The sequence below is a fragment of the Rhinolophus ferrumequinum genome, chromosome 16 (assembly GCF_004115265.2).
Source record: "Rhinolophus ferrumequinum isolate MPI-CBG mRhiFer1 chromosome 16, mRhiFer1_v1.p, whole genome shotgun sequence".
Taxonomy (NCBI): Eukaryota; Metazoa; Chordata; class Mammalia; order Chiroptera; family Rhinolophidae; genus Rhinolophus; species Rhinolophus ferrumequinum.
Window position 1 is genome coordinate 59,897,379 of NC_046299.1, and position 288,358 is coordinate 60,185,736.

The window sequence follows — 288,358 nt, forward strand, 5'->3', positions numbered from 1 at the left end:
GTCAGAAGTAGTTCTAGGTTAATAAGATTTGACTTGGGACTTTATCCTTTAAGCAAATTATAGTGAAAACATTAACTATATACCAGGTGTGACTGAAAAATACAGTGAATGTTTAAATAAAAAAAATTATTACAGTAAAAGACACATTGCCCTTAATCCCCCCCGTAAAACTCCCCCTCACTTCAGACACACTTATCCCATCATTCTTGCCATTTTCTGAAGCAGTGCTGGAAGTCGTCTTTCATGAGTGTCTTTACTTCATCCTTCATCATGACAATGCTCCATGCCACACATTGCTTCTGGTACGGCAATTTCTGTTAAATAAAAACATTCCAGGAGTTCTCATCCACTTTATCCACCGGAACTGGCACTGTGCAGTTTCTGGCTCTTCCCTAAAGTCAAAATGACCATGAAAGGAAAATGTTTTGAATTGAGTCAGGACGTTGAGGCAGCCACGAAAGCACAACTAAAGACGCTCATGAAAGAGGATTTCCAGAACTGCTTCAGAAAGTCACAAGAATGATGGGATAAGTGGGTTTGAAACAAATGGGAGTATTTTGACGGGGGTTAATGGCAATGTGCCTTTTACTGTAATTTTTTTAATTCAATCATTCACCATATTGTTTGATCACACCTCGTATGTACTCAGAGGTACAAATTTGGTGACAGAAGAGACTTAAGGACATGCTGGAATCTCAGAAGCAGTCCTAAAAGAGCTTGGTTTTATTTACTTTGATTTTAAGAACACTTAGGATCCTTCTTCATCCTAGATCTTGGGAGACAGAAATGTCCCATTTCAGCAATTTTATACTCTATAACAGGAGTGTCAAAATTGCAGCCCGCGGGCCAACTGCGGTCTGCAATCCATTGTTAATTGACCCGCAGCAAATTCCAAAAATATATTTCGTTTCCTTAAATAACCCAGGTGAGGCAATACGTACTTCACCTCGAGTGAGTGGCCCGGCTGTTTGTGTATTTTACCGCATATGGCCCTTGGTGAAAACCATTGAAAGAAGTTTGGACACGCCTGCTCTATAACAAGGGGTACATCTGCAGACATACTGAGTGTTACTGTAGGAGAGAGTGGAGTCGCTTTTGTAAAGAAGTTCAGGTATCTCAGGGCGGAAGTTAGCTGAAGTGGCTCATTCATCTCTATGGTAACAGCTTCCTCTTCTTTATCAACATTACTTGTTTGTGACAACTTGATATTTCCAAGTTCCCCATTTGCAGAGATTTTCCCTCCATCTTTTGCACAGGAAATTACAACAACATCTCCAATATAACTGAGATGTCTGCATATACGTGCAAATTCACCAGAGGGCATCTTTACTACCCAGCTATACTTTTATTCTGGAATCCCAGGTTGTTCAACAACTAAATCCATTAACTTAATTTCATCATCTGAAACCTTTTCTTGATTGGGAGCTTCAAGTACTAATGCCAAGGTGTGTGCCCTTAGTATAATGAAATCTTGTTTGCCTGCACATTTTAGTATTTCGACATGCTGGTGAGGTTCACACCCATGGCCAGGTTGTGGTGGCGGCAGTATGTGTGGAACCCCTCGGAAAGCAGAGTGAGCTGCAGTAAGGAGATGAGGGACGAGTCCATGCCCTGCAGGTTACCCCGCTGGAGCTGATGTCCCAGCAGGCCTTGCTGATGAGGTCCTGAAGCGCATTCATCACCTTCTTCAGGATGGAGCCCTGGACCAGGTGTGCTTCAAACGTGGTAGTGGTGGTGTCACAATGATGCAGTTACAGGCCAAAGGGAGAGGAAGGTGTAGCCGGCTGAGGCTTCACAGGATGAGAGCACACGGGCAAACCGCAGTCAGAGCCTGAGACCAAGGAAGATCACCTCAATGTATTCGTGTATATTTTTAAATCTTAATAATAAAGACTAGAACTACGAGAAGGATCCAGCAAATGAGACTGAAAAGGAGTGCTTGGAGAGACATGAATCAGATGCCCTGGGAATCAAGGAAAGAAGCATTTCCACAAGGAGTTGGTGGCCAACTTTGCCTGATGCCGATGGGAGGCCCATTAGATGAAAGCTGTGAAGAAAATGTCCAAAGCCCTTGTTTGTCTGATTTACTTTATAGGTTGTGTTATATATTTTGTTCCAAGAATAGTGTTTGGCATTGATATTGGGCCCTCAATAATTACATGTTGAAAGAATGAAATGAAAACATCAGGGTCATTTTGGCTGCCTAGTGGACATAGAACTCAGTAAAATGGGTTAAGTGCTAAGTAGAAAGTTAAAAAATGGTTGGTTTGGAAAGAGAGAAATGAGGTGTTAGCTGGAAGGGGGCTATAAGGTCCAAGCTGTGTTTACTGAAGAAAGTTAGGGACAAAACATGTCTTAATGCAGTTCAAACAGTTCAACAGAACCGAAACAGGTGAAGACGCAGGTGAGAAGAGAGAGAATAATTGGGGTGGGGTTCTTGAGGGAGCAGGAAGGGTTGCATATTTTGCCCACAGGGGGATTAATGTTTGCCAGGCAGAAGGACTGTCTTTCCAGTGTAACAGGAGGAAAGAAGGAGGATTTGGAAACCAATGTAGGTATAGGTAGATTTTGGAGGTAGAAAGTGAGGGGAGTTTTGATCTGATCTTTTCTATGAAGATTAAGCCCAGATCATAAGCAGAAAAGATGAGGGAGAGAGGAGGTTAGAGTTTTTAGGACAGTGTGAATGTGCCTTCCCTGAGACATGTAAAAGGCCCAGCTCAGCAGAATTGAGGGCTCCTCTGAGGTTAGTGCACAATTATTTATCCTACCATTCTGTGGAAATTGTGTCTATTCACTAGGCTGCACTAAAGATCTTTTACTGATTTAACAAATATTTACTGAATGCCTACTATGTGTCACTGTGATAGAATCTGGGAAGGATAAAATGTAACCAAAATGTAGATATTATCTTCATGAAACTTAATGATCAGTGGTGGAGACACACATTCATAAAGCAGCCACATAGACAGATGTAAAATTCAACTGTGATAAGAGCCTGAAAGAAGAGGAGCCAGAACTTCTAAAATGGTGGACTAAAGACCTTGATAAGTTCCCTCCTCTGTAAAAGCAGCAAAAACACTGGCAAAAAAATGTGGAAATCAACTTTGGCAGAACTCTGGAAATTAACCAAAGGCTAGAAAGATTTAAGGAATGTTTATTCAAGAAAAATGACTGACTCTTAGTAAGAGCGGTTAACTCTGTGACATTTTACCTTGTCCTATTTCCAACTCCTTTCCCCCAGATCCACAGTAGCCTTGAAAACCAGAGGCTTTATAACCATTCTAGCTGTGAAACCCAGCAATGTTAATAGCCACTGGAAGGGGTAGACTGAGTTGGAGCTTCTCAAAAAGCCAGATCCCCAGAGAACTGTCACTATTTGACTTGTTTGCTAATTCCCTGTGAAAGATTCATTTACAGGGTTGTTATCATTTGACTCAATTTAGAGCTCACTCAGTGGGGGGGAAAATGTATCTCCAGGGCATTTGTCACAAACAATCAGCACTAATATTTTAATATTGCAGCAGCCTGAGGTAGAGATACCATTTGGGGCAAACAAGGAGCTAGTCAAAAAACCTAAAAGGAAAGTTTGCAAAATGAGATGGCCCTAGAGGATTTTAAAAAGCTCTGACACATTTCTGGGGATCTAGAAAGTCACAATCATGGGTAGGGTATGCACATGACTGAAAAAATACCTGAAGTGGATCTAATACCTCAACTGTGGCTGGCCTGAGGCTTTGCATAAGTACAAAAGGCAGGCTCAGTCAGGCCTGTAATTGCCATAGTGCTGAAGGCATGCCCCAACACGCAACAGAGCTCCTTGGCAAAGGCTGAAGAATTATTGTCTTGAGGCATTTAAGAAAGTATCTGTCAATCATTAGCTGACCACCAAGATAACCAAGCAGAGATGTTAGTGATTTTACACCACAGAAAATGTCCTGGAAATTCACTAAACAAAGAAACAGCAACAACAAATACAGCAAAAAGAGCAAAGCTTGAGAGAGTGGGTTGGATCAGAATCCCAGAGTTGCCACATTACTTTATCTGAAATGCCTAGATTTCAACAAAATATTATGAGACATGTAAAACAAACAAACAAACAAACAAACAAAAACCCCCACAAAAATATGGTCCACACATAGGTAAAAAGCAAGCAATATAAACAATCCCTGAGGGGACCCAGATGCTGAACTTACTAAGCAAACACTTTACATAAACTATTATAAGTATGTTCAAAGAATGAAAGGAAACCATGTCTAAAGAATTAAAGGGAATTATGAACGTTGTGTCTCACTAAACAGAGAGTATCAATAAAGGGATAGAAATTATGAAAAAGAACTAAATTGAAATTCTGGAGTTGGAAGGTACAATAACTGAAATTAAAAATCACTAGAGAGGCTCAACTGCAGATTTGAGCAGGCAGAAGAAAATATCAGCAAATATGAATATAGGTCAATTAAGTCTGCAGAACAGAAAGAAAGAAGAATGAAGATAAATGAACAGATCTTCAGAGACTCATGAGTCACCATAAATCACACCAACATATACATAATGGGAGAGCCAGAAGGAGAGGGGAGAGAGAAAGAGACAAAAAGAATATTTGGATAATGCCCAAAAGCTCTCCATATTTGATGAAAAACATTAGTCTACACATTCAAGCAGTTCAACTTACTCTAAGTTAAACACAAGGAGATCCAAACCTAGGCATATGACAATCAAATTGTTAAAGCCAAAGACAAATCAGCAAGGTTGCAGGATCAAGCTCAAAATACAAAACCTCAGTAGTATTTCTATACAATAGCTACAAACAATCTAAAAATAAAATTAAGAAAACAATTTTATTTACAATAACAGGAAAAAAGAATAACATTACTTTGTACATACTATATGCTAAGAATACTCAGGGATACATTTAACAAAATAAGCGCAACACTTGCACACTGGAAATTTCAAAATGTTGTTGAAGGAAATTAAAGAAGGCCAAAATGAAAAGAAAGACATTTCACTTTCATGAATCAGAGGTTTGATAATGTTAAAATAGCAACACTCTCAAATTAAACTATAGATTTGATATGATGCCTATTGAAATTCTAGCTGCCTTTTTTGGTTACAGAAATTGACAAGCTGATCCTAAAATTCACTTGGAAACACAAGGAAGTCAGAATAGCCAAAACAATCTTGAAAAAAAGAACATGGAGTACTCAAATTTTATGACTTTACCACTCGCTAAAAAGCTACAGTAAACAAACAACGTGGTACTGACGTAAAGACAGGTATGTAGATCAATGGAATAGAATTAAGAGCCCAGATATATATATATATATATATATATATATATATATATATATATCTTTACATTTATGGTCAATTGATGTTTGTCAAAAGTGCCAAGACCATTTAACAGGAGTATAATAGTCTTTTCAATAACTTGATATCCACATTAAAAAGAATGAAGTTGAACCCTAAATCATGACCATGTACAAAACAACTCAAAATGGATCATAGACCTAAATGTGAGAGCTAAAACTACAAAACTTTTAGTTGAAAACATAGGATCATTGTGATCTAGAGTTAGGCAATGGATTGACCTTGATTGTTTCAAGTGAAAGATGCCTGTCACAAATGACCACATCACATCTTGTATGATTCCATTTATACAAAATGCCCAGAGGAGACAAATCCATAAAAATAAAAAGAGATTATTGTTTGCTTGGGCTTGGAGTGGAGGATCAGGAATAGGGTATGCCTGCTAATGGGTATGGGGTTTTTTTGGGGCGGTTCTTTGGCTTTTGTGTTCTAAAATTAGATTGTGGTGATGGTCACTCAACTCTGTGAAAATACTAAAATCTATTGAACTCTACACGTTAAAATAGGTGAATTTTATGATAGGTGAATTAGGTTTCAATTAAAAAAACACAAGAAAGTATTCATGATACAAGCGCAGATTTGGGAAATTTTAGTCAAGATGGTGCAGTAGGTAAACACTGTGCTCACCTTCTCTCCTGACCACATCAAAATTACAACTAAACAACAAAAAAACCATCATTGAGAATCACCTAAAATCTTGCTGAACAGAAGTCTTACAACTAAGGACATGCAGAAGAAACCACCTTGAGACTGTTAGAAGGGGCAGAGGTGCAGAGCAGGGTAGTCCCACACCTGCATGTGACCATTAAAAATTGGGAGGGATATCTTGGCTGTGGAGGTGTCCCCCAGAGGAGTGAGATATCTCAGCCCCCCGCCCCCAGCCCAGTGTTCTAGTGCTGAGGAGAGAAATCCCCATAATTTTTGGTTGTGAAAATCAGCAGAGATTGTAACTGAGTGAGACAGAGGGCAGCTGGAGTCCCAGCCAGCCGCTCCTCTTAAAGGGACCACTCAAGGACTTACTCAGTGATGAAATCATTGGCTCTGATCACCAGCACTAGGGCAGCAGCTGGAGAGGCAGCAGGGACATATGATGGGGAACTGAGTTGTCTGGAAGAGAACAGGGGCTAGAGGGGGAGCTCTCTCCTGGATCGAGGAGCTGGCAGAGGCCATTGTTTCTTTTTTGAGCTCTCCCACTTCCTGGCATGCAGACACAGGTAGTCGTCATATGTGAGTCTCCAACTACGTGGCTAACACAGTTCATTTGAGATCCCACCCGCCTAACTTTCAGGCACCCAAGTTGCTTCTAGTGTTTTTTTTTTTTTTTTTTTTCCATACAACCTGCCTGCCTTAGCTCATTCTGCAGACTTTCCTAGAGTCTCAAAAGTTCTCAGAACCCAGACAAGCAGCATCTGACTTGAGTGTGTCCTGTACCTCTGGCTGAGCAGCTGTAAGCCAGCACTAGTGGCAGCCAGCCTTGGTTTGAGGCTTGGCCTCTCAGTGCACTTCCAAGCATGGCATGGGTGGCAGCCATCTGCAGATTTTTTGTGGCTCCTGCCAGGTGGCCCTGGGTAGGGCACCAGCTGTGGCTAAACTTGACTTTCAGTGCATCCCTTCCAAGGTGATCCTGGGGCTTTGAAATGAACTTCAGCATTACCCAGCCACTTCCAAGAATGACACAGTCAAGGGGCGGATTGGGCAGGCAGCAGAGCCCTGCTGAGGAAGATTCTACTCTGTAAATTCAGCCCCTGCACCACAATTCCTCCCTGTAGTACAGCCGGTTCTCACAACCAATGAGCCTGAGGGTCAATCCCTCCCATTGATGTGCAAATAGCAACCAGGGCTCAACTATAAGAGGAGGGTGCACACAACCCACACAAGGGACACGCCTGGAGTGTGTGGCTCAAGTGACCAGGAAGACTGTACCACTGAACCCCACAGCACACTTACTGTATAAGGCACTCTACTAAGACCAGGAGGCATACCAGCCCTACCTAACACATAGAAACAAATACAGCCAAAATGGGGAGACAGAGAAACATGTCCCAAATAAAAGGACAGAACAAAGCTCCAGAAAAAGAACTAAACAAAATGGAGACAAGCAATCTACCAGACACAGAGTTCCAAACACTGGTTATAAGGATGTTCAATGATCTCAGTGAGAACTTCAACAAAGAGAAAGGAAACATAAAAATGGAGATAGAAAACATGAAAAATAACCAGTCAGAAATAAAGAATACAATAATAGAAATGAAGACTAATTACAGGGAACCAAGGGTAGATTAGATGAAGCAGAGGATCCAACCAACAATGTAGAAGATAAGATAGCAGAAAACATCCAATCAGAACAGCAAACAGAACAAAGAATACAGAAAACTGAGGAATGTTTGAGGGGTCCCTGGGACAACATCAAGTGTATAAGCATTATAGGGGTACCAGAAGGAGAAAGGAGAGAGCAAGGAATTGAAAACCAATTTGAAGAATAATGACAGAAAACTTCCCTAACCTGGTAAAGGAAATAGCTATACAAGCCCAGAAAACACAGAGTCCCAAACAAGATGAACCCAAAGAGGTCCACACCAAGACACATCATAATTAAAGTGCCAAAGGTTAAAGACAAAGAGAGATCTTAAAAGCAACCAGAGAAAAGCAGTTAGTTACCTACAAGGGAGCCCCCATAAGACTGTCAGCTGATTTCTTAATAGAAACTTTGCAGGCCAGAAGGGATTGGCAGGAAGTATTTAAAGTGATGAAAGGCAACAACGTAAAACCAATATTACCCAGTAAAGATATCATTTAGAATCAAAGGACAGGTCATGAACTTCCCAGACAAGAAAAAGCTAAAGGAATTCATCACCACCAAACCAGTATTACAAGGGTTCTTAGAGGGTTTTTTTTTTTTAAAACCAAAAAAAAAAAAAAAAAAAAGAAAAAAAAAAGAAAATGAAATAACTACATACCTATCAACAATTACTTTCAATGTAAATGGATTAAATGCTTCAATCAAAAGATAGGTGGGCTGAATGAATAAGAAAACAAGAGCCTTACATATGCTACCTACAAGAGACTCATTACAGATAGAAAGACATACAAATTGAAATGAAACAGATGGAAAGAGATATGTCATGAAAATGGAAACAAACAAAGTGAAACAAAAATCTGGGATAACAATACTTATACTAGACAAAATAGACTTTAAAACAAAGGTTATAATAAGATACAAAGAAGGACCTAGTAATCCCACTTCTGGGTATTTATCCGAACAAACCCAAAATGCTACTTTGAGAGGATGTGCTCATCCATATGTTCTTTGCAGCAATGTTTACATTAGCCAAGATATGAAGTCAACCTTGGTGTCCCTGAATGGATGAATGGATAAAGAAGAGGTGGCACATATATACAATAGAATATTACTCAGCTGTAAAAAAGAAGGAAATCTTGCCTTCTGTGACAACATGGATGAACCTAGAGGGTACTGTGTTGAGTGTAATAAGTCAGACAGCGAAAGACAAATGTCATATGATTTCACTTATATGTTGAATCTAAAGAACAAAATAAAAAATCAAATGGAATAGAAACAAACTCATAGGTACAGATAACATTTTGATGGTTGCCAAATGGGAGGTGGTTTGGGGGTGGATGAAAAGCAGAAATGATTAAGAAGTACAAATTTGTTGTTGCACAGTAGTCATGGGGATGTAGGGTATAGTAAAAGATATATAGTTAATAATATTGTAATAACTATGTATGGTGTCAGGTGGGTACTATATCTATCAGGGTGACAGATGGGGGGTTGGGGGTAGGGTGAAAAAGTTGAAGGGATTAAGAATTACAAATTGGTAGTTACAAAATAGTCATGCAAATGTAAATTACAGGGAATATGATCAATAATATCATAATATGTATGTATAGTGCCAAGCAGTACTAGTCAGGGGATCATTTCCTAAATTATATAAATGTCTAACCACTATGCTGTACACCTGAAACTAATATAAAAGAATATTGAATGTCAACTCTAATTGAAAAATTTTAAAAGGGGGGAAAAGATCAGTAATATTGTGATAGCATGGTACAGTGTCAGACGGCTACTGGGCTTATTGTGGTGATCACTTCTTTAACATAGGGAATATAATCAGTAATGTATAGTTATTACCCATATAACTCTGTATAGCTAGGTAGGTACTGATGAATAACTGTGATGTACACCTGAAGCTAATATAATATTGTATGTTAGCTATATTTTAATAAAAATCTTTCTTTCTTTCTTTCTTTCTTTCTTTCTTTCTTTCTTTCTTTCTTTCTTTCTTTCTTTCTTTCTTTCTTTCTTTCTTTCTTTCTTTCTTTCTTTCTTTTTCTTTTTAAAGAGCAGGTTTAATGAGAATTCTGGCCTTATCTGTGCGGTATGGATCCTATTTTGAGTAAGAGAGTGTAGCTATGTGATTTAAAACTTCTAACCAGTGATATTTTCCTAGAATCTTTGCTTTTATTTATTTCTTCCTTTTTTTTCCATTTCCCATTTCTTTCTCTATTTTAAAGTGTTTTTCTTTTTAAATATTTTGGATATTCACAAAGTAATATAAAATGATGCAATGGGTAAGCTGTGTGGGTATCGGCCAGCTTACGCACTCAAACATTATTAATTTGTTTGAAGACACTTGTGGATTTTTTCTTTTTATGTTAAAGTTTCTTTCCTCCAGAGTATTTAGATGTAGTTTTTTCTAGACTCTGATTTTCTCCACCCTCCTCGAATTGTAGCCGACTGCCCTTCCATTGGTTAATTGGGTCTTGGAGAAGAATTCTCTTCCCAAAGCATCAAGTTTCAGCATTTTTATTCAGGTCCATTGGAAGAGGTGGTAGAGAGGATGTAACCGCTGGTTGACTGAAGCTGAATCCAGGCCATCAGAGGCTCCTCACCCCTACCCTGTGCTGGGAATGTACATTCTGCCCATTGTTCCCACAGTGGGAGCTGTTTCCTAGGACGTAGGCTGCAGAGAGTAAAGTGTCGTTGAGACTATCTGGACTGCGTATATGACTGAACCCAGTCAAGACTTCTCTGTAAACTTTGAAGATTCTGGTGGGAGAATGTGGACATCTACTTGTGTTAAGGGTGCACAAGAGAAGCCTTGTAAGTAAGTTCCCTTACTTATTAAACCTGCCACCTACCGATCTGGGGTGATGTGCCCCTCTCTTCAGTCTCTGTGTTCAGGGACCAGTTTGAGAACAAACAAGGTCTTTCGAAAACCACACCTGGACCATTGTGGCACCTAAATACCCTGCCATTCATTCCCCATGGGCCTGGTTTCTTTTTCGTGGGTGACTGTGGAGGAAAGGTGGAGATACAACTTGTCAGCACTGCCTCGTGGCCTCTGAGACTTAGGATTTTGAACCACTCAAGAAATATCTCTGGTTCTTTTTCTCTTTCCATGGAAACCAAAGGACTGGAAGGTGCTGGGTGAGGCCCAGTTTTTGCAAATTCAATATCACGTCCTGCAGAGATTATCCAGCTCATCATCCCCTGTTTTTTTGAGTAAACAGAGGTCCAGCCAACACAAATCTAGTAGTACTGATTCACACCACGTGGGCAGCTAAGAGCCATGGTAAGACAATATCAGCAGTCTTGTATTTATATGGGCATAATCTCTGAAAATGCCACTTAAGGGAGATCAATGCAAAAATGTGTATTTAGAATCTTCAAATGAATGGCATGCAACCTTAGTGCACTAACTAGACCTCCCAGATGATCTGCTGCAATCCTTCCTGAAAACCCATTCGTGAGTCCCAGGGTTCAGCAGTCTACCACTCCCAGTGCTCATGCACAGGGAACACGAACATCAGGGGCAGTAATATGGTCACCAGCTAGTACCCCTGGGAAGACCGCTTTGAGCATTTCCCTCTTGCTTACAGGCTCTTCAAAAACTCCTGATGTCCTCACAGCTTTGTCCTGCATGTCCACACCTCGCTTTCGTGCATTTTGCTTCTGTTCTTGTTGTTCTGTCTTATACTTCTCAAGGCTGACTCTTTCCCCTCTGGCTGTTTCCAAGGCCCTCTGTCATCAACCTTGTCTTCTTTCTCTGGAGCTGTTACAGGGTCCTCACCACAAACCCCCTGTTCCTGGGCTCAACTGTGACTCCAGCTCTGTCAAGGGAAGGAAATAGTCTCAGGCTGTTGCACTTGGGTTTGGGCTGGAACAATGCCACACAGTGGAAGAGGCAGGTCTGCTCCCCTTCCGCCAGCTGCTGGGCTCACCTCTGGGGGTGTAAACCCTGTGGGTTAGAGTCCTAATAGGAAAAAATCCACCTAACTCTGGGGATCATCAGGGCTGCTCAAGTCACCCTGTCCACATGTGCCTCCTCTCCTTTTTGGTTGTAAAATGGTACTCTCTGGGTCAGAACAGAACTTCTTCCAGAAGCCTCAGCAAAGTGGAGTGGCTTTGCCCAAAAAAGTCAGCATTTTCCCAAGGTTCGACAATTGTGTTGTGCTGAGATCCTGAAAGCTTTCTGAGTTCCAGTTCTGGATAGTTAGCTCAACTTTCCATCTTTTATAAATAACAGTGGCAGCAGAGTGGACTTTAAGGACAAACCAGCAGGGAATCCTTTGAGATGTGAGGCCCTTTTAAATGCTGAGGTGGGTGCTGACAGAACCATCTCTGAGAGTGGGGAGCCATTGTGTGCCCCCCAGAGGCTCCCACAGCTTTAGAGGCTCTGCCCATGGCTCCAGATGTGCCCTTATCCTCCCGGGTTGGCACCACCCTGGTGCTTAGCAGATACTGCCATCTTCTTTTCTCCGGGTCCAGCTGGGGTGGCCTATGTCAGGTACTTCCCTGGAATGCAAGCTCCAAAAAGGCAGGAATCTCTGTCTGTCTTGTTCACTGTTCTATCCCCCAGCTCCTGGAAGAGTTCTTACCACAAAGTCATTGGCCAATAGTAAGTGGCAGGCCACAGGTGGCAGGCCACTTACCATCTGTTCCTAAATGATGACAATTTTATAGTGTTAGAATTGAATGATGCTGATGATGGTGGTGATGATGATGATGTATTGGGATCTTCAGGAAGTGTCCAGCTTTGGATTTGGGATTAATGTTATATTTGGAAGATCTGGAATTTGGGAGGGAGACAGAGTGAGCAGACTGATTTTGTGAGCAAGTTATCTTATCTAATAATTGAACTTGAAGGGATGGCTTGAGCCTGCCATTGGGGAGGAGGCAGTCTGGGAGGGCATGACCTTGGGCTAATAGAGGCTCACTGTCTAGGAGACAAGATCAGGGAATGTCTGAAGTCGGGGTAAGTGAGGGAATTAGGATGGTGCCTTGAACCATGGCCCTGAGATGGATTTAGCTGTGTTGCTTCCTGGAACAGAGAGCGTGGTCTATGACTATAACTGGGAATATGATGAATGGAGGAATAAGATTATACTGTGTTGACGTGGGGAGGTTCAGGGACACAAGAACATAGCAGCAGAGGTCCTAATGCCATGCAGGAAGAAGGCAGAGGCGGGAGAGAGGTGGTTCTGTCCTGTCTAAAGCTTCTTGGCATTCTTAGCAGCTCCCAGCCCAAGACTGGGGTGATGGAAGATGCAGAAAGGTGTTGTGTAAACAGCAAGGCTCTAAAGTCAGAGGGAGTTCAATCTCATTTTAACTCCAAAGTCCCTAGTGTGGACCTTGGGTAAGTTCAAGGAGTCCACTGGGCTTTACTCTTCTCATCTGTAAAATGGGTTCAATTATTGATAGCTTGCAAGGCTGTGGTCATTAGAGGAAGTGATGCTCACTGTGTCAGGTATCCAGCACTCACTCAGTGACTATGCCTGTCCACTCTTCCTGAGCTGATATTCTGGCCCTCACTCAGCTAGCTGGTGTCTGGTCTGGACGCCAGGCCTGGTGGTGAACAGGAACGCTGGGCCAACATAGGGGAGGTAGAGAGAAGGACCTGGGAGTCACAGTTGTCCAGGCATCAGAGAAAGTATACCTTGATCTTAGGTTGCCAGCTTAATCCCAGAAATCTCCCTATCAGGGTCCTGCAGCTGTTGATGCACCTTCTGCTTCAGGCAGGGACCAGATGGGGTAGACCCTAAGACTTCCACTGGGGGAGACACTGAGAGGTCCAACTCCAAAAGGCCTGACCCAGGGCTCACTCCCTGATATATGTTCAGCTCATGCCGTTAGGTCTACTTTCTCTCTGTAATACTATCTGCCTGGCTTTTTGGTGGGCGAAATGCTTATCACACAGCTGCTGGGCAAGGATGATGGAGCCATGGGGTTCTGGCCACATCCTATAAATGGAAGGACTCTGGTAAACATGGGAAGAGCACTCATGAACACCAGGTAGAGCCAGTACGGCTCCCTCTAGACCACCTTTGTGCCTGAGCAAGTTTACCAGGCCCAGGCCTGTACTCACAGGTTACTCTCTCTCAGTCTGGCTCTTCCTCCAGGATTCATGCACTGCGTCTTTGGCAGCAAGCTGCCGTGCCGGGCAGTTAAGGGTATCCTGAAAGTCCTGTGTGCCACCAGCCAGGCGACCTCAGAGCACTGGGGTCAGTGAGCATGTCTGAGCCTCGCTCACACAGTGCCCCGGCTGACTATGGGACTTCTGTAATGATTCAGCGTCCCCAGGAATTGCCTCTCTTGAGCTAGGTCATAAGTTCCTTGAGTTTTTCTCAAAATTCTGAGGGACACCTTCTGCCACTTGATGGAGGTATCTCACTCCTGCACCTGTGGTGGGACCCTCCATCAGGGAGAATCTGCCCCTCAGGTGGGCAGGCTGGCTAGGCCACAGCTGCTCTGCCATTCTGCCAGTATCTTGTCCTCGCTTTGACATGGAAATAGGAGATGGCCTTCTCCATGGGCTGTGCGCAACATTATGACCCTAGTCCCGAAGCAGTGTTTCTTGTGCCTGGAAGTCCCCACCGGCTTCTTATTCTGGGAATTCAATTTCTTAAGTGTTTGATCCCAAGCACTTTCACCATAGGGCATGAGCCCAGATCATCAAGAAAGGTGCCAGGGTGTGCTAAGCCTTGAACTTTTTCTCCGCTCACAGAAAGGCCACTGAACACTCCTGTCTCTCCTCTTTTGGCCCAAATTAAAAATCTCCTCTTAAAGCAATTCATTCATTCATTCATTCATTCAGTAGGAATATTTATTGAACTCCTGATATGTGCTGTTCATTGCACTAAAGACATATAGGTATGATAAAAAAAATATGGTGAATGTTTAAATTAAAAAAAATATTACAGTAAAAGACACATTGCCATTAACCCCCCTCAAAATATTTCCCCTTGCCTCAAACACACTTATCCCATCATTATTGCCACTTTCTGAAGCAGTTCTGGAAGTCCTCTTTCGTGAGTGTCATGTACTCCATCATGACATCGCTCCATGTCACACATCACTTCTGGTATATGGCAATTTCTGTCAAATAAAAACATTACAGTGTGTCCTCATCCACTTTATTCACCAGATCTGGCACCATGCGACTTCTGGCTCTTCCTCAAAGTCAAAATTATTCAGGACATTGAGGCAGCCACGACAGCACAACTAGAGAACCTCACGAAAGAGGACTTTCAGAACTGCTTCAGAAAGTGACAGGAATGGTGGGATAAGTATGTTTGAAGCAAGGGAGAATATTTTGAGGAGGATTAATGACAATGTGTATTATACTGTAATATTTTTTTAAAAATTTAAACATTTACAATATTTTGTCATTACACCTTGTAGAACTGTGAAAACCACCAAAGTCCCTGCCATCATGGACCTTACATTCTAGTAGGAATGCAGGACGTCAAGCCTGATTTGGCTTATCAGAAATGTCTGAGTCCCTGCTTTGTCCCATCGAGAGTCTCAGTGAGTTTGAATGTGAACTCATCACAGCTACACTTCCCAGTACCCTCTATGTCCTATGACATACTCTCCAGATCTGCAACAAGGGAGAGTTCACTGCATTACAACTCAGGTAGCCAGGGGACCACACGGGCATCCTGCAATGTTAACAGCATGGGTCTATAAGGAAGAAGAGCCTGGATCAATACAGTAGGCTTCAATACATAGCAAGCAAAGGCAGAGTAGACATTGGGGAGTATACGGCTGGCTCAGAGCCATGGGGACTTGTGGTTGGGTCCCTTTTCTGCAGAGTGAGGTAGCCCCCACTGGGGTGGGGAATGGCCATGGAATAGCAGAACCACATTGGGCCATCCTAAAAGTTTGCCCACTGCATTCCGTCTCTTTCGTCTCTCCATTTCCATTAGCCTTGGATTTTAGTCATTTGGTATAAAACAGTCTCGGTCTTTGCAGCATCCAGGGAAGAAACTGGAGTTGAATATACTACCCAGAGAAAAAAGGTCTTTCTTAAAAGTCTGCATTCTATGGGCACCCCTGGAGAGTTACTCTGACTAATTGGGGAAACAGAGAGAAACCCAAAATGAGAAGAATAGTCCATTGGTTTCCAGACATTCACCGATTTCATCTGATAGGTGTTAATTGAGCCCATGTTCTGGGCTTGGTCTTGGGGTAGGTGAGTGAGACCTCAGGGTTATGACACAGTGACATGTGAAAGTTAAAGTACTGACAGCAGGAACATAGTGGGAAAGCTCTCAGAACTGTGGGTGGAAGGTTAGCAAAGACCTGGACGGGGAGTGAGGATGATGAGCAGGACCCAAAAGAAAACAAGTAGAAGAGGCCGTTCAGAGGCAGAAGTGATACTGGGGAAGGGTCAGCTATGGGGCGTGACAAAGCATTTCTGGGGGATGGGAAGACATGCCTGGACATAATGGATGCAAAGGAGAGAGAAAGGGGGGCCGGGAACTTGGGGCCAGATTGGGTGGACTTTGCATGCCACGTGAAGTAGTTTGCATTTCCTGTTTAGCTACCGTGTTCTTCTCTTCTTGCGTGCTCTCTGAGTCTCATCTCTATTCCAGCCAACATGGTTTGTAGCACCAGAAGTCTGCCGAGGAGCCTCCATGTCCTCTTGTGTCTCAGACTTGAGTCCTAGCTCATTATTACCATCTTCCCTACCAGATAGTGGCCTTCAGACCCAAGGCTCTTCTTTGAAGGCAGTGAGGCACTGTGGATAATTGTGCATTTTGGGCATCTGGCTGACCAGGGCTGTAATCATTCCTTTGTCCCCTACTTGCTCCATGAATGTGAGCAAGTGACTTCACTGCTCCAGCCTCAGTTTTCTCATCTTTAAAATGGGGAAATTAGCACCTGCCTGACACATATAATCATTGGCGGTGTGTATGTGAGTGTGCCTGGCAAACAGAAGCACGTTCCCTCTCTTCACACTCTCTGGGCTCCTGTGGTACTATTTGGTGTGAAATCAACAACTAACTGAACTTGAACTCTACATTCATGTCTTTTCCCCCCTACTATGTTGGCCAGGGGCCCAATAATAAGAAGGGAAAGCTTAAACAGGGAAATCATCTAGAAACTTTGGATCCACAGAGGGCAAATGACACAAATATTTAAGTGCCATGTATGCAATATAAATTCATGAGGTATCTTGCACGTTTTAGAAATCTATCGCCACAAATATATTTTAAGTTTCACATAATGGGCTCAGTTTTCTGATATCTCAGATATATCTTCCAGACTGTCAAGTATATTTTAAAAATGAGTATCGTTGTAATGGTCCATGGTGGGTAACCTCAGCAAAATCGGAGAAAATTCATTATTTCTCCTGGTGCTAAGTGACTTGTACATCCAGAGGTGGTCAGGGAGAATGAAAAAAGACAGTTCTTTTCAGTTTGGGGCTTAGGAGGGCTGGGGAGGTAAGATACACTCATGGACACTGTTAAATGGCCTAGATGGGGTTGAAAAGCATGCTAAATAATGTGAAGGAGCAGAAGGGAGGATGGGAATCCTCTGTGGAGCCAGAAGGTGCTTGGGCAGTGAAATACTGGCCTGCATGGGCCTGAGATGCCACTTAAAATTCTGCCTCCACTGCACCTTCTAGGAGGGAAAGGAAAGGATTTGTTACCACTGTTATAGGGATGGGAAGGGAGGATGGAGGACAGCAGTGAAACTATATTGAGCCTCAAGGGCAGGAAGGACACTTTATCTGCGTTATTTTAGTTAATCATCTTCGGATCTTTGGGGGGTGGTGGTGGTGTCATTTTAATTTGTTTTGCTGACAAAGAAACAGGCTCAGAGCTAAGTACTGTGCTCAAGGGCATCCCACTTAGGTGTGGACCTCAGTTATGTGTGACCCCAAATTTCACTGCGCTGATAGAAGATGAGAGACTGGTCCCTCTGCGTTTGCTGAGGGCTGGCCTTCTGGCTGTGCTGCCCTGTAGGGTCGGAGGCCAAATGGTCTTCAAGCGCTCCTACCCCTCCCTATCATTCATCATCAGCATCTGCCACAGCAGAAGAAGCTTTTCCTAAACACATCCAGAGAGAAATGTCAAGATCCATCCTCGTGTCTTTTTCTCTTTGGGAAACTCCATTCTCCACCCAAATCCACTGAGCTGTCAATCAGAAGACCAAAGGGGAGGGGTGCAGAAGATAGGCGGCCTGGACCTAGGCACTGTTGAGGTGATTCTGCCTGTCGAGGAGGCTTTGGCCCAACCTCATCCCAAATGGAGAGTGGGATACCCTCCTGGCAGGAAGCTGGCCATCTCTGTTGGCCTGGGAAGGTGGAGTCCACGGAGGCATTGGAGTGTCTCCAGCACTATGTAGACCTAATGTGAGAGACTGGGCTGGGGGACAGGGCAGTGTCTGGAGCCCTGTCCTCAAGGAGAAGACTGCAGAGTCTGAGAAAGGCCATCACTGAAGTGGGATCAGGTGATTAATGGGAGTTGAAGTGTCGAGGGAGGGAGAAGGAAGGGAGGAAGTGTCAGAGTGGCAGGGATGTGGCCGTGGACAGGATGAATTCAGGAGATGCAGTGTTAAAGTTCCTGCCCTTGTTACTACGCCTGGTGTGCTTTCTCTGGGGGAGATCAGGCTGGTTAACACGAAGGAGGAAGAGAGGCACACGGTACGCCCTGTCCTGGTTAAACTGGACCATTCGGGTCCCCACCTGCGACAGGGCCCACAGTCCCGGGCGGCTTCTCAGGGGGAAGATCTAAGTCTCACAGGTCTGTTTCCTTTAGGGCTTCCCAGCCCACTCTTCTCCATCCCTCCATCACCGAACCCTAACTCTGTCTGTAGGCAGACAGGCTCATGAGATAATCCAGAGCCGAGCCAGCCAGGATACAGGATCCCCGGTCCGTTGGGGCTCATCCCATTTGATACGGTTCCAGCTGTGTTCCCAGTCCCAGACCTACCCACACTCTGGTCAGGTTAGTGCATCCTCTCTTCTTCTGAGGCCTCCTTTCTTTCCTTGACAAGGGTTTCTGCTCAGGACATCTACCCTAGGGCTGGGGCCTTTCTCCTCATCTTTCCTTCCCCCCACTGGGGCTGGCTCTGAGCTCCAGAAGCCTTTGGGAAGCCCTTTCCCAATCTCTCCAGCCAGCTCTGCCTCCCAGGTCCTCTCCCCAGCCCCAAGTCAGGTCCATCATGAGAGGGCTCTTGTTCAGTATGTCAGTAGAACTGACATGCTGGTTGTTAACCTTGAGGTCCATTCAGAACGGTCGCTGCCTGTCCTGTACCAGACAGGAACTGCTTGCAATATTACCTTCACACACACTGCTGTTCTGCACCAATTCTTTTGCTGTTGATCTTGTCCTGTCTGGCTATGTCTTGGAATAAGATACACTTCATCTGACCTTGACGGGCAGGATGGAGCCCAGCCTATAATAATCGTAGTCCTAAATATTTACTGAGTGCTCCTGAATTCCTGACACTCTTTTTAAGCACTTTCTGTCATCTGACTTATTTAAAACTTAAACAATGCTCTGAGGCAGGACTATTATGATCCCTTTCTACAGATGAGAAAACTGCCCAAGATAGAGGCAATCTGTTCAAACCCTGGCAATCACACTCCAAAGCCAACATTTTCAATTGCTGCAGCACCATGGCCAGGGCCATGGGCTAGAACACCCAGCATTCCTGGACTTTGGGTGGAAATCCAGACCCCATGCAGCCTTTCAAAAGCAAAGAGGAGTGTGGTCTCACACAGGCTTTGGAGAGAGACAGACAGGCTTTGGAATCATTTGCCTTGTGACTTTGGTCAAGTTGCTGTACTTTGAGCCTCAGGTTACTTATCTACAAAATGGGCTGAATAATTGCTGTTGGGCAGGGCTGTGTGTGTGTGTCGTTGAGTGAACTAATAAATATTGAGCATGGTACTTCAAATGCTATTGTGAAAGATTGACAAGCTCTGTTCTACTGTGCATGAAAAACTTCTTTGGTGAGACAGACTTTGTAGCAAGTTGTTGACCCAGGCTGCTTGTGCTTGAGGCGACCCTGGGCAAATGCCATGGAAATATCTCTCTTTGTTAATCACAATAATGGCCCTACGGTAGTGAGAGAAGACTCAGGAAAGCGTCATTACCAAGAGCTTCTTCTGTACAGCCCCTTGGACAAAACCCTGGCTTCTTGCAGTAGCTTCTGCCTGTTATACCAGTGTTGGGGGATCAGAAGGGAGCAGGATCAGTCTATTCCAAGGCGTTTCCCAGGCAGTGGTAGGCTGTTACATGAATGGGCCCCAGTGAACCACACTTTTCTGTGTCCGTGACCTTGTAATGGTCCCCTTCATGTCGACTCTGGGCCAAACGACTGCTTTGCTTTGCCCAGTGGGACACCAACAAATGTGATGTTGGTGCCTATACACTGAGGCTTGCCCTCTTGGGACACAGCTTGTGAAGAAGGTCAAGCTAGCCATGTGGAGAGAGAACTGAGTGCCCAACTGCCCTGGGCACACTTATCAGACATGTGAGTGGCCATCAGATGCAAGCCAGCCCCGAGCCAACCTGCCATGACCACAAATGCTTTCCTCCCTAAAATTAGAGAACTACTGGGGTATCCCTCATGTGTCCCCCAAAGGCCTGGCTGTTGAGCATAGTTTCTCCTCCTTTTATCTCCCAAAGATATGAATCCTAATCTACTTTTTATGGAGTGTCTCTGACACAACTTGTCGGCACACAGCAGAGGGTGGTTTGCAAACCAACCATGTCTATACAATAGCCTGCTACATTGAACATGCTACTCTTAGTGTGTCACAAGCATGGTCCCATACACCCTCCATTTCTGTACACCTCAGGCTTCATCACACACAGAAGTCAGACCTGCCTTTCATATCTGTTTCTTCCGTGTTTCCCTGAAAGTAAGATCCAGTTAAGATCATCAGCCAGATGGACGCATTTAGTACGTTATGACGATGTTCCAGAAGAAGATGACATGAGTGTATTTGAATAAATGTAGATTGTTGTACATGAAAACATAAGACATCCCCTGAAAATATGCCCCAATATGTCTTTTGGAGCAAAAATTAATATCAGACCCAGTCCTATTTTCGGGGAAACATGGTATACAAAGAGTAAGTTCTATGCATTTACATATGCTTTTAAAAATGTGCACAATAGGTCCTGCTCAGATTGGTAGCTGCTCATTTTCTGTGTGTGTCAGAGATAGTACTTGCACTTGAAATTAGGTCCCCTGTTCATTCTTGGACTGTAGAGGCAGACCCATTAAGAATGCGCAGCCAGCCTGCCACTCCTCTCTGCAAAAGGTGTTAAATACTCACATACCACAGCTCCACCAAGGAGCAGGGATAAATATGGCAGGCGTGAAATGGGTCTAAATTGCTCTTGATGGCTCTATTCAGTAATGTTGGTCTTTTCCTTACAGTGCTATACAACAATAGTCATTTTTCAAAATGGGGCGCTGCAGTTGTTTTTAAGGAAGAATTGACAATTTTGACCTACAGAGTAGTAATTTGCAAAATGCTCTTTCTTTAAGCCATTCACTGGGAAATACGGGAAGCCCACAAGTGCTGGACTTGAGGTGAAAGCGGCTGTAACTAATGACAGCCGTAAGAGAGGAGAGAGAGCACAGCCGTGGGAGGGATGTTCCAGTCAGAGCTGAAGCCACAGAGAGGCAGAAGCAAGAGCTTCATTACACACAATTGGGCTCAGAAGTCCCTGAATAAACCTTTTTTACTTCGCTTTGCAGGCACATTTTACATTGTTGGCTCTGCACTTTACAGCCCCCAAAATGGGATTCGATCCAGGGAAGTAACTGCATGAGACAAAGGGACAGTGGCTTCTAGAACCACTTATCAGAGATACCTGTTAAATGCTCTGAATACACCGAACATCTGCTGAGCACTTAGATTTCATAAGAAATTGTCCGAGGAATTCTGTGTGGACTTGAATGAACTTGAAAATCACAAGTTCAAGTTATCTGTTCTGTAGTTTCTGATGCTTGTTTATGTGTGTCTCTAAGTGGTATATGTATGTGTCCATTTTATACGTACTCATCTGAGACATTTCAGCCCTGCTTTTCTCTGCTCTTTGGAGGGACATTCGTTTTAGAGTTTCTCCCTGTAGTTCTCCACTGTTGCATACCAGTCCAGGAAGGTGGACAGATTGTGGTGTCCCCGACTCAGCTGGAGGTTATGAGGAGCTGGGGAGACAGTATGTTACAGGGCCCAAAGCAGGAGTGGCTTTTAAAACATGGCCCTGTGAGGCTTTGATTTTCCTGAAGCCTGAAATATTGAAGACATTTTGTTAAAGGTTTTCCAGGGCAACAAGAGGAGAGAGGGAGTAGTTTTCTCCTTGCCCCCCACTAAGAAAGAGGTCAGAGTTCAGGATAGGAGTGGAAGGGCTGGTGAGAGCAGGCCACGCTCACACTGCCTAATGGCAGCTCTGTAGAGGGAGCGTGACCTCAGAGGAAATACCTTCAGGGTACGTCTAGAGAGAACAGCATTCAATTTCCATTTGTCCTAGAATTTTCAGCCTTAACAGAAATTCTTGCCGCCTAGCCCGTAACATAGAAGGGAGTATTACTGGTTCTCGAGGGCCCACTGGGGTCTTAAGGTGTGAAGGTGTTAGTAGCAACCATAATGGGAGCTGGAGGCCTCCCTGCTTGTTTGTGGACACTGTTTATGGGCACATTAGTTATAAACTCGAGAGGGAAGGAGGCCCCAGTAAGGAATGAGATTACATTTCCTTTCTTCTTCAAATATTTTATTATCTTACCTAAGCTGTACTTAAGTGAATGTGAAAGCTGATTAACAGGTTAAGGAAAGGCATTATTACTCCTACGAGCTGAAGGCCTCCAGGAGGAGATCAGGTGAAAGGGGCTTTTGGTTCATTATTCGGCTTCTGCATCCTTGAGGTTTCGTAGAAGGGCTTTCTGGGAAAGTCAGCTGGAGAGACTGCGGGAGGCTCTGGAGCCTGTAGGGGCATGTGACAGGGTTGTAGAATGGGTGAGACACTGGACGTCAGCAGGTGTATTGGACTACTGTCACTTTTCTGCTTCAAGTTCACATGGCCAATATCCACTTCTTAGGGTTAAGGGGTGCTAATGGAAGCACTTCTGTTAGTATTCTAATGGAAGAACTTCATCATTGCATGGTCCTGTCAAGTAAAATATAGGAATTTAGGTTAGGCTCACCAAAAATTATCAAGTAAAAATATTTAAAAGTTGATAACAGCAGAAGGCATATTGGTGCTAATCTTGTTCCATTACCATGCTTTGATCTGGACTGACAGCTCTGTGCCTGGTGACAGCTGTCATCCTGTGCATCAGTCAGGAGGGTTAAGTTGCTGTGGTAACAACCCAGAATCTCAGTGGCTCAAAAGAAAAATAACATTTGTTTCTCTCTCACATTATGTCCTCATTGCAGGTTGCCTAGGGGGCTCTGCTCTGTGTCATCCTCACTCAGATAGGGAGGGAGGCTCTTTCTACATGACTCTTGGGTAGTGGGTCCCCTGTCCAAGGTCCTATGCTTTAGACAATTTTCTTGAAATTGTCTGTGTCCCTTTATGGTGACTGTGACCAGCCAAAGCTGGCAGTACACTCTGATCCTGGACCTAGTTCTATGTGGGTCCCAGTTGCTAGAATTGCATGCCAGGAAGTATTCTAAGTCCCCCTCCAGTGCCTGGGACTTGCTGAGCCAGAACTGGTTGAGCTATTTGGTGGTGTGCTCTGATCCTAGACCAGGACTCATAGTGATCCTCTCCCCGTTTCTCCCTGTGGGGATACTTATCAACTTTTATCTAGTACACAGAGTCAACCAGGTGCCCCAAGGAGCATCTCATCTCAACCTTGTACCTTTGGGGTTATTCTGGACTCGGTGGCCAGACTTAGATTCCAGAGGAGTGGTCTGGAAAGTAGGTTACTCCGGCCCACTACCATGGGATTTGTTTTATGGGATTATATGAGACTGGACCACAGGATAATGTCAAAACACTTATTTCTGGTGACCCTCACTCGTTTTAGACACAGAATGAATTCAAGGTTCTGAATTAGTGACAGTCTATTTCTAACTGATGTGTTTGAGCTGTGTGTGAGTGTTTGTGCATCACCAGATGAGTTCCAACTTCAGTGCTGTCTTTCATCTGTTATAGCCAAGAGCAGCAGGGGTGGTGACAGGGGTCCTTTACACTATGCACCTCCTCATCCCTGGCTACCAAGTAGTCACTCCATCCCCTCTGCAGGCTTTATGACAAGTGTCTGGTAGTCCCTGGGGTTGGCTGCGCCTATCTCAACTGAGAACTTTCGAGACGTTTGCTTTGCAATTTCTCGTCAAGATGGTGGATTAGATAAACACTGTAATTGCCTTCTCTCATGCCCACATCAAAATTACGATTAAACTACAGAAGAACCATCATTGAAAATCACCTGAAATCTAGCTGAACTGAAATCCTACACTAAGGACATACAGAAGAATCCACGTTGAGACGGTAGGTGGGGCAGAGATGCAGAACGAGCTGGTCTCACACCTAAGTATGACCATTAAAAGTCGAGAGGGATATCTCAGCATTGGAGGTCCCCCTGGAGGAGCCAGGGGTCCCAGCCTCATACCAGGCTACCCAGCCCAGGTTCCAGTGGTGGGAAGAGAAGTCCCCATAATTTCTGGCTGTGAAAACCAGCAGAGATTTTGGCTGTGTGACACAGTGGGCAGCTTGAGTCCCAGGCATTCCTCCTAAAGGGCCTGTGCAAGGACTTACTGGTGGACTCACTCGCTTTGTGCTTCAGCACTGGGGCAGCAGCTTGAGGAGCACTGGGGACACACAGGGAGGAACTGAATTGTCTGGCTTCAAGGCAAGGGCTGAAGAGGCAGCTTTCTCCCAGACAGAAGAGCTGGCAGAATTAATTGTTTCTTTGTTGAGCCATCCCCACTCTCAGCATGCGAATCAAGGAGCTGCAATGTCTGAATCTCTATCAACCTAGCTAACACCTTTCCTCCATCCAACCCTGGGGATTTTCTGAGTTCCCATCCCACCCAACTTTACAACATACCAAAGCCACTTCTAGTGGATTTTTCCATACAAATAGCCTCTCTTTGCTTATGCTGTGGACTTTCTTAAAATCTCTCAAAGATTCACAAAACCCAAACAAGCAGCATCTGTCTTCAGCATACCCTGTAACTCTTGATGACAAGCCTCAAGCCTGGAACTAGCAGTAGTCAGCCTTGGTTTGTGGCTTGGCTACCAAGACATCTTCAAACCCAGCACTGGTGGTGGCCATCTGTGGATTGCTTTGTGATTCATGCCAGAAGGACTTGGGGAAGGCACAGGCTGTTGGTGAAGTTGGCCTGCATTGGGGTCCCTCTCAGGAAGCCCTGGGGCTAACATGCCTTGTGGCCAACTTCAGACTGAGCCAGAGCATCACCCAATTGCCTCCAAGGACAACACATCAGAAAGGCAGACTGGATAGGCAACAGAGCCTGATAAAGTGAATCCTACTCAGCAGGGTCATCCCCTGCACAACAGCTTCTCCACTGTAGTCACAGCAAGTCCTCACAACCAATCACCCCTAGGATCAATCCCTCCCACTGATATGCAATGCAAACAGAAACTGATATGCAAACAGAAACCAAGGCTTAACCAGAACAGGAGGACATACAAAACCAACACAAGGGACACAAATGGAGCACATGGCCTAGGTGATCAGGATGACTGCACCAATGAAGCTCAGAGCACACCTACTACATAAGGCCACTCTACTAAGACCAGAGACATAGCAGTCCTACCTAATACATAGAAAAAAACACAGGGAGGCAGCCAAAATGGGGAGACAAATAAATATTTTCCATACAAAAGAACAAAACAAAGTTCCAGAAAAAAGAACTATACAAAATGGAGACAATCTACCTGATGCAGAATTCAAAACACAAGTTATAAGAATGATCTGAGAGAGAACATTAAAAAAGAGGTAGGAAAAATAAAAAAAGAATCTGTCAGAAATGAAGAGTGCAATAACTAAAATGAAGAATACATTAGAGGGAATCAACAATAAATTAGATAAGGGAATGGCGGCAGCAGGGTGGACTTTTTGAGTTCTACTCCAGATGTTATCACAAACAGGACATCTATAACCAATCAAAGGACTCTCTGCTCATCACGCAGAACAGCTAAGAGACTCGTGCAAGGATTACTTGAAGGGCCCAGCTTAAGAGGCACAAGATTCAACACACCCAGAGGCCAACTCCAGATCAAACCAGAGTGCTACCATGTTTGACCTACAAATGACAAACACAGAGGGAATTCTCTACAGGCACAAGAACCCATAGAGGCCAAAACTCATTTAAGTGGTCAACCTTCAGGCAGCAGAACACCCTGCTGTAGGCAGAGCCAAGTCTCACAACTAGTCAGCCTAGGAGTCAACCCCACCTACTCACAAGCGAAAAGCAATTGAAGATCAACTTTAACAGGACAATATACACAACACAAGAGTCACCTTTGGAGCACACGCAGAGGAGAAGAAGGAAGTGGTGTAAGTCAAATATAAAGGACACATACTACATAAGATAACCCAGCAAGAACTAAGAACCCTAGGGGAGTTACCTAATACATCGAAGCAAACACAAAGAGTCAGCCAGAATGGGGAAACAAAGAAACATTTCCCAAATAAAAGAACAGAAGAAACCTCCAGAATTGGAAGCAAATGAAATAGAGGTAACCAACCTGTCAGAGACAGAGTTCAGAAAACTGATGACAAGATGTTTAAGGAGCTTAGGGACGACATAAAGAAGGATAGAGAAATCATAATGAACAACCAGTTAGAACTAAAGAACACAATAACTAAAATAAAGAACACACTTGAAAGAATTAACCGCAGGTTAGATGAAGCAGAGGATCAAATCAGCGACTTAGAAGACAAGTTATCAGAGATCACCCAAACAGAACAACAAAAAGAAAAAAAAGAATAAAAAACAATGAAGATGGTTTAACAGACCTCTGGGATAACATCAAGCGCAACATCATGCACATCATAGGAATACCAGAAGGTGAAGAGAGGAAGCAAGTGATTGAGAACATATTTGAAGTAATAATGTCTGAAAACTTCCCTAACCTGGTGAACGATACCGACATACAAACCCAGGAAGTGCAGAGAATTCCAACCAGGATAAACCAAAACAGGTCCACACCAAGACACATTATAGTTAAAATGGCAAAGCTTAAAGACAAAGAGAGAATCCTAAAAGCAGCAAGAGAAAGACAGGGTAACATACAAGGGAACTCCTATAAGACTATCAAATGACTTATCTACAGAAACATTGAAGGCCAGGAGAGAGTGGCAGGAGATACTCAAAGTGATGGAAAACGAAGGCCTACGACCTAGATTGCTTTATCCAGCAAAGCCATCATTTAAAATTGAAGGAGAGATAAAGAGCTTCCCAGAAAAGAATAAGCTAAAGGAATTTATTACCAAGCCAGCATTGCAAGAAATATTAAAAGGACTTCTGTAAACAGAAAAAAGATGAAAACAATCTTACTACAAATTTAAAAAATGGCAATAACTATGTACCTATCAATAATCACTTTAAATGTAAATGGATTAAATGCTCCAATCAAGAGACATAGGGTGGCTGAGTGGATAAGAAAGCAAGACCCTTGTATATGCTGTATACAAGAGACTCATCTCAGATCAAAAGACACACACAGGCTGAAAGTGAAGGATTGGAGTAAGATATTTCATGCAAATGGAAATGAGAAAAAAGCTGGAGTTGCAATACTTATATCTGACAAAATAGACTTTAAAATGAAGAACATATTAAAAGACAAAGATGAGCACTATATAATAATAAAGGGATTGATCCGACAAGAGGACATAACCCTAGTAAACATCTATGCCCCCAACATAGGAGAACCTAAATATATAAAACAGATGTTGACTGACATAAAGACAGAGATCAACAGTAACACTATTATAGTAGGGGACTTCAACACAACTCTGACAACGAGGGACAGGTCTTCCAGACAGAAAATCAATATGGAAACAACAGCCTTAAATGACACATTGGACCACTTGGATTTAATCGATATTTTCAGATAATTTTACCCCAAAGCTGCAGAATACACGTTCTTCTCAAGCACACATGGAACATTTTCCAAGATAGACCACATGTTAGGCCACAAAACAAGTCTTGATAAATTTAAGAAAATTGAAATCATACCAATTTTCTTCTCTGACCACAGTGCTATGAAATTAGAAATGAACTACAGGAAAAAAAACCGGAACACACACCAATTCATGGAGGCTGAATAACATGTTACTAAATAATGAATGGGTCAACCATGAGATCAAGGATGAAATCAAAGGTATCTCGAGACAAACGAAAATGAGAACACAACAACCCAAAATCTATGGCCGCGAAAGCAGTCCTAAGAGGGAAATTCATAGCATTGCAGGCTTACCTAAAGAAACAAGAAAAACCACTAATCAAAAATTTATCTTCACACTTAAGGGATCTGGGAAAAGAACAGCAAAATAAGCCCAAAGGTACTATATGGAAGGAGATAATAAAGATCAGAGTGGAAATAAGTGAAATAGAAACCACAAAAACAATACAAAAGATCAATGAATCCAAGAGTTGCTTTTTAGAGAAGGTAAACAAAATCGACAAACCTTTAGCCAGACTCATTATAAAAAGAGAGAGAGAGAGAACCCAAATTAATAAAATCAGAAATGAAAGAGAAGTGACAACAGATACCACAGAAATACAAAAAATTTTAAGAAATTAGTATGAGCAACTATATGCCAACAAATTTGACAACCTGGAAGAAATGGACGATTTTCTAGAAGCATACAACATTCCAAGGCTAACTCAAGAAGAAACAGAAAACCTGAATAGACTGATTACCACCAGGGAAATTGAATCAGTAATCAACAATCTCCCAACAAACAAAAGCCCTGGACCAGATGGCTTTACAGGTGAATTTTACAAAACGTTCAGAAAAGAATTATCACCTATTCTCCTCAAGCTCTTCCAAAAAATCCAGAAGGAAGGAAGACTCCCAAACACTTTTTACAAGGCCACTATTACCCTGATCCCAAAATCAGACAAAGACACCACAAAAAAAGAAAACTACAGGCTGATATCTCTAATGAACATAGATGCAAAAATCCTCAACAAAATATTAGTGATCAGAATTCAGCAATACATTTAAAAGGTCATACAGCATGATCAAGTGGGATTCATCCCTGGTATGCAAGGGTGGTTCAACATCCGCAAATCAATTAATGTGACACACCACATTAACAAAATGAAAAATAAAAATCACATGATCATATCAATAGATGCAGAAAAAGCATTTGACAAAATCCAGCAGCCATTTATGATACAAACCCTTAAGAAAGTGGGAATAGAGGGATCATATCTCAACATAATAAAGGCCATATATGAAAAAACCCACAGCTAACATCATACTCAATGGGGAAGAGCTAAAACCATTCCCCTTAAGATCAGGAACAAGGCAAGGTTGCCCACTTTCCCCACTTCTATTCGAAATAGTGCTGGAAGTTCTTACCACAGCAATCAGACAAGAAAAAGAAATAAGAGGCATCCAAATTGGTAAGGAGGAAGTAAAATTGTCATTATATGCAGATGACATGATACTATATATAGAGAACCCTAAAGACTCCACCAAGAAACTAATAGAGCTGATAGATGAATTTAGTAAAGTAGCAGGATACAAAATTAATATTCAGAAATCAGTTGCATTTGTATATACCAATAATAAAACAACAGAAGGAGAAATTTAAAAAAAAATCCCATTTACAATTGCTTCAAAAACTATAAAATACCTGGGAATAAATTTAACCAAAGAAGTAAAAGATCTGTACTCAGAAAATTATAAGACACTGAAGAAAGAAATGAAAGAAGATGTAAATAGATGGCAACACATCCCATGTTCATGGATAGGAAGAATTAATGTAGTTAAAATGTCCATACTGCCTAAGGCAATATACATATTCAACACAATTCCTATCAAACTACCAACGACGTTTTTCACAGAAATAGAACATATAATCCTAAAATTTATATGGAACCAGCAAAGATCCCAGATAGCCTTAGCAATATTGAGAAATAAGAACAAAGTGGAAGGTATAACCATACCTGACATCAAATTATACTACAAGGCTACAGTAATCAAAACAGCATGGTACTGGCATAAAAACAGACACCTATATCAATGGAACAGAATAGAGAGTCCAGAAATAAATCCATGCCTATATGGCCATTTAACCTATGACAATGGAAGCAAAAATTTATGGTGGGGTAAAGACAGTCTATTCAATAAATGGTGCTGGGAAACCTGGACAGACACATGCAAAAAAATGAAGTTGGACCATCTCCTTACACCATATACAAAAATAAATTCAAAATGGCTTAAAGACTTAAATGTAAGATCTGAAACCATAAAATTCCTAGAAGAAAATATAGGAAGAAACTTTACAGACATTACCCGGAGTAAGATTTTTACTGATATATACCCTCACGCAAGGCAAGTAAGAGAAAAAATAAACATGTGGGATTACATCAAACTAAAAATTTTTTCACAGCAAAGGAAACCATCAATAAAACAAAAAGGGATCCTACTGAATAGGAAAAGATATTTGCCAATGACATATCTGATAAGGGGTTAATATCACAAATTTATTAAAAAACTCACTCAACTCAACTCCAAAAAAGCAAACGACCCAATTAAAAAATGGGCAGAGGACATGAAGAGACATTTTTCTAAAAAGGACATACAGTTGGCAAACAGACATATGAAGAAATGCTCAACCTCACTAGCCATCAGAGAAATGCAAATAAAAACCGCAATGAGATACCACCTCACCCCAGTCAAAATGACTATCATCAATAAATCAGCAAACAATAAGTGCTGACGAGGATGTGGAGAAAAGGGAACCCTTATGCACTGTTGGTTGGATTGCAGATTGGTGCAGCCACTATGGAAAACAGTATGGAGGTATCTCAAAAATCTGAAAATGGAACTACCTTATGATCCAGCAATTCCTCTCCTAAGTATCTATCTGGAGAAATCCAAAACTCTAATTCAAAAAAATGTATGCACTCCTATGTTTATTGCAGCACTATACACAATAGCCAAGACATGGAAACAACCAAAATGCCCATCGGTAGATGACTGGATTAAGAAACTGTGGTACATTTATACAATGGAGTATTACGCAGCCATAAAGAAGAAAGAAATCTTAACATTTGCAACAACATGGATGGACCTAGAGAAAACTCTGTTAAATGAAATAAGTCAGACAGAGAAAGACAAATACCATATGATCTCACATACGTGGAATCTAAAGAAAAGAATAAGTGAATGAACTAATTAGAAACAGTTTCTGAGACATAGAGGAAAAACTGAGGGTTGCTAGATGGGAGGCGGGGTGGGGATGAGGGGAAGGTGAGGGGATTAGAAAGCAGTCAGTAACCACAAGATGGCCACGGGGATTCGAAAGTTAATTTGGGGAATGTAATCAATAATGTTGTAAAGATTTTGTAGGGTATCCGATGTACACTTGTCCCATTTGGGAGACCACCTCAGGGATGATGTAGATGTCTGATCACTGCACTGTACACCTGAAGCTGAAGCTGAACAATAATGAATGCCAACTACAAGTTCATATATATACTTGTATATACTTACAAGAAGCGGAGTACAGCATTAGGAATAGAGACAGTGGAAATGTAATGGCTGTGTGCGATGTCAGAGGGATAGTGGATGGGGGAGGGGGATTGACACAGTGTGAGGGATATAAATGATAAATGTCTAAGTATTACTTTGTTTTGTGCACCTGAAACTAATAAAAACAAGCAAACAAACAAACAAAAATCAGTAGATTAGATGAAGCAGAGGATTGAATCAGTGATTTGGAAGATAAGGTAGCAGAAAACAAACAAAAGAGCAAAAAGAAAAAGAAAGGAAATGAGGAGAGTTTAAGGGGCCTCTGGGACAACATCAAGTGTACCAACATTTGCATCATAGGGGTATCAGAAGAAGAAGAGAGAGAGCAAGGAATTGAAAACCTATTTGAAGAAATAATGACAGAAAACTTCCCTAACCTGGTAAAGAAAATAGGTATATAAGCCCAAGAAGCACAGAGAGTCCCAAACAAGATGAACCCAAAGAGGCCAAGGCCAAGACACATCATAATTAAAATGCCAAAAGTTAAAGACAAAGAAAGAATCTTAAAAACAGCAAGAAAAAAAAGCAGTCAGTTACTTACAGGGGAGTTCCTGTAAGACTGTCAGCTGATTTCTCAATAGAAACTTTGCAGGCCAGATTGAATGGCACAAAATATTCAATGTGATTAAAAGTAAGAACCTACAACCAAGAGTACTCTATCCAGGAAAGCTACCCTTTAGAATTTAAAAACAGATAAAGTGTTTCCTAGACAAGAATAAGCTAAAGGAGTTCATCACCACCAAGACAGTACTACAAGGAGTGTTAGAGTGATTTCTTTAAGAAAAGAAAAATCAAAAATATGAATAATAAAATGGCAATAACTACATATCTATATCTATCAACAATTACTGTAATGTAAGTGGATTAAATGCTCCAATCAAAAGATAGGGTGGCTGGGCGGGCCAGTGGCTCAGCCGGTTAGAGCTCCATGCTCCTGACTCCGAAGGCTGCCAGTTTGATTCCCATATGGGCCAGTGGGCTCTCACCCACAAGGTTGCCGGTTCAGTTCCTTGAGTCCCGCAAGGGATGGTGGGCTGCGCCCCCTGCAACTAGCAACAGCAACTGGACCTGGAGCTGAGCTGCGCCCTCCACAACTAAGACTGAAAGGACAACAACTTGATTTGGAAAAAAGTCCTCGAAGTCCTGTTCCCCTTCCCCAATAAAATCTTAAAAAAAAAAAAAAAAATAGGGTGGCTGAATGGATAAGAAAATAAGACCCTTACATATGCTTCCTACAAGAGACTCACTTCAGATCAAAAGACACACACAGACTGAAAGTAAAGAGATGGGAAAAATGATAATTCATGAAAATGGAAACAAAAATAAAACGAAGAAAAAACGGGGGTAGCAATACTTATATCAGACAAAATTAGTCTTTAAATGAAACAAGAGACAAAGAAGGACCTAGTAATCCCACTTCTGGGGATTTATCTGAAGAAACCCAAAATGCTACTTCAAGGTGATATGTGCATCCATATATTCATTCCAGATATGGAGGCAGCCTGGGTGTTCATTGATGGATAAATAGATAAAGAGGATATGGTACATACATATAATGAAATATTGCTCAGTCATGAAAGAAAATGCGTTCTTTCCATCTGCAGTGGCATGGATTGACCTCGAGGGCATTATGCTGAGTGGAATATGTCAGGCAGTTGTAATGTGATTTTGCTTCTGTGTGGAATCTAAATAACAAAACAAATAAACAAATAAAACAGAAACAAACTCATATATACAGAGAACATTTTCTTTTTTTTTTTTCTAAATTTATTCCGGTGACAATTGTTAGTAAACTTACATAGATTTCAGGTGTACAATTCTGTATTACATCATCTATAAATCCCATTGTGTGTTCACCACCCAGAGTTAGTTCTCCTTCCATCACCATATATTTGATCCCCCTTACCCTCATCTCTCACCCCCTCACCACTTACCCTCTGGTAACCACTAAACTATTGTCTGTGTCTATGAGATTTTGTCTCTCATTTGTTTGTCTTGTTCTTTTGTGGTTTTTGGTTTATATATCACATATCAGTGAAATCATATGGTTCTCTGCTTTTTCTGTCTGACTTATTTCGCTTAGCATTATACTCTCAAGATCCATCCATGTTGTCACAAATGTTCCTATATCATCTTTTCTTACCGCCGAATAGTATCCCATTGTGTATATATACCACAACTTCTTTATCCATTCATCTATCGAAGGACATTTTGGTTGTTTCCATGTCTTGGCCACCGTAAACAAAGATTCAATGACATTGGAGCACACGTATCTTTATGGATAAATGTTTTCAGATTTTTTTTGGTAGATACCCAGGAGAGGGATTGCTGGCTCATATGGTAATTCTATTCGTAATTTTTTGAGGAACCTCCACACTGCCTTCCATGATGGCTGTACCAGTCTGCATTCCCACCAACAGTGTATGAGGGTTCCTTTTTCTCCACAGTCTCTCCAACACTTGTTACCATTTGTCTTGTTGATGATAGCCTTCTGACTGGGGTGACGTGATATCTCATTGTGGTTTTGATTTGCATTTCTCTGATGATTAGTGATGTTGAGCATTTTTTCAGATGTTTATTTGCCATTTGTATGTCCTCTTTGGAGAAATGTCTCTTGAGGTCGTCTGCCCATTTTTCAATTGGGTCGTTTGTTTTTTTGTTGTTGAGTTTCATGAGTTCCTTGTATATTTTGGATATTAGCCCCTTATCAGAGGCACTGTTTGCAAAGATCTTCTCCCATTCAGTTGGTTGCCTCTTTATTTTGTCGGTGTTTCTTTTGCTGTGCAGAAGCTTTTAAGTTTCATATAGTCCCATTAGTTTATTTTAGCTTTTACTTCCCTTGCCTTTGGAGTCAAATTCATAAAATGCTCTTTGAACCCAAGGTCCATAGTTTAGTACCTATGTTTTCTTCTATGCAGTTTATTGTGTCAGGTCTTATGCTTAAGTCTTTGATCCATTTTGAATTTATTTTGGTACATGGTGACAGATAGCAGTCCAGTTTCATTCTTTTGCACGTGGCTATCCAATTCTCCCAGCACCATTTATTGAAGAGGCTGTCTTTCCTCCATTGTATGTTTTTAGCTTCTTTGTCCATATTTATGTGGTTTTATTTCTGGGTTCTCAATTCTATTCCATTGGTCTATGTGTCTGTTTTTCTGCCAATACCATGCTGTTTTGATTATCGTAGCCCTGTAGTACAAGCTAAAGTCAGGGAGTGTGATACCTCCAGCATTGTTCTTTTTTCTTAAGATTGCTTAGGTTATTCGGGGTCTTTTGTGGTTCCAAACAAATCTGATCATTTTTTTGTCTATTTCTTTAAAATATGCCATTGGGATTTTGATGGGGATTGCATTAAATCTATTTAATGCAAAGTATATTACTTTGGGTAATATGTTCATTTTAACTATGTTGATTCTTCCAATCCATGAGCACGGAATGTCTTTCCATTCTTGTGTCTTCTTCAATTTCTTTTAAAAATGTCTTATAGTTTTCAGCATATAGGTCTTTCACATCCTTGGTTAAGTTTATTCCTAGGTATTTTATTCTTTTTGCTGCAATTGCAAAGGAATTGTTTTTCGTATTTCTTTTTCTGAGATTTCATTGTTAGTATATAGAAATGCAATGGACTTTTGTACGTTGATTTTGTAGCCAGCAACTTTACTGTATTTGTTGATTGTTTCTAATAGCTTTTTGATGGAGTCTTTAGCGTTTTCTATATAGAGCGTCATGTCATCTGCAAAAAGTGATAATTTAACTTCTTCATTCCCAATTTGGATGCCTTTTATTTCTTTCTCTTGCCTGATTGCTCTGGCAAGGACTTCCAGCACTTTGTTGAAAAGCAGAGGTGATAGGGGACAGCCCTGTCATGTTCCTGAACGTAGAGAAAAGGGCTTCAATTTTTCACCATTAATTACGAGATTAGCTGAGGGCTTGTCATATACGGCCTTTATTATGTTAAGGTATTTTCCTTCTATACCTATTTTATTAAGTGTTTTAATCATAAATGGATGTTGCATCTTGTCAAATGCTTTTTCTGCATCAATTGATATAATCATATGATTTTTGTCCTTTATTTTGTTTATGTGATGTATCACATTGATGGATTTGCGGCTGTTGAACCATCCTTGTGCCCCGGGGATGAACCCCACTTGGTCGTGATGAATGATCCTTTTAATGCATTGTTGTATTCGATTTGCTAGAATTTTGTTTAGGATTTTTGCATCTGTATTCATCAGAGATATTGGTCTGTAGTTTTCTTTTTTGTGTTGTCTTTACCAGGTTTTGGTATCAGGGTAATGTTGGCCTCATAAAATGAGTTAGGGAGTACTGTCTCTTCTTTGATTTTTTGGAAGAGTTTGAGCAGGATTGGTATTAGATCCTCTTTGAAGGTTTGATAGAATTCACTAGTGAAGCCATCTGGTCCCGGACTTTTGCTTTTGGGAAGGTTTTGGATGACTGATTTAATTTCATTACTGGTGATCGGTCTGTTTAGATTTTCCAGTTCTTCATGGTTCAGCCTTGGAAGGCTATATGTTTCTAAGAACTTGTCCATTTCTTCTAGGTTATTGTATTCGGTGATATATAGTCCTTCATATTATTCTTGGATGATCCTTTGTATTTCTGTGGTGTCCGTGATAACTTCCACTTTTTCATTTCTATTTGTTAATTAGTGTCTTCTCTCTTTTTATCTTAGTGAGTCTAGCCAAGGGTTTGTCAATTTTGTTAATCTTTTCAAATAACCAGCTATTGTCACATGAATCTTTTCTATTGCCTTTTTGTTCTCTATTTCGTTTAGTTCTGCTCTGATTTTTGTTATTTCCTTTCTTCTGCTGACCTTGGGTTTCCCTTGTTCTTCTTTTTCTAGTTCTTTAAGGTGTAATATGAGGTGATTTATTTGGGATTTTTCCTGTTTCTTGAGATAGGCCTGTAATGATATAAATTTCCCTCTTAAAACTGCTTTGCTGCATCCCCAAAATTTTGGTAGGATGTATTTTCATTGTCATTTGTTTCTATGTATCTTTTGATCTCTCCTCTAATTTTTTCTTTGACCCAGTCATTTTTTAAAAGTATGTTGTTTAATCTCCATGTATTTGTGTTTTTTCCTGCTTGTCTTTTTGCAGTTGATATCCAATTTCAAAGCCTTGTGATCAGAGAATATGCTTGGTATGATTTCAATCTTCTTAAATTTTGCTGAGGCTGATTTTATGTCCCAATATGTGGTCTATCCTTGAGAATGTTCCATGTACATTAGAAAAAAAATGTATAGTCTGATGTTTTAGGATGAGTGCTCTGTATGTGTCAATTATGTCCATTTCATCTAATGTGTCATTTAGGGCTGTTATTTTGTTATTTATTTTCTGTTTGGATGATCGATCCATAGCTGTCAGTGATGAATTTAAGTCCCGTAGTATAATTGTGTTTTGGTCAATTCTCCCTTTAGTTCTGTTAGTAGTCGCTTTGTGTATTCGGTGCTCCCTGATTGGGGGCATAAATATTGATGACTGTTATGTCTTCTTGTTGTATAGTCTCCTTTGCCATTATGAAATGTCCATCTTCGTCTCTTGTTACCTTTTTCACCCTGAAGTCTGTTTCACCTGATATCATTATGGCTACACCTGATTTTCTCTGGATACCATTTGCTTACAGTGTCAATTTTCACACTTTCACTTTGAGTCTATGCTTGTACTTGTACCTCAGATGTATCTCTTGGAGACAGCATATAGTTGGGTTTAGTTTTTTGATCCAATCTGCTACTCTGTGCCTTTTTATTGGTGAGGTCAGTCCATTTACATTTAGGGTGATTATTGATATGTGAGGATTTCCTGTCATTCTATCTTTAGTTTTCCTGTAAGGCTGTGTCTCCATTGTTTCTTTGCCTTTTGTTGTTGTCTATTATTTCTGTGTGGTGGTATTCTATGACTGTTTTCCCTCTGTTTCTTCTTTATTACAGTATATATTTCAGTTCTGGATTTTTTTTTTGAGTGGTTACCCTTAAGTTATGTAAAAGAAAGTTTGATATTTAGAGTATTCCATTTTCTTCAGCGTGCTTACTTTCTCCATCCCATATTCCTGGTTCAGGCCTTTACTCTCCCCCTTTTTATGTTTTGGTTGCCACAAATTGTTCCCTGTTGATGGTGGTTAAATAGCCTCCTTTAATATTTCTTGTAGTGCAGGTCATATATTAGAAATTCCCACAGCTTCCGTATGTCTGGAAAGGTCTTTATTCCTCCTTCATATCTAAAGGATATCTTTGCTGGATATATTGTTTTTGACTCATAATTTCTCTCTTCAATAGTTTGAATATCTGGTTCCACTACCTCCTGGCTTGTAGAGTTTCTGCCGAAAATTCCAATGATAATCTAATGGGCTTTCCTTGGTAGGTTACCGTCTTCTTTCCCTGGCTGCCTTGAGGATTCTTTCTTGTCGTTGATTTTAGACAGCTTCAATACAATGTGCCTTGGAGAACGCCTGTTGGGATTGAGGTAATCAGGTGTTCTATTTTGCTTCTGGATTCGAGGATCCAGTTCTTTCCACAAGTTTGGGAAGTTTCATTGACAATTTGTTTCAATATATTCTCTGTTCCTTCTCTCTTTCTTCTCTTCTGGTATGCCCATTATTCTAATATTGCTCTTTCTGATGGGTCAGAAAGTTCTTGTAGAGTTCTTTCATTTCTTTAAGTCTCAAGTCTCTTTCTTCTTCCATCTGTGTCATTTCCAGGTTCTATCTTCGATGTCACTGATTCTTTCCTCCATCTGGTCAACTCTACTACCTAAGCTGGCTATTTCATTCTTAATTTCTTCTATTGAGTTCTTAATCTCCAGAAATTCTGTTTGGTTCTTTTTAAAATTTCAATTTCTTTCGTAAAATGCTCATGTTGTTCTTTGATTGTGTTTCTGAGTTCATTTAAACAGCCTTTCTGTGTTTTCTTGCATCTCATTGAGTTTTTTCAGCACTGCAATCTTGAATTCTCTGTCATTTAAGTCACATATTTCCATATCTTTAAGTTCCTTTTCTGGAGACTTTTCACTTTCTTTCTGGACTGTCTTGTTGCCTTGGTTATTCATGGCAATTACTTGATTTATTATTTCTCTTCCTAGACATCTACAGGTGTGGCTTTCTGCAACAGTTTGATAAGAAGAGGTCTTTCTTTCGTTTTCCAGTACTTGTTGGTCGAATGTTTTATTTTCTCTCCGACTGCAGCCTTTTTTTCTCTCTCCCACGGTGGTGCTATGTTTTCTCTGCACTATTCCAGCTTCTCACACAATGAGGGTATTCCCTGGGAGATGGGCTTCTCCTCTGTTAATAGTTCACCTGGGTCACAGGGCTAAGTGTCTGTGTGGGTACGTGGAGAGCTTTTGAAGTTCCAAAGCTCTTCCTGCACCTGATTCAGAGCCCGTATGTTTCAGCAGTTCTGTTTACTCCTGCAGGGATCCGCCTAGATAGGTGGGGCCAGGTGCAGGGTGAGTTGTGAGAGGTGGCCCAGAGCAATGGTGGCGACCACCACCACAGCTGGTCCTGCTTCCACAGCTCCCTCCCCTTTACCGGACCTAGTTGGGCTGCGAATCTGTGTCTGCGGTCCACAGTTCTCAGAACAGCAAATATTCTGTTCTTTTGATCTGACACTGCTACTGTTCAGCTTCTAGCACCGGCAGGTGGGGGCGGGGCAAGTTCTTGGAGGGTAGGTAGGGGGGCATGTAGTCTCAGTGCCTGTGGCTTCTGTTCTCTGCTTGGCAGTGAGGGCTTAAACCACCGTTTTCAGCCTTCTTTCCTCAGTCTTTTCTCCGAGATCTCTGCCATGAGGGTTAGGTTCAGCCGTGTTATATGCTGTCCCCTCAGCCCTGTTGGCCATAAGCGGAGCCCTAGCAGTCCGAGTTCTTCCCTCTCCTGTAGCTCCGTCCTGCGCCCGAGCGGCTCCATCTCCGCACTTCTCCCTTCCCTCCTCCCCCACTCGTGCGATTCGCCCACCTTTAGGTGAATTCAGTAGTGGGCCTCTTCGTCTTGCCTGTCTGCTGTGCAGGGAGTCCTTTGTGGAGTTATAGTTGTTGGATTAATTATAAATTCCAGGGAAGATTTACAGAGGCTCACCTCATGCTGCCTTTTGATGACGTCTCTCCCAGAGAACATTTTTATGGTTGCCAGATGGGTGGGTGTTTGGATGGGGGGGAAAGATTAAGAAGTACAAATTGGTTGCTCAAACTAGTCATGGGGATGTAGAATATATTAGGTTGGTGAAAATTAATAGCAGTTTTTGTAATTATTTTTAACCTTTTAAACCGCATAGCATAAGGAATATAGTCAATAATATTTTTGTAACTATGTATGGTGTCAGATGGTTGCTAGATTTGTTGGGGTGATAAATGGGAAGCATTTAGTGGGCAGGGTGAAATAGTGAAGGGATTAGAAGTACAAATTGTTAGTTACAAAGTTGTCATGGGGGTGTACAGTAAAACAGGGAATATAGTTGATAATATGGTAATAACTATGTATAGTGCCAGATGGGTACTAGGCTATTCAGGGGGATCACTTCTTAAATTATATAAATGTCTAACCACTATGCTGTACACTGAAATTAATATAAAATAATATTGACTGTAATTGAAAATTTAAAAGGGGTGCAGAAAGTTGAAGGGGAATAAGATGTTCAAATTTCCTGGTATAACGCAAGTCAAGGGATGTAACGTACAGTGTAGGGATATAGTCAATAATATTGTGATAGTTTGATATGGTGTCAGATGGTTGCTGGACTTATGGTGATCTCTTCTTTAGGTATATAAAGTTTGAATAACTATGGTGTGCATCTGAAACTAATATAATATTGTATGTAAGTTATAGTGTTATAAAATCTTAATAAAGACTATTGTTCTGCAATGCAATAAGCCCATTTTGTCAATGCCCTTTCTTACTGTTTATTCCATGTGTGATGTTGTCTTCTCCCATATGTTTTGAAATCACTGCTAGTCATGGGACAGAAATTTCTTGCATTAAATGAGATGACTCTTTTCTCTCTACCCACTGACCTCTTGCCTACCTCCTTGCTGGAGGTAGTGTATGAGAAAGCCAGGTGTGTAGTCAACCCTGACGGAGATCCCACTTTAGGAATGCAGTGATTGTGGCCCTAAGAAGTTCAAGAGAAGACATGGTTTGGAAAAAGTAGTGTTCTACTTTAATGCTATAAAATACCAAATGGTGAATTTTACCAGAAAATGAATTATCTCTCACATTTTCCTGTGTACTCTGGTGAAACCTTGCATTGTGGTCATCATCAATGAAACATAGTAATGACTTGTAAAAAGTCATGGAAGCCAGTATTCATGGATGGCATGTTAGATGATGTAACAGCATGTGCAAATATGTAACCAAGATTAAATAAATGGAATTAGGAAACTTTCAGCGCAAAGAGTCTATGTTATTTAAATATAGTTATGTTCCAAAGAACCATGGCCATGGCCTTCTGAATAATAACAGTGTTGCTATCTTTTTTATTTGTGTGTGGCAGGGGATATGAAATTAACTAGCACCTGTCCATTTGGCAATAAAGAAGATGAAGAGATGCTTTCTGGACCTTAACAAGAAAAAACAGTTTGCTAACTGGACAGCATAAGTACCCATGTACCCAAATTTACCCATGAAACTATTGTTACAATCATGATAATGAACACATCCATACTCCCAGAAGAAGTTTCTTTGTGTTACTTGTAATCCTTCTTTCTGTTTTCTCCCAACCGCCACACTCTCCATTACAATTACTGATCCATTCACAATCACTGCAGCGTAGTTTTAATTTTGTAGAATTTTATATTAATAAATCAGACTGTATATACAACCCTTTATATAGATGCAGGCTGATTCATTTCTCTTCGATAAATACCTAGGAGAGGAATGGCTGTCTCATTTGGTAGCTTTAGTTACCTTCCACCACTCTTGGTTTGTTGTGTTTTCAGTTTCATTCAGTTCCAAAGATATTCTAATTTCCCACTGATTTATTCTTTGACCCTTGGTTTATTTAGAAATGTGTTGCTTTATTTCCAAATATTTAGTGATTTTACAGATATCTTTCTGTTATCAATTGCTAATTTAATGCATTATAATCAGAGAACATATTTTGTATAAATTAAATCCTTTAAAATTTAAAAACTGGTTTTATTTCTCAGAATAAAGCCTATCTTAGTAAATGCTCTGCACTTACTTGAAAAGAATGTGTAATCTGCAGTTATTTTGGGGACTATATGATAAATGTCATTTGGGACAAATTGGTTGCTGGTGTTGTTCAATTTACTATATCTTTACTGATTTTCTGTCTTCTTGTTCTATCAATTATTGAGGTAGATGTGTTGAAATCTCTGACTAAAACTATGGATTTGTCAATTTTTCCTTGCAATTCTATCAATTTTTGCTGCATTATTATTAAGTTCTGTTATTAGATGGGTAAACCTTTAGCAGAATTATGTCCCCTTGGTTACTTCTTATCATTATTAGTCTCTCTTTACCCTTGGTAATATTCTTTGCCTTTAAATGCTTTTGAACAGTTTTTGCATGATATATATATTTTTTGATCCTTTCATGCTTAACCTTTTTATGTCCTTATATTTTAAGTAGATTTCTCTTAAACAGCATATATTTGGCCTTGCTTTTAAAAAATCCAATGTGACAAACTGCCTTTTATTGGGGTATTCATAGACCATTTACATTTAGTGTGGTTAGCAATATGACTGGGTTTAAATTTACCAATTTGCTATTTGATTTCAATTTTTCTCATCTCTTCTTTGTTTCTCTTTTCTCCTTTCCTGCCTTTTAAAAATTTAATATATTTTATTCCATTTTAACACCTCTGTTATCTTATTAACTTGTTTAGTGTGTTATTTTACTGGTTACTTTAGTACTAATAGTATACATTTATAACTTACAACATTCTACCTTCAAGTAGAATATTATACTATTTCATGTATAGTAAGAACATTACAACACTATACTTCCATTTTCCCCTCTCAGCCTTTGCACTTTGTTGTCAAGCGTTCATTTTACATATGTTATAAATCACCTAATATATTGTTACTATTTTTTCTTTAAACATTACTAATCTGTTATACAGATTTAAATATTAAGAATTAAAAAATAATATTTCCTTACATAATTAATATTTCTAGTGTTCTTCAGTTCTTTGTGTAGATCTAGATTTATATCTGGAATTATATTTCTTTGGTTTGAAAAATGTCTTTAATATTTATTGTAGTGCAAATCTTCTGATAATGGATTATTTAAGCTTCTGCATGTGTAACATTTATTTATGAATGTGTAACATTGATTTTTGCCTTCTTTTTGAGGGATAATTTCACTGGTTATAGAATTTTAGGTTGCCAATTTTGTTTTTCTTTCAGCACTGAACAGATATTGTTCCACTGTCTTCCTGTGTTGTTCTGACCTAGAAATTCACTGCCACCTTATATTTGTTTCTCTTTATGTTATGTGTCTTTTTTTAAGATTTTGTGTTTATATTGGTTTTCAGTAGTGTTATGGTTTGGTTTTGTACATGTTTCTTGTGCTTAGAGTTTCTTGAGCTTCTTGGATTTGTAGATTTATAATTTTATCAATTTGGAACAATTTTGACCATTATTTCTTCAAATTTTTTTTGTGTACCCATTTGCATCCTCTTCTTTGAGGACTCCAATTACATGAGTGGTAGCCTGTATGAAATTGTCACATAAGTAACGGATGTTCTGTCATTCATTGTTTTCCAGTACTTTTTCCCTTTGGGGTTTAGTTTGGACATTTTCTATTGATATGTTTTGAAATTATTAATCTTGTCCCACCCCCAGTGGCTAATCTGCTGTTAAAGCCACTTAATAGATTATTTTTAACTCAGACATTTTAGTGTTCACTATAAAAATCTGATTTGGCTTTTTTATGTATTTCTGTTTAGCATGGATAATCTTTTTTCTAGCTTATTGAACCTATTTGTTATAATAATAATACTTGTTTTAATGTCACTGACTACTAATTCTATCATCTCTGTCATTTCTCAGTTTGTATTTTCGATTGATTTTTCTCCTCATTTTGGGTCATATTTTCCTGCTTCTTTACATGCTTGCTGATTTTTTATTAGATGTCAGGCATTGTGAATTTTGTCCGCAGATTGCTGTATATTTTTGTATACGTATCAATGTTCTTAATCTTTGTTTTGTGAAGCAGTTAAATTACTTGGAAACAGTTTGAAACTTTTGGTTCTTGCTTTATTCTTTGTTAGGCAGAACCAGATAGGTAAACATTTTTTCTAGGCTAATTTCCCCCACTACTGAGGCAACACCTTTTGCATGCTCTACTGATGTTCCGTGAATTCTAAAAGTAGATGGACTTTCTTATTTTGGTGGTGGAGTACATCCTCCAATAGTTTACAAGAAGGTAAATATTTAAGAATCTATACATCTTTAGAAAGATTATCACGGGGGATATTAAAGTCAATTTGGGGAATGTAATCAATAATGTTATAAAGATTTTGTAGGGTATCTGATGGACACTTGTCTTATTAGGGAGACCACCTCAGGGATGATGTCGATGCCTGATCATGGCACTGTACACCTGAAGCTGACGCTGAAGAATAATGAATGTCAATTACAATTATATATATATATATATATATATATATATATATATATGAAGCGGAGTACAGCATTAGGAATAGAGACAGTGGTAATGTAATGGCTGTGTGCGATGTCAGAGGAGTAGTAGTAGATGGGGGGAGGGGGTTATCACTGTGTGAAGGATATAAATGATAAATGTCTAACTATTACATTGTTTTGTGCACCTGAAACTAATAAAAAATGTTTTAAAAAAGTCTTTTTTTCTTACTCTTTTATATGGTTGATCATTTTTCTGGGTATGAATTCTAGTATGAATTGGAAAAAAATTTCTTTAGAATCTAAAAGCATCATTCTATTGCTTCTAGCTTCTAGTGTGCTGTTAAGAATTTCAAATTCATCTGATTTTTCATCCCTTGTATGTGACCTTCTATTTCTTTCTGAAAACTTTTGGAATCTTCTCTTGGTTCTCACTTTTCTAAAATTTTATTATACTAAATCTGGGGGTGTCTATTTTTATGTACTTTTCTGGGCATTTGGCATGCTCTTTAATCTGAAACTCATGTCTTTAGTTGCTTGACTTATTTTGCTGATCATTTTCTTGCATTTGTTTTCTTGGAAATCATATTATTTGGATGTTGGATCTTCTGATCTAATAATTGTATCTATAAAAAAAATGTTTTCCATCCTTTTCTTTCTGCTCATTCTGAATGATATTTAAAATTTTATCTCCCTGATTTTCTATTGAGTTCTTTGCTTGTGCTATCATGTTTTCAACTTTCAAAACTTCATTTTGCTTTCTAATTTTTTTTCTTTTATCATGTCCTATATTTTCTTTGATGAAGAAAATGTCTTATCCTTTCCCATTGGTTTGTTCGTTTCTCTTGGTTGGTGTTCAGTTTCTCTGTATTCCAGGTTAGAGGCTGTCCTCCCATGTCTGGTTGTTCGCTCAAGTTTGAGAGTCAAATGGCTTAAGAAATTATCGCAAGCTTTGAATACTTGGGGGTGGCTTCTGGACTATGACCTTCACTGTAAGATGGTAAGCCTAAAACTTTACTGGGAAACCTCTGACACAATTGTCATTAGTTCTTTCCTCTTGAGCTGGCCAAGTTCTCTGGAAAAGGCTATTCCAAACTCCTGCTGGGAAGCTGTGACCTAGTTGCCATTGTTTTGGGAGCCATGGAGAAAGAGGGTGGTCAGTGTTTGTATGTGAGATTCTCTAATCCCCTGTTTTCTATGTGTTACTCTGCCCTAACTGTGCATGGCATTCTTCTATTCACAGAAAGTCTGTTTATTCTCTCCAAAGAAAAATTCTCTAGACCAACTGAGGTGGAGAAGAGGCAATTGCCCAGTGCTGTACAATGAGAGTGGATTGATTTAGTTATTTATTTTTTAGAATTTTACTATGTGCCAGGTACACTCTATGTACTTTACAAATCTTAGCTTATAAAGAGAGAAACAAAATGTTAAACCCCCATTTTCAGATGCAGGACCTAAAGCAAAATTTATGATGTGGTATAGCTAAGTTGCCTGAGACTTCTTTGGCTATCAAAGCACATATTTCATAGCATGGTAGTAAGCTCTTAAGTTTTGTTGAAGTAAACTACCTAAGACTTCACAGCCAGTGAGTTACCAGCTGGGACTTGCAACCAGGCTGTTGGGTTCTTTAATGTGTCATCTTGATGATATTGCACTATCTGCTTGGGATCTGACAGTTACACAGCTTTCATACGATCCCTCTTTTCTTAGCCATCCCCACCATTCTACCTCACCTCCAGAGATGATACCTGGTGCTGCCAATTTCTTAGCCATTTGAGGATTCTATGGTTTTCTTTGGATTATTTCTTGGCTTTTTCTCCACTGTTGACTTATAATGGCCAAGTTGGTTACCACTCACCTTGTCTGCTGTGCAGCATCCAAAATTAGGTCGATGTTGTCTTGTCTCCTCTTCTCCTTGTCCTTTCGAGTTTATTCTCTTTAAATAAATCTTTTGCTGCAATTTTAGTGGGTTTGGGGGAAGAGGGGCCTTTAGATACAGATGTTCTCTCTATCTGCCATCTGTAACTGGAGTTCTTGAGATGGAAATTTCCACCACCCAGGTGGGCACACAGATTTAAAAGTTACAATGTATTGTGCAGATTTACAGGTTAGAGAAAAATAATGCTGACCTACCATTGGTGGATAGAACTCATTCCATGTTCACGTGCTGTACTGTATACATATTCTTAAGACTTCGAGGAATTCTCATGCGTTTCTCTGTGAGGTAGGCCTTTTGGGGATGTGGATATTTCTGAAGCAGAAAGTGGCCTTATCCCACCCCACCCTCCTACCACTGAGCCACCTGATCATGTGAAGGACATTGACTTGTGCCGGTCCAGCTTCCTCCCTGACAAAATCCCCTTTGCCTTTAGTGAGGAGTCAGGGCCAGGAAGCCGGGACACCTCTTCCACTGGCATGCTTGATTTCATGAGTCTGTGAGGTAAGGTGGGGTATGATTTCTTCCGTTTTAAGAAGTTTCCCCTCTTGTGGAAATTTCCCATGTGTACCCTTTTGTTTCCCGGTCACAATCACAGGTCTTTGCCTGTTCCCAGCTCCTTTTCACCCCACTGGTTTTAGTGGCCAGAACCTTGGTAGGTTTGTGCCTGATTCAGTCTCAGTTATGGCCATTACTCTGTCGCCGTCTACTCTGTGGCACGTGCTCTGTTATGCATGCAACACACAGAGATGAACTAGTCAGGTCTCCGTGTCCCAAAGCTAGTGATCCAGCAGGGCAGACAAATAGAACTCACTATCATACTGAGAAATATGTGCTTTGATAGCAGTAAAAATAAAATGTGCTGGGAGGAAGCACAGAGAAGGAGTGATGAATTTTGCCTGGAGGGATGAGGGAAAGTTTCACATGCACTGTGACGCACACATCAGTTTTCAGGAGAAAGTATGACTGTTTCAGGCTATGGAAATAATGGTGGTAAAGTGGGTGGTGATGGGGGGAGAAGGGGAGAAGGAGAAGGAGGAGGAAAACAGGCAGAAAACAGTCTGAACCCATGTTGCTGTTTTCCTGTCTGTCAGGAGTGTAGGTAGGACATGCGTGGGCATGGGGTTATCCAGATAGAGGTGAGAAGGTTGGCGAGCAAAGTCCAGTGAATTGGCTGAAGCCTTGCTCTAGAGTTCTATTACTTGGTTTTATCATTTATTGACTCTGTGATCCCAGGCAAGTTGTTTTACCTTTCCTCAGTTTCTTTATCTGTAAAATGGGAATAATTACCCAAATCTAAGCAGTTGATATATGTAAATAATTTTGCTTGTATATGGCACATAGAATAAGTCCTCAAATGTTAGCCCTAATTTTATCTACCTGCCGATGTTTCCATCTTTCTGCACAACTATTTACTTCTCTTTATGTCCTCCTTTGTTCTATACAGTATTCAGCAGAAAGCAAAAGATAATTTAAGAGCTCTCAGGGAGAGTCTGATGAATTCAATTTTAGACATGAGTTTGTTCTGCCAGTGGGACACCCAAATGGAGATGTCAAACAGAGATTTCAAAATTTGGTTCTAAATGCTCAGTGGAGAAGTCAGAATTAGAGAAATGGATTTGTGAGTCACAGGTAAGTCAAGAGAGAGAACTAGATTAGAATTGAGAGAGTGGCAGGGGGACTATTGGGAGAACTGAGGCATTATTTCCTGGAGGACCTCCTCCATCTCAAAGCAGGGAAAGTAGGCAGGAAAGGTATATTAGTGTGCTTGGGCTGCCATAACCAAGTACCAGACTGGGCGGCTTAAACAACAGACATTTTTTTCTGTACTGGATGCTGGAAGTCCAAGATCAGTGTTTGGCAGCGTTGGTTTCTGGTGAGAACCCTGGCTTGTAGATGGCCTCCTTCTTGCTATGTTCTCACGTGGCCTTTCCTCAGCGAGGGAATGTGCTGGGTCTTTTCTTATAAGGATACTAATCCTATTGGGTCAGGGTCCCATCATACGAGCTCATTTAACTTTAATTACCTCCAAGAAGGCCTTATTTCTAACACAGTCAGACTGGGGACTAAAGCTTCAACATATAACTTTTTTGGGTGGAGGACACAATTTAGTCCATAGTAGAAAGTGACTTGAAAAGATGGAAAAAAGAGAGAAGGGGAACAGGGGGGGAGGAGGGGTGCAACAGGGTAATAGGGAAGAAAGGAGATCATGGGCAAGCAAGGCCAACAATTTTAAATGATGCAGTAATAATAATAAAAAGGTAAAGTTGCAATATATTGTGCAACTGCTGTGGGCAGAACCCTTTCCATGAGTTACCTCAGAATTCCTTATGTCACCCTGTGCTGTCAGCCCCTTTCTAGAGTTGAGGAAACTGAAGCTCATGAAAGGTGAGTAACCTGATAGAGCTTTCCCACCTGGTGAGTAGAGAATGGGTTTCAAACCTGGGTCTGATCCCAAGGTGTGTGTGCGTGTGCATGTGCCCTTTTCTCAGTGCTCAGTTGCCTCTCTGGGTGGGAGGTTAATGGTGAGAAGAGGTTACTGCTTTGGAAGGCATTCAGGAGGGGTCAGTGCTGGTTTGGGGATGAGAAGGAAAGGCTTCAGGCTGCAGGTTGTGTGGGAGATGTGGAAGTACAGACAGCAGGTATAACCTGGTAAGTCTAAGACCACTGTGAGAAATGCAGGTGCTCTTGACTTGTCAGCTGGATACTTGTGGAAAAGATCACTGCATTGTCAAGCAGCTTTGGGAAACCCAGCACTCTGTGTTCCCTGGAATTAGAACTCTTGTGCACCACTTCAGAGCTCTTCTGCTTCCTCTTCTGCTTCACCCCTCTCTTGCCTCTTATCAAATTGTACACTTTGCACATGTGCAGTTTGGTATGTCAATTATACCTCAATAAAGGTTTTCTTTTTTTTTATTGCTACTTTAGAGCAGACATCTCTGAACCCCATCTGTCCCCATATCTAAATTTTGGCTCTTTCCCCCTGTCTTCCCCAGTGGACTGCATGAGGCCAGTGCGGACACTACGTTTGTGGTTTCTCACTGTATCCTAACAGTGTCTGGCCCTTAGAAAGGAGTATATCAGTGCTCGCTGGGTGATGAATGCAAAGGTCTGGGCTTTAGTGTTAGGTGTGCCTGTGCCTACTCTGCAGCTCTGACACCCATGTGTGCATTTAGGATCGTTACTCTGAACCTTTGTTTATTTATACATTAGGGCTCATCTGCCTTGCAGAGTCACTTGAGCATCAAATGGGAACATGTTTGTGACCTGCTCAGCGCAGTCTCTGATGCACACAAGAGCCTTTCCTCCTCCGTCCTTCCTGAACTGGGGACTCAGAGGCTCTCTCTTCAGGATGTTACAGCCAGGACCCTGTAGCCTCAGAGGAGACAGGAGGAGACAAAAATCAATATTCTAGACAACGTATGCCCAGAACTCTGGACCATAGTGCACTGTTTCCTCTCTTTCCTGAATGAAGCTATTAAGCTGGAAGTGTCTTATGGTAAAGGAGGGTGTTTCCTGTACAATGTGTAGCAGGCGGAGGGGGGAAAGCCACCAGTGCCAACACTTTCTTTTTATTCGTTTCAGGTGTACAAAACAATGTACTAGTTAGATGTTTCACCCCTCACAGAGTAACAACCCTCCTCCCCCAATCTATTGCCCCTCTGACATTGTGTATAGCTGTTACAATTCCATTGACTCCATTCCCTATGCTGTAGTCCACATCCCGTGATTATATGTGTATATTAATTTATAGTTGACATTCATTATTATTCAGCTTCAGCTTCAGGTGTAGAGTGAAGTGGTCAGGCATCTACACTGTCCATGAACGGGTCTCCCTAATAAGACATGTGCGCATCTGACATCCTACTAAATCTTTAGAACATTATTGATTATATTCCCCAAACTGTCTTTCGTATCCCCATAGCCATACTGTAATTACCAAGTTATGCTGTCTAATCCCCTCACATTCTCCCTCATCCCCAACCCCTCCCATCTAACAACCATCAGTTTTTCCTCTATGTCTCTGAGGACGACTTCTGTTTACTTTGCTCATTTGTTCAGTTCTTTAGATTCCACATATAAGTGAGATAATATGGTATTTGTCTTTCTCTGACTGACTTATTTCCCTTAGCATAATGTTCTCTAGGTCCATCCATATTGTTGTCAACCCTTTCTTAGGGAAACTCTCCAGGGGTCAGTGTTAAGCCTTAGGAGCCAGTGGACCCAGCATTAATGTTTGAGGGTCACTGTCCTGACCTTCTAGCACCAGTGTTCCCCGGAAAAGGAGAAGTTTTGATTCATGAGTCGCCTCCAGCCCCAGTTGACTACAATTCTGTGGGTGGGTTCTGTCTTGGTTTAGACTCCTGAAGATGGGCCAGGTCTTGGGGAACAGCCAGAGTGATGAAGGGAAGCCAAGGAGTTCTGAGCCTCCCCCCTGGGAGGGACTGGAGGGGTGGGCATGGGGATTTGAAGGAACATTCCTGACCCCATTGGAGTGCCAGATTCTCAATAGACACCTCCAAGTTCCAGCTCCCTCTCTCACCAGGATAACCAGTGGTGCTGGGATCTTTGCCTCTAAGTCAGAGACTTTTGTCCAGAGATGTCTCCTCTTTTCTCCTGGTGAGACCTCTGTATCTTATGACATTCTACCCAATATGTTAGCACTTTTATTCCTGCCTTGTATCCAAGATCAGTAGAGAGATAAATTCTCCAAGTTTATATGGGTACTATATACCTCCTGGGGGAAATGTAAAAAAAAATTGAGACAAGAAAGCATTTATCCATATTCTGAGAACCAGGTCATTACTGGTCAGTCTGTTTAATAGAGAAGAAAAACCAGGATGGTGGAAAGCAGTAAGTCCTGAATTACCCTGTGAATTTCGCTGTTAAATGGATGGGCAGGGAAAGGCCTCTTGGGGGCTTTCTGTTTGAGAAAGTGCTCAAAAAATGTACGATAGAGAGTTACGATTTGGATAAGAAATAACAAGAAATATAGTAGATTGAGAGTCTAACATGTTTATCACGGAAGAAAAAGGTATCCAAGCATCCTGAGAAACAGGAGCAAATGTACTCATTAGCAAAAAAGAGCCACTTTAAAGCTGAATGATAGCAAGACAGTGTTCCTAGCTCTTGAAGGCCATCAGATCCAGGCTCGTCTGAATATAATGGACTCCACAGACTGGATGATCCATTCTTCTTTCATTTGGTAATAGTTTCTCTGTTTTCCTTAGAAGAACTATCCCTCCTCCACTCTCAGCCCATGGCTGTGGGTGAGACTGAGTCTAAGGGGAAACACATGGTAGAGGCCTTGCCAACAGGGTATTCTTTCTTCCTGGCTACAGTGATTGGTTCTGGAATATGCAGGGGATCCTAAATGGTTCAGAGTTTTGATTCCAGTATGTTTATTAGAACTACTAAGAAAGAAATTTTGTTTCTGCTGGGGTGGCATCCTATCCCCTGCCAGTGGGGCTTCCTGAGAGTGAGTCCCACACAGGAGGAGGCAAAGGTAAGAAAGCTGAGACATGGGAAGAGGTGTGTGTGTGTGTGTGTGTGTGTGTGTGTGTGTGAGAGAGAGAGAGAGAGAGAGAGAGAGAGAGAGAGAGAGAGAGAGAGAGAGAGAGAAGAGAGAAGAAGAAGAAGAAGAAGAAGAAGAAGAAGAAGGAGAAGGAGAAGGAGAAGGAGAAGGAGAAGGAGAAGGAGAAGAAGAAGGAGAAGCAGCAAAAGAAAGGAGAGGAGAGGAGAGGAGAGGAGAGGAGGACAGGGAGAAGGTTAAGGCTGGGGAAGGGAGTGGGAGAGGAGAGGAAAGGCGGACAAGAGATCTTTCCCTAATGCCACTGTTTAAGTTTTTGGAATTAGCTGCTCTTGAAGCCAGAAATACCCTTGAATATTTTCATAAGACTAGGCAATCTAACCCTCTTTTTCTAAATTGTATTGGAATGTAACATATATACAAAAATGCATACATAGGAATTGTGTAATTTGATGAATTTTCACAAACTCAACATGTATGTTACCAGCACTAAGATAATAAAAAAGGAAACTTACTAAAACCCAAGACACCCTCTTATTCTCTGTTCTAGTCACAGCTCCCATATTCTGATGCCAAACGTTATGCATTATGTTGCTCATTATTGTACTTATATGAATAGAAATTCTGAATATGTATGCCTGGTTTTTGTGGTTTAATGTTACTTGGGTGAGAGTGATTCACATTCTTCCCTTTAGTTGTAGATGGCTCATTTTCACCGCTGTATAGTATTCCATGTATACATTCTGCTATTGATGGCCCATTGAGTAGTTCTGTTATCAACATTCTAGTACATAACTTTTAGTGGATTAGAACGCTGACAGCAGTACCGTATATGCTCATGTACCCACCCCTTCACAAACACATTTCTATTGTCACTATGCCTAGAATTGGAATAGCTGTGCCATTGGGTGTGTACATGTCCAGCTGTGATACTGTTTTCTAAAGTGTTTGTCCCAATTTACCCCCCACCAGCAGTGTATAAGAGTTCTGTTTGCTTCATAGCCACAATAATTCTTGGTAATATCTATCTTTTTCATTTAGCTATTCTCGTGAATTGTCATGATATTGTGTGTGTGATTGTGATTTTTCTTTCCTTTTGAAAAATTGTGGTATAAGTAAAACGCACCGATCTGAAGGGTACAGTTGGATGAGCTCTAGCAAATGCAAGCCGCATGGGCCACACACCTATTAAGATATATAATATTTTGATCATCCCAGAAAGTTCTCTCTTGTCCCTTCTGAGTCAATACCTGCCCTCTAACCCAGAGGCAAGCATCTCTCCGATTTCTTTCACAATAGAATAGTTTTGCCTGTTCTGAAACTTTATGGTAATGAAATTATGCAATATGTACTCTTTGAGTCTGGATTCTTTTGGTCAGCATAATGTTGTGGAGGTCCATCCACGTTGTTGCATATAACAATACTGTGTTCCTTTTCGTGGTATGAATAAGCCCACCTTGATTATCCATTCTAATTTTGATGGACATTTGGATACTTTCCAGTAATTAGCTATTATGAATAAAGCTGCTATTAAATACTTTCTTGTACAAGTCTGCCTATGAACATATGTTTTCATTTTTCTTGAATAAATATACTTAGCAGTCAAATAGTTGGGTCATAGAGTACGTGTATGTTTAACTTTGGAAGAAACTGCCAAGCTGTTTTACGAGGTGGTTCTACCACTTTACACCCCCTTCAGCAATGTATGAGAAGTATGAGAATTCTGGTTGCTCCACATCCTGGGCAACATCCAGTGTTGTCAGTAAAAAAAAAAAAAAAAAAAAAAAAAATTAGCCATTTAAATGGTGGAATAGTATCTCATTGTGATTTCTATTTGCATCTTCTCTAATAATTAATGACGTTGAAAACTTTTTTTTTGTTCTTATCGGCCATTTACATATATTCCATCATGAAGTGTGCAAGATTTTCACAAATTTTAATGTTGTTTTTCCTTTTATTGATATATATATATTTATTATACATATTATGTTTACTAATATATATTTATTTTATTTTATGTAAAATAAATGGATATATATTATATACATAAAATAAAACAAATATCTATTTGTAAACATTACATAAATAATATATAAATATATACATATACATACACATACTGTCTATAAATTATTTGTTAAGTATATGTCTTACAATATTTTCCCCCCGACTATTGGTTTAGTTTCTTTGCAGTGTTTTTTGATGAGCAGAAGCTTTAAATTTTGGCATAGTCTAATTTATCAATTTTTCCTTTTGTGTTTATTGCTTCCCGGGTCCTGAGACATATTTGCCTTTTCCCAAGATGCAGAAACATTCTTCCATGCTTTTTCTTTCCAGAAGCTTTATGGTTTTGGATGTTAAGTTCAGGATTTTGATATATTTCAAAATAATTTTTGTGTATGATATGAGGTGGAGAGTAAGGTTTATTTTCTTCTAAATGAATTTCAACATTTGTTGAAAAGATTTTCTTCTTTGCAATACACTTTTTCTTTTCAAAATACAATTGAGAGTATAAGTATGATTCTACCTCTGAACTCTATTCTGTCCCATTAATGTATTTACCTATCATTACTTCTATATCACACTCTCTTATTTTATGGCATTATAATAAGTCTATATTATAAGATATTCAGTGTTCTAAGTCCTCCAACTTTATTCATCTTCTTCACAGTTTTTTGGGATATTCTTGGCTATGATGAACAGAGATGTGATGCTCAAATCCTCTTAAAGATTCACTGCCTATTGAGCTTGGAGCTGAGTCACTGGTGGGCGGCTGGTTTGCTCAGGGGTTAGAGTGCAATGTTCATAACACCAAGGCCGCCAGTTGGATTCCCACATGGGCCAGTGCACTGCACCCTCCACAACTAGATTGAAAACAATGACTTGACCTGGAGCTGAACTGCACCCTCTACAACTAGATTGAGAGCAACAACTTGACTTGGGGCTGGGCTGCGCCCCCCCACAACTAGATTGAAAACAACAACTTGACATGGAGCTGATGGGTCCTGGAAAAATACACTGTTCCCCAGGTAAAAACAAAAAACAAAACAATTCACTGCCTAGCTGTGAAGAGTGTGATTAGTGTACAGCCTCCAGCTATTAACTCCTCCACTGTCTACCTCATCTTCTGAACAGAGGTCACACTCTTCTCAGGGTGGCCCCAGCTAATGACTGAAGAAGGCAGTAGTAGCTGAGGTCATGGTTTTCTTGGGCTAGCCTTCAGCCAATGACTGAGCAAAACAGTTGTACAAGGGTCAAGAAATTTCTGTCCAATGTAACAATCCTCCAATGCAAGACGTTTGCTCGAGAGTTCCCTGTTGAGCTGGCCAAGAATTTCTCATATTGGCATTACCACCTGACTGTTCCCCTAGCCCAATTCTGCTTATTCTCTTTGCTTTTTCCATAAGTGTTACTCTCCAAGACATCTTTTGAACTTCTATGTCTGATTTGGTGTCTGCTTCCTAGAGAGCTCTGACTGGCCCTGTCAGAGAACAACCAGTAAGGTAGAGTTTTGCAACTGGATCACTACCCAGCTGGCAATGACACTTCATCCCAGGTGATCAAGGGAGTATGGACAGACTCTGGCACAAAGTGGTGGCCCAATCGTCAAAACTTAATGTAGTAACTTGCGAGAATACCTCAGTGTATGAGAATGCATTGATTAATAGGATGATCCGGGTGTCTGGAATACATGGGGGGTGATAAATATTAGGATACGGGAACTGAGTGGTGGTTTCTAAATTTCATTGACACCTATAGATAAATAATGAAAAGTTGAGAGCAATTAACTAGCAATTGAATTTTGAGTATTAGAGTCAGATACTCTCTTTGGTTGCTAATAGAAAAGTCCTATCTCATGCAGTGAACAAAAAAATTCTGACTATCAATCCAAGATCTAACAGAGTGATTACACTTTAAAGATGGTTGAATGCTCAACCAAGGCAGATCTTTTATGCTGACATCAGGTCATTGACTGGGAAAACCTAGGACTCTTACACATAGGATGGAGACAATCTAGATGGATTCCCCTTAAGAGTTTTCTTCCCAGACTTTTATAAATCTTCTGAGCTTGTAGAAGTTCCCTCATACTCTATTAAGAGCTACTATCTACAGGAGATGACCTACTTCCTCTCCAGCTGCCAGGGTTATAGTGAGCATTGAAATACACCATAATCCAGCAGGGAATGTACTGAGCCTCAGAAAGAAGGAAAGCATCATGCCTAAGGGAATCATTGACCTAACTATGGGCTAGGGGAGTATCTGTGAGACTGAGTTCCTAACACGCTCAGTCAAAGGGGTCAGATCATAAGATTGGATAAGAGATATGGTGTGCAATACCCTGGAAAGGGTGGAAGGGTTGGTGCAAATTGGCTGTTAGGTGATTCTTCAAAGTCTGGAAACAACTATGGCCTACACTGAGTGACATTGAAATGCCTGAATTTCTATGGCAGATGGTATAGGAAGGGATTAAAAGGATCAGGACATGGGCATGCTGGAATGGATATATTATCTGAGGCTAAAAGACCACCAGAGGATTATGTTCTATCAGAAGGCCTTGGGGACACATACTCACTAAAGTCACCAGGAATGCACTTACTAAGCAGTTTAGATATAGCTGTCTTCTGCTGGCTGAGGCTAATAGTTGGGGAGGCTGTCACAGATTTCAGCTCACTAATAGCCATGGGGATGAAGACCCTTCCCCTCCCCATAAAACCACAGAGGCCAGGTGGTGGTGCTTAACTATCAGAAGTGGGTCTGTGGGGGTAGGGTGGGGGAGCTGCAATTAACATGGTTGACAAGATTAGAGGGGCAGCTAAGAGGACTTGGTTTGTACAAAGATGTGGATATGGTTAATAGAATATGGCACCTGTAGGGTTAAAATAGTTGAGCAGCCAAAATAGTTGCTGCTTAACCTCTATAATCTGAAGAAAACAAGAATAGAGAAGCAGGAGCCTGAGAGTGCTCACTGAAATAAAAAAACTCCAATCTCTTCTCAGTTTCTTGACCTGTGTAAAATTTTAGACTTGGGATGGATCTCATTATTGAAGAGGTTGCCAGACCACCAGGGGAACGGCAGTGCAACACTACAAGTAGGCACTTTAATCAATTTCCCAATAGGTTTATTTTGCTCAAGTGACTATACACCAAGGAAAGGAAAATAGCCAAGCATTTTGGGGAACTTTGAGAAAGAGTCTGAGTTGACATTGATACTTCAAGACCCAAAACTTCATCATAGCCGCCTTAGAATAGGAGCATTCACCATTGAAGAGGCACTAATTTTATTAGATAAAATTGTGTCTAATTTTACCAATTAGATAAAATTACTCAGGCAGCCAATGCTAGTTTTTTTTTTTTTTTTTTTTTTTTGTGGCCACCACAGTGCTTGCACAATGGACACACAAATGAGGTGGCCACAGTGACAGAGAGATGGAAGCTATACAATGTCCCCACATCATGGAGTCAGACTCAACATGGCCAGTCTAGCTATTGCCTTCTCTGAGTGTCCAATATGCCAGCAATAGAGACCTATGGTCTGTACCTGGGGTAGCACTATTCCTTGAGGAGATGAATTTCTTGGTGGCAAGTTGACTTTATTAGTCCCTTCTATTCTAGATGTTCCAAAATTTTATTCCTTCAGGAAAGGATACTTATTTTGGCTATGGGTTTACATTTCTAACCATGGACTTTAGCCAGAACTATTATCCATGGAATCCCATACACCATAGCATCTTCCCAGGGAGCCAACCTTAGAGCGAAGGAGGTGTGAAAGTAGACCCATGACCATGGAATACACCAGTTATATTACATTCCTCACCACCCAGAAGCTGCTAGCCTGATAGACTTTTGGCATGGTCTGCTGAAAGAACAGCTGAAGCACCAGTTTGAGACAATACTCTGCACAAATAGTGCACCAGTATTCAGAAAGTGGCACATGCATTGAAGCAGAGACTTGTATGTGATTCTGTATTCTTAATAGGAACGATATATAAATGGGAAACAAAGGGGTAAAAGCAGGCATGGCCCTACTTGATTTCATTGCCAGTGACCCATAGGAGGAATAACCTGTGCTTTGCACATGCAGCTCTGAAATGTGTAGTGTTAGAGGGCTTGGTCCCCAGGAGTACATGTTCATCAGCAAGGATCCAGATGAACTAAAAGCTAAGGATGCCTGGGTTCCTTAAGTCCATAAATTGGCAGGCAAGAAGGGAAGTCATACTCTCACAATTGACCCTGATCAGCAAGAATAGTTAAAGCTTCTGTTATTCAATAGAGGTATCACCTGAAGACAAAAATAATTTAGAATGGATATTAGACATGGGAGCTGATGAGTGTCAATTACAACCCTATGACCAGCTCTGGCAATGGTTTATTTGTAGTTTATCTCACCAACCTCTCTTAGGAAGAGAGGTTCACCAGAGCCCTAGAGGAAGTGCTCCCTGAACATGTATGGAAAAGTCAATCTGCTGGCACAAGGGGTAGACAGTAGTAAATACAGAATTGTGTCACTTAGAGTTCCTGTAAAAAAAAAAAAAGATTGAGAGAGAGAGCTTGCTGTACAGTTCAGAAGAATGTGGTCTCCTTCAAAATTTTCCTGAGCTTATTTTTATTTATTTTTACTTTAAGATATTTATTAAAATATAGCTAACATACAAAATTATATTAGTTTCAGGCATACACCATAGTTATTCAACATTTATATACCTAAAGAAGTGATCACCATGACAAGTCCAGCAACCATCTGACAATGTACCAGCTATCACAATATTATTGACGATATTCCCTATGCTGTACATTACATCCCCATGACTTATTTATTTTATACCTGGAAATATGAACCTTTTATTCCCCTTCACATTTCCCCCCACCTTTTAAAATTTTCAATTACAATTTACATTCAATGTTATATTAATTTCAAGTGTACAGCATAGTGGTTAGACATTTGGATAATTTAAGAAATGATCCCTCTGACTAGTCTACTATTCACCTGGCACTATACAGTTATTATCACATTATTGACTATATTCCCTATTCTTTATTTTACATCCCTATGACTGTTTTGTAACTACCAATTGGTACCTCTTAATTCCTTTACCTTTTTCACCCAGTCTCCCAAACTGCCTCCCATCTATCACCCCAACAAATCTAGTACCCATCTGACACCATATATAGTTATTACAATATTATTGACTCTATCCCTTATGCTATACCCTACATCCCCATGATTACTGTGTAAAACCAATTTGTACTTGTTAATCCCTTCCCCCTTTTTCACTCACCCCCACCCCCCACCCAAATGGCAACCATCAATATGGTCTCTGCATCTATGAATTTGTTTCTGTTTTGTTTGTTTATTTTGTTCTTTATATTCCATATATAAGCAAAATCTCATTGCATCTGTCTTTGTCTTACACTCCACTCAGCACAGTACCATCCAAGTCCATCTATGCCAGTGCAGATGGCAAGAATCCATTCCCATCCATGGCCGAGCAATATTCCATTGTATATATGTACCACCTTCTCTTTATCAATTCTCCCATCGACAGACATCCAGGCTGCCTCCACATCTTGGCCACTGTAAACAATGCTGCAATGAATATATAGATGCACATGTCCCTTGAAGTAACATTTTGGTTTTTTTCAGATAAATACCCTGAAGTGGGATTACTGGGTCCTTCTTTGTCTCTTGTTATAGTCTTTATTTTAAAGTCTATTTTGTCTGGCATAAGTATTGCTACCCCATCTTTTTTAGTTTTTTTAATTTCCATTTTCATGAATTATCTTTTCTATCTCTTTCAGTCTGTGTGTTTTTCAGTCCTAAGTGATTCTCTTGTAGGCAGCATATGTAAGGGTTTTTTTCCTTATCCATTCAGCCCTCCTATGTCTTTTGAGTGGAGTGTTTAATCCATTTATATTGAAAGTAATTGTTGAGAGATATGTAGCTATTGTCATTTTATTATTCATAATTTTGATCTCTCCCCTCCCCCATTTTAAAGAAGTCCCTGTAACATTCCTTGTGATACTGATTTGGTGGTGATGAACTCCTTTAGCTTTTTCTTGTCTGGGAAGTGCTTTATCTGTCCTTTGATTTTAAATGATAGCTTTGCTGGGTAGAATAATCTTGGTTTTGGGTCCTTGCTTGGGTCCTTGAATATTTTGTGCCAATTTCTTCTGGCCTGCAAAGTTTTTGTTGAGAAATTAGCTAACAACTTATGGGGGCTCCTTTATAAGCTACTAGTTGCCTTCTCTTGCTGCTCTTTTGATTCTCTCTTTGTCTTTAACCTTTGCCATTCTAAATATAATGTGTCATGGAGTGGGCCTGTTTAGTTTCATCTTGTTTGGGACTCTGCATTTCCTGGACTTCTATGTCTATTTCCTTCATCAGGTTAGGAAAGTTTTCAGTCATTATTTCTTCAAATACCTTTTCAATCTCTTGCTTTCTCTCTTCTCCTGGTACCCCTATGATGAGAATGTTGTTATGTTTAATGTTGTCCCAGAGGTCTCGTAAACTATATTCATTTTTTTGGATTCTTTTTTCTTTTTTCTTTTCCTATTGGATGTTTTCTCTTACCTTATTTTCCAAATTGCTGATTTGATCCTCTGCTTTATCTAGCTTGCTGGTGAGTCCTTTGAGTGCATTCTTCATTTTAGTTATTGTACTTTTCACTTCTGACTAGTTCTTTTTTATGGTTTCTACGTCCTTTTTTTTTTTTTTTTTTTTTAATGCTTGCTATCTCTTTGTTGAAGTTCTCACAAAGTTCCTTGAGCATCCTTATAACCATTGTTTTGAACTCTGTATCTTGTAGGTTGCTGCCTCCATTTTGTTCTTTTTCTGGAGTTTTTTGCTATTCTTTCATTTGGGACCTATTTCTTTATTTCCTCATTTGTCTGCATCTCTGTTTGTTTGTATGTATTATGTAGATCTACTATGTCCCCCAGTCTTGGCCAGGTGGCCTTATGTAGTAGGTGCCCTATGGGGCCCAGTGGCACAGTCTCCCTAGTCACATACACTGGGTATTCCAGGAATGTCCCTTGTGGTGTTTGCCCTCCTGCTATTGTTGAGCCTTGGTTGCTGCTAGCATATAATTGTGTGGGATTGACACACAGGCTGATTGACTGTGGGGTTTTGCCATGTCCACACCTTATGGGCTACTGTGTGGGAGGCTTATCCCACTGAGTGGGATTCTGGTGCATGTTGAGATGGTGTTCTTTGCAGTGCTCTGCTGTGGTCTTAAGCCAACCTCCAAGAATGTTTGTTCTGAGGCCTCTTGGGAGGGGCTACAGTGAAGGTCCAGGTTACCCACTGCCTATAACTGGCTGTGGAGTACTTGATAAGAGCTACAAAGTGATCCATGGTTGTTCACTGCCTCTGCTAACCCTAGAGGTGCATGGGAGAAGCCATGTTGCCAGCTGACGATGTCTTCCACCAGTACCAGGCCTGAGGTATCTCTACGAAATGCCACGATGTGCAAAGACCTGCTGCCACCTGCCAGCTCCCTTAAGGTTCAGTCACTGATAAAGCCTTGTGTGGTATGCAAGTTGGGTGAGTAAGGGTCTCAGTGAGTCACTAGAGTGGGAAGAATTGTGGTCACCAGGTTAATGTAAACTCTGGTTTGGCACTAGTGCTGAGCCCGAAGCCACTCAGCAAAAGTCTCAGAGCACACTGAGGCCAGTTGCCACCCTCCTGAGGTCTGTTAGACTCTGACAGTTTTCCAAAAAATAGTGCAATGCAGGAGGGGCTGGCTGTTCACAAGAAAGTGCCTCCAGCTGTGCTCGAGTTGGGTCGGGTGGGGTCCCAGCTGAGTCAGCAGGGTGGAGCAGCCGGAACTCATCTGGCCAATCAGATTCAGATTTGGCCGTAAACGTAGGGCGGGCTCAACAAAGGAAAGATGGCGCTAGCCTGCCATCTGGCTAGGATGAGGACCTCTCATAGGGAAAATGCCGACTGTCTTTCTGCTCTCACCTCCAAAGCTACACACCTCAGTCTGCCCACCGTGTATGCCTCTGACACCCCCCAAGTTACTATCCCTCTGCCGGAGCATGAGGTGAGTGCCTGCAGTGAGAGAGTCTGTGCATGGGTGGTTTAAGAGGATGTCTGGGTTTCCTGCAGCCTTCCATCCCACCCAATGGTTGGAATCCCCACTGTTTTTCACAGCCAGATGTTGTGGAGGCTCCGCTTCCTAGAACCAGTACTCTGGACTGGGGAGGCTGGTGTGGGGCCAGGGTCTCTTGCTTCTCTGGGGAGAACTTCCATGGTTGAGATATCCCTCCTTATTCTCAACCACCATATGGAGGTTTGCGGCCAGCCTGTTTCACGTCTCCACCCCTCCTACCAGTCTTGACATCTGTTCAGCCAGACTTCAGGTGGTTCTCCAGTTTGATTGTAGTATAATTTAGTTGTAATTTTAATGCTTTCATGAAAGGAAGCAGGCACAGTGTTTATCTACTTTGCCATCTTGGATCTCTCTGCCTGAGCATATTTTTAAAAGTCAAATTTATTGAGGTATGTCTGTACATTAAACTCAAATGCTTTAGTACATCAAACTTCTATGAGTTTTGATGAATGCAGATAGCCATGTATACATGAATAAAATCAAGGTAGAGAACATTTCCATCATTTAGAAAAGATATTTCAGTACCTTTGTAGTCAACTTCTCCTATACTTCTCTATCTTGAAAGCCACTAACCTGTTTTCTGTCCTTATATTTATGACTTTTAAGAAGAGTCATATAAATGGAATCATACAGCATGTAACTTTTTGAGTCTGACTTTTATCACTTAGTATAATACATTTGAGATTTATCCATGTTGTGATTATCAGTAGTTTTTCGCTTTTATTGCTGAGTTGTATTCCATTGTTTAATGAACCACAGCTTGTTTATCCATTTGTTGAAAGACATTTGAGTGTTGCTTGGTATTGGTGATTATGAGAAGCCACTTTAAATATTTTTCCCAGTTTTTCTTTGAGCATAGATTTTGGTTTCAGTTGGGTAAATATCTAGGAATGGAACTTCAAGGTTGTATGACAAATGTATGTTTCACTTTTAAATAAATCATCAAACCATTTTCTGAAGTTGCTGTACCATTTGGATTCCCACTAGCAGTGTATGAATTATTCTAGTTGCTTTACATTCTCTTCAGAATTTTGTATTGTCTTTTGTGTGTGTGTGTGTGTGGGAGGGGCGGTAAATATTAGCCATCTTAATATGTATATAGTAGTATTTCATTGTTGCTTTAATTCAAATTTCCCTAATGATGAATAATGTTGAGCATCTTTTCATGTTTATCTATATCTATTTGAACATCTATTTTAGTGAGTTGTCTGTTTAAATATTTCTTCCTTTTTATTATGCCTTTGGTTTCCTTGTTGAGCTTTGAGAGTTCTTTTATATTTTCTGGATTTAATTTCTTTGTCAAATATGAGACTTGCAAATGTTTTCTCACAGTCAGTGGCTTTTTTTTTTTTAAAGTAACAGAATTTAGTTTTCAAAGCAGTTTTAAGTTTACAGAAAAAGAATGAACAGATAGTGCAGAGAATTCCCATATACCCTTCCCTATCACACAATTTCTCATTACTAACATCTTGCATTAGTTAATACATGTGTTAAAATTGATGAACCTATATTGGTACATTATTATAAAATAAAGCCCATAGGTTATATAAGGTTCACTCTGTGTTGTACATTCTATAGGTGTTGACAAATGCATGATGTTATGTATCCACCAGTATAGTATTTTACATTCCCATCATAATGAATGCGAGTTCCTGTTGCTCTATAGCATCACCTGTGTGGTATTGTCTTTTTTTTGTGTGTGTGTATTTTAGCCATTCTAACATGTGTAGTAGCATCTCATTGTTATTTTATTTGTCAGTTTCCTAATGATATAGGATGTTAAACATCTTTTTTTAATGCTTACTTGCCATATGTATATCTTCTTTGCTGATGTGTCTTTTCATATCTTTTATCTTTTTTTCTAAATCAGGTATTTTTCTTATTGTTGAGTTTTTAAGAGTTTTTTGCATATTTTAGATATAAGTCCTATATCAGATATTTTTGCAAATACTTTCTCCTATTCTGTGCCATGTTTCTTCATTCTTTTAACTATCTCTTTTGTAGAGCAGAAGTGGTTTTAATGCACTTCAACTGATAATTTTTTTCTTTCATGAATTGTGCTCTGAGTGTTTTAAATAAAAAGTCATCACCAAACCTAAGGTCACCTGGATTTTCTCCTGTTATTTTCTAGAAGATTTATAGTTCTGTGACTTACATTTAGATCTATGATCAATTTTGAGTTAATTTATATGTAAAGCATAAAGTCAGTTTTAGGTTTTTTGTTTTGTTTTGTTTTTTTTTGTTTTGCATATGTGTGTCTAGTTGCTCCAGCACCATTTGTTGAAAAGGCTATCTTTCCCCCATTGAATTGTCTTTGCTCCCATGTCAAAGATCAGTTGACTTGTGTGTGTGTGTGTGTGTGTGTGTGTGTGTATTTGTGTGTGTGTGTGTTTGTATTTTCTGGGCTCTATTCTGTTGTTCTGTTCCACTGATCTATTTGTTTAATCTTTCACAAAGAGTGCACTGTCTTGACTACTGTAGGTTTATAGTAAGTCTGGAAGTTGGGTAGTGTTGGCTATTCTGAGTCTTTTACCATTTCATGTAAACTTTAGAATCACTTGTTAATATTCACAAAATAACTGGCTGGAATTTTGTTTGACATTGCATTAAATCTATAGATCAGGTTGGGAAGAACTGACTTCTTAGCAATATTGAATCTTTCTGTTTATGAACATAGAATATGTTTGTTTCCATTTATTTAAATCTTTTATTTTTCATCAGAGTTTTGTAGTTCTTGTACATTTATACATTTTATATTGATTTTGTACATTTCTTGGAAGCTTCATTTTTTTGTTTTTGGTGCTAATGTATGTGGCATTGTATTTTTATTTTCAAATTCCAATTTTTCATTGCTCTTATATAGAAAGCCAATGACTGATTAACCGTGTGTCCTGAAACCTTGCTATAATCACTTATTGTTTCCAGGAGTTTTTTGTTGATTCTTTGAGATTTTCTACATAGACAGCCATATCATCTGCAAAAAGACAATTTTTATTATATTTTTTCCTCCCCAATCTGTGGACTTTTAATTTTCCTTTCTTGTCTTATTGCATTAGTTAAGACTTTAGTATGATGTTGAACAGAAGTGGTGAGAGGGGACATCTTTTCCCTGTACCTTATCTTACTGAGAAACTAGTTTCTCATCATTAAGTGTGATAATAACTGGGATGAAAAAAATGAAGGGATTAAGAAGTAAAAATTACCAGTTACAGAAACAGTCACAGAGTTGTAAGGTACAGCATTGGGATTCTAGTCAGTAATACTGTAATAACTATGTATCAAATGGGTACTAGACTTATCAGGGTGATCACTTCATAAGTTATAGAAGTGTCTAATCACTATGTTGTACACCTGAAACTAATATAATATTGTACACCAACTGTAATTGAAAAATTAAAAACAAGAAAAAAGTATGATGTTGGCTGTAGATTTTTATTGTAGATGGTCTTTATCACATTGAGGAAATACCTTTCTATTTCTGGTTTACTGAGAATTTTTATCATGAATGACTGCTGAATATTGTCAAATGTTTCTGCATCTCTTGATGTGGTTATGTGATTTTTCTTTTTTAGACTGTTTATGTGATGGATTTCTTTAATTAATTTTGAAATGTTGAATGAGCTGTACATACTCTGGGCTAAATCATACTTGGTGTGGTATATTCTTTTTATACATTGTTGGATTCAATTTGCTAATATTTTGTTGAGAATTTTTGCATGTATGTTTATGAGAGTTATTGCCTGTAGTTTACTTTTCTTGTAGTGTCTTTATCTAGTTTTTGTATTAAGATGATGATTGTCTCATAGAATAAGTTTGGAAGTGTTTTTCTGAAAGAGGCATAGAGAATTGGTATAATTTCCTCTTAAATGTTTGGTAAAATTCACCAGTGAAACAATCTGGGCCTGGAGCTTAGAACAATAATGTTTAGAACATTATTGATTATTGACTTAGTTTATTTAATAGATATGGACCTATTCAGATTGTCTATTTCTCCTTATGTGAGTTTTGTAGACTGTGTCTTTCAAGGACTATCCATTTTATCAAATATATAAAATTGTGAGGATAGAATTATTCATATCATATCTTTATTATTATTTTATTCTCATTGAAATCAGTAGTGTTGGCATCTCTTTAATTTATATTAACAATTTTATCTTCTCTCTCTTTTATTTCTTGGTTAACTTGGCTGAAGTTTGATTAATTTTATTGTTATTTTCAAAGATCAAATTTGGTTTTATTCAGTTTCTACTTTGTTTTCTGGTTTCAATTTCTATGATTTATGCTTTGACATAGTGAATCACAATAATTGATTTTCTAATATTAAGCCAACTTTGCATTTGCAAGATAAACCCCTCTTGGTCATGATACTTTTATATATTGCTATTGCTAAGTTCTTTTGTTAATACTCTGAGGATTTTGCAGTCTGTGTTTATGAGGGATATTAATCTACAGTTTTATTTTCTGGAAATATATATATTTTTTTATTTTGGTATTAGGGTAATACTGGTTGCATTAGTGTTTCACCCTCTTCCATTTTCTGGAAGTATTTATGTAGTATTTCTTCCTTAAAATATATATAAAATTTACCAGTGGATTATAATTATAGATTTAATTTCTTTAGGAGACACAGAACTATTTTTATCTATTTCTTTTTAAGTAGGCTTTAGTATTTAAAATCTTTAGATATTTTTTTTCCATTTCATTAAATTACTGAATTTATTGGCATAAATTTATTTATATTTTCTTACTCTTTTATAATGTCTATAAGATCTGTAGTGATGTCCCCCTCTTTCATTCCTGATGCTGATAATTTCTGTTTTCTGATTTTAATTTCTTGATGAGTCTTGCTAGAAGTTTATCAATTTTATTGAAGTTCTCAAAGAGCCAGTTTTGGTTTCAATAATGTTCTGTTTTTAATTTTGTTGGTTTCAGCTCTTATCGTTATTATTATTTCTTTACTTCTGCATGCTTTGGGCTTAGTTTGCTCTTTTTCCCTCATTAATTAAAATCAAAGTTTAGTTATTAATTTGAGAACTTTGCTCTTGTATCAGTCTGCATTCAGTCAGGAAATAGAAGCCATATAATGGGTTAAACAGGGAACATGTAATATGAAATTATTAGTGTGCAATAGAAAAGTAACTATAAGATACGAAGAAATTCTATATGGTGCAATGTGGCTGAGGGACAGTATCCAAGTGATACATAAATGAGCCAAAGCCCCATGTGGTTTACTTCTTCGCAGGAGGCCTGTTAGCCCAAGAGCCCACTAGCACCTTACTCAACATTTTACACATCTACTTGCTTTAAATTTAATCCCCCCCCCAAAAAAAGCACATTCTTAGTTATTTAGAGATAACCTGCTTTGCCTGTCCTACAAACTGCATCCAACATATGCTGCCTATCAATATGAAAAAACCTGAGGCTGCAAAAGTCTCCAAGCTATCCTTTGCACCTCTCTAATCCAGAGACTACCCATCTAGCTGTTGAGTGATGTCACCTGGACACATAAGTCACCCCTCTGCTTTCCCTCGCCCCTGTGAGTTCCCTTGCTCTCTTTCCTTTCCATGGAAGGAGAGGCTTCCCCTTGTATGAAACCTGTCAGACTGCACGACTAAGGCTCATTGTATGCTACTGCCATATGAAACTCACTATACTGAGGAAGGACAAACTTGGAAGGTACTCAGACCTCATTGGAGAAGGTATTGTTCAGCTCAGTGGAAAGAAAAAGGTTTAGAGGCTTAGTCAGGCAGGAAATAGTCTGCAATTCACTGGGAAAGCAGAGGGCAAGCCTCAGCAATGCAGGTGGTTTTCAGGCAATCAGCAACCACTAGGTGTGAAGTGTGGGTAGGAACTTTCCAGGGCAAAGATGCACTATGTCAGGCCTGCAGAGGGCGCTGGCTCAGTGGGAATCTCCTGGGGCAGAGATGGGCCACAGGGGGCTGGTGGGAGGCCTTTGGACAGGAAGCCTTCAGGTGCTGTTTGGGTGAGAGGCCTTCAGGCATTGGTATAGGCAGGAGGCACCTGCTGCTGGTAGGCCTTCAGGTGTGGGTGCAGGCAGGAAACCTACATGGCACCAATTTCTGTGTCAAGAGGACAGTGGAAATGTAATAGCCAGACTACACGGTCACCAAGAGTGAGCACACATTCTGAACCTGTGGCTACAATAGAGCGCCACTGGGTGTGCTCACACTCACACCCTTGACCCTCTCCTCCCCCTCTCCTGTGTAGCAGCTGGAAACCTAAGGAAAACCAGTCCTATTGCAAATCCCCTCCAGTGCCCTCTACTGAGAAAGCGCCACAGAATATTCACTTTGAAGGAAAAATGCTTAAATGAGTTTCTTTTAATTGTCAAAGAACATACATTAAAGGGTAAATTTGGAGATGAGATGCAGTCAGTTGATAACTACCACACCTCTTTTCTACTGTAAGTATTGAATACTAAAATTTATCTACAAGTATTGTACCCCACAAATTTTAGTATGATGTGTTTTCATTTTTATTCAATCATAATAGCTCCAAATTTCTCTTATGACTTTGATCCATGGTTTATTTAAAAATGTGTTTTTTAATTTCTCAATATTTGGATATTTTCTAGTTGTCTTTCTGGTATTGATTTATATTTTAATCCTGTTGTTATAGAGAACATACTTTGTATAATATTAATTATTTTAAACTGGTTGAGGTATATTTTATGGCCTGTCATGGCAAGTGCTTTACGTGTGCTTGGAAAGCACACACACACACACACACACACACACACACACGCACACACACACACACACAAACGTGTATCCTGCAGTTTCGGTGTAAGTGTTTTCCAAATTAGGTCAAATCAGTTGATAATGTTTTTAGGTCTTCTGTATCTTTGCATTTTCAGTCGATTTGTTTTATCAATTACTGAGAGAAGTTTAATATCTCCAACTAAAATTTGGGGTTTCTGAGTTTAGCTTTTTAGTCCTATCAGCTCTTGCTTCATTTATTATGATGCTCTGTTTTTAGCTGCATACACATTTAGGGTTGTTATGTCTTTGTGAATTGATCATTACGCAGTGCTCCTATTTAATCCTTTTAATATTGTTCTGAAGTCTACTTTATCTGATATTAATACAGTTTGTCTAAGTTTCTTTTGATTAGTATCTTCATATATGTATAGATAGTTAATATCAGAAATTGTTTGGGTTTCATTGTTGCTCTGGTTACCTTCAGTGTTCCACTGTCTTCAAATTTGTCTAATGTATTGTAAGCAGAGAGTGGGGACTAAGGTGCTAGAGCATTTTTGTTATTGTTCCTGCTTTGCCTTCAGCTTTAGGGCTTCCCTGTGCATCTGAACACAGAGGCGATCTCTATGTTCTCTATCCTACCCTTTTAATAAGCTTCCATTGCTTTTTACTCTTTTGTTGCTTGCCCGATTTAATAAATGTGCTGTTAATTTCTAAGTATTTAGCAATTTCCCCATTACCTCTTTGTTAATGATTTCTACTTCAATTGTATTACGGTTAGAAAATACACTTATGTGATTTTAATTTTTTAAAATTTGTTAGTATTGTTTATGATCTAGGATGTAGTCTATTTTGGTGAATGTTTCTTGTGAAGTTGTGAAAAGAATGTGTATTCTGTTGTTGAATGAATATAGTAAAGCTGCAGGGTACAAAATCAATATATAAAAGTCTGTTGTGTTTCTATATACTAATAATGAACTATCAGAAAGAGAAATTTAGAGAAAAATACCATTTACAATCATAACAAAATAATAAAATGCCTAGGAATTAATTTAATCAAGGATGTGAAAGACATGTACACTGAAAACTATAAGACATTGTTGAAAGAAATTGAAGAAGACACAAAGAAATGGAACGATACTCTGTACTCATGGAGTAGAAGAATTAGCATTGCTAAAATTTCCATATTACCTAAAGCAATTTATAGATTTAATGCAATTCCTATTGAAATGCCAATGGCATTTTTCACAGAAATAGAACCAAAAAAATACTAAAATTTATATGGAACCACAAAATACCCCGAATAGCCAAAGCAGCCCTGAAAAACAAAACAAAACAAAACAAAACACACACACACACACACACACACACACACACACACACACACACACACAAAAGCCTGTGGTATCACACTCCCTGATTTCAAACCATACTACAAACCTTTAGTAAGCAAAACGTTATGGTTAGCAGAAAAAAAAGACACATAGATCAATAGAACAGAAATGAGAACCCAGAAATAAACACACACATATAAGGACAACTAATTTATGGCAAAGGAGCCAGAACATATAAGGAAGAAAAGAAAGTCTCTTCAATAAATTGATTTGTTTATGCAAATGAATGAAACTATAACACTATCTTACATCATACATAGAAATTAACTCAAAATGAATGAAAGACTTGAATGTTAAGACCTGAAACCGTAAATACACGGAAGAAAACACAGGCAGTAATCTCCTTTACATTGATCTTAGTAATATTTTTGTGGATTTGACTCCAAAAGCAAGGGAAACAAAAGCAAAAACAAACAAATGGGACTACATCAAAATTAAAATCTTCTGCACAGCAAAGGAAATCATCAACAAAATAAAAAGGCAACTTACTGAATGGGAAAAATATTTGGCAGTCATACATCCAATAAGGGTTTAATATCCAGAATATATAAAGAACTCATACAACTCAACAACAATGATAACAAAACGACAAACAACCTGATTAAAAAATGGCCAGAGGATCTAAATAGACATTGTTGCATTGAGCAAATACAGATTGCCAACAGGCACATGAAAAGATGTTCAACATCTGTAATTATTAGGGAAATGCAAATCAAAACCACAACGAGATATTACCTCACACCTTAGAATGGCTATCATCAAAATGTCAAAAAATAAGTGTTGGAGGGGATGCAGAGAAAAGCAAACTCTTGTACATTGTTGGTGGCAAAGTAAGTTGGTACAGCCACTAGGCAAAAGAGTATGGAGATTCTTCATAAAATTAAGAATAGTACTACTATATGATCCAGTTATTCCACTTCTGGGTATTTATCCAAAGAGTACAAAAACACTAAATTGATAAGATATATGCACCTCATTCCAGTAATAGGTTTATTGAATCCTTCTCTCTGCATGCCAGTTTCATCATCTATAAAAAGTGGACATAATGATACCTATGACTGTTGGCAAACTTAGTAAGATCATTTACATAAAAGTGCTAAAAGAGTACTTGACATGGAATATGAACTATAGTTTCTCATATTCTTACACTGGACATTGATTTATCCCTTGCCCGTAGGCAGATTTTTCTTTCTAGTTTCCGTTCTTTAGTGATTTTTGTGATAGCACACTGTCTTTGCCAAGCCGCTATCTATTGTTTGCAAAATTCTGCTACTTGAAAATTGGAATAGCGTTTTTCCCCTTTCAGTCTTCCAGAAACTTTCCATTTTACATTAGTTTCTCAAAGTTCACTGACAGAAGTTTGTTGATTTCATTTGAACATTCTGTTTATAATTTGAGTTCTATTGTATTGACCAAAAGACTTGAAAACACTAAGAGAACACGGGTACCTTTATAATCTCCTAATGAATTTAAGGCTTTAATTTTCTCATGGTGCTTAAATCCTATTCTTCTTAGTCTAAAAACCACGCTCTTCAAGCAGAGAGAAGCAAGTGGATTGTCAGCAAATTCACTTTCCTTCATCCATCTGTATTCCACAGTTGATCCCAAGTTTATCCCTTCCTTGGACTTTTCCAGGCTCTCAGAGTAACTGAGAAAGCCTTGATGAGAGCCGTAGCATTTTGCAAACTGCAGCTTACCCTGGTCCCTGTTTTTCATGTTTCTGTCCATGTTCCTCCTTTCCATCTTTTGAATGTGTTCTTTTATACTCTGAATTAGTTACAGCTCAGTGGGTAGATCCAATGTTTTCTTCAAATAACAGTTTGAATAGTTGACTGAAAAAAAAAAAAAGATTAACTTATTCCACATCTAATTCCTGGGAGAGTTTGAGGCAGCTATAGCGATATTGTACTAATCATTACCCATTGTATCTTAGTTATTTAAAATAGCAGACAGTTGCTTGAAGGCAGGAAACAAGCTTCATTTTTTTTATGTCTCTTTTGCCTAGAATGGCACTTAAAGATAACAATAGCTGCCATCTATTGTGCTTTACTAGGTGCCAGACATTTTAAATATATTATCTTATTCAGTCATCACAATCATCACATGGAAAAAATGCTGTTACATCTCCATGTTTATGAATGAGACAACTGTAATAGAGAGAGGTTAGTTAACAGGCCCAAGATCCCTCCTATAAAGTCATGAGCCTGGGGTTCAAAGCCACTAGCCAATCACCAGAGCCAGGCTCTTAGCCATTATATTGTTTGGTTTTGCCACGTGGGCACCTCAAACATGACTGTTGAATTGAGCATTCTTCTTTCTCAGCAGGGTCATTTACAAGTGCAAAGTGGAATCATATTTTTGAGAATTATCTTCCTAAGGTATCATGACTTATAATGCTACCTACATTTTCTCTTAAATTTATGAAATCTGCCTTCCAAAGTCTAGTACATACATTCAACTTTACCCAATTGTTTCCTTCTTTGCTATCATGAAGATATACTAATTTTCCTTCAAGTTTCTATAATTTCCATTTCATTAACCATTTTTTTCTTGGTGTTCAGAAAAAAGTCTAAGGTGAAAGTTCTGATCACTTCCTTCATCACCTGCCACCCCTCTCTCTCCAATTCAGTATCTTTTGAGTAAGACGAAGTTCTCCATCTGTATTTTCCCAACTTGACGTTCTTCCTGTTAAGACTTGATGATGCCACATTAGCATGTTTCCCATACTATTTTAATTTATCTTAATACATTATGTGTTTTGTTTGATGGATGTCAAAAGCATTAAACATCGTGTATTACCTGAGTAAGTATTTCTTTGAGTAAATCATGAGTACTGTAATTATTTAAAAGTCATAGCTGCTCCCTTTTTATAGGAAATTGCCTCATGGGTTTATTTAGGCATTTCTCTCTTTGTCCTAGACCAATAACCGTTTAAAACACCATTTCCTCACCCTGTCCTAGGATTTTTGGGCTGAACTTTTCCTCTGTGGGATTATGAAAACAACAATTCCAACTGTCTATAACTAAAACAATTCAAAGATTAACAAAGGATAACCCAGCTGACACTAGCTGAGAATTAAGGCTATACAGATAGATGGTCCTTACCTTCCTTCTTCAAATTGAAGTTGGGTTCCTGCAAGATGTCTGGTCACTAGATGGGAGTTCACATTGTTATCACAATGTTTATTCTTCATACCAATTTTTCTAGACATTGACATAGAGAAAGAGGAAAAAGACCTGTAACTATTGGAGTGTTTTTTGTTTTTTTGATTGAAGTTTATTATTGGAGTTTTATGAAAGTTTTGTTAGAATTTAAGGTTTGTGAGCTTTGGAAAAATACTCTAGAAGACGGGCTGAAGCTATCATGTTCAGCAACAGCAATGGTGAGGTGACCACAGCTGTGTTGTAAGAGAAAAGATCTGCCCTGTGTCATGGTGTGATATGTATACATGACAAGATTATCTGCTCACTGCAGCCATTTCTGTTCTTTTTCAGCTTAAAAGTTCTCTTGCTGAGACCAACTGGTTTCTGGACACAGGCTTAGGAGTTAAGTGTCACCTTAGCTAAGAGCTCACAATTTCGTTAGCTTAAGTTTTGCTCCAGAAATCCAAATCCAATTTCTTTAAATGATCCCATGTCCTTCTCTCTTTCCCAAATCAAACCTTCACTGGGAAGATAAGTGAAATTGCCCCTGGGCTTTCAGACCAACCACCTTCCTGTTGCAGACCCAACCACTCATGGCCCTTGTTTTTCTTGATTTCTTTTCGTCATGCTCTGACTCTGTTTCTGGGGGGAACTTCCTAAGCATTATGCCTCTTTACTGGTTTGGAGTCTCAATTCCTCCTTTAGAACTCAGAGCCAGCTCATGTCCTGTCCATCTGTTGATGTCAGTGTTGAGTTTCAAAGGTCACATAGGTAGTCAGTGGAGGAGTTGGGGTTTCAATCCAGGTGGACCTCACATCAAAGGGCAGATGTCTTCATGACCCTATACAGCTTCCCTATTGGGAGGTCTCACCAATGCCCTGGGGAGCACAGGCTGTTGTCATTACTCCAGAAAGGCAGCTTTTCCCATTGTGGAGTGCTTCTCTGAATGCACAGTTCCACCTGGGCTGAACATGGGTTCCCACTCCTATGTGAGGCACGCCTTAAAGGTCTTTATTAAGATGCAGGCTTGAGTCCTGAACACTGCCAGGGACAAAGCACATTTCTCTTCTCAGTTTTCTACGATGTTTTCTTGAAGACATATTTGTACTTTGTCTGAAAGGGAAAACTGCCGCAGGTGATCCCACCCCAACACCTGCAGAATATGGCTGCAGGGCTCAAAAGACAGAGATCAAGATGGTCCCAGGTCCGCTTACCTACTGTGTATGTCCCTAAAAATGAGACATTTAAGGAAAGGAGCTGGTTTAAAGAGGATACCTATGAGAAAATAGGAGAAGAATTGACTATTGTCAGCTTTGCTACGCTGTAAAGCTTGGAAAATCAGAAGCCACATAGAGGATTACCCCAATCTGCTTCCTGCTGTGCTTCCACTGGGACGGACTCTCTGAAGGCCTTGTTGCCTGACTTTTTATCAAGGATGTTCACCAAGTTGAATCAGGTGCTGACTCAGGTGGGATTGCTTCATAAGGATACATTCTGAGAGACTGTGGCAAACCAGTTGCTTTAGACATGACTCAAAGGGAGAATGTGGTTTTGTTTGGTGATAAAATGAGATTATAGTTATCAGGGAAAATAGGAAAGGAGAGAATTTCTGATGAGAGTTTTTAGCATGGTGTCTAGACCCCTGAGGCTACAACCTGTAAGTGACTAATTGGATCAATCCCAGAGTCAGGACATGCCTGGGTTAAGCTCTGAATAATGCATGAGGACAAATGGCTTGGTTCAGCATCCCTGGGCTATCTAATCACATTTTATACATGGGAAGATGGACAGAATTCAAAATTTATGAATCACATACTAAAAGTGCTTGATATTTTAATTGTTATTTTATTTAATCATAAACCCTTTGAGAATGGCTGCTATTATTATCATCACCATTTTATAAATTAAGTTACAGGTGCTCAGAAAGAAACTAGCTCAAGGTCACACAGCTGGTTAGTGGTAGAACCTAGATCTGACATCATGGCATATGATTTGGAGATAGGTAGGTCAATGTTTTGTTTTATACATGGTTTTGTCAAATTGTGACACTTAACATAGGTTTTGTCACACACACACACACACACACACACACACAAAACAAATAATGGCCTGTGAGTATCTTTAGAGAAAGTGTGTGATTACGTGGACACAGATGTGTTTAGTGAAAACAAATTTCTAATTAACCTCATTGTTTGTCTTGATAAGGTTACTGGATATAACAAGTTGTGAAGAGTGACCTTAATAATTGTTGCCGGGAATAGGAACTGCGACTGCACGCCACTTTCCACAGACTGGTTACCTATAGGGTATGGCTCAGATTCCTCATCCTTTGCAAGCTTTGTCTCACTTCATTTGACCTTTGACCCCTGCTTCTTACGCTGCATAGGTTCTCAAATTTTGAGAGGCTCCCTTTAGCATCATACATTACTGGATGACTAGCTCTGTGTCACAGTTTGTTCCCGCACTTATAACTGTCATAGAGACCCTCATATTTTGAAGACCCCTCTGTCTTCTAGTCTCTCCTGAGGATGGCCTGAGTTTCAAGTTCTTATACAAACCTAACGATTGTCTTGGACAGATGAGTAGACAAGTGTAGGTTCCTGAAGAGGAAGTGGAGCGAGGCTTGCATCTAAAGCAATGCAGGCTGGTGTGGAAATGAAGAGGCAGGCAGAGCTGAGGTTCACGCACTGAAAGCACAAGCGTGATAGGGAGTGTGTGCGTGGAGGGGAAGAGACAGCAGCTGTGTTGGTTGTCTCATATCACTGTGTAACAAAGCAGCCCTAAATACAGAGCCTCAACAATAATGATTTAGCTCAAGAGTCTGCAGGTTGCGTAGGGTTTAGTAGCGGAAGCCTGTTGCTGTCAAATCACTATCAGTTGGAGTGGCTTGACCAGGGCTAGGGTTCCACTTCTGAGATGGCTCACTCACATGGCTGGCAAGTTGGTGCTGGCTGTTGGCTGGTAATGCAGTGGGGCTCATGGCTGAGAGGTCTTAGTTCCTTCCTACGTAGGCCTCCTCGTGGGTCTTCCCAGAGGCTGCTTGGGTTTCTTCACAGTGTGGTATCTGGGCTCCCCGAGTGAGCATCCCAGAGAATCAGACACATCTGCATTGGCTTTGAGGAACCTAGCGTCATCCATCATCATTTTTGCCACATTCTGTTTGTGGGGGACGGTTGCAGAGGCCTGCCCATGTTCCAGGAGAGGGGATGTAGATCTCAGTTTCTGATGGGTGAGGTGTCAGAATCGCTTTGTAAGAAGAGCAGGGGGAGGGAAGGCAGTGTTGTGGTCATTGCTGGAAAAGCAATCTGCCACGGAGGCTGTCAGTGAGGGTGCAAGGGAGATAAGAGACTATCAAATGTCTTCCGGGTTTCGGTCTCAGGATATGTGATTACTGTCTTGAGTGGGTTGTTACTTGTATTAGGTGATTAGCTGATGTTGGGAAAGTTCATGAACATGTAGCGCGGTTTTGTTTTAAGAGCATTGAAAATCAGTTGTTGGCTAACTCCTGCCCAGTTACACCTTAGGGACAATTAGTGGCATGTTCTTTACTCTGGTCTGGTCTGAGGGAGAGATGGCAGAGGAAGGCCTAAAGGATTTGTGTCGAACATCACCTGTGTGCACATCTCTACCTTCCAGAAAGTAAGTGGTACCATAGATTAGTGAGAGCCGAGAGGTGCTGTAAACAGTAAGCCACGAGGACCCATTCAACAGCCAGGTGGATTTTGGCATTGCACAGACACTGGGGCAGAGAGACTCAGGCCCTGGAGCCCACATGGCAAAGATGATGTGCCAGGTACAGTTTTACAAAGTTTTACACATGTATTTGAGCCTGATAACGTCTATACTGGGTGGAAAGAGGCTCAGGTAACAGCTTTTTCTTCTTTGTCTCACTGATCCTCCTCTGTATGGTTTTAGCATGCCATGCTCCAGGAACATGGAGATAGGTAGGTTAAAATCTTTTAAAATTGCTTACTATATTTCTGTAAACATAACTTTTTTGTGTGTTTGTTTTAAATGTAGGAGAAAAAAGTATGGAGAAGTATATTGAAGTGTGTTAGAGAAACACACTGGCCCAAGAATGACCAGTGTTGAGCCCCTTGGTGATTATATGTCTATTTGTTTAAGAAACTGGTATTTCCGTTAAATAGTTACTGTGATTCTATAAGGGAAAATCAGCTGTCAGAGGTGTTAAATGTGTCTATACATCTGAGGTAAATTTCACTTTAAAAATGTGATTTTCTTCCTAGATCTTACTTACCTGAGAATGTATGATTCTGTGCTTTTCAAGGCTGCACTATTTCTAACAATGGGCCACAGCAGTTAGAAAATTCAAGCATCTTTTGAATACAAAATAGTCTTATAAATTGTAATTTCCTTAGGATTAAGGTATTAAATTACCAACTTTACATTTTGTTTTATTATTTGTCAGTCAGTCAGACAATAAGTATTTGTTGAGGGCTTATTCTGTTTCAGGGTGGTTTAGATGTTGTGCACATGGTGGAAGAATCACCAAACCTCTGCCCTCAAGGAGCGATAGACTAGTTTGGTGAGCAAATAAACATGCAGATAAATATAAACATATACACATATACATATAAGTCAGATACTTGCAGAAATTAAGTGGTAAGAAGGAAATAAAAGTTTATAACATAATAGAAATTGGCTGGGGGAAGGGACAGTTTTAACTCAGGCCATCAAGAAGGGTTTCTCTAAAGGGTGATATTGGAAAAGAAAACAGCTGTTTAGAAACCTAGCTGGGGAACATTTCAAGAAGATCTTTATGGGATGTATCTCTTGGAGGCAACATATGGCTGGGTTTAGTTTTTTGATCGAATCTGCTATTCTGTGCCTTTTTATTGATAAGTTCAGTCCATTTACATTTAGGGTGATTATTGATACATGAGGATTTCCTATCATTCTATCTCTGGTTTTCTGGTAGGATGGTGTCTCCCTTGTTTCTTTGCCTTTTTGTTGCTGTTATTTCAGTGTGGTGGTATTCAGTGATTTTTCCCTCTGTTTCTTCTTTTTTCATGTTATATATTTCAGTTCTGGATTTTTTTTTTTGAGTGGTTACCATTAAGTTTATGTAAAAGAAAGTTTCATATTTAGAGTATTCCATTTTCTTCAGCATGCTTACTTTCTCCATTCCCATATTCTGGTTCAGGCCTTTACTCTCTTCCCTTTTATGTTTTTGTTGTCACAAATTATCCCTATTCATGCTGTGAGTTGATTTCTGCACTGCAGTAGTAAGTTATATTTTTCCTCTTTTATTTTTTAAGAGTTTTTTCTTCTTCTTTACCCTGTATGTTATAAGTGTATAGTGTCCTATTTGGGTAGGGGTTGCCATTTCCTGCTTCTTTCTGTCTGTCTGTAATACTGCTCATAGTTTTGTATTCTTTTGCTTTTTGTTTCAGGTCGAATAATCTCCTTCAGTAGTTCTTGTAGTGCAGGTCGTGTGTTAGAAAATGCCCTCAGCTTCTGTATGTCTAGAAAGGTATTAACTTCTCCTTCATATCTAAAGGATATCTTTGTTGGATATATTATTCTTGGCTCATAATTTCTCTCTTTCAATAGTTTCTTGAGATTATTATGCTAAGCAAATTAAGTCAGACAGAAAAAGTAGAGAACCATATGGTTTCACTGATATGTGGTATATAAAACTGAAAACAACAAAGGAACAAGACAAACAAATGAAGAAACAAAAACTCAAAGACACAGACAATAGTTTAGTGGTTCCCAGAGGGTAAGGGGGGAGGGGTGGTAGTAGAGGGTAAAGGGGATCAAATGTATGGTGATGGAAGGAGAACTGACTCTGAATGATGAGCACCCAATGTGATATATAGATGATATGTTACAGAATTGTACACCAGAAGCCTATGTAACTTTACTAACAATTGTCACCCCAATAAACTTTAATTAAAAAAAAATCTTGATGGCATAAAGTGGGCCGCCTTGGAGGACAAAAGGAAGGCCACTATCTGATGGACAATGAGCAAAGGAGCCAGGGGAGGAGAAGGATTTGGGAGAGGTAGGCAGGGATGTAATATAACATAATTTCAGCTATGGTGATGAGTTTGGTTTTATTCTAATGGCCATGAGAAGCTACTAGAGAGTTTCCAGTATGAAGATGGTGCTATCTAGTTTGCAATTTAGGATGATCCTTCTGGATGTGTGTGAAGGATAGACCATAGAAAAGCATATTTGGAAGCAGGAAGCTGCTGCATTAATCTAGATAAGAGACACTGGTGGCTTAGACGAGGATGTAGCAACAGAGATGGTTAATGGTGACATGATTCCTCCTGTGTTGTAGAGGTTGAACCAACTGGATTTATATGATGTTTAGATGTGAATTTTTGAGAGAAAGAAATGGATAACTATTTGGCCTGAGGAACTAAGTGGAAGGTCATATCATTTTCTAAAAGGGAAAGACTGGGGAGGAACAGCTATAGAGGTTGGGTGTGGAAGTTAATGTTTGACTAGGCTAAGTTTAATGTGGTTAGCAGACATCTGAGTGAAGGTATTGATTTGACAATTGGATGTCTGGATCAAGCTGGAAATCAAGACTGGAGTGATATATTGGGAGTTAATAGTGTAGGGTTAGCACTTAAATTAATGAGACTTGATCGTATCATCTAGAACAGAAAACAAGAAGGCCAAGGACAAAACTCTGGGGTTCACTGACATTTGGAGATCTATCAATGGATGAGGAGAGAGTAAAGAGACTGAGTTGGAGCTGTTAATTAATATAAGAAGAACTCCAGGCAAGTATAAAGTCCTGGGAATCAGGAAAAGGTGGTGTTTCAAGAAAGACTTCACTGTCAACCTCACCCAATGAAGCTGAGAATCCTCATACAATGAGCATGAACTATTGGGTTTAACAGTATGAATTTCTTAGATGACCTTGATAAAATCCATTTTAGTGCAGTGGTGGTGGGAGAACAGAAGGCATACAGTGTATACAAGTATGGTATTCTTCATGAGTATTACATTAGAAAGATCTGGGTGGGAATCAAGTGAGGCTTTGTATTATTTTTTAAGGTAGGCAATAGTAATGCGGGATCTGAGAAGGTGGAATAGAGAGGGAAGTGATGTAGGAGACACAGATGGATTTGATGTTACAAGGTAAAATCATGTTTCATTTGATTACATATATTTTCTTTATTTATTTTAAGGTTTGAGGTGAAGTCATTAGGTAAGAGTGGAAATGTATCTTATTTGGGAATGTAGTAGCCATTACTGTTAATGTTGAACATTGATTTGAGTTTTGAGGACACAAACCGAAAGTGAGGCTAGTAAACATTATTGTGCATTTTTAAAAGAATGCTTTAATGAAGTGTTTGGCAAATTTCTTCTGTAAAGGGGCAGATAATAAAGTATTTTTGGCTTTGTGAACCATACAGTTTCTGTAACACTATGCAGCTCCACCATTGTAGCATGAAAGCAGGTAAAGACAACATATAAATGAATGAATATGGCCATATTCCAATAAAACTTTATAAACATGGGTAGTGGTCCACATTTGGTGCAAGGATTGTAGTTTTGTGACTCTTGGTTTAGCTGCTTGAATGTGCATGTGAAGGCAGAAGATATATGGATATCAATAGAAAGATATATATATATATATATATATATATATACATATATATATGTATATATATATATATATACACACATATGTATGTATAATTTTAAAAAAATTATTAATTTTTTATCAAATGATCACAATGGAGTAATAGAGGCACCAGGACATTAAGGGTGTTTACAAATGATCTAGATAAATGTGTTGTAATATGAGCTCTAAATCAGGCCAGGAGAGAAGTGAGGACTTGAGGACAATGATGGATAACACCAAAGAAACAGGGTCAAGAATTCCAGATCTCAGTAAGATCAGAGAATGGCAGGAATGGCCATACCAAAATCAGTGAGCTAGAAAGTTAGGAGGTAGAGGCTAGATAGAGAACGAGTATGAAATTGAGATTGTTCTGAAGAGGCATAGTTAATTACTGGTGGTAATAGTACAGAAGGAAAGAGTTTAGGAGCAAAGGATGTCAAGAAACTGAGAAGAGAGATTGTTGGTTGAATCAGCTATGTGTATTCCAAGAATAATTATGTAAGTAGTACTGAAACAGAAGACAGTAATTTACGGCCTAAAGTCTATAATAAATGAGGAGAAGTGACCATGAGGTCAGTTGATGATCACAGCACTGAAGGGCACTCAGGGTAAAGTCCGATGACTTGGATTTTAAAGGAGCTGGAGTTTGTGTGGGAGGAAAGGAGGTACTTCAGTGAGGACAATGAAAGATGCAGACCCTACCTCCAGGCGCAGTGGTGCAAGGCCTATGGGTTACAAGGTAGCCATTACTGAGAGGGCTGCAGAATATTTAGCGTGCACAGTGGACAAGTAAGAGGTTCCATTAAATCAAGAAAGCAAAAGGAAAGCAAGAAAGTCAAAGGTCAAAGCCCTACGAGCATTTATTGATCATTGAGTATGAGTTCGGGTGGTTACAAAGGCTGTTCTCTCCAAGCTGATGCTGTAGATATGGGGGGTACGTGGCAGTGAACACTGGGGTGGTGGTCTCTTTGCTGGAAATACAGGGTATGGGTGGGTAGTATGGCAGTCAGGAGAGCAGGGCAATGCCGCTCTGGCAATTGTCCCTTCTATGTGTGAAGATAACTATTTTCAATTATTTTATTATAGGAAATGTGACAAAATCATACCTGTTCAGAAATTTAAATTGGAATGACTCGAAGCCTATTTAATTATTAAAAACTTTTTTTTAAGCGTTCGTGTTTAATTGATTCTTTTTATGTCTCACTTAAATTCAGGATAATTGTCTACACATAACATTTCTGGAAGGGGGGGAGGGTTAAAGGTTTTGCAACCTGTATCAGATTCCTCAGCCTTGGTGTGGGGTGAGTCAGACTAAATGGTGACCGGGGTTCCTGGCCACGTGGAGGAGTCAACTGGATTGCTCATAGTTATAGCTCTTAGGATTTCTCTGGGGGAAATTCTGTGTCCACATAAATAATAGAACACATTCTAGAAATGTTTTTGCGTTAAGGGGAGGGGCATCTTTTAGGACCTGGTCCACGAGGCTCATTTTTTTGTTCCAGTGGCAGAACAAGTCCCTGGTGTATCCAGCAGAGTAAAATACCACAGGAGAGGGGTGCTCAGTGACACTTAGGTGGCAGCTGAGTGCATCATGGGAAATGAGAGCTGGGTTTGTGTCCCTATGAATGGATATGTTTTAACTTGGCATTTCCTTTGCTTACAAAATGGAAAAGAAAGGAGAATAATACCATATGATAAAACGATTTAGGACAATCTGGGAATGGAAATTGGGCCATATTAATAAAATTTTAATTATAAAATTACATTCTTCAGTTAGGCAATTGTCTTACTTGTTCTTAATTTGGGTGGGGAAAATTTTTATGAGCAATTATTGTGAAATTTTATGTACTCTTTGGTGGGATGTGGGTAAAGACACAATGGAACTGAAAACTATGGATGCACAGGGGATGTGTTCCCCTTTCCTGGGAACACGTTACTAGACTCTGATAGAATTTACTGAGAAGTACTAAGCCATTTTGATTCTGTAATTTTCTCTGTGCGTATATGTTTGTGTTTCCTATATTTGGAAATGATTCCAGAGTTGTGCCAAAGATGACTGGGAACCAATTAAAATAATTTGGGGGCGTGTCTGAAGCCAATGAAATTTGGAAATGCTTCTAGAACTGCAAAAATAAGCAGGCTCTTTCAGCATCCTCCTGGAATGCCACGTCAACAGCACCATCTTATTGGAAGGAAACCAATTTTCATTTAAAATTATAACTGACATCTGTGATTAGTTTCCTGTAAAGAGTAGAGGTTGATAAATGAATTCTAAGAAATTGTCAACTTTTAGTAGTTTGAATTTCAAAAGATGCCAGAAATCTCCAAAAAAATGTTAAGAGAATTTTATAAAAGAAGTTTGAACAATAGAAAGCTAGGCATATAGGATTAAGTAACAAAGGACTGATGTATTAATTAAAAGATACCATATAGTCTAAATTTCTCTAATTTTTATCCATGCACCAAACATCAGTCTAGGAGTTGAGGGCAAAGCAGTAATCAAAAGAGAGAAAAACCCTACCCTCATGGAGCTTACATTGTCGTGGAGAAAGACAGACTGTAAGGAAGAGAAACATAAAATGTATAGATAAGTGCTATGGAGAAAACTGAAGCTGGAAGGATGGATAAGGAATTTTGGAGGTGGGGCGTCAGTGAATGCTGTTCTGAGAGAGAGCATTTCAGCAACAATTTCAGGATGTGAGAGCATAAGCGATGTATAAGAATGGTCCAGATAGAGGGAATAGCAGTTGCAAAACCTGTGACCCTGATCCATGTTTTAATAAACTCATTCTGACTAAAGTATTGAGAATAGATTGTAGGCCAGCAAGGGTGCAAGAAGTGAGATCTATTAAGATACTGTTGAAACATTCCAGGTGAGAAATGATCACTTGAATCAGGATGGAAACAATAAATGTGGGAGGAGATATCAGGTTCTGGATATATTTTCAAGTAAAGTTAACAGGATTTGCTGACAGATTGGATGTGGAAAGTGAGAGAGGATGTGGCTAAGCTTTGGGCCTGAACTACCGGAAGGATGGAGTTGCCATTAGTTGCATGGGTTAAGACTCTGGGAAGTCTTGTGGTGGTGAAGGTGAGGACTTCAGTTTTACACTTCCTAAATTTGAGCTGCCTCCTGGGTATCCTCTAGTTAGGTCTAATGGTAATTGGAAATGTGAGTCTGGAAATCAAAGAGAGTCTAGTCTGGGGCTGTCAACATGGGTGTCATAAGCATAATGGTAGTATCTAAATCTATGACACTAAAGGAAGTGTATAGGTAAGAAGGGAAGGTCAAGTACGATGAAGACTGAGAATTGACCATTGTTCTTAGTCACTGGTGACTTTGACAGGAGTGGTGGGGAGTGAAAAACCTGCCTGCACTGAATCCAGAAGAGAACCAGAGAGAGAAGTTAGAAACAGTAAGTAAACACAATTCTTTCCATTAGTGTTATTGAAAAGGACAAGCAGAGAACTAGGGTAGTAATTGGAAGGGGAAGCAGAGTAAAGGGAGTTATTTATTATTTTAACATGGAAGAAATAACATCACATTTGTGAATAATTCATTAGCAAGAGAAGATGTGATGATGCGGAAAGGAAGGAGGAGAATTACTGAGCTCCATTTGTGAGTAGTTGAAGAGCGGGGAAATCTAGTGTACACCAGGTTGCCGCTAGCTAGATTTAGACTGTTCAGTGGAGAAGGGAAGGCTTTGTATTGCGCCCTGATTCTGCTCGGCGCATAGAGGTACTGGAGTTTATTCAAGATGCCTTCTAATTGCTTCTGTTGGATTTAGGAAGTATGGGAGAAATGTGCAGAAAGTGTGAAGTTAGCAAAATCTGCACTTTATCAATGAGCTTGAAATCAGGCTAGATTTGATCTGAGATGCTTCCAAAGCAGTGGGTGGGGTTGGTAAGACTTCTTCTCTGTTGTCTCTTTCTGTACCCAACACAACCTCACCCCACTCCTCCCAGGATCCACTCATCAGTATGGGTCCCATTTCCACATTATTCTTATTACGTATTCCAGGGTTCTGAAAGAATAGACAGAAATAAACTCTGGGATGGGGGAAAGGGTTGCTATCTGGAAAGTACTTCTGTGAATAATTGGCTGGTAATGTTGTGTTGTTTTGTTTTCTTGTTCGTGTTTTTGTTTGTTTGTTTTTGTTTTTCATGGTTTTCCTAGACTGTGTAATACACATTTACAACAAATGTAAATGCACTTTCAAATAACACTATACTGCTTCACAGGGGCAGGTGCCTTATAAGAGGTTTCCAAATTCCTTTCTCTTGCCCCTTATAAAATTGCTGTCCTTCATGTCACTCATTCATAAGTTATAACCACTCAATATATTGTTGCTATTATTATTTTGAACAAACTGTTAAATCAACTAAGAAATGTTAAAAAAAGTTTTATTTTACTTTTATTCCTTTTCTAATGCTCAGATCTACACAGAGAAAGGGCCTACTATATTATTTTCCTTTTTTCTGAAGCATTTCCTTTAGTGTTTAACAAGTTTACTGGTAACAAATTCCCTCATTTTTGTTTGTCTGAGAAAGTATTTCTCCTTTACTTTTGAAAGATAATTTCACTGAAGGATACAGAATCTAACTTATTTTTTCTTTCAACACTGTAAATATTTCACTCCACTCTCTTTTTGTTTGCATGGTTTGTGAAGAGAAGACCGATGTAATTCTTATCCTTGTTTCTTTATAGGCAAGGTGTTTTTTCTCCACTGACTTTTAAATTGTTTTCTTTGGTTTTGATATTCCACAGTTTAACTATGATATACCTAGGTGTAGATTTTTTTTTTTTTTTTTGTATTTATGATGCTTGGTGGTTTCTGAACACCTACAGCTGTGGTTTGGTTTCTGTCATTCATTTTAGGAAATTCTCAGCATTTATATCTTCAAATATTTCTTCTGTTCTTTTCTCTCTTTCTCTCCTTCAGGTATTTTCATTATGCATATGTTATATGCTTTTATAATTGTCCTGTGATTTTTTTGTGTATTCCATTCTCTCTCTCTCTCTCTCTCTCTCTCTCTCTCTCTCTCTCTCTTCTGAGTTTTTCAGTTTGGGAAGTTTCTATTGATACATCTTCACGGTCATTGATACGTTTCTCTTGGAGGTGTGCAGTATCCATATCCAATATACTGATGAGCCCATCAAAGCAGTCTTCATTTATGTTACAGTGTATTTAAGTTGTAGCACTTCCTTTAGATTCTTTCTTACAGTTTTCATCTCTATACTTACACTAGCCATATGTTCTTGCATGTTATCCATTTTTTCCATTAGAGTCCTTAGCTTGTTAAATCATAGTTATAAAAATTACAAATCTGAGAATTCTAAAATATCTGCCATACCTGAGTCTGCTCTGATGGTTGGTTTGTATATGCAGACTTTTAATTTTTTTTTCTTTTCTTGCCTTTTAGCATGCCTTGCAATTTTTTTGAAAGCTGAACATTTTATATTTGATAAAAAGAACTGAGGTACATAGGTCATTAGTATGAGATTTTAGGCTTACCTGTCTAGGAGTTAGGCTGTTTGTTTCTGTTTGCTATAGTATTAGGTGTTAGAGGCTACACTTTATTCCAGTGTCTTTGTTTGTGCCTCCCTGTTGTCTTAGAGTTTCCCTAGAGACTCCTTTTTGAGTAGTACTGTTTTGTTTAGCTGTGATCTCCTGTTACTATATAAGAGCCGTGTAAATGTGGGAGGAAGGGAAGCCTTTTATTTTTCTTACGATCAGGTCTCAGTATTTTGATGGGCTCGTGTCCCTATGCTGTGACTTTTACAAGTGCTTCTCAGCTCCCTCCTTCCCCCACACTCCCCTTATATGACATAGGAAGGGTAGAGGTGGCTGATGTTGGGTATTGCCCTTCTTCTTTGTTGGTTAGGCTTGGGAAAAACCCATGTTGGTTAGGGAGGGTCTGACATTTCAAAATGGTACTTTTGCTCTCTCCCTATCTGAAGCATGAGGAGATATTTCTCTGATCTTTTTGCTAAAACCTGGTGGGGTTCCTGGAGTTAAAACTCATGAAGGTACTACCCCACTCCCAAAGGGTGGGCCCTGTGGAGGATTGCTCTCTCAAGCTAGTCCACACTAAGCCTTGGAAATGAGTCAGTTACCCTTTAAATATTCCTAACAGGCTGTATCTGTGGCTTCTGCTCCTGGTAAGCTCTCATTCTCTGTGTTTACCTATCTATCCAGATTTTAGGCAAGTGACGTATCCCATGCCCTCTCTCCTCTGATGGATCTAAGAAGAGTTGTTGATTTTCAATTATTCATCTATTTTTTTTGTGAGGGTAGGAGAGACATCTTCCAAGCTCTTTACATGTAGAACAGGAAGCTGCAGTTCAAAGGCTTTCCAATGGGAAATGATTCAGGCCATAAAAAGCAAAGGGAAGAAGTCAATAACAATTCCCTTTTAAAAAGAGAGAACAAAGAAGGCTAGTGGGATGAGTAAAGGGAAATCAGAAGGGAAAATTGTGAGCTTGTGACAATAGTTTATAATTATATTTTGACCCAAGCAAAAAAAAAAAAAAAAAGTCTTTCGTCCTCTTTCTCCTTTTCTTCTTGTCTCTTCCTTCCCATTACTTTCATCCTTCTTTTTGTCCTTCTCTAGACTCTCCACCTTCATTCTCATTTTCTTCCTTTGTGTTAACAGTATGAGAGATACGGTTTCAGGCATTTCAACCCTTGGCATTTATCCTTGGGGGAAGGTGACTTGTCTCCTTTTTAGACCGGCTCTACTAGCATTTCAGACAGACACAGAATGATGGGGCCACCTGATGCTCACAGGGGAGCCTGTCCCGGACCTTTTACATAATGGGTCAGGAAGACCCTTTCATGATCTTTACTGTATATTTTAGTTTTGTTGACAATAGGGGAGACATAGGATAGCTTGGCCCTCATGGATTGTCTCTAGAGGTCACTCCTTGATCCCTCAAGTGGGGATGATTTGCTCCCTTATAAGTGCTGAGGACAAGTATTCTAGGAGGCTGGATGGAAGCTACCAAGTACCTGTCCTCCAGCCTCAATGTTAGAGTTTATAAAGGTACTTTCGATTGATTTTAATATGCTGTGCTATACTCTTGTGAACCACTTTAGTGTTCCTTAATTTTCACAGGGCTCTTGCTGTAGATTGAGTGGACATGTAAGCTCTTCATTTTTGGCTTCCAGGGGAAGTTATTCAGAAGTAACTGCTGCAGTCTGGAGGGTCAGCAGTGCAGGCTTTTGACATGCAGTCTCAGGACCATCGCTGTGTGGAGGCCGGCGTTTTGCTGGGTAACAGACGGCATCATAACAGTCTGTCCAATGACCATAGATATGTGCCTTCTCAAATGGGTGACGCTGTTCATACGGAGGCATTCAGATGTCCTTGGAATTTTAGTTACCAGGGTGTAACTGTCTTATGGGGGAACTATAAACCTAAAAAGGTCAGGGAATAGTTATACAGCACTTAACTCTCCAGGGATCCCAGGAATCTAGTTGTAAGGTCGGGACTGACTATAGTTTCACTTGGTCCCAGTTTAGCCTCAGCATTTCAAGAAGTCTTTAAATAAAGTATAAAACATGCAAGAGCCTTTAATAGGGAGGTAATGAAAAGAAAGCATGGCATTGACCTTGGATGAAAGGGAGTGATAGATATATCTGGCAAAAGAGGATAAGAAGAATGGCCAGGTGTTGCATCCTTGTCACAGAATGTATAAAGGTAAACAAATACAGCTTGTGAAGAGGGACAAAGCAATGCCCAGATTGACGAGAACTTGACGTGAGTCAGACTGGAGTTGCCTTCAGGGGACATAACTCAGAAGGGAAAAAAAAGGGGTGGATCATCAGGCTTTTGTTTCTGTCTCTCAGGCTTAATTAACTTTAAAGAGCATAAATTCAGGAGCCAGACTGCTAGGGTTGAAGCCCAGTTCTGCCGCTTACTAGCTGTTTAACCTTGGGCAAGTTACTTAACCACTCTGTCCTTAGAGATATTATGAGAATTAAAAAATTGTAATAATTGTAAAGCTGTTAGAATGCAGCCTGATAGGTTGTTATATTATGAGCACTATGGAGGATGTGAATCCTGCATTATTTAAGTGTGGACTGCTCCCTCTGAACGCTGCTCTAAGTATGGGGATGTCCATTGCATGTGTGTTGACGTAGAATTTGATTCTGTCATTGAGGAGGTTTTCAAAAGTACACTACTCAGCAAAAATACTTTATTTGGTTTAAACAAAACCTTTGATAGGACCTCTCATGATTTTCCTGTGGATAAGACTGAAAATTCCAGTTGGAGTCCGGGTTATAAGGGAACCGTGTTGACTGTCCACCCCACATGGTATATATTAACTGATCAAGGTCAACTTGGAAAAGGGTTTCCAGAGGCTTTATGCCTCCTCTGACCACAGATCCTGCATTACACGCTCTTCACTGACTTTGGCAAAGATACAAAGGCATGCTCATTGGAGCCTATGGGGATGTACAGTCACATATGTGGGATTAAGAATTCAGATCCCAAAAGGTATTATTCAACTCAAGCCCTTCTTGCTCGTCTCACTGTAACTGATAAGTTTTTTTTTTTTTTTTTTTGTTGTTGTTGTTTTTTACTGCTATGCTGTGCTGCTTGGTTTTCTTGCACACACTGTCGATTCCTGCCTCTACACACTTTCCTCATGCCATTGCTTCTCACATATTTATGGCATGCTTTTTCTTCCTCTCTAGGGCCGTTTCAAGGCCATTATGCTTTAATCAAAGCCTAGAGAACTGCCCACAGTTCATGTAGGCTCACGATAGACTCAGGGTTTTATTGGCAAATCCTGGCTTTGCCTCCAACAGCAGGATGCAGAAAGGTGTCTTTTCCTGTGGGCACAGTTGACACATGTCTTCACTTCGTGCTGTGCAAGATGCTGTCGACCCTGTTAAGGGAAGGGATCTTGCCAGCAAGGACTTGCTCAGATTCCAATTTGGTCACAGCACATCCTCTGCACAGTGTCCTGCATTCGCCGTGAGGAAGGCCAGAGGGTTTATTAGAGTCACTGAGCTAGGCAGGGGCAGCTATGCAGTCACTTTTGTATCCCCTCACACTGACTTGCAATCTGTTCTGTCAGCTTTCCCTTCCCTGCCATAGGGTTCTGTATAGGGAGGTCCTGCAGCCTCTCTGATCTGTTTCACATATTAGAATAGTCTTGTCCTCAGATGTTAAGAGTTTGAGAACAATTTAAATCAGAACTTCCTCCATACACAGTTTAAAGCCTCTCTTATCATCTCTGCTCAGGCCCCACTCTCTGCTTACTGATTGGCACTGGGGTAGGGGCTGTGTCTGTTCAACTTTCCCTGGCATTGCTCTTCCTCCTCCCCCATTCTCTGTTTCTGGGTCCTCCTGGACTCAGGCCTGGAGGAGGGCAGCATTCATTAATTCACCACATATTCACTGTGTTCTTACTTTGTACCATGTCCTGTTCTGAATTCTGGTATGGACCAGTACAACAAAGTCCCTGCCTCCATGGGACTTATATTCAAACATGCAAGGCAACATATATTAATACATATAACATATCGGAAAATAATAGAGCTTACGGGGAGAAGTAAAGCAAAAAAGGAGACTACGGAGTTCTGGGAATGGGATTTGCTATTTTATATAGAAAGTCCAATGAAGGACTTTCTGGTAACGTGACATTTGAGATGAGACCTAAGAGAAGTAAGGGAGTGAGCTGTGGAGAGATTGGGTGAGAAAATTGAAGTGGTGGAGACCAAGTATTCCAGGAACCCACACAGCCCATGTGGCTGCTGGAAGGAGTGAGATGGAGTGTAGCAGACGCTGGGGTAAAGAGGCAGTTGGGGGTGGTGGCAGTCACTTTAGGGTTCTAGGTCACGGCAGGATTTGCACTTTTAGTTCGGGGAGGCTGAGAAACCATTGGACAGTGTGTGTATGGATGAAGGATGTGATCTGACTTACATTTCAACATCATCTCTCTGGCTCCTGGGTGAATAGAATGTAGATAGTCAAGGACAGAAGTGGGGAGACCAATCAGTGGGTGACTGCAGTACTCTAGGAGACAGATGGTGGTGGCTCAGACTAGGGAGATAGAAGGAAAGAGTCATATTCTGAATCTTTTGAAGGTAAATCCAACAGGGTTTGTTTCTGCATAATATTTCAGAGGAAAAAGAAACAAGGGACTCCCGATGACTTCAATAACAACTGGACTGATGGATCTGTCATGTACTGAAATGGGAATGGCTGCAGGAGAAACAGGGCTCATTTGGGGGTTGGTGAAAAACAAAAGTTTGATTTTTGGTCTCATTAAGTCTGAAAAGTGGAGTTCAGGGATGTAGACTAAAGATTAAATTTGGGAGTTGTCACTGTAGAATTCAGTGTAAGGGAATAGGAAGCAATCTGGACAGAGCCTGGAAGAGATAGGTGCTGAAGGTGTGAGGAAAACGATGAAGACGTGAAGGAGAGGAGGGGGACAAAGGACAAGGGAAATGCAATTGCAGGATTATAGCAGCCCAACTTAAGGTTTGGTCATGAATTTAAACAAAAACTAGTCATCTTGGTTTTATTTCAGCCTCATTCTGCATCCTGAATGAAGATTTTTCAAAACACAATTTTGTGGGTTCTTGGAAACCCTTGCACAAGGACCTCTCATGTACCTCATCTTCTCTGTGGTCCTGCCAGGTCCTATGGGGCTAAATACTCCTGGGGTCCTTGCAGCTAAGCTTTTTTTTTTTTTTTTTTTTTTTTGCACTTCCCACAGCGTCCACTTGTCCACAGGAACCCTTGTATCCCTTTCCTGCAGATGGTGGAGACCCACTGTTGTCCTCTTTCCTTGCCCAACCATTGTTCAGACTTGTCCAGGTGAGAATTGATAAAACTGTCTCTTTGCAACCCACACTTTAGGGTATACCTGTCAGGTTCTTCCAACAACCTTCTAGGCAAGAACTTTCAAGCCTCCATGTTTCTGCATCCCAGAAAGTTTCTAACTAGAGAATAAGATGATCATTTGCTCATCTCAAAAGTACAGCCTCTGATCTCTCTGCATTATTTGTCTTTTAAAACTTTTTATTAGGAAATAATTTCAAAAGTACAGAAAGAATGCTAGAATAAGTGTCATATAAAGGACACGTGTATTCTTTACCTTGATTCACCTATTATTAACTTAAAAAATATTTTTATTAAATTTATTGGAGTGACATTTGTTATTAAAATTATATAGGTTTCAAGTGTCCCATTCTATAATAATACATCATCTATCTATTGCATTGTGTGTTAAATTATCATGCTAAGTGAAGTAAGTGAGGCAGAAAAAATGATTTCTCTCATATGTGGGATATAAACCTGAAAGCAACAAACGAACAAGGCAAACAAACAAAAACTCATAGACACAGACATCACTTTAGTGGTTACCAGAGGGCAAGGAGGGAGAGGATTGTAGAGGAGAGTAACAGGAGTCAAATATATGGTGATGGAAGGAGAACTGGCTCTGGGTTATCATGCTAAGGTGTTGCATTCAGTGGTTGGCCTCTTCATCATCCTTTAATCTAGAACATTCCCACATATTTTATAACATTGAAGTTTTCGAATGCTTTCCTTCCTTTAAAAAATAAAACATTTTTCATTTTGTGTTTACCTAATATTTCCTTGTGATTAGATTAAGGTTGTACATTCTTTTTAAAAATTGAGATAAAGGTCAGTTACCATAAAATTTATATTGTGTACAATTGAGAACTTTTTAGTATAGTCACAAGCTTGTGCAACCATCACCACTATCTAATTCTAGAATACTTACATCACTCCCAAAAGAAACTTTGCATTTTTTAGCAGTTACTCCCCACTCCCCACTCCCCCTAGCCACTGGCAACCATTAATCGACTTTTGGTTTATGTTTGTGAACATTTCACATAAATGTTACCATACAATATATGGCCATTTTTTGGCCTGGCTGTTTTGATTTAGCATAATGTTTTCAATGTTTGTCCTTGTAGTATATATTAGTACTTTGTGTCTTAATAACATTCCACTCTAAGGACACACAACATTTATTTCCATACATAAGTTGATGGGCATTTGAGTCGTTCCCACTTTTTCGTTATTATGAATACGTTGTTATAAACATTCATATACAAGTTTTTTTTGTGTATGTGTGTGAATGTATATTTTATTTATTTTAGGTATATATCAAGGAGTGGAATTGTTGGGTCATAAGGTAACTTTATGTTTAACTTTTTGAGGAACTTTCAAACTACTTTCTAAAGTGTCTGCACTATTTTATATCATAACTACCAATGAACGAGGGTTCCGATTTCTCCACATCTTTGTCAACACTTGTTATTGTCTGTCCTTTTGATTATATCCATCCTAGGGGGTATTAAATGGCATCTCGTTGTGATTTTGATTTGCATTTCCCTAGTGATTAATTATGTTGTGTCTTATGTGTTTTTATTGTCCACTTGCATATTTTCTTTGGAGCAATGTCTGTTTAAATTTTTTTGCCCATTTTTAAACTGGATTATTAATCTTTTTATTGTTGAATTGTGAGTTATTAATTTAGATGAAGTCCAATTTATCTAATTTTTGTGTTGTTGCTTGTGTTTTTGGTGTTATATTTAAGAACCTCTTGCCTATTCCAAGGTTATGAGGATGTACCTTTATTTTTTTTTCTAAGAGGTTCATAGTTTTAAATCTTTTAGATCTCTGATATATTTTGAGTTAAATTTTGTATATGGTATGAGGTAGGAGTTCAACCTCATTCTTTTACACGTGGATATCCAATTGTCTCAGTAACATTTTTTTTGTAAAGACTATTTTTTCCTCATTGAATTATCTTGACACATTTATCAAAAATCAATTGACCATAAATGTATAGGTTTATTTAATACTCTTAATTGTATTCCATATATATATTTATATATCCTTATGCCAGTACCACATGATAATTTTTACTGTAACTTTGTAGTAAATTTTGAAATTGAGAAATGTAAATACCTAATTTTGTCTTTCATTTTCAAAATTGTTTTGCTATTCTGGGACCCTTGAATTTCAATATGAATTTTAGGATTAGTGAGTGTGTTAATTTCTGAGGAAAAGGTCACTAGAATTCTGACAGGAATTATATTGAATCTGTAGATTAATTTGTGGAGTACTGCCAGCTTAATAATATTAAGTCTTCCAATCCATGAACACAGATGTCTTTTAGTTTATACAGGTCTTTAATTTTTTGCAAATATGTTTTATAGATAATAAGCTTCAAGTCTTGTCCCTTTTTTGATAAATATATTTTAAGTATTTTATTCATTTTGATACTATTGTAAATGGAATTGCTTTCTTAATTTCATTTTTGGAATGTTTATTGCTAGTGCATAGAAACACAATGCATTTTGTATATTGATCGTTTATCCTGCAACCTTTCTGAACTCATTTATTAGTTTTAATAGGTTTTTTTCTGGGTACTTTAGGAGTTTCTGTATGCAAGATCATGCCATCTGGAAACAGAGATAATTTTACTTTTTTTCCCCTAAACTGGTTACCTTTAATTTCTTTTGCTGGACCAATTTTCCTGCCTAAAATCTCCAGTACAGTGGTGAATGGAAGTGATGAGAGCAAAAATACTTGTCTTGATCCTGAACTTTAGGAGCAAAGCTTTCAGTCTTTCACCTTTATGTGTGGTATTTAGCTGTGGGTTTTTAATATATGCCCTTTATTAGTTTGAAGAATGCCCTTCTGTTCATAGTTTGTTGAGTATTTTCATCATGAAAGTGTATTAAGTTTTGTCAAATGCTCTTTGGTGTCTATAGAGATGCTCTGTGGTTTTTGTCCTTATTTCATTAATGTAATAATAGAATTTTATCACATCGATTCATTTTTGCATGTTAACCAATCTTGCATTCCTGGGTTAAATCCTAGTTGTTTATGGTGTATAATCCTTTTAATGTGCTATTGGATATAATTTGGTAGGTTTTTTTGTTGAAGATTTTTGCACCTGTATTCATAAAGGATATTTATTATTAGTTTTCTTTATTTGTGATGTATTTGTCTGATTTTGATATTAGACTTATACTGGACTCCTGGAATAAGATGCAAAGTTTTTCCTCCTCATCTATTTTTAAAAAGGGTTTGTAAAAGATTCATTTTAATTATCCTTTAAATTTTTGAGAGAATTCAGCAATGAAGCAATTTGGTCCTGGGCTTTTCTTGATGGGAAATTTTTTGATTACTAATTCAATCTTTTTACTAGGTATATGTATACTGAAATTTTGTGTTTTTTTTTTTTAAATCAATTTCAGTAGTTTGTATCTTTCTAAGAATCTGTCCATTTCATAAAGGTTATGTAATTTTTTATAATGTTCTGTTTTAATCCTTATAGTTTCTGTAGGGTTTGTAGTAATAGTCCCTCTTCTATTTCTCATTTTAGCAATTTAAACCTCTCTTTTATTCTTGTTCAGTCTAGCTAAAATTTTGTCATTTTTTTTTTAATCTTTTCAAGGAACTAACTTTAAGTTTCATTGGCTTTCTATAATGTCTTTTCTAGTCTGTTTAATTTATTTCTTTAATTTTGATTTATCCTTCATTCTACTTGCTTTAGGTTTAGTAAACTTTTTTTTTAGGTTTTGCTCTTCCTCTAGTTTTTCAAGGTAGAAGTTTAGTTTACTGATTTAATAGTTTTCTTGTTTGTAAATATATACACTTAGAGCTATACATTTTCCTCTGAGCACTGCTTTTGCTGCATCCCATTAATTTTGGTATATGGTGTTTTCATTTTTATTTATCTCTAACTATTTTCTAATTTCCCTTTTGATTTCTCCTTTGACCCATTGGTTATTTAGAAGTGATTTATGAAATTTACATGTATATTTGTGAATCCCCCCAATTTCTATCTGTATCAATTTCTAATTTTATTCCACTTTGTTTGGAGAACATGGTTTGCGTGATTTCAGTACTTTCAAATTTGAGACTTGTTTCGTCACCTAACATATAGTCTATTCTTAAGATTTTTACATATGTACTTGAGAAGAATATGTATTACGCTATTATTGGATGGAAAACTCTATAGACATCTATTAGGTCTAGTTGATATTTAGTGTTGTTCAAGTCTTATATTTCCTTGTTTATTTTCCTGTCTAGTTTTTCTATTCATTGTGGAAAGTAGGGGAAAGTGGGCCACAGCAGTGGTGGGAGATGAGACCTAGACATGATTGAATTGATTTAAATTTCTGTGTCTAAATACAGAGTGGTTAGGTTTCAATGTCTGCAGGGTGAAATTTCAATTATAGGTTAATAGTAGAATTAGAAATGGAACGGGTTAAGGTCAGAGTGGTAAATGTGGCAGATGTAAAGTTGAAAGCCAGAAAATGAGAATAAATGGGTGTTAGTGTGTCAGATATAAAAAGAGTAGGTGCTAAAGCGGAGATCAGGAGATACAACAGAGTCAAAGCAAATGATTCTCTCTGGGAGTATACGCTGAGTTGAGCAGAATATCTTCTGATACCCTATTTCTGGCTTATTTTATTTATTTGTGCTTTGTCCTCAAGAGGATCCAACTTCTTAAAAGGCACCCAGGACTTCTAACAGTTGAATTTCCTGTGTGCTTGCAGAAAGAGTAGGGTACTTATGTTTGGGCAAACAGACTGTTCAGGGCCTATGCCAGTTTGACATTGGAGAGGGTCTGGCACTGCTGCCAGTAGACTCAGTAGACTCAATAGAGGCAGTTTCCTGTTAGTTCTTCCCAGGATGTGTCTTACATGCCAGCCAAATTTCATTGAAATTGATTGATTGATTGACTGATTGATTGCCTCTGAGCAGCCCTTGAAATTCTACTTGGGAGACAACATGGTATAATGAAAAGAAAGCTTTGAAGCCATAAATCTGGAGCATGCCCAGCTCTGCCAGTTACTGTAATTTAGGCAAGTAATTAGACCTCTATTATACACACACATATGCATAGTCATGCAGAGTATACATGTATACACAGATACATATATTGGCATATGCATGTGAGAGTGTAGATGATGCAAGTATTAAATAAGTCATTTTTAAAGCACTAGTGCCATATCCAGTGATCAAGGAAAGGGAGTTCTTGGTATCTTTTCCCTCTTTCCTTCCCTTCTGTGTGCATTCTTGTGTGTGTGTGTGTGTGTGTGTGTGTGTGTGAGAGAGAGAGAGAGAGAGAGAGAGAGAGAGAGAGAGAGAGAGAGAGAGAGAGAGAGAGACAGGCAGTATCTCACCAAGTTAGAAAAGCAAACTCAAATACATAGGGATCTGTCGCCCAGTAAGACACCCTGGCGTTAGGCAAGTCACCCAATGGCTTTAACTGTTTTGTTCCTGAAATTGACCATTTCTTTTCATTAAACTAACTGGATGGAGCCGAGGTTTTGACAGTAGGTGGAAGAATATGTAGAAGTGCATTACTGCTGGCAAAGGATCATTTAACCTTGTCGAGTAGATGTGAGTGTTCCTAGGCTCTCCTGGGCAGGACTAAGTGAGGACAGAGGTGGATCCTGGACAGAGCCCAGGCTACATGTCAACATTTCAGCACCTCTCCTTTCTTGTGCCCTCTCTGTGCTCTCCATCCTCTTAGAAATGATGGTTGTGCTGCTGCACTTGGATTTTGTTACCGTGGTTACAGATGCAGTTTCTGGGGGAGGAGGAGAGAGCTGTGTTTTTATAAGGGCAAATTGTACTGACATTTAAATTGGAGGCATCACAGTGGAGTACAGCTGCCAAGGTATAGGAGACTACGCTCCCCCTTTGCTATTGGCATATATGAGAAACTCTTGCCTCTCCCTCTTTCTTGATGTTTGTGTGTGGACTCACCCCTTAGCCTGTAACATATTCTGATGACTGAGATTCTGGTTGGGAACAGGGAAAGCCTTTTTCAGTGAGATTTTGAGGAGTCAGCTGTACTAATGGTTTCTCAACAAATGCTACAAATAATATCAAACCAAAGGGGTGAAACAGTCAGATGTGAACAGGAAGCCAGATCCACAATGCTTAAAGGAGATTAGAAGGGTAGCCAAATGGAAAGGTCTGGAAAGGATATGACAGAGAGAAGTCAGAAGTCTGAAGATGAGGGGAATAGGAGCAGCATGAGGTGAGCAGACCACTTCCTTGCCTTGGGTAGGCATTCGTGTTTGCAGTTAGTTCCTGGGGAATGGTACCTGTGTGGGTTTGTGGAATTTACCAGGTGGATCCAGCTCAAGGATGCTCATGATATCTGGAAAGTGGGAGAGCTAACCACGCTGCTGAGCCAGGTCCTCTTCCCATCATTAGGGGGAGGTGACGTGTGTAAGGATAAATTAGTTGAAAATGTTTTCTTCTGACGAGTTACAGGTTTGAAGTACACAGACCATCTTTACCCAGGGGCGTGGGTTTGTGGCTGGAGCTTCTGGTCTCCCTTGTGGGTTAGTCAATTGTTCAATCAGTCAACAAACACCTACTGAGTTCCCAGTCTGTGTGAGCGCTAAAGGTGCCTAAAGATCAACATGCTGCTCTTGTTTTCAATTCCAGAATCCTACCCTAACTCAGAAGGTCAAGCATATCGCCACTGAGGATAGGAATTGGGTTACAGGACATTGGAAAATGAAAAACTCAGAGCCCTGAAGAAGTCTCTGATTGGCCATTGGTCTAACTGCTGCCTCAAGCTGGTGAATAAATTGTTCAAGGGCTCCTTGGGGTCCATGTGCTAATTGTGAGCTCAGTCAGCCACGAGTGTTCTAGAGAAGTGCAGGTGAAGGGCCTGGTTTGCTCACCTTCCACTTGATTTTCTGATATTGGGTAAACTGTGTGGAACCATTTAATGATATAAAAATACTTTAAGAGATGAAGAGTTTGATGTCCTATGTTCCCATCAGCCAGTTTAGAGAGAATGTGTACACAGATAAGTGTGTACACACAAAACTATATAGACATTTTGTGTCTTTGCTTCCATGTGTACATCTAAATGAGTACCTGCATGTGACCATGTGAGCAAATGTGTGTGTGTGTGTGTGTGCACATATATGGGTAAAAGGCATTTGGAAATCTCTTGGTAGGCATTTGGAAATCGGAGGGCTATGGGTTTGAGGGTTGAATACTTCTTTTATTAGCTCTGTGATTTTGAACACACATTGTTAGGTCTTTCAGCCACAGTTTTCTCATCTGGAAATGGAAATAATTAATCCTATTTCACAGGAATCTTTGTGAGGATTATATGCAGTAATTAGTATCAAGCATCTGGCATAGTGTTTGGCATAAAAAGGGCAATTAACAAATATTTCAGTTCCTGTTACTTTATATACCTTTCCCATGCCCTACCATGAGGTGGCACGCCTTAAATTTTGTGTCATTATTCTCAATTGTCGGAGGAGCAAATGGCCCTCGAAGCAGGCATAGCAATAGCTTAAATGGCAGGCAATTTGTAGAATTTGTAGAAGTGTATTCACACACCTGATGTTCTCATAATATCCATTAGCTAAAGTAAAGCAGTCAAAATCATCTTGCTTGGTGATATGCAGAAGAAAGATTGAGAAGGCGCAGTCAGAGGAGATGATATCACAGAGCAATCCCTGGTCCACATTCTCAGCACTCAGCCTCACTGAGGAAGGTATGGCTGCCCCATGCACAGCAATAGTCAAGTTCAGGGGACAGTGTTTGGCCATGAATACTAGTTCATTGGTCACAAGTTTTGGAATAGCACCCTAAACGGGAATTGTGCACATTAATTTCCCATCCCTTGCAGACAAAAGTAATTACCAGCCTGTTGTTTCATACCAGGCAGAGCAGGGTCCTGTAGCATGTGTGAGAGGCCCTTACAGCACCTCACACCGTGGTCTAGAAATGAGTTCAAGGCCCCTCCTGACATCCCCTATGCTGGCGAATAATGGCTCAGTGTGGGCGGAAACCTCTGCTTGGTTCCTTCTGGGAGGCAGTTCACCCTGTTCTTGCAAGGCCTGTATTCCATGTCTGGAACTCACAGCCCGGCTGTGACAAGGGTTCACGTGCATGCATGGTGCTCACATCTTCAACACCGCTGAGCAGGAGTCACACGGGGTTCTGTAGTCATTCTTTTATGTTGAACTCAGGTGCACAGAATTAAGGAGAAAAGCTATAGCTTAAACTGTAAAGAGCAGGATTTAGGGTAGATGTAGGGTAATTTGTTTCTCAGACTGAGTCAACACCAGAACAGACCTTCTGGAGTGTTGGTTCATCTCTGTGGCATTTCCGTTAGCAGTGTGTCTTTACAAGTATTAAGATGTGCTAGGGGAGGGGCTGAAGGGAGGTAATGGCCCTGAACACAGACAACCAAAGTGTTGTGATAGTTACTACAGTGGAACCAAACTGATTTCTTATTTGTTGCTGTCCCCACATGACTACACTGATTAATAGACACAAGAAGTCAAAGCCCCTCATTGATGTCCACTGCATCCTACAAGCCACCTGCTGAAGCAGGAAGTAGCTTCTGACCCTATCTCATGCTCAATCTAGTGTGTGGGCTCAGTCCCAGAAACCCTTGTAGAGTAAGAGTAGGGGAAAGAGTAGGGGAAAGGGAGAATTTTCAAAGAAAACTCGACGCTCTGATACCAAAAGAAAAGGGACTTAGTGCTTGGCAGACAGAACAACAGATGACCAGTGTAATGCTATCCAGCTCTCACTAATTTGTCTTCTTCTGCAACATTTTGGGGGTCATTTGGGCTCAACTTAATGCCTAAATCTTTGTTTTCTGTTCTCTCTTATTTCCTTTATTTAAGCTGGAAACTACAGGACTGTGCTTCATCTGGGGAAAATGCAATGTATTTAGAATGAACAATACTTGTTTGAAACCAAATGTAAGTTTCCAAATGCTCCTTATGAATTATCAATGATCATCATCATCACCACCACCACCACCACCATCATCATCACCACCATCATCACCATATCACCATCATCACCACCACCACCAGCACCAGCACCATCAGCATCATCATCATCAAACACCTATTTCATGAGTACTTAACTTGTGCCACGCCCTAAGTGTCTTCAATAATCTTCACAATATAAAAAAGTTATCTTCATAATAATTCTATGAGGAAGGTTTTATTTCCTCTATTTTACAACTAAGAATAATGAGGTTGAGATCAAAGCAAGTAGAACTAAGATTTGAGTTGGATCCCCTACATTCCATGCATTTAACTGCTGTTCTAGGCTATTCTGCAATCCCAAAGCATTTAAATAATTTATCAAATATTGAATATTAAGATTATTTTTTTGTTGTTCTAGAGCACTATTTCTAAACATGTGGTACAAGCACCACCTATATCAAAATCACTTGGGTTTAGTTGTTAAAAATTCGGCCTGAGCCCTATCCAGAAATATTTTTAATTGAGATATAATTGACATATAGCATTATAGTAATTTCAGGTACACAATATAATGAATTGGTATTATGAAATGATCACCACAATAAGTCTCTCACAAAACATAATTACAATTTTTTTCTTCTGATGAGAACTTTCAAGATCTGCTCTTTTAGCAACTTTCAAATATACAATAGAGTATATGTTAACTATAGTCACCATGCTGTACATTACATCTCCAGGTATTATTTATTTTATAACTGAAAGTTTCCACCTTTTGCCCACATTCACCCATCTTACCTACCCCCTACTCAGAACCTCTGGCAACCACCAATTTGTTCTTTGTATAGATAAAGTTTTTATGTTTGTTTGTTTTTAGATTCCACACATAAATGAGATCATATGGTATCTGTCTTTCTCTGTCTGACTTGTTTCACTTAGCATAATACCCTTAAGGTCCATCCACATTGTTACTAATGGCAGGATTTCCTTTTTCTAATGGTTGAATAATATTACATTATATATATATATATATATATATATATATATATATATATATATATATATATATATATGTATAGGCATTCCAACTGGTATGATGCGATATCTCATTGTGGTTTTGATTTGCGTTTCCCTTATGATTAGTGATATTGAGCATCTTTTCAGGCACCTGTTGGCCATCTTTATGTCTTCCTTGGAAAAATATGTATTCAGATCCTCTGTCTATTTTTAATCAGGTTATTTTTAGTTATTGAGTTATATGGGTTCTTTGCATATTTTGGATATTAATCCCTTATCAGTTGTATGATATACAAACACTTTGTCCTATTCTGTATGTTGCCTTTTAATTTTGTTGTTGGCTTTCTTAGCTGTGCAGAAACTTTTTAGTTTGATGTAATGCCACTGTTTTTGCTTTTCTTGCCCAGAAATATTGAATCAAAATCTCTGGGGATGGGGATGAATCAGAACCTTTCACATGATTCTTGCTAAAGTTTGAGAACTATTGCTCAGGGAATAGGAGAATGTTTCATCTAAACGATTGTCCTCAACTTTTCAGTCAATTCCTCCTACCAGTGTTCATGATAACCATAACTTTTATAACTGCAAGGCATGCTGTGAAATTTAAGGGGGACCCACCAGGGGAGGGGGAAGCCAGGAGGAGGCATATTCAAGGTTCGTAGACACAGTCTGACTATAGAGTCCAAGCTTGCATCTATAGGGTGTGAGAAACTCTAGCTTCATCTAGAAAAGTTCTAACTTAGCCCAGCAATTGCCACAACTGCTCGTTCCCATCCTTCAGTTCAGATGTAGTTTCTTCTACTCTAGCTCATCATATTTATTATTTTCTTTCTAGTATTTATCCTAATCTACAATCTTTTCATCTTAAATTATTTATTTGCTAATTTGTTGATTTTCTACTTATTCAATTAGAATGTAACACTGTGAGGGCAGGGACTTTGGCTACTCACAGGAAAGTCACCATGGAATCTGCAGAGCTGAGTATATGCCTGACATTTTGTACATGCTCACAAATGTTAGCTAAAAGAATGCATCGGGGGTCTCACAGGAGACACATGGTAGTAGCAACCTCCTGGTGGTGACCGAAAGACAGACACTCGACAGTATTGTAGAGTGGCATGCTTTGTATTGTTTGAAGTTGAATGTCAGCAAACATGTGGAGATATTAGAAAAACCAAGAATCACCCAATGAATAGGATCCAGGCCCGGGCTCTGGTCCAAGCAGAAATCTGAATGATGTCAGAGTCTACACTGAGAAAATACAATAGGGATTATGGCAAAAATAAGCCTGTCTGGCTTATAGCATGGTGGACCCTTAATTTAGGTCAGAGTTCCTTGTGCCCATGATTGGGGTAGGTTGTGACTACATGATCTGCTTGGCTGGGTCATGACCAATTTAGGAATGGGTAGGGTGGAGCCTGAAGTGTGTAGTTGTCAGTGTTTGACTAGGAAGAAAACTCTCCCAAGCTTTAAGCCTTCTCAAAGTCACACTTCTCCCTGGGAGGCCTAGGAAACACAAAATAGGTCATTTGGCCCAGATAACTATAAATCTGCTTTGTGTCATGGGTAGAAAATGTAGCAACAGAAGGCATGAGAAGACCAATGATTTCAAAGAAACTTAAGATAAATTCATGCCTGCTATCCCTGATACATGTGAAGTGAGGATACTTGGGAGTATTTATAACATAACCATCCCATGACGACTGGGAGGAAGCCTTTTCTCAGGGACTGTGACATAAGGTGTTTGGGGGTCTGAAGCCTGGTATTGAGGCATTTTTGTGGGCATCAGTAATACTCCTTTACCATTGGTGACAGGGATTCTTTTCTCTCCCTCTTTAGAGCTTCCTGTGTCGCTGGCTCCTGCTCTCAATGAGGATTTCTGGAGCAGGTGGTGTAAAATCGTTTCCTCAGCCCAGGTACTGAAACATCTTCCATAAAAGCTAAAATACCACATCAGGTGTTTTAATGTCTTCGTGTCTCAGCAACAGAATTTTGAAAGGTTTTAATTCTGCCTCTAATGTCTAACTATTCTTTGCTTCTAAAAATTTATTGGAGGAGATTTCAATATAAAGTGAATTCATGCTCATTATAATATTTGGAAAACATTGTAAATAGAGAGGCAAAACTAAACATTAGCAATCCTACCCACCCCAAACAATGGCTGCTAATATTTTGGTTTATTACCATTCTACACTTTCATTATGAATAGCTTTTAATTTTTTTGTTTGCTTTACATAGTGGTAATCATGCTGTACACACAATTTTGTATTCCTAAGTATAAAATTATGATGATAACATGACAGAAGCTTTTTTCCCTGTTATTATAGGCAGTTCATAAATATCAATTGTGTATACCACATTTGATTTAAACACTTCCCTACTATTAGACATTTAGGGTGTTTGCAATTTTTGAATAATACCGTGATGAACATCTTTGTAAATAAAACATTTCCACATTGGGAAGTTTTCTTTCATTTGTGTAGATTTCATGAAAGAGAACCCTGTGTTCATATATGTAAATTTCTCTTGCAAGTAACTGATAGATAAATCAGAGTACCTTTCCTTCAGACCCTCAACGGCCATCTATGGGAAAATTGTCTAAATAACTATGCTGAAATTCTCGCAAGGTGAATTGTGACTCTTGGGGTTATGCACAACCATAAATGGCATAGCTGATATAAGTATTTCTAACATTCCAATTCCTTTCTACAATTTTTATTTGGAAAATATTATTTTATTTATTTAGATTACTTATGTGTTTTAAAATACTTTATTTGTTTCACTTTATTTGTTTCAGTTTTCTTGAAAGAACAAAAAACTCTTACCAGATACAGAGTTTTGTTGATGTTTGTTTTTGTTGTTGTTGTTGTTTTCCTTTTTTTTTCAACAAAGAAATGTTAAGCAGAAGTTGATAACTAAGCCCAGATCTGGCTCCTCAACTAGACAGAAGGTATTTTGTGGCGCATGTCCGAACTTGTGCTTCAGTCTCTGTGGCTGGGAAATCTTGTCATTGGCTCTTTTTGCTTCCAATCTCCTTTTCCAAGAAGGTTTCCTTCTGCTCTTCTGTTTATTTCTGTGCTTAGCCAGTAAAGCACTGGAGATGTCCTCTAAAGGGTCCAGAACGAGAGGCTCTCAGGATGATACAATCTGATGAGAGCTTTCCCCCTTTCTCAACTGCTTAATAGAAACTTTGAGAGATCATAGTGGCATATCACGGTGAATTCTGTGCTGAAAAGCTCTTACTCCCGAGAGCCACCTGCTGAGACCTCCTGTGTGGGGTTTTCCGGAGAAACAGAAACACAGACACACACACACACACACACACACACACACACACACACACACACACACGGGCGTATCTCATTTTGCTGTGCTTCACTTTATTATTCTTTGCAGATATAGCATTTTTTACAAATTGAAGTTTTGTGGCAACCCTGCATTGAGCAAGTCTGTTGGCACCATTTTTCCAACAAGCACAGATAAGGGTTAGCAGTGTTTTTTTAGCAATAAAGAGTTTTTAAATTAAGGTATGTACATTGTTCTTTAGACACAATGTTATTGCATGCTTAATAGACTATAGTATAGTGTAAATATAAATTTCATATGCACTAGGAATTAAACAAATTTGTGTGACTCGTGTTATTACGATATTGACTTTATTGCAGTGGTTTGGAACCGAACCTGCAAAACCTCTGAAATATATATATGAGTATTGAAATTGTTTCATGCAATTATGGAGGCCAAGGAGTCCCAGGATTAGCCATCTACAAGCTAGAGAACCAAGAAAGTCTCTGGTGTAATTTAGTCCAAATCCAAAGGCTCGAGATCCAGGACCACCAATGTCCAAGGATAGGAGAAGATGGATGCCCCAGCTCAAGCAAAGACAGCAAATTTACTCTTCTTCACCTTTTTGCTCTATTCAGGCCCTCACTGGATTGGATAATGCCTACCCATATGGATCTTTACTCAGTCTACCAATTCAAATGCTAATCTCTTCTGGGAGGACCTCCAAAGACCCACCCAGGAATAATGTTTTATCAGCTATCTGGGCATCCTTTAGCCCAGAAAAAGCCATGTTTTAAATTGACACATGAAATTAACCACCACAAGCCCAGAAGGCCATGGTCTGCCTGTGAAGCTTTACTGAAGCCCTGCCGCGCTGTCAGTGCCTCCCTCTCCACACTGTGAGATCCTGCCAGGTAGGGCCCATACTTATGGTGCGTTCATTCAACTAATGTGTATGGTTTCTCTTGGTATCCTAGGAACTGCTCTAGATCCTGCATACTGTGGCCATCAAGAACAGACAAACTCCCTGCCCTCATAGATCTTGGAGGAATTGGCAAAGCAGAAAATGAACAAGTCATCATATAGACAAATGAGTAAATGAAATAAAACCTAAAAACTGATGTGCTCATAAATGACTGAAGGTGGGGAGTGTTTTAGAATGGGTGATAAGGGAAGGATCTTTTGAGAGGTGTGATCTGAATGACCTTATTGACTAGGTATATGATGAAGGAAGGAATTAATGCCTATTAAGACATTACCAGGTTCTTTGGGCATATAGTTTTATTTAACTCACCTTACAAGGTGTAAGGTGGTACCTGATACAGAGATTAAGTAACTTGCCCAAGGTCTTACAGCTTGTAAGGGTCAGAGCCAAATTTGCGGCCATGTGGGTGCAGGTCCCAACCTTGTGCCCTTTCCACAGAAGTACGCCACATATGAAAGGGAACCTGCAGGCCAGGGCCTCAGCAGCTGCAGTCGTTGAGTAGTCTGGGAATTGGTGAGGGAGGACAAAACCAAGGACAAGAACTATCCCCTCTTTATTTTTCCCTTGAAGCTCTCTATGATCATAATTGAAATGGCACTTGGTGGGAAAGGCTGGCACAGTGGGTAGAGAAACATAATTTATTGATTTAGGAAATCGCACATGTGACTCCCTCAACCTCCAGAGACGGTCACCCTCTACTGAAAGGATATGTGATGTATTTCTTTTTATCATCTTGTCCGTCAGTAAATAAAAGCCTGTCATAGGGGAAGATCCAAGCTGGAGCAAGGGTGGGTCCCCATGAAGCCATCTCAACCTGTTCTGTCAATGTTGAGATTTCTGAGAGCTCTTTTAGCCTATAGACTGATTCTAGTGTCATCTTGGGTTAGAAGTATATGATTCTGGAAGGATAGAGGGTGAAATAATCATCCCAGAGACTATCAGTGAAGCTCTTGAGCCCTGATCTCTTTGCTAAAGTTCCCGTGTCTGTATTGACATTTTCTGACACCAAATATGGGAAGAGAAGCACTAGGATCCTTTGACTGTATAGGTTTTTTGGTCAAAGCAAGAGATGGGCATCCCTGAGATTTACTGTGCCCACGCCCAGCAGGGCCAGTGGAAACTCTGACAGCTTAATTGTGTTCTTACTCAGTCATCCACAACTCGTGCATTTTCCTGGCAAAGCAGGTGTCTTCCATAAGGAGAACAATGGGGAAGATTGCTATCACAAGAGCTTGCCAAGGTCTGATCTAAACCATCCCTGAACCAATGATAATAAACCAGATTGCTACAAATAGACACCAATTTGCAGAAGTGTGAGCTGTCCAAGTGAGGCTTTTGACTTAGGGACTGAAGGTGAATGTGTGATAAATACTAGATTTGCAGGGAAGGAACTTAAGATTATCTTGTGGCACGGCAATAGGGTCCACTTGAAAGATATAGATTTGCTCCATTCTGGAATTACTGAGTTTGTCTTCAGTCTTTTCAAATCATAGTTTGTATTTTTGGCAATATGCACTGATTGACTGGATAAGTTTGCAGTCTTGGGGGTCTTGGTCTATTTGAGACTGAACATCTGAGTTTCTGTGTAAGTAATACTTACGCCTGGCGGGGGTAAGAAATTTCAATCCTGCCTTGCATCAGGGATGTGCAATGGAGACTGAAACTAAATGTCCTTTTGGAAAGAATGATTGGGAATGGACCTGGGTGGTTTAGTCTCACTCCATTTAATTCAGTGTTTATTAAGAACTCAGACCCTGGTCTGAGCACTGGGGCAGGGAAATAGTGTAATCCTACCCCAGCTGTCCAGATACGAGGAGTTCAGTAAGCCAGATGTAAAGAACACTCTACCTGGTGGCAGAAAATCAATCAACAGTGCATATGCCCCTTCCTCAGGATGTGTCCTTGGGTTGGGACCTTTCAAGGGTTGGGAAGAGGGGAGAGGAGAAAACAAATGAACTCTTCTGCGTTTTCTTCCTTTTCCTCTTAGGCTTTCTTCCTTCCTTCCTTCCTTCCTTCCTTCCTTCCTTCCTTCCTTCCTTCCTTCCTTCCTTCCTTCCTTCCTTCCTTTCTTTGTTTCTTTTTAAACAAAGGCTATTATTGTATTTAAAAAGTCTTTATTTTATAAATATCAAAAAAATAAACCAAAAAGGAAGAGGAGAAGAATGTTACCTGTAATCTTATTATCCAAAGACAAGTTTTCTTTCAGCTCAGACCTGCCTAGTTACTTTTTCATAGTTATTATCGTTTTACCTATGTTTTATTTCACATTATGTATTATTACTATTATAAACTTCCATGGTCACATACTATTCCAACAGGTGGGGAGTATATAAATTACTTAGCAATTCACCTATTATTTAACATTTAGGTGTTTTTCAATGTTCATTGTTATCAATAAGTAAGAGTATAATAAACATATCTGAAAATAAATGCTATTTTGGATTTAAAAATATCTCCTGAGGCTACGATGTTAGAAGTGTAATTACTAGGTCATAGTATATAAATATACTGAATAATGTTGATATGACAGATGTGTCTGTGTGTGTGTGTGCATCTGTGCGTGCACGTAAAACCAAATTATTTTCTGAATCCATTTTCCTAAATTTTGTAGATTACATTAAATAACCACCACCATAACCACAACCACAGCTTTGCTAATTATATGAAATCTGATTTTTATGTTGGCAAATAAGTGAAATATTTTTCAAGCACATTCTGAGGCTGAAATGCACCTGCGAGCCAAATGTGTTTTTGCGTCTCCCGCTGGCAGAACAGCCTTGTCTGGCAGAGAACGCTGCTGAAGCAGGAAATGTGTGACTTCTCAGTACCCTGGCCTGTCATCCACAGAGGTACAGCAAACATCTGGTGTCCTTACGATCAGGCACGAGATGGACAGACATCATCTACATTAATTCCTGGTCTGACAGAACCTTACATGTGATGCCAGTTTAAAGAACACAAAAATCACTCCCAGTTCCATGCAGAGATAACCACATTGGTATAGAGCTTATAGATAAGAAGCCAAGTAGCACCTTTAAGACTAAGTTTGGGGGCCTTACAGAGATCTTACCAGAAAAGGATAAATAAATAAGATTTATATCTATCTTAATTATATGGTAACAAAAATTTGATTGTATTATCATTATAGGTATATGTATTTATTATAGTACATATTTATTTTTTTTATTCCTCCAGACACACTACTTGAGGCTTTTCATTTTTCTATTAAATTATGTTTGTTTATCAGGACTGTTGCAAATATCCAGTAGCTGAGAATGCATTAAGGAGAGTTTAGGAACCTCAGCTGAGTTTAACCACCAGCATGACAATAACAACAATAATAAAGCTAACATTTATTGCTTACTATATGTAACATAATATGCTAGGTGTTTTTATATGCATTCTCTCATGTAATCATCACAGCAATTCAGTGGGATTGGAATTATACCCTTTCTATAGATGAGGAGTCTGAGATGTGGAGAGGCTAAATGACATGCCCAAGTTCACACAGTAAGTAAATATGGATTTCATGGAGGTGAAGGATAGTTTCGGTGTGAGAGAAAGATGGGATAAATTTGTGGTTCCATCCCTGGGTCCTCTTGCTTTGAAAATTAAGAGACCTTGCCGAGATGAGTGTTACTCGTTTACTGGAGCCTGATTCCTGAGTGGGGCACTGGACTTTGTGCATGCAATACTGGCCCTTCATTTAATAGATTCAGCTAATGCCCACCCAGGACTGGTGTGGACCACGGTTAAAGCTTGGAGAAGGAGGGAATAAATTGTTTTACAATGAACCTAGAAATGCGGTGTTATCCTGGAGGAGGTGAAACAGTGGAACCTCTCCTACAATTTTAAAATATAAGTAACTATAAATATTTAACTTTTTTTGCAATTTAAAAGTGAATTCATGGTGGCAAAGTCATAAAGTAATAATTCTCTTTAGGTGTAGTGAGAGTAGCTGTCAGTTGTCTCTCCTACTCTCACAGCCAGTGGCAAATTTTGTTCTCAGCAAACAGTGCCAGATGCACCACAGTGGGCTGAGCGGTCTCTGAGCCCCAGTGTGGGGTTCGCACTCAGTGTAGGGAGGAGGTGCTGAGGCTGCTGTCTGCCCATTGAAGGAAAGACCTCAGAGGAGGCTCCCACACCAATGACCTGCCAATCGCATCACATGGTGCTCTCTGAATGCTGCATGTCCCGTTTCTTTTTTTCCATTATTTTTTTTAATTTATTGGGGTGACAATTGTTAGTAAAATTACATAGATTTCAGGTGTACAATTCTGTATCACATCATCTATAAATTACATTGTGTGTTCACCACCCAGAGTCAGTTCTCCTTCCATCACCACATATTTGATCCCCTTTACCCTCATCTCCCACCCGCCAACCCCCTTACCCTCTGGTAACCACTAAATTACGTTCCCCAGATTAATTTTCAAAACCCCGTGGCCATCTTGTGGTTACTGATTGTTTTCTAATCCCCTCAACCTTCCCCCTTACCCCACCCCCATTTCTTTTTAAACGTAATTTATGGCCTTTAAATCTTATAAGGCTTACTTTTTTTTTTTTTTTTTTTAAACAGGAGTCTAGCTCAGCCAATACTTTCAAATGTATCATCATCAAGGAATATGAAATTTTAGTTAAAAATTAATTAACAGTCAATTACAGGATTTTATGGGAAATAAAATATGCAGCTACAAACTGACTAGAAAGCAATGATAAGAACATGTCATGACAAAACCTATGCTTGACAGCTAAGGCTATACTTTGAGAGAATATGATAGCCTCAACTACCATCATATTTTAAAAAAACAGGAAAGCTAAAAATAAACTTATTATGCATCTTAAAAATTCAAAGAACAAGATAAATCAAAATGTAATGGAGGAAATATTAAGATGTAGAAATGAATGAAATAGAAAATAAGTACTGGTAGGAGCTTCTTGCAGCACAGTTTGCAAAGGAGGAACAGTCTGTTTTGCATTGTTTTTTTGTTATTGTTGTTTTTTTTCCCCTCTGCAGTCCTGGGTCCTCTGCCCATGCCTTGCCAAAATTCAGGTGCAGATACTGAGGGGCATAAAGAGGACCCACTCCAAGCAAATACACATTGCATCCTTAAAAGGGCCTCCATCAAGTGTCTAGGCCTGCTTCCTTGCTGAGCTTAATAATGGTAATAATAATAACAACAATAAAAATAATAGTACTGGCAGGAATTATGATCTTTACAGAACACTTGCTAGGTGCCAGGGGTCTTGCTGCATTAATTCACTAATCCTTCCAACTTCTCTGTCTGGTAGATATCTTGTAACACTACTATTTTTAACACTAGGGAATGAGGCTTAGCTTAGATAAGTTTTATTCATCCAACAAATGTTTATTGAGTGTTTACTTTGTGCCGGGCAGTCTTCTCGGTGCTGAAGGTACAGTAATAAATAACAGCTTGAACTCTCTGCCTTCATGGATTTTCTTCATTCTAGCGGCAGCTGCCCAAAGTTACCCACAATGGAAATTTCAGGCTGGCCTGTGCTTTTAGTCACTTTGAGGTACAAAGCATATTCAATCTTCACCCTTTAAAACTGGAGACAGCAGAAGGAGGAGCCAAGTCTCAGCACACCTGAGCACTAATTACATGGCCTCGTGACCATCTTCTGCACCCTGGAGGGAAAATCAGCACCTGTTCATAAGGCAGCTGACCCTTCAGTGAGGGACTCCGTAGAAAGTGTAGCACATAATACCTGGCACATAGGAAAGCTTAGTAAATCCTAGCCAGTGCTATTAAGATTCACTTCATTATCATCTGAGCTCTTTCATCTCACCTGAGCTAAAAGCCCAGCACTGTGCCCCAAAAGAGACCTGTCCTTTGTCCTTGGGAATGTCATAGCAGATATGAGTGTCTTTGTTTACTTAGAGGCCTCAGGTCATGCCAGGTAGTCCAATAATGTGACTTGGGGGGGGGATGGTTACACTAGGTGGTCTTAGGATGGGGACTTCCAAGCTAGAAAGACCAACAGTGTAATATAAGGTGAGGGGCTTTGGGTCATTCAGTATCAGTCAACCTCCACAGGAACTGGGGACTGAAATCAACCACGTGGGCAGTCAATCAATCTTATCTGCACAGTGGGACTCCAGAAAAATTCTGAACACGGAGGCCTGGGGAAGCTTTTCTGGTTGGCAGTACTCTGTGAACATTGTCAAACATAATTACCAGAAGAGTAACAGTGTCCTGGATTCAGGGAGAAGACACCTAGAACTCTGCGTTTGGTTCTTCTCCTGGACTCTGTACTATGTGCTTCGTTTCTCAGCTGATTTTAATCTGTATCTTTTCCTTTAACAAACTATGACTGCAACAGCTATCAGTGAGTTCTCTAAGTCCCTCTAGAAAATTATCAAACATAAGCGTGGATTTGGGAACCTCTCAAACTTGCAAATGATATCAGAAGAGAAGGGGATCTTGTGGACTGTTCCCTCAAACTTTACAGTTGCCTAATTTCAAAATGTCAAAAACAAACCTTCCCATGTCTCATCTGGAAAGATGTTAGATTGAAAGGAACTGTCCAGAATCCCTATAAGCTACCGTGTTTCCCCGAAAACAAGATGTAGCCGGACAATCAGCTCTAATGCGTCTTTTGGAGCGATAATTAATATAAGACCTGGCTTATTTTTCTATAAGACCGGGTCTTATATAATATAATATACTAATGTAATATAATATAATATACTAGTATAATATAATATACTAATATAATATAATATCCTAATGTAATATACTAATATAATATAATATAATATAATATAATATAATATAATATAATACCGGATCTTATATTAGTTTTTGGTCCAAAAGACATATTAGAGCTGATTGTCCAGCTAGGTCTTATTTTCGGGGAAACAAGGTATACACAAAATTCACAAATAGGACGGGAAATGTGAAACAAGCTGAAAACAGTAAAAAAATGCCCCATCCTGCATGCTAGAGTCAAGGCTGTCGAGCTACAAAGCCCCAGTAGTGACCAAGGTTGTGCCTCTTGAATACAAATAATGGGGTCATAGAGAGGTTCTAAAACTATCATCCAGAACCTTGGGGCTCTGGCTTTGGCTCTGGCAAGGGCAAAGGTGCCCCTTGGGATCTGTAGCTATAATATAATGACTTCTTCCACAGCGTCAGAACACCTTTTTCCTTACTTATTTGTTTATTTATGTTCTCCATCATTCTAAAGGGATTTGAAATTATATAGAGATATATATCTACATCTATATGTATCTCTCTCTATATATATCTATATATAATTTCAAATATATATAAATGTGTATACAAATTTTAAGAAAGGAAAACTGTATTAAAATTGTAATATTCAATATATACCAATAACAAAAGATGAATACAAGTCACATTTGACTTCTGCAATTACAAGAGGTGCTCAAAGTGGTTACCGTCACTGTCCAGATACTTCTGATTACGGTGAACTACTGTTTGGGCAACGTTGACCAAAGTGTCCACTTGTATACATTTTTTTTTGCACTCCCGGTATATTTTTGTCAACTTCTTCACTTTCTTTAAAAAAAAGTAAGTGAAATATGGAAGTAGAAAGAGAAGGCAGTAGGGAGTGAACAGGATAGGAGAAAAGAGAAGAAACTTGGTTAAAATTACTATTCAAAGTGCATGCTGTAAAAATCCTCCACATATATTCATTACACGGTTTAAAACCCCCATGTACTTATTATTTGTTTATTTACTTCCTTTACTTATTTCTGGCCTGCTTAATCTGTCTTTGACATTTGGTACCACTAAAAGCCTTCTACTGTAATAGTGTCTGTCAGTTTTCTCCTGCATTCCGATGTTTTTTGCCCTGCACTTTGATGCTGTGTAATTCATTCATTTCCAGAGGTTCATTATAGGGTCTTCATTATAGGCCATACTTTCTATCTGTATAAAGTAACCTTTTCTCTACTTAATGCATTTTGCCTTGAATTCTACTTTAGTACTAAAATGACTACCTCTGGGTTATTTTCGCTTGTAGACAGCCACTGTAACCTTGAATAATCTTTTTATTTTAATTCTTCAGTGTCATTAGGCTTTGCTTGTGTCTTATAAAAGCAGCACATATTTTTATTTTGTTTTTGACTCAATCTGAGAAAGTTTGATTTTGAGAGACGTGTTTAAAATAGTTCATTTCTTTTTCCAGAGTTGATGTTTGATGTTTTCTCCTTATCTTCCAAATGAATATTCCAAATGAATATTCCCCTTATCTTCCTTACCTTCATAAATTGCATTACCATACACCTAAATTGTTGTGTATTTATGAGTAAAGATGGATCTGTTTTTTTAACAAGCATCTTCTTTTCATGAAAGGCTCTGGTGTAAGTGGGAGAGGCATTTGGATAGGCCAGCTAATTTGTTGGGTTTGTGGGAACAGAGTAGGCTGACAGGCTGGAGATACACGTCAACTACCAGAATAATAAGAGGGTCTTTGCTTAGGAGGTGAACTTTCTTCCATGTGGCTGTTCAGCTGTTTTTTCCTTTCTTTTCTCCCTTTTCTCAGTGTCTATTGGAGAGCTCTGGAGTTGGTTCCACTCTGCCCAGCTTCTCTTTTCAAACTCACCACACTCATCTTAAGAGGTGATGCAAGCACATCAATACTTTTTTTTAAAGAGTGCTTCTTCAGTTTTGGCCTGATATGAAAGGCCTCTGCTTCCAGAAGCTGTTTTTGAGGGGGGTAGTGGGAGAGAATTCTCTTTCCAGCAATGTAAGATCCAGGTTTTAAATCCATTACTTTGAGAGAACCCTGGTCTAACTACCATCGGATTATTGGAAGGGCTTTTGGTCCCAGCTACCTCAATGTCAAGCGTTTTTAGAAAGATCTCCTGAGGTCGTTTTTAGACAAACTTAACATATTACTCTACAGATTATGATTTCTAATTTCTTCAAAATTTTATCAATAACAGGGATGTCTTTAAGTTCCTATTCAATCTTGAGAATAGATAAATCTGTGATTTTAATGCAATCTATGTCTGTCATAGGTTATTATACATTTACAGCTATATTTAAACAATATTTCATTTCAAAATAATTTTAGACTTACAGAAAAAAATTAACGATAACGCAGAGGATTCCTGTATAACTGTGAAGGAAGAATAATGCCCCTCCCCCAATATATCCATCTTCTAATCCATTGAATCTGTGAATCTGTCACCTTACTTGTCAAAAGGGACTTTGAACCTGTCAATAATGAAGGATATAGAGAGGGGCAGATTATTCTGGAGTGTCCTGATGGGCCCACTGTAAGTACACGAGTCCTTATTAGGAAAAGAGGGTGGTTGTAGAGAAAAAGAGAGATTTGAAGGTGTTACTCTGCTGGCTTTGAAGATAGAAGTGGGCCATGAAACAAATTATGTGGGAAGCCTCTAGAAGCTGGGAAAGGCAAGTGGACATACTGAGTAATGGGCATATAGTTTCCGTTTAGGAAGATTAAAAAGTTCTGGAATGGATGGTGGTGATACTTGTCCAACAAGAAGAATATACTTAACGTCACTGAACTGTGCATCTAAAAGTGGGTAAAGCAATAAATTTTATATTAGGTATATTTGACCACAATTTTTTAAAAGGCAAAGAAACAGATTATCCCCTAGAGCTTCCAGAAGGAATGCAGCCCCACCCAAATCTTGATTTTTAGCTCAGACTTCTGGTCTCTAGAAGATAATCAGTCTATAGTGTTTAAGTTATGTTTGTTGTAATTTGTTATAGCAGTAATAAGCAACTAAAACGATATTTTTCACTCAGCTTTCCCTAATGTTAAAATTATACATAAAGTACAATTATTAAACTAAGAAATAAACACTGGTACAATACATTAACTTCAGACTTTATTCCTATTTCCCCCACTTTCCACTAATGTTCTTTTCTGTTCTATAATTCAATCCAGGATACCATCCATATTGCATTTAGTTGTCATTTCTCCTTGGTCTACTCCAATCTGTGACATTTTCTCAGTCTCTTACTTTTATGACCTTGACACTTATGAAAAGTGCTTGTGAGGTATTGATAGTAGAACATCCATCAGTTTAGGTTTGTCTGATGTGTTCTCATCATGAGTGGAAAGTGTGGATTTGGGGGAAGAACACCCCAGAGATGATACACCCTCTTCTTATCATATCACATCATGAGGATAGCATGTAATGGGGTATTGCTATTGCAATATTAACTCTGGGTAACAGTGTCTGCAAGTCATTCCACAGTAAAGTTACTAATTTCCCCCCTTTTTACTCTATTTTTTAGAATTGTTGCAATTTCATTTTACAGTCTTCACTAGTGAACATATGCAGGAACTTTAAGTCAAGAAAGCTGATTTTGAATGCCAGATATACCACCTCTTACTTGTAAAAAGTTGAATAAAATAATTTCATCTCCATGTGTCTCTGGCCCTCCTCTATAAAACTAGGAGAGTGATGTCTGATGTGCTGTCCTGAGGACTAAATGAAATAGCACATTTATTTAGCTAGTAAATATTTATTGAGCATCCATAATTTGGTAAGAATAATGTTAAGTGCAAAGGATATCAGTGGTAGGTATCAGTGATGAACACAGATACAGACTTTACCCATGGGCAGTTCACAATATGACAGGAACGATGAATTATTGAACCAGAAGTCATTCTAAAATGTTATGCATGGCACAGTCAGGGAAGTACAGGACGCTGTGAGAACGCATGCTGTGAGGTCCTCTTGTAGACATCAGGAAAGTCACTTAGCATGTGCCTGGTTTATGTAGAAGGCGCTCAGGGATGGATAGATGGATTCCCTTCCCATCCCCCTGCGTGGACCTCTGTGTCCTCTCTCATTCTCTCAGAAGAACAGGGTAAGGTAACAACAGGGTGTTTTTCCTTTTATTTCTGTAGGATTCAGTAGAGCCTTTAAAATGCTAATGTAAGTGAGTCCTCCTTGAGCTGGAGCCCATGTGCAGCTGTTTCCTCAGTGTACAGGACAGTGGAACCGTTTGTTGCTTAGAGGTTGTCACAAGCCTGGTGTTGTGCAGAAGAGCTTTAAGGAAATGCCATTTTACAGCATTGATCTCTTCACCACACATTAGTTGCCTGAGATGAAAGTCACCTCAAAAACATCTGAGTTTTCAGCATGTTCAGATTTTCACAAGCATTTCATGGAGGTATTTTGGCCATGTGCATTCTAGATCATTTTATTTCTAAAGAAGAGATTAATCTCTCCAAGGATTGTTGATATGTGTAGATACAGATATAGATATATAGAAATATATAGTGATTGAAGGAAGATTTATACATTTTGAATTTAAAAAACAAATTAAAAAAAATTTTAATGAACCCCTGCAATCTATCATCAAGTTTCAACAATTGTCGAGATTTAACCACATTTGCTTCTCTCTCTCTCTGAAATATTTTAAAGTATATTCTAGACAACCATATCATTTTATTCCTATTTTCTTTGGTATACATCCATAAAAAACATAAACCTTTTTTTCCATAATGACAAATCATTATCACACCTGGTAGAAACACCAATGTTGTGTTGGTGTCGTATAACAAAAATGAAGAGTTTACGAAGGCCCAGCAATTCTATTTTAGAATCAGGTACAGTGTGGCCCCGTTGATGGGCTGTGTCTTTCTCACTTATTTTCTATCAATGGAAAACCATTCTTCAAGCGTGACAGTGCCTCTTCTCTTTTTGCCCAAATTATTGGAACAAATGCAGTGTTTTAATTTGGTAGTCCTGTGGACTACTCAGTGACAAAATAAAGGAGAATTCAACCCATACAATGTGTCTCTTTACATTTTCCTTTTCCATTTATGATTCTGTGATACTCTATGATTTCACTGAAAGAGGTTAGAAAACCATTGGTCTGGTTGGCGACTGCTGGACTTCTTTGTAGAGGGGTCAGGCAGTCCTCCCTTCACAGAGTAGATGAGGGACGAGGCCATATGTCCCTTTCCTCTCTATATGTTTGGGCTGTCCAAACATGTGGTAGAGTGTGACAGGCAGACCTGTCTCCTATTTCATGGCTTCATCCCAAGAGAAACATGTGACTGGATTCCTAACTTGAAATTGATGTGCCGAGGAATCCCAGCTCCTCATCCTTCAGTAGGAGAGGAGAGTGTGATTGAACGCTGCCAGCTGTGCGCTTCTCATTAGAGCAGGACCTCACGGTCAATCACCCCTTTATTTGACAGCTCACAAGGCCTGTTACAGAGTGCCCAAAGTGCTTCCTGTCTGGGGCAAACAGGAAAATTATGGCTTTCATATGTAACACTGATAGTTTCTTCTGTTATTTACCTTAACAAAGCCACTCAGCGCAATTAGTGCACACTACCAAAGGCTCTTGGTTATATTTAGCTAACAGATTCTGTTTAAGGTTCAAGTAGCTAGTGATCTGAAGCACAGACTGCTGTCCCAGCAGCCCTAATGAGCTGGAAATCACAGGGAGAATAAGCATAGAACATTTGCCTGGTGGGGGAGTGATTGAACTTTGAAATGTGCTGAACAGTTCCATTTAGTGTCCTCCACTGTTTTACACAGGGATGTCCTGAAATTAAGAGATCAAATGTGAACTTTGCCACTTTTGTGGTTATTTCTCCCACTTTTTATTGTCAGCTCCCAGCTGTGGGCTCCCCAGGGCTCATGCCAAAAGTGTTCAGCAGAGCCCTGACAGAACTCAGAAAGGATCATGGAGATCAATGGCAAGGAAGGGACTGGCTCACTATGTCACACTCAGGCCTTGAGGTTAGAAAACAGAAGAGCAGGACAGAGTCTGCTAGGGAGAACAGTGACAGTGGAGGTTTGAAGTGGGAGCTGAGAAAATCACCTGGCATACAGTTCCTGTCAAGCCACTGGTAGAATGTGGAAAAGTGACGTGGGGATAGCCAAAGCACAGAAAGCCATGGAGTTAGCCAGGGGCCCAGGGCCAGAAGGTTCTGGTAAAGGAGAAAGAGCAAAGCTTGGTGTCAGGCTGACTACAGGTTGATTCAAACTCTAAGGTCTTTTTGACTGTAGGTAAACCTTGAATGTTCTCAGCCTCAGCTTTTTATTTATAAAAGAAGGAACAAATAAATGTCCATCTCATAAGAATGGTGCACTAAGTGAAAGTAATAATGTTAAAAAGAAAAAGGCACTTCACAGTGCTTGGCATGTAGACATGCTCAGTGTCTGGGGACGACTTTTGATCTTTATCATTGTTCAGCGGCCTGATCAGACATAAGCTAACAGTGGAACATCTTTCTCAGTATACTGTGTTCTTGTTCTTTAAAGGAAAAACAATGTGACTTCTCACTCCACTCTGGTTGTTTCCTTGGGTCACTGGTTGCATATTTTGTCTTTAAAGCTAGACTCTTTGTGAATATTTTGTGTAATGTTTTGTCCTACATCCGGACAGAATATGAAAAGGAAGTTTTGAAGTCAGTATGTTTATGATGAGAACACACTCAGGAAGAACCAGTAACAGTTTTAAATGTACATTTAGGGCAGGTGTTTTTTGTGAACTGACACTTATGGAGAACAACGTGTCAGTCCCTGCAACATGCATACATTTTCTAATTTAATTCTCATATCACATAAAAGAGAAATTATTAGTATATACTCCATTTCATGGGAGAGGAGACTTGCTTATAGTCACGGGGATTGACATTGGTAGTTCGTGGATGTTCTAAATCTGTTGTGCTCCCTTCACAGTTTGACAATTACCTATTTTGTAAATCCTTTCTCTCCAACAGAAGAAAAACAACACCAAATCCCTACATTTCCAAGCCTCCCTTGCTGCCAGGGTACAGACAAGTGACTTAGATTCTACCAGTTAGATGAGAGACATCTAGGGACCCAGACAGGATATGAGGTGCCCACTTCATAGTGGCACGAAAGTCAGAGGCGGCATGGTTGTGGGTTCATGCAGCAGCAACTTCCTAACGGGAACCATAGTGGCTCTGGGCAATATTTATGAAAGCTCAGACTAAGACCTCTTGCCTCTGCTTTTCCAGAGAATGTGATTTTTCTAAAATTCCTGAACAAACTCCCCAGTGTCTACAGTTCCGAACCTCAACTGAGAATCTGGTTTGGGCTGTGGTCTTTATTATCTAAAATTTGTTACACCTGAGAAAAATTATTGTCTGCTGCTCATGTCTCCTCCTGCTGTTTCACTGGCTTTCTTCTGTGCAGGCTGTGGGGTGGAGCAGAGCCCAGCAGTCTCGCCTGTATCTACCTCCCCAGCCAGGTGACGCTCAAGCCTCTGTGCTAAAAAGCGCAGGCAGAGCCATCTCACCAGCTCCTGGTGTCTCTCTCCTGGCAGTTTATTTCCTGTATTTAACAAAATCCAAAGAAAACTTGAGAGTTCCAGGGCTGAGCAGAATAGCAGATTATATCCCGCTGTGATCCCCCATGTCGCTTTTTTGGGACCACTGAGCCACATTAATTACCATGATCTCTTTCTAAGAGGTTGAAGGAGAACAGTGCTTTTGTGACTCGCCTGCTCTGGTCCCACCTTCTTCATCTGCTTTGGGGCCAACCACAGCTCTGAGCCGAGGAGAAACCATTGCAGGAATTTCCCAAATGAACCTTTAATTATTAGCTGGTTGACTCCCACGGGTGCCCAAGTTTCCTGGTGCCGTTTATTGGTGTCTCTTTAGTTCTTATTCTGTACCTAGCTTGCTAATAGTATATTTATGGACTGGAAACACCTGTGATCGCATTTACCTCTATAAGCGTTCAGTTGTGTAGCCAACCTAGTATTCCCTCCACAGAAAATGTCACGTTTGCCTGGCACTCGGAGGAATGTCAGATGTAGAAGAAGAAGTCAGTGTGCAAAACAGAGGGAAACAGGCCTTTCTCTAAGTAATTTCTTTAAAAAAATTCTATTTATCCATTTTTAGCCTGCTCAGATTTCTACTTATTGTGTCAATTTTTGTATTTTATGGTCTTCTGGGAAATTATCCCTTTCACTGAATTTTTTCAATGGCATAATTTTACAAGTGTGCAGGGTATTCACTTATAATTTAAAATAATCTCTTGTATATAGTTAGCTACATCTTCATCCTCCCTTTACATTTTGTTAATTTATGCCTTTCTCTTTTTCTCAATTAGTTCCAGCATGAGTTTGTTTCTTTTATTAGTATTTCCAGGGAACCAGTTTTATATATATTAATTTCACTATTTTTCTATTTGTTTATGTCTACTTTTGTTTGTGTTATTTTCCTTCTTTTCCCCTAAGATTTCCAAGTGGAATGCTTAGCACCATTATTTTTGCTTTTATATTGTAACAGAATCATCTATAGCTCTAATTTTACAAATGAGGTCAGCTTTTCCAGAATCCCATAAGTTTTGCTATTTTAAAAGAAATATTTTAATTATTTTCTAACTTTACAGTTATTATGTTCTGCGTTCCTTTCCTCATCTATATTATGCAGTACAACATGAAAGTTAAAATTGTGGCTTTTTCATACAATTAGCTGGGTTAGAAACTCAATTCCTAACCAATATATGAGCTTCTTCAGAGATACGTGGTGAGGATTGTGTAGATAATACATATAAAAAGTTTTGTTTAACCATTCTAGATGTGTTCATAGCAAAGTTCCTTCAGGCATATTCAAGAATCTCTGACTCCTTGGGACAGTGAGCGTGTTGCCTACAGGCGCAGGCCTCTCAGCGTGTGTATTGTAGCTGCAGTCCTCACATACTGTACGTAATTTAGGGCGTGCTCCTGTTCTTGCTGACTTGGGTTCTTTCTTTGAGTTTCCTATTTGTTCATAAGCCTTCCTCTATGGAGCCCACCCTTCCCAAACCTATGCAATTCCTCTTCTTTACGTGGTGTGGATTAATCACCTCATAAGGCAACACACATCTTCCTACCATTTCTCTCTCTCTCTCTGTCTTTTTTTTTTAGTTGTATGAGTTCTTCATGTATTTTGGATATTAGCCTCTTATTGCAGATATTGTTTGCAAATATCTTCTCCCATTGGGTTGGTTGCCTTCTTTGTTTCGCTGATGGTTTCTTTTGCTGTGCAGAAGCTTTTTAGTTTGATATAGTCCCACTTGTTTATTTTTGCTTCTACTTTCCTGCCTTTGAGTTCAAATTCATAAAATCCTCTCTGAACCCAAGGTCCATAAGTTTAGTACCTATGTTTTCTTCTATGCAATTTATTTTTTGAGGTCTTTTATTTAGGTCTTTGATCCATTTTGAGTTAATTTTGGTGTATGGTGACAGATAACAGTCTCATTTCTTTTTTTTCCGCACGTGGCTTTCCAATTTTCCCAGCACATTTCTTGAAGAGGATTTATTTTCTCCTTTGTATGTTTTTGGCTCCTTTGTCAAAAATCATTTGCCCATCTATACGTGGGTTTTTTTCTGGGTTCTCATTTCTATTCCATTGGTCTATGTGTCTTTTTCTGCCAATACCATGCTGTTTTGATTACTGTCATTTTGTAGTATAATTTGAAGTCAAGGAATATGATACCTCCAGCCTTGTTCATTTTTTTCAGGATTGCTTTAGTTATTCAGGGTCTTATGTGGTTCCATACAAATCTAATGATTTTTTTGTTCTAGTTCTTTAAAAAAATGCCGTTGGGATTTTGATGGGGATTACATTAAATATGTATATTGCTTTGGCCATTTTTACTATGTTGATTCATCCAATCTATGAACATGGAATGTCTTTTTATTTCTTTGTATCTTCAATTTCTTTTAATAATGTATTGTACTTTTCAGCATATAGGTCCTTCACATTCTTTGTTAAGTTTATTCCTACGTATGTTATTCTTTTTGTTGCAATTGCAGAAGGAATTTTTTTTAAATTTTGTTTTCTGAAATTCAATTGTTAGTCTATACTGTGTTTCCCTGAAAATAAGACCTAGCCAGACAATCAGCTCTAATTTGTTTTTGGAGCAAAAATTAATATAAGACCCCATATTATTTTACTATAAGACCAGGTCTTTAATATAACATAACATGATATGATACAATATGATATGATGTGATATGATATAATATAATACTGAGTCTTATATTAATTTTTGCTCCAAAAGATGCATTAGAGCTGATTGTCTGAAAGACGGTAGTAATGTAATGGATTTTTGTACATTGACTTTATAGCCAGCAACTTTACTGTATTTGTTTATTGCTTCTAATAGTTTTTTGGTGGGGTCTTTTAGATTTTTCTATATAAAGAATCATGCCATCTGCAAAAAGTGACAATTTTATTTCTTCATTTCCAATTTGGATGCCTTTATTTCTTTCTCTTGCCTGATTGCTCTGGCTAGAACTTCTAGTACTATTTTGAATAACACTGGTGAGAGTGGGCATCTTTGTCTAATTTCTGATCTTAAAGGAAAAACTTTCAGTTTTTCACCATTGAATGTGATATTAGCTGAGGGTTTGTCATATATGGCCTTTATTATGTTGAGGTTCTTTCCTTCTTTACTCATTTTATTGAGTGTTTTAATCAAAACGCAATTACAGCAGGGTACTAAATACACCAATGACAGCTATGGATAGATCACCTAAACAGAAAATCAATAAGGAAATATCACATATTAGATCAAATGGATATAATTGACCTTTACAGAACCATTTATCCCAGAACACCAGATTATACATTCTTCTCTTGTTCACATAGAACATTCTCAAGGATAGACCATATATTGGGACACAAAGCTAGCCTCAACAAATTTAATAAGATTGAAATCATACCGAGCATATTCTGCAACCACAATGCTTTGAAATTGGGAATCAACTGCGAAAAGAAAGTGGGAAAACCCACAAATATGTGGAGATTAAAGAACATGTTACTAAAGAATGACTAGGTCAAAGAAGAAGTAAAAGAAGAGATCAAAAGATACATAGAGACAAATTAGAATGACAATAAAACATATTAAAACTTTTCAGATACAGCAAAAGTGGTAATAAGAAGGAAGTTTATATCATTACAGACCTACTCGAGAAACAAGAAAAATCCCAAATAAACAAACTAATATTACATCTTAAAGCACTAGAAAAAGAACAAATGAAGCCCAAAGTCAGCAGAAGGAAGGAAATAATAAAAATTAGAGCAGAATTAAATGAAGTAGAAAACAAAAAAGACAATAGAAAAATTAATGCAACAAAGAACTGGTTCTTTGAAAAAATTAATAAAATTGAGAAACCTCTGGCAAGGCTTGCTAAAGATTGTAAAGACTCAAAGAAAATCAGAAATGAAAGAGAATTTACAACAGACACCATAGAAATATAAAGGACTATGCAATGAGTTTTGTTTCTTCATTTGTTTTTCTTGTTCTTTTGTTGTTTTAACAAAGCTCATAGGCACAGGCAAAAGTTTAGTGGTTGCCAGAGGGTAAGGGGGGAGGGGGTTGGGAGATGAGGGTAAAGGGGATCAAATATACAGTGATGGAAAGAGAACTGATTCTGGGTGGTGAACACACAATATGATATATAGATGATGTTTTAAAGAATTGTACACCTGAAATCTATGTAACTTTGCTAACAATTGTCACCCCAATGAACTTAAATAAAAAAAAAAGAATAATATGAAAGACTATATGCCGCCAAATTCAATAACTTAGAAGAAATGGGCACGTTCTTAGGTATATATAACCTTCCTAGACTGATTATGAAGAACTAGAAAATCTAAATAGGCTGATCAAAGTAAGGAAATTGAAACAATCATAAAAAAAAAACACCCCAAAACTAAAAGTCCAGAGCCAGATGGCTTCACTAGTGCATTTTACCAAACATTCAAAGAAGATTTAATACCTACCCTTTTCAGACTGTTCCAAAAAATTAAAGAAGAGGAAATACGTCCTAACTCGTTTTATGAGGCCAATCTTATCCTGATACCAAAACCTGGTAAGGGTAACACAAAACAAGAAAGCTACAGCCCAGTATCTCTGATGAATACTGATACAAAAATCCTAACTAAAATATTAGCAAATCGAATTCAATAATACATTAAAAAGATAACACATCATGATTAAGTGGGGTTCATTCCAGGGGCACAACAACACACGCAAATCGATCATGTTCTTCTTACTCTTTTGGTTGTGTGTGCCATGTTTTCTTTGTTCTTAGTAAAGATTGGAACATAAATATTCTAGTTTCTAAACACTTAAAGTGATTATTTGAAGACAAAAAGGAACATTCTTATGTAATCAGCCAGGTGTGGTGAAATGCAATCATTTAAAACTTTATGGAATATGAGAAGTTCTTGCTCTTTAGCTTATTTCCACAAGTCCTTCTCCTTTTCCATTTTTATTAATTTAATCTGGGACTTAAGTTGTTCAACTTTTTATTTGATTATTTTGTTTAAAAATTAATATAGTATATTATCATATCATGTAGCACATTTATTAGCAAAAGTCCTTGCGCTCTGGTTATGTTCATCTTGATTTTGTTCTCTATTGGATAGTTTCTTTACCTGCTTGTCAAAATAGTCTCAGACGAAATAGTGCTTTAATTCAGCTTTTAATATTTTGGATAATGCTTTTTTCTTTCAGTGGGTTGACATATTCCTGAGTCTTAATGCATAAGCTTATCTCTCTACAAGCTTTACTTATCAATGGTAGCTTGACTGAGGCAGTGTAAACACATCTTTCCCCTTCAAATTTTCTGAAAATGAAATTACATCTGTCATGAATTTTTGTGTCTCCCCCACCAGCTTTTGATTAAAAAGAGTTTCATTCCTGTTACTGGAAACCCCTCAGGAAAATCTCTTTACGCGTATGTAGCCTGAGACCTATGACATCACCGGAGAAGTGTTACCTTTTCATAGAAATGGTATGGATTGGTTGGCTGTCATGATTGTTTCTTGCCAGATTCTCTGAAGTCTGTTTCGATAATTGTAACATTATCACAGGAGGAGGGCCTGTGGGGTCTGCTCCAAGGCCTTCTGCTTAGAAATCATGATTGCTCGAGTTTTGTTTTGCTGTCAAAGAAAAAGGAGGAATTTTCACTTCATATCCCAACAATAATTTCATGATTAAAGGACATCTGTGGCTTATTTTATTTTATTTTATTTCTCCAAGAAGGTGTTACAAAAGGTTTGGAGCGTATTCCACTCAGTTCCCCTTTCTGAGTGGAATCCCTGGGTTCCTGGGTTACGCCAATAGAGACTTACCTGCAAAGTATTGGTAACTCTGCTCTCACCTTCTCCTGTCACCAAGGAGGCTCTCCAGTTTGGAGGCTCTGAGTCTTTCAAATAAGTAAGGAATCTGCCTCCTGGCAAAGGACAGAAATGTTGCAATAATATCTGGACAAAATGGATACTGATTTTGCATGGGAGCCGAAGGAGAATGATGTCCTTTTATTATTTTTTCCGAGGGTCAGGAGGCTGTCCAAATACTGTGACACTGTAAAGAAGTTGCCCAAATCAGTGGTTCTTTAAATTTTGTGATTATCAGCATCGCCTGGGAAACATAGGAGCTACACAAAGACCCAGGACCTAGCCTATCCTGGGCCATTGTACTCTCTCTATTAGCTCTCTAGATGGTTGTGATACACCCCAACTCTGAAAACCACTGCCCTAAATTGGTACCGTCCATTCATTTTTTAACAGCTCTCTGGTGAATTTCACCTTTCCTGAACGCCACCATGACCTGCCTTCTAAGCTCTCCTGAGAACTCTCAAAAAGACTTTAATCCTTTTTATTTTCTGGCCCCAAACATACTAAAAAGTGTGTTTGCACTGATTCATCTACATGAAAGAATGTCCAATGTTTTTCCAGATGTGAATGGCCAAGCCTTGTTCTTGTGTTGTCTGTCTAGATCTGCTCTCTGCTTTACTTTCCACCTTACGCCCTGGCAGGGGCTCACCGACACCTGGTGATTTTTAGTGACTTTGCTGCCCTTATTGAAAATTTGTTTTCTTTCTCCTTTGGAATTTTTGTTTCCTTTAAGATCTATACCAATGATGTCATTATTCTTAACATCCTACCTGTGTCTATTCTTATAGAATCTATTCTTATACCCCACAATCTATTCTTATACCAACAGCTAAAATGATCCTTTGGGTGGTAAACATACAATGCAATATACAGATGTGTATTATAGGATGGTACACTTTAAACCTACATAATTTTATTAACCAATGTCACCCCAATAAATTTAATAAAACTTATTAAAGAAATATGTCTCCTCAAGTCCTCCAATGATTACTCATGGTAAGCTCAAATTCTATTTATGGCTTTGTAATAATCTTGTTCCTGGTGTATTTTTGTCGTTGTGGCTGAGCATCCTCTCCTTTGGTGTAGTGGATGCTTTGATGTGTCTCCTCTTCAGGACTGAAAGAATTATTTCCTGCAGCCTCCAGGCCCCCATGGAAATTGCCCACTGATGGAGAAAGCTGTTTCTAGCAAGGCTATGCCCCTTTTTGAGTGGCATGCAGATGACTGGTGGATAAATGACATAGAGCCTGGCAGCTCTGAAGGACCATTCCAGATAGAGAGCTCTGAGTGCCTGCCTTAGTCCTCTGTCAAGACCACATCATGGTCCAACTTTTCCTTTGTTCAATCCTGCTTCCTCCCACTTCCTTGTATACATGTTGATCCTAAGCATAGTCCTTAAATACACTTCCTGCACAATCATCACATCCTCAGAGTCTGCTTCCCAATTTGCAATTGTTGACCACTTCCTTCAAGATCCTCAATCCTCTTGCTTGGCTTGAACAATGCCAAGCCCAAGTGTACCTCAGGACCTTTGCATGGATTCTTTCTTCTGCCTTATTGCTCTTCCCTTTTTCAATCATGATGGCTTGCTTTCACTTCCTCTGGTCAAATGCCACCTCATTGAGCAGGCCGTTGTGGCCTCCCTAATATAAAATAAAAAACCTTTTCTCATAACCTTATTTTATTTTCCATCACTCCTTATGCCATCTGACCGAACTATTTCTTTTTACTATCTCTTCCTCTACCAGTGTGTATGTTTCATGGGAATGTTTTATTTATTACCTTTTCCCCAGTTTCTGGCTCATAGCAAGAGCCAAACAAATATTTGTTGAAAACATGAATAAATGAGTAAATTTGATCTGTGTTCCTGCTCTAAGCCTGCAAGTACTTTCTCTTTCTGTGCCTCCTGTTTGGTTGCAGTTGGATGGTTGGGATTTCCAACTAGAAAGAGCCCATTTTAGAGTATGTTATTCACTTGCTGATTTGGTGAGAAGGGTGAAAAAAATATAGGATTCTTGAAAGAGTGGCTATTTTTCCAGATGAGGAAGGGGAAATAATCTCCTGGCTTGTTTCTTTTCTTCATGGTCTTCTTCTTTTTCTCCTACTTCTTCCTCTAACTTTTCATCTGCTATATATTTGAGTGATCTCAAAGCATTGGACACTGACCTCTGTGTCTACAGCACTTTTGCCTTTAACCTCATCACTGCCTGTAATGTGTGAATTACAAGGGGAGGTGCTGCGCCGTCACCATGGTGATCAGCAGCCCTTTGCTTGACCATAGAAGTAGACGTCATTATTTCTGAGTACCAGTTAGTACTGGTGAGTCTCCCCCAATTCACTCATTCACTGCCTTCATACTCATATACTTCTCTTATCTATTAAAATCCTCCTTTATTAAAACAATGATAAGGAAAAAGCCCTTGTGACACAGTATCTCAATTAAGAGAAATGAAAATTAGTAAGTCCTAACCCCACATTTGTCCTATACTTAATAAACACCTTCCCCCCCACATAGGAATATGAGAGCTGAACATTTTTTCCCCACTGCGAGCAGGTTACAGTGTGAAGTCATCTATTTACCCATCTAATTTCTGGAAGATCTTGATTCTGAAGGGCTGTTTGTAGATCCCGTCATAGGTGCCCAGGTAAATGAGCAGTGACTGTTTCAATTAACTGATAAGAATCTATTAGCACGGATCCAAACCATTTCGTTTGAACACAGAGCATTGTGCACAAATAACTATCAGTGTGGCTGTCATTTCCTGTTGGTGAAATATGAGGGGTCTGTGTGTGACACAGTCCAGAAGGTGGCGCCATCCACATTTAAGGAACGTCTGATTTTTAAATGCCAGTGGGCCCTGGCCCTGCGCAGGTAGCAATTTGTGAGCAGTTCCTTTAATTGGATGGTTTGAAGAACAGAGTCCACCCTTTCTGTGTCCAGCAGGCCTTCCCTTTTGAGGAGGTCAGGGCATTCACAGTCTGCTCATTTCCCTCCACAGTCGAGCGCAGTGGGGAGAACTGGGGCACAGCAGTGGGAGGACTTGCTTTGAAATGCTGGCTTTGCCATTTATAGTCTGTGTAGCCCTGAGCATTGTACTTAACCTTGGTTTTGCTCAATATAATTTAAGATTAATAAGAACTCTGTCTTCAGGCTCTGAAGATTAAATGAAATAACGTATGCTAAGTGTGTTACGTATTGTCAGGTCTGCATACCTAGTCTTTGTTTGAATTAGAAAAGGACACGGTTCTGGAGTGATGCAGCCCATCAGACTGGCATGGTGAGTGGGGAGTGGACTGGACTGCAGCCCCCGTCAGACCCTGCATGGGCCACGTGCCTTTGTGGCTGCCCTGACGCTCCCCTCCTCCCACCATCCCGGGACTTGTGAACCTGGATTTTATTGATACAGACAGGCTCATCTTAGATGACTGAGCATGGCAAGAATTACTTCCCAAAGAGGAGGAGGGTGCAATGTTGCTCTTTTGGAGGGAGGTGAAAGAGAGATAGCCAGGACAATTTAAGACTTAAAATACACAATAAGTACGCTACAGAGCTGGAGTGGAAGAAAAAAAAAAAAAAGCGTGTAAATTGAACAAAGAATTCTTGGAGATCTGAAGTGGAAGCTTAGCCCTCAAAGCAGGAAATTTTACCTGCTTGGGAAAATGGATTTGTTAACCTTTGGGATGTTGAAATTTCTGGGTAACTTAACAGGGTGTCTAAAATGTGGGTTCCTTCTTCTTTCCAGCAGTGCAGCTCTAGCAGTGGGACAGGTTGCTATGGAAACCCTGAAGCTGGAAGTTCCTCCATGCCTTGGAAAGGCTGTCAATTAGATCCATGCACTTGGGGAATCTAATAAAAACAGACACTTGTCATTTTTCCAGTAGTCATCTACCATTATATACATTTAAAATTTGCCCATGGAAAGAAAAGCCTGTGGTTAAGTTTAGCTGTTTATATTAAGAGAATTCCCTTGTGTGGTTTTGACAGGGCAGATTTTTTTCTCTCCCTCTACATGAAAGGAAAACAGTAAGGCCTTCTAGTGTTGAACAGAAACACAGTTAGGAGAGTATCTTATGGTGCTTCATTCTAGGCTGTTGCAGGGGAGCCTCCTCAGTCCTACATCATGTTTGAGGTGAGGTACTATGGGCCGCCTCTTCATATTTACCCCTTTCAGACTGGGTCCCCAGAGCTTTTGGTATTGTGAACCCACAATGACTGACTGATAGGTACTGTCCTTTTAATGTGGGCAGATCAGAAAAGCAACCTTCATTAGACATCATTTTCTTCAAATGTCAGATGATGAGGAAGAAGGAATCATGGTTTTTGCTTAGACTGACTTGTCATTTGAGGCCAAGTCCTAGGACTGACTTTCTGAGGACGCAAATCAATACTCAGTACACAAGTTGCAGTCAGAAGAAGAGCTGCTTCCAAGATTGGCTATTACTATTTGTTTTCAATTGAATGTGTGTATTTGCTTATTTTTACCCAAACATGCTATTTTTGAGTTGCAGTTTGCAGACAAATGCTTATACTTCTTATTGTGGGTATAACTAATAATAAGATAGAGACACTTTTTATTATTTTTTATTTTTTTAATTGGGCTGGGAACTGAGGTCCTGCTGGTCATGACCAATGTCAGGCACATACAAAGAGCTGAAAGCACCTGTTTAATCAAGTCTGTCTTCGCTCAATCCATTAGGCAGCCAAATGACAATTGAAAATCCAATTCCCCACTTTGAGAATTAATGACTGGTGCCTCCTTGACTTCTGAGTTCAGGGCATCCTACTCTTTTTACTCTTCTTTTAAATGTCAAGTCATAAGTAGGTCAACAGGAACCAGTGTTGTTAGTTCTCCAGTTAAGTTCTTTCATAAGAATGTAGCAAACTTCACTACATTTGGCTTGCAGCAATATTTGAAAATTGCACTTTATGCTCTGCATCTGATTGCTGCTGGTAATTATCACATCTCTGCTTGTGGCAAAGAGGCTAACAGTATTGATATGGAAAGACACATATTGCTTGGCCTCATGGATTGAATTGGGAGGGCAGTAATTATACATATCCCCAAAGTACATATATTATGTAGCTCTAGATAAAGATTACGCTAAGAAACCCTTTCTTGGTGTGGTAATTAGTACAATAAAAACGGGAAGCAGCAAGCCTGAGTCAGATATCTGTCCCCATAGCTCTCTCCTCTAATATCAAACACCACAGATGGGTGGTTGGCCGAATGATTACCCACATTAAATGTAGTGAAATAGCAAGTGTGACCAAATGGTGAAGACATAAGACTTGACATGGGCTGTACCACTAATTCACTGTGTAATCTCGGGAAAGTCATTCAGCCTATCTGGTTATCAGTTTTACCACTGATATTATCCAAGAGTTGAACTAATTGAGCACAGCATTCCTTTTTTGATTCTGTAAGTGCAAAGCCCGCCATGTGACCTTTGGGAACTGAGCAAATATCTCCTTCCTAGACGGGCAGGGAAGACCCCATTCCCACAGAAGCAACACTTGTGCTTTAGTTTACCCATGAGGACATTTGAGGACTAGAATATTTGTCTTGCTTCTGCATACCATTGGCAATAGTCTAAACATCTCTCTGTCTCCAACACTCTCCTGGCGAGTGTCCAGGTAGTGCACTCGCCAACTCCCTCTTTAAATGTTCTTAGTTGAAAAGAAGAGGTAGGTTGCTCTGAGTGGGTCTCTCAGTTGGTAATCATAGGATTGTGAAGACGTGGCAACATGGTAGTAGCTTCAATTCTCTTAAATTTTTTGGTTTACTACTTGAGATGGTAGCACAAGAGTAGAACCTTGAAAAGAGCAGAGGGGTGATCATCTTCTCATAAGCTCTGTTAATGACAATCATTTTATAGAGAAAATTGTTCCTCTCTGGGCAGTGCCTCCTCTGAGGCGATGCTCTCTGCCAGCAGAAGGGAAAATTATAACAATTACAAACTTGATCTTGGCTGTGACCCTTGAATTGACCCTTTGAAGGAACCTGGATTATGTCCGAGTCTGTTATCTCTATAAAGAGACAAGCTGTCTTCAGAATTGCTTTTGAGGCCCTATCCTGTCATCGTGAAACTGCAGTTAGTAATCTTGCCAACATTTTTCAGATTTGGTGCAGATAAGCTTGAACACATTCAGTTCCCTGGTTTCCAATGTTATTTAGAGAATTGGATGATTTAAGGCACTTATTTTCTTTAACTCAATTCTCATCATAATCCATCAACATCACAGTACTTTTATTCTCCATTTCATTTTTCTATTATCCTATTAGCTGGGAGTAACCTGAGTAATATTTTTCTTTACTATGACCCTGTCTCCTCTTTGCCTTGGCTAGAACTCAGGCATTACATACCTTTCACTAAATCAGAATTCAGCCATCCTCTGACCAACAATTTTCATAAGCCGATTTTATTCCTTGACGTTTTCAAGAGATGAAACGAAGGCAGTTTCTTCTGCTCCATGTAAATGACATTTACAACAATATCTTTAAATCAGAGACCTGAAATGTCTCTCAAATTATTGAGGCCAATACGTCTGTAATCAACCACAGTCCATGGTGTCCCTGTGCTGTCTCCATGAAAGTGAGAGTAAGTTTTGGGATTGAGAGTAAATCCAGCTCCCGGGCCCTAAAGTACATGGCCCCATTGTGGCTCCGGTGTGGTGACTCAGCAGAAGTGTAGTACAAGATATGAGAAAGCCATCATTCTCAGAAATGCTCTGTCTCCCATTAGGTTTCCAGGTGAAACTGACATTCCCCGTTGTCAAGGAGCCCGTGGCACTGAATGAGCTCACCGGATGCAAAGATGCTGGCCTGATTCAGGGGCATTTCTGCTTTTGCTGAATTGTTTGCCTCTGTATTGGAAACCTCACTGATCACAGGCTAGAATAGGACTGCAGAATTTACTCTCTTCATTCAAGGTCACGTAAGGAATGCAGATTCCTCCTGTTCAACATTTTTTTTTTTTTTTTACCTCCGTCATAGTAGTAGAGGGAAATATGATAATCAAAGTACCAGTTGTTCAGTGCAATTTGACAAAACACTAAGTGAGAGTCTGCTGTACCCGGAGTAGTGAGATGAGGAGGTAAGAGAGTCCCTGGTAGTGAGGTGTCATAACTTGAGTCGATTTGATGTGGGACATGCTAGACTTAGTGACATGAGCAGTGGGGAAAGGGAGGGAGTCAGTGCTGGGATTATAGAAAGGAACCATCTCTGGAATTTTCCTTTCTAAACAGGTGGCTGGCATTGGAATATACTGCAAAAAAGCAACTTCAATACGTTGTATTTAGTATCTGAAGGAATGTGACTCTAGGCCAGGCCTAACCTTCAAGTTGTATGGATGGGGTACCTAGAGCTACATGATTTGTGCGTGCAGACATGGCCCTTGCTACTGGCTGGGGAAGCAAGTCAGGACACTGATTCCTGAAATGAGGGCCAGTGTGTGTTCAGCAGACTGTCAGAGGTCTAGCCACAGAAATAGGGTTGAGGCATGGTTTCATTTCTCACATTGTACCTATCACCTCCATTCTCTTTCATACTTAATTCACTTGGCTTCTGGGTCATCAAACAATTCTTTTTTTGTTTGTTTGTTTTGTTTTGTTTTCTACCCAGTCCCTTTACCAGTTCTGTTACCAGGAAATTTTGTACCTAGGCTCTTCATCTTTTTGAAGCAATAATTCAATCAACAGACAGTTTTTGTGCAGAACAAAACAGCCAGAAATTTATCAGTAAAAGAGAATATAGTCCAAGACCTGAAGGAGCCAACCCAAGAGAGGGAAGCATCCCCGCCTTCCATTATATGAAGGTTTTTATTTATTTCTATGGGTAGGATTGCCTCCCCCTCTCCCTTCTCCTGTCTCTCCTTCTCCCCCTGAGGTAACTAGTCCTCCCTTCTCTGGCATTTAACAATGCATTGCTTTGATTTAGACGCACTCGTAAACACATCCCTCAGGGGTAGTGAAACCTGGAATCCTGTTGGAATAGTAAGGTATTGGTGGTCCTGACAAACAGGATGGGTTCTCCCCTTCTCTGACGTCTAACAACATATCTCTTTGATTTAGAGGCATGTGTAAGCTTGGAATCCAGCTGTGCAGCTGCCAGGGGTCTTGTCCCAAATAGGAGCTGCAGCAAGGGGCTTTCTAACCAGGGCGAAATTTCTCCTTCTCCTGCTCATTTCTATCTCTCTACCTATCCTTTCAGTTCCTCCTCCTTTCCTGACCTCTTAGTAGTGGAATGCCTTTGGGTATAGGGCTTGATCCTCTCTTTATTAACACTCGCCTCTTTGTCAAGTTTCTTGGCATTAAATGGCATTTACATCCTAAGAATGCTCAAATGCCCATTTCTAGCTGAGGTCTCTATTTTAAAGCGCAGCTTCACCTATCCAGTAGTTTACTCAACACCTCCATTTGGCCTTTCAAATTTAACATGTCCAACTCGGTACTTCCTCTTTCCACGTTTTTCTGCAATCTTCCACAGCTCAGTTGATGGCAAACCTGGTCTTCCAGTTGCTCAGGGAAAGAAAACTTGAGCTATCTTGGTTTCTCTCTTTCTCTCACACATGACATCCGTTCCGTCAGGAAATGCCGTTGGCTCTACCTTCAGAACATATCCAGGGTTCACTGCCTCCTCTGCTACTACTCTGCGGTGAGCCGTCAACATCTCATCAACACCCTGGATGACAACAATGACTGTCTAACTGCTTCTTGCCCTGCCCCTCCCACAGGATCAAGTTTTAACGCAATAGCCAAAATGATTCATGTAATATCTAAATGAGATCATGGCACTCTTTAAAAGCACTGCAAAGACTTGATTTCATTCACAGTGAAAGCCAGTGTCCTTATGAGGATCCCCCAGGGTCCAGCCTCCATGACTTCTAAGATCTCGTCTCCTGAGGCCTGATGTGCAGTAGCTCCGCTCCAACCCTCTGGCCCCTCCAGCACCAGGCAGCCTCCTGCTCGTCTGCACACGGGCTGCTCCTCCTGCTTTCCTCCAATCTGCCTTTCTCACCTCCTTCTACTGTTACTCAGTTGTCACCTTCTCCACATGGCCTGCTCAGATTACCCTATTTTAAATTGCAACCTGCATCTACCCTCCCCACTGCCATCCTTTGGCAGGAATCCCTGGTCCCTAGTAAACTTGTTTGACTTTTGTTTTTTTAGCCATAGCCTTTCGATGTACTAGTTTTTCACCTATTTACATATTGTTTGTCTTCCCTCCATCTTCCTCCCTCCCCCACACTAGGATGTAAGATTCATGTGCGTAGAGTTTTTTGTTTATTTTTTATTGTTTTGTTTACTGTTGTAGCACAAGTGCATTGAAATGGGTCTGTTAAATGGTGAACACTCAATAAGTTTGTTGAATCAATAAATCCAACAATTCTATGCTTTTTCAATAAGTATATCACTTTCAAATACTGGAAGATTCAGAGTTTTAACTTGGAAGGAAGTGGTCAATTGATTCTTAATCCACTTGTTGATTTTACTCAGTTCTGGGATATATTTCATCATATTCCACTGCAGAATTTAGGTGTAATAAAAAGGACATGATCAGTTTCTGCCCCCTCTGAGAAAAAGAGATACTCAAATAGTTGGGGAGAGTCAGACTTCTTATAATCAAGTGGGTTGCACTACATTTTGATCTTCTTAGGCATTCCTGGGTATATTATTCTCCACATTAAATATAAGCTATTTCAGCCCTGACGTGCTTGGTCAGGGTATGTGAGATAACTGACTTTATCACTAAGCTATGCCAGTTGAGTAAGCCACCTGAAGTCATAGCAATCATCTTCGCTGGCATTATCAGTGCGACAAAAAAACTGCTTTTATCACACCTTTCATTTTGAAGACTTATGTCTGCATCTTTCTCCTTGGAAAATGGAATGATATATCTTGCTTATTTCTTCATGTAGAACACTAAAAAGTCATGCACTCAGGGCCTGAAATGATCAAATCCATATTTTCTTCAATAAAGAATCAAGATCAGGAAATAATATTAACCCCAACTCTTTAAGCATATAGCAAAATGAGGATTAATATTTAAGTGCAAATTCTTGCATGATCCAGCACACTTAGGGGACACTCCAGTGGGGATTTCAAACATACACAATGCTTTCTAGTATATTTAGGTTTTTGATGCTCTCTGGAATGCCTTTAATTATTATTAGCTCTTTGGCAAAAGGCAGATGATTGATTCTGAGAGCTACTCTCTAAACCAGAACCCACTCTATCTTTTTATACCCTTTTGGAGCAAAGGAAAACAAAAATACATTGGCAGTGGCTTTGCAATATAAATGAAAGGGGAGATAAAAAAGCAAGAAGCCCTCCTGAACTCACATTCTGCTTTTTCCTATGAAAATGTTTCTGTGATTTCCAGCGGTTCTCTAAAGACTGGATGATAAAGATTGCATTGTAGATGTAACAGTCTTAATTAGTAAAATTGACAAGAAAATACTTATCTCTTTATATTGCATGACAGGAAAACACAATTTAGGGAGTTTGTCACTTATGATTGAACAGAATCACATTTTAGTCTTATGTATTTGTCTCAAACTGATTAGTTCACAGGAGGTTTTTGTTTAGCTTCCTGGATCATGAATATTCTGAATTCTTAGCTTTTCTTATCAGCAAAGAAAAGCAATTTTTAACATGGGGCTTGAACAAACAAAGTACTTTAGAGTCTTTATAATTTCCCTACTATAAAAGTAATTTTCTGCTTAAAAGGGAAATTCACTATTTTTTTTTGTTAGTTTCAGGTGCACAAGACAAAGTAATACTTAGACATTTGTCATTTGTATCCCCCACACTGTGTCAACCCCCCTCCCCCCATCCACTACCCCTCTGACATCGCACACAGCCATTACATTTCTACTGTCTCTATTCCTAATGCTGTACTCCGCTTCTTGTAAGTATATACATATACATATATATATATACATATATATATGTATATGTATATATATGTATATATAATCATAGTTGGCATTCATTATTGTTCAGCTTCAACTTCAGGTGGCAAGTGCAGTGATCAGGCATCTACATCATCCCTGAGGTGGTCTCCCAAATGGGACAAGTGTCTATCGGATACCCTACCAAATCTTTACAACATTATTGGTTACGTTCCCCAAATTGATTTTCAAAACCCCGTGGCCATCTGAAATTCACTATTTTTTATTTCATATTTTTCTTGATTAAGAGGGGATTTTAAATTGTATTTCCTTATTTTTTAAGGAAGAGAAGACATATTTTTAAATCTACAATACTAATTCTGAAACACCTTTTCATATTATCTCTTAAAATAATCATTTACTCAAACACCTATTTCTTCTAAGAGAGCACAAATATTTGTCAAGCATTTATCTATTATAAATACTACCCATATATCCCAAGAACCAATTTATCCTTTGCAAGTTAACAGTTTCATCTAATATTAAAGAATCAGATCTATTATACGTGGTGTTATTTGCCGTAGAAAATTTACCAAAAGCCTGTTCTGATTCTCTATGAATTAATGATACAATATTTGTTATTAATTCTGTGTTAATCACATGCGTCTTATCAATAAGTAGCTTGTAACTTTTTTCCTTATATGGAAGAGAGTTTTTAAAAAATGCCTCTTTTGGTCTCTTAAGATGACTTAAGTGACTAAGTTAATTTCGGGACACTAAGCATTATTTTTATTGTTCCAGAGAAGACATTGCACCTTTGAAAATAAACCACAAGCACTGGTGACGTTATGCTCCTAGCTGGGGTTTTCTCACAGCAGCAGCGTGGTTTCTCTGGGTCTCTGTGAGCTGGAGGAAGGAGAGTACTGGGGATGGCTGGCGCTGATTCCTTTCTACCCATCGATGAGGATGTAGCCTTGCAATTGCAAGCTTTGCCTAATTTGGCTTAGGAGAGTGTCATATTTATAATATATCCTTTAAAAAAACAAAAAAAAGGGGGAACAGTTTCTCAAAAGTTTCTCAGTGTATATTTGTCCAGTGTGGTAATGTAAGTCCAAAATAAAGACAAAATCAAGAATTGGCCACCTTGTACTTCTGGCTGGGCCCTACCCAACTTGTGAGTGTCAGTGGAGACTTAGAACTTGAGAACGAGCTGTGTCTGTTTATGTCTAGAGCCACTGCCGTGCTTCTGATAATGTCTGTATCTTTTGTCAAAAAAATTAGGAATTTATATAGGTGTATGACTGTACATATGTGTGTTCTCTACCCTCAAATTCAAAACCTATTTCCAGAAATGGAATAACATACTAAGGATTAGGAGTTAATGAAGTGCTTGGTTCAATCAATCCAAATTTCAGATATTTATCATTGTATTTTCTAGTCATATTGATGTAATGATATGCAGTTTCTGGGTGTGGGCCAGGATCCTGGCAAAGAATGGATACACAGACCAGGGAGAGGCAAAGAGTTGTAAGGCAGGAGAAGAGGTTGCAACTCCCGAGCGCGATGGGGTACCCGAAACTGGGAAGCCTACTAGCTAAGGCAAAAGGCTTTTACTTTTATATCTTCCCTTGTCTGCTTGGGGAAGGGGGCTGGAGCCTCCTAATGGAATTCGTCTCTCAGGTTTGTCCTGTTTGCCCATCCTGAAGGGATTAAGGAAATAACCCATTCCTGTCTATCAGATCTGCTCCTTTGTCCAGCCAAAAAGGATTTGAGATAATTTATTAACCTCAAGGTGTGTTCTCATATCTTTGTCCTGGAGTGAAGGAGACATTCCAGAACCTGGAGTTTCAGGATATGACTGCGTTTTGTTTATTCTACCAGGGACCTCCCTGTCTACCTAGTGACATGCTAACTAACCTGTCTCAATATTTTAATTTCTAGGTGTTTGTGGGTGCAGATTCTCTTGTCCCACCACATAGAGTTATGTTCCCTCTTAAGTCCCCTCTTTTATTTATATTTACAACATCAGTGTGAGTAGTATTACATTTTCAAACTCATCAATGGCTTTGTTGAAGTAACTTGATTTACAATAAACAGCACATATATAGAGTGTATAATTTGATATGATACATAGTTGTGTATACCCAGGAAACCATCAAGAAACCATTTTCCAGTCAAGATAATGAACATGTCCATCACCTCCCAAAGTCACCATGTGCCTATTTGTAATTCCACCTTCCAGTTCTCAAACTCCCTCTCCCAGGCAACCACTGATCTGCTTTCTGTTATTGTAAATTAGTTTGCATTTTCCGGAATTTAATATAAATGGAATCATACAGCATGTGCTATTTTTTGTCTGGCTTCTGTTATTCACCATAATTATTTTGAGATTCATCCATGCTGTGTGTATTGCATTTTAAAAATTAAAGTGTATTTGTAATTTTCCCCTCATTTTTATTGTTGATTAGTATTTCATCATATAGATATACAGCAATTTCTTTATCCTCTTGACATATCTGTTTGCAGTTGACTACTACAAAAAAGTCAATTATTAACATTAATGTACAAGTCTTTGGGCATATGCTTTAATTTCTCTTGTGTAAATACTTACGAATGGAACGGCTGCATCATATGATAGATACATATTTAACCTTTAATGAAACTGCCTATCTGTTTTACAAAATGTTTGCATTCTTTTATATTCCTACCAGAAGTGAATGAAAGTTCCAGTTGTACCACATCCTTGACAACAGTTGTTATGGTTAGTCTTTTAATTTTTGAGTTTGTAATAAGTGTATAATAGAATCTTATTGTGTTTTTAATTTGCGATTCCCTAATGACTAATGATGTCGAGCTAGTGACTGTTGACTAATATACATGCACGTATTTACCATCAACATCTTTTTTTGGTGAAATAGCCAGTCAAATGTTTGGCCCATTTTGAATTTTTTAATTATTTCCTTTTATTGTTTTAAAGTTTTTCATATATTCTAGATGTAGTTTCTCTGATTTTTCTCTATTGTTCTTCCATTATCTATTTCAATCTAATTTTTACTCTTTTACTTACTTTGTCTTTAAATTGTTCTTTTTTTCCTCTAGTTTGTTAAGATGGAAGCTGTGTTCATTGAATTGAGAACTTTTTTCTTTCTTTTTCTTTCTTTTTTAATATCAGTGTTTAGTGATTATAAACCTTCCTTCAGTACTGACTTAGTTGCATTCCACAACTTTTGATATGTTGTGTTTTCATCATTATTCAAATAAAAAATACAAAATTTCAATTTTGATTTCTTCTTTGACATGTGAATTATTATTATTTTTTTGGGGGAGGTAGATAAGCCCATGAATTATTTAGAAATACAATTAAGAGAGAATTAAATGTAAATGTAAATGAGGAAATAAGCACCCACTGTATGGCTTGTGATGGAGTACTGGTCAGTGTGGACAGTCAGGGAGAGACTGAACAGAAAGATTGGGGTGCGGTAGGTCCTGGTAGTGGTGAGCCCTGAGAAAATTATTTCCAGAAGGAGGGTTTTACCATAAGTGAGAAAATACACGAACAGGTCTGAGTCTTCATAAGTTAGAATACTGGTCACTGCAGAATTGAAAAAACAGACTCAAAGATGTGCAAAACCAGAAGAGAATTCCTGGGAAGGTTCTGCATCTACAGGTGACTTGAAAGGGACCAGCATCTCTGAATGGCTGGTAGTAATGATGAAGAAGGAAGCAAGTAGAGGGAATAAACAATCCTACACAAACAAAAGAGGACCGATGAGTTGGAAGACACTCTAACCTCTGTTTATGATTCTATGCCCAAAGAAATTTTACTCTCTGCACTAAGAGAGAAGGATGCTCTTTGATCTAGGAAACCCAGTAGACTATCCAAAAGTATTAACTTTCCTACATAGAAGGATGCCAATTGATGATCTAGAAAAATAGATATTTTAAAATGAAAGAAAATGAAAAGCAGCATTCATACAAAACATTTCTAAATAGAATATAGAAAGTAAGAATCACTATTATTAAACTAATGAAAATATTTCCCTAAAATGAGAGTAAAACAGGAAAACAGTAACACAACCTTCTCTAACAGGAATTAAGTACTATTAAACAAACATTTGCAGACATTAAAGAACACCTTTATTCAATATTTAAAACTTTGATTCAAAATTGAAAGCTAATAAAGGAAGTGAACCAAAAACATTTAAAAAGAAAAAAGAAAGAAAGAAATGACAAGTCAGGAAAGAATTTGAAGGTAAAAGATAAATGATGTAAGAAATGAAGACTAAATTAAAATTGCCTAAAGTTTAACGGACTGAAATAATAAAACAGAAAAAAAAAAGAAGTAAATACAATTAAGGAAGAGGTTAGAAGAATCAGAAAAAAAGTTCAAAAGGTATGCAAAGAAGTTCCAAAATATATATTATGTGTTGAAATCTCTGAAGACGAAAAACGAAATATGGAATGAAACTAATACTTAAACTATAATCCAAAAAAATCTGTAAATATAAAATATCTGTATATAACAAAGTGTTACACTGTATGTTTGGAAAATTGATCAGTAACGATCAGCTCTGGGAGTTATCTTGGTGAAACTTTTAAACTTTAAAGATAAAAAAAAAAAAAATCCTCAGGGCCTCTAGGCAAGAAAAAGATCACATAGCTGACAAAGGAAAGAGAATCAAGGTGGCATCAAACTTCTTTCCAGAAACCTACAAACAAGAAAAAAGGGAGCGTCATTTTCAAGAAATGAAAGGAAAGGAAGTGATAGCCAAGGACTTAACACCCAGACAAACTGTTTTCCATGTATCAGAGTTATAAAAAAAAAAAAAAGTAAAACATTAAAAAAATGCAGAGACCATTTACACAGAGACCTTCCTGAAGAATATATGATAAATGAGCTTCACGTCCACTGAGAGTGACTGGAGAGCTTTGGCAAAAGGCGAGTGAGGACGGTGACCACTGAGACACTTACACTCGGCCCTTGCCTGGGGAAGGTCCAGGTTCTGCTCTGCCTGCCCTCCATGCTAGCTTGACTTTCAGAAATGCAGCCCGGTGGTCAGACCCGAGATCAACAAGACTGAGATGTTTTCTATGTGAGTACAGCCTGTGTGTGACCTGCTAAATCTTAAAACAAACAAACAAACAAACAAACAAACAAGCTGAAAATACATTGCTCATTTCAGTGGGAAAATATTAATATGTTCTCCATGGATTCCTTCCCCGGTTGTGGTGGCTTCAGATAGCAACCAAATGACAGAAATGAAAGGCTAAAAAGGGCAGGAGACTGCAGTCTGCCAATGAAAATCTGCAGAGGAGAATATATGAATTTGAGTCATACAGACTGGAGCAGACTGTCTTGCACTGAGGAAACAGTAAAGAAGGTGAGAAATTCTAATTGTTTCCAGCACTCTTCCATTGAGAATATGAATGATTCCATTGCTTGACAGAGACAGTTTTCTGTGCCCTTCCGTATTATGATAAAATGGATGGGGGATGTATTCTTTGAGTTTCATAAAGATCCTAAGCCCTCATAGTCCTTGATGCCAGTAGCAGGGGATGGGTATCCCTGGATGGCTTTAAGGGTTTCTTCCCTTTGTTTATATACCCTGTGAAATAAACCCTTGCTATTCAAAGTGCGCCTGCTACCAGCCATATTGGCATCCTTGCAGAGCTTTTTAGAAATGCAGAAACTGTCTGCATTTCTAAAGTGTGTCGCAAACTGGAATACACATAGAAATTATCTAAAGATCCTGTTAAAAGCAGAAAATATGTCTCAAAACTTTGGTGTGGGGCCTGAGATTCTGCATTTCTAACAAGCTCTCAAGTGATTTCAATGCTTCTGGTCTTTGCACCACACTAGATCACTTATACTCAGTTTCCTTCCGAAAGGGGTTTGTTGAAGGAACCCTTTCTGATATTCCCTGGAAAACTAGTGCCTGTGTTTCCTCATACATATCTAACAGGAGTGGTAAGGCATCACAAATGGGGAGAATCTTCTGCTAATCTCCTGAGGACCCAGGACTAGGTTTTGTCTATAGTGGTTATTTCTAGACCAAATTTCCCTTTTCTGGTCTTTTCAGGAAATTTCAGAGTCATGAATCACAAAAGTTATTCAAACTTTTCTTGAAGTTTTTAGTATTCTCTTCTCCATTATATAAATCCAGGAAAGGGCTGGCTCTTAATCTATAGGTGAATTTATTTTTCAAGAAATACGTAGCAATATAATACAATAAAATTCAACAAGTTGAAAACAGTCCTACATGATCTTGATTGTGCATCATAATCACGCGGATCTTTTAAAAATGCAATCTCCTTGGCCTTACCTCAGAGATAAGAATCACAATGGGGACAGGCAGCAGGTATCTGTATTTTTAAAAACTTCATGGGTGATTTGAATGCACAGCCAGTTTGAGAACGCTACTCCATACAAACGATTCTCCTAGAGTGAGTGCTATGACCTGGCTGTACAAAGCCAGACAAACAAAAAATGGACAAAATAATAAGAATATTGAAGATTCAAACAACCCAATTAACAAACTTGGTCTAAATCAGGGGTGTCCAAACTGCAGCCCGCGATCCATTGTTTATTGTCCGGCAGCAAATTCCAAAAATATATTTAGTTTCCTTAAATAAACCAGGTGAGGCGATACGTACTTCACCTCGAGTGAGTGGCCCGGCTGTTCGTGTATTTTACCGCATATGGCCCTGAAAAATGTTGGAAAAAGTTTGGACACCCCTGGTCTAAATGCAGAAATGTAGAACTGTGTACTCAGTGCTGGGAAAATACACAATCTTTTTCAAACACATGTATAATAACTACCAAATTGTACACATACTAGGATATTAACTAAGTCTCAACAAATGTAAAAGAGTGATTAGTATTTACATCATGTTTTCTATGAACAATATAATTATATTAGGTTTCCACAACAAAAACAATTTTTACTAAAAAAGAAAAAAAACCGTTACATTTTCAGAAATTAAAAACACACTTCTAAACAATACATAGGTCAAAGATAAAATCATAATAAATATTAGACAATGCTTAGATTGCAAAAACAATAAAACCACTAAATACTTAAGTTTGTGACATAAAGAGAACTGGTAATACAAGCTCATATTAGGAAAACAATCTGAAAATCTGTAACTAAGAATCCAGCTTAAGAAATGTGAAAGTGAATAACACTGGATTCAGAGAGGATTTTTATGACTTTGACTTCAAAGTCCATGGAAGTAAAAGCAAAAATAAATGAATAGGATTATATCAAACTAAAAAGCTTCTGGTCAGCAAAAGAAACCATCAATAAAACAAAGAGGCAACCAACCAAATGGGAGAAGATATTTGCAAACAACACCTTTGATAAGAAGAAAATATCCAAAATATATAAAAAACTCATACAACTGAACAACAAAAAACAAACAATCCAATTATAAAAGAGGCAGGGAACCTGAACAGACACTTCTCCCAAGAAGACATACAAACAGCCAACAGATATATGAAAAACGGCTCAACTTCACTAGTAATTAGGGAAATGCAAATCAAAACCACAATGAGGTACCACTTCAAACCTATTAGAATGGCGATTATCAACAAGACAAGTAATAACAAATGTTGGAGAGGCTGTGGAGAAAAAGGAACCCTCATACACTGCTGGTGGGAATGTAAATTGGGACAGCTGTTATGGAAAACAGTATGAAAGTTCCTCAAAAAATTAAGAATAGGATTACCATATGACCCAGCAATCCCTTTTCTGAGTATCTATCCAAAAAAATCTGAAAACATTTATCCATAAAGATATATGTACCCCTATGTTCGTTGCAGCATTATTCACAGTGACCAAGACATGGAAACAACGAAAGGGTCCTTTGATAGATGATTGGCTAAAGAAGATGTGGTACATATACACAATGGAATATTACTCGGCCATAAGAAAAGATGAAATACTGCCATTTGTGACAACATGGGTGGATCTTGAGATTATCATTCTACGTGAAATAGGTCAGATAGAAAAAAATCGACAACCATATGACTTCACTATATGTGGGATATAAAACTGAAAGCAACAAAAGAACAAGACAAACAAGTAAATAAACAAAAATGCATAGACACAGACAACAGTTTAGTGGTTACCAGAGAGTAAGGGGGTGGAGTAGAAGAAAGAAAAGGGGATCTAATATATGGTGATGGAAGGAGAACAAATTCTGATTGGTGTGTGCACAGTGTGATACATAGATGATATAGCGTGTTTCCCCAAAAATAAGATCTCAACGGGCAATCAGCTCTAATGCGTCTTTTGGACCAAAAATTAGTATAAGACCGGGTACAGTGGTACCTCGGTTTTCGAATGTCTCCATTTGATGAACATTTTGGTTTATGAACACTGTAAATTTTACGGATCTATGGTATTATTAGATAGTAAAATTCATTCTGAATTCATTACCTTTTTAGGGGTTGATTTTAAAGGTCTGGAAGGGATTAATCCATTTTGCATTACTTTCTATGGGGAAACCATGCCTCAGTTTTTGAAAGTTTCAGAACTCGAACGGTCTTCTGGAACAGATTACGTTTGAAAACTGAGGCACCACTGTATTATATTATATTATATTATATTATATTATATTATATTATATTATATTATAAACTACCTGGTCTTACATTATAGTAAAATAAGACGGGGTCTTATATTAATTTTTGCTCCAAAAGATGCATTAGAGCTGATTGTCCGGCTAGGTCTTATTTTTGGGGAAACATGCTATTATAGAAATGTACACTTGAAACATATAATTTTACTAACCAATTTCACCCCAATAAATTTTATAAAAATTAGAAAGAATGAAAAAAGGAAATATAATGCAAATACAAAGTTGGTTCTTTTAACAGATCACTTGAAAAATATTCAGAACCTTCAAAACGTCAGAAAGGAAAAAAAGCAATATTAAAAATAAAAAGGCCATCCCTAAATGTAGAACAGAAATAAAAATGAATAAGGCAATACATAAATGAGATTTATCTATAAATTCGAAAAATCAAAACAAAACTAAAAGAAAATATAATTGACATAAACAGAACCAAGAAGAAATAAAAGTCAACAAAATTAAACCAATTGCTAAAAATTTTCTCCACTGAAAAAATAAAAAACAACAATGACAACAAGAAAAAGACAAGACATTTTACATTTTAATTCTAACACTCAAGTAACAGACAATTCTAACAGTATGTATATGCCATTAAATGATATAATCATTTTTCCCCTTTTTAAATTAAAATTTATTGGGTTAGTAAAATTAAATAGGTTTCAAGTGTACAGTTCTGTAATACATCATCTATATATCACATTGTGTGTTCATCACCCAGAATCAGTTCTCCTTCCACCACTATATATTTGACCCCTTTTTACCCTCTTCTACCACCTCCCCCCCCCCTTACCCTCTGGTAACCACTAAAGAATTGTCTGTGTCTATGAGTTTTTGTTTCTTTATTTGTTTGTCTTGTTCCTTTGTTGCTTTCAGTTTTATCTCGTACATATCAGTGAAATCATATGGCTCTTGACTTTTCTGTGTGACTTATTTTGCATAGCTTAACAATCTCAAGATCCATCCATTTTGTTGCAAGCAGCACTATTTCATCTTTTCTTTTGGCAGAGTAATATTCCATTGTGTATATATACCATTTCTTCTTATTCAATCATCTACTGAAGTACACTTTGGTGGTTTCCATGTATTGGCCACATAAATAATCTTTTTTTTTTAGTTTAATTTTTTAGTTTAATTTTTTTTTAAATTAAACTTAATTTTTTAGTTTAATATTTTTTAAATTAAACTTTATTGGGGTGACAATTGTTAGTAAGTTACATAGGTTTCAGGTGCACAATTCTGTAATATATCGTCTATATATCACATTGTGTGTGAACCACCCAGAGTCAGTTCTCCGTCCATCACCATATATTTGATCCCTTTTACCATCATCTACCACCCCCCTCCCCCCTTACCCTCTGGTAACCACTAAACTATTGTCTGTGTCTATGAGTTTTTGTTTCTTCATTTGTTTGTCTTGTTCCTTTGTTGTTTTCAGTTTTATAACTACATATCAGTGAAATCACATGGTTCTCAACTTTTTCTGTCTGACTTACTTCGCTCAGCATAATAATCTCAAGATCCATTCATGTTGTTGCAAATGGTACTATTTCATCTTTTCTTATGGCAGAATAGTATTCCATTGTGTATATATACCATATCTTCTTTATTCAATCATCTATTGAAGGACACTTTGGTTGTTTCCATGTCTTGGCCACCATAAATAAAGCTGCAATGAACATCAGAGCACATATATCTTTACGGATAAGTGTTTTCATATTTTTTGGGTAGATACCCAGGAGAGGGATCGCTGGGTCATATGTTAATTCTGTTCTTAATTTTTTGAGGAACCTCCACTCTGCCTGCCATAGTACCCACACCAATATGCATTCCCACCAACAGTGTTCCTTTTTCTCTAAGGTCTTTTTAAAAAATATTTCCTTTCTGTTTTCCTTTAGCCTTGTTTTTAAATTAGATCTGTTAATGGCAAATTCTCTTAGTTTTTCTTCATTTGAGAATATCTTTATTTGTTTTTAATTCTTAAAAATATATGGGTTTTGGGGCATAGGATTCTGAGATGACTGTTCTTTACTCTCAACACATTAAAAATATCTTACCTCTTTTTTCTAGCCTCCATAATTTTGATGAGAAATCCTGTCATTTGAAGTATTTCCCCCCCACAAATAAGGTGGTGTGTTTTTTTCTGACTGCTTTTAAGATTTTTTTCTTTGTCTTTAATCTTCAAAAGTTTGGTTATGATGTGTTTGGCATGGATTTGGGGGAGAGTTTACCCAATTTGGGGCTTGCAGAGCTTCTTAACTCAGCTGATTTGTACCTCTTGCCAAATTTTGGAAGCTTTTCAGTCGTTGTTTTTTCTAATATTTCTTCAATTCGAACCCTTACTCTTCTCTTTCTGAGACTTTAATGACACAAATATTAGAGACCGTTTGTTACTGTCTGACAGATTCATTTTTTTCCCCAGGTTGTTTTCTCTCTCTTGTTCAAATTGAGCATTTTCTATATTGTTCTATCTTCAAGTTCACTAATTCTTTCCTCTCTCTGTTCCATTCTGATGTAGACTATATCAGTTGAGTTTTTTCAGTTGTTTTTAATTTCAGTTATTGTAATTTTTAGTTCTAAATTTTCCATTTGCTTCTTTTCTTTTTTTCGTTTACTGAGACTTTGCTAATTCATATTTTTCAAGTATGTTCATAATTTGTACTTGAAGAATTTTTATTTTGGCCACTTTAAAATCTTTTCCAGATAATTCAAATGAGTATATCATCTTGTGTTGTCATCTATTGATTACCTTTTTGCATTCAGTTTGAGATCTTCCTGGTTCTTGATATGAGTGATTTTTCACTGAAACGTACACTATTATTTTATCTTTTTGAGACTCTTGTTTCATTAAGTTTCTGTCTTAGCTCACTGGGAAGAGAGGTTAAATGGTTAGGTTCCCCACTTGGCTTCAGAGGCTGCTTCTCATTCCTGCTGACATGGCTCCTTACATGGTATTCACTGACACTGCAATAAGGGTGGCCTCATTATCAATGGGCAATGGTGGAAGTCCCAAAGCTTTATTAGATCTTTTCTGACAGTTCCCCAGTGGATTGGAGTAGAGGTGCCTTATTACTGCAATGAATTGCTATGGTTGGGTTTCTACATTCAATAATATCATGCAGACATCATGGGGGTCACCTTTAAAGGCTAATGGAGAGGAAAGTCTCAGTTTCCTACTTGGCCTTCTCTGATACCACCCTGGTGGGAATGTTGTTTGTGCCTCATTATAGTATCACAGGGTAGAAGTCTCAGTTCCCCACCGGGCCTTTGCTGTATGGGTGAGAATGCAGCCACAGTTTTTTTTTCTGGGTGTTTGGTTGGAATGGAAAAGTTATTCTCTAGAAGTTTTCTGTTTTGTTAGGCTGATCTTTTCTGGTCCCTTGGATAGAGAAGACAGGCTTCTGTTGTGGCTTATTTTGTCTGTACTTGTCGGCATTTCTGAGTTGCTGGCTTCTTCATCGACTGGAATATATGAGGTCATAATAAAACCAGGGTTATTATGATTACTGGGTTATTTCATGGATCCTGAAATCTGTAGCTAGCTTTCCTTCTTCTCTCAACCTTTCAGCACCTTCTTAGTTTGTTTTATATGTAATGTCCGAAAAGTTCAGTTGTACAGGGTGGGAGGAATTTAGAAATGCATGTCTACTTCACATTCCAGAATCAGAAGTTAAAAAGTCTTTTACAATAAAATGTATACCATTTATTGGGAAATACATTCTAGTTTGCTTAGCTCGGAGCAGATGTACAGGTTATAACTATAGGTAGAGTTACAGCAACTCTCCACTATGTATCCTTTAAGGATAATTTGCCTTCAAGAGACTACACACTCTTCTGAGAAGATTGGGTTGCTTCATTTCTGCTTTTTGAAAGAGGTAAACCTGAGTTTGGGGTTTCTGTTTGTTTGTTTGTTTGTTTGTTTTATACTTGGTTCAGGGATTATTGAATCCAAATCTAACCATCCAATCTTTTTCCTAGGTTACCTTCTGTAGTGTGGATCAGTAGAACTTATCATTGGAATTTATACCTAGGCTGTGATAATTCTCCCACTGACTCCTTCACACACACCTTTCAATAACCCTTCCTTACCCAGGATTGCACACAGCTTTCCCCTTGGTCTTTTACTTCTTTAATAGTATAATTTGAAGCACTTTTACCTTAGATCCTTTATGAATCTGATTCCATGAAACTTGCCATTCTCATAGGAAACTAGGCCCACTGCCCAGTAAAATGAGTCTCCTGGCTGTGTGGTCACATTACCTTGCTATCTCCTGAGGGGCCCCCTTACCTGTTGGCTTTTGCCTTTTCCTCTGATTTATCAAACTCCCAAGAACTACAAGTAATCCAGAGTTACATACATATTAACGTGGGTAACCATGGAGCAGAAATAGCACCAAAATGTGTGACTAATTCTAGTGAGTCAATCAATAGAAAGCCAGGTAGGAAGCAGAGTAGGTGAATGTAATGGCAGGTGGTTGAAAGGGAAAAGAGGTTTTAGGTGACATGTTGACAATTTTAGAAAGGTGACTCAATGTACAGAGGAATTAATTCAGTTTGTGTTAGAGGTCTCTTTATTTCTAAACCAACACATTTTCACAATTGGACTTTTCATCTTGACTTGAGCATAGACAATATTTGGAAAGGCAAATTTCAGGGAAATGTGATTTAATTGTTCCTCAGATTAGGCCAGTCTCCAAAATGTCATTTGCTGTTCTACCCTGCCAACTCGACCAAGTTTCACACTCGGAGGACTTTAATGTCAGGTCCCAGGAGGTTAGGCACCTCCCAAGATCTGAAGTGACTCAAAAGGTGATTTTTCTCCTTGACCCATGAACTTCATCAGTTAACTTGCCTCTCTTTCCCTTTCAAATACAGACACCACATGGGGTATTTGCCTTTCTGCTTTTTATAGCCTCAGCCTCAGTGAAAATCAAACACATAAACAAATAAAGGTTTGAACTACTAGCAAAAATCTTCTCCCATTTGGTTGGTTGCCTCTTTAGTTTGTCAGTGGTTTCTTTTGTTGTGCAGAAGCTTTATAGTTTGATTTAGTCCCATTCACTTATTTTAGCTTTTACTTCCCTTGCCTTTGAAGTCAAATTCATAAAGTCCTCTTTGAACCCAAGGTCCATAAATTTAGTACCTGTTTTCTTATATGCAGTTTATTGTTTCAGGTCTCATGTTTAAGTCTTTGATCCATTTTGAGTTAATTTTGGTACACAGTGACAGCAGTCTAGTTTCATTCTTTTGCACGTGGCTTTCCAATTCTCCCAGCACCATTTATTGAAGAGGCTGTCTTTTCTCCATTGTATGTTTTTGGCTTCTTTGTTGAAAATTATCTGTCCCTATTTATGTGGGTTTATTTCTGGGTTCTCAATTGTATTCCATTGGTCTGTGTGTCTGTTTTTCTGCCAATACCATGCTGTTTTGATTATTGTTGCCCTGTAGTACAAGCTGAAGTCAGGGAGTATGATACCTCCAGCATTGTTTTTTCTTAAGATTGCTTTGGCTGTTTGGGGTCTTTTGTGGTTCCATACAATTCTGATGATTTTTTTGTTATATTTCTTTAAAAAATGCAATTGGGATTTTGATGGAGATTGCATTAAATCTGTATATTGCTTTGGGTGATATGGCCATTTTAACTATGTTGATTCTTCCAATCCATTAACATGCAATTTCTTTCCATTTATTTGGGAGCACAGATATATTTATGGATAAATGTTTTCAGATTTTTTGGGGTATATACCCAGGAGAGGGATTGCTGGGTTATATGGTAATACTGTTTTTAATTTTTTGAAGAACATCCACACTGCATTCCATAGTACCAAAATTAACTCAAAATGGATCAAAGCCTAAACATAAGACCTGAAACAATAAACTGCATAGAAGTAAACAGGTAGTAAACTTATGGACCTTGGGTTCAAGGAGGATTTTATGATTTTGACCTCAAAAGCAAGGGAAGTAAAAGCTAAAATAAATGAATGGGACTTTATCAAACTAAAAAGCTTCTGCACATCAAAAGAAACCATCGACAAAATAAAGAGGCTACCAGTCGAGTGGGAGAATGCATTTGCAAACAACGCCTCCAATAAGGGCCTAATATCCAAAATATGTAAGGAACTCACAGAACTCAAAAACAGAGAAACAAACAATCCAATTAAAAAATGGGCAGAGGACCTGAGTAGACATTTCTCCAAACAGGACATACAGATGACCAATAGACATATAAAAAAATGCTCAACATCTCTAATCATCAGAAAAAAGCAAATAAAACCCAAAATGTGATATCACCTCACACTGGTTAGAATGGCTATCATCAACAGGACAAATAATAACAAGTGTTGGAGAAGCTGTGGAGAAAAAGGAACTTCTGTACACCGTTGGTGGAAATATAATCTTATTTTATAAGAATAACAGGAAACCTATATGAGGATAACACAGGAAAGAACATTATAGGTCAATGTCACTCATGAACATAGATGTAATAATCTTAAAATATTTGTTAGGTTAATCCATAGTACATAAAAAAATATAATATAATATATCATGTCTGATATGAATTATCCAAGGAAAGCATAGATGATTTAACAGTAGAAAGTTAGTACTGGGATTTCTGGTCAAGATGGTGGAATAGATAAATGCTTTGCTTGCCTCTTGTCATGATTACATCAAAATAACTAAACTATAGAACTGCCATTGAGAATTGCCTCAAGTCCAGCTGAACCAAAGGCCTATAACTAGGATACACAGAAAAAGCCACTTTGAGACTGATAGGATGGGGGGCCCAAACCAGGCTCCCTTCCAGGGTTGCAGTGCCAGGAAGAGATTTCTCTCACAACTTCTGGCTCTGGAAACCAGCAGTGATTGCGGCTGAGTGAGAAAAAGGCATTCCTCTTAAAGGGTCTGCTCACAGATTTACTCACTGATGGAATCACTCATTCTGAGATCCAGTGCTGGCATAGCAGCTGAAAGGTGTCAGGGACATATGGGGAGACACTGAGTTGTTTGGCTTCAGGGGGAGAGCTGGAGTGGCAGCTTTCTTCCAGAAAGAAGTGCTGGCAGAAGCCATTGTTTCTTTATTAAGCCCTCCCTTCACCAAGCATGCAGACTCAGGTGCCCACAATAAGTGAGTCTCCATCAACTTAGCTGACACCATTTGCCCCACCCTGGTGATTCCCTGAGATTCTACCCCACTTAACATGCAGGCCCACCCAAGTCACTTCCAGTGACTTTTCCATACAAATAGCCTATCTTGGCTCATGCTTTAGAATTTCCTAAAATCTCTCAAAGGTTAACAAAACCCAAGAAAGCATCATTTGCACTTTACTTTTTGCTAAGCAGCCCCAAGCATGGCACTAGGGGTAGCCGGCCTTTGTTCACAGCTTAGCTTCTCCCAGGCACCAGTGTGGGTGGCAGCCATCTACGGATTGCTTTGTGGCTCATTCCAGGTGACCCAGGGAAGGACAAAGAATGCAGCTAAATTTGGCCTCAGGTAGGGCCCCTCCCAAGAGACCACATGGCTGGCATGCCTGTGGCTGACTTCAGACTAAGCCAGAGCACCATTCAACTGTCTCTGTGGACAACAAATCCAAAGTGCAGTCTGGACAAGAACCAGAGCCCTGCTAAAGCAAATCTTGCTCCATAGGGTCAGCTCCTGCACAATAGCTCCTCCACTGTAGTCACAACCAGTCCTCACAACCAATCAGCCAGAAGGTCAATCCCTCTCACTGATGTGCAAATAGCAACCAAAGATTAACTATGACAGGAGGGCACACACAACCCACACAGGGGACACACCTGTAGCACCTGGCTCAGTTGACTAGGGAGACTGTCACTAGGTTCCACAGGGTACCTACTATATAAGGCCACTCTACTAAAACTGGGAGACATATCAGCTATACCTAAGACATAGAAATAAATACAGGAAGGCAGTCCAAATGGGGAGACAAAGAAACATGTCCCAAATAAAAGAACAGAACAAAGCTCTAGAAAAAGAACTAAACAAAATGGAGACAAGCAATCTACCAGATGCAAGAGTCAAAACACTGTTTTTAAGTATGTTCAATGATCTCAGGGAGAATTTCAACAAAGAGATAGAAAACATAAAAAAGGACCAGTCAGAAATGAAGAATACAATAACTAAAATGAGGAATATGTTAGAGGGAATCAATAATAGATTGTTTAGAGCAGAGGATCAAATCAGCAATTTAGAAGATAAGGTAGCAATAAATACCCAGTCGGACAGGAAAAGAAAACAAATCTGAAAAAAAAAAATGAGGATAGTTTAAGGAGTCTTTGTGACAATATCAAGTGTACCAACATTTACATTATAGGTGTACCAGAAGGAGAAGAAAGAGAGCAAGGAATTGAAAAACTATTTGAAGAAATAATGACAGAAAAATTCCCTAACCTGGCAAAGAAATAGAAACCCAAATAAGATGAACCCAAAGACGTTCACATCAAGACACACTATAATTAAAATGGCAAAGTTTAAAGACAAAGAGAGAATCTTTAAAGCATCAAGAGAAAAGCAGTTAGTTATCTACAAGGGAGCTTCCATAAGACTCAGCTGGTTTCTCAACAAAACTTTGCAGGCCAGAAGGGATAGGCACAAAATATTCAGTGATGAAAAGTTAGGAACCACAACAAAGACCACTTTACCCAACAAAGTTATCATTTAGGAATGAAGGACAGATAAAGATCTTCCCAGAGAAGAAAAAGGTAAAGGAGTTCATCACCACCAAACCAGTATTACAAGAAATGTTAAAAGGGACTTCTTTAAGATAAAGAAAAATAACAAATTAAAAAAATATGAATAATAAAATGCCAATAACTACATATCTTCAACAATTACTTTAAATGTAAATGGATTAAATGCTCCAATGAAAAGACATACGGTGGCTGAAGGTATAAGAAAACAAAACCCTTACATATGCTGCCTACGAGAGACTCACTTCAGATTGAAATACACATACACACTGAAAAACAAAGGTTTGGAAAAAGACATTTCATGAAAATGCAAACAAACAAACAAAAAAGCTGGGGTATCAGTACTTATACCAGACAAAACAGACTTTAAAATAAAGCCTATAATAAGAGACAAAGAGGACCCAGTAATTTAACTTCTGGATATTTATCAAAAGCAAACCAAAACACTACTTTGAATGGACATGTGCATCCATATGTTCATTGCACCATTATTTACAATAGCCAAGAAATGTAGGCAATCTGGGTGTCCATCAGTGGATGAATGGATGAAGAGGAGGTGGTACAGGTACACAATGGAATAGTACTCAGCCATAAAAAGAATAAAATCTTGCCATCTGCAATGATATGAATGGACCTAGAGGGTATTATGCTGAGTAAAGTAAGTCAGACAGAGAAAGATAAATGCCATATGATTTTAATTATGTGGAATCTAAAGGACAACATAAACAAACAAAACAAAACAAACTCATAGAAACAGAGAACATTTTCATGATTGCCACATGGGAGAGGGGTTGGGCGGGGGGTAAGTGAAAAAGGGGAAGGGATTAAGAAGTACAAATTGGGAGTTACAAAAAGACAATGGGATAAAGTACAGCACAGGAAGATAGTAATATTGTAATAACTATGTATGGTGTCACATGGTTACTAGATTTATCGTGATGATCACCTCATAAGTTATACAAATGTCTAATCACTATTTTGTACATCTAAAAGATAATATTGTATGTCAACTGTAATTGAAGAATTAAAAAATATATTAAAAAAGAACTTTATTGTTGTATTTCAGCACATTAAAGAACTAAAGGAGAAAAGCACATTAGTAGATACAGACATCCACAGTATTCCATGTGTATTAACAACAAAAATTCCTAGCATACTAGAAAGTAATAGTAATATTATAATATAAAGAAACTTCCTGAATCTGATAAAGGGTATCTATCAACAATTTACTGCATATAATGTATTCAGTGGTGAAAGTCTACAGCCATTCTCTTTAAAATCAGAAACAATATAAGTCGCTTTAGACTTGTTCTGGAGGTCCTAGCCCAAGAAAAGAACAGAAAATTATAAAAGTAGAAGAAAACTGTTATAAGTCACGTAAGATATGAATGCAAATATAGCTAGTCTTGAATATCCCATAGGCAAATATTTATAAATAATGAAAATGATTTGGAATTTTGTGACGCAAATTTTATATTAAAAAATAAATTATATCTCTATACACCAGCAATAAAGAATAGAAAATGTCATTATTTTAAAAGGTGAATTTAGCAAAAGCAACCAAAAATGCAATGGACTAAAGAATATATTTAATAAAAAGTACACAACATCTCTATTGAGAAAATTATAAAATTTTATTTTTTTAAGTAAAATTTAAATTGAAGGAGAGATATTCTGAGTTCATGGAAAGGAAGGCTTATTAATTTTAAAATGTCAGTTCTCCCCCAAATGACCCATAGATTCTTTTTGATTTGAATAATAATACTACCAGAGTTTTTCTTGGAAACTAACAAGCTGATTATTAAATTTATTAAGAGAACAATGTCAACTGAAAACAAAATACTCTTCAAGAGGAAACAAAAAGTTGATGAAAAATGCCCTAGTGGATATCATAACTTGTTATAAAGCTATAAGGGATATTTGTTAAGGGATTGACAGTTAAAATAATAAAACAGGACTTAGAGTCCAAAAATATTAATAGAAAAATTTGAACTGTGATGGAGCCAGCATTGCAGATTTTTATAAAAGAAAATTGAACAATTGTTTTGGGATAGGCGATTATATATATGATAAATGAAATTAGGTTGATGTCTTATACAGTTCACAAAAAACAATTCTTGGTGGATTAAATACTTTAAACAGAAAGGAAATACTTACAAAATTTTTAGTGAGAAATATAAGAAAATAGTTCTATGACTTTGAGGTAGAGAAGGATTTCTTACTCAAGCACATAAGAAGCACAAACTATAAACTAGGTAAACTTGACTACAATAAAATTGAGACCTGCTCATCAGACCATAAAGAGGGAGAAAAGTTATAAACTGAGAGAAATTATTTTCCATTGATATGACTTTGGCAAACAAACTTTTGGCACCCAAAATGTACAAAGAAGTTCCCTAAACCCAATAAGAATTAGACAAAGAAGTACACAAAGTAAAACAAGGAACAAGAGACACAAATAGTACAGAAGAGGAAATGAAAACAGCAGTAAACCTATGAAAATATACACAAACTCATTAACATCAAGGAAATACATATTAAATACAATGTAAGATAATTTATATCACCCTGAATGGCAAACCTTAATGTCAAATGATACAAAGATGTGGTATGAATGTGGAGCAATGCTAATTCTTATAAATTGTTGGAGGAAAGTTGATTTGGTAAAGCCGCTTTGGAAAATAGTTTGGAATTACCTATTGAAGCTGAAGATGAACACTTCTTAGTGACCTGGCCATTCTTTATAGCACAGAGACACTCTCAGCACATGTAAGAGTTAAGAGGAAAATGGAAAGATAGTGTCACAATCATACAAAGAAATATAACAATACTATAACAATACAACAGTGAGAAATAAATAGATCACATAGATGAATCTCCAAAAAAAAAACCACAAAAAACAAAAAAAGAGGTTCAGAATAACTCATTTTGAATAATACAACTTTCGTAGATTAAAAAAACAATAAATAAGAGCAAAGAAAATATTAGAATATTAGGATAAATGCACATGTGTTAGAGCTATATAGGAAAGGAAGGAAATGACAAAAATTCAGGAATGTGGTTACCTTTAGTTGGGAGAAAGAAGGACATAATTTCAGATTTTCACACAGAACATTTGGAAAGTTTCATATCTTAAATTGCATGATGAATTCATAGGTATTTAAGTGGTATATTGTATATCTCACAAATAATACATTAATTAAATGTATCAAATTATCAAATATATGATAATAAAATATTTGAAATGAATGAGACAACGAAATATGTTTTTAGGTATTAAAAAACAAACAAACAGACAAAAAACACAAACAGCTCCTCCAAAGCTAAGGCAAAACTTTGTGTTATCCTAATTCTTGAGGTAGCTAGAATGAGTCCCTCTAATGTTCTTGTCCTCACCTTGAAAATAAATCCATTAAGCGTCTGTAGTCAAGGCCTTGAACAACTCACATTTAGTTACATCCAATAGATTGGTATCTTTTTTCATCTTATCCAACTTCTCAGCTGAATTTTTCCTTCCTAGTTAATTTCCTGAGACATTTTCTATTGTGGCTTCTAAGCCATACTTGCTTGGTTTTTCTGTTGCCTTACCATTTCAGGAAACTTTGCTGGCTCCCTTTATCCGTCATGGAAAACAGAAACCACATTAGGTATTTCAGCAGAGAGAATTTAATATAGAGAACAGTTTACACTGGTGTTAGAGAAATAGGACCTGCAGGAAACAGTTACTGTGCCAAGAGCTGGTAAACACATGGGAGATGTTGGGGTTGCCAGAACTGCAATCTCAGAGAAGGGTTCCTGCAGAGCTGGGCCGAAACTTAGATATCCTCCAGCTGGTGATGCTACATCAGAAGCTCAAAGGAAAGCCCGGCAGAGCTGGGCTCCAACTCTGGGCAGTGAATATTGCTGGAGAGGACCAACACTTCTGGAGACTGGAATCATCTATTGCTCTCTGAAACCGTAAGAGCTGCAGCTGAGGCAACACTGACAGAAAGAGCAAACACACAGGAAACAGGAAGGAACAATGCTGTCTCGTTTTTCAGCTGGTCTCCTAGTTTTCTTCTAGTGTATCCCATTGGCAGAATCTAAAAGGAAACTGGTTGTCCAAGGAGAAATTTTGTTTTCTGGGTTCTATCTCCAGCATCACAAATAGACTATCAGACAGTGAATTTGAAGCTGTGAGAACATAGCTTAATGACTATCACTCTTTACTTGTCTTTAGGTTTCAAGTAGTAGAGAACCTCAGAGCTTAGTCCTTGGCCCATTGCTTTTCTCTCTTCATGGAATCTTAATCTGGTCTCATGCTTTCTAAACCAGATAAAACCAGACTGCAAAATTTGTTTCTCTAGCTTTCCCTTGAGTTCCAGACTTGCACATATTACCTATATGTTTGACAACTCTAATTGGATGCTCAAAAAGCAATTGCAAATTCAATACTTGCAAAACAGAATTCTTGCTGTTGCAAACTTGTTTTCCATCAGTCTTCCTCTTCCCAGTTAATATCCCCACCATTCAAATAGTTGTTCAAGCAAGAAACCCAGACATCATTTTTGCTTTCTTCCTTCATATCACTCCCTCCCCATATCCAACCCATCAAAATTCTTGAGGTTTAACCTCCAAAATACACTTAGACCTCCTGACCTTCACTCAACATGCATAGCCACAACTGTGACATGAATTGCTTTTCGCAGGGACCACAGAGGTAGCTTTTCAATGGCCATCCCTCCTTAATTCACTCCTCATACTGCAGCCTAAGTGATCTTTTAAAAATATAAATTATGTTACGTCACTCCCCTACTTAAAATCCTTCAAGGATTTCCATTAACAGACCTGAAAAGGCCCCCGAGAACCTGCATGACCTGGACCATACTTCTCCACCCTCATTTCACATGGTTCTCTTCCTAGCTTGCTGGTTTCTAGCTGCATTGGCTTAGGGTGGTCTGCCAGGGGTCCCACGCATGGCTGGCCCTGGTCACCTTTCATATCTTAGCTTAAACAACATTGCTACACAGAGTTCTTTCTTTATTGTTTGTGTGAAGTAGCAACCTTGCCTTCCAGTTACTGTCTTCCCTTCTGTTTATTGCTTTCATATTCATTCTTATATTTGAAATTTTTTTGACTGATTTAATAGCTAAATTCTAACATTTGTGTAGGAGGTGACTCTCTCTTTAAACCACTCTATTTCCAGGGTTTGTAACAGTGTCTAGCAATAGTAGGTATTTAATAAATATATGTTGAATTAACGAAAGCTATGAACACTGTCCAGCTTTCAATCATCTCCATGCTCATTGTTCAGGGAGAATTTAGTAAAAAGTAGATTAAGATGTGATGGCAATGTGTTCAATTGCCTAAAGATGAACTAAAGGTGGCATAGAATCTCTCTTATGCCTAGAAAGTAGCTGAGAAAGGTTGTTCTATAATTAGTGCATCCCAAAACACCACCACCAGCCTCCCAGCTACCCAAACATTTATACCTTCAAACTTGTGCTGGCCACTTTCTCCAACCAGAATTGCTGATGAGAACCAGCTCATCGGAGCCATGTTGCCTCCCTGCCTCTGGATAGAGTTCATGGTCTTTATCTATTAAAAGAGAATAGGTGGATATGTCTCTCATTGTCACTGTGAGAACCTGGTTAGGCTCCTGGAGGTAAAACTCACAAAAAGCGTGGCCCTCCCTCTCTGACTTTTCCATACTGAGCCTCCAGCAATTCCTCCATTAGTTTTAAGGTTTTGTTGTTGTTGTTGTTTTTTTGTTTTTTTGTTTTTTTTGTTTTTTTTTTTAAGGAGGGTGCAGCTCACAGTGGCCCATGCGGGATCGAACCAGCAACCTTGGTGTTATCAGCACCACGCTCTAACCAACTGAGCTACTTGGCCACCCCCGTTAAGTTTTTCTACTCGTGGATTCCCTGCAGCTGCAGGCTTCTTTCTACTCATGCCCTCATACTCTGCCGTATTCCACCGAGGACACATTCCACAGAGTCCTTAAGGCGGCAGCTGGCTTCACAGTTTTCCATACGGCAGTCTTCGTGAGCTGCAGATCTCTTTTGGAACTAAGAATAACCAGATGCTTCATTATAATACAGGTGAATAAACTGAAGCACAAGAAATTTAAACAAGCTGCCCAAGGTCACTGGACTAGTAAGTTCTGGTAATTGGAAAGCTTGGGTGGCACGGGACTCGGCATATCCGGGGGCCAACTCCAGACCAAATCGGAGTGCAGCCGGGTTTGACCTGCAGGTCACACACCTAGAGGGGGTTCTCTGCAGGCTCTGGAGCCCATAGAGGCCAAATCACATTGGGGTGGTCAACCCTCACGCAGCAGAGTGCCCTGCGGGGGGCAGAGCCAAGTCTCACGGCGGGTCAGCCCAGGAGTTGACCCCACCTGCTCACTAGCGGGAAGCAATTAAAGATCTTCTTGAACGGGACAGTGTACACAACACAAGACTCACCTTTGGAGCACACGCAGAGGAGGACGACGTGGTGCGAGTCAAATATAAAGGACACATACTACATAAGATAACCTAGCAAGAACTAAGAACTCTAGGGGATCTACCTAATATATCAAAATAAACACAGTCAGCCAGAATAGGGAAACAAAGATACACGTCCCAAATAAAAGAACAGAAGAAGCCTCCACAACTGGAACCAAATGAAGCAGACGTAACCAACCTCTCAGAGACAGAGTTCAGAACACTGGTGATAAGAATGTTTAAGGAGCTTAGAGAAGACATAAAGAAGGATGTAGAAATCATAACGAATAACCAGTTGGAACTAAAGAACACAATTACCGAAATTAAGAACTCACTTGAAGGAATTACCAGCAGGTTAGATGAAGCAGAGGATCGAATCAGCGACTTAGAAGACAAGGTAGCAAAGATCACCCAAACGGAACAACAGAAAGAAAAAAGAATAACAAACAATGAGGATGGCTTAAGAGACCTCTGGGATAACATCAAGTGCAACAACATGCACATCATAGGAATACCAGAAGGTGGAGAGAGGGAGCAAGGGATTGAGAACATATTTGAAGTAATAATGTCCGAAAACTTCCCCAACCTGATGAAGGGAACCAACATACAAGCCCAGGAAGTGCAGAGAGTTCCAACAAGGACAAACCCAAACAGGTCCACACCAAGACACATTATAGTTAAAATGGCAAAGCTTAAAGACAAAGAGAGAATCCTAAAAGCAGCAAGAGAAAGACAGAGGGTTACATACAAGGGAACTCCCATAAGACTATCAAATGATTTTTCTACAGAAACATTGAAGGCCAGGAGGGAGTGGAAGGAGATACTCAAAGTGATGGAAAACAAAGGCCTACAACCTAGATTGCTTTATCCAGCAAGGCTATCATTTAAAGTTGATGGAGATAAAGAGCTTTCCAGAAAAAAATAAGCTAAAGGAATTTATCACCACCAAGCCAGCATTGCAAGAAATACTAAAAGGACTTCTGTAAATAGAAGAAAGATCAAAACAACCTAACTACAAATTTAAAAATGGCAATATCTATGTACCTATCAATAATCACTTTAAATGTAAATGGATTAAATGCTCCAATCAAGAGACATAGGGTGGCTGACTGGATAAGACAGCAAGACCCTTGTATATGCTGTATACAAGAGACTCACCTCAGAACAAAAGACACACACAGGCTGAAAGTGAAGGGTTGGAGTAAGATATTTCATGCAAATGGAAACGAGAAAAAAGCTGGCGTTACAATACTTATATCTGACAAAATAGACTTTAAAATGAAGAACATACTAAAAGATAAAGATGGGCACTATATAATAATAAAGGGATCGATCCGACAAGAGGACATAACCCTGGTAAACATCTATGCACCCAACATAGGAGCACCTAAATATATAAAACAGGTACTGACTGACATAAAGGCAGAGATCAACAGTAACACTATTATAGTCGGGGACTTCAACACACCTCTGACCACAAGGGACAGGTCTTCCAGACAGAAAATCAATATGGAAACAACAGCCTTAAATGATACATTGGACCACTTGGATTTAATCGATATTTTCAGAACATTTCACCCCAATGCTGCAAAATACACCTTTTTCTCAAGTGCACATGGAACATTTTCCAAGATAGATCATATGTTAGGCCACAAAACAAGTCTTGATAAATTTAAGAAAATTGAAATCATACCAATTGTCTTCTCTGATCACAATGCTATGAAATTAGAAATGAACTACAGGAAAAAAACTGGAAGACACACCAATTCATGGAGGCTGAATAACTTATTACTAAATAATGAATGGGTCAAGCAGGAGATCAAGGAAGAAATCAAAAGATATCTCGAGATAAACGAAAATGAAAACACGACGACCCAAAATCTATGGGATGCCGCGAAAGCAGTCCTAAGAGGGAAATTCATAGCTTTGCAGGCCTACCTAAAGAAACAAGAAACATCACTAATCAACAGTTTATCTTCACATTTAAGGGATTTGGAAAAAGAACAGCAAAATAAGCCCAAAGGGAACACAAGGAAGGAGATAATAAAGATCAGAGCAGAAATAAATGAAATAGAAACCAGAAAAACAATACAAAAGATCAATGAATCCAAGAGTTGGTTCTTAGAGAAGATAAACAAAATCGACAAACCTTTAGCCAGACTCATTAAAAAAAAGAGAGAGAGGACCCAAATTAATAAAATCAGAAATGAAAGAGGAGAAGTGACAACGGACACTGCAGAAATACAAAGAGTTTTAAGAAGTTACTATGAGCAACTATATGCCAACAAATTTGACAATTTGGAAGCAATGGACAATTTTCTAGAGGCGTACAACCTTCCAAGGCTAACTCAAGAAGAAACAGAAAACCTGAATAGACTGATTACCACCATGGAAATTGAATCAGTAATCAACAGTCTCCCAACAAACAAAAGCCCTGGACCAGATGGCTTTACAGGTGAATTTTACAAAGCGTTCAAAAAAGAATTATCACCAATTCTCCTCAAGCTCTTCCAAAAAATCCAGAAGGAGGGAAGACTCCCAAACACTTTTTACGAAGCCACTATCACCTTGATCCCCAAATCAGACAAAGACACCACAAAAAAAGAAAACTACAGACCGATATCTTTAATGAACATAGATGCAAAAATCCTCAACAAAATATTAGCAAACAGAATTCAGCAATACATTAAAAAGATCATTCACCACGATCAAGTGGGATTCATCCCTGGTATGCAGGGGTGGTTCAACATCCGCAAATCTATTAATGTGATACACCACATTAACAAAATGAAAAATAAAAATCACATGATCATATCAATAGATGCAGAAAAAGCATTTGATAAAATCCAACAGCCCATTTATGATAAAAACCCTTAAGAAAGTGGGAATAGAGGGATCTTATCTCAACATAATAAAGGCCATATATGACAAACCCACAGCTAACATCATACTCAATGGGGAAAAGCTAAAACCATTCCCCCTAAGATCAGGAACAAGGCAAGGATGCCCACTATCTCCGCTTCTATTCAGCATAGTTCTGGAAGTTCTTGCCACAGCAATCAGACAAGAAAAGAAATAAAAGGCATCCAGATTGGTAAGGAGGAAGTAAAGTTATCATTGTATGCAGATGATATGATACTATATATAGAGAACCCTAAAGACTCCACCAAGAAGCTATTAGAGCTGATAGATGAATTTAGTAAAGTGGCAGGATACAAAATTAATATTCAGAAATCAGTTGCATTTGTATATACCAATAATAAAACATCAGAAGGAGAAATTAAAAAAACAATCCCATTTACAATCGCTCCAAAGACTATAAAATACCTGGGAATAAATTTAACCAAAGAAGTAAAAGATCTATACTCAGAAAATTATAAAACACTGAAGAAAGGAATGAAGGAAGATATAAATAGATGGAAACACATATCATGTTCATGGATAGGAAGAATTAATATAGTTAAAATGTCCATACTGCCTAAGGCAATATACATATTCAATGCAATTCCTATCAAACTGCCAACATCGTTTTTCACAGAAATAGAACATATAATCCTAAAATTTATATGGGACCATAAAAGACCCCGAATAGCAAAGGCAATCTTGAGAAATAAGAACAAAGTGGGAGGTATAACAATACCTGACTTCAAATTATACTACAAGGCTACAGTAATCAAAACAGCATGGTACTGGCATAAAAACAGACACATAGATCAATGGAACAGAATAGAGAGTCCAGAAATAAATCCACGCCTATATGGCCATTTAATCTACGACAATGGAAGCAAGAATGTACGATGGAGTAATGACAGTCTATTCAATAAATGGTGCTGGGAAACCTGGACAGACACATGCAAAAAAATGAAGTTGGACCACCTCCTTACACCATATACAAAAATAAATTCAAAATGGCTTAAAGACTTAAATGTAAGATCTGAAACCATAAAATACCTAGAAGAAAACATAGGAAGAAACTTCTCAGACATTACCCGGAGTAAGATTTTTACTGATATATACCCTCGCTCGAGGGAACTAAGAGAAAAAATAAACATGTGGGATTATATCAAACTAAAAAGTTTTTTCACAGCAAAGGAAACCATCAATAAAACAAGAAGGGATCCTACTGAATGGGAAAAGATATTTGCCAATGATATATCTGATAAGGGATTAATATCACAAATCTATGGAAAACTCACTCAACTCAACTCCAAAAAAACAAACGATCCAATTAAAAAATGGGCAGAGGACTTGAAGAGACATTTTTCTAAAAAGGACATACAGATGGCAAACAGACATATGAAGAAATGCTCAACCTTACTAACCATCAGAGAAATGCAAATAAAAACCACAATGAGATACCACCTCACCCCAGTCAAAATGGCTATCATCAATAAATCAACAAACAACAAGTGCTGGCGCGGATGTGGAGAAAAGGGAACGCTTGTGCACTGTTGGTGGGATTGCAGACTGGTGCAGCCGCTATGGAAAACAGTATGGAGGTATCTCAAAAATCTGAAAATGGAACTACCTTATGATTCAGTAATTCCACTCCTAGGTATCTATCCGGAGAAATCCAAAACTTCAATTCAAAAATCTTTATGCACTCCTATGTTTATTGCAGCACTATACACAATAGCTAAGACATGGAAACAACCAAAATGCCCATCGGTAGATGACTGGATTAAGAAACTGTGGTACATTTATACAATGGAGTATTATGCAGCCATAAAGAAGAAAGAAATCTTACCATTTGCAACAACATGGATGGATCTAGAGAACATTATGTTAAGTGAAATAAATCAGACAGAGAAAGATAAGTACCATATGATCTCACTTATTTGCGGATTCTAAAGAAAAGAATAAGTGAATGAACTAATCAGAAACAGTTTGGGAGACAATGAGGAAAAACTGAGGGTTGCTAGATGGGCGGGAGGGTGAGGGGATTGGAGGGCAGTCGGTGACCACAGGATGGCCACGGGGTTTGAAAATTAATCTGGGGAACGTAATTTGGTGGTTACCAGAGCGTAAGGGGGTTGGGGGGTGGGGGATGAGGGTGAGGGGGATCAAATGTATGGTGATGGAAGGGGAGCTGACTCTGGGTGGTGAACACACAGTGTGATTTATGGATGATGTGATACAGAATTGCACACCTGAAATCTATGTAATTTTACTAACAATTGTCACCCCAATAAATTAAAAATAAATTAATAAAAAAAAAAAAGAGAGAATACACAGACTCTATTGCTGATGGTCATTTCTGATATTGATTATTTATATTCTTTACCTGTGGTGGCCTACCACATGGTTTTGCAGAGAAACCTCAGAATTCAGCAGAGTTGGATTTAAACTCAGTTTTCCCTACTCACTTTCTTGGCCCCTTTGAGTTCCACCTTCCTCATTTGTAACATGCTAGTAGAAATATTTATATCAGGATTGTGAAGATTAAAAGAAATAAAATGTGCAAAGTATCTAAAAGAGTGGCTGGTGCAAAAATAGGGTTAAAATTCTTGGAATTATGTAAAACTAATCTCACAGTGTTTAGAGTCTCGGGGTACTCTGTCAACATTAGCCCACTTCCTTTGCTTTCCTTTGTATTCTCTGGGAAGGAAAAGTTCTCCTCTGTGCTGACTAACCTATATTTGCTTCCCATGGTGCTCTCTTTGCCCTTGTCCATCTTGCTCTTGACCAGGGAGGGTGATGGGGCCACACCACTGGGCCCCTTGTCCCCTCTTGGGGCCCACACGGAGCCCTGGCAGAGTGCAGCGGGACATGTATTCCTCAGCTCCCTCCCTGAAGGGCTGCAAGCTGGGCCTGCTCTCTCATCCACACATCTTAGCTCTGACAACGGGCCCTCCAAATGGTGTCTGTTCTGTCTCTGTGTCGTTATAACTGCTTCTTCCCCTTGCTGCTTTGGGCCCAATGGGAGTAACTCCACTCGCTCAAGAGACTGTGTTTCCTTTAATTATTTCCCTGGATCCTGCATACACCCTTGTCAATAGTTCCTTTATTGTTTTGTAGATTATTGTTTTGTGCCACCTGTTTCTGCCAGGATTGGGCTGCTGCAGTCTCTCTAAACAGCCAATAGTATGGTCTCAGGTTTAATTCCACACTCTGTTCTGAACACACACACACACAGAGACAGAGAGAGAGAGAGAGTGAGAGAGAGAGAGAGAGTCATGTGCTTGATTTTGCCATTTCCCCCGAAAGGAAGAACTGAGTCCTCTACTGCCCCACTGACTTGTACCCATGTGGTCCATTGTAGCCAACAGCCACCCTGACTGTGGTCCAGAAAGCTCTCTGCCATTAACACCTCCATGCAGGGCTGTGACTCTGCTTTCCAGTTACATCTTCACTTTGTTATTTGACACAGGGTCCTAATCTGAGCTGGTACTTTCAGCTTCCTTGGCCTGGGGACAACACGTACGCTGCGGGTCTCTGACACATGAGGAATAAGATGTCAGCCATTTTCTAAGCTGACACACTCCCCCCAGCGGCACTTCCTTTCTTTGTGCTCCTCTGCCAGGATGGGGAGCAAGGGCTTTGTTCACTTGCTGGCTGCTTGCACAGTTGTCAGGCCTGCAGAGCCCCTGGGGCTGTCGGGCAGCAGCAGTGAGTGAATGGCAGCGGTCAGCGTGGGGTTCTCAGCCTGGCCTCTTGATGGTGGTATCTAATGAGGCCAGATATGCGGTTGTGAGGTCCACAGGATGCTATTATTTAATAAATCTGCACCCACCCGGGTGGGGCGCTAATGCTTCCGCTAAGAGCGTTCATAGTTGCTTATGCATCCAAAACTGCCGATTTTTTAACACTTAAAAAAATGTTAAAGAAGCTTTTAAAATATTTTCTTTATTACTGCTTAGACATAATTCTAACCTCTAAAAGAGAGTAAATGATACCATCTGCATTCTCTGGCTTGACACTCTGTCAGGCTTTCCTGTAACTCTTGTCTAAACTCTGTGTACTTCTCTCTAAATTCCAGGAACTACAGCCATGCACAACTTCTTCCCAGTCCCATGGCATGGGTGCACAAGGAGCGTTGTGAGTTGTTACCTTTTTTTAAAGCTCCCTCTTTGATAGGAATGCTGTACTGGTAAATCAGAGCAATACTCATAGAGTAGACAAATGGGACCATCTGACGTGGCCTTTATGGACAAGTTGGAGAAGTAAAACTGGGCTAGGACTATAGTTAGTTGCATTATAACAGGTGACCCAGTGCTACCCAAAGGCTATTCATTAAATAATATACATCAATATGGAGGGAAGCCTCTCAGAAACTGGCCCAGCGTTTCTCTCTCTATCCTGTCCTATTCAAGATTTTATCATAAAATTGAGCAAAGATTTCACAGAACTAGTTATAAATATCACCTATGGATAAAACTATGAGGGACATAAAATATTTGGGTGACAAAAGTAGAATGTAGATGGACTCAATTGATAGTAATAATAGACTGAAACTTGTGAGGAAAAATACTTTCAATATATCAATTGCAGGCACACAAACTCACAGATATATACACACAAAGACAACTTCCAACAGAAAGGCAGGATCTGAAGGGAATTTCCACTAGCCCCAAAGCAAAAACTATTTTTAAAAACTCCTATTCAATTTTGACCTCAGGATGTGACTGCTTGGTAAAAAGATAAGAAGATTCTTTAATAGTGCCACCACTGTCTGTCCTCGCACTCTTATCCTGTGTTTGACAAAACTTGAAAACATCTTAGTCACTGTCGATTTCCTGTAGGAGGCTGACTCCATGTGGCTTAAGAGTCAAAAATTATTGCCTCCTCCTTACTACTTGCTATGTTAGGGACCATACATTCAAATAGCTCCAGAGTCCAAGCAAGCAACATGCTGAGTGATGTAAGGGGTTGGGAAGATGAGAACAGTAGTGAGCTAAAGATGTGGAAGAATTAATAATCCTTGTCCAAGTTTGGCAACTAGTACGCATTTCCAATTGTCACCATATTTGAACATGGGCAAACTATTATCAGATAATCTCTTCTTTTGGTTTAAGTTAAATCTCTTGATTATTAAATGCTAAGAATATTTTCAATTTTCTTTTCTTTTCCCCCTTTTTTTTATTGTGGTAAATATATCTAACATAAAATTTACCATTTTAACGATTTCCAAGTGTACACTTCAGTGACATTAATTACATACATAGCGTTGTTCAATGAGCACCACCTTCCATGTCCAGAACTTTTTCATTCTCCACTTGAAACTCTACCCAGTAAACAATAACTCCCCATTTACACCTTCGCTATAGCCCCTGGCATACACTATTCTACTTTCTGTCTCTCTAAATTTGACTGCTCTAGAAACCTCATATAAGTGGAATCATACAATATTTGTCCTTTTGTGTCTGACTTACTTCTCTTAGTACAATGTTTTCCATCATCCTTGCTGTAGCATGTGTCAGAATTTTGTTATTTTAAGAAATCATTTATATTTTTAATACACATAATATAAAGTTTACCTTCATAACCATTTTAAGTGTGTAGTTCAGTAATGTTAAGTATATTATCACTGTTATACAACTGATCTTCAGATCTTGCAAAATCGAAACTCCATACCCATTAAATAACAGCTTCGTGGTTCCCCTTTCTCTAGTCCCTGGCAACCACCATTCTATTTTCTGTTTCTATGACTTTTATTACTCCAGATTTCTTTATTTTACTTAGTATAATATCTTCAAAGTTCATGAATGTTGTAACATATGTCAGCATTTTTTTCCTTTATAAGGCTGAATAATATTACATTGTATATATATATATATATATATATATATATATATATATATATATATACTACATTTTTTATATCCATCTACTTGTTGGTGAACACTTGGGTTGTTTCCACCTTTTGGCTATTGTAAATAATGCTGATATGAACATTAGTGTACAAATATTTGTCCAAGTCCTTGCTTTAATTCTTTTGAATATATACCTAGAAGTAGAATTGCTGGGTCATATGGTAATTCTATATTTGATTTTTTGAGGAACTGCCATATTGTTTTCCACAATGGCTATACCATTTTCCATTTCTACACAGTGCACAAGCGTTCCAATTTATACACATCCTCACTAACGTTTGTTATTTCCTGTTTTTTTTTTTAAATAATACCCATTCTAATGGATGTTAAGTATTTATGATATAACTGTGGTTTGATTTGCATTTCCCTAATGATTAGTGATATTAAATATCTTTTTATTCATCATCTATATATCTTTGGAGAAATGGCTAATTAAGTCCTTTGCCCATTTTTGTAGCGGACCAGCCGTTACGAGTCGAACAGTTCCTGACAAGGGGAGTGGGAATGAAAAAGAGACACTCACACAATTGATGATGCGGCCGGTCTTCAGTGATCCTGAAGCGCGGAGTTTACTTTCCTTTACCAATATATACCACCTGTGTACGTGCAGCTTAACAATCACGAGTGAGCATTTTCTCATTGAAAGTAAAATTTGCAACTTTTACATATGAACTACAGACTCACTGAAACTCTCCCAAAGTCATTATCTCAATGACAAAGCCCACCAATTACCCTGACAATCATCAGTGATCTGTGTCCGGGAACTGGCCGTTCCCACCTCATTCCTTAGCAGCTTGCAAGCACCCTCCAGGTGTAAGCAGAGACAACGCCTTAAGAGCTAAAACTGAGCCAGTCTGCAAGGTTACAGAATAAACAAGAAATCATGGCTCCCCACACATTTTTAAACTAAGTTGTTTGTTTTCAGTTGTTGAGTTATAGTACTTCTTTATATATTCTGGATATCAAGCCATTATTAGATATAGAATTTGCAAATATTTCTCCCATTCCATGGGTTGCTTTTTCAAACTATAGATAGTGTCTTGATGTGTAGTAGTTTTTAATTTTGATAAAGTCCAATTAATTTACTTTTTCTTTTCTTAGTTGTGTTTTTGGTGTAATATCTGAGAAATCATTGCCAAATCCAATGTCATGAAGCTTTCCTCCTATATTTTCTTCTAACAATTTTGTAGTTTTAACTCTTTTGCTTAGGTCTTTGATTGTGAGTTAATTTTTATGTATGAGGTAATGTAAGGATCCAACTTTATTTTTTTGCATGCAAATATACAGTTTTCTCATGACCATTTGTTGAAAAACTATCCTTTCCCTATTCAGTGTTTTTGGAACTCTTGTGTATATACAAGGTCGGGCAATTAAGTTTGCAAACTCATTCTAGAAAAAGTGCTACATACCTCGTTGCTGAATATCACTATGGTCACCTTCGAAGTACTCCCCTTGGGAAGCTATGAACTGATGCCAGCACCTAGTCCACCCTTCAAAGCAATTTTGGAACTCTTTTTCTGGAATGGCCATCAGAGCTGTCGTCGCATTACCCTTGATGTCCTGAATGTCATCAAAATGTCTTCCTTTAAAAGTTTCCTTTATCTTTGGGTGAAGAAGGAAGTCATTAGGGGCCAGATCAGGTGAGTAGGGAGGATGGAGGATGTTCAAATACAGTTATTTGTTTACTGGCTAAAAACTCCCTCGCAGACAGTGCTGTGTGAGCTGGTGCATTGTTATGATGCAAGAGCCATGAATTGTTGACTTAAAATTCAGGTCGTCTACCTTTTTCATGTAGCCTTTTCAGCACTTCCAAATAGTAAACTTGGTTAACTGTTTGTCCAGTTGGTACGAATTCATAATGAATAATCCATCTATCAAAAAATGTTAACAGCATCATTGCAACAAGTTGACAAACTTAATTGTCAGAACTTAATAGTCAATAATATTGTAATAGCACAGTATCATGTCAGATGGTTGCTGCATTTATCATGGTGATCACTTCTTTAGGTGTATAAATGTTGAATAACTATGGTGTATCCCTGAAACTAATATAATATTGTATGTTAGCTGTATTTAAAAAAAATTCTTAAAAAAAGAATCATCACACAGTTATGTGGGAAATATGATTGAGGGATATAGTTGGCCTCATTGGCCTCTGTGGAACTCTTTGAATTTTCCAGTGAAACAATGATATGCTGCTTTGTATAGTGCTGTTTTCAGAAAGTTGAGTTCACGCTTACATGACTATAGAGAAAGCCATAGAGTGATATGGCAGAAAGATGACTAGAATTGATTTTCGTGTTTGTGTCACAAGTATATTACTTAATTCAAAGTGTTTCAAGTAAAAAAAATATATGTATACAGAAAAAAAATAGTGCCTACTTGAGTACCTCTCACGCAAGATACTAAATGAGGTTGAATGTTAATCAAATTGAAAAAAATCCAGTAAATATTTTTATATTGTTAAATGTCAACAACAGGCAATTGTTCAAGTACAGAATGTGAGAGAACTTGCTTGTCAGCTGTTTATGGGAAATACCTTGAAGCTGATCACGGTTTATCACACGTTAAAAGTTTTGAGATCCTTAATAACTGATTTGATTGCAAGCAGCAAAAATAGAATAAAGGATATAGAGCTAGAGAGGGAATGGTCTAATTTTATTCTGAGCTGGTAAGATCTTATCTGAACCTAGGATTTTGGAGCCAGCAGTAGCAGGGTGAGAGAGGGGCTAGTAGCAAAATGGTGATGTTTGGCCACACATTTAACCAGGAGTCCTAGAATCAGATGGGTCTGGGGATCTGCTGTGTGACCAAGACTCTTGGTGAAGGAAAATGAACACGTAATTTCTAATTTGAGGAATAGAGAGAGTCAGGGCCCTTTGCAGGAAATTAGTCGTTTTGGTTTCAAAGGAATATTGAAGAGAAAAGGTTTATCTTTAAATTTCCATAATTCATTCTACAGAGCAAAGGTACCATCTCACCAAGGGACTAAACATTCTCTGAACCTCTGGATGTGTCTGCCAAGCCCTCCACACGGGGCTGCACTCCGGCCTGACACAGGCTCAAGGAAGTGCTGGCAGGAACTGATCTGGAAAGTCTACTCATCCCGCCAGTGCTGTAGAAACTTTTATGATTTTTTTGGCCTGGTGAATGAAAGAACAAAATTTGATTTTGACACACAGACTTTGAACTGTTCCATACCAAGGTGGAAAGAATTCTAATTCTCAAAAGTGTTGGTTAAACACTTGCTGGGTCATCCGTGTGGTCTGTCTCAGCTGGGCAGTCACGTTCAGATTATTCCAATAGACTACAATGCTTAACTAAGAGATGAGGCAAGGCATTCTAGGGCAAGAAAAGGTTCTTCCCATCTGGATTCTTAAGCCAAATGCAAATGATTCTTTGTGGTCTGATTTTGAGATTTTCCATGCTCCTGACTCCTTCATATGTGGTCAAAACTGGGTGAAGGTACTGACATATGCATCTAGTTTGAGTTGGGTGTGACGCTGGAATGAGTTGGCATGCCATGTGTACGCTAAGAAAGGTTCAACAGGTCTTTTTTGGGAAGAAGTACTCAGAAAATAGTGAGATAATCTTAATTGTGCTCCTATGAAGTGTCAAGTGCCTTACACAAACTAGGTCATTTATCAGTATATTCTCAAAACAATCAATTTCGGGGGAAACCAGTGAAGTTAAATGCTTGTATGCAGATATGTGGCTAGAGTATGAATTTGAACCCAGCCCTGGGACAGTGCTTTGCTCCAGAAGCAGTATGCTCCAGAGGAAAACAAACTGTTTTATTAGCTAGGCGCAACAGCTCAGACCAAACCTTGACCTAGAAGATGCTGCCTTCACTAACCTTTCCTTGTCCACCTCACGCCTTCTACCCTGATCCCTGTGCCACTGATCGGGGAACTTCCTGTAAAAAGGACTTCAACAGGGCCATGCCAGGGGGATGTAATCATTTTGATTTTATTGCTTCTCCCCAAGCCTGTGGCTTAGAGCTGTTCTCCATTCATCAAGGTAATGATAGCCTCGTCTGAATTAAACATGATTTTCCTTCTTAGGAAAAAAGCTCAAAGGAAACATCAGAGTTAATTAGAAAAAGTGATATTGTAGCTGCTGACAGAAAGAAGCCCATCAAAGGCAATGTTAAGGGGGATCCCACATCATCAAAGCAGAGCCATTCAGTTGCAAATTGCTTTCTATTTCAGCTTTTTAGGGCAGAGGGTGTTCTGGGATCTGGCTGGTCTGTAAACACAAGGCTCTCCACCAGTGGTGTCTAAAGAGAAGATCAGATGCCCGTACAGAAAAGGAGCTTGAAGTTTAGATGGCTCCTTTGTGTGATTTTTGAAGTCCACAAGGCTTAACTGAGGGATCCCTCGTGGTATGAGGTCTTTATCCAAATGATAATAAATAGAACATTTATTTACTGAGGTGGTCATAAGTCATTTGTTCTTAACGCTTCCAATTCAAATTCACCAACGTGTTATGTGCCAGCTGCCAGGCTAGCTACTGGCTGCCTTTGTCCACCTCTGATACTTTGGCCAGGCCTATTTTTGAAACCAAAAGTGATTAAAAAGATTAATATCCTAAAGCTTTTAATTAGTGGAATCTTTGGCACCTTATGAAAGAAATAACATTCTACTCCTGCTTCAGGGCCTGTAATATCCACTTTCAGTTTGCTTCAAGTCTCTTTCAGCATTCTTAGGTTTGGCCTTTTTCTCCAGTTGCCAGATGCTCCCTCTCCTTTTCTCAGCTGCTGACACTCTGACAGGAGTGGTCTGTAGTACTGTATTACTTCCCTTCCAGGACTTGCACAGGTAGTATTATACACTCTGCAGTTCTAGTCCTCGCCCAGCTTTATTGAGATATAATTGACATACGAGTATAGCAGTGCATTAAAGATGTAAGTCATAATGATTTGATGTATGTATACATTGGGAAATGATACCCACAACACGTTTAGTTAGCATCTATCATCTCAGATACTTAAACCATTTTTCCTTGTAATAAGAAGTTTTAAGATCTACTCTCTTAGCAACTTTCAAATATGCAATGCAGTGTTGTTAACTCTAGTCACAGTGCTGTATATCACATCCCCAGAACTTATTTATTTTATAACTGCTTATTTATAAATTTTGACCACCTTCACCCATGCCTCTGGAAACCACCAATCTGTTCTCAGTGTCTATGAGTTTGGATTTTGTAGATTCCACATATAAATGAGATCACATTGTATTTATCTCTTTCTGAGTTATTTCACTTATCATAATGCCCTCAAGTTTTATTCATGTTTTCACAAATGGTAGGATTTCTTTCTTTTTTATGTATGGCTGACAAAAGAAAAAAAATATATGAATATATATATATATGAACATATATAGAGGGTGCCAAAAAATGTATACATATTTTAAGAAAGGGAAAAAAGTATATTAAAAATTTAATATTCAATGTATACCGATAACAAAAGATGAATACAAGTCATGTGTATACATTTTTTTGGCACCCCCATATCTATCTATCTATCTATATATCTCACATTTTGTTTATCCATTCCTTCATTGATGGATATTTAGGTTGCTCCATATCTCGGCTATTGCCAATAATACTGAAATAAACATGGGGGTGAAAGTATTGCTTTGAGATAGTGATTTCATTTCCCTTGGATATTTATTAGGTTTTACCTCTATTGTTTTTCTGACTCTGCACCTATTTAGGTTACTCATTGTGTCTACTCACCAAATTCTACTGTTCTGTTTTCTTTTTTGTTTAGGTCTAGGTCTGTCTCATTTTGGGTTCTCAGCTGCCGTTATCTGTGACCACATACTTCCTGATCTCTTAATTTGAATGCCCATTACCCAGTACTCCTTTATTTTTCCTACTAATAAAACTCTCTCAGATATCTTTCAATTATCCTTTTCTTCTCCCTTTTTCTTTGACTGCTTTTATTTTTATTTTTCAAATTTTTGTTTGAATTGTAATCAAAACGAGGTCCCCATATCATAATTGTTGGCTGTGTCTTTTAAAAGTCTTTAAATCCAGGGATTGGCAAACTTTTTCTGTAAAAGGCTAGATAATAAATACTTTAGTCTTTGGAGGCCTTATGATCCCTGTCACAACTACTCAACTCTGGCATTGTAACACAAAAACAGCCATCCACAGTTCATAAATGAATGGAAATGACTGTATTCTAATAAAACCTTATTTACAAAAACAGTTTGGGGACCAGATTTGTCCTATAGACCATAGTTTGCTGACCCGTTTTAATCTATAGGTGCTTCCATTCTCCTGTTTCCCCTATTCAGTTTATTTGTTGAAGATGTATATCATTTGTTCTATAGAATAATTTGGGTTTTTGCTGATTATGTGTTCCTCTGTCCCCTCTATTTCTTATAAATGTGTAATTAGATCTAGAGGCTTGATCAGACTCAGTTTTGATTTTTTTGACAAGATTAACTCCAAGGTAGTGATGTGTGTGTTTGTCAACTGGCACATGATGAAAAGTTGATTCTCCTTTTATGATGCTAACAGCTATTGATCATCATTGCCTAGATTTATCACTTCATTATGTGAAATGGTGCTTTCCTAATTACATCATTTCTTCTTCATTTAGTAGTTGGGATATTTCTAAAAAGAGAAAGTCCCTCATCAGCTATTTGTTTACCCAGAGATATATTTTGTATAGGAAAGGCAGAATAAGTATTTGACTATTTCCCTTTATTTACCAGTTACCAAAATAATGAGTTGATAATTGACCTCCAAAATTGACCAAAGAAGGAATAGTTTTTTTGTATAACTAATTTTTTACATTTGTTTTTCAATTACCATTGACATACAATATTATATTAGTTTCAGGTGTAGAAAACAATGTAGTGATTAGACATTTATATACTTCACAAAGTGATAACCCCAGTAAGTCTACTACCCATCTGACATTGTACATAATTATTACAATATTATTGACTATATCTCCTATACTGTATTTTACATCCCTGTGACTTATTGTTTTTTTAATTATAGTTGACCTCCAATATTATTTTATATTAGTTTCAGGCATACAGTGTAGTGGTTAGACATTTATATAGTTTATGAAGTGATCTCCCTGATAAGTCTAGTAGCCACCTGACACAATACATAGTTTTTACAATATTATTGACTATATTCCCCATACTGTACATTCCCGTGACTTTTTTGTAATTATCAATTTGTACTTCTTAATCCCTTCATCTTTCTCACCTAGCCCACAAATCCCCTCTAACCTAGTAACCATAAGTTTGTTCTCTGTATCTATGAGTCGGTTTGTTTTGTTTGTTTGTTTATTTTGTTCTTTATATTCCACGTATAAGTGAAATCATATGGTATTTATCTTTCTCAGTCCGACTTATTTCACTTAGCATAATATCCCCTAGGTCCATCCATGATGCCACAAATGGTAAGATTTCATTCTTTTTTATGGAGAGTAATATCCACTGTATATACAGAGGGTGCCAAAAAATTTATACACATTTTAAGAAAGGAATAAACTGTATTAAAATTGCACTGATGGTAACCACTTTGAGCACCTCTTGTAATTGCAGAAGTCAAATGTGAATTGTATTCATCTTTTCTTATTGATATATATTGAGTATTACAATTTTAATACAGTTTTTCCCTTTCTTAAAATGTGTATACATCTTTTGGCATTCTTTGTATGTACCATAATTTCGTTATCTAACCATCTATTGAAGGGCATTTCACTTGTTTCCAATACCTTGGCTATTGTAAATGGTGCTGTTGTGAGTATAGGTGTGAATATATCTTTTCAAATTAGTGATTTGGACTTCTTTGGATAAATACCCAAAAATAGAATTGCTGGGTCATAAGGTAATTCTCTTTTTAATTTTTTGAGGACCCTCCATACTGTTTTCCATAGTGGCTGCACCAATCTGGAGTCCCACCAACAGTGCATGAGGTTTCCTTTTCTCCACATCCTTGCCAACATTTGTTGTTTGTTTGTTTTTGTTTGTTTGTTGTTTTATTGATGATTGCCATTCTGACAGGTGTAAGGTGATATCTCACTGTGGTTTTAATTTGCATTTTTCTGATGATTAGTGACGTTGTTCATCTTTTCATATGTCTGTCTTCTTTGGAGAAATGTCTATTCAGGTCCTCTGCCCATTTTTCAATTGAGTTCTTTTTTGGTATGGAGTTGTATGGATTTTTTAATAAATTCTGAACGTTTATTAACCCCTTATCAGATGTGTCATTGGCAAATATCTTCTCCTACTCAATAGGATGTGTTTTTGTTTTGTTAATGGTTTCCTTTATTGTGAAAAACTTTTTGATTTGATATAGTACATCTATCTTTTCTTTTGTTTCTCTTGCCTAAGGAGATATATCAGGAAGAAAAAAATTATCAAGGTTAAATGTCTGAGAGTTTACTGCCTATGCTTTCTTCTAGGAGTTTTATGGTTTTGGGTCTTACATTTAAGACTTTCAACCATTTTGAGTTTATTCTTGTATATGGCATAAGAAGGTGGTCCAGTTTTATTTTTTTGCATGTCAAGTTTTCCCAGCACCGTTTATTGAATGGACTGATTTTACCCCAATGTAAATTTTTGCTTTTTTTCCCCCATAGATTAAATAACCATATAGGCATGGATTTATTTCTGGGCTTTCTATTCTGTTCTGTTGATCTATGTGTCTGTTTTTATGCCAATACCATGCTGTTTTTATTACCACGGCCATGAAGTATAGTTTGATATCAGGTAGCGTGACATCTCCAACTTTGTTCTTTCTCAAGATTGCTGTAGCTATTCAGGGTCTTTTATGATTCCATATACATTTTAGGAATATTTGTTCTAGTTTGTGAAAAAGGCCATTGGTATTTTTAGAGGGATCGCATTGAATCTATAGATGGCTTTGGGTAGCGTGGATATTTTAACTAAATTAATTCTTCCTGTCCATGACCATGGTATATGGTTCCATTTATTTTTATCTTCTTCAATTTCTCTCTTCAATGTCTTATAATTTCCTGAGTACAAGTCTTTTACTTCTTTGGTTAAATTTATTCCTAGGCATTTTATTTTATTTTTTGATGCAATTGTAAATGGAACTGTTTTCTTAATTTCTCCTTCTGATAGTTTGTTATTGGTGTATAAAAATGCAACCTATTTCTGAATATTAACTTTGTATCCTGCTACTTTGCTAAATTTATTTATCAGTTCTGCTAGTGTTTTTGGTGGAACTTTGGGGTTCTTTCTATATTGTGTCATGTCATCTGCAAATAATGAGTTTTACTTTTTCCTTTACAATTTGGATGCCTTTTGCTTTTTTCTTGCCTGATTTCTGTGGCTCGGACTTCCCATACTATGTTGAATAAAAGTGGTGAAAGTGGGCATCTTTGTCTTATTCCTGATCTTAAGGAGATGGCTTTTAGCTTTTCTGCATTGAGTATGATGGTAGCTGTGAGTTTGACATAAATATGGCTTTTATTATGTTGAGATATGTTCCCTCTCTTCACACTTTGCTGAGGGTTTTTATCACAAATGGATGCTGGATTGTGTCAAGCACCTTTTCTGCATCTATTGATATTATCATATGATTATTATTTTTCATTTTGTTTATGTTGTGTATCATGTTTATTGATTTGTGGATATTGAACCAACTTTGTCTTCCAGGAATAAATCCCCCTTGATTGTGGTGTATGATCTTTTTAATGTATTGCTGAATTTGGTTTGCTGATATTTTGTTGAGGACTTTTACATCTGTGTTCATCAAGGATATTGGCCTATAGTTTTCTTTTTTTTTGTAATGTCAGTCCAGTTTTGCAATCAGGATAATGGTGGCCTTATAGAATGAGCTTGGGAGACTTCCCTCCTCTTGAATTTTTTGGAATAATTTGAGGTGTTAATTTTTTGAATGTTTGGTAAAATTCACCTGTGAAGCCATCTAGTCTAGGACATTTGTTTGTTGGGAGCTTGTTGATTATTGATTCAATTTCATTAGTAGTAATCAGTATGTTCAGATTTTCTATGTTTTCTTAAAAGCTTTTGTATTTCTGTGATGTCAGTTGTCACTTTTCCTGTTTAACTTCTGATTTAATTTATTTGGGTCCTCCCTCTTTCTTTATGAGTCTGGTTAAAGGTTTATGAAATGTGCTTGTCCTTTCAAAGGACAATTCTTGGTTTCATTGATATTTTGTACTTTTTTTAGCCTCTATATAGTTTATATCTTCTCTGATATTTATTATTTCCTTCCTTCTCACTTTTGGCTTTGTTTGCTGTTCTTTAGTTTGTTCCATTAAGGGTAAGATTAGATTGTTTATTTGAGATTTTTCTTGTTTCTTGAGTTAAGCCTGTATTAGTGTGAATTTTTTTCTTAGGATGGCTTTCACTATGTCCCATAGATTTTGGGTCATTGTGTTTTCGTTTTCATTTGCTTCAAGGTATTTTTTGATTTCTTCCTTGATCTCATTGTTAACCCATTCATTGTTTAGTACCATGTTATTTACTCTCCTTGTGTTTTGTGTTTTTTATTTTTCTTTTGTAACTGATTTCTAGTTTCATACAACTACGCTTGGAGGTGACACTGGATATGACTCCAATCTTCTTGACTCTATTGAAACTTGTTTTGAGGTTATAACATGTGGTCTATCTTGGAAAATGTTCCATGTACACTTGGAAATAATGTATATTTTGCTACTTTGGGGTGTAATGCTTTAAAAATGTCAATTAAATCCATCTGGTCTGGTCTATCATTTAAAGTTGCTGTTTCCTTCTTGATTTTCTCTCTGGAAGATTTCTCCATTAGTGTCAGTGGGGTGTTAAAGTCCCCTGATATGATTGTGTTACTGATGATCCCTTCCTTTATGTCAGTCAATATTTGTTTTATATATTTAGGTGATTCTATGTTGGGTGCATAGACACTTTCTAGGGGTTTATCCTCTTCCTGGATTGATCCCTTTATTATTATGTAATATCCTTCTTTGTCTCTTATTATAGTCTTTGTTTTAAAATCTATTTCATCTAATACAAGAATTGTTACACCAGCCATTTTATTTTTTCATTTGCATAAAATACCTTTTTCTATCCCTTTACTTTCAATCTATGTATGTCTTTCCATCTGAGGTGAGTTTCTTGTAGACAGCATATGTATGGGTCTTGTTTTCTTATCCATTCAGCTACCCTGTGTCTTTTGATAGGACCATTTAATCTATTTACATTTAAAGTTATTATTGATAGGTACATAGTTATTGCCATTTTATTATTCATATTTTTGAACTTTTTTGTTTGTTTGTTTCTCCCTTTATTTTTTAAGAGTTTTTTAAAGAAACATTTATTGTAATACTGGCTTGGTGGTAATAAATTCCTTTAGCTTTTTCTTGTTTGCAAAGCTCTTTATGTCTCCTTCAATTTTAAATGATAGCCTTGCTGGGGAGAGTAGTCTTGCTTGTAGGCCCTAGCTTTTCATCATGTTGAATATTTCCTGCCACTCCCTTATGGCCTGCAAAGTTTTTGTTGAGAAATCAGCTGCTAGTCTTGTGGGAGATCCCTTGTAACTAATCTTTCTCTTGCTGCTTTTAGGATTCTCTTTTTGTCTTTAACTTTTGGTATTTTAATTATGATGTGTCTTAGTGGGGGTATCTTTGGGTTTGTCTTGTTTGGGTCTCTGCACTTCCTGGGCTTGTATGTCTATTTCCTTTGCCAGATGAGGGAAATTTTCCATCATTATTTCTTCAAATAGGTTCTCAATTCCTTGCTCCTTCTCTTCTCCTTCTGATACTCATATGATGTGAATGTTGTTGTGCTTGATGTTGTTTCAGAGATCCATTAAACTATCTTTTATAGTTGTTGTTGGTCCAGTTGGGATTTTCTGCTACCTTGTCTTCTAAATCACTGATTCAGTTCTCTGCTTCATTTAATATGCTCTTCATTCCTTCTAGTGTATTCTTCATTTAAGTTATTGTATTGTTTATTTCTGACTGGTTCTTTTTTATGGTATCTATGTCCTTCTTTATGCTTGCTATCTTTTTGTTGAAATTCTCACTAAGTTCCTTAAGTATTCTTGTAACTAGTGTTTTGAACTGTCTCTGGTAGGTTGGTTGTCTCCATTTCATTTAGTTCTGTTTTTGGAGTTTTCTTCTGTTCTTTTATTTGGGACAAATATTTCTTTGTTTCCTCATTTTGGCTGCCTCTTTATGTTTGTTTCTATATATTAGGTAGATCTTTTATGTCTCTCAGACTTTGCCCTGTGGCCTTACGTATTTGGTGTCCTGTGTAGTCCAGTAGCACAGTCTCCCTGATTATCTGTACTGTATGCTCCAGGACTGTCCGTTGTGTGTTGTGTATGCATTCTCCTGTTGTAGTTGAGCCTTCACTGCTTTTGGCATGTCAATGTGTGGGATTGACTCTCAGGCTGACTGACTGTGAGGATTGGCTATACCCATAGCATTTAAGCTGCTGTGTGGGTCTGACCCTTCGTAGGGATATTTGCCCCAGTGAGCTCTTCTCCCTATTGAGACTGCCCTTTGGGTGTGCTGCTTGTGAGTCTAGTCGAGTAGTGCTCTGGTGTGGCCTCAAGCTAGCCTCTGTGTTGGTTGTTTCTGGTCTCTCTTGGGAGGGGCTCCCATGCAGACCAACTTCAGTCTTGCTTGTGAGTGGCCTGGGTCTACCTGGTAGAAGCTACAAAACTATATGTGGTTGATTGCTGCCTGTGCTAGACCTGCAGGTATGTGAGGGTGACCTTGATGTGACCTGAGGTTGGCTGCCAGCAGTGTTGAGCCTTTGGCACCTTAACATAAGGCCCAGGACACCCTTAGACCTGTTGCTAGCTGCTAGCTGCCTGCAAGGCTCAGCCACCAAAAAAGCCTCCTTAGGTGCACAGACCAGGCTGGTTGGCCTGGTGTTGACAGTGCCCCTGGTGATGCTGCCTGAGTTGAGTGGGGTGGAGTCCCAGGGAGCCACCAGGGTGTGGCCATTAACTTTTATTATTTTTTAATTAAAGTTTATTGGGGTACTTTTCACAAAGTTAATGCAGATTCAGTCTTGCACCAGTGCTGAGCCTGTGGCTACTCTGCAAAATGCAGCTAGCCACCACTCATCTCAGGTCCACAGATCCTGGAAAGCTGCCCAAGAAAGGCTGCAGCATGTGTTGCAGTTGACCACCAGCCACTGAAGTTTCCACAGGATGCTCTTTAGCATAGCTTTGAACTAATAGACTTAAGAATATTAGAAGTGTTTCAATCTCTTGTATTGGCATTCTTTTGATGCCCAAATTGTGCTATTTTTGGCCAGTGGGAATTTTTCAGGGTTACTACTTAATTCTGTTGGCAAGCCCTCAGTGAGTTTTAAGATATTCTTTGGTTTCAAGTATGAAGAGATGTTCCGCATCATATACATTTCTTCCTCTGGACCTCGGATCAAGAAGTCCTTGTTCCTTTTAGTGGAAAGTAGTATCTAGAGACCATAATCTGGGCACTAAGGGTGTTCATTACTACGAGGTTGATCTTTATTTTTCAGTTTTTTTTTTTTTTTTGTAAACATAGCTGAGAAATATTTTAAAGTTAAAATTGTCCTGGCCTCATATCAATACTTCCAATCAAATTCATGACCAAAGGATTTTACACAACTCTTTTTATTTTGCATCCATTCAAATTTCTTTGTTTTAAAATCATCAAAAATACTTTCTTTTTGTGTTATTTACTATAGTGGTATGCCACCATAGATTTGTGTTCCTTTGTTTCATTCATCTTTCTATTTTTAGAAATTTTACGATTTAATTTTGTTTTATAATGATGCAAAATTTTTATAGAATTCCAAAGTCAAAGCTACAGATCTGAGAAGTATCGTTTCTCTATTTCAGCCCTGCCCTTCTGTTTCTTCACTTAATCTACAGGTAGCCATTAATGTTTCTGTTTGTTTATGCTTCCATTAAAAATAAGAGCAAATAGTTATATATCTGTGTCTCACCTATTTCTCAAATGAATAGTAGTGTATTTTCTCCACATTGTCTTTTTCAGACAAGAACAAATCCTGTATATTATTCCATAGCAGCATATGGAAATCTCCCCAAGTCCTTTATTTGGCTGGCTGGTACTCCACTGTGTGGGTGTCCCATTGTTTATTCAATCACTCTCCTGTTAATGGGCACTTGGTTACTTTCCAGTCTTTTGTTGATCAGATATCTCTTCAGCTAACATAAACAGTTGTCTTTTGTTTCTATTTTGCTTATGTATCATCCAGATGGATTCCTAGAATTTGGATTGACAATTGAAAGGGTAAAAGTACATGAAAATTATCTAGATATTGCCAAATTACCCTTCACATTGGTTTTTATCATTTGGTATTCTCACTAACAATTTATAAGAATGTCTACTTCCCCACAGACTTTTTGAAAGTTGTTATCAAACATTTTGGAATTATGTCAATCAGATTGAAAAATTTTGTATGTGTAGTTTTAATTTTTCATGTGGCTTTTTATGGGTGAGTCAGAGCATATTTTCATATGTTTAAGTAACATTTATTTTTTCTGATCTGGATCTTTGAGTTTCTTGCCATTTTTCTATGAGATTTTTCTTGGACTTCTCTATTTTTATAAAAGCTTTATATACTAGAAATACTAACCCTTTGCAATATAAATTGCAAATCTTTTTCTCAATTTGCCATTAATATTTTGAAGCTTTTATGATTATTTTTGCTCTGGAGTTTGTTTTTATGTTAATGTAAAATGTATAAAATCCTTTTCCTTATTGCATTTGAATTTTAAGCAGAGTTTGGAAAGTTTACTCCTAGTTTATGGAGGAATTCACTTTTTTCTTCTTAGTACCTGTAAGATTTTATTTTATTTATTTCCAGCTAAATAACTGATTCATTTGGAATACATATTTGAGCCTGGTATAAGTAATAGATCCAATCTTAATTATGGGGTTATCCAGTTATCTCAACAGCACTTATTAAATAATTATTTCTTCTACTAATTTGAAATAGTGCCTTTATTGTACACTAAATTTTCATATGAAACTGGGTCTATTCCTTGGTTTTCTATTTTTCATTGGAATGCATGTTTATTTACGCATTGAAATCACACCGTTTTAATTATAAAGGTTTTGTAATCAATTTTAATAACCAAAAGGGCTAGCCACAACATCTCCTCCAGCCCCCCACTCTTATTTTTTAGAATATTTCTGGCTATTCTTGTTTGCTTGTTCTTCAAAATATATGATATATTAACTTGCATAGCTCCAGAACGTAATCTGATGGTTTTATTTATTTATTTATTTATTTATTTATTTATTTATTTATTTATTTTTGCTAATGCACTGAATGTATAAATTAACTTAAGGGAGATCTCTGTGATATTGACTGCTTCTATCTCAGAATATGGTATGTCTTTCCAGTTGTTCATGGCTGATACTTTAGATTTTTTCCCCTTTTTCTGACTTCAGATTTTTTTTGGACAACTCACCTTTCCACATTACCTGTTTGCATTTGATGACTTGAGGATCTTGTTGAATCATACTTATTTCCTCTAAAGTAGAGATGTCAAATCTCTGTTACCAGTATTGTCTTCTTTGAATGCCAAACCCAAAGATGTACATATCCTACTTTTTATTTAGATTGTTTTTCAAAACTGATATTAATTGTGTTATGTTTTCATTGGCCATGCACACATGAGCCTCCTATGTTCTGTTGTTCAAGGCACTATTACTGGAAAAATGGGGCTGCCAATCAAAAGATGTGCTTTAGCATCTTCTGCTTAATCATCTTCTACATACAGTAGGCATAAACCCATTAGTGATGAGAAATATTTGGAGAGTTGGATGATTCCTAGTGTGTATTAGTTGGTAGAACTTCACTTTCAGCTGCCAATTATGTCTAAGAAAACTAAAATCAGAAAGGCTGAGCTTGCAAAAACTGTCTCAGAATGACAGGCATCAGTCATTCTTTCCCAAATTTTATGTAATCTTCTAAAACTGGCAGTCGCACAGAAAAAGAAATACAGCCAACAGAGTAATTCCTTTGCTGTGAATCAGAACACTTAAAACTCCCTGCATCTTCCTAGTTCCCTGGGGTGAAATTGGAACTTTGAATGGAACCTTAATAATGGATCAATCTCCAGGTTTATTGATTTTCTTCTTAACCTACTCAGGCATTTTTTTTTTTTTCAACTTAAAGCAGAGTCTAATTCTAAGTGCTTGATTTTAAGTTATTTGAAGTGTTGAAATGAGCACAGAAGTTAGTAGGAAACTAATTCAATCAGCTGTAGTTATCAGGGGATACCATTATAAATATCTGTTAGACAATATTTATTTATTTAAAGTTACAAAGCATGAGTTTGGTTTCAAAAATATGTAAAATAAAATTGATATATTATAAAGAAATAAATCCCAGGACCAGGAAAAATTTAAATTAGGACATAAGGTCAAGATTGCTGGGAGTGTATGTGTGGGAAATCCAGAAATAGAAACTAGGGCATCTTTGATATTTACTACTAACGAGTTGAATATTCATTTCTAAGATTCCTAGTGCCCTAGTTAAAAAGAGAAACATAGTAATCAACTTCATTTTCTATGTTGGAGATATTGAATGGTAGGCTTGCAGTGTCTTCATCAAAATGTTTATTGAATGTACTAACAGGTCTTTATCACTCCTTGTGGTAGTGCTTAACATTAGGCAAAGTAGGATGCTAGAGTCTAAAGTATGACTCAGAAGGAGATTCTGAGACACTATGATCCATAACTCCCAGTCTAGCTAAGCTCACCTCAATAAGCACTGTGTAATGCCTTTGTAGTGGGTCTAGAGGAAAGGAGACCTTTGTTCATCTGAGGATGATTGTTGTTAAATTGTTCTGAATTACAAAATCAGATTGTGTAGTTGTTTTTAAAGATATTTTCAGAAGTGCCAGTAGAACTTCATGCTTCATTGTTTCTAGAAAATCAACATTCTTAAAGCTTATTGTTCACTTTTTAGACACATCAGTGGTCACACTAGAGCCCTACAAAATGCCTTCGTTTAGAGGTCCAGTTGTTGGTGTCACATGGTTGGTGCCCAAAGCCCACAGTGGTAAAACATGAAGGAGTTATGAATAGAGCTGGTCCCGGAACACCAAGAAAATACCTGTGATGGCTTCCCCTAAAATGGAGCTCACAGAGCTGGGGAGAAGAATCTGAATTGCTGCCAGCTCTCATGAGCATTTCTAGCTAGATCAGACTTTACTTGGAAATGGTAAATTAGAAAATATGTTTTTGGTAAGGGTCACTGTGCAAAGCACCCTGATCTCAAACTTTTTGGCTTCATTAATAATTAGTGAAGGTTTTATGAACAAAGTAATGGCACATAAAAACATTCAGTTTATGCTATATGCTGCTTTCAAATCATAGTGCTTGTTGTCATTTATGAAATGAGAATGAAAATATCTGGGCTACAGCATATGTCTCCAATGAAAAAAGCAATTGTGATCTTTTCACATTGTCACACCGAGCCTTTCAGCAATGGACAGAAGGGGTTCAAAGAGCACCTGTCATTAATGCGCTTCACCAACCTTTGCTTCCTGGAAACCAGGTTATGGACTTCATTCAGATGGTGCAGGTGTACTTTCCTTTCTGACATTTGAGTTCCCACAACATCCCATAGGTCAAGGGTTTGAGACCTGGGGACCGACTTCTCCAGACCTACATTGAGGATGACACAGAAGCCTGGGAGCCCATTTCTCTGACCCACTGCTGTTTGGACTACTTTATCTGCTTTTCGTCTTAGAAGTAAAACAATAAGAGTATTGATTCTATTACTTGATTGAAACAGAACTGCTTCTTCGCATTACTATTCTTTTTCCACACAGCGGAAAGAGTGCTGCTCTTTAAATCAGACCAACCTGTGCTCAAGTCTCACATCTGCTGTTTAGTTATTTGAACAAGTCACATAATTTCTCTAAGCTTCACTCTCTTCTCTGTAAATTGGGGACAGTGTTTCTTGCCACAAAGGGTTGTTGTAGCATTTAAATGAAACAAATCATAAAAAGCATATTGTCTAGTGATTGGCACACAATGGACCCAATAAAAGTAAAAGTTTGTGTTTGGATGCTAGGTCCAGGCCCTTTTAGAGATAGGACCACTCTGTGGGCAGTGGGAAAGCAGATGGAAGCTTTTGAGAAGCCATGGCTTACTCTCAGAATAGCTCAGATTTCTCATTGTTGGCTCTTCTTTCCAAGGCCTGAGGCAGAGACAGCTCAGTACCCTCTACCCTGGCTCTGAGAACACTGAGGGACTCCTGGAACCACGGGGCTGCTAGGGGCTCCCTGGGCAGTGGGGCTGATTTCCTGTAGAGACAGGTGTCTTCTCTGAGAAATAGACAAGTATGAGCGTTGGCAGAGCTGTGAGGGCAGCTTGGGCCAAGCCTTGGGTGGGGATGGGGTTATTAGGCTTCAGTCTGAACCCTCAGAATATAGTCAAGGCACCCAGAAGCAGTCTGAGACTCATTCACCCCAACCACACTCACCAAAGGCCGATATGTGAGCTACATGCCAGATTCCTTTGTGTGGTGACGGATATTATTCCTTGCACCAGATCACTCCCTTCCGAACATCAAAGAACCCTCCGAGCAGTAAGAGACCATCTATAATCCTCAGAACTCCCATTTATTGAGTGTCCACAGTATGCGGAGTACAAATAGTGTCTTAATCTTAGGTTGGCTTTCCCTAGAAGCAGGGTCTGAGACCACAGTGTGAATGTAGTTAGATTATTTTGGGATGGGATGCCAGGGAATGGGAGTGAGAGGGATGGGAAGGGTAAAATAGGGAAGAAGGGAAGGTTATCCAAGGGTGTGTTATCGGACTGGTTATTGGTTTGGGCAACTAGGGCTCAATCCCAATGGAGACCCTCTGGAAAGAATGTGCTTCCGAACTGTCTGCCCAAGCCATAGAAGTATCCATCCTATGATTTCTGTCCATCCTTGTTCCCAGCTTGTGCCAGGGTGGAGGGTGGTGCTAATTCCTTCCAGCTTGTAGGTTTGTGCATTTGCTAGAATGGTGAGTGGGCTCCTGCAGGCATCCCACTGGGAGAAGTGCAGGAGCCCTGGCATAGAATGCAAGAGATGCTTGAGAGCACATGGGCCAAGGTGCTCTGAAGTTATCCCTCTGTGCAACCAGCTGCTGCAGTAGTGGACAGACCCAGTGATCTGAGAGGATGTGAGACAAAGCACATGAAATGTCTAACATAACCTTTAATCTTTATACAAACCCAAAAGGTATAGCTTACTAGTATCACTTCACCAGTGGAGTAGCTGAAGCTTAGAGAAGTGAAGTGACTGGCTCATGGTCACGCAGCTCCAAGTGGCAGGGCGAGAATTTACACGTAGGCGCGTGTTAACTGTAAAGCATGTGCTAGGCTTCTCTGTGATCACGCTTGCCTAGACACTTTCCATCTGTCCCTCTAACTTTTATATTCAGCCCCTTCTACCCCAGGGAGATGCTCTGTAAGGCTTATACCAAAATGCTCTCTTTCCCACTGGCTGCTAATGAACGGGTAGCACCAGCAAGTGACCAGAGAGAGGGAAGAGGGTATGATCAGGGTAGTTATTTGTTTGGCTCTTTCTACTCAAGGTTGTCTGGGACTAGCTATGTCCCCAGGATGTGTGTCCACACTTTTCTTTTGCTCCTGATTCTAATGAGTGCCACCTTTCCTTGACAATGCTATTAGTCACTTGTCATTTCCTTATACTCTGCCCATACCTCTTTGAATTGTTCCATTTTGAGTATGCTGTGCCCTGCTGATGGGACCCTGATTGATACAGCCTCTCCCAGATGTGGCTGTGGAAAAGTGCAAAGTCATAGCCCAGGTGGTATCTCATTCTATCTGCCTCAATGTCACTTACCCATAGCAGAGGGCAATCTCTCTAGTGACCAAAGATACCTCCTGGGCTAGGTCTACTCTCTGTCCAGTGGGCTGTGCTGAAAAACGTCAATACACTATTGCTCATGGTTTCTTCTTATCTAAGTTCCACACACACAATTTATCTCAGATAGATGATAATTTAACAATAATAGCTTAACTGTGGCTATGCTTTGCTTTGATATCCAGGCCCATTTCCACCTTGTTTAGTTAGGGTGACATCTATTCTTTGAGGTGTCCCTGCAGGTGGCTAATCTCTTTAGTTCTGGATGGATTATGCTCATTTTCCTCATGGGGGGATTAGAGTATTTCCAAGTATTTGGGAGACAGAGAGGAGCTATCAATTCAATTCATCAGGTTGTTAGCTTGTTCAACTGATGCACCAATGGCCTCCTTGAAGCCCAGAATGGCTTCCCTTCAGTAGCTGGAACTCAGCTCGTAGAAGGAGAAAAGGTGTGCCTCTGCCTTCTCTCTGCAAACTCCAGCCACTTTTGTGCCTCTCAACACCTCTAGGTATTTGACAATTCCTGCATTCATTTTGAGATCAGGTCTAGGTTTGAGCAAACATGTTTTTATTCAAGGTTTAAAGCATTTCTTTTATGGCTCCCCTGCCGTGCCTCTGATTGTTTCCCTTTCCTTGGAACATGACTGATTGTTTATTAAACATAATAATAATAATAAAGTGGAGGTAAGGTCTCTTAGCTGGCATTAGTTCAGATTCCAATTTAATCTTTCCCCAGCCTCACTTCATTACAACTCTATTTGCTTGCATATTTCATAACCAGCATGTGTCACCGTGAATGAAGCCAAACTTCAGAATAACAAGTCAGTAAGATGATTGTTCATGGAACACACAGTACCTCTGGTCTATAATTTAAAAAACAAAAACAAAACAAAAAAACCTGACTCAAAAAAAAAATAATAACGGTAAGAAAGTTGTTCATTTCATAGAACCCAGGAGCTTTGAAGTAGCAAAGGCCGCCTTCATAAGCCAAGGGGCCAATCTCTATGAATGTCAGGACAGTGATTGGTGTTTCCTGATCTCTTAGAGGGGTGAGCAAGGCTGTTATGGACCACTGAAAGGCTAGCAGAGGCATGACCTTCCAATCCCTTTCCTTCCAGAAACAGTGTGCTGAGGACAATGGGCTCTGTCTCTTACCAGCTATTTGACCTCAACTCTTACAACTCTAAAGAGGGAGCAATTATAGCACTTTCTGCAGCCGTTGTACAGATTACAACACATGACAAACTGCAAGTGATTAGCAGAGTGCCCAGCACATAGTCAGTGCTCAGTGCATGGTAGCTGCTTTTATTATTGTGCAAGATTACATTCCAAATAACCTTAACAATGGTCAGATTACGATTATCTTGGATCAGGATTGGAAGAAAAGATAAAGATGATGCTGTGGGTCTAGATGAACACGTAGACTCAGAAGTGGAAGAAAACGTCATAGAAATGGTCTTTGGTTATAACAAGAGAAGAGGAGAAGAGGTTTCAGGGCTGGAGGCAGCTCCCCAAGATTATGCTCAAGTTACGTAAAAGAGATGGTTGCCCCACAGAAGATGGTATACAGGTGACTGCTAAGCGTATGAAAAGATGCTGCATATCATATGTCGCTAGTGAAATGTATATTAAAACAACAATGAGATACTACAATTAACCTCTTAGAATGACCAAAATTCACAACACTGACACCACCAAATGAGGATGTGGAGCAAGAGGAATTCTCATTCATTGCTGCTGGGAATGCAAAACAGTAGAACCATTTGGGAAGACAGTTTGGTGGTTTCTTACAAAATGAGACATACTTTTACCATCTGATCCAGCAATCGTGCTTCTTGGAATTTACTCAAAAAAGTTGAAAACTTATGTCCATGCAAAAGCCTTCACACAGATGTTTCCAGTACTCTTATTCATAATTGCCAAAACTTGGAAGCAACAAAGATGTCCTTCAGTAGGAGAATGGATAAGGAAATTGTGGTACATTCAGACAATAGAATATCATTCAGTGCTATCAAACTATGAAAAGACATGGAAAAACTTAAATGCATATTACTAAGTGAAAGAAACCAATCTGAATAGGCTGCATACTCTATGATTCCAACTATATGACATTCTGGAAAAGGCAACACTATGGAGTCGGTAAAGAGATCAGTGGAAGAGGGAGGGAGGAATAGGGTAGTGAAACCATTCTGTACGATATTATAATGGTGGATGATGTCATTATACATTTGTCCAAACTCATAGAATGCACAGCACCAAGACTGAATCCTAATGTAAATTATGGACTTTGGGTAATTATGATGTGTTCATTGATTGTAACAAATGTGCTGCTCTAGTGAGGGTTGTTGATAATTAGGGAGGCGGTACATGTGTGGGGCAGGGAAGATATGGGAAATCTCTGTACTCTCCTCTCAATTTTGCTGTGAACCTAAAACTGCTTTAAAAGAATTAAAGTCTTATGATTAAAAAGGTGGTTACCAGACTGCTCTACATAAGAGAAGGATAGAATTGAGGAAGAGACAAGATCCTGGGATCTGGGATCTGGGAGTGAGGGGCTGGTTGTAGTGTGTATAGTAGGATGTAGGCCCAAGGTTATGGGAAGTCAGAAACTTGGGAGGGCAGAAATATCCAGGAGCTTTTGAAGCCTTTTGCTGTACTATCTGGGATGTAAACCTTCCCTTTTCTCTCCTCCAGGAGAGCTTCATGTGCATTCATCTAGTTAACAAATTCTTTCGCGTGAATAGATTCTTTGCGGGTGTTCAAAAGTTGTTGAGTTCTACCTGTAGGTTGTTGTAGGTGAAAACTGGGAGAGTTTTGTGAGACATAGGAAGCAGAGAAAGAGAAGGCACTGGCTTCCTCTGGGTTATAGTAGAAACACATTTTAGAAGTCCTCGAGGCTGCTCTGTCTCAGCCAGCTAGGGAAGCCTCCACATGGGGATTTATTGGTCTCCTGACGACGGATGCTCAGCCAAGCTCATACATCCTATTTGGAGGTTGGTCAAGTTAGTTACCAGAAAAGCAAGTGCACCCCTCCCCTCATCAAACCTCTGCAAGTGATGTTGATATTTTGAAATGAGGTCATTTATAAAATTTGTATTCTTGAGAATTTTCATTGAGGCTCATGCTCTGGTTAGTTTAGAGCCAAGAAACTTATTCATAAATAACTAAAATCATTTATCTGTATAATATCATGGCAGCTTTGGATCCTAGTGATTCATGTTGAAGTCAGCTAACGCTACCCAGTCTCTCCCAGGTGACCTGCATGGGGCTGAGCCTGTGACCTGGAGCGGATGCATAAAGCCTGGAGGAGTAGGGATTGTTCCAGATTTTAGATTTGGCCCACTTTTCTGATTTCATCTGTGTCATTGATTAAACCACAATATCCTTAAGTACCACTGAGATTTTCTTGTATTCTGACACTCCAAGCACATTGGGGCTAAGATAGATCCAGTTTTTCACAGGCCATAGGATCTGTGTGACCTCCAGCTAGCCATATAGCATATAGGCACATTACTTGCTCTGGGAAGAGTGTATCCCCTCAGATTTATCTGAGATCTGAAGAATTTTGTTCTGGGCTACCTATTGCCCTGCTGTCTCTCACGATTGCCATTTTTCCATAGTCAAGCTCAAAGGCATGATGTCAGGATACCCTGGTTATAATAACTCCTCCATTTCTCACCTGGGCTATCACATGGCCCTACTGCTTAGCTGGGCTCTTAGAGGCCCAGGCAAAGAGACTGGGACCTAGGCGTTTAACAGCATTGGAGAAAGTTTTGATCTATCCTTCCCTGGAACCTTTTCTTTCTCTGGTTTCTGGGTAGCGCACTCTCTGACCCCCTCGTGACTCAGTGGTGCTGATTCATAGACCCTTTGCTGGGGCTTCCTCATCCTCTTAATTCTTAAACTTCGGATGCCCCAAGGATTATCTCTGCCCTCTTCTCTTACCATCTATGCTCTTACTCTCGTGCTCTGATTTTAAGTATTATCTATATGCTGATGATTCACATTTTTGTGACTCCTCTTAGAATTCTAGATATCTATGCAACTGCACAGTTCATATGTCCCCTTAGATACCTCATAGTCATCTCCAACTATACATGTCCCAAACTGGACATTTCGATTTTTCTCTTCGCCCCTCCCTAAATTATACTCTCCCAGCATCCTTTAAATTAAAACCCATTTCCTCAATTCACCCTCTTGCTCAGGCTTGTAATGAAGTAATCCTTGATTCCTGTCTTTTCTCTTATACTGCACATCAAATTGATCAGAATATCTCCAGAGTCTGACCACTGCTCACCAGATCCTCTGCTACCATCTTCCCCAAGCCATCATGGCGTGTCACCTGGTCACTAGCCAGAGACTCCTTACTGGTTTTCCTGCCTTCATGCATTCTCACGGCAGCCATAGAAACCACTGTAATGTATGCATTGGAGCATGGCACCCCATTCAATAACTTGCTATTCCTCTTTGAGTAAAATTCCAAATCCTTATGAAATTCTCCAAGGCCTTAAATTATCTGGTGCCTTCTTTGACCTCATCTTCTCTCTAGCAATGTTGGCCTCCTCACTGTTCCCTGATCACGCATAGGATTCTTCTCTCAGATATACCCATAGCTCAGCCCCTCTCTTCATTTAGACTTCTGATTCAATGCACCATCTTCAGAGAGCTGTCAGAGACCATAGTATCTGAAATAGCACTCACATTGCTGTCTATCCACTTACATTTTTGTTCATCGCAGTTATTCCTATTTGTGTTTACATTACTATTGTTCTGTTTATTTGTTTATACTTTATCTCCCTTAACTATATTATAAGCTTTGTCTGTTTTTTTTATGCCTATATTTTTAAAACCTAGATTAGTGTCAGATATGAAGTAGGCACTCCGTAAATATTTGTTGAATAAATGAAGGTACAAGTAAATTAAGGAATGAGAAAGCATGTGGACTCGTAATGCAATGCACATACATACTCAACTGGATTTATTCAAACATTTCTAAAAGCCAATAAATCTTTTGGGCAAAGAGCTCCCTTTAATACTTGGCAATGTCTCTGCATCTGAAATGGGTAGTATATTGCAGTGGTGGAGGTTTGTGGACAAGCTCTTATAGATGACCCCACTTGTTCCTTTTCTTTAGCTCACTCTAGGGTCTCTGGAATAGGAAAGATTCTATGTCTATGAGGCTTAACTCTGATATGCAGCAGCTGTTTGTTCTCAGGAAAGTTACGTAACCTTTCTGATTGCTTGCTTTGGTTGTGCAAAACTCAGATACAAATACTTGTAGAACCTCCATCACACAGTTGTTGTCCAGATCATATGTAGCGTATATAATATACTTAATACTGTGCCTGGTATGTGGTAAAAACTGAATAAAGAGTCATTACTCTGGATCATTGGGAATCACCTGAAGTCCAGCTGGACCTAAGTCCTACAACTATGGATATACAGAAGATGCTGCCTCCAGGCTGGTAGGATGGGCAGAGACACAGAATGAGCTCATCCCACATTTGTGTGTGACTGTTAAAATCAGGAGGGATATCTCAGCCATGGAGATCCTGCCCTCAAGCAATGAGGGATCCCAGCCCAGGGTTCCAGTGCCAGGAAGAGAGAAGACCCCACTGTCTGGCTGTGAAAACCAGCAGGTTTTGGCTGGGGTTTCAGGCATTCCTCTTAAAGGGCTTATGCACAGACCTGCTTTGTGGCTCATGCCAGCTGGCCATGTGCAGGGAACAGGCTACAGCTGAACTTGGCCTACAGCGGGTCCCCTCCTAGGAGACCCAAGGGCTGGCACACCCAGTGGCTGGCTTCAGACTGAGCTGGAGCATCACCTGGCTGCATCCAAGGACAACAAACCTACAGGGAAGAATGGGAAAGCACCAAAGCCCTGCGAAAGTGAATCCTGCTCGGTAGGGTCACCCCTGCCTAACAGTTCCTCCTCTGTAGTCTCAGTCAGTCCTCACAACCAATCAGCCTGAGAGTAAATCCCTCCTATTGATGTACAAAGAGCAACCAAGGCTCAACTACAACAGATGGGCACACTCGACCCACAAAAAAGAGAAACCTGGAGAACCCAGCTCAGGTGAGCAGGTAGACTGCACCGCTCAGCCCCACACGACACCTACTGCATACAGCTACTCTACTAAGACCGGAAGACATAGTAGCCCTACATAATACATAGAAACAAGCACAGGGAGGCAGCAAAATGAGGAGACAAAGAAATGTGTCCCAAATGGAAGAACAGAACAAAGCTCCACGGGGGTAAAAAACCAACCTAAATAAAACGGAGACAAGCAGTCTACCAGATGCAGAGTACAAACACTGGTTATAAGGATGCTCAAAGAAAACTTCAACAAAAAGATAGTAAACATAAAAAAGAACCAGTCAGAAATGAAGAATATAGTACATGAAATGAACACACACACACACACACACACACACACACACACACACACACAAATTATGGCAATTAAGTTCCCAAACTTGTTACAACAATGTCGTCAACCTTTTTCTAATGTCAGAGGGATTATTCATTATGAATTTGTACCAACTGGACAGTTAACCAAGTTTACTATTTGGAAGTGCTGAAAAGGCTGCATGAAAAAGTTAGACAACCTGAACTTTTTGCCAACAATTCATGGCATTTGCATCATAACAGTGCACCAGCTCACATGATACTGTCTGTGAGGGAGTTTTTAGCCAGTAAACAAATAACCGTATTTGAACACCCTCCCTACTCAACTGATGTGGTCCCCATGACTTCTTTTTTTACCCGAAGTTAAAGGAAATATTGAAAGGAAGATATTTTGATGACATTCAGGACATCAAGGGTAATATGATGACATCTCTGATGGCCATTCCAGAAAAAGAGTTCCAAAATTGCTATGCAGGGTGGACTAGGTGCTGGCATCAGTGCATAGCTTCCCAAGGGGAGGACTTCGAAGGTGACCATCGTGATATTCAGCAATGATGTCTGTAGCACTTTTTGTAGGATGAGTTCGCAAATTAATTGTCTGACCTCGTGTGTGTGTGTGTGTGTGTGTGTGTGTGTGTGTTTAATACATATAATGGAATATTACTCAGCCATGAAAAGGAATGGGTTCTTGCCACCTGCGGCAACGTAGATGGACCTGGAGGGTATTGTGCTGAGTGGAGTATGTCATACAGAAAAAAACAGACACAATGTGATTTTGTTTATATGTGGAATCTAAAGAACAGCATAAATAAATAAATCAAACAGAAAGAAACTCATAGATACAGAGAACAATTTGATAGTTGCCATATGGGAGAAGAATGGCAGAGTGGGTGAATAAGGGTAAGGGATTAAGAAGTACAAATTGGTTGTTACGCAGTAGTCATGGGGAAATAAAGTAAAGCATAAGGAATATGGTAAACAATATTGTAATAACTATGTATGATGTCAGATGGGTACTAGATTTAGCAGGGTGATAGATGGGAGGGGGGTTGGGGCAGGGTAGAAAAGATAAAGGAGTACACCTTGTTAGTTACAAAATAGTCATGCTCCCATGACTATTTGTTAAAGTAAAACATAAAGTCAATATAGTCAATAATATGGTAATAACTATGTATAGTGCCAGGTGGGTACTAGTCTAGTCAGGGGGATCACTTTTTAGATTATATAAATGTCTACCTATACGCTATACACCTGAAATTAATATAAAATAATATTAAATGTCTACTGTAATTGAAAAATTAAAAAGGGGGAACAGGTGAAGGGGAATAAGGTTTGATTTCCAGGTGTCAAACAAATAAGTCAAGGGGATGTAATGTGCAGCATAAGGAATATAGGCAATCATATTGTGACAGTGTGGTACAGTGTCATCAGATGGTTGCTGGACTTATCATGGGGATCACTTCTTTTGGTACATAAATGTTGAATAACTATGGTGTACACCTGAAATTAATATTATATGTTAGCTATATTTTAATAAAAATCTTTAAAAAAGAAAACAAAAAGTAGTTGCTCAGAAGATGATGGTGATGATGATGATGATGATGGTGATGATGATGGTGATGAAGGAGGAAGAGGAAGAGGTGATGAAGGAGGAGGAGGGGGAGGAGAAGGAGGAGGAGGAGGCGGAAGAGGAGGACGATGGATCGTGATGTTGCCAACTGGAAGGCAGTATGGCCTGGAAAAAGATGGGAGCCCAGGATCAGGACACTGATATTTCAAAGCTTCCCCCATTAGCTTAGATGATAGTACGCACGGAATAAATATATATTAGATGAATGATTCTCATAAGTCAATGATCTTTCCCTGCAAGAAGCTTTCCACAGCCAGGCTCAGGGCCTCTGGGCAAGCATGGTGAGTGCACGACTTTGTATCACTCCCAGCTCCGGGCTGCAGAGCCACTGTTGGTGTTAGTGAACAGCTGTGATTGAATGGTCCTTGGGAAGAACGTATTCTAGACTCTCAGCTCATTCTCTTTCTGCAAAGGTCTACTAGTGTCATCCTCCAGGTCAGTCAGAAACCCAGAACCTTGTTCTCAGCAGGGTCAGTGATTCTATAATACAACTCACGTTCTTCCTGTGGTCCTTTCCTCTCAATCACTGTTACCATCGGTTGCTTTCTCCGTGTGTGGTTGAACGTCTCTCTGTCTCTCCTTGTCTTTTTTTTTTCTTTTCTTTTTCTCTTTTTTCTTCCTTTCCTTTTTCCCTGTCTCCCTCATTTTCCCTTACTATTTCGTTCTCTTTTCTTTCTCTCCCACATTCTTTCTACCTCCACCTTCTTTACCTTCACTGCAAAAGGATAGTCATAGAGAGATTAGGTCTGGTTGGCTTCTCCAGAGGGCAAGCAGCCCCACATATTCTGGGGGGAGCAGCAGAGTGCTTCTCCCTCTTTCCAATTCTTACTATAAGCAGGCTGCTTACCAGGGCTTCACAAACCTGAGAAATGACAGGGAGGTTTAGCCAGGGGGTTAGGGTTATTGATTTTTCCTCATAGTTTCATCTCAGAGGGATTGGAAAGAAGCATCTAAGGTTGGGTGGCCCAGATTAATGGACATTCACAGGGAGAGATTCTAGGGAAAGAACACTTCTGGGCTCTGGAAACTCTGGCTTCTAGTCCTAAGCTTTCCAAATAATTATCTGCATTTTTTGACAAGTCACTTCCCCTGCCTGGGCCTGAGTTCTCTCACCAGAGAAACAGAGGGCTTAAATTATCTTCCAAGCCAACCCTGCCTCCAGACCCCCAGTGATTTTAAACTGAGAAGAGACATTCTGTGTTACCCATGGTACCTAACACTTTACCCCCATGCGGTACTGATTCTACGACAATTGTGGCCTCATCTCTTTTCTCTATGCTGATGTGGATCCAACTCAATGAACTGAAGTCCTATTATAATATGGATCTTTGTCCTTTGACCTCTGACCCACCCACGTGCATACTTTTCCTATAAATAACCCTTCAGATTGTTCTATGAAAGGCTGTGGCATGAACAATGTCATTCTGTAATGTTTAAGTCTGTGCTGAGGCCCTGCCCGGATGTAGAAACTGTTGACGTTCCACCTGCATGCACATGGTTACAGGCAGCAGGGAAGTGCTTTCTTTCAGTCCAGACATCTCTGTTGTTTTTGGAGGGATCAGCTCTTTCCCCCTCCCATGATGTGGCTCTAATAGAGGATGTCTATTATAACATTCCCACTCACATTCACATAGGGCTAGGCTTGTGACACAAATAGCAGCCAATATCCTTCTCTGCGCGGGGGTGTGGAAAAGGCTTTTTTGCTTTGGTACAGATGTGGGACTGCCAGGAACCACATTCCTTCCCCATGTACAAGTCAGTTCTGAAAAGGAGTGTGTAAAGCCAGTGCTCAGAATGAGGCAGAGACAATGGATGGGAAAAGAAATCCTGGTGGCATTTGAGTTCCTGGTTCTGCATCTAAGGTGCAGAGAATCCAGGTTTCTGTGCAGCTCTTTGAAACTTGGTTGTTAGGTTCTTCTTTAAATTCAGCGTGGCAAACCACCAAGAGCCCCTGCTAAACCTTCCTTTTTGCTTAAACCAGTGTTATTTGGTGTCCCTCAGTGGTACTCCATCAGAATGAGAACGCAGTCAAGGTGGCTGTGTTAGTCAGCGTTCTCCAGAGAAGCAGAACCCAGAAGAAATTGCTTCCAATGAGTGACTTTTATTATAAAGAATTGGCTCATGCAATTATGGAGGCTTCGCAGTCCCATAATCTGCCATCTGTAAGCAGGAGACCTGAAGGCTGACATGTAGTTTGAAGGCCTGAGAGCCAGAGAGCTGATGGTGTAAATTCCACAGCAGTATGAAGGTCTGAGAACCAGGAGTGCCTAGGGCAAAAGATTGCTGTCCCAGCTCAAGCAGTCGGGACAGCGAAAACCAACCATTGATACAAATGGCAGCCAGTGTCCTTCAATACTTAGCCCACATGCTAATCTCTTCCAGAAACAACCTCACAGACACACCCAGAAATGATGTTTAACCCAATATGTACGTGCCCCATGGCCCGGCCAAGTTGACGCATGAGGCTTGGCTGGGGAGCATGTCTCAACTTCCTTGTTATGTCTTGCCTCTGCCACCTGCTTGCTGTGTAACCACCTGTAATCTGTTTACTGGCTCTGCTAGAAGTTCACTTGGCCTCTGAGTATCACTTTCAACCAATCAGTTGAAAAAATTGAACTAAATAGTTTCTTGGGGTGTTAGTCCAGCACACACATCCTATTTGTAATTCTAGGATGAAATCAAGGCATTAACACTATATTCTGAGAAAGCATTCTATTTCCTTCCCAAACCTCTGAGTTGCCAAAGGAGCCACTGCCTTCCCTTCTGCAGCCGTATTTCCCTCCATCCACCCCGAAGTCTCTGGGCAGCTTGTCCAGGATTCTGAGTGACTATTACAGGTTCCAACACTGCCTCCTCCACGTGGTTTGAAATGGTGTAGCAGGAAAACTGAAAAGGACAGAAGGGACAGCAAGGAGGGAGGATGAGGGTCTCAGGAACTGTGGAAACAACAACTTGGCATGCTCTCTTCTCAGAAACATAATGTATTTTCCCTGTCTCATGTAACAATTTCATCAGTCCAGAAACAGAGTTTGGGGCATTAGATGAGATATCTGCCCCTCCACTTGTTCACTGAGGACAACTGTGGTGCTATTGCAAGTACAAGAGTATAACTTATAACTTAGACTCTGGTTGAGATGGACCTGGGTTCCAGCACCAACAAAACTGCTCTCTGGTACCTTGAACAAATTATTAAACCTCAGTTTCCTCGTCTATAAAGTGGGAATAAAGCAACTTACCTTTCAGGGTTGCTGTGTTACTTAAATCAATTAAGACACAGTAACTGGCACATGGTAAATACTTAACATAAATATACCTCAATATTTGGGCTAACCAATTCTATTTGGGAGCATTTATTTTACAGATGGATGAATCAGAGAGTTTGAAGTGTGGTTTTGACTTAAGGTTCAAATTCTGACTGTATTTCATAGATATGACAAGCCTTCTCTTGCCACTCAACTGACCCAAAGGGGATGTGTATAGCCAAGGCAAACAAGCCCAAATTACCCCTATATTTTGATCTCACTAATGTATTCTTGGAACACTTCTATATGGATCTCCTTTATAGCTTTAATGTAGGCCATTCCATTGCTTTGAAGGATCTTTCTGGTATTAGACCCACCTTCCAGAAATAGGCATTTTAATACTTACCTACAAACTTTTTGGGAGACAAATTTCTCCACATTTTTTCATGAATATTTTAAATAATTGCTGTTGAAAATTGCTCACAACATCCAAAGGAATATATTCATGGCACTCATTCTCTGTGGTATCTGACGGGAAAACTGCCTGCCTGTCGGAACAAACAAAATAAGCTTGTCAATGATTTCTATGGAACATTTCTTTCATTTACCTTCTACATAAAATCCTATAAAGCAACTTTTTTTTTTTTTTTTTGTATAGTAACTTAAAAAAAATAAAAGAGGTTTGAATGGATACAGCTATCTTACTGAAGGAGAAATAAATTTTCTACTTTCCAATTATTTCCGTTCTGCTGGCCTCCTCCAGTGTTGGGAAACAGGGAGGTAAAATACTTTTTCATTTCAACCTATTGGGGCAATTTAGATAATGACAACAATTATAAACTAGGGAAAGATTTTATAAAGTAACTCTCCTAACTTCTTTCTATAGGAGAGATCAAAGAGAGTGAAAGAGAAGGGAGACAAATTATTTTAAGCCCTATGGTGAGTGCTTCAGAATATCCTTTACCTAATTTAATCCTAGAAACCCTGTAAATAAAATCCCCACAAATGAACACATGCCCAAACCATATTCTCACAAATACAGGAAAATGCATGCACATAAATATATGCACACATGTCTACAATTATCTTAAGGGCTTTGAAGATTTGTCACCTGAGGCCAGAGGGAAACAGCTCGTAGCAGAAGGACGTCTGGAGTGGGACTTGGGAGAGGGCTCTGCTGATGTGGACTCGCCCTGGTCTTACCCCACTGCATTTTAACATCTGTGAATGGAGAAGCCTGATGGGATCTTATCATATCTCTTTCTCCTTTAATATTGCTACTGATACAGAGGGTCCCTTTGAGAAGGCAGACAAGGCTAGAGCAGGGCTGGCCCCAGGCTGGGCCTAGCTGCAGCAAGACGCTGTCCTGGCTGAGGGGACATTATTAGCAACACCCAAACCCAGAGACGAGGCAGCTTTTACCCTCAGGGCTCCTTATGGTTAAGTCTGACATAAAGTCGTTTCCTTCAGCTTTAATTTAACAGATAGAAGAAGAAGACTGTGTTTAAATTGCATGTTAGAAGGAAGGCCAAGAACCATGCTCAAGGGTCCCCACATGGGTGGTCCCACATGGATAATTACAGCGGCCACTTCCAAGATCATAGCTCTCCTTGGAGCGTTTGGAGAATGAGAACATAAATAGCTCTGGCCTTGCTTGCAGGGAAGTAACCAGTCACCATCCCCATATAGCTGGCTACAGGAATCGGGGGTAAGGGGGACTGTGTGACAGCTATGTGACAGCATCGGCAAGGAGTGGTAAGCAGTGAGGGTAGCAGACTCTTCCTGTGGGGTGAGCTGTCATCACACAGCCTCCCCAGGGTGAGCCTCTCTCCAGGGTGCAGAGGGCATCTTCAGTGTGCTGTGCTGTGAGTCTGGGGCCATCTGGCTGCCCTTGGCACTGAGGTATCTGTGGTCCCTGCAGTACAAACTGCTCATTGGAGATGATCCTGTTTCCTCTTTGGGGTATAAGCGATGGGTGGGAGGGCAGCTAGCAGGTGAAGCTTTGTACGCTTCTTTCGGCTTTCTGGAGGAAGGCCCATAGCTTCAGGAGACAATGAAAAGAGAAATCGAAGGGGTCACAGAGATATAAAGCCGGGGAGGCGGGGACTAGGGGAAGCATGAGAAGGAATGAGGAAGGGAAAAAGAGAGGGAGAGAGAGAAGAAGAGAGAAGAAGAAACAGAAGCAGAATTAAAGGTAAGGAGAAAGAAAAAGAAATGAGAGAAAGAACACGAGAAAGTAGAGAGAGGTCTGGGAACCCACTTTGGGAGTGGTCCAGTTGCCAGTGATGGCCATGTCTGCTCCCCTCCCCATGGGCAGTACCTGCCCCCCAGTATATTACGTATATAAATTTCTGAGGCTGGCGCCAGTTCCAGGAGGAGCTGGAACATAGTCTATGACTTATAGACTCATGGCTCATAGGCTAGGAACCCAACCAAGTCCCTCAGTGCCCCAGTGAGAGGCCTTGTTTGTCGGGAGCTGAGCCCTGGAGCCTGGTAGAGAAGTAACATTGGGTAGAAGAGTGTGGGTGGTGCCAGGGATGCTGCTGCAGTAGACAGGCGGGTCACTGGTAAGGCTTAGGGAAGGAAGCAAAGGCCAAGAAGCTGTTAGTGACATCTAAGTCACCCTGGTTTGCTGGCAGAGTTAGGGCTCCAAGGGTCCTGGGCATCGTGGCTCAGACACAGAACAGAGCCCAGAGAGTGAGGGACAGAACAGAACCCCCAGGGAGAGGAGGCTGCTCAAGTCTGACCACTCTTCCTCAGATAGGACCACTTCCCCCTACTCTGCTCTAGTTTTCTACTGACCAGGTCTCTCTCCCAACCAGTAAATGAAAGAACTGCAGTTTGAACCCAGGGCTGTGTGAGGCCAAAGCTCACTATCTCTTTGTTGGCAGGGAGGTGTCTCTGGTGGCGAAATCCAGGAATAGAGATGAACAGTGGGGCAGTGGGTCACCCATGTGATCGTTCCTTGTGCCAGACGGATGGCACATGCAGAGAGAGAGAGAGTGCATAGACTCAGCCTTGAGATTATGCGGGTGAGCACAGGGAAGTGTAGAGGGAACCAGAATCCAAGGTTTCAGGGCACACAAATCCATAAACCACAGTGAGAACCCTGGGCAGGAGGAAACTGGAGGAGCTCACACGCTGCCTTTCTTGGGATGGAGGCACATCACTGCCGAGTTCAATACATCATCTCTTTAACTTAGGAGTCTTGCTCCTGACTCCACTGCACCCCAAAGCCAGATTCAACTACCTAGCAGTAGGGCCTCCCAGAAGCCTGTGTTTCTGGAATCCCGATATAAAATAGAAGCTAAATTCAGGTCCTTAGAGAAGGAATACAGGAAGGTCCTGTGAGGCATGGCCTAAGGTTTACATGTTCCATAAAAAGCTGGTCAATTTTTGCAGCCTTTTTGGCATTGGGACTTCATCCTGCAGATCCAATCAGAACTAAATTTGCCTTTTCAGAGCCCCAGGCATCTGTTGCCATGGAAACATGTACTCTGGGGGCTCGGGGAGGCTAAGCAGGGCCATTAGGTGCTGTAATCTTAAAAAGAACCTTGTAGCTATTCCTCAGTTTATTCAGTGTGCTCCCCGCCTCAATTCACAATAGAAGTTAAACACGTCGTCATGCACTAATGGTTCTAACTGGGAATCGTTATGAACCGCTCCCCCCGCCTGGAGCCCAATCAAGACCAACAGTGATAGAAAAGCTGTCTTCCCCAGGAAGATTCTGTGAGTGGGCCAGGTTTACGTTATCTTTTCTGTTAAGTGACACGGCAAGCTGTTCATAGAGAACCCAGGAATTGTCCTGGGTGAGGTTGTCCTGTCAGCAGACGTTAGGAGTGCTTTGTGGAAAGAAGACTACACTCTGACTTCAAACAGACCTGCATTCTACTCTCACCTCAGCCATTTAGCATCTGAGTGATGTCAAAGGTGTCGCCTTAGGACCTCAGTTTCCTTAGTTCTAAAGCAGGGTCCATAGCAGCCCAATATACTTAATATTGCTGATTATTTGCAATTCCTTCCACATCTTGCTTTGCTGAAATTCTCTGAGATTTTGCACAGGTTTATTTTTAGAAAGGCGTTGGGCAGGTCACCATAAATATAATCAGAATAGTTTTGATCTGAAGTGACAGAGACCCAGCTTGAATTAGCTTTTTTATTTAAGAATCTCAAGGAAAATCCTCTTTGGGGAAACTGGAAAGAAAATGTCATTTTGTAGTAAAACTTCTTTCTTTCGGTTTGTTCCTTAAAGGAATTGTATCCTTTAGGCCGTAAAGAAAGCACGAGACAACAATGTCGGAAAGACAATGTTATGTGTGAAGAGTGGCACAAGGTGAGTGCTTGAGCTTAGGTATGAAGTGGCATTTACTGAAGGATCCTCAGGGTAGTGTTTATATAACTGCAGGAAGGGCAGTATCGCAACTGGCACCCCTCTCCGCCACCCCTGTCAACTGGAACCAGAGACTTGGATGTTGCCAGGGTCCTCTCTCTGTCCCTTCTCTACAAACTGGCTTCATCCAGATCATGAGCAATTCACTTGCTTACAATGAGGCAATCTCCTATTATTCCCTTGACTGACCTTCCTCTATCAGTTCCAGTTTGAAAATTTGGCAAGAGAACTACTGATGGCCAGTGGTTTACCCATAGACCACTTAATTAGGATGCAGCATCAGGGCTATACATCTGGCACAGATATAGGCACGGGGATTCTAACTCTGTATTCAGAGACTATTTCCCGAGATGAAAGGTTTTCGACTTATGTAGTAATTCCAACTGGTGTCAGTTCTACACCTTCACTGGGCACGGCCCCTCTTATCCTCACGCTGGCACTGGATGGAAAGGGAATCCCGACAGAAAACAGAAGCTAAGGTCAGGTCCTTAGAGAAGGACCACAGGAAGTTCCTGTGAGGCGTGTTCTAAAGGTTACATGTTCCACGAGGACCTGGTCAATTTCTCCTAACTTTTGGTCACTTTCATATCATGAAACAATTATTTCTTTTGGTCAGACAAGAGCTCAATGGAACCCCTGGCATTTCCTGTCCATCCAAATATCCTCCGTGGAGAACTTGCTGACTCATGACTAATAAGAGGCAACTTTGCCGATTATGTGATTTCATTACACTGCCAGATCAGTGCTTTCATTGTACTTGGATCAGAGCTTCACCCTGGACTGGAACTCAGCCAAACAGAATCTTGCTCCCAGTATATTAGCTAAGGTTACTTTGGAATAGAACCAAAGCAAGCTTAATTAACTGTCCCCTCTTATCTTCATACAAAAGAACTGTCAAACAGTGAGGATTTGAGAAAGGAACAGCAAGAGTTTGTGGACATTCCCTATACAACAGGATTCTTCTACCCTTTTAAACAATGACCCACATAAGGACTACATTTTATTCCCAAGTTGCTCCAGATAGCACACATGTACAAGTAAAACAAGTTTTATGAAACAATATTTATCTTACTATTTGCAGTGGACTGTAACATTTTCTCATATCATATATTTTATTCTATTTAAATTTTTGTTAGAAGTGCTAGTCATCACTCATTTTTTTTAAATGATCTTTCAATGGGTTGTGTTCCACAATTTGTAAAATACTCTTTGTCTAGAATGCTGTGTTTGACATCCAGTTTCAATCCCCAGTCCTTCATCTTCATTTATATTTCAAAATTCTCAAGAGACATATTTAGTTCTTTTTGGATCCAGGGTCTTCCCTTGTCTTAATCAACAATGGCTGGATTTTAAACATGGCTGCTAATGTCCATGTCTGTACCGCATAAGGCATATTCAGTCTCTAGAAGCTGGACAGACACTTCAGATGGTGTCTACTATGTGCAGACATTGGGAAATGAGACAGAGCCTAAGCCAGTTAATAGTAATGGAGACCATAGCTCTAAGGTCAGGTACAGCTGGGGCTAGAGCTGAAGCCATGGCAATCCAGACAGATACACGTGTGAGAGGACTTCTGCACAGGGAAGCAGAGATGTTCAACAAAGAGGAAGAGAACAGAGGACACCACATGACTTTTCAGCTTTACTGCACAGCAGGCTCTACTAACTGGAGTTGAATTCTGAGATTTCCCTGTTGAAGTGAGAAGTCGCTCAGGATATTGGGTCCTGATCACCTCTCCTTATGCTTGTAGAATTTTGAATTATGCCATAGACAGGAGGGGGAGCTTAAAACACTTTTGTAGTAAAAGTTCGGTGTCCCTCATAAAGTGGAAGTAAGGGGCTCTGCTGCTGTGTAAGACAGAGGGTGGGAGTGCACTGCTGTCACAACCTTGGCACACTGATCCTCTGGGTGATTCCTCCCACAGGTACATCTGTGCCCAGTAATGGTGGCCAAATGCAGCCAGAAGACAGTCAGGTTTCCATACCTTCAAGATCCCCTGGAGTGAACAAAACAAAATGCTCCAAATACCTTTACTGGTTGTGGTGAGGGCACAATGGAAGACTGTCCGCATGGGTTGGGACTGAAGCCAGTGTGGATTCAACGGAATACTATTCAGCAATTATGAATGTGTAATTGACATCTTACTATTTATCCTTTCTTATCACTTAGTACTAATTTCTTTTAGGAAGAATTAATTATTTTCTTTTCTTTAAATTTTTTATTAAAATACAGTTAGTATACAATATTATATTAGTTTCAGGTGTATACAGCAGTTATTCCACATTTATATACCTAAAGAAATGATCACCATGATAAGTCCAGCAACCACCTGACACCACACCATGCTATATCACAGTGTTATTGACTATATTCCCTATGCTGTACATTACATTCCCTTGACTTATTTGTTTTATACCTGGACATTTGGACCACTTATTGCACTTCACCTGTCCCTCCCTTTTAATTTTTAAACTACAGTTGACATGCAATATTATTTTATATTAATTTCAGGTGTACAGCATATGGTTAGACATTTATATAATTTAAGAAGCAATCCCCCTGACTTGTCTAATACCCACCTGGCACTATACATATTTATTACTATATTATTGACTATGTTTCCTATGCTTTAATTTACATCGCCCTGACTACTTTGCAACAACCAATTTATATTTCTAAATCCCTTCCCCTTTTTCACACAGCACCCCAACCACCCTCCCATCAGGCAACCATCAAAATGTTCTCTGTATCTATGAGTCTGTTTCTTTTTTGTTTGTTTATTTTGTTCTTTAGATTCCACATATAAGAACAATCACATTGCATCTGTCTTTCACTGTCTGACACAGTCCACTCAGCACAATACCCTCCAGACCCATCCATGCCACTGCAGTTAGCAAGAATCCATTCCCTTCCCTGGCTGAGCAATATTGCACTCTAAATATGTACCACCTCTTCTTTATCCATTCTTCTGTCGAAAAACACCCAGGCTGCCTCCACATCTTGGCCATTGTAAACAATGCTGTAATGAATATATGGATGCAGATGTTCCCTCAAAGTAGCGTTTTGAGTTTCATCGAATAAGTACCAGGAAATGATATTACTGGGTCCTCCTTTGTCTCATATTATAGCCTTTCTTTTAAAGTTTATTTTGTCTGGTATAAGTATTGGTACCCAGCTTTTTTGTTTGTTTCCATTTTCATGAAATAACTCTTTCCATCCCTTTCCTTTCAGTCTGTGTGTGTCCTTCAATCTGACATGAGTCTCTTGTAGGCAGCATATGTTAGGGTTTTGTTTTCTTATCCATTCAGCCACCCTATGTTTTTGATTAGAGCTTTAGTACACTTAAATTGAAAGCAATTGTAGATAGATATGTAGTTTTTGCCATTTTATTCATATTTTTTATCTCCCCCCACCCATCTTAAAGAAGTCCCTTTAACATTCCTTGTAATACTGGTTTGGTAGTGGTGAACTCCTTTAGCTTTTTCTTACCTGGGAAGCTCTTTATCTGTCCTTCAATTCTAAATGATAGCCTTGCTGGGTAGAGTAGTTTTGGTTGTAGGTCCTTGCTTTTTATTACTTGTAATATTCACAGTATGTATGTGTATTTCAATCTGAAGTGAGTCTCTCGTAGGCAGCATATGTAAGGGTTTTGTTTTCTTATACCTTCAGCCACCGTATGTCTTTTCATTGGAGCATTTAATCCATTTACATTTATTGTTGATAGATATGTAGTTATTGTCATTTTATTATTCATATTTTTTAATTTGTTATTTTTCTTTATCTTAAAGAAGTCCCTTTTAACATTTCTTGTAATACTGGTTTGGTGGTGATGAACTCCTTTACCTTTTTCTTCTCTGGGATGATCTTTATCTGTCCTTCATTCCTAAATGACAACTTTGTTGGCTAAAGTGGTCTTTGTTGTGGTTCCTAACTTTTCATCACTTTGAATATTTTGTGCCAATCCCTCTGGCCTGCAAAGTTTCTATTGAGAAATCAGCTGCCAGTCTTATGGGAGCTCCTTTGTAGGTAACTAACTGCTTTTCTCTTGCTGCTTTTAGGATTCTGTCTTTGTTTTTAACCTTTGGCATTTTCATTATAATGTGTCTTGGTGTAGGCCTCTTTGGGTTCATCTTGTTTGGGACTCTCTGTGCTTCCTGGGCTTGTATGTCTATTTTCTTCACCAGCTTGGGAAAGTTTTCTGTCATTATTTATTCAAATAGATTCTCAATCCCTTTTTTTCTTGCTTCTCCTTCTGGTGCCCCTATGATGCGAATGTTGTTACCCTTGATGTTGTCCCAGACGTCTTTTATACTATCCTCAATTTTTTGGATTCTTTTTTTCTATTTGCTGTTCTGATTGGGTGTTTTATACTACTTTGTCTTCCAAATTGCTGATTCTATCCTCTGCTTCATCTAGTCTGCTGGTGATTCCTTCTAGTACTTTCTTTGTTTCAGTTATTGTATTTTTTACTTCTAACTGGTTCTTTTTTATGGTTTCTATGTTCTTTCTTATGCTTGCTGTCTCTTTGTTGACATTCTCACTAAGTTCCTTGAGCATGCTTATAACCATTGTTTTGAACTCTGTATTCTGTAGGTTACTTGGCTCCATTTTGTTTAGTTCTGTTTCTGGAGTTTTCTCCTGTTCTTTCATTTGGGACATATTTCTTGTTTCCTCATTTTGGCTGCCTCACTGTGTTTGTTTCTATGTATTAAGTAGGCCTCCAATGTCTCCCAATCTTGCTGGGTGGCCTTATTGAATAGGGATCCTGTGAGGCCCAGGGGTACCGTCTCCCTGGTCATCTGTTCTGGGTATTCCAGGAGTGTCTCCTGTGTGGGTTGTGTGTGCTCTCCTGTTATAGTTGAGCCTTGATTGCTGTTGGCTTGTCAGTTGGTGGTATTGACCCTCAAGCTAATAGGTTGTGGGGTTTGGCCACATCCACAGCTTATGGCCTGCTGTGCAGGAGGCTTACTCCACTGACTGGGATTCACAGCAGTGTGCTCTGGTGCTTTTTGAGACTGCCATTTGTGTGTGCTGATTGTGGGGCTACTTGGGTGGTGCTCTGCTGTGGTCTGAAGCCAACCTCCAAGTATGCTGGTTCTGAGGCCTCTTGGGAGAGGTTCTGGTACAGTCCCAGTTCAACCACTGCCTGTGACCATCCACGGACTACCTGGTAGAAGCTACAAAGTGATCCATGGTTGGTCGCTGCCTGTGCTAAACCAAGAGATGCATGGGAGAAGCCAGGCTGCAAACTGAGGATGGCTGCCACCAGTACTGGATCTTGGGTAGCTCTGCAAAAATCCAGGACTGTTTGAGCCCTGCTGCCACCTGCCAGCTCTTATAAGTTTCAGCCAATAATAAAGCCCCCTGCAGTACACAAGTTGGGTGAGGCAGGGTCTCAGTGAGTCAGCAGGGTGGAGCTCACCAAGCCAATGAGATTCAGATTTGACTTGTGAGCATGGGCTCAACACAAGAAAGATGGTGCTTGCCTGCCAGCTGTATGAGGTAGGGCCCTACACAGGGAAAATTGGGACTGTCCCTCCAGTCTTTGCCCCAAAGTTACAAAACACTGTCTCTTCCCTTATGACTCTGACACCCCCAGAGTCACTGCCCCTCCACCAGAACCTAGGGTGAGTGCCTGCATGGGCCCTTTAAGATGATGTCTGGGTTTCCCAAAGCCCTTTGTCCCACCTAGACTGTCGGAATCCCCACTGTTTCTCATAGACAGAAGTTGTGGGGGCTCCTCTTTCCAGCACCAGTCCTCTGGGCTGGGAAACCTGGTATTGGGGGCCAGGGTACCTTGCTCCTTCATCGGGAACCTCTGTGGCTGAGATATCTCTCCCAATTTTCAACTGCCACACGTGGGTGTGGGACCAGCCCGTTTCCCATCTCTGCCCCTCCTCCTAGCCTCGAAGTGACTTCTTTATATTTTTAGTTATAAAACTTCTGCTCAGCTAGACTTCAGATGATTCTCCAGGTTGATTATTTTATAACTTAGTTGTAATTTTCATGTATTCACAGGATGAGGCAAGCATAGCATTTATCTACTCTGCCGGCATAGATCTTAGTGTACTAATTTCTTTATCCTAGGTTATCATGTAGTTATTTTTACTGTCATTATTTAATGAAGTCTATATATTCTGGTGTATACTAGCTTATGGATATAATAGGGTCACAACTATCAAACTGTTTTGTTCCCAAGCTCAGCCCTCAGCCTCCACCTGAAGAATAATAAGAACTTTTATCCCAACACTCTCTCCCAAATTTTACCCCATTAGAAGAGTAGATACCTAGGGAGTGACTCTTGTGCACTTGCAAACTCAGCCTTCTTATAAATATCCACATGATATTTATAGCTTCCCTCTCCTGTCTTTGGTGCAAGCTCCCTTCATGCAGGTGGATTTATTTGATGATGCCCTGGGGTGCTCCTGTGTAGGGATGCCTCAGCTGAATCTTGGATTCATTCCCAATCTTCACTAACTGGGACAAATGTATCCAACCCTTATGTGCAGCAAGCTAAGAGTGCAGTGCTGTTTACATAATATCTTAAAAGAGATTTCAGTGATGGAATTAAAAAAAAATGATTTTTACTCAGTTTAAATTCAGCCTCTTCTCAGTAGGTCTTAGAGAATCAAAGAGAAGCTGGGTCAGTGGACAGATGAAGAGTAGTCACTTTGTGGAGCTCAGTATGTTAGCTCCACTTCAATATCACTCAGGGTATACTTCAAGCTTCAAGCTTTCTCTACCCTCGGGGTAAACACTTGCTAAGAGGCTCCTAGACAAAGTTTCCTTGGTGGGGAATGTCCTGACATTCTAGGATATACCATATAGTCATGGGTGCACACACACACACTCACACACACACACGGAATCCTATCTTTCCATCAACTTGAGTCTAATTTTTTTAAAAAATGGATGGATTTTTGCTCAAACTATAAAAAGGCCTGTGGGAAGTGTGTTAGAAAGAGGTCAGCTGGAAGGGCAGTCTGTTCTTGAGCAAGGTAGGTCACACACCTGTGTCTTCAAGTTAACCTGGTAGTAGCTATCACAAGTCTTCTGAATCGGTCTTCATTTTCCTGGTAAAATGGAATGCTGATCAGATGAGACCCAGAGATATTTAATTTTACATACAGAGGGTGCCAAAAACATGTATACACATTTTAAGAAGGGAAAACTGTATTAAAGTTGTAATAATATATACCGATAACAAAGATGAATACAAGTCACGTTTGACTTCTGCAATTACAAGAGGTGCTCAAAGTGGTTACCATCAGCGTCCAGACACTTCTGATTACGGCAAACTACTGCTTGAGCAACATTGACCAAAGTGTCCACTTTTATACATTTTTTTGGCATCCCCGGTATATATATATATATATATATATCTGTACACACACACACACACACACACACGCGCGTATATATGTATATGTTTGTGTATATCTATCTTTACATATATATACATATATATGTGTGTGTGTGTGTGTGTGTATATATATATATATATATATTCTGAATTGATGAGTAAGTGTCATTGTTTCAGATCTTGTATTGTCCTAGACTTCCATGAGAATTGCTTGGTGAAAAACATGTAGTGCACTGCACTGTTCATTGGCAAAGATGGCTCCATAAGGGGCCAGCGTGGAAGGAAGCACGGGGGGAGGGTTCACTGAGGGAAGAACTAAAATCACAATGCTCATGGTTTAATTTTCAAAAGCAACCAGGTGGTCTTGATACTTCTGAAACATTTATACTTTCATGATTCACACTTCTACTTCTAGTATTGCTTTGGCATAAAGATTATCCCAAATAAGAACCTCTTCTTATGTAGTCTTATAGTTAATGAGAATTTGGTAAATTTAAATTATATCTAACAAGGTTTTTTTGGATGAAAGTTTTCTTTCTGTTTATCAAAATGATGCATGCTCTTTACAGAAAATAGGAAAACAGCATGGAAAAGATCACATACAATCATATTACCAAGAAATAGTATGATTATTATTTGGGAACATTTTTATTACTTTAAAGTGTTCAGACTCTCATTGGATATCGTGGGTGTACCTGGGCAAGTTATTTAGCCTTTCTGAGACTTAGTTTCATGATCTTAAAAATGGGGATAATTGTAACAGAAATGAAATTATAGGGTTGTTGCGAGCATCAAATGGATTAGTGTCTGTAATACATAGCAATGCTGGTGTAACGTAGCTGCTCAGTAAGTGCTCGTTTTAAACGCTATCATAGTTGTTATCCTTATAGTGGCTCTTCTTATTCCTTTACAGTTTTATTCTTTTTATATATGCTCTTTTACATAGTTGAGTTCTTATCTACATAAATTTATATATACTGCTTACTCAGAAACATTAAAAGAAAAGCATTGCCCAAAGTTATTGCAAACTATTTGTACACATAATTTAAAATAGTGAAATAATATTCTACTTACATGCCAAACCTTAATTTACTTAACTATTGTTGGATATTTGTGTTGTTCATAATTTTTCAGTATTACAAATAATGAGACAAGAAACATCTGTGTGTAAGCTTTTGTGGGTGTGCTTAAGCTTATTTCTTTGGAGTGGAATTACTGATTCAAAAGTAACACTTGGAATACATCACGTAAAATTATTTTCTAAAGGGTTTGTGACAAATTATGTTTCCAAGAGCAGTATACTGCTGAGCATATCTCACTGCACCCTTGACAATATGTGAAATTCTTGTTAAGATTATTTATGAATTTTATAGGTGAGGTTATGTTAATTTGTGCAACACATATTTTAAGGAGATTACTGTGTGCCAGCCAGTGTACTAGACACTGAGATAAAGTGGGGAGATGACAGACTTAGTCACTGTTCTCATGGAAATTGTATTTTGGGACAGATTGAAACAGGAAAGAAGCAATCATTCAGACTCTCACTTAACTGTGTATGTGATGCATGCTATAAAGGAGAAGTAAATGCTACTATGAGAGATTAAGGAGGAAACTGATTTAGTCTTAAGGAATCTGGAAGGCTTCTCTAGAGAGTTACACTTTATTTGATACACAAGGACAAGTAAGAGTATCCTGACTTCAGCCAGGGGGAATGAGATGTGTGAATGCCTGGAGGGGAAACGGGGCTGGCTGCTAAAACATACAAAAATCCTGCCACTGTGTGTTTTTGAAAATAGGAAAAATAGTGGGGACACTGAGAGACAGAGAGACATCCAGGGAAAAGACTGGGCTGAAAAGGTAATGAGGCCCGGAGCCTTATATTGAAAATTGTGGGAACCAGGTGGCTTGATTTTTAGCAAGGAAGTAACAGTATCACATTTAGTGTTTTAAAGAGATCAGTTTGGCCAGAATGTGTATAGAATAGTTTGGAGAGATGGGGGACAGGAAATACTTGAGGTGTATAAGTGGAGAGACAATGATAGCTTGAGCCAAAGTGACTGCAGATATAGATAGAAGGCAAAATACACACACACACATACACACACACACAGACAAACACACAGACACACACACACACACAACCTAATATTTAGGAAGTAGAATGCATGGCTGATTGTCTCTGGAAGGTGAAAGAAAAGGGAAACATATGTTAAATGTTATTTTCATACTTCTAATATGAGTAATGAGTAGGTAATTGTGATCATTATGTATGTCTAGAACCTAGATAAGGATAGTGGAACAAATTTAGTGGTTATTAGTATATAAGTGGGAGGTATACGTAGGTATTTCAGATCATGGAAGTTGATGAGAGCATTTAGAGACAAATGTGGAGTGAGACAAGAGCCTGGAATAAAGTCCTAAAGGATTCCAAAGTTTAATTATCAGACAGAAAAGGAGAAGCTTGAAAAGGATGGACACAATAAAGAAAGGTCTGGGGAAGGTAAGGAGCATGAGGACCAGGTACTGATACAGCAATTGGCCTTAGAAGAGGAGGAGAGATAATTTTTCACTAAGAAGGCTAGGGAGTAGAGGATAGGTCCATATGAAGACAAGTTTATAAAATTGGTGGTGGAAACTTGAAGGAGTTATGTGCTTGCTTAAGTAATCTTTATTTTGAGGCAAAATGATGAATTGACTGGGTCAGACAGAGAAGTTGAATATTTGTGGCGTATCAAGAAGATATTTCAAAAGCTTGTCATGAAAACATGATTGCATGCTCAGGTAGTTATAGTTGGTGACTTTGTGTGCATAGTATGCCTACGGTGTGATTTTGTTGATCAAGCTTGGTTATGTATAGGCATGGAGAAAAGGGATTGTTAGGTTCATCTTTGGTTGCAGTTTTGCCCAAGGGCTTGATGGAACGAAGGAGGAGTTTGGGAGTTTATAGAAGTTTTGAAAGAGAATGATGTACTATGGAATCCAAGTTGGCTGAGGAGGAAGATGGAGACAGAGGGTTGGGAGAAGGTGGAGGCATCAATGGGTTGTATGTTGTGATGTAGGCAAAGCACAGGTGCCATGAGGACTGTTGAACAAGTGGGAAGGAGATTGCAGACATTTCATTAGAGACCTCGGAGAATGTGTTGTTATAGGACAACCAGGGAACACTGGGGGAGTATGGGGACTGAAATGGATTGGTGGGGAGTGCTGTATAAAAATAAGGAGGTGGAGGAAGAAAAAAGCCATGGTATTCTGTAAGCAGAACATCTCTGTGGAGGCTTAGGAATGATAGATGTTAAGAATAGAGCCAGAGAAGAAGCATAAGGAGCAGGTGCCTTTGGGTAAACATGATGTAATGATAATGGAAAAAAGAGATGATGGTGCAGCCAGAAGAGCTCAGCCTCATTATTTACATTTGTATATATCAAGTGGTACAATTTAAGGGTGTACAATTTGTACATTTTAGAGGTCAACCTGGCTCCATCGGTGTACACTTGTTATCTACATTGCATTAGCCTATTAGGATTTTTCCACTCAGGGCTTTTCTCCATTTAGCTATTGAAGTTTTAGTGTTTCTCCTTATTTATTGTATAAGCAATTTCTATGTTAGGATTACTAAACTTTTATCTGCTATTTGTTGCAAATACTTTTTTTTTTCTAAATTTAACTGTGGATTTTGGGAGAAGTTAGTAACACAGAAATGAGGGTCAAGGGCAGAACTTGTAAGTTTTAAGGCATCATATCTATGTGACTTTCTTTGTTATTTCTTTCATCAGTTTAAAATTTAAACATTCCCCCTGAGTCAACTATTTGATTAAAATGCATTATGTTGTGCTGAGTGGGATAGGTTAGACAGAAAGACAGATGCAGTGTGATTTTTGCTAATATCTGGAATCCAAGGAACAACATAAACAAACAAACAAAATAAACAAACTCATAGATACAGAGAACATTGTGATGATTGCCAGATGGGAGAAGGTTGGGGCGAGGTGAGTAAAAAAGGTGAAGGGTTTAAGAAGTACAAATTGGTAGTTACGACATAATTACGAGGATGTAAAGTAAAGCATAAGGAATATGGTCAATTATATGGTAATAACTATGTGTAGTGCCAGATGGATACTAGACTAGTTGGGGAGAGGATCATTTCTTAAATTATATAATTGTACATGTCTAATCACTATGCTGTATGCCTGAAATTAATATAAAATAATATTGACTGTCAACTGTCAATTGAAAAATTTTAAAAGGGGGAAAAAGTGAAGAGGAATAAGTTGTCCAAATTTGTAGATATAAAACAATAAGTCATAAGGATGTAATCTACAGCATTGTAAATATAGTCAATAATATTGTGATGGTGTGGTGTCAGATGGTTGCTGGACTTATCATGGTGACCACTTCTTTTGTTATATAAATGTTGAATAACTATGGTGTACCCCTGAAACTAATGTAATATTGTATGTTAGCTATATTTAATAAAAATATTTTAGAATCTATTATGTTAATTTTATTATATATTTTAAAACAGTTGTGACATTTAGTATGTAACTTTTTTGTTCCTTCAAATTTCCTCTTATGTTTGGTGGTAGGCAGTTTACCATAACTTTCTTTCCAAATAGCCACCCATGAGGAATTAACTATCCCACTGATTGCAAGCTACCAATGTGACCTCAGTCAGATCACAAAATTCCTGAAATTTTAACAGTATGCTCTCTCAAGCTGGTACATGTGGCTCTACTGTCTCTTTGGTTTCTTTACTCTCTTTTTAAAGAACTTCATTAGGCTCGTCTTTGCCTTGGTGAACTTTGGAATCATTTCATCAAGTTTCCCTAAATATTAATCTGCTTTATGATAAGAATAAAATTAAATCAATGTGTTAATCAAATACTAATTAAAATTATATAGTATACAATAAGCTTCTTTATCTCAAGAGTTTTAAAAATGTGTGTAATATTTGATAGTTGTTTTTTCATATAATTTTCCATATTTCTCTTTCTAGGATATTTATGATGTTATTCCTTTTATTTTTATTGTTTACGCAACTTTATAAAACTGGTTAGTCCTTGATATAATGTATAAGTAAATATATATATATATATATATATATATAAAATATATATAAATAAATATATATATTTTATATATATATGTAAAGCTACTTTGCAGGATCAATGCTTACAAACTCGTTGTGGAACTCATTAGTGGATCATGAAACCAATATAGTATTTGCAACTCCTATTTTCTTAAGTTTTTTTTTTCTTATGTAAGACTAACACTATTTTGCAAAACTAATTCAGAGAGTTCTTGTGTACCCTTAACCGAGCTTCCCCCAAAGGTAGCATCTTATATAACTATAGTACGTCATCAAAACCAAGAATTTGACACTGATGGAAGAAGACCTGACTCTGGGTGGTGAGCACGCAATCTGATACATAGATGGTGTATTATAGAATTGTACACTTGAAACCTATGTAATTTTACTAACCATTGTCACCCCAATACATTTAATTACAAAAAAAAAAGAAATTGACACTGGCACAACTCAAGTATAGCCTTTATCGGATTCACATGCAGTATTCCTTTAAAAAAATAAATAGAAGAGAATAGAATGGACAAGAAAGAATACATTAGAGTGCATCATGAGTAATAAGGGTTTGTAGTTTTATGAAAGTAAAACACCAGCGCTGTGATCAAAAAGTTTAAACAAAATTAAGCGAGGCTCTCTTATTAATTGTAATAATCTTTTGTAGTATAGGAGTCGATTTTGAATGAGGGTAGTTGTATCTTTGCTGTTTTGAAAAGAGTTGAAAATAGGTATCTTCATTCTGTTTGAAAGGCAGTACCCTGAAGAAGAAAAGATAGCATTTTCTGGCTAAATGTCTCTGCATAACCTCACATCCCTACCTGTTTATCTGTCTATCTATCTATCTATCTATCTATCTATCTATCTATCTATCTATCTATCTATCTATCACCTATCTATCATAATTTATTAGTCACCAAATTCTTATTGATATTGCTCTCTAAATATTTCCTTTTAAAATTGTAGTTGACACACAATATTATATTAGTTTCGGGTATACAACTCAGTGACTCAACATCGGTACCTTATAATGTGATCACCACTGTAAGTCTAGTAACCACTTATCACCATAAAAATTTATTACAATATGACTATATTCCATGTAATGCACATTTCATCCCTGTGACTTAATTATCTCATAACTGGAAGTCGGTACCTCTTATTCTCCTTCCCCTTTTCCACCCATTCCCAAATCTGGCAATCATTAGTTTGTTCTCTTTATCTATGAATCTGTTTCTGTGTTTTGTTTGTTTTTGCTTTTTGCTTTTTTAGCTTACACATATAAGTGAAATCATATGGTATTTGTCTTTCTCTATCTGATTTATTTCACTTGGAATAATACTATCTAGGTCCATCCATGTTGTCACAAATTGCAAGATTTTATTCTTTTCTGTTGCTGAATAATATTCCATTGAATACAAGGTCTGACAATTAAGTTCACGAACTTGTTGCAATGATGTTGCTAACCGTTTTTGATATCAGAGGGATTATTCGTTACGAATTTATACCAACTGGACAAACAGTTAACGGAGTTTGCTATTTGGAAGCACTGAAAAGGCTGCAGGAAAAAGTTAGGCGACCTGAACTTTTCGCCAACAATTCATGGCTCTTGCATCACGACAATGTCCCACATGGCACTGTCTGTGAGGGAGTTTTTAGCCAGGAAACAAATAACTGTATTGGAACACCCTCCCTACTCATCTGATCTGGCCCTCAATGATTTCTTTCTTTACCCGAAGATAAAGAAAATATTGAAAGGAAGACATTTTGATGACATTCAGGACATCAAGGTTAATATGATGACAGCTCTGATGACCATTCCAGAAAAAGAGTTCCAAAATTGCTTTGAAGGGTGAACTAGGTGCTGGCATGGGTGCATAGCGTCCCAGGGGGAGTACTTTGAAGGTGACCATCGTGATATTCAACAATGAGGTATGTAGCACTTTTCCTAGGATGAGTTCACGAACTTAATTGTCAGACCTCATAGATACACTACTTTTTTATGCATTTATTTATCAATGGACACCTAAGTTGTTGTTTCCATATCTTGGCTATTATTGTAAATAATACTGCGATGAACATAGGGGTGCATATATCTTTTTGAATTAGTGTGTTGATTTTGTTTGGATAAATACCCAGAAGTGAAATTGCTGGGGTTTATGGTAGTTCTATTCTTAATTTTTTGAGGAACCTGTATACTTTTTTCCCATAATGGCTGCACCAATTTACATTTTCACCAGCATTGCATGAGGGTACACTTTTCTCCACATTCTCCCCAACATTTTTATTGGTTGACTTTTTAATAATTATCTTTCTGACAGGTATGGGGTGATATCATTGTGGTTTTAATTTGCGTTTTCCTGATGATTAGTAAGACTGAACATCTTTTTATATGTCTGTTGCCCATCTGTATATCCTCCTTGGAGAATTGTCTATTCAGGTCCTCTGACCATTTTTTTTTTTTTAAATCAGAGTGTTTGTTTTTTGATATGAGTTGTATGAATTCTTTATGTACTTTAGATATTAACCCCTTACTGGATATATCATTTTATCATGTACAAATATCTTCTCCAATTTGGTAGGTTGTCTTTTCATTTTGTCGACAATTTCCTTTACTGTGCAAAAGGCTTTTCAGTTTGATGTGGTTCCATTTGTCTATTTTTGCTTTTGTTGTACTTGCCTAGGGAGACATATCCAAAAAATATTGTTAGGACTGATGTCAAAGAGTTTGCGACCTATGTTTTCTTCTAGGAGTTTTAGGGTTTCAGGTCTTAAATTTAAGTCTTTAATCTGTTCTGAGTTCATTTGTATATACAGTGTAAGACAGTGGTCCAGTTTCTTTTCTTTTTCTTTTTTTTTTTTTTTTATGAATCTGTCCTGAGTTCCCAACACCATTTACTGAAGAGAATTCTTTTCCCAATAGTTTATATTTGCTTCCTTTGTTGTAGATTAATTGACTATATAAACTTGGGCTTATTGCTGGGCTTTCTATTCTGCTTCACTGATCTATATGTCTGTTTTTGTGCCAGTACCATAGTGTTTTGACCACTATAGCTTTGTAGAATAGTTTGAAATCAGGGAGACTAATTCATTTTGTTCTTCTTTCCCAAGATTGCTTTGGCTATTTTGACATCTTTTGTGGTTCCATATAAATTTTAGGATTATCTGTTCTAGTTCTGTGAAAAATGCCATTGTTATTTTGATAAGGATTGCATTGAATCTGTAGATTGCTTTGGGTGGTGTGGATATTTTAGTGATGTTAATTTTTCCTATTCACAACCACAGTACAGCCTTTCATTTATTTATATCTCCCTCAGTTTCTTTCTTCAATGTCTTATAGTTTGCAGAGTACAAGTCTTTCACTTCCTTGGTTAAATTTATTTCTAGGTATTTTATTTTATTTTTTTATGTAATTGTAAGTGGGACTGTTTTCTTAATTTCCCTTTCTGATAGTTCATTATTAGTATGTAGAAACACAACAGATTTCTGAATATTAATTTTGTGTACTGCAACTATACTAAATTATCAGTTTTAATAGTTTTTTGGTGGACTCTTTGGGGTTTTCTATATATAGTATATGTCATCTGCAAATAGTGGCAGTTTTACTTCTTTTTCAATTGGATACATTTTATTTATTTTTCTTATCTTAGTGTTATGGGTAAGACTGCCAGTACTATCTTGAATGAAAGCGGTGGGAGTAGGCATCCTTGTCTTGTAACTGACATTGAAGGAAAAGCTTTCAGCTTTTCACTGTTGAGTATAATGTATCTGTAGATTTGACACACATAACTTTATTATGTTGAAGCATGTTCCCTCTATACCCACCTTTTTGAGAGCTTTAATCATGAATGTTGAGTTTTGTCAAATGCTTTTTTTGCATGTATTGAGATGATCATGATTTTTATCCTTTGTTTTATTAACGTGGTGTATTATGTTGATTGCCTTGTAGGTATTGAACCATCCTTGTATCCTTAGAATAAATCTCACTTGATCATGATATATAATCCTTTTAACATATTGTTGAAATCAGTTTGCTAATGTTTTGTTGAGAATATTTGCACTTACATTTATCAGGGATATTGGCCTGTAATTTTCTTTTTCTGTAATGTTTTGCTAGTTTTGTCATCAGGGTACTGCTGGCTTCATAGAATGATTTTGGCAGCATTCATTCCTCTTGAATTTATGGAATAGTTTGAAAAGAATAGATATTAGTTCTTCTTTGAATATTTGGTGGAATTCACCTGTGAAGCCGTCTGGTCCTGGGCTTTTGCTTGTTGGGAGATTTTTGGTCACTGATTTAATTTGTTACTAGTAATCTGTTCAAATTTTTTGGTTTTTCTTGGTTCAGTCTTGAAAGTCCGTGTGTTTCTAGATATTTCTCCATTTCTTTTACATTGTCCAATTTGTTGGTATATAATTGTTCATGGTATTTTTTTTTATTATTATTCTTTGTACAGTTGACTCTTGAACAATGCATGGGATAGAGGCACTGACACCACACACAGTCAAAAACAACAAAAGTGTCCTTCAATAGATGATTGGATAAAGAAGATATAGTATATATACACAATGGAATACTACTCTGCCATAAGAAAAGATGAAATACTGCCATTTGGGACAATGTGGATGGATCTTGAGATTAATGTGCAAAAATCTCAGGCAGAAAAAGTCGAGAACTTTATTACTTCACTCATATATGGATATAAAACTGAAAACAACAAAGGAACAAGACAAACAAGCAAAGAAACAAAAACTCATAGACACAGATCACAGTTTAGTGGTTACCAGAGGGTAAGGGGGGTTGTGGTGATAGAAGAGGGGGAAGGGAGTCAAATATATGGTGATGGAAGGAGAACTGACTCTGGGTGGTGAGCACACAATGTGATATATAGATGATGTATTATAGAATTTACATTTGAAACCTATGTAATTTTACTGTGCATTGTCACCCCAATAAATTTACTTTTAAAAAATCTGTGTATAACTTAAGGCAGCCCTCCATATTTGTGAATTCCCAGCCATGGATCAAAAATACTGTTTTAGATCCATGGTTGGTTGAAGCTGCAGATGCAAAACCCAGGGATATATAAGGCTAATTATATATTTATTGGAAAACTCATTTTGTTTAAAGGTCAGCTGTGCTTCCGTGGTGTGTGTTGTAACTTCTCTTTCATTTCTGAATTCAGTTATTTTGGCCCTCTCTTTTTTTCTAGATGAGTTTGGCTAAAGTTTTATCAATTTTATCTTTTAAAAAACAGCTCTTAGTTTCATTATTTTTTTCTATTTTTTTAGTTTCTATTTTGTTTATTTGTGCTCTGATCTTTATTATTTATTTCCTTCTACTCATTTTGGGTTTTATATTTTCTTCTTTTCCTAGTTCCCATAGGTTTAAAGTTAGATTGTTCATGTGGAATTTTTCTTGTTTCTTGAAGTAAGCTTGTATCACTATGAACTTCCCTCTTAGAACTGCTTTCGTTATATCCCGTAGATTTTAGAAAGTTGTGTTTCCATTTTTGTCTCCAGTATTTTTAAATTTAGTTTTTGATTACTTAATTGACCCATTGGTTGCTTACTAGTAGCATTTTGTTTACTCTCCACATATTTGGGTTTTTTATTTTTTCCAGTTTTCTTCTTGTTAATGATGTATAGTTTCGTACTGCTGTGGTTGGAAAAGATACTTGATATGATTTTGATCTTCTTGAATGTATTGAAGCTTATTTTGTGGCCTGATATGTAGTCTATCCTGAAGAATGTTTCATGTGCACTTGAAAGGAATGTATTCTGTAGTTTTTTGATAAAATGTTTTTTCTCTCTATATATCTATATCTGTATTGATATCCAAATCTATATCTATATCTACATCTACATCTATATCATCTATATCTATATACAGATGGTGACAAAAAATGTATATACATTTTAAGAAAGGAAAAGCTGTATTAAAATTACACTGATGGTAAACACTTTGAGCACCTCTTGTAACTGCAGAAGTCAAACGTGACTTGTATTCATCTTTTGTTATCGGTATATATTGAGTATTACAATTTTAATACAATTTTTTCCTTTCTTAAAATGTGTATACATTTTTTTGGCATCCTCTGTATATATAATGTATCTCATCTAATGTGTCATTTTTCTAGAGCAATGTTTCCTTATTTATTTTTTTGTCTGGATGATCTATCCATTAATGCAAGTGGGGTGTTAAAGTCCCCACTATTCTAGTAGTGTTGTCAATATTTCCCCTTATGTCTGTTAATGTTTGCTTTATATATTCAGGTTCTCCTCTGTTAGGTGCATAAATATTTACAAATGTTATATCCTCCTCTTGGACTGACACTTTTATCATTATGTAATGCCAGACTTTGTCTCTTTTTACAGTCTTTCTTTGAAAGTCTATTTTGTCTGATATAAGTATTGCTACACCAGCGGTTTATTTTTTTTCCCCTATTTGAATGAAATTTCTTTTTTCCTCCCTTCACTTTCAGTCTCTGTGTGTCTTTTGATCTATTATGAGTCCCCTGTAAGCTGCATGTTGATGGACCTTTTTTTTTTTAATCCACTTAGCCACTCAATGTCTTTTGATTGGAGCATTTATTCTATTTATATTTAAATTAATTATTAGTAGGCATGTTTTTGTTGCCATTTGGTTAATTATTTTTGGCTGTTTTTGTAGTTCTTTCATAATTTAGTTATTTAGATGTCAGGTTTCAATTTGACAATATCTTAAATTCCATGTATTTTACACACTGGGCAATTAGGATAATTATTTCATAATGTATTAATTTCAGATTGCAGTATCTGTGAGGCAATTTGAATGAAGAGAGTAAGGTAACTTATTAATGTCAGACAGGTATTTCTGATTCTGAAATTCATATTTTGGCATATACAATGTTTTAATTGAACAAATATGTCCTGTGCTTAGAGTGTGTGAAAACTCCAAAATTAAAAAAAAAAAAAAAAAAAAATCCTTACTTTTCGCCCCTGGTGGCTCCCAGTGGAGAAGGTGCTTGTACAAGGGGTGATCAAACAATAGTCAATGTTTAAATTAAAAAATATATATATTACATTAAATGAATCATTGTCATACAATATTATTCACTGAGGAGTGAATTGTCTATTACATTGTTTTCTACACCTGAAACTAATTAAAGAAAAAAAAGACACATTGCCATTAATCCCCATCAAAATACTCCCCCTTGCTTCAAACACACTTATCCCATCATTCTTGCCACTTTCTGAAGCAGCTCTGGAAGTCCTCTTTTATGAGTGTCTTTAGTTGCACTACCAGGGCTGCCTCGGTGTCCTGAATTGATTCAAAAGGTTTACCTTTCATGGTCATTTTGATTTTGGGGAAGAGCCAGAAGTCGCATGGTTCCAGATCTGGTGAATAAGGTGGATGAGGACACACAATAATTTTTTTGTTTGTTTTTATTGTTTTTATTTGACAGAAATACCCGTACCAGAATCGATGTGTCACAGAGCCTTTCTGTTGTGATCACAGAATACGGTGAATGCTGTTGCTGAGTGCCATCCAATGGAAAGGCAGGGGTCTTCCATATGGGAAGTGGTGGGTCAAACCTTAGTAACAGTGTGTGACTCGTTTCAACTTGTTCGGTGCAGTCAGTGAGCTACAGTTGAGAGAAGATGTGCTTTAAAGTGTGCCGTAAATCATGCTCCATCATGATAATGCTCCATGTCACACATCGCTTCTGGTATATGGCACTTTCTGTCAAATTAAAACATTACGGTGTGTCGTCATTCACCTTATTTACTGGATCTGGCACCGTGAGACTTCTGGCTCTTCCCCAAAGTCAAAGGGATTCGGGATATTGAGGCAGCCACGACAGCTCAACTAAAGACACTCACAAAACCGGACTTCCAGAACTGCTTCAGAAAGTGGCAAGAATGATGGGGTAAGTGTGTTTGACGTGAGGGGGAGTGTTTTGAGGGAGGTTAATGGCAATGTGTGTCTTTTACTGTAATATATATATTTTTAAATTTAAACATTCATGGTATTGTTTGACACCTCGTATATTTAACAAAATGGCACTCATGCGTTTTAAGGATCATTATGTAGGAATTTACAGGTATTACAGAGGGTGCATAGAGCAGGACATCTGGAAGGAATTAGGGGTGGCCTCACAAGCATGTGAATGACTCCTGACCTGAGTCGCAAACCATTGAGGAGTGCTCAGGTGGATAAGATATGGAAGGCATACAGAGTGAGGAGAGAGCACAGTAAAATGCTCACAAAAATGAGAGATTGTGGCTTTGGGAAAGTAAGAAGACTCTGAGACTTCTTTTCACCGGTGTATTTTTGGGAAAAGTTATAGACATTAACAAATTACACAATTTTTGCTGTGGAAAAAAGGAAGAAGGACCTTGGAAGTCGGAAGAAAGGGTGTGCTAGAGGATACTGCCCTTTGAAGCATCCAAACAGAGCTTTGTAATCACCACTTGACAAGTACAAAAGCAAATTCAGTACTGGAGAGGACCCATAAACCTTCAAAATTTTACAAATGAATCATCTAATTGTCATTAAATCCTTAACTGGGAGCCTGCCAGGTCTGCACTCAGAGCGCTGTTCCTTATGACAGAACTGTCCTGGCCCCAGCATTAGTATGCCACTGCATTGACACTCACTCTGCTGCCTCAGTCTGTTGTTTTGCAGCCAGCATAAATCAATAGCAACCACCCAGGGCATAGGGATTATTGGAGGTTCAGCTCACAATGGAAGCAGAACAAACCCCAAATGACAGGCATATTCACAGCCCAGACGCACAGGCTTCTCCAAGGCCTGGGGAGCCAAGGAGCCATTCCAGCTCTCTGTGAGGGCCATGGGTTCGGAATAATAAATAAAATTATTCATTCTTTAATCCTTACCACTTGCATCCCTTGAAAACCTCAGGCAGTAAACGAAGATTGTGGGCTGTGGTGGGAGGAATTCTGATGAAGCTATGTTCCCTGATCTGCACTGTGAGGGCCCCCTACCCTCTCACAGCCAATGCCCCTGCATACACACAAGGCAGGGTGTGTGGACCTAATGGTTGGCTGTTGATAGAGTGGTTCACAGATAGATACCACCTGGGTGTGACCCACCATTCAGAGAGCATATTCTTCTTCACCTCCCTCCTAGAACTGAGCCATGTTTAAGCTTATTATTGGAATAATAAGAAATACTCAAGACTTTATAATTCTAGTGAATGTTGTTTTACAAAATCACTTGAGGAGAACTTGCAAATTCCAAAAGATCTAAAAATGCACTGTGAAATCCTCTTTGGGGACTATCTTTAGGGAATATTAATTTTTCTTCCAGATGCAGTAGGTAAAGGACCTGGGAAAAGGAGCACAGAGCTGGAGGTGACCAAACCCCTCACACCTGGACTTCTGTTACCAACCCTGAGTCACAAGAACTTAGCTCCTTACCATTCTGACTCAGAAGATCGGAGGCCTTAGTGCTTGTTCTCCTTCTTCTTCTTCCCCTGAAATTTGCCCCCTGCCAAGGTCTCAGTTCGGAGAAGAGGTTTCCCTCCTGAGGCTGCAGAATGGTACCTTGGAGCGTGTAGACCAATACCATATAAGGATCTGGCTGCTGCGGAGAGTCTGAGAAAAGAAATGGTTGGCTCCAGTCAGAAATTTAAGGCTTCTGTGAGTCCCTCATTTCCACTAAGCAATTTGCTTTTGGGTTTTGCCACACACTCTTTTTCGTATTTTGACTATTATTATTAAATTTATTGGGTGACATTTGTAAGGCTCGCGGGGAGATAATGAGGCTAGTCAGGCGGTTGAGGAAAGTGAATGCTTTATTCTGTTCTCCCGGGCGAAGTTCACTGGTCGGCAGACTGGGCCGGCGAAGTCGCGCCCAGGGTAGAGGGAGGGAGGCATATATACGGTTTTTGGGGTGGGGGTTGGCTGAGTGAGGTGGCAGATGAGCAGGCCCCCCGAGTGCAGATCGGGCGCGAGCGGCTGTGTCCGGAGTTGCTTATGGCACCAGCGTCTGCTGCTTTTTCTGGGAAACGCCAGGGGCCTCAGTCTCTGTCATAGGAGGAGAGCTCTGACTTGGCAGAGGGGTATTTTTGGCTCCTGGCCGCTTTGACCATGCCCGTAGCTGACCTAACAACATTGGTTAGTAAAAAGTGTACATTTCTATAATACATCATCTATACGTTTGGGTGTGTTCATCACCCAAAGTCAAATCTTCCGAGACCATATATTTGATACCTTTCTACTCCCCTTCCCCCTTACTCTCTGGTAACCACTAAACTGTTGGCTATGTCTATGAGTTTTTGTTTCTTTGTTTGTCTTGTTCCTTTGTTGCTTTCAGTTTTATGTACCACATAACAGTGAAATCATATGGTTCTCGACTTTTTCTGTCTGACTTACTTCGCTTCGCATGTTCATCTTAAGATCCATCCATGTTGTTGCAAATGGCACTATTTCATCTTTTCTTATGGCTGAGTTATATGCCACTGTGTGTGTATATATATATATATATATATATATATATATATATATATATATAACATATGTATGTATATATATATATATATATATATACCATGTAATATATATGTAATATGTGTGTGTGTGTGTGTGTGTGTATATATATCTCACATCTTCTTTATCCAATCATCTATCAAAGGACCCTTTGGTTATTTCCATATCTTGGCCACCGTGAATAATGTTATAATGAACATATGAGTACATATATCCTTATGGATAAATGTTTTCAGATTTTTGGGGTAGATACCCAGAAGAGGGATTGCTGGGTCATATGGTGATTCTATTTTTAATTTTTTGAGGAACTTGCATATTGTTTCTTATAGTGGCTGTACCAACTTACATTCGCACCAGCAGTGTATGAGGGTTCCTCTTTTTCCACAACCTCTCCAACACTTGTTATTACTTGTCTTATTGATAATAGACATTCTGTCATGTGTGAGGTGGTATCTCATTGTGGTTTTCATTTGCATTTCTTTAATAGATAGGGAAGTTGAGCATTTTTCATATATCTGTTGGTCATTTGTATGTCTTCTTGGAAGAAGTGTCTGTTCAGGTCCTCTTTCCATTTTTTAGTTCGATTGTTTGTTTTTTGATATTGAGTTGTGTGCGTTCTTTATATATTTTTGATATTAGCCCCTTATCAGAGAGGTTGTTTGCAAATATCTTATCCCATTTGGTTAGTTGTTTCTTTCTTTTGTTGAAGGTTTCTTTTGCTGTGCAGAAGATTTTTAGTTTGATATAGTCTTATTCATTTATTTTTGATTTTATGTCCCTTGCCTTTGAGGTCAAATTCATAAACTCCTCTCTAAGGCCAAGGTCCATAAGTTTGGTACCTATATATTCTTGTATGCAATGTATTGTTTGAGGTCTTATATTTAGGTCTTTTATCTATTTTGAGTTAATTTTGGTGTATGGTGACAGATAACAGTCTAGTTTCATTCTTTTCCATCTGGCTTTCCAATTTTCCCAGCACCACTTATTGAAGAGGCTGCCTTTTCTCCATTTTGTGTTTTTGACTCCTTGTTGAAAACGAGTTGCCCATATCTATGTGGGACGCAATCTTGAGTTACTATCATTTTCCACTCCAAGTGGCAGCCACGTATTAGGGCCAGACTTGCTCCTTTTCTTCCTCCTAGTTGGAGAATCTTAATCTAGTTTATGGGTGAGGATCTCTCTATCAATGATACAAATTCTTTGTTTATGGAATAATCACTGGAGCCTGAGATCTTCTAAATTCAGGCTTTTGAAATCCAGAAACCTTTTAACTGCTTTCATGGTATGCCGGTTTTCTCAAAACAGCAATGCCACTACTGGCTGAAGTAGGTGGAAAGTGGAAGGGGTATGGATAATTGTGGGGAGATGATATCCTGAAAGTAGCACCCCACAACCCTTACATGATGGCTGATATTGTCTTGCCAAGTCTTGTAATAAGACGAGAAAAGAAGTGAGACATAAATATTGAAATAAAATAAAATAAACTGGTTTGCTGGTTACACGAGTACCTTAAAAATCTAAAGCAATCAATTTAAGAACTATCATTATCACACTTCATGTGTAGAAAACTGACATAATAAAAGAAAAAGTAAATAGAATTTTTTTTTACTCTATCCACCATCAATAAGATGTAAAATCTCTCCCCACCAATAAAAATTCTATTCACAGTAATAAAAAATAAGATGGGTGCACATTGGTGGGTTCAGGGACTTCATTTTTTCCCTCTTAGCTATCATATGGGACATAAAATATTATCCTTATTACTATTTTTCTAATAATAATTTTGAGGATTTTGCTGCTAATTTACCATGCTACCCTATCTTAGAATCAATAGAGGAACAGAATCTAATAGATACATACATTCTAAAACACACACACACACACACACACACACATACACAAACACACACACACACACAAACACACACACACCTTCTGTACAATGGAACATAATAAAATTGAGAGAAAAAGGACTACCTACTTGAGAAATGTTTACATCAAATCTGACAGGTTAAGGAAAAAAGATCTTTATACAAGAGCTTATTTTTCAAATGGGTCAGCACTTTCAAGAACACAGCAGTTTGATGTGTAAAGAATACGGAGAAACCAAAGTGCCTATACAATTAGTAAAGAAATGATTAAAAATTGTGCATCATTTTTTTTTTGTATTCAAAGAAGAGCTAATGCAAAAAATCTGTAGAAATCATTTTGTAGCTACTAAAAATGCAAAATGAGCCAAAGTCAGTACTCCTTCCACGGCCATGTATTTGAATCCCTTTACCTGACTTTGAGCGGTGAACACACAATGCAATATATTGATGACATATTATAGAAATGTACCCTTGAAACCTGTATAATGTTACTAACCAATGTCACCCCAATAAATGTAATTAGAAATTTTTAAAAATTAAATTTTATAATAATAGAACTTGAACTTGGCCAGTGTTATGGTTTTACTGGCATGATTATTTATTGCTGGTGGAGTTTGAAGTAGAAATAACTCTTTTGAATGATGTCGTGGAAATATTTAATAAGAGCCATGAAAGTATTCATATTTCTTGTCCCAATAATTTCAGACCGTATGAAAATATTTCTAAGGAAATATTTGCCAGGGGGGAAGAAACTCCAGGTTTGCACAGACAGGTTTTTTTGTTTGTTTGTTTTCTACAGAGAGAGGAATGTGGTGATTCAGTGCATATACTGAGCAATCAGATGCCCTTGGACTCGAGTGAGTTTCCCAATCGACTCCCTGATGACCTTGGGCAAGTGATGTGACTTCCCTGTGCCTCAGTTTCTTTTTGCGGATAATTGTGTTGCAGCCTAAATTGTGGGTTGTGAGGACTGAATGAGCTAATAAATGTGGAGCACATAGAAAATGCCTGGCAAGTTGCAAGCACTCTGCTGTGTAAACTATAATTATACCAAAAATTGAAAAAAAAAAGAAATCAACTTAAATACCCTACATTAGGAGGATTGCTTAAAAATCATATTGCCCTGACACGATGCCCTTTTATAAAATCAGGAAGATGGTATTTTGAGGACTCTGAAAATAAGTTATGATGAAATATCCAGTAAAATAAAGACTAACAATTATGAGTTCCCTGCAAACACAGCCACGCAAAATATGTCTGAAGGAGGGAAGAAGAAAATTGTTCTGCTAAGGTGGTTGGGTGGTGGGTGGTTTGCAGGGAATTTTCTTTAATCTTATTGCCTTTTAAACTTTTAAACAATAAAGCAATACCATAAGAAAACTAATTCCCTTTAAACACCGCCTTTGGCTTTGACTGCTCTGGTGTGCAAAATCAAGCACACCTGAAATGAGGCCATTTGGAAAACCTCAGGGGTGCAGATGAAGGGCTGGGTGCTGGCAGTTGCAAGAGCAGCAGCAGCAGGATCTGCATGCTCACCTGCACACTGAAAGCCCTGGATTACCTGCAGTGAGGAGTCATGTGATCCCTCTTGCCAGATCTCCCTGTCAGTGAAAGTGAGACTCTGCTGCTCCATTCTAGGCCTATTGTCTAGGCCTATTGTTGACTCTGGGCAGATTCAAGGAGGCTGCAAACAGTGGGAACTGTAAGAAGAGTTTAGAACCAAGAAGAGTGTCTGTCTCCCAATCTCCTCCCTGGATATTTGGTAAAGGTCAAAGGGTTAAACCTACTGTATTAGTGAGGGTAACTAAAACTCACAGCTCCCAATCTTAATATTTAAAAACAATAAAAATTTTCTTTGGACTCAGGTAAAAGCCAGGGACTAGGGATGTGTCCATTATACTTTTCTGACATCTGCTAAGGCCCAGAGATCCTCTCCATTGGTGGTCTGAGGAAGGAAGAGGCAAAACATGGAGAGTGGCATAGAATATTTTGGGAACTCGGTTTGAAAGTAGCACACATCACTTTCTATCTACATTCCACTAGCCAGAGCTGATCCTATGCCCCAGCTAGATGCAAAGGGGGATGGAAATGTTGTTTGCCTCTGGGCACAGGAAGAGGAAGGTGTGATAAGGATCTGGTCATCTTCCACTACACCTAGGAGAGCTGAATCTTGGAACATGAGTTGGGTCTAAATGTTGAGAATTCTAGGCAGAGGAAATGACCTAACCGGGCACGGTTCATACAGACACCAGAGAAACCAAGGCATATTTGGGAATTTGAAAAATGTTCTTTGACTCAAGGATAGGGTATATGTGGGAGAATGTCAAGAGTTAACATTTGAGAGGTGGTGGCGTCACCCCATCTGGGGCCTCCCGAGCCATTCAAGGGTGTTTGGATTTTGTCCGGTAGAGGCCATTGAAAGACTTTAAATAAAGGATTGTCATGTCTAGCGTGACACTTTGGAAAGTCATTCTGGAATGGAAGATAAAACTAGAGACAAGGACATGAGTTGGGAGCCTGTTTCTTGTAGTGTTGCTTAGCTGAAGGATTCTCAAACTTGATTCATACTAATGGATATATTTTACAGCTTGACTCTATATTCATATACTTATGTATGTACATATATAAAACAAGTCATATTTTATATTCTATTCTGTTGCACTTAAACAAGTGGTGGTTGCCACTCATTTAACCAAATTATCCACCTTGTAATAAATAGGTAATAATCTGCATTTTGAAAACCACTTCCCTATATCATTCGACAGCCAGTCTCCAGGCCCAAATCTGGGTGTCCTGTGAAACACCTCAATCACCCTTACCACGCCCCATTGTCCACGAGTCACATTATTTATGGTCCATTACTTAAATACCCCTCACCCAGTTTCCACTGTTACCATTGTTTAGATGAACGGTTTGTGACATGCGGTCCAGGGATCCCCAAGGCTTTTACAGCAACACTAAGATGTTCTTTTCCTTTTCCACTTTTATTCTTTCCCTGGTGGAGTTTTCCAGAGGTTATGTGATGAGTGATGACACCAATTGTTCTTATGCTTAATCTTTTCAGTTTTAATTTCTAGTATGTTACCCATTGATAGATGTGACCCTCTTAACTGAAACCTCCATAAGTTTTATGAGAGCAGTGGGGTCCTGAGACCAAGGAGCTCAAAAACCCTTGGTTTAGAGCTTCATGATTCAGTATTTTCAACACCATTATTAATAACTGGGCATGATTGTGTGGCAGTGGACATCTCTAAACAGCCATTCTTGCTAGATTATCTGGACTTCTACTTTATCAGTAGAATTTCCCTTTCTGACTGGAGCTCCAATGCCCGTTCTGTCCTTGAACCTCAGCCTCTTGTACCAATTTTAGAATATCCAGGCTTTATCTTTCAGGCCCCTAAATATTGGAGTGCCCAGGGCTCAGTCCTTGCACCTGTGATATAATAGGAAATATACACTTGGTCTCTACCCAGGGGATACAGAGCTCCTAAAACCCTTGTAATATCCTAAGTGATGGGGATGATAAGAGCATCTTACACTTCTGACACTGACTGCCTGAGCTTCTAAATCCCTTGGAATCTCCTGGGTGATAGGAACATCTTTTGTTCTCCTGAGGTGACTGTGGGTGGCTCTTCGATGGCTACAGTGTCAGTGCTGGTCACCAGAAAGACTAAGCCATGCTTAGATGCTTGGAACTTTCATTCCCCCCTATCCTTTAGGAAAGGAGATGAGCTGGAGATTGAGTTAGTAATTGATCATTCCTACATGATAAGGTATCCATAAAAATCCCTAAATGCTGGGGTTTGAAAAGATTCTGCACTAGCAAATGCATCAATGTACCGGAGGGTGGTGTTTCCCATCTCCATGGGGGCAGAAGCTCCTGTGTGCATGGACCCTTCCAGACCTTGTCCTGCGTACCTCTTCATCTAGCTATTCATTTGCATTAGTTATCATATCCTTTTTCATAAACCAGTAAACACTACAGTAAATGTAAGTAAAAGGTTTCTTTGAGTTCTGTGGGCCATTATAGCAAATTATTGAATCTGAGGAGAGGGATGTAGGAACCCTCAATGAAGTAGCCAATTTGGACAGAAGTGTGGGTACCCTGGGTACTCAATACTGTGACTAGCATCTGAATTGGGGGCCAGACTTGTCGGATTGAGCACTTAACCTGCGGGATCTGCACTACCAGGCAGTCAGTGTCAGAAGTGAATTAAATTTAAGACACCTCATTGGTGTCCACAGAGAACTGGAGAATTGCTTGTTGTGGAAAACTCACACATTTGGTGTCAGAAGTGTGTGAGCAGAGAAACAGTTTCCTTTTCAACACCTCTGCCACTCTGTCAGTACTCATTCACTAGTCATCTTATCGTATCCTATGGCCTTTTCAGTCTGTGGTTCTCAAAGGTTTTTCCAGAACCACATCCACTCTCCTTTGAGGGGCCTGGACCTCCAGAGTCTGTGTCTGAGAGATTTACCCTGAACCCTCATGCCCAGGCAGGCTGGTCCCTCCTACTTATTCAAGCAGCTGGTCTCAACCGGATCAAATCTTTCTTATTAAGGTCACATTCCAGGGATGGTGGGCATCTTGGAGGAGTCTTGGCACCTGGTGCTATCAAAGTCTACAATCAAAACTTAAAATATACAACCTCAGGGTAGTCCCTATTTTTAACTTGGCAGGATAGACCAGTCATGCCTGGTAGGGCAGGGTCCTAGTAAAGGTGTTAGCTTCTCTGGAGTAGGGTTTGTGGCTAGGACTCAAATGAAGTCACACAATTCTAGCACAGGTCTCTGGTTTACATAGAGGTCATCCGTATACCCCATCACCTGAACTTCTTCATTTGATCCATAGCCAAGAACATTCTTGAATCTTGTTTTACTCTGAAGCTGAGAGAGAATGAGTGGTTTCCAAAATCTGGGGATATGTTAGATTAAGAGACAAATGAGGTCCCCCTTTTGGTCATAAATCAATCTGAAGGATGCACTGACGCCTGCCCTTTTGATGGGATGCTGTGGTCTCACAGCACTAGGAAGGCCCATTCCTAGGAAGTCTCAATATTGGCATTGTCTTGTTGACCATTTGGGATGGGGCAATACTGTAACTATGGGATCTGAGTTGAGTCCACATTTTTCCCAAAAGGGAAGGGCAGGTAAGTGGACGGCAGTCAGGTCTTACAGCCTTCATTGTGAAAACACACTCTGGGTCATTTCTAACAAGACATGTCTTCTTAAGCCCTACTTTTATCCTCTCAGATTTAATGCCAGATTAGAAGTCTCCCATTTTTTGATGTCTCCTACCACTGTGAGGACTGTACTAGTTTTTAGTTGATGTTGATTCCTGTAAGTATTTGACTGTCTCTATCAACTATTTCTCCCAGATCTTTTTCAGAAAATGAATGTCATCTGGCTGATATTTGCTTAGTGACTCCAGGCTGTTTAATTTACTGGACAGAGGTAGTTAAATATTTTGAGGATAAAGTAATTAAGTGGGGAAATTTATAAAACTTAATTTGATATTATTTATTTTTCATACATGTTTGAAGTGGAAATTCCATTTATAGGGTCAAGTTGACATGACCATCCTAACACTGGATGCTACAAGAACTCTTCTGATGATGGAATTTTGATTAAAGTGCACTGGAAGGTGAAAAAAAAACTGGTCACTCTTTGGACAGGTAATATCTTTTATGCCGTTTGTGCATAAGTTTAAAGACCATTCATGATCCTCCTCAGAATGTAGATGAAGTTTTTTTCTATTATCCAGCAGATATTGCCAATACTTTTATTTTTAAATAAACTTTATTAAAACCACCACTCGTTTGAGAAATATTTTTTTAAAAGCATAGAGGCACACATAAAGTATCATAGTGGCATTGATAAGAGTTCAGTATTTTGGAGTTGCCAAATGGAGGCTTCAGAATTAATTTTAAGGACCAAGCCCTGGTTATCAGCAGATACACATCTGCTCCTAAAATTGTTGTCAGTTCCACCGCTAGAAAGTCCGAGACTGCTCTGGCCAGAGACTTGGTACAGCCCTTTTACATCTGTGTAAATTCTGGGCTGCCCCAGAATTGACTCACTGCACTGGGTTCTGATTACATGGACCGCACCCCCCCAAAAAAAAGGAAAAAAAAAAAAGAGACAGATGAGAAGTCACCCATGAGTCAGTGAGTCAGAACTCATTGCTGGGCCACAGAAACAGGACTCATCTAAAAAGCAGGGGAGGGGAAAAGAAACAGCAAGATATGTCAGTAATTCCACCGGACATGGGTGGCCTACTTGAAAACCGAGAGGGGATCTCAGACATAGGAAGCAGGGAGAGAGAAGACAGAGACCCAGCTGAACAAGGAAGAAATGGCGGCATGCATCTTAAAGCAATAGCCCAGGTATAGGTCAGGATGTTGTCAGCCTCCAGAGTGAGTTGAGAGTGAAACCCTTAAACCCTTTAGTACTAGTTCACCCAATTAAGTTTTCAGGTAGAGGAGGGCTAGGGCTTGCAGCTGCCAGCTTCCCTGCTTGCTCATCCATCCATCCATCCATCCATCCATCCATCCATCCATCCATCCATCATCCATCCATCCATCCACAGAAGTGAGTCTTAGGCAGGCAGCCTAGTGGACAGGAGCCAAGAAAGAAAACGGCTCTCATTCTTTTGCTTTGTGTCAGGTCTGGTATTTAGTGCTGCACAAGCATTTTCTCATCAGTTCTTTAACAGCCTGTTAGGGAGGAATTATTATCCCTATTTTAAAAGTGGGGAAATGAGATTCAGTGACATCAATCATATCATTGAGGCACAGATTCTGTAGAATCTGGGTTTATACCTTGTGTTTCTGATTCTACAGCCCATGCTCTTAATGATAACACTACACTCTCAGCCACAAGTCCTGAGGCTAGAGGAACAATCTGATCTAAGTAATCAGACAGTGAGCAGCTTGAAGGCAGGGGCCAGCTGCTTTCTTCTGTGTGTCATTAGCATCTGGCATGGTACTGTGCAGATGCTTTGGGAAAATGCACCGAACTAAACTCGACTGATTTCATTTTATCTTTCAAATAATGAAAGAAACGCACATGAGAGTAATTTGAGCTTCTAATACTTTGAGAATGGATAACACAGGTTGGTGTGTCCATTTTTTTATCAGTTAATTTTTACTTTATTGAACCCGGACTTCCACTGCTATCCTGCATCTTATGCTTTATACATTTCACCATCAGCCCCTTAGCAATACAACTCAAACGGACAGGCTTATTTTCTGTTCTTGGAAAATCACCAGCCTTGTTTTTGTGATAACTAATATCTCCCTGAGCATCGAAGTTCATTGTCATGGTAGCTACCGCAGACACATGCCCATCCTGCCAGGCTCTGTGTCCTTAAAGGCACAGGGGGACTTGGGGGCAGGCCATGGTTGGATGTGGGAAGCTCCATTTTTTGTTGTTACATGAAGCAGAGTTCATTGGCAGCAGAACGTATGTCTGCATTTTAATGTTTATGATCCTCCACAAGGCATCCCTCCCCATCTTCAAGGAAAAGGAGCAGCTTGGTGCAATCCCAGTTTTAAAGCCAATGTTACATGTTGTGAAATAGCACACTAGTGATCCGCGCAAAGCATAGTATCTGAACCTCAACTTAAGGGTGAATGGAAAAGCATAAGCTCTACATGTCACTGGTCCTGGGGAGATGGGAAGAGCCCTGCACCGTGCCCTCTGCTGGAAGCTGTTGTGCCATGATGTGTCTGCTTTGGGCACTGAAGATAGCCGAGGGCTATGCACCAAGGTCTAGGTTCCCACAATCTCTAGGATGCTCTCTGGATTGGGAAGTAAGGAAGATCTTTGTGCCAACAATTCCCTCCCATTTCTATTCACCGATGGCAGGAGCTGTGGAAGATGGATATCTCCTTCTCTCCCAGAGATGTTGGAGGATACTAGTACCCTGCTTTCTTACCTGGAGGGCTCGACACTGTTTTCTCCTCCTACCCCACAGACTCTCCTTTATCCAAAGAGCAAGACCTCTTTCTCCAAAGCCATTATCTGGGTGGTACTCAAAGTGTGGTCCCTGAACCAACAGCATAAGCATCATGTGTAAACTTGTTAGACATGCAAATTCTCAGCCCCCACCCCAGATCTATTGAATCAGAAACCCTGGGGATGGGACCCAATAATCTGTGTTTTAACAAGCCTTCCAGGGAATTCTGATGCTCATTAAAGTTTGAGAACCACTGTTTTAAGCCCAGAAAAAAGTTCATTTTGATGTATACAGGGCTTTACAACAGAGAGAGGCTGGCATTCAATTTTTGCATCAAAATCTTTTTTCACTAGCCTTTACCAAGCAGCATGGTCAAATCCAGTGTTCTAATTTCCTTCAGCTATCCTGAGTTTGCAAACTGAGCCTTTGCCCTTGATGCTCCATCATTTTATGTTTCTTTGAGAAATATATTTATACCATTGGAGGTGAACTCGAATGCCTCTTTACTGTACTGACGGGTCCTTGATAGAGTATGAAGGAAAGAAACTAGTCTTTGATGCAGGATGTGGGAAATTAGAGGGGGCATGGGGACAGGTGTGAAAGTAGACACACTGTGGTGAGGAGGGAAGATGGTCCAGCTTGGGTTGGACCTAAAGCCCTTCCCTGGGACAGTGGGTGAATGCCCATTCAGGGCCAATGTGATGTTGGTTCTGAAGCAGGCAGCTGCACCCACCTCAGATGGAGAGAAAGAATGCTGCCAGTGCTGGAGTGTCTGGGCTTCTGGAGCAGAGTGGCCCACTGCAGAGGGACATGGTGAGGACCCTTCCTGGCAATGGAACCTCAGGGAGGGCAACACGGAGTTTGGGCAGAAGTGGCTGCCACAGAAAGGTGGTGGCAGTAGCTGCAGAATTGCAAGTGATGGGGAGAGCATCTGCACAGAGAGCAGGGATGTGGATGGATGGAGGGTGGTACCAGATTCTAGCAGAGAAGGGTGAGTGCTTCAGCAGACACAGTGGGTATGCTTGTACTGAGGTTAGGAGGGGAGATTATTCATTCCATACACAGGAACTCTATACTCACTATATGCCAGGCGACACGCCTTTCCAGAGTCTAGGAACCAAGAGTCACATTTCTAATTTTTACCTTTAGTTCTAACATGCCTTTCACTTTTCCCCACTCTCTCCTGATTCATGGGTCAGGTCTTGTTAGTGTCTGTTGATTGCTGTAGCATGAGGCACCTCGTGTCAAGCTGAGGTTTCCGTAGAAACAAATAGAAACCTTGCTTTCTGAGTCTTTCAGAGACTATTTCTGGCAATTGATCAGGAAAAGTAGTATGTTCTTTCGGGCAAGGCATTTGTACTCCTTGGGGAAAAAAACATAATAAACAAAACTTTATCCTAGAACAGAGCTGTTCCATTTTTTTTTTCCTGTTTTGTTTTTGCTTTTGTTTTTCCTACTCCACCATTCCTGGCTCTGCCAACTCACCTCCAAGTGCTTCCTGAGCATCCTTGGCTGAGATCTCTTGTGTTCCAGCTGCTCTCCATCCAATTTTGGTGCTGTCTAGGCTCCTCCAGACACCATCCAGAAGGTGTCTGAGAAGGGAGAGAATAAGGGGACGTGGAAGAAAAGGGCATCATTGACGGCATTCGTTGTAACAAATTGAGAGAGTGGGGTGCAGGGGACTCAGGTAAGGCTGTTGATTGTGCTCTTGACAATTTTCATAGTTCGGAGTCAAAGTTGTAATGCTATGTATGATCCAAAACCTTGGGAAAGTTTGAAAGTTCATCAAAATATTTAGACAATGGTCATGACTGTGATATGAAAATAACTGAATTTTAGAAACACAGTGTCAGATGGGTAATCGACTTATTGGTATATAAATGTCTAATCACGATGTTGTTTTGTACACCTGCAACTAATTTAGTAAAGGTAATCAATCAAAATTCCATAATGACCATGTCAGAAGGGCTTAGAGACGGATACCAAACTAGAATAGAGATCAGTAATAGCATTAAGAACATACGTTAATAGGAACAGTCTGAAGGCAGCAAATATCCCGAACTGCTTTGACTTTTACACTCAACCCCTGAGTTCCCGGGGGAGAGTCTTCGAACAGCCCACATTTGGATACCTGGGGATGGTGCCATTTGGTGATAATCCACAGCCTCCTTTATTTCAGATATGCTTATAGTTTCCATTTGTGACATAAGCCGAGCTAGGTAGTTAGTGCTGGGATTCATTCCCATGATTTTATTTAACGTGTGGGGTTTTTATAAGTTTATTGTTCATTTAAATCTCTAATGTGTGGCTGCTGGATTTTGCAAGGGCATATCTGGATCTGAGTACTACCCTTGGCAGGAATACCCAGATGCGTCAGGAATCCATCTGGTGGTTTTCCCCCCCCAGAACTGATGGGTGACTGAAGGGGCCCCGGGAGGTTATTATCATTTAACAAGAATGTTCTAGAATCAGTGTCTTGCAATCAGTAGCGAGGGTTGTTTTTCTTTTCCTTTTTTTTTGGTTCATTTCATGATGACCCTGCTGCATATTGTGGAATGTGTATCATTTGGAGGATGTGTGGATGTAAGAAAGAAATTTTAAAAGATGGCACAATTTGGAGACATAGCTTAACTATCATAATTTGTGAAAATGGTATTTTGCATCTAAGCTTGAGATGTCACATTGCCTACAGCTGTGTTTCTAGAGGGTATCACATGACCAATTAAACTACACAATAAAATAGAAACCAAACAATTCTTTGTCCTCCTCAGGTTATCCTAATGACCCCTGGGTCCACAGCTAGTCCAGAGGTTGCACAATATTGATGATAAAATAAAAAGATGACATTTAAGAAAGAAAGGCTAACTTTATTTGCACGCCATTTTCCAAAAGAAAGATGAGTGTGGTAGTTTTAAAATAGGGCCACATGTTCTTTGACAATCTTCCCATAGAGGGGGGCATATGTCCCATGCCCTTGAATTTGGGGGGGATGTGACTGCGTCAATCAAGAGGGTTGGAAGAAGGCATTGAGGGGGAGGGAGGGATGGAGGGAGGAGGGAGGGAGGGGAGGGAGGGAGGGAGGGAGGGAGGGAGGGAGGGAGGGAGGGAGGGAGGGAGGGAGGGAGGGAAGGAGGGAGGGGAGGGACGGGAGCGAGGAGGAAGTAAGGAATGAAGAAGGCAGGAAGGGCAGGAAGGAAGGAAGAAAGAAAGAAAAGAAATCCCTCCCTCCCCTCACTCCACCCCTTCTCACCCCTCCCCCTCCCTTCTCTCTCTCTCTCTCTCTCTTGCTACTGCCCTCCCTCCCTCCCTCCTTCCCTCTCCCTCCTTCCTCTCCCTCCCTCCTTCACTCCTTCCCTCTTCTTTCTTTTTTGTATTTCAGTTTAGTTTGTGAGGGCAAGGCTTTAGTCCTTACATGTGGTGGGTAAGGGACGGAAAAGGGAGGGCAAGGAAGGATGGGGACGAGGAAGGAAGTCGCCCATCTGTTGCTACGCTCTGGGGGGCCTTGTGCAAACACTGTGGGCTTGGAGAGTAACATGGCAGGGAAGAGGACCCGTAGGTCGTTCTCTGCATCCTCGGTCCTCCCAGGAGTGCGGGAGAGAAGCCGACGGTTCGTTGTCCACTGGAAATTGTTGGCTGTTGAGGTAACTTTTATACCAGGTCAGGCACGGCCCTGGGGGCTCTGTTTGGAACGCAGGTCGTCACTCAGAGTTGACTAATGTTTACAGGGCTGCGCAGCAGGGAAACGGAAGACAGGTGGGAGGTGGAAAGCCACAGCTCGCCGCAAAAGTACGCGGACTTCCCGCGGGTAAGGCGCTCCTGCAGGCTCTCTTGTGTGATTTCTAAGGCTAGGTCATGAAGGCCAGGCAGCTTCGGCTTCATTTTCTGAAACAGTTACTCTTGGGGTGCTGAGACCAAATTTCTGTACTTCTTTGAGACCAAACATTTATATCTGGTCCTTTGAGAACAAATTCCTGTAATCAGTTGTCTGTTTTACATTTCCTCTTGATGGCTAATGAGCATCTCAAACACAATAAGTCTAGGAGAGAAATTTTGATTCATCTCCTCCTAAAATCTGTTCTTCTCCAGTATTCCTCTTTCCAACTGCTTTCCAATTACTCAAAACTAAAATCTACGATACATTCTTGATTGCTCTTACCTGTCACAAAATTCCAGGATAGTTTAATACCCAGTATCTGTCTCCAGTGTGACCACTTGTCAGCTTAAATCTTATGTCCAGTCAGCATTGTTTTTCCATGACACTAATTCACAGCCTCTTAAGTGGTGTCCCTGTTCAGTCTTTCCCCAGTAAACAGAAGCTAGAGTGATCTCAATAATTCCAACTACCTTTAAACTTCTGTGATGGACAGCTCACATGTAGGTGATATGTTTGATTCAACCTTTCAGACCCATGAGTGAAGAAGTCTCCAGATGATACCAGCCCAGCTATTTGAATCAATCTCACCCATTCAGGTCTTCCCAGCTTGGCCCCGAGACATTGTGGAACAGAGACAAGCAAGACATCTCTGCTCTGCCTGATCCAAATATCTGACCCACAGAATCTGAGAGCAAAATAAAATCATTGTTGTCTTATGCCACTAAATTTTAGAGTAGGTTGTTGCACAGTAGTAGATGATCAGAACAGTAGGGTAAACTGGAATTCGTGCATTAATAGCTACATACTGCTGTACAATTCTTGCTCTACATTTGGGAGAGGGAAGCAAAGCAAGGTATTTCAAGTCACTTGGAGTCAGGGTACAGTAAGTAAATGTTTCAATCAGGGATAACCATGCCTTCATTGAGAGGTAACCATGTGCCATTTAAGGGGAGTATCCCGAGGAAATTTCCAGGTAGGGTACCAGTCACTAGAACAGTAACTGGCCAGCTAGCCTGTCTCTAAATAAACCATGTACCTATTAACAGTCACTGCTTCACTGGAGATCATCAAACTGTCTAAGCCACACTCTACTCCTCACTTTGGCAGAGATAGTTGGTGTATTTAGTTAGTGTTTATTAGTGAAAAACAGAAAACCACGTTTTATGAAGGAGGTTTAAATTGTTCACATAGGTTTAACAATTATCTATTTTGAACAAACTCAAAAAGAATCCGGAGGCTTTGGCTAGAAACAAATGATAAAGATTTATTCAAGGGTTTTGGAGTTTGCAAACTGGGAACACAGGTAGGCAAGACCACAGATGTAATCCAAAGAAGAAAGAAAAGTTAAACGTCCTTATAGTAAAAAGTACATCCTTGATAATTATCAGTCCTGCATTCTTGGCCCTAGGATTGGTCCAGGATGGTTATCAGTCATATGTCAGGCAGTCTGGATGATGGATGCCAGGTGATGTAGATGATGGGTACCAGGAGGTTTGGTCATATCTGGTGATCTGGATAATGGATGTCAGGTGGATGTATACATGAGTCCTTCAGGGGTTAACCAGGGGGTTATCTGGAGGTCGAGATGTACATCCAGACATTGACACAGGACTGAAAAGTTAAAGAAAGTTTAAGTTTCTAGTTCAACAAGAATTGAGTCTTTCCTCATTCCTCAACCTTCATAATGTTAATATTTTTAGCAGATTGGTTAAAATGACTCCATTTTATGTATTCTCTCTTTACTCTTTCCTCATCTATTACCACTGTAGTGCTGTATAACATGCTCTACCACTAATATTTGGTGCCTTAATACAAAAGCATATATTTATCTCACAAGTCTAGGCCTAGGGACACAAAAAAGAAGTAGTGAGGACACCGGAGTCGCTTGAAGAGGAGCCCCTGCAGGGCTGGTACTTAACTTGTGCAGAGGTTTGCCACGATGCTGATGTTCAGACTTATGGTGGCACACCCCGTGCCAATGCTTCAACCACTAACAGGGAGCTCCTGATGGCACTGCTGATAGTCACTGCAGCCTGGAGTACTAAAAGATGCTGGAGATTGGAGCCATGCATAGCTCTCTGCTCCTGTTGCCAGAACTTCTTTCCACCACCTTCCTTTAATTTCCAATCACTGCCTCCCATTGGCCAAAGCTAACAGGAAGACAGTTTGCAAAGGATTTTGGGAAATGTAGTTTTGGGGATCCCAGTTCTAGACTCACAGAAGGGATATGAGACAGTATTAGAGATGAGAAACGATAGGTACCTAACTGGCACAGTTGTAAGTCTTAATTTCTGGGATCTTTAAGAAAAATTCTCCAAAATACTGTCCACATATCACAATAAACTAGAACTCACTCATTTTTTTTTAATTGAAAATTAAAAGAATTTGAACCCAAATTAATTTAATCAAAAAGTAAAATTTTGGCTCCTCTAAATGAAGAGTCCCCAAATTACTAGGTTTAGGCAGGGGATTAAATTATGTCATTAGGACCTGATCTCTTTCCATCTCTCACTCTGCTTTTGCTTTTCCGTTCTTAGCAGGATCTAAAATGGTAGCAAGATTTCTCCCAGAAGTTTTAGTATAGTAATTTTACAGCTATAAAAATACTAGACATAGGCCTTCTTTCTCTTCCTTTCAGTTACTTCACTCAACATCCCTCCGATTGGTTTTAACAGGTCATGGTCAAACTGTGCTAGGTTCAACTACAAAATCTGGCTTGGATTCAAGTAATGACAATAATGTTAACTTGGACTCAGTTTAAATGTGTTTTACTTTGCTTTACCTCCAAAGCATCACATAAGAGGGATGGAAATCACACATACAGGTACAATGAAGATGCAAGTGTATAGATGAGGCTCCCCAGTGACCTTGTTTAGCTCATGGGCAGGGCCAAAGTCTTAGCAACCTGTATGGAGAAGATATTCACTAGGTAAGGGGACCACATGCCTTTTACTCACCCAGCCACTTCAACACCCAGAAACAACTTCTGCTGTGGTACAAGGCAATAATTATGTTATTCAGCAAGCAATGATCCAAGAACAATGTCCAGACCTTCAAATCATTGCTGTGCTGGCATTTTGCTAAATGCTCTTCTTTCCTGCACTAAATGGCAAGACCTAGGGAGTTTCTGTCATACCTACTTAGGGTCTTTTCATGGCCTTGCCTGACCAAAGTTTGCCACAGCACCTCCGCCTCTGAGTTTGATATCCTAATTCTATGGATTAGGGCCACATGCCCATCCTTGGACTTAAAGTAAGGTCAGCCCAGCCCATGATACAGAGGGTGCCAAAAAAAAATGTATACACATTTTAAGGAAAACCCTGTATTAAAATTGTAATACTCAATGTATACCGATAACAAAAGATGAATACAAGTCACGTTTGACTTCTGCATTTGCAAGAGGTTCTCCAAGTGGTTCCCATCAGCCTAATTTTAATACAGTTTTTGCCATTCTTAAAATGTGTGTACATTTTTTGGCACCCTCTGTATATTGAAAGGCAAGGGAAAGGGTGGTTCACAGAAAATACAGGGTGCTCATTTCAGAAAAAGAGAGACTGGGTGCTAGGGAGACAAAAGCAATATATGTCTACTAGAATGGTTTCCTCTTGTTCTGGATACAGGAGACCCTGAGCATAAGTCCCTGCCTGTCCTCACCAGCTTGGGTTCTGGGAAAGGATAGGCCCTGAATACTCTCTCCAACTCTGGCTCTTGTTTCCCAACACCCAGTATTGTCCTCCTTTTTAGCTGCCATCTACTTATTGGGGATCATTGACAACACACCTCTGAATGTCATGCCTACTTGGCTATTTTTCCTCCAAACTTGGCAGTTGTCTACTCTTCTCCGGTATGTTCTGTCCTAGCGATGCTATTCTGTCTGTAAAGAGGCTTTTCCAAGTTGGTTTCCTTACTAGCACGGTTCTGAGTTCCTTCCAACTTCTGTTGGAAGATGAAATCTATTCTGTTTCTCTTCATTTAGGGAGTTTCCTCTAAGCCAAGAATTACTTTTTGTTAAGCTCTCCCTTCCAAATGTTTTCTCTGTCACCACTGTAATGAACTGACAGATGGGTGTTTGATCTTCAGGAGATATAATGAAGATTTATTTTCTAAATAGGACAAGCCAAGGTTATCATACAAAAAAACTAACATACTGCCAATTGCACTCAGTTCAACCAAAAATGTCAATTTCACTGGATATGACTTTTCCCTCTGAATCAAATCCATAGCTCATATCATCATGTTGATTGCTCTGCTGATAAGCACTAATTATTGATAAGACCAGAACTTTCATGAATTTCATAAATCTTATATTCATGACACTTTAAACATAGAATGGGTAATGGGTCTGGTCATTTGATAATCCTTTGTCCTTCAGAAAGGAATGATCTGGATACCTCGTTTGGGCAACCTGAGGAAAAATGGCCACACCTACAAGATCATCAATAAACACTGACTAAGCTTAGGTTCCCTGTACCTGACCATAGACAGTGAACATCTGGGAACAGAAGTTTTACTAAGAAACATACTAAGATGAACAAATACATTTGCCACAAGGAATTCCCAATTTTCTATAGTCCAATTAAACCAGTTACCCTCACTGGTAAGTAACTATTGAGCCGCTGGACTTTCTACAGGTCTCCATTCTGTTATTTACATTGCAGCTCCCTCCCCTGTTCCTCTGCTCGAGGGTTGTTGCTTAGAAATTGGCTCACAGGTTGAATCCAGCTATATTCGTATAGGTTACTTCTCTTTATCTCTCTTTTAAACAGTAAAAGTGAATATAATACAAATGAATATCACAAAATAATCAGCCTCTGTCTGAAATCTACATAGAAGCTGCAATGCCAGTGCTTGGTGGCCAGCAATTCACGCTGAATGCTCTGGTGGATGAATTGGCTCTATACCCAGAGTGAACAGTGCAAGCAAACCATAAAAATGTAAAATGCACTAAACCACCAACTGACATTATGGAAATAAGACACTGGCTGGCCAAAAACCACAGTGTATCAATTAGCGGGATCTTTGTATTTGGCAGAGAGTATGCTTGGTTCTGGAAACAGAATGCTTCCTGTTTATGCAGTCGTAGATTTCCCTTTTATCCAAAGAAGGCAAACACCTGCAGTATGTATTGAGAGAGCTCAGATTACCGTGTTAAAGTTTGCATCAACTCAGTGTGAAGCTCCCATCAACTAAGCTTGGTCGACACAATGACTGCTGTAATTATCTAATGGATTGGTTCATTTGCTTTTCTCTCCACAGCTCTCTGCAGAAATTTCAAGGACACAACAGTTTTTCTATGTGGAAGGGACGATGATAAGAAATCTCAATTGCCTGATAATTTCAAATGAAACTTCACAGGATGGCTGGAACTTGGTGGGGTCCTCAGAGCAGGTGTAGGTACAAACGGCTGAATCTGTCAGTTATCCCACAGTTGAGAGGTTCAGAGAAGGATGTTCATACTATACAGAGTCACAGGGCCTGACCTTGTGGGAAACTGGAAATAACGTGTGCTTGGGTCAGACTAACAAGGATCAAAACTCTGGCCCTGCCATTTATTAGTTTGTTGGCTTTGGGAATATGTCTTACCCTTTCTGAATTTTTGTTTCCTATTTTTTTTTTTTTTTGAAAATGGAGAGATTACCCACCTAATAAAATTATTGTGAGAATAAACAATGATAGATATAAGTAACCTAACCTCCTGTTTGGCATACAGTAGGTGCCACTACGTAGTGTTATTCACTAACAATAGTGGTAAACCTGAAGGAACAAATGTGGTTGGTTGTCTGCTCGGGCAGGTAAGATTACATCCCAGAAAGGTAATTTATGTCCATAAATTCAGGAAATCAGGATAACGTTTTCTGAATACTCTTCAGAATTTTTTCTGAAGAGGGATTTTTTTTTTTCATCTAAGACACAATTACTTTCACCTCTGACCCTTTTGGAAACAGGCGAAACTTCTTGTTTATCTATGTGGCTTTTAAAAAGTTACTGGGTCTTCCCGAGACTCAGTTTCTTTGTAGTGGAATGGACACAGTACTTCTGGTTTTCTATTATTACTGTGAATATTTAATAAGATGACATATGTAAGACACTTTGCATAATACCTGAAACTTTGTAGAATAAATGTGATAATTAATAAATAAAACAAATATTAGGCCCCTTCTCTTCATTCAGTTTTAAGGGTGAGGTTTACTGATATTTGTTCTGAACTCTGAAGGAGACCCTATGCAGGTCCCACAAGCATAAGACACACTCTCCCTCCTAAGTGACCCGGTCACTGTTCTTGCACAGGTCTGCACATTTGTTCTTAGTAGTATGTTTCAGGGAAAAGAAATAAGACTGAAAGTGAAGTTTGACTTGGCTTTGATGAGGGTATAAGAATTTTATTTTGTTAACTAATGAAAACATTCTAGATCATGCATATTCAGGGTGGTATGGTGAAATAAGTCAGACAGAAAAATTCAAGAGCCATATGACCTCACTCATGTGGGATGTAAAACTGAAAGCAACAAACGACAGACAAACAAACATACAAAAACTCATAGATGCAGACACCAGTTTAGTGGTTACCAGAGGGTAAGGGGGGAGGGGATGGTAGAAGAGGGAAGAGGGGGTCAAATATGTAGTGATGGAAGAAGAACTGACTCTGGGTGGTGAACACACAATGCAATATATAGGTGATGTATTATAGAATTTTACACTTGAAGTCTATATAATTTTACTAACAAATCTCACCCCAATAAATTGAATAAAGATAAAAAAAGAAAACTGAGTGAATGAATGAAGGAAAGTCATATGATCACAGCCACAATGATGCTGAGTCCACTACCAAATGTCTATCTATATTTAATGCATTGGAAATTAAAACTGGGACATTTAAAAATATTTATTCATTGCAGCATTATTTACAATAGCTAAGATATGGAAGCAACTTAAGGGCCCATTGATATACAATTGGATAAAGAAGAAGTAAATATATATATATGTATATATATATATATATATATATATATATATATATATATATATATATATATAATGGAATGGAATATTATTCAGCCATAAAAAATAATGAAATCTTACCATTTGTGACAACATGGATAAACCTAGAGGGTATTATGCTAAGCGAAGTGAGTCAGACAGAGAAAGACAAATACCCTATGATTTCACTTATGTTGGAACGTAAAGAACAAAACAAATGAACAAACAAAGCAGGAAAAGACTCATAGATACAGAAAAAAAACTGATGGTTATCAGACAGGAGAGGAGTTGGGGAGCTGCATGAAAAAAGATTAAGGGATTAAGAAGTACAAATTGGTAGTTACAAAGTGGTCACAAAGACGTAAAGCACAGCATAGGGAATACAGTCAATAACATTGTAATAAATATGTATGGTGTCAGGGGGTACTAGACTTGTCACTTCGTAAGTTATATAAGTATCTAACTACTATGCTGTACACCAGGAACTAATATAAAATAATATTGAATGTCAAGTGTAATTGAAAAGAAAGCCTTCTATGTTCTTAAGGGTCAGAAACAGAGAAGAAAAGTCAAATTCAACATTAACTTTGGTATATCAATTGCTGGCATTCCAGTCAGCACTACAGATTTACAAACTAACTTAGCTTTCTCTCTTGTGTTAGTTTTCTGTTGCTGTTTTAACAAATTGCCACAAATTCAGCTGCTTAAAGAATACAAACTTGGTATCTTATAGTTCTGTAGGTTGGAAACCTGACACAGGTCTCACTGGTCTACAAAAAAGGTATGGACAGGGTTGAGTTAGTTTCTGGAGGCTCTAGGGAAAGATCTGTCTCCTTGTTTATTCAGATGATGGCAGAATTCAGTACTTTGCTGTCATAGGATCCAGGCTTCATTTTCTTGCTGCCTATAAACTGTGGGCCGTCGCCGTCCTCTGCCTCTAGAGGTTACTGCATTTTTTAGCTTGTGGCCCATTTTCTTTTTCTGAAAAGTCAGCAAGTCCCTCTCACATTGCAATTTTCTGACTCCTCCTCCTTCTTCCTTTCTCTTCCACTTTTAAGGACTCATGAGATTAGATTTGGCCCACCCAGGTCACCCAGGATAATCTTCCCATCTTGGATCCTGACCATAATCACATTTACAAAGTCCCTTTTGCCATGTAATAGTGTCAGGTTTCAGGGATTAGGATGTGGACATCTTTGGGGGTCCATAATTCGGCTGATCGCACCTCTGGACAGACATAGAGGAAGGGAGAACAAACTGAAAATACATCTGAGCTTTATAGATTTCACTACAAGTGACTTGAATGTTCCTGGGGAGAAAACATAGCAAATGAAACTATAGCATTTAATAGATTAAGATATTTAAAAGACAGAAAAAGACAAAACAAAACAGACTTTTTAGTATGTAGTTATAGGTCCTGATAACTACAGTTTAAATTGCTCTTTAAGGAATTTTTGACAGATTGGTAAATTACAACCTACACAGCCCTAATTAATTTTGTCATATCTCCAATTCCCTCATATTGCCTGAGTTTCTTGCATTTCACATTTTACTAGTGGTTCCAGATTTCATTACTTTGCCAGGAAAATCAGGGCTAAACAGAGAAAATAGTTGGGTAGTGTGTGTGTGTGTGTGTGTGTGTGTGTGTGTGTGTGTGTGTGTGTGTTTTGATTCATGCTTTGCTTTTTGGCTAAATTTATAAAAGCACAGAAAGATGGAATGGATTGTGTTAACCTGAAAACAATAACATGAAGCAACAAGGTGGGACAATATCATTGAATAAAATGGGAGAGAATAATGTGGGACTACAGGTTAAATTGCGATTAGAATCAAAACAGAGGGCTCTCAAAGGCAGGGATACAGCAGCAGAGTTGACTGAGGCTGTGGTTCCAAGGTGTAGCTAGCTCTAGGCCAAGACCTCTGTATTCCTGCATCCCTGCTTTCTAACCTGTCCAGTGTGATGGAAATGGGTTTCATGACTCTGGCCAAAGGATCAAAACTGATTTCTGCTTCCAAGGAACCTAGGTACTGGCGCTCCTCTCATTCATTTCCAAAAGGAAGAACTCCCCTTCTCACTGTCAATTCAGACTCCTATGGGTATACTGTCATGGGAGCAAGTGTAAAGGGGTGGGCTAACTCTATATATCACAGTAAAGATAATCCCCCAAGCTCCCTGCTCCTTTCCCTCTCAGGGATCCAGTTTGACTTCCCAGTGGGACATCATTCTGCTGAAGAGTCTGAGGGTCTGAGGCCCTTTCATCTCTGCTGCTTGCCATGTGATCCCTCCATTGGTGACATGTCTCCTTATCCTGGTTTTAAGGGCTAACTCCTGTCCCAGATTTGGAGAGAATTTGGCTTCTATATCATGATTTCCTAATGTGATCCTCACTGATGCTTCCTGGGCTCCCCTTGGGCTACTGGGAGAGGGCTATATACCCTAATGAGGGTCTCAACAGTGAGGCCCCTTTTAAAAAAGAATAGCCCTATAACTCTGTTTATTTTCTTATTTCAGGTTGTTTTTAACCTTAGTTTCTCATTGCTATAGCACTTGGCACAATTTCTATTGGGACTAAGGACAGAGCAGACATATGACCCTACATCCAACACACATGTTCAGCCACCATGCCTGGGCTAAGTGGGACATTTTAAATTTTGTACCTTGTCTCTTCTGTAGGTTACATAGCAGGAGAACATCTTTGAGATTCACCAGTGTCATTTCCCTTAGTGTGCACTACAGCCTACATCCTATAGCTGTAACAGGTCGGAGGCAAATCCCACAGATTCCATTATGCAAGGAGCAAGGAGATGCTTGGCTAGAGGTGCATTCGTGCTGAGAGGTCACAGGTATAAAGGTTCTATGCCCAAGAGCAGAGCCTGACAGAAGATAGGTGACAGTGAATCCTGAGAATTATAACATTTCCATATACTTCATCATCTTCTGAGTATCTGTCAAGTGACATTTAATAGTAGCAAGCTCTGTAGAACAGAAGGGGTGAAATGGCTGGGTGAGTGGGTTGTACTTGGATGGTGAGTGGGTCCCTGAATCCTTGTCTTAAATCTACAGCCAGAATGAGGCTGAGGTGTTCATGTAATATTTTCATCTGGTATTTCTTTTCTCTACTGAGTGGATTCCTTTCTCCAACCTTATTTATAACATTTCACTTATAAGTACTACATTTCCCAAAATGTACTGGCAATATCAGTTTCCTTCAGCTGTGGTTTCCCTTCAATATTTTGTTGGAATTTACATATATATATGTATGTAAATATATATATATATACACGCATATATATACATATATACATATATACATATATATGTACATATATATATATACACACACACATATATATGTATTTATATCTCCTCTTTGTTAAAAGTACCTGTTTGGGTAAAGGGAAATTGGATTAGTGTTCAGGCCATTTTACAGAGCACCATTTTGTGTGTGTGTGTGTGTGTGTGTGTGTGTTGTGTGTGTGTGTGTGTGAAAGAGTTGGTTGTTTTCCAGTTTTCTGATTGTACTCAGATCTCTGAATCAAACAACAAATAGTGGACAAAGAACTCATTTTCTTCTTACAGTTTTTAACGTGGTCTCCCTTTTAAAAAAATTCAAGTGGGTTTTCCTTTGATGAAAACATTAGTAAGATTGTGCCAAGTCAACTTTAGCTACATCAGAATTCGAGTCCATTCTTTTCAGTGTAACACTGGTCTGCATGAACTCATTTTCACCCTGTATTTTCATGTTTTCTCTGCGTTTTCATCTGTATTTTAGTGAGAGGTTGGAAGACACGGCACTGGGAGCTGCTGCCAGTTGTATTTTAAACCAGAAATCTTTAAGGCTGTTCATTATTTCTCCTTATTTCAAATCACCTGGCTCAGTTTTTTCTCACCCATGCTCTTCTTTGGCTTTAACTTTGGCATGGTGGAAATATAATTTTTGTGCTTTATGTGACCCATGATATTGATGATTGACATGCTTCTCTGCTTAGTAAGCAAGTAAAGGCAGAGTCAGTTTCTCTAAAAAATAAGACAGAATAAAGGATCCTTGGGGTGTTCTTCATCAATAAGTATCACCTCATTCGTTCTTCACCATCCAGGACCGTTCTGAGGACTGAAGGATGACATAGGTATCTTTATCTGCCTTCTAAATGTCCCAGAAATCACCCAGAAAGAGGGGCCCTAGAAGGACAGGAGTCATTCAGGTTCCCCGCACCCCACACACGCACAGGTAAGGATATTATTTGTTTCCTTACATGGTCCCAGATGAAAGGGAAGGAACCAGTATCCAAGCTGTAGGCATTCAAACAGAGAAAACTCTTGATGGAGCAGGAGTGGAGAATATTTATCTATATATAGATAGACAAGGAGAAAAATTACTCCAGGTGGGTGACATAGCGGAGTCTGGGAGAGTGTGTGGGGGTTTCCATAGAAAACAGATGTGAGGATGAGGAAGAGAGCATGAGTGTGAGGTGCTGAGGCGGGGCCGCCTTGAGCATGGAAATGGGGTATGAGGCTGGGAAAGGCTGTTGCTGCAGAGTGGGTGACATAAGGACGACACAGACTGAGGGTGAGAGGAGAGTGAGTGGAGGGAGGAGACGGCTGTGAGGATAGGGGAAAGGAGGTAAAATGAGGCAGCGGGTACAGGAGTGCGGGTGCTTGCACTGGGAAATAATTGGTATTGATAGGGGTGACCATGGGGCCTGGAAGGGGCTTCAGGATACAGAGGAGGAGGTGTGAGAATGGACAGTGAGCCTGGGGAGACAGCGACTCGTGAATGGAGCTAGCCATACATGAAGCTTTATAAATGAAGCTTCATAAAAACCTAATTAACATGCAGGCAACATGCAGAGGAAAAAAGATATTGATGGCTTGAAAAAATCAAAGGAAATTTTAATTACACTGCTATTGATAAACTATGGTGAAAAGTGATTGTTTCTCTCCCTGCTACCTGACACAGGTCCCTCTTTGAAAGTTCTGAGGGGAAAGTCAGCTGCCAGAGAAGGTGGTTGGCTCTGTGTCACTACAGGGAGTCTGGGCAGAGGACAGCGGCTAACTGGCCAGGATGTCACAGGAATATTCAGTGATTATCCCTTTGAGGGCCCTTTGTGAGATGTTATAAAATAAACTCACAGGACTTCAGGGGTCAGTCCCACCCCATGGGAGTTTGTCTTCAGGGGTATCTGGTCTGCTCTCTGCAGCCCATCTGGACCACTGGAGATAACGGAAGGGTGGAGCGCCTTCAGGTAACTCGCACTCTGGAGTTATCAAACTACCTTCCCATCCTAACCTGATATCCAGACAAGGTCAGATCGACCCCTGCCCTCATGGGACACTTATTTCAATAAAATGAAGATAGCCCAGTTGAAGACTTGTGCCTGAATTCTCTGCTCCTTCCGGAGCCTGCATGGCTGCCCAAATGGATGACTTCATCCTTCAGAATTGAGGGGCCACTAACCCTTGTGCTGGGAGAGATGAATAACTCAAATGCCAGATACTGTCCCTGGTGAGGCCATCCTTTTGTCATGCTACCATCCACACCTCTCCCCCAAGCCCGCTCCACCCTACAAATCTGTCATGTTTAAAACAGCAGGCCTCAGAAGAATTTGCACAGGACCCAATTCTGCCTCTGCTTTCTAAAACAAAAATAAGTCTGGAAAAAGACTCAGAGTCATATTTCACCAAAGTCTTTTAGTAAATTAATTATAGGCAGCTATAATTCATCATACTTTCAATTAACAATTAATTATGTACAAGAAAGACAAATCTTTTACCGAGACCAGAAACAACATGTATCATTTGTAATGTGGTGTTTTCTCCTTGCACTGCAGGGAGGGGATTTATGGGCTGCAGATTACATGAACCAGTTTTGCTCTGAAAAATACAAATGCACCTGGACCCACGATAAGAATGATTTCCTGGAGTTGGAAAGACTTGATGTCTGGCCCTAAGAGGCTTTAATACTTAGGCACAGTCCTTTCCCACCCCAGGAAGATGGTCCTACACAGGGGACGTGTGAAGTCCCAGCAGAGACCTCTGAACACAGTATGGGGAGAAGGAGTCAGTGAGAGGGAAACAGAAGCACCAGGCTCCCCTGCTGCTCCATCAGTGACCTGACTCTGGCTCAGAACACAGTCTACACACAGAGATGCTCAGAAGAGTATGAGAAAGTCTCTTGTTCCGAATCAGACCGATTAAGCTTAGTCTTTTCAAGAGTGGCCTTTGGGAGAACATGGGGTGGCATTCCCAAGGTGGGTTCAGCAATATGGCAGTGAGATCTGAGTACTGAGTGTCCTCAGTATCCAGTAAGGGGATGGCCATTGCCTCCCTGCAATCCATTACCCCACTTCCCCTTCCAGGCAGAACTCCTCTTTCCTATCCTTGTAAGACCGACCCCACCCTGGCTCCATGTATGGCTCTTAGTGCCTTGAACCAATCAGTACATCCCACCTTTTGGACCTTGTAATGCATTCAGAGAGCCCAAAGGAAGCCAAGGCACCTCACAGAATGCTGGAACAGATTCCCTTTTTTTCTGATGTGCTTGGATAGTAGTAGAGAGTATGACTATTGCTACTATTACTATTACTGCTGAGAACAGTACCACCACTAACACTGGTAAGGCCTTTACTCGTGATGGCACAGTTTTAAGTACTTTAATGTATATTTCCTCATTTAATACTCACAACAGCCTAAGGGGCAGATACCATTACTATCTCCAGCAGCGGAAATTAAAGCCAGAGGTTTTTTTAACTTACCCAAGGTCACACAGTTAGTCAATGGTAGGGCCAAGATTTCAATTTAATCTTCATTATTATATGAAACTTCTACCTGTTGAAGAGATGAGGGAAAGTCTGAGAGCCCAGCACAAGGCCTGAAGAGGAAATGGATCCAGAAGAAGGAGAGCGGATAGCTTGTGAGTCCAGTATCAAACTCTTTCTGGAGAAATGTCTAAGTCTGCCCTTTTAAGTTATATGAAGCAATACATTTGCTCTATTGTTAAGCCCCTTTGGAAAAAGTCTTTTCTTCCTTTCAATTGAAAGAATCAAATGTAGAATTTAGTATCAGGGAGCAGGAGTTGAAAGTGTCAAGCACTGATATGGAATTGACTGAATTGATGTATTGAGAAGGATGACGGGGAAACCCTCTTCAGGCAGTGGGATTAGCACACCTTGTTATGCAGTAATGAATGAACTGGTTGAATTGTTGTGTGGGTTTTTGAAATTTAGACCACTCATTTTTCAAAATTATAGCAGTAGGGACCTTAGGAAAAAAATCAGGATGTTGAATTTGGCTACTTCCCACAGCCTTTAATAAGGCTTGTTCTGGTTGTCTAGTATATGCAACAACCACTCCAAAACTCAGTGGCTTAAAACACGTGTTTCTCGTGGTCTGTTACGGTTCTGCAGGTGTCCTGGGCTCAGCTTGGTGGTTCTGGCTCAGCCTGTCATGTTGCAGTCTGAGGGTCTGCCGTCATCTGAAGGCGTAGTAAATCAGACGTTCAGACAGCTCACTCACAGAACTGGAACTTTATGCTGGTTGCTTTGGGGGAGTTCAGGTGGGCTGTTGATCAGGGCGCCTTCGTGTGGTTTCTCCATGTGGCTTGAGATTCTCAAAGTGTGACAGCTGGGTTTTAAGAGGGAATGTTCCAAGCATTCGAAGAGGCACCAATGTAAGCTGAAAGACTGCTTATATTTAAGTGTTCGAAGTCACAAATTGTCACTTACCCTGTATTGTATAGGTTAGGAGAGAGTCAAATGAATAGCCCAGATCCCAAGGCAGAAATGGATACAAGGCCAAGCTTACTTGGAGCTATGGCTTATTGATAGACCAATGGGGAGAACAGCTACCACGGGACGCGACAAGAAAGTGAGGTTCTTAATTTGGATCTGACCTGAGGAGAAACAGGCAGGCCTCAGGCAGGAAGAACTAGGAGAGGTTCTGTCTCAAGCCTGCAATCCTGATCAAATGGGAGTAAAATAACCTCCAGCCTTACAGGGTTGAAAAAGCTCATCCCAGGCTACAGAAGACTAGGCTTGAACGTGAGAAGGAGGATAATTTTGGGGTGCCGGATGATCCTGACTCCCTCCTTCACACCCCACAGAAATACACCTCCATCCAGCACTTTTCTGGTTGGCTCTAACTCCACAATCTCTGTCTGGCACAGTGAAGCTCTGCAGCCCTGCTTTGCAGGTGTCAAATTTGAGGTGCGGCTCCTCCCTAGCCTTGTGCTTCCAACTTGCCGAGGCAGAGTGTGAGGTAGAACCTGGATTCTCTGGTGGAGAGGGATGGGAAAAGCACCTACATCTACTACCAGCAGGCCGACTTCTCTAGACCATCTCAGCTGAAAGAGGACTTCACCTGCTCTTGCTGCTGAGGCTTCTGCTTCATCCACTGTGGAAGCACATAGACCAAGAAGCCCACAGAGCCTTGCAAAGGGCTTTCTGACAAAGAAACCGAAGTTCCGCCAAACTTGGCCTGTGCTTGCTCAAACCCAGGTGAACATGGAGAGAGACTGTTACTTTAACTTGTATTTCTTTTATTCCTAGTGAGGTCAGATATCTTAACAGGTTTATTGATTGGATTTTCTCTCCTATGAATTTTTTCTGTATATCTTCTATATGTGTTTCTACTAGATGGCTGGCTTTCTGTTGTAAATCTGGGAGAAGTTTTGTCGTATTATGGGTATTAATCCTTATCATATATCTGTGTTATAAATATTTCCCAATCTATCCTTTATCTATTGACTTTAATAACGATATAATTTTCTATTAAAATATGTAGTAATTAAATGTATATTTTTAGAATACAACTTTGGGATTCCTACCTTTGTGATAAAGGTGTCCCTAATACCTCCTGTTGCTCAGTCTGAAGCTCCTAAAAGGGTTTTTTAATCAGCTCAGAATCCTCCGAGCCTAGTTCCACATCCAGTCCAAAAGGGCTGCTCAGCTAATGCTAATGGAAATGAAAAAAAGAAAGCCAAAAATATTGATTTGAGCCAAATCAGTGTTGTAACTGGGATACAGTTATTTTTTGCTCATGCCTAGGCTTTTTGTGGCAGCTGGAATCAAAGCAAGAATCCCAAGGGATAGGTGTGATGCAGAGGGAGACGCAGGTGTCATTGTATGTCATCTTGTAACTACAGCTTCACTTGGCAAAATACAGAGGGTGAATACTTTGGGTTAATGAGGAGGATCTGAGCTGAGTGTCCCCGTGCTTGAATCTACTTCCTTCCTGGTCCCAATCATTGCTCTTCTGCCTCAATCTGTCATTGATGTCACTCTTCTTTCTCCTTTCTTTTCCCTCCTTGTCTCATCTACTATTGTTTTTGCTACTCTTCAGTTTCTTTTCTTGAGGTGAGTTCTCCTGAGCTCTAGATGTAGGGACTCAGGATCAGGCCCACATTGTGACTGTCCCAGAATAGACCCCAGCCCCATGTTTTGTCTCTCAGAGGATCCCCTTGTGTAGTTTAGCATTTAGTTTACTTTAGCATTTCCTCTTTCTGTTGCAAAGTTTGGGGATAACAAGAATATTGGATGTCACTCACATCCTCTTCCTCTGAGGAAGGCAGTCCTTCTATGAAGACTTGGAGCTTCCCTCAGAGAAGAGAATTTTGATAGCATCTCCCCAGGCCTCCAGCTCCTGCGCCTAAATAACATAGTTGTTTTCAGAGCAGTGATCTCCAGAGGAAATGAATTATATTCATTTTAATCGCTAAGCATATTTTCCTAAGGTGGATCAAGTTAGTCATTGCTTAACCATACCGTCAATTTAACTTGTTTTATCATTTCTTAAGCTACTATTTCTATCAAAAACCGTGCTGGATTCTAAAGAACTTAATATGTATTGACTTTAGGCAAAGATAAGGCTTAAAGTCTAGTGTGAGAGAAAAACCAATTTCAAAAAGCAAAATAGCTCAAGGTGGAATATAATTAGTGTGCTACTAGAAGCATTAAATACTATGGGAACAGAAGTAAGAAGACATTAGCCATAACTAAGGAAATAATACAGCTATGAGTAATAGTTGCAGTAATATTACTAGAATCAGTATTTAATCAGCAATTATCGTATGCCATACAACTGTTGCCATACCAGAAATCATAATGACCTCTAAAGCTACAAGATATGAACAGTTGGTACTGGCCTAGGAACTGAAAGATAAATTGATGGAATGGGAGAGACTCTTAGGTATATGGGATATTGGTTTTGGAAAATCATGGCATTTTAGTTAGTGGATAAATGATGGACTATTCTAAAATAAATGGATTTAGTCTATTTTTAAAGATCAAATAAAGTGCCACCATGATCTCATAGATGATATAATTATATATAAACAATAAAAGGACCACATAAAAATCTATGAAGAATGAAAACTATTTTATAAAAATATTTTAACAATGTGTGGGAAAAGTTTTCTCAAACTAAACACAGAACTCAAAAACTACAAGGAAAAACATCTACTGATTTGTCTGTATATAATTTAAACCATTTGAACACCAAATATTTAAAACAAAGTTAATTATTTTAGGGAAAATATTTGCCACAAATATTATTAACAGGATTAACATTCCTAATACACGAATTATTATACATTAAAAGTAGACTGTAACAAAATAAAAAGGAAAAGATGAACAGGTTATTCAAGGAAAAGAAATACAGATGGTTAATACACATTTTTAAAAAGATAGCTTTACTAGTAGTCAAGAAAATGCAAATTAAAACAATTAATACCATGGATTTATTATTTCATGGACAATATTAAAAATAAATCCAAAACGTTTCGTCCGTACCGAGTGATGGTGAGAGTGTGAAGACAGTGGCACTAGAAAAGAGATGCATTTTATTGTCTGTCTGGTATCTCCTCTGTTTTGTAAACTGCCCTTCTGTACATTTAAGCCTCCAGGGTAGTCATGTTGTCACAGGGCCTTTCCCTAGAAAGCAGGGAAATTCATAGGGGAAGACCGTGTTCTTTTATTTTATTTTTATATAGAGACATTTCCTGTACCCTTTACTTAGTTTCTTTCAATGCTAATGTCTTGCAAAATCATAGTACAATGATCACATCCAAGATGCTAACATTGATACAATCAAGATTCAGACCACTTTCATCACCACAGGGATCCCTCATGTTGTCCTTTTGTAGTTACACCCACTGTCCTCCCACTCTCACCTCTTCCTTCACCTGTGGCCCCCACTAATCTGTTCTCCGTTTCTATAATTTTGTGATTTCAAGGATGTTATGTAAGTGGAGTCATTCATTCAGCCTAATGATTTGTTTCTTCATTCATCCTAATGGCGTGGGGATTGGCCCAGGTGTCTGTGTGTATCGATGATTAACTCCTTTTCACTGCTGTGTAGCAGTCCACAGTGTGGCTGTATCAAAGTTTAACAACCATGCTTTGAAGGAATAGAGTTGTTTCCAGTTTGGGGCTATAACGAATTAAGCTGCCACAAACATTCATGCAGAGGCTTTTACGTGAACACACGTTTTCATTTCTCTGGGATGAATGCCCAGGAGTGTGGTTGTTAAGTGTTGTATAGTAGTGACATCTGGTTTTTTCTTTTTTTCTTTTTGAACTGCCAAACACTGTTCCAGAGTGGCTGTACCATTTTGTATTCACATCATGAGTGGTCCAGTGACTCCACATCCTCGCCAGCATTTGGTGGTGTCAACTACTCTTTATTTTAGGCATTCCGATATTGTTCAATGACATCTCATGATATTTGTAATTTGCATTTCTCCAATAGCTAATGATGTTGTACATCTTTTCATGTGCTTTTTTGGCTTCCTGTGGCTTACATTAACATATTTTAGCATTCCGTTTTTGTTGACAGCATTTTCTTATGTATTTGTATACCATTTTTAGTGGTCACTGCAGATATTTTCTTATATATGCATATCATTGTAGTCTACTTGTTTCATCATTTTACCAATTTGAGTGCATGTCTTTTTATTCTCCCCTTTTTATTACCCACATTGGATAATTTCTACTGTTCCATCTTCCATTGCAGTTCATTGATTGTTTCCCCAATTCCCTCATTCTTCTGTTGAGCCCATCTATTGAGTTTTTACTGCAGTTATTGCATTTTTTGTTCTAAAATTTACACTTGGTGGTTTTTTTAATCTTCAGTTTCTTTGCTAAAACTTTCTGTTTCCTCCTTTTTTTTCTTTTGAAGCTTGTTCATAATCTCTCACTGAAAAATTTTTGTGATGGCTGTTTTACAGTATCTGTCAGGTAATTCTAATATCATGCCATCCTGGTTGGGAGGTAGGAGTGCTTCTTTAATGCTCCCTCCATGTTCTCCACTGACACCACCAGATGGTGGCTTCATTATCACTCAGCAGTAGGAAAAGTCCTAACTCCCAGTGGGAAGTGGCAGGGACACCTCTTTACTGCCAGTTGGTGACAGAAGTCAAGGCTTCCCACAATGTCTCCACTGACACCAGAGGTGGGGTAAGGGTTCACTGTCGCCATCATGAATGAAAGTCTTGACTTCCAACTCAGCTTTTTCTGATAACCATGGTTGTGCTGCTGCTGGTGTGGTAATTGGGGCATCCCCTTTATATGTCTGGCAAGTATGGAAATCTAGGCTCTCTGCTCTATTTCCTTGACTGGTTGGGATGAGACAACAGGGTTTTTTCTGTGGTGTTTCGTGGGAATAGACTAGTTATTATCTAATACTTTTTTTTTGCTTTGCTAGGCTTTCGCTGTCCTTTGGCTAGAAAGAGCAGGCTTTTGTTGGAGCACAGATTTTTAAAAATCTGTTCTCATTGGAATTTCTTGGTGGCTGGCTTCTTTAGCTCTAAGTCTGAGGTATATAAAGAAAAGAAAAAAGACTCTACTGTGTTATTCTTTGATTCTGGGATACCTAATCCATCTGGCTTGTTTTCCCCAGCTTTCAGTGTCTTCATATATATATATATATATATATATATATATATATATATATATATATATTTTACATAATGTACAAACTTTTTAGCTGTACTTAGCAAGAGGATTAGGGAAAAGTATGTCAGTATCACCTTGCTTTCTGTGCAGTGACTTTATAATGCCTTTTGATGTCTTCTAAGCAGGGCCCCTCTCATTAGTCTTCTTCATTCATTTCTTGAGTACTATCAACCTATTTTTTCATATTTTCTCAAATATAATGTATCTTGTTTCAAAAGAACAACATCTACAAAATTGGAATTAACTGGATTTGAATTAAGTATACTTATACATTTAGTATTAATTATGAGAGAAATCATGTTTGTATGATATTGTCTTACATTCAAAATATGATGTTCCATTTATTCTTATTTTGTGCCTATTAAGATCTAATAGTTTTTGTAATATGGGTATAATCCTTTTTATTATAAAATTTATGCCTCAGAAATCTATTTCATTTACAATAGTTGTTACTGTGAATTGATTACTTTTCCTCTTATGTTTGGCATAGAAAGACACTGTTGATATTATATACTTGTCTTGTACACAGTCACCTTAGCAAGTACTCATTTATGTTATTATCATTTTACTAAAATTTCTTGCATTTTCTGGTATACAATTACATTATTAGCAAAATTAAATTTTATCATTTTCTCCTAATATTAAAATTATTTTATAGATGATAAAATAATTTTCTCATTTCTCCTAATTTTCATAGAAATGTTTATTGCTTCATTAATCTAGTGACTGAACAACAACTGAAAAAATGCCTATCAAAATGGAAATGGTTGACTAAATGTTGATTTGTCTACAAAATTGAATGCTCACTGACTGTGGAAATAAGTTAACTTGGATAGATTTCAACTATGAAGGATGAAGTGAGAAAAGAAAAATGCAATAATATGAACCAATTTTTCTAAAGTAACAGAAAAAGTACTGGGTGAAGTTGCATATATAATATATATGTATATTATTATCTAAATAGAGAGAAAACTATGAAAGTTATCAGTTGTCAGTGGTAGATAAGAGGAAAAGGAGACATAAGCAAAAACAAAAAAGGCTGTGTTAAGTGTTATTCACCATAGAAATAGCATATATGGTACAATCCCATTCGTGTTAAATTAAACAGAGTTTTGTAAAGAGACACATGAAGAGATGGTCAAAGCAATATTAGTGGTGCTCATGACCTAAGGTGGGATTTTAAGAGATTTTTATTTCCATTTTTATTTTATGAATTATTCAAAATGCTTACTATATGAAACATTATATGATCATAAAAACACAGGACAAATTTCTCTTCTGGCAGATATTAATTAAAAAATGCAAAATACAGTAAGGGCAATTCCAGCTCAAGTATCAACCCAGGCCTTTTGCAAACCTGAGCTGTACTGGTTAAGTAACTATGATGGAAAACACTAGAAACTGGAAGACTAACAATGAAAGCTACATAATTAATCAGAATATCCTGACTTGAAGGGAAAACTTTGCAATTATGTTTTGGAAGAATAAGGACATACACAGCTCCAGAAGTCTAGGAAATGGGAATTACTGAGCAATTTCTCAGTGCTTCAGGATGAGACATCTCGGAGAGTTTCCCTTCTCACGGTCACTCTGGGCAAAATTCAAAATCTGAAGTAGAAAACCTGCTGTCCAAATTCAGGTCATATGTTCAACACTTGGCCAGCGGGGGCTGGACTTTGTTGGTTCAGGCCTGCCAGGATACCACACAATAGGGAAGGGGAATAGCTTCCTAAAAGGGATTGGGGTATATTAACCAAAAGAATGGGATAGTAAGTCTGCAAAGGTAAATAAACAAATACCAGATGTCCGTGTAAGGACTCATGGACCCTGAGGGTCTGCCAGAGCACGGACCCTCTGATGGGACGCTCACTGCACACTCCACCTCTGTCTGAGTTTCTCTTCGTTTAAATGGGACTAGAGGTTCAGCTTTCTTTTCTCTCCACTATGTACATCCATGGGACTTCTTTTTCTTCAGGTCTCAGACTCCACCACTATTTGTCCTTCACACCAGTCTTGCTTGTTGGAGTTCAGGCTCACTGCTTCTAATGGACACAATGAGACAGCAATAAATCAAAACAGAGTAAAAAGATGAAGATGTATTATAAACTGTCTTAGCAGAAGGGATAAATGACCTGAGGAAAGTCAGGTTAAAAGAAGTTACTAACGTGGAGAATTCAGCTTTCATTGGACCACCATGGTGTCCCAGGGACAACAGAGGGGTGTGACTGGTGGAGAAAATATCCCTAACTGATCCACCCTGGAGGGAGGCAGTTGTCTACTGAGATGAGTACCACCCATTTAAAAGAAGTCAGGGAGACTCTAAGAGAGGAAAATTTCCTTCTTGACATGAAAAGATGCACTACAGGGACCTGTTTAGCATCTGTAGTGGGCACTCTGCCTTGAGGTACTTTTTCTTTGTGTGATTTCACATAATGCTCAGTAGCTTAGAGCAGTACTCATTTATTCTTCCATTCAGGCATGGGTCTGCTGTGATGACTGTTCCTTGTCTCAGGCGCACAGGTTCCCTGGGGGCATCTCTGCTCTGCTCTAGGCCCCAAGCAGAAGGAGCAGCAGCCATAGAGGGAAACTTTTCTCATGGAAACGACTTAAGTGGGAGAGGATGACCTTCCCATGCAAGCACATTTCAAGCTTCCGTCTGCATCGCATCTGCTAACATCTCATTGATCAAAGCAAATCACGTGCTGAGCCTGACATCCCTATAGGTTCCTACTCCGGTGGAGGTTGTAGTGGAGGTTGTGGACCGGGTCGGGGAGTGAATAGTTTTTAACAACAAGCGAAACCACCTCAGTCTCCACATGATGTTGCCTGCATGTGCTAGGGGATAGTCAGAAGTCAGGGCTAGACAGATGTGTTAGGGCATAGCTCCTTTTTCGGTGACAACAAAACTGATTAAAAAAAAAATGTTGAAAGAAAAGAGAAAAGAAGAAAAAGAGAAGGGAGAAATCTGGAACTACAAAGGGTGCCAAAAAAATGTATACACATTTTAAGAAAGGAAAAAAACTGTATCAAAATTGTAATAATATATACTGATAACAAAAGATGAATACGAGTCATGTGTATACATTTTTTGGCACCCCTGCTGTTTGCTAAATGTTAACTATCATTGTTTGAAGTGACACTATAATATATTATTAGGATTTTCTATATAATTTTCAGCATTTTCTACATTTTCTACAATGGGTATCTAATGTTTTCATAATGAGAAATAATGCACGTGCATGAAAAAGAAAATGTCCTCTAAGGTTCTTTTTCTTCTCAGCTAATGGAAGCAAGAACAGCACAGCATTGATGGAGGAGAGGGGAGAGCATTTTTAAAAATCTCTGTAGCTTTCAAAGGAAAAGTGAATGCTGTAGAAACACCCCCTTCTACGTTAGTTAATTTCTACACTCAAGGCAGAGGCTAAAGATCACATTTTTATAAGTCATTGATTTTAGTTTTGTAGAGCAAGAGATAAAAGACCTTTTAAGGAATTAATGTCCATTATCAATTCTGTTAAGAGAGTGATGATTTATTGGGTCAAGCATGCTGACTTTTTTCTTCTATTCTTCTCTCTCAGTTTCCTCGTCTGCAAAATGAAGAGGCTGAATGCACAGGTCTCTAAGGTGCCTTCAGGATCTCATGGTAATTCTAATATGCTTCCTGTAACTCAGGTATTTACCATTTGAAAATGCATGCTCAGAAGTGAAAGGTCTAATTCTTTCCTCTGCCTTATATTGACATTTTTACAATCGCTAGCACATGTGGGCAGTTCATTATTTTTTCCCAGTTGTACAAATATTAACGTATATTGTAGAAATTTACAAATATAGGGAAAAGAAAAGAAAAATCACCTGCAATCCCACAAGTATTAACCTTTCACAGCACGTTTCCAGGGTTTTTTTTTAGTTCATGTATAGTATGATTTATTTTTTTAAATTATTAATCTATTTTTTTATTTTTATCTATTGGGACATATCCCGAAGCAATTAAATTATCTTCAATTATCTTCAGTTATCTATAATGGCTTGATGAGATTTAATGATTTAAAAAATTATTTATAAACTATATTTTCAAAACTTACTTTTTGACATTTATGTTCTTTCAGTATGGATTAGGAATCATTGGCTTTGAGATTTGATAGCCTGAGTCTGACAACCTGGGCATAGCGTATTACTTACAGACTGTGTGATTCTAGGCAAGGGGCTTGACCTCATTAAGCTTTATTTGCCTCATGTATAAAATGGAAGTGAAGTCTAGACTGTCTATATAATGTTTATAAGTTAGTAAGACTGTATTGTCTGTATATTACACTGTCTGTATAGGTTTTCTCGTGAAGATTCAACACAACAACGTTTGTGCCACACGGTAATATTTCAAGTCATAAATCAATGCTTACCCTCCATCCTACCTTCTGCTCTCTACTGTCTTCTCTTTCATTCCACTGTGGCCCCTCCCGTCTCATAGTGATTGACACATCTCAATTACTATGGAACCAGAAAACAAAGGCTGCAAATATTTGAAAATTAAAGTTTAATATTCCTAGTCTGAGTAGAAGAAAGACAAATCTGTATACATACTTGTAAAGTAATTAATTGCGCCTGCCTCCAAACTGTGTAAAATATAACATGAGCTATTAAAAAAAAAAAAAAAAAGACAGGGGAGGGGCCCTCTGATCGTCCTTTGCCTCTCCAGCACCAGTCACCTTTGTGGAGTTGCCTCTGGGGCCAACTGCCCTGTGCATTGCTGTATGGTGAGGATAGGTGGCACACAGCGAAGCACCTGCAGGCCATCCTTCTAGTAGTGACTCCTTGCTTCCCCCACCCGCATGCAATTCGTACAAAATGAACAACAGTCTGTTTAGCAGCCCTCAACACTAATGATCCCCCTGGTCCTGGGCCCCTAGAGGGCTGGTGCTGACATAAAGGACAGGCTTTCACATCTAAAGGAGGTAGGACTACATAGAAGCAGTCCAGCTCTCACACTCACTAGGGCTACACACTGCCAGGTTGCACAGAGGTGCCTAGAACAGCGCCTCTCAATGCATGTGAGCTATTCTCAGTATCTCCAATTTTTCATTCAATGAATGACGAACATCTTTGTAGGTGCATTTTTTCACATATTTTATTGTTTCCTTAAGACAATTTCTTAGAGGTGAAATTATCTTTTTAAATATGAATATTTTCTTAAGATTTTTAATAAACATACACGATCTTGTCCTCAGAATGACTTAGTAAATTTACCCTTTAATGAGAATGTATGCTTTCCTATATTTTCACAAAAATTAGTATAACTAAATAGCTAAATTCTGGTTTTCTGATTATAAATGTATTATTTACATGCTTACCTTGAAAATTCTGAAAAAGCAAGCATGTTTTCTGACAAAATAATTTCTACACCACTATTTTTAAGGCAAGCATTCCATGGAATTACAGCATTTTATTTAGCTAGTCCTTTCTTAATAGGCTTTTGGGTTGTATTTTGCTACTTGTAAATTTTGTGAATCTCTTAAACATATATCTTTGTGAATCTGTTTTATAATATACTCTCGGATTGTTTACTAAAATTTGGGTTTTGATGTTGCAGGAATTCTACCACCACCACCACCACCACCACCACCACCACCACCATACATTGCAAGCATTATCAGCCATAATATATGGCTGAATATATGCAATATTTCAGAACTTATTTACATCACTTTTTAATCCTCACAGTTATTCTTCTTTTTAATTTTTCAGCTTTATTGAGTTACAATTACAAATAAAATTGTACAATTTTAACCCTTACAGTTGTTCTTAAGACAGATATTACAATCCCATTTTAAAGAAAGGGTTTAGAATAGTTAAGTATCCAACTCACAAAAAAAAGATATATTTCATGACTCAGGTACTCTATTCCAAAATAGCACAAGTATTTAAATATGTATCTATTTAACTTCCAAGCCTACAATTTTAATCATTTCATGCGTCTCTATATTTAGTGGAAAGAGTTTTCTGTAGATTATTTTAGTGCTCTATTTGACAAATTTTATTATCAGGGTTATACTAGTCTAGTAAAACCAATTGAAATGCTTTCCCTCTTTCCCAATGTTATTAAATATTTCAAATAGCATAGAATTGTTTTTTTCTCTATATCTGAGAATATACCTGTTATTCTAAAAAGGAATAATATTTATGTTTCTTTCATTTTTCCTTTATTAGACTTTCTTTATCAGACTTACACACATTTCATTGGTCTTGTCAAAGATAAAAACTGATTTTATATACCAATTGTAATGTTTTCTTTTTACATTTTTGTTTCATTTTGAGGATTTTTTTCATCTTCTTGGACAGAATGTTCATTTTATTGATTCTCTAAGATGCTGGTCAATACTGTGACCCCAGCTTACATTCTTTCTTCCTTCAATTTCCAATGTCACACTGAAATCACCTTATCAATGTAACAGGGAAAAATCCTATACAGTCGATAAAACATAAAAAGAGTGACAGGACATATCAACGTATATAAGAAATTTAGCAATAAATTGGGTCCAGATACCCAATTTACATTTTACATTTTCTGAATATATGAGAGGTATTGGAGGAGGGAACGGAGGGAAGAAATGTCCACTAGGTAAGTAGGGAAAAGGATTCTACCCTCTTCCACCACACCTCCACTAATATGGGCCACAAAGTGACTTAAACAAACCATGACATAAATGTTCTCTGAAGGAGTCTATTTTAGCCATCAATTGGTCGGATCGACTATAAGTTTGTGCAATGAATAATCTAAACAACCAGAAAAATGACCCACAAGAAAACAGAAAATATTTAAAAGTGGTATTATTAGTAAGTTTTAAAGATCAGAATATCATAAAATAAATCTGAGCACAAGAAAAAAACATATCATAGGTAAAGAAAAGATCACTAAATTACACTAAAATTTCATCAGAGATAGTGGGTATTACATAACGAAACAAACAAAGAAACATGAATTAGAAAACTACAAATCTAATGTGATTTATTATTTCTATTCTGCCAAGTATTCCCATTGCCCTGTCTGTGGAGCCTTTCTAAATTACATTTCCTGCAATTAGATTATACTTCACCCCAGTGTTATCAAGCTCGGATATTCGACATGCTTTGGGTAGTGAAATGTGAGTGGAATTGACATGTGTCACCTGTAAACCAGAGCTTTAAGAGCTTAATATATAGCCCACCGTCTTTTTCCCTCTGTCTCAAGATGGAGATGCCCTCGATGGGGTCTGCTCTGACAGCCTGGTCTTTTCCTAAAGCTCTCATTGACCTAGGGTGGGGCCTAGAAATCTACAGCTTTAGTAAAATTTCAGAAAATTTCGATTTAATGTAGATGATTACCTGTACTTAGAAAAGCTTTGTTTTTATGTGGTTTCCAAACGGTTTTGTTGATTTTTTTTCTTTCAAGTTGAAAATAAAAAATCTCAACAGCATTAAAATCCTCTCCTTTTCATTCTTCAAAAAGGCAACCACCTTTTAAATCACTAAAAATATTAAGCTTTGCAAGGACAGGAAATGTAATGTCCTGTTTCCCTCTGGTCTTTCTTGTTTAGAACTATGTGTGGTACAACTCGGTTCTTGTTGAATGAAAGCATATATACCTTAAACAATGAAAATTATTATATTCCAAGGTAATTTTGAAAAGTCGGCCTGAGATAATTCACTTTCTTTCTCCTTTAATGGTCCTCCATTCCTGGATATTCAGAAAACAGTCAATTCCTTTTCTGAATTTGAAAAATATATGGCATGACAACTTCAGAGCCTTGATCTTCTCCATAGAAAGGGAGAAGTGGGAGTTTTCCACTCCCTGCTTCTAAAAGAAAAGGCAAAACTCACTTAATTAATCATGATTGAAAAATCACTCTTTTATTTTCTGTGGGTGTATTACAATATATGCTAAATATATTATAAATATTATAAATATAAATATATAATATTTAAATATATTTAAATATAATGATATTTAAATATAAATAATAGAAATAAAAAATAAAAGCCAAATCATAGTACAATTTGTGAGGACAATATCTGCAAAGCTCTTATTTCTGGTATTTGAAAATTTATTACACATCATCTTTTAGCTAAGAAGGAAAAAATAAAACACTTGATTTTAAAAAAATAAGAACACAATGTTCCCAACTAGCTAGCGTATTGCAGAGAAATAAATAAAACCCTCCACCTCTCCATTCTAAATAAATACCCATCACGACACATACCTCTCTGCTCCCCTTCATAACCCTTGTCATAACATTGCAATTCGATCCATGCTTCAATTTCTTAAGTGAACTGGGTTGTTTTCTTCAAGAATAAAAATCATTATATATCTTAGCTACATCACAAATATAATAGAGAATAATATGCAGTAAATATCTAAATTCTATGGTGTAGATCATATTTAGTAAGCAACAAAGTATTCAGGTAATAAACAAACTTTATCCCAAATAATTCACTATTACTTTCTCTATGGATGTTTTTTACATAGTGGAGATCATACAGTATGTATAATTTCACATCCTACTGTTTGCTTGATAGCTTAAGAATAACTCGTATTTATAAAACATTTATAAACATAATTTAAGGAATAATAACTATTACATTAATTGATATTAAAGTAAATAGTTTTGATGTTATATTTCTTATCTGTATATCAATTTAAAATCAAATATCAAGGTCAATTGCTTTTTGAAGCTTCTCTTGGTTTATAACATTAAAAAATAATCAGTGGCCATGTTTGTCTAGTATTGCTACAAAATGCTGTGTAAACATATACTCAGTTGCTTGCAACAACAAGTATTTAAAAGCTTAAACTCATAACTGATACACTGTCACTTCTACCCATATTCTACTGAAAACAGGCTTAAGTTCATCAATGGATAGAAAGTAGACTTCCGCCAGAGAGGCTGGGATAGGGAGAGTAAGTACTCTGAACAATGTCTTTGCTCTACAATGGTGAATGTTTCAAATTTATCCTCTTGTTCATCATATCAGGAATATGCTCTCAGTTCATATAAAACTGACTTAAAATTGTTATGGAACAAATTTTTAAAAAGAGGTACTAAACACGTCTAATTTATAATACTTGAAATTATTTGATTGGCTCGGAGGACTTTGCTGCATTCCCGGAATCCTGCAGAAGACATATAATGCAAGTTTAGTAAAAATGATAATACATAAGAAATTATGAGGCATCTACAGAATTGAAGGTTAATAATAGTTGCAAATATTCTTATGGTTCAGATCTCTCCATGAACTGATCAATGGGGCATTGCTGTGCTTGAAATCAGACTCTTCTTTGATAAGATGTTGAATAAAGGAACTTACATCTGAGAAGAAAGCTGGAATTTTGAGGAAGTACGTGTATCTAGCAAACTAATGCTCTTTTAGGGCAACGCGTTCCTTTGTGACAATGAGATGGACTTCCATTTGAGCTGGTGTAGGATGGGTGGTGTGGTAAGCTGAATAACATCCCCAAAGACATCCAGGCCCTCATTCCTGGAACCTCTGAATGTTGTCTTACGTGGCAAAAGGGACTCCACAGATGTGATTAAAATAAAGATTTTTAGATGGAAAGATTGTCCTGAATCATCTAGATGTGCCCTAGATATAATCCCAAGTGTCCTTATAAAAGGGAGGCAGAAGTGGATATACGATTATTTACTACAGAAGAGAAGAAGGCAATTGATGATGGAAGCAGAGATTGGAGCGATGCTCTTTGAAGGTGGAGCAAAAGCCAGGTAACACTGACGGCCACTAAAAGCTGTAAAAGACAAGGTAACAGATTCTCTCTTTGAGTATCTAGAGGGAATATGGACTGGCAATATTCTGATTTCAGCCCAGTGAAACCTATTCTAGTCTTCTGGTCTCCAAAGCAGTAAGTAAATACATTTATATTGTTTTAAGCCACCAAGTTTGTGGTAATTTGTTACAGCAGCCAGAGGAAAGAAATACAGATGGTACCTGAGAAAGTTTGTAATGTTTCTAAAAAAAAAATCACAAAATTTTGTTCAATGTGTAATATTCTATTAAATGAGTTTCTGCCAGAACTAAGTGTGTTTTAGGCTCTACTCATTTGAGGAAATTGTATTGAAGACCAGGAATGGAGACCTTTAACTTGCTATGTGTTGAAGTGTGTCCACTAAAAAGATGTTGAAGTCCTAACTCTCGGTACCTATGAATGTGACCTTATTTGAAAATAGGATCATTGCAGCTGATCAAGTTAGGATGAGGTCCTGATCCAATATGACCCATGTCCTTATCAGAGGGGGAAATTTGGGCACAGAGACATGGAAAGAAAGCATGTGAAGATGGAGGCAGATATTGAAGTGAAACCAAGAAACTCCAAAGGTTGCCACCAAACCACCAGAAGCTGGGAGAGAGGCATGGAGCAGATTCTCCCTTTAAAGGAACCAACTCTGCCGATACTGGGTTCTCAGACTCGAGCCTCCAGAAGTTTGAGACAAAGCATCCATGTTGTTTAGACCACCCAGTTGTGACTTTGCCTGAGCAGCCCTAGGAAACGAATACACAGATATTGAGAAGAATTTGTGCATCACAGCTTTCTGTACCAAACCATATCATGGGCAGCTATACTCTCAGGTCCTCTTAATTATTATTCCTGAAGCTAATGCCAAGACTTCCCTCTGGAATTAGTTTTAATTACGTTTTGTTATGTTTTGATTTTTGCTTATATTTAAATTTTAAATGCATGAATTCCTAAGTAGCTAATTCTATGTTTAATTTGGCAAGCTGCCTTGCTAACACTTCTAACCAAGTTTCTCTCTCTCTCTCTCTCTCTCTCTCTCTCTCTCTCTGCTTCTCTCTGACTCTCTTTCTGTCTGTCTCTGTTTATCTGTCCTTTTCTCTGTCGTTACCTCTCTTCCACACATATTTTCTCTCTAAGAGAGCTCTAACAGTAAAGTCTAGATTTCATGGAATATGGCATAGACAGGATTGCTTTTAACAAAAATGGATCGGTGTAGGTTATCGGTGAAACTTTTCACAAGACCCAATAGAGCGGAGCCCGTCAGTTAATCCGGAGATCACAAAAGGTTAGTTACAGAGTTAGAAAGCTCTTTATTCTTCTTCATTTTCCATCCAACTATATGTCCCAAAAGCCAGAACTGACATTTGTATCCTCTATCAGTTTGGGTTGGTCTGCCAGCCTGTTGAGTGTTATTTTTGTTTCTGTGGGCAGGGGAGAAAAAGAACACAAACTGCAGATTTCACCTTGGAGGTCTTGAATACAGCCAGGTGGTTCCAAAGGGGTAAGGGAGATGCTTCCCCCAGGACTGGTATTGGGGAGTTCTGGGGGGTGTGCATCTTTACTTGTATCTATCTGTTCACACGCCTTTTTCTTACCAGAGAGCTGCCCTCCCAGCCTAAGGTCTGGAGGCTGCCCTCTAAGGAACTTCTGAGACCTGAGGGATGTGGTGTGAGAGGACAGTGCTCAGAACAGCTTTCTCTTGTGCTGTGTGGCATGAATGCAGGCCCCAGACCCCCTGACTCCTGCCTGTCAGACTCACAGTGGGACTGACTATGCACGAGGCTGTTGCGAGGGCTGGCTTCTCTTTTAGTCTTACTCCTAGAGAGTTTATTTCTGAAGCAAGAGCTGGTGAGGTGATGCTGAGTGGAGTGGAGGTGGGCTAGCAAATGATGGAGAGATGCTTATTAGTTTGGTTTTTCTAATGCGGAGAATTGTAGATATGAAATGTGTAGTTATTGTCACCAGTTTTAGTCACATCTACTGCTGAGAAATCCCATTTGTTGTAGGGTGTAAAGAATAATTTGATGGGATTTAGAGTAGAGATAAGTTCATGTGATCTTATTTACTCTACCATTGTTCAGAAGTCAGATAACTAATAGCTAATGGTTTTAAGAATTTACCATGTGCCAGGTACTGTCCTATGTATTTTTTCCTGAAATAATTCACTTAATCTTCATAAGAGCCTCTTAAGGTGAGGGTTGTTATTATCATAACTACTTTTATAGGTGAGAAAACTGAGCGAGAGAGGTTTTGAGCTTCACTGAGCCAGCAAATCAGAGGCAAATGTGGCTTACCAATTTAGCAAATAGGAAAATTGTTTTAACACAGTTCTTAAAAGCTGGGAACTTATTTACAACTCTTGGGAATGAGCTGAAAACGAAGGATGCAGAGCAATATCTCTGTCAGACTGAAAATATGTTGCCTAAACCTTTCTTTAGTATCTGGAGCAATGCTGTTTCCTGCACCAGAACTGCTGACTGGTGTGTGTGTGTGTGTGTGTGTGTGTGTGTGTGTGTGTGTGTGTGTGTGTGTGTGTGTGTGTGTGTGTGTGTTTGTTTAAATCTATTAATGATTAACATTATAATAACTAGTTTGTTTTACTATTATAAATATATGTTTTCTTCATATATTGAAACGAAGTTTGTTTCTCTAGGATGGATGGATTGATTGATTTTCTTTTTATTTTAATTAAAATTTATTGGGGTGACAATGGTATTGATTTTCTTACTTACTTGGCACGTATTAAGTCCCTACTATCATGTTCCTGTTCCTGTGCATATCCTGTTCTAGACACTGAGGACACTTCAGAAATCAAGACACACATATTCTTTTCCCTCACAGTCTTTACAATTTAGCTTTATTTTGATTGTACTTGCTATGGTATTAGGAGAAAATTCAGCATTTAAGCACCAGGGAAAGAATAAGACAGAAAGGCAAGGGTGAAGTAGAAATGTAGTCCTGGGGGGAGACCCCCTAAAGCCCCCCCAAACAGGACAGGAGCTGTGCTGAGTCCAGTGCTTGTCTAAGCTGTTTTTTTCTGCTGTTTACGTCTCTTTCTTCTTAAGGCAGATGAACAGATTCAAGTAGCCCCCAAATAGCCTAACCAAAGGGGTTCCCTAAAAGTTCAGTGCTTTGGGGAGCTGAGATTGGGCATCTGCTGGGTTCTAAAGGTCGCTGGCTTATCCAGGCAGCTGGTAGAGAGCATCCTGTCCCCTGTTTTTTTCTTAAATCACAGACTTTGTCCTAAGCTGTAGCCATTTGCTTGTATGAATGCAGATGTGAGACTTTTTATTTTTCTCTCCATCCTCCACTGAAACACAATTAAAAGGTCAACCAAGGATCCTGAACAAATTGTGCCAAGGTCGAGGGGAGAGGAAGCAGAGGGAGTGCTTTGTTCCTGGATTAGCTTGTTTACGACAGAGCTAAAAAACATTTTGTTTCAAGCAGAGTTTTATGCATTTGTCAATAAACCCAGGCTTGGAAAGGGCAAAAATCAGCCTGGTTGTCACAGAGTCCCCACAGTTAAGAATCCAGCCCCAGCAGAGGGGCTTGCAAATGCCAGCACTCATCCTCATAGCACTCTTGCTCGGGCCATTCAACAAGGGCGAGTGTGTGATGCTTTGTCCTGGGGAAACTCTGGGACAAAGACTGGGATATAAGTATTCATGCCAGGATGCACCCGTGAAGGAGTGAGGAAATGCGGTAAAGGACGGAAGGAAGTCGATATATAGTATGTTAATGAATAGATTAATACGGGACGCACTCCGGCTGGGACCTGCAGGACATTGTGTGGAACATGACTCAGAGCTGTCCTACCCCCAAAGTGATGAAGCTACAATATATATGCACCAACCACCTTTGTCATTGGCAGAGGACTGTTCCCAGGGGTTCAGATTCCATAGCCTTTCAGCTGAGTCCTTCTTCATATTCAGAGCTATCTCTGCAACATGAAAGTACAGGGCTTGCAGTAGGAAGTGATGTATGCAGAGGGGATACAGGAAGAATACCCACTTTCTTGCTGCAAGCTCTAATCTTGATAGGAGTGGAAGACCAAAGCTCTGGCGATCTCATGAGACCAAAGCTCTGGAGATCTCACTGATAAGCCATATTGTCTTATCAGTGTTACAAGGACCGTGACCCAGCAATGGGCTGACAGTTTATTTTCTGAAGGTGACTGATGGAAAAGGCAAGGCAAGGAAAAGCAGCGTGCCCTGAGGCGCCCTGAGAATCTGGCTTCAGAACTGGAAGTCTGGATTGGAGCTCAGAAAGCAGGAAATGGACAACGTCTGGATCAGAGATAGGAACTAGCAGCTCACGAGCTTCACCTTCCTCAAGTTGCATTTTATTTTGCCCACAGTATATGTGTTTAAATAAATTGCTTGCCAAATTATACAAATCTAAAGACTTCACATAAAAATTCAGATTTGTAACTTCAATTAAAAAAACACAAAAGTACTTGTTAGATCTGACAATTCTGGGACTCCTTTTATATGTGGTCACAACTCCTGGGAGGTAAATAGCAACTTCCCTCCATAGATGGGGTATGGACTTCCTTTGGGCATAATCTCAATCGTTGCCTAAACTTTTCCCCGGCCATGGAGACCGGGAGTCAGTTGCATTTACCAGAGAGCTTAATGTGCTTTTGCTTTTCTTAAATCTGGCTTCACTCACTTATACTCCCTACCTGGTTACTAGAAGCTATTGAGTGATTTTTGTAATCTGCTCTCTTCACAACTACACTCTGTGGAACACTAGTGGATAACTCATTTCTCAGAATTTTATTGGTCCTCTGTGACTTCATCCCCACAGTCATAAAAGTGTCCTAATTCTTGACTCTGTTATTTAAGACATTCAAGAAACTTTCATTATCTTGACCCAAATTCCCTCAATGTATATCCCACCAATTTCATGCCTATAAAGCATTATTTTCCAGGAAAATTGAGCAAATTATGATATCCAGACTACATCATAATAGTTACGTTTTCCTGTCCCAAACCAAACACTTTATCTTCTCACCCAAGCCTAATTTTCCTTCTTTATAAGTGGCAAGTTAAGAAAGAATAAATTCATTCTTACTCCTCTCCTTATGTCACAGAGCACACCCAATCCATCAGCAAATTCTTTCAGCATTACCTTCAAAATTTACCTAGTTCCAACTGCTGCATTCTGTATCACTCCCAAAGCCACCATTACAGCACAAGCCACCCTCTCTGCCTTTTAGCTCATGCTGATGGCCTTCTGATGGGGTCCTCTGCTTCCGCCAATGCTGCCCATCAGACTATGCTCAACATAGCAGCCAGTGTGCTTCTACTGAAAGCCAGCTCATGTCTTGTCATCCTGTGCTCAAAGCCACTCCCGTTTCCCCTGTGATCTCATCTTCTTGTGCCTTCCACCCCCTCTACCCTCACCTTCATCATCCTGTTTCAGCTCCACTCACTTTCTTGCTGTTCCCTGGAAACCCTCATTCCCTGGGGTCTGTGCACTTGCTGTTTTCTCTGCCTGGGAAGCTATTTCCCTGTATATCTGTAAAACTTGCAGTTTTGTTCCCTTTAGGACACAGATCAAATGTTATCTGAGTAAGGTCTTCTCTAACCACTCTTTTAAAAATTGTAACCCACTTTCCAACCTCTAGAAATTTCTATTTTTATTTCAATCAATGCCTTTCCTTGCCTGATTCTCCCTTTCCTGGATGGGGAATTTTCTATCAATATCTAACTAAGCTTATCTCTTTTTCAGAACTTAGGTACTTTCCACATCTTCTAAGAAGCCTTTCTGCCCATTCTTATCTGGCCTGACTATTACATTTCCAGAAGCTAAGATTACAGATTCTAATGAAAAAAAAAAAAAAAAAAACATTTGAAACGATCATATTTATCCAGAAAACTGAGAAGTAGATTGCGTGCTCTTCATGACAACCTAACAAGTATTTGGAGGCAGAATGACTAATAATAATAATAATAATAATAATAATTATAATAATAATAATTTATAGTACTATCTGTACTGCAAAGCTGTTCTCTCTGAACTTGCTGAGCCAATCTCCCAGACACTACTAGGTTGGGGTTAACACACTCATGAATTCTCTCAATAATAGAAGCAGACAGAGATGCAAGACAAGAGATGAGATACCCATAGAATTTAGTGTATTAGTTATCTGTCGCTGCATAACAAGTCACCCCAGCATTAGGTGGCTTAAAACAATGTGTTTATTACTGATCACAGATCTATGAATGAACAGTCCTGCTGATCTGGGCTGGGCCTCCCTGAGGTCTGCTGCTTTTGCTTAGGTACCTTGGTTAGCTGGTGGACAGGCAGAGAGTTGGTTGCTGTGAGATAGGCTCAGTCTCATTTCTGGTGGTTAACTGGCTGTTGAGTGAGTGTCTGGATGGTTGGGTCACATATCTGTTGTTTTCCGGCATGCCGGCCTGGGACTGTCCATGTAGGGGTGCCAGGTTTCCCAGAGAGTGCATGGAAACACATTAAGTTTGTTGGGGGCACGGGAAGCTTACAATTGTGTCATGTTATCATATAGACCGCCTTAAAATTTTGCATTTGAATATTTTAATTCACATAGAAAAGTTGGGGACCAAAGATTAATTGTAAATTCAGCATCTTGGCATCTATACAGATACATTAGCTGAAACCTTCAAATACAGAACAAAAGAACTTTCAAGAACAATATCCCGCTTTTCTTAGGAAGAGCTTGGAATGCACTGAGCCACATGCACTGTAAGCATGGCCCTGCAAGCTCCAGAGGAGGAAGCGTGAGCGTCAAACACAGTGTGCTCCCTTCAGCAGTCAGAGCCCAGAAGGGTCTCCGGATTCCCTCAGCTCCAGGCCTCGTTTGTCTTGTACCTTGTGCAATGAGGCAAAGGGAAAGGATGCGAATGAGCACAGAAGAAGGATCTAGACTTCTGATGGACTCGAGGACATTTTGGAATGAAGAAGTTCAGTGCAGGTCAGCTGGATGAGGGAGGAAGTAGGTTTGAGACCCAGCATATTCAGAGCCTTTGGTTTTATGGCTGTTTGGTCTTGCTATGGGAAGGTTTTGATGCTTATTCTACAGGATACATTCTAGCACCCCAGACTGTTAAATGGGGCCCAATCCTAGGTGGCAGGGTAGGATCCCATTAGGACAAGTTTGGGAAACTATTTTCTCTTACCAAACTGCTTTATGTCAGCCAGATTGTAATTTAATTTTCTTCAAAATGAGCATGTTTCACTTTGCTTGCTTTACTTACTATTTTGGCGCCTGGTTAAAACCTTCCCACTCACAAAATTGCTAGTCAAAATATTTTAGGAAGGAAGCTCAAACATTCATTGTTTGCCTCATTAAAAATTAACTCAGGCAAATGGAGAAGAACACAAGGTGTGCTCTTGTCTCAGTCCCACTTGTTACCTGTCTGTATCTTCATCTGTCTATGAGGTTTCACATAATCTTAGCTCATGAGGGCTGTGGGGCGAGGCACAGAAACACTCTCAGCTGCATTTCACAGAAATGAGGCTGAGGGTAAAATATTTTGCTTTACACTCATGCAGAGTAAAGGAATGATATCAGAGCGAGCTGAAGTTATTTGTGTGACAAGTGTTTCTCCCCAGGTGCCACAGAAGGACAATAGGGTCTCAGAGTTTTCTTGTGCAGAAACACTGAGAAAACTTGTCTGCTCTACACCCTAACTCACTTTCTGGAAGCTTGGAGGAAATACATCAGAAATTGTAGTTTGCTTTTCTAGTTACTCTGGCCTCAATCGGTTTTTGAGTCCTCTGCCTGTAGAATCCATTAGATCCTTTGCATTAACTGAGTCATGTATTCATTTCTATAAGGGTTCATTGAGCCCCTACTATGTGCCAGGCTTTTTTCCAAGAGGAGCACAGGGAAAACCACATGTCCCCTGCCCTAATGGAGGTCATAGCCTTGCAGGGATGTGGTCATAAGAGTTTGTTGCAAAAAAAACAAGTCCTATGATGAGGCAAATGCCGTGTGTTGTGGGAACAGATAGAAGGAGCACCTGACACAGCCTAAATTGTTAAGATACCTATGTCTGGGAGCACTGTTCCTACCCTTACTGTTAGCAATTTTTCACTCCAGAAATAGGTGGCAGTGGGAAGGTTGAAAGACTGTTGAAAAAGAGACCATACCCCTCCACCCAGAGTTACGTGAACTGTTCAGCTGACATGGGCCACCGCAGACAACAATATTTCTAACTTGGTTCACAGCCCAGAGTCTTGAAACTAAATATTTTGCAGGGAGCTCAATCCTGAAAAGAGAAATAAGCCCCCATATTTTCCATTCTTGCCCACACATTCTGATCACCTCCCCCAGAAGTGTCATTCTGCATTCTATCCCTCATTATCTGAGGACAGACAACGTTATGTCAGCCACTTTATATTATTTAATCCTCATAATAGTGCTCTGAAGGAGTTATAATTTATACCCACTTTACAGATAAGGAAACTGAGACAGGGAGCAGTTTGTTAACTTACCTAAGGTCACACTGCCTCCAGATGCCTTTAACTTGTGTGTGGGATGTGGGATTATGCAAGGTCTCAGGGGTCCAAGAGTAGGCTGAGACCCTAAGGTAGACCAAAACTCATTGGGAGAGACTATAGTCCCAAATACACAGTTTGAAAAGGCTTAGGAATCATTGGGCTAGCATGGGGTGGTGTGCTGAGAAAGGGGTTTGACCTAGTAGGGATGGGCAAAATATCAGGGTCCCTGAAGTATGGAGGTAACAGAAAGGTATAGTGACATGGCTTCACTCAATCTGCTTTGATCAGGGATAAATTGACCCAAACCTGTCCTTCGTGTGGTTTGGAGGGATGGGAAGGACAGTGAAAGCCAACACAACAAGGAGACTTGGGCAAATGCCCATGGCAGGTATCCAGATTCAGTCAATATTTGAACACAAACCAGGCGCAGACACACCTGGGGTAGCTGGCCTGAAGGCTTCTTGTCTGTGTTGGAGTTCACTGAAGACCCATTCCTAGCCCAGCTGCTAGTAGTAAGGAGTCTGAACAGAGCACAAGGCCTGCCTAGAGATTTATTATGACCAGTTACAGCTGAAACTCAACTTGGCCTTCTCATCCTGGCACTGGAACAGGCTGGTGAAGACGAGACTATAAGTGCCAGTGCCTGAACACGGAGAACTGAGGCACGGCCCAATCTCTCCTTGCAGGTCATGCCCCTGGTTGGCCACCGCCCCAATGGTTGGATCCCCTTCTGCAAAATGAATCCATTTTCTCAGGATTATCTCTTTAAAATTCCGAGGACAGATAGAATCATCCCCTTCTGCTTTGCCAGAGCCACTGCCTTTGGGGCCCTTTGTGGGTTCCTCACTGTGACCTAGAAGTCATCAAGGGTCCTTTGTGCAACTGGATGCTTTAAACTCTGACATATTCCCCAAGAATCCTGCCCTAAATCTTTACTCTGCCTGTTTAGCGAAAGCAGCACCTTCCTAGCTGTGGACCACTGCGGGTAAAAGGAACATCTTAGAGCGTTAGGTTGGTACCTCACCTAGACGCAGAAAGACACAATGATCAGAATAAGGCAGTGGAGAATGGACTCATCGTTCTCTCCTGAAACCCTAGGCTCTGGTCCTCCATCTGTTCCTGTGACCCTCCACGCAGATATCAGAAAAGAGTCCTAAAGCTCTTTTTTTCCGGGGAACTTCTGGGACTCTCTATTATGGAAGGAATATAATCTTAAGCAAAGAGTGCACTGCAAGACTACATGTAATGTAAGCCTCTCTGTCATCAGGTAATACTGTTTTCAAATTCAAAGCTATGTTTCCAGCCCATCTCCCCTCCAACCTCTTCCTTTTTCTTTGCTGTAGTGACACCCAAATGCTTGCTTATCCCTCACTGTGCCCGTTAGGCTTCCAGCTCCTTGTCATCGTTCATATTGTTCTCACGGCTCAAAAGGTCCATTTCTTAAACTGCCCTTCCTTCAGAGACCAGCTTTTACAATAAAACTTTCTTTTATGCCTCCCAGGAGAATACAAGCTTAATACTTTCATGCTCGTAAATCTCTGCAGTAAGCCTTTATTATACCCCTTCTCATGGTTGGCTTTTTACTCTTGTGAGTTTTTACCACTAGATCAGGAGCTTCTAGAGGGCAGCGGCAATACTTAGTTTTGTATCCTGCAATGCAAATTGCAGTGGCAGCCCTGAACATAATGATTCAGTTCATGTCCTAGGGTTGTAACGACAACTTTCCACCAGCTGGTCTCAAACAACTTCTGGACTGAGGCCAAGGGGATGGCAAGAAAGAATATAGACTTTAGATTCAGACAGACTTGATGCAATCCTGGTGCAATTACTTACTGGTTTCGTGTTACTTAGCTCTCAGGACCCTCAATTTCCTCCTGTGTAAAGCAGGATTGCAAGTACGTGATGAGAAATAATGCTGGAATCTAGATGTCTGAATATTTGGTCCCTGTCCTGGCACTTCTCAGCACACGGGGGAAGGATGTATGTATGGGGAAATGCTGGAGATACAGTCCTGACACACAGCAGGGGCTCCAGCACACAGTGCCCATGTCGCTCCTACTCTCATGACGTGGTTGGCCCGCAAGTGGACTAAGCAGGGTAGCTGTTCTCTCAGCCCCAGATCTACACTTGAAGGCATGCTGTACAGACATCCTTTCTCTAAAGCTCCTTCCTGACTCCCCCTTGGCTATAGCAAGACAAGGGCAGAAAGCAGTCATGGGTCCCATCTTCCTTACTAGATGCAGAAGACAAAACTGCCCCCCCCACAAACAAAAAGGAGAATATTTTGCAGTTTGGGTCTGTTTAGGATCTTTTCACTTTTCCCACAAAAATTCGTACCCTGCTGGACCAGCCTGTCTGAGTACCTCTGTGTTCCTGATGATGCCATTTTGTCTTTTATCGGTTTCCATGTGCCCCTTTAGTTGTGAGGTAGTAGGCATGTATGTGTTTGGGGGAAGTCTCCTATTTATAAATCAATTGTGTGATTTGAACAATAACATTATGACCTGAATTAGGCAGCTAGAGTAGAAAAAAACAGAGACTATGCTGACGTTAGGTTTTGCCTCTTACCAACTGTAACACATTGGGAAATTTGCTTAACATTTCAGAGCTCCGGCTGCAAAACAGAGATGATCGTATCTACCATGAAGCGCTCTTGGAGCATCAAAGTAGATAATGTGTGTGGAGATCCTATCATAGTAATTGGCATGAAATAGGTGTTTGATACATGTTGGCACCTTTCTTTCCTCTCTTGAAAGGCAACCCAACAATGTGCTTCTCCCATTTGGCTACCAGTTGTCAGTTTCTTACGAGAGAAGCCTATGAACTCAGGACAAAGGCTCATGCTAATTTTATTACCACATCACTTTCTGTTATTAAAAGGAAGAGTGCTCTCAAGGACTAATTCCAAAATTTCTGCAAAAGTGAATTGTTTATAACCCGATGGTGCTCTTGGAGCCTTCCTTACCGACTTAGTACCTGCCTATTTGACAGGCTCAAACCTGGTAATACCTGTTCCAAGTCACTCAGAATATATAACAAGTGGAAAGTCATGTATGTTGTTGACCCAGAAAGAAGAAGCTTCTGGGATTTTTGTTGCTGTTGTTAAAACAAAGTCATTGTCATTAATTGTAATGATCTGACCTAGCTATCAGAGGACCCAACACTATTACTTGGGGTCATAGAGCCCAGTGACCTGTTCCCAGTTGCTTTTCCCCAGACCCTTCCCAGACATTGATCCTTTAGCAATGTGTCTCCTCTTTCTCATAGCTGGGCTTGCAGCAGAGTTGAGGGAACCATTCAGGCCAAGGAGACTATCTCCAGGTGTTTATTAGGTGTTTATTTTTCTCCAAAAAGCTCTTGGGAAAACACAGATGATGGGGCAAAGCCAGAAGATTTTCCCCCAGCCCTAGGGAAACAAACTAAAATCCTTCTTTGTCCACATTCCAACCCCAAGCAGACAGAGATAATAGGAGGCATGTGTGGGTGATTGTCCCCTCAGGAGAACCAGTGTAGTGCGGTTATTGGAGGTATCGGTTTTGGGGTCCAATCTCCGTAGCTGTGAGTCTGAAAGCTGCTCAGATATGTGACCATGTCCCAGGTCATGAGCTTCCCCAAATCTCATTTGTTCCCTCTGTGCAATGGGCATAATAATATGACCTATTTCAACTGTGACAAAGATTAAATAAAGCAAGTCATGTAAAATGTGAATGAAGTGTTTGACATTACTCAATAAAAGTTGCAAACTACTTAAGAGAGGACCTCTAAGCCACGCTGTCAACTCCAGAGTTTGGAAACTACTGAATGACAGGAATCCAAATGAGTTTGGATTGGACTGATTTATCAAAAAACAAAACAATGATAGTTTGCCCAGGGAAACTGTTAATTAAGTAGAGACAAAACTGAGGATTATTTTTTCCTATTTAAGCTTAAAAAGAGCCTTATGTATTACAGTTTTCAACATTCTATTACAGATGAGATGTTGGGCCAGTCATGGCCAGGAGTTGATTGAATTTGCTGATCTGATTTCCAGGCTTGCATTTCCTCACTGATCCATTGTCATTTGCTGTCTCTGTGATCTTCCTCACCATGGTGCAGGATGAATTCACCAAGATAGGGAACCAGTTCACTCACCCCCAGACAAAGGCAAAACTTCCCCTCAGTGGAGCCATTTGAGAGGTGAACTGACCTCATGAAACTGCTGTGCCATGATGGCCCCTTTCCTTTCCCTCTGGCTGTGGTTTATTCCTATCACCCTGCATTATGTCCTCCAGGTGCACAGAGAACATGGGTCATGATCAGTCATATACTGTCCCAGCCATGTGTGTGTTCATGCATGTTTACCTCCACACACAAAACCACATGAATACATGCAGAAAATGCATATGACAGACGTCCACACACACATACATTGACTAAGACAGAACCACTCTGATAAACATAAATGCACACAGGTCACATTTAATCAATAAGAAAATACTTGCAATACTTGCAAACACACTTACCTATACCTGCTCTCACACATATTTGCACTTAAGCATCACACACACACACTTTGACCATGTGACTAGTCTGTGAGGGTAGGAAGTATACAGAGTGCAGTTCTTGTTCTAAGAAATGTGTTCTGTTCACATTTTTTCTATGAAGAGTTTTCTATAGATCCCTATATCAGCAGGACAATTCTATATCCTATTACATTCTGCCCCACCCCCCCAAAAAGATAAATCTATTAGACTGCTTTTTGCTTGTTTCATCATTGTGCAGCATCTCGTGGGTCTACATCCATCAGGCTCTCACACCACCTGACAGCCAAGTCTCTACCACCAAGCTGCAAGTTAATAGCTCCTTAATCTCTATTTAATTGCTCATTAATAATTCCAATACTGCTTTCTTCTGTTAATTGATTAAAAAACAGCTTCAGTGGAAGTGAGTAATGAAATTTGGTAGCAACCAGCAATGGAATGAGTTTTCTTGTCATCAAGGTAATCAAAAAGTAATAGTGACCAGAACATACCTTGCTCCGTTTGCAGAGTTTTAGAATGTTAGCACTGGCAGGCCCTTTGGAATTCAACTACATCAGCATTTCCCAAACTGTGATCCACAAGTGATTAAACAGTTTTCTAGGGAAAACAATATTTGTGATTATATAAGTCTCGTATACAAATCCCCCTCATATTTTAGACTTTTAAATCAATATTAGCATATTAAAAGCTCTGACATTCCACAATTTGAGAAACCTATTTACATTGTTCAGCTGATCTTCACCAAAACTTATCTGATAATAAAGTCACATTTCTTATTGAACAACATTTGAGTTATCTATTTCTATTGCTGCATAATGAATCATCCCCAAATTTATGGCTTAAAACACCAACGATGGGTTATTTTTCACAGTTCCGTGGATTTCCTATACTGGAAGGTATAAGACGGTCAGGCAGTCAGGCCTTACTTCTCCATATGATTTCTCATTCTCCCAAAGGCACCCTTACAAGATGGGCTTAGGGCAATGTTTCAATAGGGCAAACAGCAAAGACTACAAGGCTTCTAATGGCCTAGCATTGAAAATCAAACAACAGTACTTCTGCCGTATAATATTAAACAAAGTAAGTCCCAAGGCTAGATTCAAGGGCGATATAAATTAATGTCCCCTCTTCATTGAAGAATATTGCAAAGGGGCACATGGAATGGAGAAAGGAATTACTGTGGCTATGTTTGAATATAATTACTACAAGCCACTGAACAGTTTTTGGAAGACTGTTTAGGGAACAGTAAGGTACTCATAGAACAAACTCCTTATATTCTGGATTAGGGTACTGAGACTCACGCATGTGGAAAAGTTTGTCGACAGAGGTGAGATTAGAACTTAGATCTCAGACTCCAAGTCTTTTGTCTTCACCACTGTGTTTCCAAAAGATTCTCAACTGCCCATGAATGGCTTGAATGATATCCAAACACTTACTGCCTAGATTTTGGGAGCCCTAGACCCTGACCCTGCTATTCTAAGCAAATCCAGCTGGGCTCGTGATATCACGAATAACATCATAAAGCGGAGATTCAGTTTCTTATGCCTTCATTCCATTAATTAATTTAGCTTTAGATGTTCTAGCTTTCTTTGCCCAGGAAAGCTAATGAAAACAAACATTAAAATGAAGCTAATGATGGCAGAGAAAAATTATATATACAGTTCACTGGCAATACATGAGACTGTAGCGTCCATGAAAGATAGACTGTGGAAATAGCTGAGCTTGGAGACTTTGAATGACATGAGGTAGGCGAGCTATGTCTCAGAAGTTTCTTGTAAGATAAAGTAATACTATTGTCCTCCTAAGTTTTAACCATATTGTCTGGATATCCATTGAGTCCTCTACATTTATGATTCATTGTCAGATCTTCACCTAACCCCCTTTGTCCCTTAAACCACAATTTATCCCAACCCTTTGACATCTCATAAATGAATTTATGAAACACTTTCTTGCCTTGGCAACTTATCCCAAACATGCCTTTCATGCTATTACAATGCTTTCAAGAAAATCCTGGAATAATAACTCTTCCATGCATTCTTGCTGAACTGATCAAGGTAATCATGAAAACTTACCCCAATTTTTATGTCTGCAAATTCAGCTCAAGACTTCTTTACTTATTTATTAGTACGGCCCCTTACTTTGCATACTCTGTAAGATTTTATTGAGGCTACTGACTATATATCTGTTACTTGAATGTAGTCTATCCAAGTTCAGTATATCTGTCATCTATATCTATATTTATATATCTATATCTATGTCTATATATCTATATCATCTATATTTATTTCATCAATATCTATATCTATCTATCTACCTATCATCTATCATCTCTCCCCTCATTTTATTTATTTGTAACAGGTTTGCATTTACTATATTTTGTTTTATTATAACACCAGCACTGTAACTCTTGTACTCTAAGCTACCCAATGGAAGGGATCACATCTGAAAAGCTTTTTGCAAATGCCCAGGGTCAAATCTGCTGCCTCAGTGCATGGGGAATACCTGGCGATCAGGACTCGTCAATATTTTCAGTATCCTGGCTCCTAACAATATTGCTTAAACATTTTGCAATAATTTGGCTTTAAGTGTTCTATCTTTCTTTCCTCAGGAAAGCTAATGAAAGACAAACATTAAAGTGAAAACTAACGATTGCAGAGAAAAGTTATATATGAGTATACACTTCACTGACAATACATGAGACTGTAGCTTCACCTTTCTTCTGTAACATATTTATTATGATCAGAACAGAACCTTTTCCTGTATATCATTTTCAGCTGATGTGTCACAGCATGAAAGAGGATAGAGATTACATCTACTTCCCATTCTTAGTTCATTACAAGGTAGGTATAAAAGAAGGACGAGGGATCTTATGACTGTGATTTATACACGAAGAAGTAGGGTGGTTTTAAGTTCTTAAGCCATCACTTAAGTCTAAGAATACCTGGAAACTAAACAGAAGGGGGAAAAATGAGGCTATGTTATAGACAAAACCAGTAGCAAATAAACTCTGAAAGATTTCTCTGGAAAAGCTGTTGAAATTCATTTCAAACCTTTATTTGTTTATGTGTTTGATTTTCACTGAGGCTGAGGCTATAAAAAGCAGAAAGGCAAATACCCCATGTGGTGTCTGTATTTGAAAGGGAAAGAGAGGCAAGTTAACTGATAAGTTCATGGGTCAAGGAGAAAAATCATCTTTTGAACCACTTCAGATCTTGGGAGGTGCCTAACCTCCTGGGACCTGACATTAAAGTCCTCCGAGTGTGAAACTTGGTCGAGTTGGCAGGGTAGAGCAGCAAATGACATTTTGGAGACTGGCCTAATCTGAGGAACAATTAAATCACATTTCTCTGAAATTTGCCTTTCCAAATATTGTCTATGCTCAAGTCAAGATGAAAAGTCCAATTGTGAAAATGTGTTGGTTTAGAAATGAAGAGACCTCTAACACAAACTGAATTAATTCCTCTGTACATTGAGTCACCTTTCTAAAATTGTCAACATGTCACCTAAAACCTCTTTTCCCTTTCAACCACCTGCCATCACATTCACCTACTCTGCTTCCTACCTGGCTTTCTATTGATTGACTCACTAGAATTAGTCACACATTTTGGTGCTATTTCTGCTCCATGGTTACCCACGTTAATATGTATGTAACTCTGGATTACTTGTAGTTCTTGGGAGTTTGATAAATCAGAGGAAAAGGCAAAAGCCAACATGTAAGGGGGCCCCTCAGGAGATAGCAAGGTAATGTGACCACACAGCCAGGAGACTCATTTTACTGGGCAGTGGGCCTAGTTTCCTATGAGAATGGCAAGTTTCATGGAATCAGATTCATAAAGGATCTAAGGTAAAAGTGCTTCAAATTATACTATTAAAGAAGTAAAAGACCAAGGGGAAAGCTGTGTGCAATCCTGGGTAAGGAAGGGTTATTGAAAGGGTGTGTGAAGGAGTCACTGGGAGAATTATCACAGCCTAGGTATAAACTCCAATGACAAGCTCTATTGATCCAACACTTCTGAAGGTAACCAAGGAAGAAGATTGGATGGTTAGAATTTGGATTCAATAATCCCTGAACCAAATATAAAACAAACAAACAAACAAAAACCCCAAACTCAACTTTATTCCTTTCAAAAAGCAGAAATGAAGAAACCCAACCTTCTCAGAAGAATGTGTAGTCTCTTGAAGGCAAATTATCCTTAAAGGATACATAGTGGAGAGTTGCTATAACTTTACCTATAGTTATAACCTGTACATCTGCTACTAGCTAAGCAA

The 288,358-nt window shown here is 39.2% G+C and overlaps 1 pseudogene; it reads right to left on the reverse strand.

The window, feature by feature from the left end:
• Positions 1-748: 748 nt before the first annotated feature.
• LOC117035875 (proliferating cell nuclear antigen-like) lies at positions 749-1,742 on the reverse strand (annotated as a pseudogene).
• Between the last annotated feature and the right edge of the window lie 286,616 nt (positions 1,743-288,358).